This window comes from Bos javanicus, chromosome 6 (assembly GCF_032452875.1).
Source record: "Bos javanicus breed banteng chromosome 6, ARS-OSU_banteng_1.0, whole genome shotgun sequence".
In the NCBI taxonomy this organism is placed as follows: Eukaryota; Metazoa; Chordata; class Mammalia; order Artiodactyla; family Bovidae; genus Bos; species Bos javanicus.
In genome coordinates this window covers 46,277,896-46,542,270 of record NC_083873.1, presented here as the reverse complement: position 1 = coordinate 46,542,270, position 264,375 = coordinate 46,277,896, and the positions used below count along the sequence as shown (strand labels likewise).

General features: G+C 38.9%; 1 protein-coding gene and 1 long non-coding RNA gene across 5 annotated transcripts; both read right to left on the bottom strand.

Moving 5' to 3' along the window:
• Window positions 1–28,585: 28,585 nt before the first annotated feature.
• LOC133249431 (uncharacterized) lies at window positions 28,586–61,544 on the bottom strand. Its single transcript, XR_009736954.1, has 5 exons — window positions 61,355–61,544; window positions 35,854–35,998; window positions 35,538–35,596; window positions 32,155–32,231; window positions 28,586–28,911 (listed from the first exon to the last, which is right to left on the bottom strand). It is a non-coding gene; the product is annotated as an uncharacterized LOC133249431 (long non-coding RNA).
• A 21,429-nt stretch (window positions 61,545–82,973) lies between these two features.
• On the bottom strand, window positions 82,974–242,626 carry TBC1D19 (TBC1 domain family member 19). 4 transcript variants are annotated; one of them, XM_061419854.1, is made up of 21 exons: window positions 242,380–242,626; window positions 214,001–214,073; window positions 213,001–213,046; window positions 203,771–203,846; window positions 185,423–185,497; window positions 184,301–184,364; window positions 183,080–183,126; window positions 179,108–179,218; window positions 170,446–170,518; window positions 166,740–166,778; window positions 164,832–164,944; window positions 152,979–153,053; window positions 149,906–149,968; window positions 134,948–135,032; window positions 131,377–131,421; window positions 107,330–107,362; window positions 105,311–105,420; window positions 102,954–103,045; window positions 95,467–95,582; window positions 90,441–90,511; window positions 82,974–89,433 (listed from the first exon to the last, which is right to left on the bottom strand). In XM_061419854.1, the coding sequence occupies exons 1-21, from the start codon at window positions 242,476–242,478 to the stop codon at window positions 89,359–89,361; spliced, it is 1,581 nt and encodes a 526-aa protein (XP_061275838.1). In that variant the 5' UTR covers window positions 242,479–242,626; the 3' UTR covers window positions 82,974–89,358. The 4 variants fall into 4 exon arrangements, with proteins under 4 accessions (XP_061275838.1, XP_061275839.1, XP_061275840.1 ...); XM_061419855.1 differs by lacking the exons at window positions 213,001–213,046; window positions 214,001–214,073; window positions 242,380–242,626 and adding exons at window positions 196,853–196,977; window positions 197,945–198,009 and having other exon boundaries at window positions 203,771–203,852; XM_061419856.1 differs by lacking the exons at window positions 213,001–213,046; window positions 214,001–214,073; window positions 242,380–242,626 and adding an exon at window positions 196,853–196,977 and having other exon boundaries at window positions 203,771–203,852.
• Window positions 242,627–264,375: the final 21,749 nt, after the last annotated feature.

Genomic DNA, 264,375 nt, shown 5'->3' with positions numbered 1-264,375 from the left:
CCCATCCAGTAACCTCACTTTAACCTGATGACCTCTGTAAAGACTTATCTCCAAATAACATCACATTCTGAGGTACCGGGCGTTAGGACTTCACCATATGGACTAGGAGGAGGACACAGTTCAACCCAGAGCAGTGACTGTGAAAATAATAAATCTAGGTTGTGATACTATCTTGAAGTTTAAATAAGTCCGGTATCTGATACAGTAACTGGCATATAGTAGGCTATCAAATATTGTCGGGTAACAGAAAATACAGTTCGGCAAACAATACTGACTTAAGTACGATCCCTTAAACACACACACACACACACACACACACACACACACACACACACCCGTACTACTAACATAGTCCAGGTTTCCTTGGTGGCTCAGTGGCAAAGAAACCTCCTGCCAATGCAGGAGACACAGGTTCAATCCCTGGGTTGGGAAGATCCCCTGGAGAAGGAAATGGCAACCCACTCCAGTGTTTTTGCCTGGAGAATCCCATGGACAGAGGAAACTGGCAGGCTGCAGTCACGAGGTCGCAAAGATTCAGACACGACTAAACAACAGACAACAATTAGCATAGTAACAGACATGAGCTGGCTTTAAAAATAATGAAAATGTCACTCTCCTTCAGATCCAACCAATAGTTGCATCTGTAAGTGTGTTGCTGCTGCTGCTAAGTCACTTCAGTCATGTCCGACTCTGTGCAACCCCTGAGACGGCAGCCCACCAGGCTCCCCCATCCCTGGGATTCTCCAGGCAAGAACACTGGAGTGGGTTGCCATTTCCTTCTCCAATGCATGAAAGTGAGAAGTGAAAGTGAAGTCGCTCAGTCGTGTTCAACTCTTAGCGACCCCATGGACCGCAGCCTACCAGGCTCCTCCATCCACGGGATTTTCCAGGCAAGAGTACTGGAGTGGGGTGCCATTGCCTTCTCCAATAAGTGTGTTAGGTTACTGTAAAACTTGGATAATGATTTAGAAGCCCACCCAACAACAAGAGAACTTTATTTTTCTGTGCAGTCATTAAGCTCTTTCATTTGCAAAGGGCCTTAATTTTGTCACCATATTTGTATTCACTGATTACTAAGGCCAGTCACTGTGATCCTAGCTGAGTATCAGAGGTTAAAAAGAGACTGCCTGCTACAAAGAAACTTCCTATCTAATGATGGAGACATATGAATAAAGATTTATAGTAAAAAGTGATAACAGGGATAACAATGTAGTAATAGGTGTAAGAAGAGAATGCTGTATAACCACAGTCCAATTAGGGCACTAAAAAAATACAACAGAGGGACAATTGTCCTAAAAGAGACAACAATTGAAATGATTTTGAAGGTCAAGAAGCTGTTACCATACCATCTAAGGGTAACAAGATGAAAAGGAAGGAGAAGACATTCCAAACAGAAGTACTAGCAGCTAAGTAAAAACTTCCTTATAGAAGAGTAAATATGCACTTTTTGGAGAACCATTTCACTCAACATTAGCATGTAAATAACTGAATAATAGATCTTGACATCATGATGCCTCAGATCCATGATGCACACGCGCACACACACACACACACACATGCATATTTTAATACTGAGCAACTTGGGAAGTTCTTAGAATACCACATTTTAAATGGAAAGATCTAAACCTAAAAGTTTATTTCTGCCTAATAAGCAATGAAAACCACAGTCATGTACACCCACTGGAGCAGAAATGAGTGGGAGAAGATCTTTAGAAAAGTTAGTGGCTTATCATTGCAAGGTAAAAGAAGTAATAATGGCAATAAGACTTATGAGAATTTGATGAGCAGTGTTATTCCTTGGCTGCCAGGAAGCTCAAAGCGAAATGTGCTGTGAAATTTCAATAATCATATAGAAACTTAAACCTATATAACAGCTTGCTGTTTCCTCTCAGTTTTTATTCCTCTGTTCTGTGAAAATTGTGATTTTGTACATATACAGAGTGCCTGGAGCTCAGTGCACAGAACGCTTCTCTAGCTATATTCATTCTTTAATAATTTCATCTAGCCTCATAGCTTTAAATGCCATCATATTTTAATGAATCCCAAATTTCTCCAGCTCAGAGCTGTCTTGTAAACTCCAGACTCATACTGACATCTCCACTTGGATCTCTAATTAGCATCTCCAGTCCACATGTTCAAAACCCATGCTCCTGACATTCTGCCCAGTCCTGCTTCTCTCTAGTCCCTAGCTTAGTCAGTAACTGAGATCCTTCCTCATACTCCCACATCTAAGCACTCAGTAAATCCTGTTGACCCTGCCAATTTCTCATCGCCTCTACAGTTACCACTCTGGTCCAAGCAATCATCACCTCTCGCCTAGATTATTGCAACCAACTCTTAACTGGCTTCCTTGCTTTGCCGATGCTCTCCTAAAGTCTATTCTTGACACATCTGCCAGAGATCATGTTATTTCTCTCCTTAAAACTCTCAAACAGACAATTTTCCTTGGAGTAAAGACAATAAATGACTGACAGGTCCCAGCATGATTTGGCCCCAATTGCATCTCTGCCCTCATTTTCTTTTGCCTTCCTCCTGATTCAATCTGCATAAGCCTTTAATTTCCCTCACTCCTTCTGGAACAAACTAAGTACAACATGCTTCAGACTTTTGCATTTGCTTTTCCTTCTGCCTGGAATGTTCTTCTAACAAATGTCCTCAATGGCTGTTCCCTCATCTGTCTCCTTCAGCTCCTTGCATATATGTCCCCTTCTTAGCCAGGCCTTCCAGGACCACTCAGTTTAAAATTGCAACCCTCACATTCACCCATGGGCACTTTTGAACTTCCTTGCTTGCATCAGTTCTCTATAGCCCTTAAATACTGTATATTGTATGTACTTAGAATATTGTCAGTCTCTCCCTTATAAGTTCCGTGAGAGTAGGTATTTTATCTCCTGAGCCTAAAAGTGCCTGGTAGAGTAAATGTTCAAGTAATATTTGGTGAATATTAAATGACCTAATGACTGAACTTACAGATCTGGGCTAGAGTTTCTGCCAAAGATTTTAAAAAACAGGGAGAGGGTATCATTGACATATGGGTCCAAGGGGCTAATTACTCAGATAGCATGTACAGCATGAGAAGAACAAATGATTGAAATCAATCTTAGGAACAGGTAGGCAAAAGGTGCAGGGAAAGAGCCTGAAAACCAACAGCAAGAATGTGGAAGAACCAGGAAAACAGTGAGCAGTAAATTGTAGACATAGTTTCAGAAAGAGTGATTAGCAGCCAATGTAGCAGAAAGATAAGTAAGAGTGGCCATAAAAAGTGTCCGCGAAAATTGCTTAGATCATCTTACATCATATATCCAACTCCAGATGGATAAAATGTTGAATGAAAAAAATCAGTGAAGAAATATGCTCTTGATGGGGAAGACTTCTCTAAGCTTAAAATAAGTTATATAATTTACAAATGTACTAAATGATTAATTTGACTACAATAAAATAAAAAATATTTTCAGTATCAAAAACAAGCCTAAACAAAATTAAAAGGCTAAAATAAACTGAGAAAATATATACAGTAAATTTGACACTGGGGAAATATTTTTAAGTGTAAAAAACTGTTCCAGTTAGAAAAATCTTAAGATTCTAATATATATAAATATATGGGTGAAAACCATGAACAGACATTTCACAAAAGTGGAAATATAAACAATTGAAAATGCTCTACTTGACCAACTAATGGAGAAATATCAATTAAAACAATGCTAAGACATTTTTCTCCGATTAATTAACAGAGTTTTAAAATATTATGGCAACTAAGCTGTGAGAAAAATTACTTATATACTGTCAATGGACCTAACCAGGTATAATTTATTTTAGAATGAAATTTAAAAAGAAAATGAGATATACACAATAGCCAAAAGGTAGAAGCAATCGAAGTGTCCATCAACAGATGAAGGAATAAACAAAATATGGTATATATACACAATGAAATATTATTTAGCTTTAAAAAGGAAATTTGATACTGCTATATTGTGAATTACTTTGCCAACAAAGGTCCATCTAGTCAAGGCTCTGGTTTTTCCAGTGGTCATGTATGGATGTGAGAGTTGGACTATAAAGAAAGCTGAGCGCAGAAGAATTGATGCTTTTGAACTGTGGTGTTGGGGAAGACTCTTGAGAGTCCCTTGGACTGCAAAGAGATCCAACCAGTCAATTCTAAAGGAGATCAGTCCTGGGTGTTCATTGGAAGGACTAATGTTGAAGCTGAAACTCCAATACTTGGGCCACCTGATTCGAAGAGCTGACTCATTGGAAAAGACTCTGATGCTGGGAGGGATTGGGGGCAGGAGGAGAAGGGGACGACAGAGGATGAGATGGTTGGATGGCATCACCAACTCAATGGACATGGGTTTGGGTGGACTCCGGGAGTTGGTGATGGACAGGGAGGCCTGGCGTGCTGCAATTCATGGGGTCGCAAAGAGTCAGACACGACTGAGCGACTCAACTGAACTGAACTGATATTGTGAATGAATTTTGAAAACATTATGCTAAGTGAAACAAGCCAGACATAAAAGGACAAATATTATACGATTCCACATACACAAAGTACCTAGAATAGTCAAATTCACAGAGACAGAAAGCAGAATGGTGCTTACCAGTGTCTGGGGAGAAAAGAGTAGGAGATTATCATTTCATGAGTAGTTTCAGTTTGGGATGATGAAAGGCTCTGGAAATGGTTAGTGATGATGGTTGTACAACACTGTGCATGTATCTAATACCACTAAATTGTACATTTAGAAGTAGTTAACATGATGTCTAACATATGCATTTACCACAGAAAGCTCAACACATATATACCAGACCCTGAAAGGAAACGGTGTGATATAATAAGTGAAAAAAGGCAGAGTAAAACTTGTATATACAATTTGATTTGGACTATGCAAAAACAAAGATTCTTGTTATGTGAGATAATGAATTCCCCTATTGTTTAAGTCAATCTGAGTTGGGGCTTTTTATGACACCTGAAAGCATTCCAGCGGATCTTTACACCCACACAAGAACTTTACTCATCTAGAATTCCTCATGCTTTCCCAGAGCTTATTAAAGAGTGATGTGGAAAGTAAAAAAAGTAATGGTACCATTAATAAAAGTTACCTACAGGCAAGGAAGAAAACTGAAAAAAAAATCTAAACAAAGCACAAAAAAGTAAATGTAGTATCATAAAAACACAGCTGGCTGTAGAGTTTAGGGCAGGATCAGACAGTTTTATAGACTTCATAATTTTTAAGCTATTCTTATAATAATGGATATTTGTAATAATGATCCTGAGTCATCCATAACGCTGCCTAATGTGTATAATATATTCTGTTTGAGAAGATGGTGCATTATATAACACAGTTTAGAAGGATTTTCATTAAAATGTTTAAAACAGTGAAACTTTTGGGGGTAAACTGAAATTAAATTCTTTTGAGAAACTCAGCTGGAACTTCTCATTTCCCCAATATTGTTAAAGAGAAAAGAAAATTTATTTTATTTGACAATTTAAAATTCTTGTGTTTATGTTGGAAATTGGGTTTTCCTAAAATATGGAGTGTCTAATGATCACTTGAGATGGTGGGGAGGGCTTGTTAAAAAGGCAGTGTTCTCAGTCCTTCCTCCAAAGATTCTAATTTAGCAAGTCTAGGATGGAACTTAAGTACTGGCATTTCTAACAGACACTTCAGATGATGTGGTCTGGACATCCTGAAGCAGTGGAATCAAGCTATGAAGACTTAGCTAAGGAATTACTAGTGAGTTCTCCACTTTATCAGACCTCCAGCTGAGAACATATCAATGCTTGCTGCTCTACACAAGAAGAGGTAGAAAACGTCACTTGTTAGATTGAAGGAAAGTACTATGGTTTTTCCAGTGGTCATATATGGATGTGAGAGTTGGACTGTGAAGAAAGCTGAGCGCAGAAGAATTGATGCTTTTGAACTGTGGTGTTGGAGAAGACTCTTGAGAGTCCCTTGGACTGCAAAGAGATCCAACCAGTCCATCCTAAAGGAGATCAGTCCTGGGTATTCATTGGAAGGACTGATGTTGAAGCTGAAACTCCAATACTTTGGCCACTTGATGTGAAGTGTTGACTCATTGAAAAAGACCCTGATGCTGGGAAAGATTGAGGGCAGGAGAAGGGGACAACAGAGGATGAGGTGGTTGGATGGCATCACCAACTCAATGGACATGGGTTTGGGTGGACTCCGGGAGTTGGTGATGGACAGGGAGGCCTGGCGTGCTGCAATTCATGTGGGGTCACAAAGAGTCGGATACAACTGAGCGACTGAACTGAACTGAACTGAACCTACCCAGAATAATTGGCTGCATTTTTTAAGGCAGTTGAGGATCACATTTGCACTGCCTTTAATTAAGGTTTTATAATTCTGGGTTCTGCTAACTGAAGTACAGTTGATGTACAATACTATATAAGTTACAGGTGTACAATATATTGATTCACAGTTTCAAAGATTATATTCCACTTATAGTTACTATAAAATATTGGCTATATTCCCTGTGTTGTATAATATTTTTATAGCTTATTTTATACACCATAGTTTGTACTTCTTAACCCCCTACCCCTATATTGCCTTTCCCCACTTCCTTCTTCCTACTGGGAACTATAAGTTTGTTCTCCATATCTGTGAATCTATTTCTTTTTTGCTTTATTCTCTAGTTTGTGGTGTTTTTTTTTTTTTTGATTCCACATACAAGTGACATCAGGCTTCCCAGGCGGCTCAGTGGTAAAGAATGCACCTGCCAACGCAGGAGACACAGGAGATGTGGGTTTGATCCCTGGGTCAGGAAGATACACTGGAGAAGAAAATGGCGACCCACTCCAGTATTCTTGCCTGGAAAGTTCCATGGACAGAGGAGCCTGGTGGGCTACAGTACATGGGATCGCAGAGTCAGACATGAATGAGCAACTGAGCAGGCATGCACACATAAGTGATTTCATACAGTACTTGTCTTTCTCTGACTTATTTCACTTGGCATAACACCCTCCAAGTCCATGCATGTTGCTGCAAATGGCAAAATGTCCTACTTTTTATGGTTAAGTAGTATTCCATTGTGTGTGTGTGTGTATATATATATACACACACCACATATTCTTTAGCCATTTATCAGTTGATGGACGCTGAAGTTGCTTCCTATCTGGACAATTGTAAATAATGCTGTTGTGAGCACTGAGCGGCATGTATCTTTTCAAGTTAGTGTTTTGTTTTTCAAGTTATATATATATATATCTATCTGAAGTGGAGTGGAATTGCTGGGTCAAATGGTGCTTTTATTTTTAGTGTTTTCAGAAACTGCCATACATAATTTTCCATAGTGGCTTTACCAATTTACATTCCCACCAACAGTGTACGAGGGTTCCCTTTTCTCTGCACCCATGCCAACAATTGTTATTTCTGTTTTTTGTTTCTTTTTTTGAGGATAGCCATTCTGACAGGGTACAGATGTATGCAGAGCACATCATGAGATGTACATGGCATTGATATTTTTCCCTTGTGTGGACTTTAAATAAGCATGAAGCTTTAAGTGTCACGATAGCAATTATGAGATAAATATAAAATAGTCAAACTCTTAGAAACAGAGAGTAGAATGAAGTTTGCCAGAGAAACAGGGAGGTATTAGCCAAAGGGTATAAAGTTTCAGTTATACAGATGAATCAGTCCTAGAGACCTCCTGTACAGCATAATACCTAGGGTTAACTATATTATACTGCATACTTCAAATTTTGCTGAGAAGGTAGATCTTATATCTGGTGTTCTCATCACATAGTAATAGTGTGATGAGATTATTACAGTAGTAATAAATACTTTTCAAGGTAAGGGACGTGTTAATGCACAGATCATGGTGATGGTTTTATGGATATATGCATTCGTGCTCAGTCACTTCAGTCATGTCCAACTCTTTGTGAACCTATGGATGGTAGCCTGCCAGGCTCATATGTCCATGGGATTCTCCAGGCAAGAATACTGGAGTGGGTTGCCGTACTCTTCTCCATCACAGATATATACTTATCTCCAAACCCATCAAGTTGTCTACATTAATTATGTACAGCGTTCTGTATACTAAAATTTTTTAAATGTCATATTAACATGATATGCTTTCCAAAAAATTTAATATGGGAATTATTTCATTACTCATTAATTTTCATTATATAATGTCCATCACTTCACAGCAAATAGATGGGGAAACAATGGAAACAGTGACAGACTTTATTTTCTTGGGCTCCAAAATCACTGCAGATGGTGACTACAGCCATGAAATTAAAAGACGCTTGCTCCTTGGAAGAAAAGCTATGACAAACTTAGACAACATATTAAAAAGCGGAAACTATTACTTTACCAACAAAGGTCCATCTAGTCAAAGCTATGGTTTTTCCAGTAGTCATGTATGGATGAGAGAGTTGGACCATAAAGAAAACTGAATGCTGAATAATTGATGCTTTTGAACTGTGGTGTTGGAGAAGACTCTTGAGAGTCCCTTGAACTGCAAGGAGGTCAAATCAGTCAATCTTAAAGGAAATCAGTCCTGAATATCCATTGGAAGGACTAATGCTGAAGCTGAAACTCCAATACTTTGGCCACCTAATGGGAAGAACTGACTCACTAGAAAAGACTGATGCTGGGAAAGATTAAAGGCAGGAGAAGGGTGGCGATAGAGGATGAGATGATTGGATGGCATTACCAATTTGACCAACATGAGTCTGAGCAAGCTCAGGGAGTCAGTGATGGCCAGGGAAGCTTGGCATGCTGCTGTCCATGGGGTCACAAAGAGTCGGACACGACTGAGTGACTGGACTGAACTGAACTGAACTGAATGCTTTTGCAAGTAACAAATTTTTTTCCTGCTTTTTTGCTTTTTCTTCTTCATGACAAGTCTGTGATTGGAATGAACCTTTAGCTATGCAGATATGGGGTCTGCGTCCATCTTCTGTACCGAGGCCCAGGTATTCCTAGAGAATAGCTTTATTCTGTATAATATTCTGCTTTTTCTGGCACCCATAAATTCTGTCATATTTTTGCTGCACCATCTAATAATTTACTGAGAGTGTCCAATATACTATGCCAGATATAAAAAGTATGTGTGTGTGTGTGTGTATATGTGTGTGCTCAGTTGTGTCCAACTCTTTCTGATCCCATGGACTATAGCCCACCAGGCTCCGTTGTCCATGGAATTTTGCAGGCAAGAATACTGGAGTCAGTCGCCATTTTCTACTCCAGGTTATCTTCCCAACCCAGGGATAGAACCTGAGTCTCTTGCATCTCCTACATTGGCAGGTAGATTCTTTATCACTAGCACCACTTGGGAATTTAGGGGTAAATAAATATATTCTGTCTTTGGCTTGCTCCCACTCCAGTAAGGGAGACACATATATATGCACAAATAATCACAATACAGCATAATAAAAGTAAAAGCAAGCTATAGGATTACAGAAAAAGGAATGACTGATTCTTCCTGGATGGTTATGAAAAGGCTTCTTGGAGAAGGTGATATATGATCTGGATTTTGAACCAGAATTAAACAGATATTGTGGGCAGCATGTACCATATGTAGGCACAGAGACATGAGAGGGAATGGAATGTTTGGTTGAACTGATAGAACTTGATGACCAATGGGATATTGGAAACTGAGAGAAATGAGAGAATTGAAAATGCTTCTAAGATTTTATTCATTCATTTAACAATTTTAGGGCTTCCTTGGTGGTGCAGTGGATAAGAATCCACCTGCCAATCCCTGGTCTGGGAAGATTCCACATGCTGCAGAGCAACTAAGCCCATGCATCACACCTACCAAGCCCTTTTGCCTAGACCCTATGCTCCGCTACAAGAGAAGCCACCAGAATGGGAAGCCTGCACACCCCAGCAAAGAGTAGACCCTGCTCGCCACAACTAGAGTCCGTGCCCATAGAAATGAAGACCCAGCCCAGCCGAAATAAATAAATACCTCAAAAAAATTTTATTACCTCCTCTGTTATAAGAGAATGAGTGGATGATATTTCATTAACAGAAAAAGGAAATGTAAGGGGAGAAGCAGTTTAAGGGAGTGAGATCAGACGAGAATATGTTGAATTTGAGTTGCCCGCAAACCCTCCAGGTGCAGTGACCAACTGTGCCCTCAGAAATGTGGGTCTGAGAGGAGGAGGGATGCCCAGGCTGAAGACACAGGGTGGGAGCCATCAGCAAATGAAGGCCTGGACAGGACCAGATTTACGATTTGTGGGGCCTGGTGAAAATGAAAACGTGGGCCTCCTTGTTCACAAAGCAGGGAAAGGGTGCCATTAAAGGTATTAAATAAACTTGTACTTAGACTCTTGAGAGTCCCTTGGACTGCAAGGAGATCCAACCAGTCTGTTCTAAAGGAGATCAGTCCTGGGTGTTCTTTGGAAAGAATGATGCTAAAGCTGAAACTCCAGTACTTTGGCCACCTCAGGCGAAGAGTTGACTCACTGGAAAAGACTCTGATGCTGGGAGGGATTTGGGGCAGGAGGAAAAGGGGACGACAGAGGATGAGATGTCTGGATGGCATCACCGACTCTATGGACATGAGTTTGAGTGAACTCCAGGAGTTGGTGATGGACAGAGAGGCCTGGTGTGCTGCGATTCATGTGGTCGCAAAGAGTCGGACGCGACTGATCAACTGAACTGAACTGAACTGAACTGAAAACACAAAGCATTTTCTTTTTTCCAGTCTCTTAGCATGTCATGGTGGTTTTTATTTGCTATTTAATGTTCTTCTAAATAAATAAAAATTTTAAATCATTGGCATGAATTTTACCATTCATCTTTATATTGTGCAACACCAGTTCTAAATGTAGATATCAGAATGTTTAGCTTACATGGAATCACTGAAATTATGCAATTTATATTCCTGGCTGGACCCTGGAGGGTGCCTCAAGCTGCTCAGAAAAAAATAAATACTAGCCAGATTCAGGAAAGTTAAGAAGAAAAGGTTCCCCCAGCACAGTGTGGGCCCTAAGAATCTGGAGGTACTTGAAGGGTAAGTTCAGTGCCTCAAAGGTCCTAGGGATTCCGCCTTGGTACTGGAAAGTTCTGCGTCATGGCTACCATATTCCCCCTTCCACCAGTGGACCCTCCCATCCCCCTGCTTAAAGGCCATACCTCAATAGGGAGCTGGGAAATCAAGTCAGGCATCTCCCATTTCCACAGACCAAGCCACGGCAGAGAGACAACCCCCAGGGTACCACGGCCTTTGTGTCAGGATATGCTGGGTATTTGAATTATGGATGGCCAGAGGTTGGCTCTGGCCAATTATCCACTGAAGGAGCTGCAGGGTTGTCAACCTGAGGTGGGCAGAGACACCAGCCAGGCTGTACCTCCGAGATGCCACTGGTTGTGACCCCAACCCTCTTACACCTGTGCTCAGATCCCTGCCAGGGCGGAAGGCAGTAGCAGTTTGGGGAAAAGTGGAGGAAGAGGAGAGCAGGCAGGACCCAGGGTTCAGGGGTAGGGAGCCGGGGGCCAGGAACCCTTCCTAGGGAGGCAGAGGAGGAGAGAAGGCACCTAAACTGAGATGCCAAGCCTTCAGCACAAGCTCCCGTTGTCCCATCAGATTCACTCCCAAACCCAAATTCAAAAACGGCATAAGATTCTCAGAGTAGTTTGAAACCCCAAGTGGGGAACTCTTTGAACTTTACTATTAATAATTACAAACCTGTAGAGCCAGCCCTAGGCCTGTGGTATCACCCAAGAGGATGAGAAAATAGAAGAGAGCCAAGAAGGAAGACTGGGGAGCCCTGACATGAGAGAGTAGATGAAAATCAGACACAGAAACGAAAGCGGGAACAAGGAAGAGATAAACAAGGAGAGAGAGGCAAGCGCAGATGCCAGGAGCAGCAGAGGACCATCTCCGCGGAGGCTTCTCCCGGGAGGTCTACTGATATGGTTGCTTGTCCCACACTCATTTTAAAATTTTGAGCCAATATTTAGAAATGGGAAGCATTCATAACAAACAAGTTTTTCTTTAACAAATGTAGAGCTTTAACAACACTGTGATTACACTCCACCATAGCCAAAATCAATCAACGATGAGCTGAACCACCCTCCGGCGACTCACTGGGCTCTAACCTGTGCAGCCTTGCCAGGACCCCTTCTCCCGACCAATCACCGTGGGCGCTGAGATCAGAACCTCGGCTCCCACAGCCTGTCCAATATGCAGAAAGGTCAGGTAGGAGGGGGCCTAAAAATGGGTCACTGGATTCGGCAAGTAGGAAGCCGCTAGTGACATCTGCATCAGAGCAGTCTGAATGGGGCCACGGGATGGGAGCCAGATGGCAGTGGGTTGTGAAGTGAATGGGAGGTGATGAAGTTGAGTCAGCAAGGCTAAGGACTCATTTTTCAAGCACTTTTTTTTTTTTTTGTCATAAAGGAGGGTGATAGAAAAGTGGTTTGAACCCACCCAGCTCTCTGTATCCCTCCCTCCTCCTCCTTCCCACACACTCTCTATATCTAAATAAAGAAGGAAAGCAACATGACATGAAGCAAGATCTCTGTTTGAAATTTTACACTTGGGGGGGAAAAAATCACTTCAAGACCATAAGTGGAAATTAACTGAGATTTCACTGCTCAATGTTAAAATGTCATCCTCAAAGATACCAATTTATTGCTTCATATTGGCAGTTAGAAAAAATAAAGTTAGGCCATTCGAGAGGAAGGCAGAGGTTGTTTTTGTTTTTTTTTTTAAGTTACTTTAAAATATTTTATCCTATGGCAACATAGTATTGTATGGAAAAACCTGCTTTTCTTTTTAATATGGCAGGACAACACAGAGTCTAACATTTAGGCACTGTTTTAAAAAATCTAGAAAACTGTTTGATAGTCCTGTATTAGAAATTTAAAAAACAAGTAAACTACTCAAATCTTAAGCTGTTATGTAGAATAAGCAACATTCTCCCTTTCAATTGTTGAATAAACTAATCTTAAAATAAATGATGACATCTGTTTCCACCTACTGCACCATTGTTGGGATATTTTGCAGGCTTGTTTTTCTATACAGAATGAGTCTTACAGGCTGATATTTTACCATGAACTAGTTAGGTTTGTATTTAGTGGGTTCTACATTTTATGAAAGGTCTAACTCGGGCAAGTATACTTTACCCCCAAAGCGGAACTTAACCAGAATCATGAGAGTTGAATACCTCTGGCTCAGTGTTACTGGAGACGCTCTGATTTGTTAATGGACTTGTACGAGGTGATTTACGTCAAGTTTTGGAATCCTTGCAAAGTAATCAGATTTTAACCTTGGCTTCCGCTAGTCTCAAAATACAGGAAGCCTGCTCACTCCCTCTGTGGCCTCCTCTCACCAAGTATTTAGAGTGTATTCTTCAGAGTTCAGCTGGGTCTTGTACACAGGCAGCTTTCAGCACTTAAAAGTGTGTATTGATGAGATTTTTGTGACTTTAAGTGGATGTCAAGTATATGAGACAAGCTACACTTAATTCAAAAAACAAAGGAGGGGAGGGGAGAGCTGCATAATTCTTCTGTTTGTTTTTAATGAAGTTGTAGAAGGCAACGAGCCTTTTATTTGATAAACTATTAGTTATCTCTAGGAAAAACCCCTAAGCATAATTTTAAGGGTCATTAATCTTCAGCTTTGAGCACCATTCTTTGATGCTAATAAATAGCTTTGGTGGTGGTGATTTAGTCGCTAAGTTGTGTCTGACTCTTCCGACCCCATGGAGCCTGCTAGGCTCCTCTATCCATGGGATTCTCCAGACAAGGATACTGGAGTTGGTTGCCATTTCCTTCTCCAGGGGATCTTTCCGACCTGAGTCTCCTGCATTGAATGCAGATTCTTTACCAACTGGGCTATGAGGGAAGCCCAATAAATAGCTTTGGCCTCCACAATAAGCTGGTACTATCTACAAGAAGTTCAAAGTTGAAAGTCAGCGAGCTGGCTTTGTATGCATAATTCCTACAGTGGACCCATCCTAGACTTGGATGAAGGTGGTGTGGGGAGTTGTGGGCAAGGGGCTGAGGTGTGAGAGAGACTGGTTTTGTGGTAGACAGAGAAAATGGATGCAGAAGGGGTCAGGAGGATGGTAAATACACATTCTTACTGTCTTACTTCCTCATTATTCAACCACTCTCACCATTAGAAATGGGCTTTCCCAGTGGCTCAGTGAAAAAGAATCCACCTGAAATGCAGGAATCGCAGGAGATGCGGTTTTGATCCCTGGGTTGGGAAGATCCGCTGGAGCAGGGCATGGCAACCCACTCCAGTACTCTTGCCTGGAGAATCCCACGGACAGAGAAGCTGGTGGGCTACAGTCCATGGGTTGCAGAGAGTGGGACGTGACTAAATCGACTTAGCACACACACAGCCATTAGAAACCTAGATTCTGTCCCTGCTACATGATTCAAACTGATATGTGCAAATCCCAAGGATTTTTCTTCAACCTTTATGCTTTTGAACACTTTGCAGGAGGTGACAGTCTTGGCAAGTTCCATTTTTCATCAAGCCGTCTTCTTTCTTAACTTGCGTGGCACAGAACTGCCTTGGTCCTCCTGCCACCTACATGCTAACTACTTCTCTACCTCGCTTCTCTCACATCCAGCACTTCATTCTCCTACCCACCTGCCCACAGGCATCCTTGTGGGGCTGGCTTCTCCACTCTCATCTTTAGTGATCTCATCCAGCATTAGGTTTTTGATTCTGTCTTCTGTGCAAATGACTGTCGAGTCATGTCATGTAAACCCAACCTCTTTGTCAAGCTGTACCCTAAGATCAACAAGCAGTATAATGAAAAGCAAGGAAACTGGAAGTGAAACCAAATGCGATCACAGGTGAAAACGCAAACTGCTTTACGGATGCCACTTGTCATTTTCTGCCTTCCGCAGCTTCCCAGTCACTTTAATTCTGTCTTCTTGACTCACCTAATACCTCTACTTTTCTCTTAATTAAATAGGGGGAAATTGTGGTGCCATTTGGTTTTTCCTCTCTTGTTCACCTCATCCAACAAAGCCTCTCAGCCTCTAAATACTATTTAATAATACTAATACTAATAGTATTTAGAGGATGCCAGTTTTTGCATCTTTCCCTTCTTTCCAACTCATCCCACCCACCACTAAGCAGAACAGTTGTCTTATGCCCATCTCCAATCAGAGCACTTGACTCAAAGCCTCAGTGAATCTCCTTGTTCACCAAACCCAGTGCAGACGTTTCTACCAGTATCTGAGTTCTTCCACACCACAGGCTTTGTATGCCTCTGTGGCTTTTCTCCTTGCCATTCTCCCATTTAATCACTATACCTCAGCCAAAAGAAGTGAGAGTCGCTCAGTCATGTCTGACTCTTTGTGACTCTATGGACTGTACAGTCCATGGAATTCTCTAGGCCAGAATACTGGAGTGGGGAGCCGTTCCCTTCTCCAGGGGATCTTTCCAACCCAGGGATCGAACCCAGGTCTCCCGCATTGCAGGCAGATTCTTTACCGGCTGAGCCACCAGGGAAGCCCCAAAATACTGGAGTGGGTAGCCTATCCCTTCTCTAGCGGATCTTCCCAACCCAGGAATCAAACCGGTGTCTCCTGCATTACAGGTGGATTCTTTACCAGCTGAGCTATACCTCAGCCAAACTGGACTATTTTGTGTTCTCCAAAAGTTCCTCCAAACTCTTTCAACTCTGGACTTTTGCTCATGCAAATCTCTCCCAACAGATTACCTTTCTGTCTTCACCTTTATTCTGATTTTTCGACAATATTGGTCTGGATCCAGGAAGGAGAATGGAAACTACTCTAGGTATTTCAAACACAAGGAATTTTAATACAGGGAATTGGTGGCAAAAATGCTGAAAGTGGTGGAAGAGCAAAAGGTGAGGCGGGAGAAGCCGAAGGAATGGAAGAGAAGCCACAACTAGGCACCCTTGGTCTAAACCCCTCAGTCCACACCTGCTCCTGTGCTGCTTGTCAGTTCCAGGTTTGCCAAAGGGGTGCTGCCTGGACCAGTCTGGAACTGCTGAAATGACGCTGCCTTCGTCTGGGCTGCTACGGTCTGGACCCCCATCCCTGCAGTGACCCCAGCAACCACCTCACTCTCAGATCTACAGCAGGACTCCTCTCTCTCCTGTCTTTGGTTCCCTTCTGGGCCCTGCTCACAAAAGAGTCTAGGAAATATAATTTTCAGGCACTCAAACTTACCTCTCCAGAGCAGAATGGGGCTGTGAGACCACAGGCAATAACTTGACAAGAGCCCTGTGCAAACTCCATGCATTTCCTAAAGGAGTTCTTAATTCCTACCTCCCTGCCCCTTCACTATCCCTAGCTAAAAGAAACACTCCCTCTTCTGAATCTTGTCTGCATTGTATTTGTCTCTTTGACTCAATTTAAAGTATGTCTATTGAGAAACCACTTTGTGCCAGGCACCATGCTAGGTGCTGAAGATACAGCTATGAGTTGGACAGCCTGCACTTCGGTTCCCCTGAAGCTCCATGGAATGTAACGTCTCAATGGGGAGACACACCATTAAATATGCACTTATCAATGTGGGCTTTCCTGATAACTCAGTTGGCAAAGAATCCGCATGCAATGCAGGAAACCCCAGTTTGATTCCTGGGTCGGGAAGATCCCCTGGAGAAGGGAAAGGCTACCTAGTCCAGTATTCTGGCCTAGAGAATTTCATGGACTGTACAGTCCATGGGGTCGCAAAGAGTCGGGCTCGACTGAGCGACTTTCACTTTCACTATCATACAGTGTAGCTTGATGAGCACTAAGATAGGGAAAGTCCAAGTGTGGGAGCCCACACAAGAATGGGGTTTAAAGCAAACTGGGAGGGTCAGGAAGTCCTTCTAGAGGAAGCCAAAGTCTGAAGCCAAAGAGATAGGGGTCAGGGGAAAAGGCACTTGATAGAAAGAAACTCACGTACAAAGGTCCAGAGATGAGAGAGAGTGGACTGTGAGCGAAAGAACCAGTGTGTGGGCAGAGTGGAGAATGGGAAAGAGGAGAATGGGGAAAGCCAGGGCTGGAGGAGGCAACAAATGTCATTCTCGAGGAAGGCCTGGTAAGCTACATTCTAGAATCTGGATTTTATCTTAAAAGACAATGGGAAACCATTATGGTGGTATTCATTTTAGGAAGTTTGTGTGGAAATAACATGCCTGCAGAAGTTCCGTTATCCATGGCAGATTTTATGGCACAGGCCACCTTTACCAACTGCCCTGTCTGTCTTAAGATGCTTTATAGACATTTGATCTCTAAAACACTCCTCTTTGCTTGAGATTAAAATCTCACTTTTTCTGCTACCCACTGGATGTTTCCATTTATCTGATATTCTGGAAAAGGCAAAAACAGAGACCCCATATATATGTAGGGACACAAATCAAGTCAGTGTTTGGGAGGGGCTGGGACTCCCCAGAGGGGTTGACTATGAAGGGCACAAGAGAATATTTTATGGTAATGGAAATCCTGTTTCCTGATTGTATGCGTTTGTCAAAACTCAAAGAATTGTACTCTCAAGAGGGTGATTTAACTGCTTGTAAATTATGATTTAATAAGCTTAACTTAAAAAAATCTTTCCTTCCTACTGACTCTTGCACCTGAATTGCACCCCTAATTTCTCTCTTGTACCCCCTCCTACTTTGGCATGTGTGAAATCTGGCTACTCATTTCAGTTTAAATCTGTTATTGGGCAATGTATTGTAAAAATCGGGCTTCCCTGGTGGCTCAAACAGTAAAGAATCCACCTGTAACACGGGAGACCTGGGTTCATTCCCTGGGTTGAGAAGGTCCCTGGAGAAGGGAATGGCAACTCACTCCAGTATTCTGGCCTAGAGACTTCCCATGGACAGAGGAGCCTGTCAGGCTACAGTCCATGGGGTCGAAAAGAGTCTGACATGGCCAAGAGACTAAGCACAGCACAGCACTGTAAAATCATCCCTTGTTTGTCTCTTTGTGTGTTTGCAACTGCTGTTTGCTCCTGCAGACAGTGGGCAGAGCTTACATACATTTGGGCTGTTTTTCCTGTAGGTCAGTTAGCACTCACTCGTTCTGAGGGAGTCTGTTTTCCAGAGAGTGATTTCAGTTTTGTTGAGCTCTGTGATGGTCTTTGGATTGACTTGTCTCTGATTCATTTGGTGCCCATTCTGGCCCTTTCCCTTAACCTCTTAGCGCATTTGTTCAAACCTCACAATCTGATACTGTGCAGATATGAAATGTTCTAACCAGACAGCATGCAAAACTAAATATTAAACAGGAAGATAAAATGACTCATTATTTCGAATGCAGAAAGTAAAAAGAGGTCCAGGGTTTCTGTCATCTTGCTTTAGAAAAGAAAGAAACTGCAGACTTTGGGAGCATCACAAGGATTTCTTTTCTCCCCTGTTGGACAAGCAGCAGCCTGAAGCCTGGCAGGCGCTGCCTGCTTGCGTTTGTGATGCCAAAAGCCTGTGATTCTAAAGGATATCAGGTTTCTAGAAAAAACAAAAGTCTACCTGTGGAGGATCAGGGAGGGATTTCCCACCTGGAGTGAGGCCTGAGGGTAAAAGGGTTATTTTACTGTCATCATTTGCCAAAAATACAATTTCCTTGAGGTGCATGGAGACAAATCATGGTTTAAAGAATCCAGTTTTATTTTCGTCTTATGCCCTGGAAAAATCAGGCATGTCTAAATCTTTTGGTCTTTTTAAGCTTTGTCTTTTATTTATCTTATTTTTTAATTGAAGTGTAATTGATGTACCATGTTATATTGGTTTCAGGTGTCCAATGTGATGGTTCAATATTTTTATAGATTCTACTTTATTTAAAGTTTTAATAAAATATTAGCTATATTCCCTGAGCCATATAATATATCCTTGTAGCTTCTTTATTTTATGCACAGTAATTTGTACCTTTTAATCCCCTACCGCTATCTTGTTCCTCCCCTCTTCCCACTCCTCCCCGGTAACCAGTAGTTTGTTTTCTATATTTGGAAGTTCATTTCTATTCTGTTATATTCATTCATTTGTTTTGTGTTTTAGATTCTATACATAAGTGATATCATGTACACCAACATGTATGACTTCTTTCACTTAGCAAAATAATTTCCAGGTCCTTCTGCATTGTTGCAAATGGCAAAATTTCATTCTTTTTTCTGATTGTGTGTGTATATATGTATATCTTCTTTATCCATTTATCTCTTATAGCTCCTTTTAGTTTTTTGAAGAACTTCCATACTGTTTTGCACAGAGGTTGCACCAATTTACATTCCCACACAAACAGTGAATGAGGGTTCCCTTTTCTGCACATCCTCATCAACATTTGTTATCTGAGCTCTTTTTGATGACAGCCATGAGGCATGTCATGAGGCATGAGGTGATATCTCATTGTGGTTTTGATATGCATGTCTCTGATAGTTAATGATGTTGAGCATCTTTTCATGTGCCCGGACTTCCCATGTGGGCTAGTGGTAAAGCCAGTGCAGGAGATGCAAGAGATGCTAGTTTGATCCCTGGGTCAGAAAGATCCCCTGGATAAGGAAATGGCAACCCACTCCAGTATTCATGCTTGGGAAATCCCATGGACTTAGGAGCTTGGTGGGCTACAGTCCACAGGGTCGCAAAGAGTCAGACACAACTGAAGTGACTTAGCATGTACGCATGCGTGAGTTGTTTATATATTTTGGATATTAACCCCTTATTGATCATATCATTTGCAAATATTTCCCCCTACTCAGTAGGTTGTCTTTTTGTTTTGTTGATGGTGGCATGTGGAGTGATGGATTTTAATTGTCTGATGTTTAATGTAATGCGTGGCTTGCCTGACTTGCAGAATAACTTGTGAAATTACTTTCATTCCAATGCAACAATCAATATAATAATATAATCAGACATTTCATTTTTTGCAAAAGAGCTTGATATTGGTATATATCATAAACCCGGCAAATACGTGAGTCTTATCATTTTTATTCAATCGCATCTTTAAACCTTTAAGATAGGGATCAGCAAACTGCTGCTATGGGCCAGATCTGGCCCACCACTTGTTTTTGTAAGTAAAATTTTATTGAAACATCACCACTTCCATTTGTTCACATGTTGTCTATGGCTGCTTTCCACAAAGCAGCACAATTGAGTAGCACAAAGCAGCAGAGACCACAAGGCCCCCAAAAAAGAATTTACTACTGACTCTTTACAGAAATTTGACCACCTCTGTTCTTAGAAATAACATTTTCCAGAGTCAGGTTCAGAATCCTCCTTAGTCCTATACTCAGGCCTTACTTTCGAAGTGAAGAATGAAAAGGTCACATCTGTGTTGTGATCAACTCTCCCAAGAATGCAGATATTTTGTTTTGAATAAAGAATGAGAGCAAAGCTAATAAAATCATTGTTTGTTTTTCTAGAAAATATCTTAGGCAAAGTTTCCAGTTGGCCCTCTTTATGACATAAAAAATTTATGATTGTCTTTTCATTTATGTGTTTTCCAGAACATTCAATAGTAAATAACTTAAAACATCTTACCAGAAAAAGCAATCATTCTTAAACTTTTGGGGGGTTACTGATACTTTTGGGAACCAGCAAAGACCTAAAGTGTCTCTCTTCAGGGCTAAAAATGGGCAAATGCATACGGACTCTGTGTTTAACCTCAAGAACGTACAGAGGTCTGAAGTCTACCTGTACAGTCCAGGTAAATTATTCCTTTACTGATCGATGAGTCTTGACAGGCAGAACTCCAGGCATAAGCCAGTTTGAGGAGGAGTATGTGGAGGCTCTTGGGCAGTCCCAACATTAATGGAAAATCACACCTCATAGGCAGTCATTTTGTTTTATAAATCTAAAACCTTAAAGTGTTTTTAAGCTGCAGATACTAGAATCTGAATGCTTGTACTATGTGATCTGAGGTACAAACAAAAACCTTTGTGAGCCCCTGAATTGCAGAAGCTGCAGTTTGGTGGTTAGGGAATCCCCAGTAACAGAAGGCAACTGCAGAAGTCAGAGGTGAAAACATCCCAGAAATATGCAAACACTGCACAATTCTGAGAGTTGTACATGGGCCCCATGCTTAACTGCAAAGACCTATCTCTCTCTTATCTCTTTCAGTTTTGTCTACCCATTAGCATACCGGGGAAGTCAGGTTGGCAGAAACATCTATGCAGAGGTAGGATGTCACATACACTTAAAGAAATCAGAATAACTGGATGATAATCCAACAAGTTAAAGATGGGAGACGGAAACCCTCCAGTGAAGTCTCCACTGGCGTGAGACCCACACTGCTCAGGAGTCCAGGTCAAACACGGGGTGTTCACCATTTGCATATAGGCTTTGTTTATTCACAGAGGGAACAGAGCAGGTGATTTGCAAGTACCTGTAAAGTTGAGTAACTAGTTACGTGATCTTCCCCATTGAATATGTGAAATTGAGTGCTCTTATGATAGGGTCTACTTCTTACAGAAATCTCTTTTGTGGATGGTGGACACCTGAGGTTGGGAAGCCGTAACTTCCTTGAGATGGAATGACCCGCATCTTTGAGTCCCTATTTCCTGAGTCCAGCTCCCAGATGGTTCCTGTAGGGTTTTATGAGTGTGGTAGGGGTGCAGAAGGAACCTGGTTGGCTGCCGTCTCTGGGGTCGCACAGAGTCGGACACGACTGAAGTGATGCAGCAGCAGCAGCAGCAGCAGCTATAGCCACCCATAGAGGCCTATTATACTGTGTCAGGTTACATTGTTCGCTAGAGTAATTCCGGGAGAGTGAAACCTCACCAACTGGGTAGCTAGCTATGCTGTTAGTCCACAGGCATCTCAAAATGCTCAGGTTTTAGTCCCAATGAAGAAAAAAATCAACAAACAAGAAACATACCTGTAGCCAATACACTTGCTCCTTGAATGCTTCTTGATCATTCCTTAGCCTCAACACGTTTTCTGGTAAACCATAATTGTTTCTACAGGTATGTGATCAGTTTATCCTTTTTTTCTGTGTGAAAGGGAAGAACTTGGGGTGCTCCCCATCTGCAAGTTGCAGCATCCTTTCCCCTCTACCACTCCCTCTTTCCTTCCTCTCCCCCTCTCTCCTGAACTAAGAATTAAAGAAAGTGGGGGTTGACTTTAGCTCCGAGGTTGGAGGTTGCTGAGTTGCCTCAGGCAAATCCTTTAACCCTGTTGGATTTGTTTCTTCAGCTATAAAAAGAGAGCTTAGGAGAAGATGGTTTCTAAATTCCCTCCTATTATCGCTCTGAAATGTGATTTTGTGATTGTTTTGGAATACCTTGGGACAGTCAAAGAAATCTTTGACTCCCATAGTGGGAACAAAGTCTCTCAGAAAGAACATGGCCTGTGTATTATTTAAACAACTGAATCACAGTAAGGTTTTTCCCATTAAGGCATTTGGTGCAGGCAAGCATTTTATAATAAACTTCCCATGAGCTCATTTAAAGCTCCATTAAAAGCAAACATTTTTTTTTAAGTGAGCTCCTTCTAATTACCTGTTATTAGAGCTTCATGTTTGCTTCCAGTCTTGAATTCTGGGCATCTCTGGATGCCCAGGCAAACGTTGCTCTCAAGAAAGGTAATTAGTTTGATAAACATTGTAGATACAATGACTAAAGTGTATTAACTAAATGGATTTGTTCTAATCTCCCTTCCTGAGCTCTTCCCACTCTCCTGCATCACAGTCTCTATCATTTAAAACAGTAATATAAAAGCTAACATTTACTCAGTGCCTGCTAATTGCCAAACACTGTTCTAAGGGCTAACACTAAATACAGCACTTACAATATTCTAAGTATTTTACATTTGTTAATTTAGCAAACTCTCTCTACAATCCTCTGACAGTCGCTCAGTTGTATCTGACTCTTTGTGTCCCCATGGCCTATACAGTCCATGGAATTCTCTAGACCAGAATACTGGAGTAGGTAACCTTTTCCTTCTCCAGGGGATCTTCCCAACCCATGGATGGAACCCAGGTATCCCGCATTGCAGGTGGATTCTTTGCCAGTTGAGCTACAAGGGAATCCCATCCTATGAGGTACATACTTTTATTATTCATATTTAACAACAAGGAAATTGAAGCACAGAGAGCTTTAGTAACTTGTCACACAGCTAATAAGCGGCAAAAGCAGAATTTGAAGGTGGTAGGACTCCAGAGCTCAGACTCTTAACTACTTTAGCACAGTGTATTGTACTTGGGCATGCATGAATTTGGGAAGCAATGCTTTACAATAAAAGTTTTAAAAATGTCATTTCATCTAGTATTTTATCATCCAAGCAAAGGCTAATCTAGAGATAATTTGGAATGACAAAGTGGTTCCTATTAAATCATCTTTGAGTATAAAAGCAACAACTCCAAGATTGTATGAAACAGGCAAAGATGTTTCAGTACTTTCTTTTTGTCTCCAATCCCACTGTGAATTTCTGAAAAAACAAAACAAAATAAAAATCTACCAGAAAGAATCTACTTTCAACGGAGCTAGGGTTCACAGGTCAGTTTCTTTCCATTTAAGGCAGTTGAAGCTACAGTCTTGGAGGCCGAAGTTTATTTCCCCAGGTGATGAACATTATGTCTCCCACAGAAGTAATAAAATAATAGGTATCCTTTGTGTTTACACATATAGCCCATGGATCCTTTGCTGAGCTCATTTTAGAGAGGAGGAAACCGAGGCTCAGGGACTTGATATCTCTCCTGGGACCACACACAAATGAGTCAGAGCTGAGGCATTGGACTTACCGGTGTTGGGGAGTTTCCATCTTACCCTTTAAACTCACAGTAATCAAAGCTTCTGCCATACTAGTTCTTGGAGAAGCTGGTGCAAAGTTCTTTGTTTTACAAATCTTCAGATGTGGATTTGTCAGATGGCCTCTGTCCATCTCAAAGCCCAGTGAAGTGGCCCCTTCCTCAAAACACATTTGCTTGGATTTAGGGCTGGATAGTTGGGTGCCAGCCTAATGTTTTTGATGCAGATGATGGGATTAGTGAATAAGATGAGAGATCATTTAAATAGTAATACATTTAAAGCTGAGTATTTTAATCAAGTAAAATGGAAAATAAACTGTGTTCAATTTTTGTATTTATCATGTATTATGATGGAATTTGTGATGAGGAGTAAAAGAAAGGTTATGGAACAGTAAGCCCCATTGGTTCACCAGAGTGATCATGGAAAGGTCAAGCCATCCTAGTTAAAGTTAAAAATTAGTTACCTTTCCCCATGATACGACTGAATAAGCACATTAACAGTTTGTAAAAGAGGTTGTGAAACTTCCTAAGGGGGAAAAAATATTATGTAATCAGTTTAGGAGAGAGGCTTGCCTGACCCCACCTCTCAGTAGGGGGTTGAACTGACTGGGAGGTTCATTCCTATTTCAAAACTATTATTATTTCTCTGGAAGAGCTTATCTTTTATTGCTAATAACACTTCACTCTCAACTACTCTGCTCTCTCCTCTCAATCTACGTCACCAATCACACCCTGAACCAATATAAACATCTACCCAACATTGGAGCACTAATCTTTATTAAGTAAAAGCAGTGCTGTCTTTTCTTTTTTTTTTTTTAATTTTTTTTAAAATTTTATTTTATTTTTAAACTTTACATAATTGTATTAGTTTTGCCAAACACGGTTATAAACTGAAATGTCATAAGGCCAAGCTTTCCTGGACTTTGTGGTTAGAGGACTTGAATATCTAGCCAAACCCAATCTGACAAAATGCACACAGACGTCAATTACAACAATGATTCCCAAACGTATATTGAAAAGCCACAAGAAGTCTGTTAAGAATTTAAAACATGGAAGGAGGGGAGAGGAAGGCGGGACAAACTGAGAAAGACGTATTGACATATATACACTACCATGTGTAAAATAGACCGCTAGTGGGAATCTGCTATAAGGCACAGGGAGCTCAGCTTTGTGCTCTGTGATGATCTAGAAGGGCTGGATGGGGGCGTGGGAGGCAGGATCAACGGGGAGGGGATATGTGTATACATATAGTTGATTCCATTTGTTGTAGAGCAGAAACTCTCACAACGTTGTAAAGCAATTATACTCCAATATTTAAAAGTTTAAATTTTTTTAAGAAATTAGAAAGAATGTAAAACATCGTTAATAGTGTTTTCCATTCTTATATTTTTCTCTACAAAATGTTCACTATAACCAAATGGTATATATATATATATATATATATATTCATTTCAGTTCAGTTCAGTCGCTCAGTCGTGTCCGACTCTTTGCGACCCCATGAATCACAGCATGCCAGGCCTCCCTGTCCGTCACCAACTCTCAGAGTTCACCCAAACTCCTGTGCATCAAGTCGGTGATGCCATCCAGCTATCTCATCCTCTGGCGTCCCCTTCTCCTCCTGCCCCCAATCCCTCCCAGGATCAGGGTCTTTTCCAATGAGTCAACTCTTCGCATGAAGTGGCCAAAGTATTGGAGTTTAAGCCTCAGCATCAGTCCTTCCAATGAACACCCAGGACTGATCTCCTTTAGGATGGACTGGTTGGATCTCCTTGCAGTGCAAAGAACTAAGAGTCTTCTCCAGCACCACAGTTCAAAAGCATCATTTCTTCGGTGCTCAGCATTTTTCACAGTCCAACTCTCACATCTATACATGACCACTGGAAAAACCATAGCCTTGACTAGACGGACCTTTGTTGTAAAGTAATGTCTCTGCTTTTCAATATGCTATCTAGGTTGATCATAACTTTCCTTCCAAGGAGTAAGCGTCTTTTAATTTCATGGCTGCAGTCACCATCTGCAGTGATTTGGGAGCCCAAAAAAATAAAGTCTGACACTGTTTCCACTGTTTCCCCATCTATTTCCCATGAAGTGATGGGACCAGATGCCATGATCTTAGTTTTCAGAATGTTGAGCTTTAGGCCAACCTCTTCACTCTCCTCTTTCACTTTCATCAAGAGGCTTTTTAGTTCCTTTTCACTTTCTGCCATAAGGGTGGTGTCATCTGCATATCTGAGGTTATTGATATTTCTCCCAGCAATCTTGATTCCAGCTTGTGCTTCTTCCAGTCCAGCGTTTCTCATGATGTACTCTGCATATAAGTTAAATAAGCAGGGTGACAATATACAACCTTGATGTACTCCGTTTCCTATTTGGAACCAGCCTGTTGTTCCATGTCCAGTTCTAACTGTTGCTTCCTGACCTGCATACAGATTTCTCAAGAGGCAGGTCAGGTGGTCTGGTATTCCCATCTCTTTCAGAATTTTCCACAGTTTATTGTGATCCACACAGTCAAAGGCTTTGACATAGTCAATAAAGCAGAAATAGATGTTTTTCTGGAACTCTCTTGCTTTTTTGATGACCCAGCGGATGTTTGCAATTTTGATCTCTGATTCCTCTGCCTTTTCTAAAACCAGCTTGAACATCAGGAAGTTCACGGTTCACATATTGCTGAAGCCTGGCTTGGAGAATTTTGAGCATTACTTTCCTAGCATGTGAGATGAGTGCAGTTGTGGGGTAGTTTGAGCACTCTTTGGCATTGACTTTCTTTGGGATTGGTATGAAAACTGACCTTTTCCAGTCCTGTGGCCACTGCTGAGTTTTCCGAATTTGCTAGCATATTGAGTGCAGCACTTTCACAGCATCATATTTCAGGATTTGAAATAGCTCAACCGGAATTCCATCACCTCCACCAGCTTTGTTCATAGTGATGCTTTCTAAGGCCCACTTGACTTCACATTCCAGGATGTCTGGCTCTAAGTGAGTGATATATATTATATATTGCTGCTGCTAAGTCACTTCAGTCGTGTCCGACTCTGTGCGACCCCATAGACGGCAGCCCACCAGGCTCCCCCGTCCCTGGGATTCTCCAGGCAAGAACACTGGAGTGGATTGCCATTTCCTTCTCCAATGCATGAAAGTGAAAAATGAAAGTGAAGTCACTCAGTCGTGTCCGACTCCCAGCGACCCCACGGACTGCAGCCCACCAGGCTCCTCCATCCATGGGATTCTCCACGCAAGAGTACTGGAGTGGGGTGCCATTGCCTTCTCCGATATTATATAGTACATGTATATATGTATATATGTATATATATGTATTACAGCTTTATATATATAGCTATATATTATATATATATTAGCTTTAAACAGTTTAAAATTTTCCTGCCTTTTGTGATACTTGGCATCATTAAATATGTATTAGGTTGCTGGGTAAAAATGCTCTAATGCTAGGTTTAAGTGATAGGAAGACAGAATGTGAAGTTTTACCTGCAAGTGGAAATTAAATTACACTTCTATGTAATTTAAAAGTACTGCTTTTCAAATTAAAAAAAAATTTAAATGTGAACCACCTGTCCTCTATATTCTCCCAGAGGTAATGTAGATGAATTTTAGTCCCAGTTCCACACGTTAATAAGGAGATTTTGGCTAAGTTAGTTAACCCCTCTGCACCTTAGTTCATTTATAAAATGAATATAACAAAAGAAATTGATTCAGAAAGTTGATGAAGATAAAGTTGGATGGTTTTTCTTTTGTATCACAGTAAACATTCAATATAGTTTAGCTATAATTATATTTCAGTACTAATGGTTAATACTTATTGAGGGCTTGTATCAGGAGGTTTTGTTACAAGTACTTTACTCACTTTCCCTTAATGATATAATAATCCTAAGAAGTAGGTACTATCATTCTTAAGATATGGAAAATGAGGCACAGAGATTGGGAACAATGTTTCCAGTGTCACACAACTGCTGTCATAGGGCTGGGATTTGAATCCAGAAAGTCTGGCTCCAAATTCCTTTTACGCAAGTAGTGTGCCTAGACAATAGTGCTTCTCAAGTCATTGTACTTAACTCACGGCAGGTCAGTAATGCAGAAAATTGTCAGAAAAAAATTGAAGCCGTGGGCAATGGGTATTTCCAACCAAAATGCATCCATTAGAGCCTGGAGGGTTTTTTGTTTTGTTTTCACCTCTAGAAAAATACCTAAAATAACTGAATAATGAGGTATTCCCTTATCTATCCAGTTCCTCTTGAAAAAAAAAGTAAAGGAATTCCAAATTTTGTGTTTCAAAGAGGCACATCAAGAAAAATCAATACATGGACTTATTTACAAAACAGAAACAGACTCACAGACTTAGAGAATGAATTAATTGCTGCCAAGGGGGAAGAGTAAAGAGGGGGTTGGGAGGGATACTTAGGGAGTTGCGGATTGACATGTACACACTGCTCTATTTAAAATGGGTTACCAACAAGGACCTACTGTACAGCACAGGGAACCCTGCTCAATATCATGTAACAATCTAAATGGGAAAAAGAATTTGAAAAACAAGATACATGTATATGTTTAACTAACTGAATCACTTTGCTATATACCTGAAACTAACACAACATTGTTAATCAACTATACTCCAATAGAAAATAAAAAGTTAAGGAAATATCAATGCAAATAGCCAGCCAACTATGAAGAATACGTTCATCTTGATAGTAATGAGGTAATAGTAACATGCAGTGTGTGCAATCATGGGGAGGAGCCGCAGAGGAACAGGGTTAAGTAACCTTCCGCAGGGCGATTTGATCAAGACCTTCACCAAGCATGCCCTCTACCCGGTAATTCCACTTCTAGGAGTTAATTCTGTACAAATGTGTCTATTTAAGCATTATATATAATAAAAACTTGGGAGCAACCTCATGAGAAATTTATTATTCATATGGCAGTGGAATTTTTTCTAAGGAAATGGATGTGTGCAAAGATTTACCAACATAGATGTTTATGTTAGTAAATAGTAAATAACAGTTAGAAAAAGAAAGAGAAAGAAGGAAAAGAAGAAAGAAAATTACTTCAGTTGTTAAAAAGGAAGAATTAAAGAAATTATAGTGCACCTGCATAATTTGGAAATTATATTGTAGAATTCCATAAATATGCATATGAAAAAGACTCAAAGAGCATATATGAAGAGGTTAGCAGACATTACAGAGTTGTAGTATGAAAAGTGCTTTATTTTCTTTGCTGCTTCTTTTCTTTTCCAGATTTTCTGCGTTAATCATGTATTACTTTTGTACTAGGGGAAAAGAAGAATATTATAATAAATAAAAATATTTTAGTGTGAAAAAAAATCAGGTCTATATAATCAATATTCTAAATTTGAGTGACAGAAAACCCAGATCAAACTGTTGTTAACAAAAAAGAAGTTCTTGCTGAACATGCCTCAGGCATGGTTGGACCAGGCCTCAGACAATGAATGTTAGGACTTGGTCCTTCTCTTACCATCTCTTTATATCTTGTTCTTCTTTCCTTTCTATTGCTTCATTTTCGGGAATATTCTCTCCATGTAGTGGCACACATGTCCCCTCCTCCCTCGGCATACCCAACAATTGCCTTTTTAATAAGACCTGAAACTCCTGGATCTTATTTTCATTGGCCATCCGGGAATAGCGCACCCATCTGTGATCCTATCAAATAGCCCTGTGAGCTGGAATGCCATTTTATGCCTGGGTCACAGGTTCTCTATTGGAGCCAGGATGTGGGGTTAGCTAGGATGGCTGGAGTGAGAGTTTGGGAAACAAGAAACAATGGGGTTCCATGTGAAAAAAGAGGAGTGGAGTATGTTGGTGAGGTAAAAGTCGCAAATGCAAAGAAACAAAGACACAGTCACCACAAAATTGCAGTTTCTTCAGAGGCTGACTGGGCATGGCTAGGAGTAGCTTTAGCAGCCTTGAACCATTTAGATTTCTTGTGGTTGCAAGTGACAGAGATTTCAATTAGATGTGGCTTATTGTTTTACACAACTGAAAAATCCCGAGGTAGGGCTGGTTTCACTGAGGCTAAGCCACCCAAGGATCTGGCTCTTTCACTCTCTCCAGTGGTGACAGTTTCAGCTCCAGATTCCACACCAAAGCCGCCTGCAGCTCTGGGCTTTCTCCCCAGGATTGAAGTTTCTCATCCTCACACCACACCAGGTGTGATCCCGGGACAGAGAAACTTTTAACATTCTACATAAGTCCTGTGATTGTCATCTGTCTCCCTGGCCCATATGGGAGGAGTCTGAGAAGGATTGGTATTAATTCTTTAAATATTTGGTAGAATTCAGTGACGAAGCCATCTGCTCCTGGACTTTTCTTGTTGGAGGTTTTTTGACTATTGATTCAAACTCTTTACTAGTAATCAATCTGTTCAGATATTCTCTTTATTCAGGATTCAGCTTCGGTAGGTTGTATAGGGCTTCCCAAGTGGCTCAGTGGTAAAGAATTTTCCTGCCAATGCAGGAGATGCAAGAGACGTGAGTTTGATCCCTGGGTCCAGAAGATCTCCTGGATCTTCCTGGAGTAGGAAATGGCAACCCACTCCAGTATTTTTGCCTGAATAATCTCATAGACAGATGAGCCTTGCAGGCTATAGTCCGTGGGGTAGCAAAGAGCTGGACACGACTAAGTGACTAAGCATGCACGCACGCGTGCTTTTAGGAATTTATTCATTTCTTCTCAGTTGTCCAGTTTGTTGACGTGTGATTATTCCCAGTGATCTCTTATAATCCTTTGCATTTCTGTGGTATTACTCTTAATGTCTCCTCTTTCACTTCTAATTTTGCTTATTGAGCCCTCCCTCTTTTCTTCTGGGTAACTCCAGTTAAAGTTTTGTCTATTTTATTTACCTTTTCAAAAAAACAGCTCTTATGTTCACTAATATTTCCTATTGTCTTTTTTTCTACTAACTTGGACTTAGTTTGTTCTCATTTTTTATAGTTCCTTGAGGTATAAAGTTAGGCTGCTTTTTTGAACTCTTTCTCTTTTCTTAATATCAGTGTTTATCGCCATGAATCATTGACCTAAATTGAATCATGAACTCATCCCTGATCAACCCATATGGCTTGAGGAATAGGATACATTGATTGGTTTCAGCCAATTATAGTTCATTCCTGGAGCCAGGGCTGGGGTCAATCCCAACTAGACCACCAGTGAAGGTGGAATATGTGTATCCACAAAGAATATCAACATGGAGAAAGGAAGACTCCATGCTGGAGGGGTGAGTAGCAAATGTCCACAAAAATTCTTTAGGAGTCTGATGTGTTTAAACACTATCTAGTTTTCTAGAGAGTGTTTCTGAATAGGAAATATTTGTTAACTGTATCTATCATATTTTAACACATATATATGGAAGCTAGAAAAATAGTACTGATGAGTCTATTTGCAGGGCAGGAATAGAGACGAAGACATAGAGACCAGACTTGTGGATACAAGGGGAAAGAGAGGGTGGGAGGAATTGAGAGAGAAGATTGACATATACATATATACACTACCATGTGTAAAGTAGCTAGCTGGTGGGAAGGGCTGTATATCATAGGGAGTTCAGCCTGGTGCTCTGTGATGTGGGATGGAGGTGTGCTATGGAGGGGTGGGAGGAAGACTCAAGAGAGAGGGGATACATGTATATGTATAGCTGATTCATGTTGTTGTGCAGCAGAAACTAACATAACATAGTGAAGCAACTATGTGTGCACATGTGTGAAAGTCGCTCAGTTGTGTTCAACTCTTTGTGATCCCATGGACTGCTGGAATTCTCCAGGCCAGAATACTGGGTGAGTAGCTGTTCCCTTATCCAGGGGATCTTCCCAACTCAGGGATCAAACCAATGTCACCCTCATTGCAAGTGGATTTACTGTCTGAGCCACCAGGGAAGCCCCAAAGCAACTATCAGTCAGTTCAGTTCAGTCACTCAGTCATGTCTGACTCTTTGCGACCCCATGAATCGCAGCACGCCAGGCCTCCCTGTCCATCACCAACTCCCAGAGTTCACTCAGACTCACGTCCATCGAGTCAGTGATGCCATCCAGCCATCTCATCCTCTGTCGTCCCCTTCTCCTCTTGCCCCCAATCCCTCCCAGCATCAGAGTCTTTTCCAATGAGTCAACTCTTCACATGAGGTGGCCAAAGTACTGGAGTTTCAGCTTTAGCATCATTCCTTCCAAAGAAATCCCAGGGCTGATCGCCTTCAGATTGGACTGGTTGGATCTCCTTGCAGTCCAAGGGACTCTCAAGAGTCTTCTCCAACACCACAGTTCAAAAGCATCAATTCTTTGGCTCTCAGCTTTCTTCACAGTCCAACTCTCACATCCATGCATGACCACTGGAAAAACCATAGCCTTGACTAGACGGACCTTTACTCCAATTTAAAAAATAAATTGAAAAAACTGTATCTTGCTTGCAACTTTGTTGCAGAATATTGCTTACCTACATGTCTAAATGAAAAAGCATACATGGATCTCAAGTCTTCAACCATATCTCCATTTTAAACCTTTTAGACATACCTGCTGTTTACCAAGAGAGGTAAACTACCTTCCACAGCCACAGGCAGTCAGCCTCTCTCCTCTTGGGTTGTAATAACCTAAAAAACATTGTACTACTTTTTAATACATATTTTCATGAAGCTTTGTTTAGGGAAACATATGGGAGGATGAGATGTTTAGATAGTATCACAGGCTCAATGGTCCTCTGAGCAAAACTAAGATCATGGCATCTGGTCCCATTACTTTATGGCAAATAGATGGGGAAACAGTGGAAACTTTGGCAGGCTTTATTTTGAGAGGTTCCAAAATCACTGCAGATGGTGACTGCAGCCATGAAATTAAAAGATGCTTGCTCCTTGGAAGAAAAGTTATGACCAACCTAGACAGCACATTAAAAAGCAGAGATATTACTTTGCCTACAAAGGTCTGACTAGTCAAAGCTATGGTTTTTCCAGTAGTCGTGTATGGATGTGAGAGTTGGACTATAAAGAAAGCTGAGCACAGAAGAATTGATGCTTTTGAACTGTGGTATTGGAGGAGACTCTTTAGAGTCCCTTGGACTGCAAGGAGATGCAACCAGTCCATCCTAAAGGAAATCAGTCTTGAATATTCATTGGAAGGACTGATGCTGAAGCTGAAACTCCAATACTTTGGCCACCTATGCAAAGAACTGACTCATTGGAAAAGACCCTGATGCTGAGAAAGATTGAAGGCAGGAGGAGAAGGGGACGACAGAAGATGAGATGGTTGGATGACATCACCGACTGAATGGACATGAGTTGAGTAAACTCCAGGAGTTGGTGATGGACAGGGAGGCCTGGCATGCTGCAGTCCATGGGGTTGCAAAGAGTTGGACATGACTGAGCGACTGAACTGAACTGAACAGACTCGATGGACATGAATGTGAGTAAACTTCAGGTGATAGTGAAGGACAGGGAAGCCTGGCATGCTGCAGTCCATGGGGTCACAAAGAGTCGGACAAGACTGAGCAACTGAACAACAACATGGGGTTTTGAAATGTCAGCATTTTGGGAGGAAAGTAGGAAGTATAAAGACTATTGTGTTCCTGTCTCTTTTATTTATGGAGTAAGTTTAAAGTCATGCAGCGTTAGCAAGAAAAACAAACAAAATGGTCCACGCTTACTTTAGATGACATCTGTCCCCTAGGACAGTCACTAGTTTGGGGTTTGAGAAGGTTTTCAGTGGATGGCACAGGCTAGGAATAAGATGTTTTCTTTTCAGCTCCAGAAGGAAGTTTGCACGGATCATTTCAGTCAGGCTCTTCTGTGAAAAATAAATGTGCTTCTGCCAGAGAAGGCAACAGGAAAACCTCAACCACTGACAGCTTAACACTGGGCAAAAAATTCACCCAGACTAATGTCATTGCAGATGAGGGACAGTTTTGAAAGTTACATGATTAAAAATGCCCTGCACAGACAACAGCCCAGCTTGGCAGATGATCTGACTAACAGATCTGTTGCCCCAGGTGGCAACTGCTGCAGAAAAATCCCCCATCTTGTTTCACATGAGTCAACAGAATTCTGCAGAAGTGTCATAAAATGTAAGTGAAAGTATTTTCCTTTGCCAGAGCCCAGGAGGTGATGGAGACAAGGGTCAGGAGGGAAGTGGTCTGCCTGGCCACCAGAGGTCTGCCACACATCAAGAATGGGTGCCCAGCTTGTGCATAACAGCAGTCTTGGAGGAAGACTCCTAGCCCAACCACAACGAGCCCAGCCACGGCCACTGGCTCTTCACCATGCTCACAGAACGTCTCCCACCAGCCAAGGACTCACAATAAAGCAATAAAGCGACACTTCAATTTTCGCCATGACTATTTTATCTGTTGGATTTTCTAGGTCCAAGACCTGGGTGCAATGAGATTCCAGGAGCATGTAAACCTGACTGAGTCCCCAGTGAAAATGATTATCTGTTCTCATATTATAAAACCTGAATCCAAGGCTTACATAAACACCCACAAAGCATAGCATTATCCCCATCTCATTAACTGTTGAATTGATTATTCAGGAAAATTTCATGACATTTGGAGACCATTTGAAGGTTAGATTTGACTTCACTTCCAAAGAATTCCTAAGTGTGTAACTGCTGAAAGTCAGAGCCAATTGTAAATTAACAGTGTCACTCTCTGCCAAATGATTTCAGAAGCAAAATTATAATAGTTCTTTTTAAAAAATATAACCCAAAATTATGTTTAATGTGGAAGGTAGGTATTTAAATAGATTTTCTAAGATGTAAGAATTTTCTAAGATGTGGGATCTTTAAGAGAAAGGGTAGCTAGGACTTGAAGACCTTTCAAACAGTCTGAAGCTTCTGAGTATTTAGTCACATGCATGCTTAAGTCCAAAGGTCCTCTATTCCATGCACCACATCGGGACCAATACATTCCTACATCAAATTCAACACGAGGGGCAGGACATGCAGAAACCTGAGTGGAGTGATTCTTGTCCATTTAGCAATCAGTCAACAGACACTTATGTGTCTACTGTATTCCAGGAGATGTTCTGGGCACTCAGAATACAGCCTTGAAAACAAATAAATCCATTTACTGATGGAGCTTTCAGTCCAACGGGGTCAAAGATTATCACCAAATAAGTTAAATGTATAATGGCACTATGTTAGGTGGTTGTAAGTTCTAAGAAGAAAAGTCAAGCAAAGGAAGTGTGCTGAAGGTTGCAGTTCTAGACAGACATAGTGGCAAGAGAAGGCTTCACTAAAAAGGGTTATTTGAGCAAAGAGCTGAGTTTTAAGAGGAAGAAAGTCAGGCAGATATGTCAGCCTAGGAAAAGCATTCTGGGCTGAGGGAACGGCAAGCTCAGATGTCCAGAGGCATGAAATGTTTGGGTAGCTTGAGGAAGAGCAGGAGGTCAGCAGAGTTACAGAGAAGTAATCAAGGTGGGGACTAGTATTTGGTTAGTTTAGAGAGGCATCTGAGTACCAGACTGGGAAGGGTCTCATGAGCCATTGTAAGGAGTTTCAACTTTACTCTGAGTGAGATGGGAAGCCACTGGAGGTAACAGTGTGGCATGATCTGATGTATATAGTATTAACAAGATGACCACAGCTGCAGTGTTGAGAACAGTCTGAAAGTTACAAGAGCAGAAGCAGGGCAATCATGGGTATTGCTGTTGCTACTGCCAAATATATGGCCATCACAGTCATTTAGATGAGCTACATGGGCAGCTGCATCCATGTGTGTGTGATGGAAATGATGAGAAATGATAAGATGCTGGGTCCATTTAGACTTTATGTCTTTCCTTCTCTGTGTATGTGGTTCCCTCCTCTCTCCATCATTCCCCACTCTGTTCAGGAAGCAAATCAGAGCAGGAATGGGTGACCCAAAAGCTCCAGCACCCCTTCCAAGCACTCCCAATGGCAGAGATACTGACCCAGCCATCTCGATCTTCAGGTGCCATCTCCGGTTCCTAGAACGTCCGTGGGCCGCCACCTTGGGAGAGGAAACAGATGCCCAAGTTTAGAGCAAGTTGCAAACACTAAATAAAAAAGTCCAGTTATTCTTTTTTCTAGGAACAGTTAGTCGCTGGGGATTTCTCTTGTCCTTGCTTCCAGCAGCTGCCCTGGAGGTCACAACCTGCTTTTGTTGTGCATTGGCCTCCCTGGCATCCATTTCTTTGGAGATGCCACAGCTGTGGCTTCCAGAAGTTCAGATGTGTTTTCTAAATGTACATTAGCCCCTGGGCTTACCTTAAGCCTGGCATCTGGAAAGATTCACTTTTACAGGCTAGTCTCACAGCACTCTGGTTCCCCCGGGATCTGAGTCTCCACTGCCAGTAATGGGCTGGTCTTGAGTTCTGTAGCTGTCAAGTGGTTGTGGGGTGTGGTCAGAGGACTGGGGTCCAGGCAGGGTGAGAAATAGATTTTAAAAGTATAAAAGTGATATATGCTTGTTTAAAAAATATTTACACAATACAAATTTTTAAGTAAAAAGTAAAAATGCCTACTCTCCAGGTGAAAATATTAGAAATAGTTTGACAGCTTTTCAGATTCTAGGTGCTTGTTGGAAATGCAGATTTCATGGGTCCCCTCCTGGGCTACCAGGAGCAGAGAGCGATATTAATACACATTTTACTAATATCAAGTTCACCAGGTGATTCTTATGAACGCTAAAGTTTGAGAAGTCTTTTGTCATTTCTATTAGCACAAAATGTGTGTATAGGCATTAATATATAGCTTTATACACACAGTACTCATGTATGGATGTGAGAGTTGGACTATAAATAAAGCTGAGTGCTGAAGAATTGATGCTTTTAAACTGTGGTGTTGGACAATACTCTTGAGAGTCCCTTGGACTGCAAGGAGATCAAACCAGTCCATCCTAAAAGAAATCAGTCCTGAATGTTCATAGGAATAACTGGTGCTGAAGCTGAAGTTCCAATAGTTTGGCCACCTGATGCGAAGAACTGACTCATTAGAAAAGACCCTGATGCTGGGAAAGATGGAAGACAGAAAAAGGGGATGACAGAGGGTGAGATGGTTGGATGGCATCACTGACTTGATGGACATGAGTTTTAGCAACCTCCGGGAGTTGGTGATGGACAGGAAAGCCTAACACACTGCAGTCTATGTGGTCGCGAAAAGTCGAACATGACTGAGTTACTGGACTGAACTGAACACACACAGACACATACACATTCAGATTAAACATATACCTGCATGCACAAAGGGATTCACATAACACAAACTGAATGTAACTCGACTAACTTAACTCAATAACACTAAACACCACTTTCTATTCCCCTGTAGGGATTGACTCGGTACGGTGTTTAACTGCCCACCCCCACCCCAACCCCGTCCAGCCTGCTATTAGGCATTTGTGTTGTCTTCTGCTTTTATACCTGGTTTTCATCCCTTTTTGTAGCTTGTGTTCCATTAATTATTTAACTCTTTCATGATATTTTCCTTTCATTTGTAGAAAGGTTTCTGACAGTCACTCCTGAGGTTGTTCCGAGGACTGAGAGAGTGTACCTGAAGAAAAGTCGGAGGGAACTATGACTTTCAGTTATCTTCCAACTCAGCTCTAACTTGCATCTAAAAGCATGGCACCTAAGACAGGCTTCTGGTGTGTCGGCGAGGGTGCTGCAGGGCTTCCCTTCCCCTGAAGTCAATGTGGCTGCTATTCACCATGGCTCCTACATTGGGCCACTGTATTTTCTGCATGAGTGCTCAGTCCTGTCTGACTTATTTATTACTACGACACCAAAAACACATTTGAATCTATCTATCTAGGAGGACATTTCTTCAAATTGTGCCTGCCATATGGGAGACTGAGGTTCGATCCCTGGGTCAGGAAAATCCTCTGGAGAAGGGAATGGCAACCCACTCCAATATTCTTGCCTGGAAAATTCCATGGACAGACGAGCCTGGCAGGCTACAGTCTATGAGGTCACATAGAGTTGGACACAACTGAGCAACACACACTGTTTATTTTCTTTCAACTTTTTAATTTTGTTATAATTTTAGACATACAGAAGTGGCAAGAATAGTACAAAGGTTCTTCACTCACATCCCCCAAATGTTAACATTTACCACATTTATTTATGTATGTACACACACACAGACACACACATAGACACGCCCAGACACATACACATACACATTTTTGTTCTGAATCGTTTCGAGAGTTCACTGCAACTGGGGTGACCAAACCCTCCCAGTCTGACTGGGCTTTTACGGATTTTAGTATTAAAAATCCTATATCTGGGTAGGGAGGGGGGCTTCCCTGGTGGCTCAGTGGTAAAGAATTCGCCTCCCACTGCAGGAGACATGGGTTCAATTCCTGGTCTGGAAAGATCCCACATGCCTCAGAGCAACTAAACCCATGTGACAGAGCTGTTAAGCCTGCGTTCTAGAGCCAGGGAACTGCAGCTACTGAGCCCACACTCCACAACTACTGAAGCCCGCACGCCCTAGAGCCTGTGTTCTGCAACAAGAGGAGTCACTGCAATGAGAAACCTGGGCACCACAACTAGAGAGTATGCCCTGCTCGCTAGAGAAAAGCCCATGAAGCAATGAAGACCCAGCATGCTGCTGCTGCTGCTAAGTCACTTCAGTCGTGTCCGACTCTGTGTGACCCCATAGATGGCAGCCCACCAGGCTCCCCCGTCCCTGGGATTCTCCAGGCAAGAACACTGGAGTGGGTTGCCATTTCCTTCTCCAGAAGACCCAGCATAGTCAAAAATAAATAAAATTAATTTTTAGAAAAAGGCTTATATCTGGGCGCTCCTTCAGTCCCAGGCAAACTGAGACGACTGATCGTCCTTGTTGCAGCTGTGATGCCCTTTTACTTGTAAATACTTAAGTGTGTATTTACTAAAATCAAGAACATAACCACTGTACAATTATCAAAATCTGGAAATCAACTTTGATGCAAAATATTATTCAATCTGCAGAAGATTTTCAGATTTTGTCAGTCTTCCCAATAAGAGGGATTTTTTAAGGATTTTATTTCTTAATAAAAAGAAAACCCTGGATTATATGTCACCTTCACTGGTCGTGTTTATTTTCTCTTCTTTAGTCTGAACCAATTCCTCAGTCTTTGTCATTCATGGCACCGATATTTTGGCAGGGGGTGGGGGTGAGGAGTGGTGAAGCAGTAACAGATAGCTTTATTGCTTTGCCAAGCAAAGGGAGACACACCACACTCCAGGCTTCTGCCTCGAAAAATTATGTGTCTCCTGAAGCAATGCTATTTAGAAGGATACAGTCCAAGTATTATGCAGAATGCCCCTCTGTATGGGTTTCTTTGATGTTTTCACACAACTGGACTCAGATTATTTCTTTTTGGAAGGAATCATACAGAAGTGAGACATATGCTGTTGATTTACCCCATGACCAGGTATTTTAACTTTGATCACTTGATTGAGGAGGTTTTTGTCAGATTTCTCCTTGGTAAAATAACTATTTTCCCCTTTGTAATTAATAAGTATGTTGTGGGGAGATATTTAGAGACTATGTAAATATCTTGTTTCTCATTAAACTCTCCCACTTGTTTTAGTATCCACTGATGACTCGCCTGAATCAATTTTTTTAATGAAGGGTTGCCCAAAGATTGGACTTTATTTTTGAAAATGTTTAACAGGGGAGAATCTGCATTAGAAGTATATAGGTTTATGGAGGAGACAGACACATTTCAGATAATTACAGCACAACATAGCAATTGCTCAGAAATAAAGCAAGGGACGGCAAGCTAAAAGATCCCAGGTCAAATCTAGCCCAACACCTACTTTTGTAAATAAAGTTTTATTGAAACACAGCTATGCCCATTTACTTGCCTAACACTTCTGACTACTTTAACACTATAATGGCAGAATTAAGAAGATGCAGTGGAGACCACATGGCCCTCAAAACCTAACATATTCACTACCTGGCCCTGATAAAAAAAAATCTGCTAATCCTTGATAAAAGGGCCTATGGGGACAGCTCTGCTGAATTGGACTTCTGTTTAACTTACAATAGGCAATATTCATTCATTCTGTGGCCCTTGACGGGTATAGCAAGTCTAGGAGGTGAAGGTACATGCATTCCTGCCCTGGAACCCAGGCATGTGTAGGACTTTTTACCACATACACTACAGAGGTGTCAGGCAATGTCTTACCAAAAAAGAGATTAATTCTGGTCTTTTGTTTGTTTGTTTGTTTTTGGTATATAACTATAAATTATCAAGAAGGAAAAGTTTACTAAATCACAGAAATTAAATATAATTATAATTAGCACGATCAAAATGTCTGCATATCAAAGTGTTTCCAAGTCCTGTAAGAATGTCCTTTTTATTTCTAGTAAATTTGGTAAAAGGAAACTCAGGGATCAAAAGAATTTGAACAACCCTCAAAGCCGTTTTGACACTAGATTTGGTAAAGATAAATAATAAGGGTTGTGAAAGTGACTCAGGCATGTCCGATTCTTTGTGACCCCATGGACTGTATGTAGCCTGCCTGGTTCCTTTGTCCATGGAATTCTCCAGGCCAGAATACAGGAGTGGGTTGCCTTTCCCTTCTCCAGGGGATTTTCCAACCCAGGGATCGAATCCAGATCTCCCACATTGCAGGCAGACTCTTGACCAGCTGAGCCACAAGGGAAGCCCAAGAATACTGGAGTGGGTAGCCTATTCCTTCTCCAGCAGACCTTTCCAAACCAGGAATCAAACCAGGGTCTCCTGCATGGCAGGCAGATTCTTTACCAACTGAGCTATGAGTGAAGCCCCATATAATAATAAGGGTTATTGGGAGGTTAAAAGTATCAACTGGTCATCTATATGTGAAGTCACTTTTATTTCCAGAATGTATCCTGTTCACTAAAGTTCCAGGCAGAATTAGGCAAAACTGAATGTGCTGCTCAGGCTATGTTTTGTGATAGGAAGAGGAAGTTCTGGCAAACCAATTAAGAACTCAAAGTAACTTAATCTTGTTGATTGTTCCCTTTTATGGGGAACACCCATGTAGTGCTGGAATGACCAACTCCAGGAAAAGAGCAGATTTTTAGGCCAAGCCTATATGACTGAAGTACAGAGTAAAATCTTTCTGATGAATTTTGGCCACACACACAAAAATTGATCTAGATTTTTCTAAAGCCAAAGCACAATTTCTTACTGATAAAAAAAAAAAATCCACAAGATATTCTTGTCTGAAATAGTTTTGGATTAAGGCGGTAAAGAGAATTTCAGTGAGTGATAGAGTTCTTTTTAAAAAAATATTTATTTATTTATGACTGCACTGGGCTTTCCTTGTTGTGTGTGCTTTCTCCAGTTGCAGAGATTGGGGGCTATGCTCTGGGTGTGGTGCCTGGGCTCATTGCAGTGGGCTTCTCTTGTTGCAGAGCACGGGCTCTAGGGTGCGATCTTAGGGCTCATGGCGTACAGGTTTAGTTGCCCGGTGGCATGTGGGATCTTTCCTGACCAGGGACTGAACCCATGTCCCTGCATTACAAGGCAGATTCTTAACTCCTGGACCACCAGGGGAGCCCAACAGAGTTCTTACTAAAGATTATTATTACTTTATACTCTAGGGGACACATGTGACTTTAAAACAGATAGAAAAGTCCATCAAACAGGACAAAATATTGAAGATCATAAAAATGAAACCCAAATAATTACAAAACAGCAAAAGATGGACAAGAAAAAATAGATTTATCCTTGTAAGGCCAAAGCACAGAAGCTTCTGCCTGAGACACTCACTGAAGCTGGATGATAAAAATTAAGTTTAGGCAGCGAAGAAGGTGCACAATTGGGAAGAGCAAGGGCAGGCTGGGAACTTTCCTTTTTCTGGTCACCTCAGTCTCAGCACAGGGCACAGGTAGATTTTGCTTTAACAAAGTGTCATGAACTTAATGTCTGTGTTCCACTCCCCCAAATTCATAGGTTGAAACCCTAACCCTAGTGAGATAGTAGGTAGTAGGTGGTAGGGCCTTGGAAGTTACTTCGAGTTAGGTGAGATCATGAGGGTGGGGCTCCAATGGTGGATTAATGCCTTTATGAAAAGAAGAGAAGATATGAGACCTCTCTCTCCATCAGCTGAGGATATAAGGAGTAAATGACTATCTGCAAACCAGGAAGTGTCCCCTCACTAGATGCTAAATCTTCCAGAGACTTGATCTTGGACATCCCAAGATGTTTGCTGCTTAAGCCACCCATGCTGTTTTTATTGTAGCGGTCTGAACTGACACAAAGCAGACATTCTTATCCAGAAGATCTGAGAGATTAGGCTATTTGGAATAACTGCATATTCTAGTTTCCTAAGCATTCTTGAATTCTTAGCATTTCTGTGGAGTTTCCTGAACACTTACATACACTGATCTGTCTTAGGACCAAGGAACGCTCTTAAATAAGCATTATCAGCCCCTTTGAAGATAGGAAAACGAAGGAGCAGAAAAGTGAAGTGACTTGCCCAAAGTCAGTCAGTCCTGAAACTTGAGCCTCTTGATCCCAGATCAGTGTATTTTACAGGGCATTGCAGGGACTCTCTGATTTGTCAGTATATTGGTTGGGGTACAGCAAGAAACAGCGTTCACTCCAGATGGTTCAAATGGAGAGACTCTAATAAACGGGCTGCTTATGAGATGTGGGCAGGGTCAGAGAACAAACACGGAGGTGGGTGCATTCACCTTCTGCAAGAGTAGGGAGCAAATACTATCTCTAAGAGCTGAAGGAAGGAGCAAGGGGGGGATTTTAGTGGCTGGAGTTGTGACTGTGAATTGGGCCAACCTGCAGGAGCTGACTTGGGGAGGCAGGTAGGTGGTGCCTGTGATCAACACTGAAGTGGGAGAAAGTGGGGAGAAGATACTCCAACCTCCTTTTCCTTTGGTTCTCCAGCCAGCCCCTGACACTGGCCATCCAGAGGCCATCAGAAATGAGGCTGTTTGCCTGGCTGGACACCTATGACAAAGAGCAGGGTGGGGAAGTATGGGTTCAGCGGGGGACAGGAAAGTGGCAGGAATTTGAAGGGAATGCCATTATTTCCACTTCACAGAGTGGAATTAAATGTCTAACACTAAAATAAACATGAATACAATTTATATGGGTTCAGGATCGTAATCCCTTATTTGAAACCCTGTGGGCCCGATGCATTCTGGAATTGAGAGTATGAACTCTCAGGAACTACATGTTATATAATGCCCCCAGCAGGGTTGAGGGCAGCACCCTATAACAAAATACATTCATATGTCTGCAGCAAAAGGCATGAATATTTACTCTAAGTGAGACAAATAAATATAAATAATTTATCATTAGTTCAAGTCAAGTTTTGCTACCAAATGGTTTTTTTGAACTGTCCATAAGAAATTATTAACTAGTAGTTAAATTTTTCCTGGTGACTCATAGTAAAGAATCTACTGCCAATGCAGAAAATGTGGGTTCGATCCCTGAGTTGGGAAGGTCCCCTGGAGGTGGAAATAGTAACCCATTCCAGTACTCTTGCCTGGGAAATCCCATGGATAGAGGAGCCTGGGGGTCTACAGTCCATGGGGTTGCAAAAGAGTTGGACATGACTCAGCAACTGAACAAGTTAAATTTTCAGAAGCCATCCTAGGAGTTGTAGTATTTTATTGTCATTATTATGAATGTTGATTTTTTTTTTGTAGTCTTTCTTTTACTGCATAGTTTTATATACATACACACACATATATACATATATATTGTGTGGATTCTAGAAAAATGGAAATTTACCTTATATAGGTTTTCAAATTATTAATCAAAAAATAGAGAAGAATGGCAATTCACTTTACAAGAGTCTGTCCTGGAAATGATTCATAGCAGGATTCCTTTAAATAGCAAGCATCCTGGTCTTTACAGTTTGACTTTGGGCAAAAAGTGGAGGGCACAGGGCTCTTCCTTAGTGGCCTTGAATTCTCTGTCAAGGAGGGACCCCCACCGTGAGGAGAGCAGCTTAACCCCCTGCGAGGCTGGTGCTCCCTAGAGTGTCCGGGTTAGCAGAGCGAGCAATCGTATCTTGGAATTCTTGGGGATCTTCAGTGGTGATTTTGCTGGCAGGCATTCCTGGTCTCCGAAGCTATGAAAACCACAATTCTCAGAACGACTAACAGGAAACCTCACCCACTAACAGAGGAAGCTGAGGAAGGAAGGAAAGATGGCAGAGCCCAGGGAGGGTCAGTATATGAAACAATAAGTAAAGTCACACGTTTGGAGACAGTGTCTACATGGTCAGAGGAAGCACCCCCATCTGCACCTTCCTCACTGCCCCCACAAAAGCTCTCCTGAGTGCTGGCCTGGGATCTCAGGCCATTCGTGCTCAGGGCTCCCTCTGGAATGACTCCTCGACCTTCTCCTCATCATCTCCAGTTCCACTGCCTGTTTATCACCATCCTTGATGACTTTCAAAGCCAAAGTTCAACTCTTTTACAAGAAAGTCATCACTGCCTTGTCTCTACGCTGCTGCTGCTGCTGCTGCTGCTAAGTCACTTCAGTCATGTCCGACTCTGTGCGACCCCATAGACGGCAGCCCATCAGGCTCCCCTGTCCCTTCTGGCTGCCCACAAAGTGGTTTAGATTTTCCTCATGATCTCATCATATCATACCTTGTATTAGAGGATTTGTCTTATTCCCTTGCCAAAATTAAAAACTTTGTTCATTTACTACTTTTTTCCGTATTAATTCATCAAGCATTTTTCAAAACCTATTCTGTCTATGTATGGTGCTCGACTTTGGGATTTGAAGATACATAAGATGAGTTCCTGCATGCCAGAAATTACAGTCTAGTGGGAGAAGGCAGACAATATGACGATAGAGTGATCCAGGAGCACAGAAGAGGGACAGGTCACCCAGCTTGTGGGAGGTGGTCAGGGAAGCCTGCAACCTCTCACTCAGCCTAGTGCGAGGGAGACTAATGAATGGTGGGAATGGGTGTTCCTGGCAGAGATACTAGCATGGCACAGGGCCAAAGGGTTGAGGATTGGAATATTTTCCAAGAACCACACATAATTGAGCATAGCTGGTATGTGGGAGTCAGGCGGAAGGATGTAGTGGGGAAAGGATTGGGGAAAGGTGAAGCTGGACAAGATCTTGATAAGATCTTGGAGGACCTTATCCATCTTGCTATGGAATTTAGACAGTTCAGTCCATAGAGCCATCACCCACACAATGATGCTGGGGTCAGGATCCGATTACTTGGGGTCCTAGGTTGAGTCCTCACAGAAGCAGATTCTGAGACAAGGGTTCAAGGGCCAGCAGGTTCACTGGAAGATGATCCCAAGAGGGACTGTTAGGGGGTGGGCAAAGTGGGCAGGGAGAGGGATGGCGGCCAACACAGGGAGCACCAACCAGCAGTTACTGCCCTGAGCACTTCAGCTCAGACCCCTGGACAGCTGAAAAACGTGCTCCAGAGTTATTCCACTCCAGGGGCGAGGACGTCAGGAGACTGTCCTCTGTCATTGCTGGAGAGCAGCTCCCAGGGGCTTTGATTCCCGACACTGTGGCTCCCAGTGAGTGGGAGTCACAGCAGAGCCTGCAGCCTGAGAAGCTGGCAGGCAGAGCAGCGAGCTTACAAAGCTGCTGCTGTTGGAACTTTAGTGATGGAGGGCTGTGTGGGGGAGCGAGGATCTGAGCCCTCTGGTTATTAAGATAGAATGATCTGGAGAAACAAGGCGAGTTTAGTAGTCAGGCAGGGAAGAGAAAGCGCACCCAAGGGGTAAAATGCAGAGAAATGGATGAAGGAATGATCGGGCAGAGGTGTGGGCCGGTCAGGCTGGTGTCCCTGGGCAGCCAGTGAGCCCTCGCGTACCCAAAGCGGGACCCCAGCCTACTCACCATTCCGTGGGACAACTCTGAGGCTCGTGGACACTGTTTTCAAAGGTCTGAACCCAGTAGCTCATCAGTGCTCCCTGCATTGCTGCCCTCCCTTTCCTGGCTCACCTCCCTACTCACTTAAAAGTCCTTAACCCTAGAGCATTCTTTGGAGAGAAGAAGGGAGAGCTGGAGCCCAGGGAAAGTGGTTGTCTGAGGTCAGTGTGGTCTTACCTAGAAAGCTGCAACCCCACCAAGGGACAGCTTGTTAGACTGGGAGCTGAAGGCAGGAGCTCCCTCGTCCCTTCACTTGCCCAGTCCACCAGCCAGAGAGCCAGTAAGCCCCAGCAACCTGGTGGGTCCCAAAGGAAGGGTCCCCGGGGCACAGAGCAGGGAGGGAACAGGGAGGGTGAGACAAACAGAGGATGTCCAGAACACCTGTCTCCCATTAGGATGTAGTCCGTAACTTTCACTGTTCAGATTGATGTCTATGCTGCTGGAAACCTCATCATTTCATGACACAGCTTTATCCAACAATGCCTCATACTTGTGAGCTCCTTACAGCCGCTGTACTTTATGTTGAACTCAGACTTCTTTGTCTCAAAATAACTGGGCCAGCTGGGCAGAGCAGATATCAATACCCATTCCCTACTGAGCCAAGAGCCTAGATCTATTCTGCTTCAATAGGGTTCACTCCAGTACACTATGTCTTCCCAGAAAGTAAGGTTATTGGTGCTCAGCAATGACTACATTCAGAGTGTTTACCAAACACTTTTATAATTGTTTAGTTGGTGTTTAGAGTCAGTAACCAAACTTCCTGATCCTTGGTTCCTGGAGGTCACTTTTAGCTTCCAATATCAGTTTAATGGGCTTCCCTGGTGGCTCTGCTATAAAGAATCTGCCTGCAATGCAGGAGACACAGAGACTCAGGTTTGATCCCTGGGTCTGGAAGCTCCCCTGGAGGAGGAAATGGAACCCACTCCAGTATTCTTGCTGGGAAATCCCATGGACAGAGAAGCCTGGCAGGCTTTAGTCCATACAGTCCAAAAGAGTCAAACATGACTGAGTGACTAAACAACAGCAGCAATGATCAGTTTAATAATAATCTCAGATTAGATGTGAGCTAAGGTAGTTTTATGGATGGGACGTTTGCACACGCCCCCAAATTCATGTGTTGAAATTTTAACCCCTAAGGAGATGGTATGAGGAGGTGGGGCTTCTGGGAGGTGATTAGGTCATAAGCACAAGCCCTCAGGGATGGGATTAGTGCCGTTATAAGTGTCTGAAGAGACTGGAGTTCTCCCTTCTGTTCTGTGAAAATATACCAGGAAGCAGGCTCATGCCAGACATCCAACCTGCCAGCACCTTGATCATGAATTTCCCAGTCTCCAGAACTGTACAAATTTCTGCTATTATTAAGCCACCTAGTTTGTGGAATTCTGTTATAGAGGCCAAAATGGATTAAGACAGTGTGTATATCATGTCTCCTAAACTGTGGAATTTCATGTAAAATCTACTTAGGCAGAGTGAGCTGACGGAGCTATAAGCTGAGTGCCTACCAGGTGCCAGGCAACTTGTAAATGCCATCACTTTACAGGTGGAGAAACTAGGGCCCAGAGAGACTAAGTAACCTGCTCAAGGCTCCATATCTAGTGAGGGCAGAGCCAGGAATGAAATCTATGTCTCACTGACTCCAAATTTGATATTCTTTTATGCTTCAATATAGGTTTCTAGTGGATTATCGCTGAGAAAGTTGATACAAGCTATTTTTAGAAACAGCAAACAAGGTAAGGCCTCTGAGGAATCATTTTTGGGTCCCCAATGATAGCATGATATGCTTCTTCCAAAGATGTGTCCTTCAGCTCTGCTATCAGCAGTGGCTCTGGGGCCAGACCACCATCATCACACTCTAGCTTGTCACTTGTCCTTTATTTACTGTGTAACTTTGGATAAGCTTTTCAACATCTCCGTGCTCCAGTTTTTCCATCCCCAAAGCAGGGTTCATAATAGTCCTTACCCCTATGGGGTGTAATAACAGTTAAATAGAGTGCATGGTGCCTGGGTATGATTAACTGTTATTATTTTTTATTAATCTCCATTGTTCTATCAACCTGATATAGTCTATAACCGTGTCTCACCCTGTGACCTGGCTTAGAGAATGTAGGCGTTGACCTTAAAAGGCCAAGAATCTATGATCCAGAGAGAGGAAAAACCCACTGGGCTGTGTACTCTTGTGTCCTGTGTGAACTGATGATGTCCCACCATGGATAGGAGAAGAAATGGACTTACCCTGCAAATCGCACATTGAGGGGTGGGCGGTTCTCATCAGAAACGTATTTTGGTCTGTGGTTTTTGCCGAGCCATTTTTATCTTTGCCAAATGACCCCCTTGGGAAAATGAGGCAGCTCAGTTTATATAAATAGCCAAGATTCAAGAGAGGAAGTGAGAGGTTTCCCAGGAGAGAGCAGAACAGTATTTATGGGATCCCAGAGTCAGGCTCAGTACCTGGCACTCAGGGGTACTCAATCGATGTCACCGAACCAATGGATGGGCTTTAACCACTTTTGTTGTGGAAGACCTTTCTCCCGCCTTGGACAGGGGCCATTGTCTTGATGGCAGGTGGTGGCTCAGTTTATGCTGGGCTAACCTTGACTGAAGCAGGGCAGTTACTGGTCTCCCCACTCCAAGTCGAAAGTGGGAAGGACCCTGGGTCCCCAGCTCTATATCCCAAAAGGACCGCCAACACCCTGCAGAGCTTCCTGGTAATGTTACAGGGAAAAGGAGAAGAGTAGCTTTTGCCTTCTCTTGGGAGTCAGTGTACCAGGGGAATCTGAACAGTGTGTCTTTGAATTATTCTCTCTCTCTCTGTCAGCAGTTACCAGCAGTCGTAATCATTTCCTGGGACTGCCATGCTTGCTGCTAAGTCGCCTCAGTCGTGTCTGACTCTGTGTGACCGCTTAAGACGGCAGCCCACCAGGCTCCCCCATCTCTGGGATTCTCCAGGCAAGAACACTGGAGTGGGTTGCCACTTCCTTCTCCACTGCAGGAAAGTGAAAAGTGAAAGTGAAGTCGCTGCCATAACAAAGTACAATTTTGGGTGGCTTAAAGCAACAGAAATTACTCTCATAATTTTAGAAGATAGAAGTCTGAAATCCAGCAGGAATAATCCTTCCGTGCCTTGTCCTAGTTCTGACATTTGCCAGCAATCTCTGGTGTTCCTTGGCTTCAAGTTGCATCAATCCGGCTTTCTCCCTCTGGGTCAGTGCCTATATGCATCTTCACATGGCCTCTTAGGAGGACACCAGTCATTGGCTTTAGGGCCTGCCCTAATCCAGTATGATCTCACCTGGTTGCATCTGCAAAGACTGTTTCCAAATAAGGTCACTTTCTGAGGTTCTGCATGAACATGAATTTTGGGGTATATTATTCAACCCAGTAGAGATGTCTTTATGCCAGACACTTTGTCAGTTGGCCCGAATATTAAGATGAGTAAGACCTCCTCATAATCTTATAGTCTGCAGAAGAAGTTGGCACATAAATAAATTATTGTAATTCAGTGAGACAAATATAAGCTCACATCTTACATTTATTGAGCAGTTACTAAGTGCCTGGCACTATTTCAAACAATAAACAGTTTCCACTGAGGAGTGAATAAGGAAAATGTAAGATATGTAATCACTTATTTCTATAAAACATTATACTATTTATTTATATAAAATATATTATACATGTATATACTATTGTGTGTGTGCTCAATATTATTGAGCCATAAAAAAGAAGGGAATCCTGTCATTTGTGACAACATGAATGGAACTTAAGAGCACTGTGCTAAGTGAAATCAGTCAGAGAAAGACAAATATCATATGATCTCACTTATATGTGGAATCTAAAAAATAGTACACATGCACTTACTTACAAGACAGAAACAAACTCACATAGAAAATAAACTTATGGTTACCAAAGGGCAAGTGGGGAGAGGGATCAATAGGGAGTATGAGATTAACATTCAGTTCAGTTCAGTCACTCAGTCATGTCTGACTCTTTGCAACCCCGTGGACTGCAGCACGCTAGAATTCTCTGTCCATCACGAACTCCTGGAGCTTGCTCAGACTCATGTCCATTGAGTCGGTGATGCCATCCAACTATCTCATCCTCTGTTATCCCCTTCTCCTCCTGCCTTCAATCTTTCCCAGCATCAGGGTGTTTTCCAATGAGGCATTTCTTCGCATCAGGTGGCCAAAGTATAAGAGCTTCAGCTTCAGCATCAGTCCTTCCAAAGAAATCCCAGGGCTGGTCTCCTTTAGAATGGACTGATTGGATCTCCTTGCGGTCCAAGGGACTCTCAAGAGTCTTCTCCAACACCACAATTCAAAAGCATCAATTCTTTGGCACTCAGCTTTCTTTATAGTCCAACCCTTACATCCATACATGACTACCACAAAAACCATAGCTTTGACTAGATGGACTTCCCCTGTGGCTCAGCTGGTAAAGAATCCACCTGCAATGCAGGAGACCTGGTTTGATCCCTGGGTTGAAATGATCCCTTGGACAAGGGAAAGGCTACCCACTCCTGTATTCTGGCCTGGAGAATTCCACGGGCTATACAGTCCATGGGGTCACAGTCAGACATGACTGAGCAAATTTCACTTCACTAACAGATGTTCACTACTATATATAAAATAGATAAACAAGGATTTATCTATTATATAAAGCACAGGGAACTATATTCAATATCTTGTAATAAACTACAATAGAAATGAAATTTTAAAAGAATATAGATATATACCTATACATGTATAATTGAATCACTTTACTGCACACCTGAAACTAACACAATATTGTAAATCAACTCTACATTAATAAAAATAAATAAATACAGAAAACAGGTTGATGGTCACCAGCAGTGGAGATGGGAAAGTGGAGGAAATGAGTGAAAGTGGTCAAAAGGAATGAAAGTCTAGCTATAAAATAAATAGGTTATGTGTAGGGATGACTAGAGTTAACAGTGTGTCTGTGTGCTCAGTCTTGACCAACTCAAACTGGAGTCTCCTGCGTCTCCTTGCTTTGGCAGACAGATTCGTTACCCCTGAGCCACCAGGGAAGCCCGTAGTTAACAATGAGTATGTGTGAGAGAAAGCTGAATTGAAATGAGGACCCCTGGGTTGAGAATCCTGCTGGCATCCACTGAAGGCCTGGGGCCACTTCTGTGTGAAGTCATGAGACCCTGGCCTCCAAACCCGGTTACCTATAGAACATATTCAAAATACAGATCCCCGGGCCTTTTCTCCGTCAAACCGAATCTTCATATAAGGGGGGCCAGAACCTGTAGTTTCCTACGCCTCGTGTAGAGTGAAGTAATAATAGCTTACTTTTATTAAGCTCTTCCTCTGAACCAGCACTTTGCATTCCTGTTTTTTTTTCATCTCACAGGAGTTCTATGAGATAGGTACTTTCCTCTCCAGCTGTAACAGGTGCAAACAGCAGGGTTACGAGCTCCTCGGTAATTCTCCCAGAGTCTCATGGCAAGTAGTGAAGCATCTGTGGGCTGTGGAGCTGGGCCACATGACCTCTGACTGTACCTTGATTTCTTTAATCTCCTGAATCTTCACGCCCTCTTTCTTTCTACCAGTGGGGTTTCTCTGTGGCCTGTGGTTGACTGCAGAAAAGCAGTCTTCGGCCTCTTGTCTTGAGTCTATGTTAGAATGCTTCAACTGTCGGCAGATCTCCTCTCTGAGTAAATATTTAAATCAGGTTTAAATTTTTCCTCTTCAACCTTTCTAAATAAAAATATATCTTGCCCTCTGGGCTGTGTCTACTGCTTCCCGTTTATTTAAGAGCTCCGTTTATCGCACACAGCGTGAGCACTAGTGAAGCGGATGGCTGAGCTCAAGGAAGGGGAGAGCGGCCCCCAAACCTGAGCTGACCTCTGCTACAGCTGCTCAGGCCACGCCGGTCTCCGTTGTGCCTGGTCGTCATGGTGATTAGAGCCAGCACCCCTCTTAGCGGACCAAGGTTGGGAGGTGGCTTTCCTGCTCTTTCATGATGCTCTACTTTAGCTGAGGTCTACCAGCTCCCCCAAGAGAAAGGCTGGGGAGCAGTCAGGTCACATGCAGACTTTCAAATGCCAGGGTAAAAACCCATGATCTGCTATCAGAGATTAACAGTTATTAACTTTTAAATAATGCAGAAAAATGCAGCTAGCTACTTGCTTCCCGTGCCCCCCATCCCAAGTTAGATCTGTGGGTCCTCCCAGACAAGGCCACTGAAAGAGAAATTGAGCCTGCCTATTGAATTCCATCTGAATTCATTAGAATCCATTGAATTCCAGAAAATTTCACATTTCCTAACTTAACTCCCCCCACCCTTTATTTATAATGTAGTTGCATTTTACTGAGGGCATGCAGGCAGAAAAACTATTGTTCAGAAGGCCTTGCAAAATCAAAAATGAGAGAGACATTTCCATCTCCTTTCCCCAGCCATCTTCTCTTCTCTGTTCTGCCAGAAACCCCTCCTGTTTGCCAAGAGCCACCCAGGAACAGATTTCCTCTCTAATCTGTTGCATCTGTTCACCCACTCCCACACCCTGTTAATCCCTCCAAATGCACGGTTTGCCACAAATGGGCCGGAGACAACTGGGAGTGGGACTGTGGGGCTGATTCACATGGCTCTCCAGCCACAATCGCATTTGTTCTGTTTCTTTCGGAAACTCAGACAGGCAGCCACCTTCACCTCCATCCCTGCCAAGGGACACTGGATAACTCTCTTAAGTCATGGGGCCAGATCCAAACTCCCAGGCTGTAAAGCCAAGCCTTTGTCATTTATATGTTTATATTCATCGATTTCATGCTAATGACTTGGTTATATTTATCTGGGAATGGTTCCGATTCAAGTCATGGGAAAGTCAGGAGCCTTGGGTGGTATTTATGGTTCAGTATTTGCCTTGCTGTGGGGCCCTGGCTCAGGAAATAATTCTCTCTGAGCCTGCATTTCTCCACATTGAAAACAGGGAGAAACCTTCTATGCCACAGCTGTTGGTCAGGTGCACTGAAATCTGCTGGTACAAGATAACTCTTTATTTTAACAGATAATTCCTGTGTTTATTTTCTTCTTTATCCACCCTTCTCCTTTTTAGTTGTACTGTAGCATCCCCAATGCATCTTTGGTACCCTAGGCAACCTGTATAGACAACTTAGGACATACTTGTTATTTACTGTCTGTTAGTGCAGTCGCTCAGTTGTGTCAGACTCTGAGACCCCATGAATCGCAGCATGCCAGGCCTCCCTGTCCATCACCAACTCCCAGAGTTCACTCAAACTCACGTCCATCGAGTCGGTGATGCCATCCAGCCATCTCATCCTCCGTCGTCCCCTTTTCCTCCTGCCCCCAATCCCTCTCAGCATCAGAGTCTTTTCCAATGAGTCAGCTCTTCGCATGAGGTGGCCAAAGTACTGGAGTTTCAGCTTTAGCATCATCCCTTCCAAAGAACACCCAGGGCTGATCTCCTTTAGAATGGACTGGTTGGATCTCCTTGCAGTCCAAGGGACTCTCAAGAGTCTTCTTCAACACCACAGTTCAAAAGCATCAGTTCTTCAGCGCTCAGCTTTCTTCACAGTCCAACTCTCGCATCCATACATGACCAAGGAAAACCCATAGCCTTGACTAGATGGACCTTCAATATGCTATCTAGGTTGGTCATAACTTTCCTTCCAAGGAGTAAGTGTCTTTTAATTTCATGGCTGCAGTCACCATCGGCAGTGATTTGGGAGCCCCCAAAAATAAAGTCTGACACTGTTTGCACTGTTTCCCCATCTACTTCCCATGAAGTGATGGGACCAGATGCCATGATCTCTGTTTTCTGAATGTTGAGCTTTAAGCCAACTTTTTCACTCTCCTCTTTCACTTTCATCAAGAGGCTTTTTAGTTCCTCTTCACTTCTTCCATAAGGGTGGTGTCATCTGCATATCTGAGGTTATTGATATTTCTCCCGGCAATCTTGATTCCAGCTTGTGCTTCCTCCAGCCCAGTGTTTCTCATGAAGTATTCTGCATATAAGTTAAATAAGCAGGGTGACAATATACAGCCTTGACATACTCCTTTTCCTATTTGGAACCAGTCTGTTGTTCCATGTCCAGTTCTAACTGTTGCTTCCTGACCTGCATATAGGTTTCTCAAGAGGCAGGTCAGGTGGGCTGGTATTCCCATCTCTTGAAGAATTTTCCACAGTTTATTGTGAGCCACACAGTCAAAGGTTTTGGCATAGTCAATAAAGCAGAAATAGATGTTTTTCTGGAACTCTCTTGCTTTTTCAATGATCCAGCGGATGTTGGCAATTTGATCTTTGGTTCCTCTGCCTTTTCTAAAACCAGCCTGAATATCAGGAAGTTCACGGTTCACGTATTGCTGAAGCCTGGCTTGGAGAATTTTGAGCATTACTTTACTAGCATGTGAGACGAGTGCAATTGTGTGGTAGCCTGAGCATTCTTTGGCATTGCCTTTCTTTGGGATTGGAATGAAAACTGACTTTTTCCAGTCCTGTGGCCACTGCTGAGTTTTCCAAATTTGCTGGCATATTGAGTGCAGCACTTTCACAGCATCATCTTTCAGGATTTGAAAGAGCTCAACTGGAATTCCATCACCTCCACTCGCTTTGTTCATAGTGATGCTTTCTAAGGCCCACTTGACTTCACATTCCAGGATGTCTGGCTCTAGGTGAGTGATCATACCATCGTGATTATCTAGGTCGTGAAGATCTTTTTTGTACAGTTCTTCTGTGTATTCTTGCCACCTCTTCTTAGTATCTTCTGCTCCTTTTTAGGTCCATACCATTTCTGACCTTTATCGAGCCCATCTTTGCATGAAATATTCCCTTGGCATCTTTAATTTTCTTGAAGAGATCTCTAGTCTTTCCCATTCTGTTGTTTTCCTCTATTTCTTTGCATTGATCGCTGAGGAAGGCTTTCTTATCTCTTCTTGCTATTCTTTGGAACTCTGCATTCAGATGCTTATATCTTTCCTTTTCTCCTTTGCTCTTCACTTCTCTTCTTTTCACAGCTATCTGTAAGGCCTCCCCAGACAGCCATTTTGCTTTTTTGCATTTCTTTTCCATGGGGATGTGTCCTTCCAATTCATGTATTGAAGTCCCAACTTTGAGTGTGATGGCATTAGGAGGTGGAGTCTTTGGGAGGTAATTAGGGCTAAATAAGGGTACTTACCAGGAACCGAATCTCTTGATCCCTTGCTCTTGGACTTCAGCCTTTAGGACTGTGAGAAGTCAGTGTCTGATGATTAAGCCACCCAATCTACGGCATTTTGTTATAGCAGCCCTAGCTGACTGAGATATTATCCTTTCACTATTGTATCCATGTTCATATAATCATCTGTAAATATCCATGTACACTAACCCAGGGGCACGTTTGTTTACCAATGTCTTATTATTTTTATATTTTTCTGTATCTTACCTTTAAAAAAAATCTTCAAAACCTAATGGGATCTCTTTTAATTCACCTGCTTTATCTTCAATTTATTATTTTTAATGGCCATATACAACTTTATGGAGTGACAGAACTATAATTTATTCAACTATTCCCATATGGATGATATTCACTTTGTTTCCAGTTTTTGGTTTATTTTTTTACCAGTGTTTACAATGCAGTCCACTTTTGTGTAAATACATCCTTAGGTTTCAAAGCTTTCATTCCTAAGAGACAGATTTCTGGGAGTAGGATTTCTGAGTCAAAGATGTATGTATTTTTAATCATTAACAGATGTTGTCATAATGTTTTCTAAAAAAACATTAATACATATTTCCAACCAGAAATGTACAAAAGGCTCCAAAGCCCCTTTAGCAATATGGATTGTTGGTCTCTAATTTTTCCACCTGACCCGTGTAAATTGATGTCTCTTTGTGATTTGATTCACAAAGAGATCTTTGTGTTCTCTTTGCTTGCATGCAAGTTTGAGCCTCTTTTCACATATTTGTTTGGCCACCTGAAATTGCTTTTTTGTGAATTTCCTATTCGTATCCTCGGCTTAATTTTCTGTTGTGGTGTTCATCCCTGCTTTATTTATTTGTTTTGTATGAGTTCTTTGTATATTATACCATTTACCCTCAGATCTCTGGGTTGCCAGCCCTCCCCTGCTCCCCAATTTAGTGTTTACATGTTGACTTAGTTCATGGTGTCTTTTCCAAATGTTTCTCATTTTCATTTTATCTAATATATGTATAAGTCCTTTAAAGCTTCTGTGTTTCCAGTCTTGACTAAAAATCCTTCACCCACCCTAGATTTTACTTGTGATGGTCTAGTATTATTTATCATATTTTATTTTTTACCTTTAGATCTTTAATCCACCCATAATTTATTTTTGCATATAGGTAAAAGAAGGGTTCATTTTTATTTTCTTCTGGCTGGAGAGTCAGTTGTTTTAGCATCCTTATTTAATACCTAATCTTTCCCTACTGGATTGAAAAATCACTTTTAAAAACAGCTTTTTGAGGTATAATTTACACACCATAAAATTCACCCATCATTAAGTCACTTTTAGTATATTTAGTGTGTTTATAGTGTTTGGCAACAATCACCACAATCTAGTTTTATAATATTTCCATCACCTCAACATGTTTTCTATGCCTGTTTACCCTCCAGCCTAGGCAACCACAGGTCTGCTTTTTGTGTTTATAAATTTGCCTTTTTGATTTGTGAAATTTCACTTTTGTCCTACCTGAAATTGTAAATATATGGTTAAATCCATTCAGGACCCTGTTTTATTCCATTGATTCATTTGTCTATCCTTCAAGCCAGTAGAAATATGAGCAAAGGATATGAAGAGTTTTGAAAAGAAAACACAACTGTCTTTTAAAAGATGCTCAGTTCAGTTCAGTTCAGCTGCTCAGTCGTGTCCGACTCTTTGCGACCCCATGAATTGCAGCACGCCAGGCCTCCCTGTCCATCACCAACTCCCAGAGTTCACTCAAACTCATGTCCATCGAGTCGATGATGCCATCCAGCCATCTCATCCTCTGTCGTCCCCTCTTCCTCCTGCCCCCAATCCCTCCCAACATCAGAGTCTTTTCCAATGAGTCAACTCTTCGCATGAGGTGGCCAAATATTGGAGTTTCAGCTTTAGCATCAGTCCTTCCAAAGAAATCCCAGGGCTGATCTCCTTTAGAATGGACTGGTTGGATCTCCTTGCAGTCCAAGGGACTCTCAAGAGTCTTCTCCAACACCGCAGTTCAAAAGCATCAATTCTTCGGTGCTCAGCTTTCTTCACAGTCCAACTCTCACATCTTACTTAATAAGAAAAAAAATACATACTGTGCCAAGATACTGTTTTCTACCTCTTAAGTTGGCAATAATTCAGAAGCTTGCTGACCCTCTGTGCTGGTGGTGCTATGGGCAAACATATTCTTACTCATTTCTGGTTAAGAGCATAACCCCTTTGTAAGGCAACTTGGCAATATGTCAAATGCATATTCCCAGCAGTTGTACTTTTGGGAAGTTATTCTACAGATGCATTTTCTTTAAGGAGAAAAGGTGTGCATATACACACACACAGACACACTTTGCAACACTGTTTTACAACCTCAACTTTTAATAGTAGCTGCTACTGCTGCTGCTAAGTCGCTTCAGTCATGTCCGACTCTGTGCGACCCCACAGACGGCAGCCCACCAGGCTCCCCTGTCCCTGGGATTCTCCAGGCAAGAACACTGGAGTGGGTTGCCATTTCCTTCTCCAATGCATGAAAGTGAAAAGTGAAAGTGAAGTCGCTTAGTCGTGTCCGACCATCAGCGACGCCATGGACTGCAGCCTACCAGGCTCCTCCACCCATGGGATTTTCAGGCAAGAGTACTGGAGTCGGGTGCCATTGAGGAATAGTTAAATAATTATGGTATATTCATACAGTAGAACATGAAGCAGCTATATAGTAAAGAATGTGCATGCATGCTTAGTTGTGTTTGACTCTTTGCAACCCCATGGACTGTAGCCTGCATGGCTCTTCTGTCCATGAGGTTTTCCCGGCAAGTACACTGGAGTGGGTTATCATTTCCTCCTCCAGGAGATCTTCCTGACCCAGGGATCAAACCTGAGTCTCCTGCATTGGCAGGCAGATTCTATACTACTGAACCACCTGGGAAGCTCATATAGTAAAGAACAGAAAGGCTCATTTTATACTACAAATACCTTGGAGTCTTAGTAAACAAAAAAACATGATTCAGAATGAATAATATGCAACCCTTTATATAAAAAATGTGGGAAAAAAACAAGATTCTGTATTTGCTTCTGCTTATACATATACAACATGGAGAAGGGACTAGCTACCCACTGCAGTATTCTGGCCTGGAGAATTCTATGGATTGTATAGTCCATGGGGTCACAAGGAGTCGGACACGATTGAGAGACTTTCGCTATACATATACAAAGAAATTATGGAAGGATATGATGGGGGGTGAGGTGGACCTGGGCAGGTATGGGACAAGGATGGGAAAAAATTTTTCACTGTATTATTTTCCCCTTAATTTTAATTTAAAATTTTGCCTATTCAAAATTTTCTCTTAGCTATTCTAAGGCACTTATCTTTCTGTACAAATTTTAAGATAATTTTAGCCTATTCTCATCTTCCCAACACTGCTGGCATTTCAATTGTAATCACATTAGATTTATATCTTAATTTTGGGAGACTGGATTTCTAAATTATGTTGTCTTCTCAGCCAAGACTATGAAATATTTTTCTACTTTTTAAGATTTTGGCTTAGATATTTTGATTTATGGTTGTGTCTTCTTATCAGATTTATTTCTAGAAAAGTTTTGACTTTATTGTGAATGAAACATTTTTCCCCATTTTGCTTTTCAAGTGTTTATTGCTTGAAGAGAGAATACATTTGTTCTTTTATTAATTCCTGTAATATTTTATAAGATTATCTTGGGTCTTCTAGATATATAACCATATCATCACCAGAGATCATTTAGACTCTTTCAACATTTACATCAGTTATTTCATATTCTTGTCTCAATGCACTTGTTAGAACCCCACGACACTGTTAAATAATAATGACGATGGTTTTACTTCCAAATTCCTAGTTTTCTTTTTTCTTAATTAATTTATTTTAATTGGAGGATAATTACTTTACAATATTGTGATGATTTTGCCCTACATCAACGTGAATTTGCCTTAGGTGTACACGTGTCCCCCTCCATGCTGAACCCCCCTCCCGCCTCCTTCCTCACCCCTTCCCTCCAGGTTGTCCCAGAGCACTGGCTTTGGGTGCCCTGTTGCATGCGTCGAACTTGCACTGGTCATCTATTTTACAAATGGTAATATACATGTTTCAATGCTATTCTCTCAAATCACCCCACCCTTGCCTTCTCCCACTGAGTCCAAAAGTCTGTTCTTTACGTCAGGTTTCTAGTTTTAATGGAAATAGTTTCAGCACTTCACATTTAGGTTAATATTAGGTTGACTCACAGTTTTTGTTTTATAGGTCTAAAAGAGTTAAAAATTAGTTATTTCACATGATTCAATATAAATATTTGCTCTTGATTTCCATATTTCTTTTACCTAGCTTTTTTTTTAAATGGCTGCTAAATTTTATCAAATGTGCTTTGGCACTCTTGGTAGGGTCCTATGATTTTTCTGTTTTAATATTGTGATAGCCTGTTGCATTGGTAACCCCAAAGAATACCCTTCCCAATATTCCCACCCCTGTGTAGTTCTGGATGTGACTATAGCCAATTGGACATTAGCAAGCATGCTGCAATTAGAGCTTGATAAGCACTTGCACGGTGGAATTGGTCCTCTTGAGAACTCCCCCATAGAAGCCAGGCACTATGCTATAATAAAGCTGAGACTAAACTACTGCGTGATGTGAGTGTCCACGCTCCAGGCCCAGCTTAACTCCCAAGGAAAATCACATGAGGGCCTCAACAGCTCCATGGGAAACAGAACCACCCCTCTGAGCCCAAACTACAGAATCACAAGCAACACTACATTGTTATTTATTTAAGCCACAGGTTTTGAGGTTATTTGTTAAATCTTAATAGATAATTGGGAAAATATAGGCAGTGGCACCCCACTCCAGTACTCTTGCCTGGAAAATCCCATGGACGGAGGAGCCTGGTAGGCTGTGGTTCATGGGGTCGCTAAGAGTCGGACATGACTGAGCGACTTCACTTTCACTTTTCACTTTTCACTTTCCTGCATTGGAGAAGGAAATGGCAACCCACTCCAATGTGTTGCCTGGAGAATCCCAGGGACGGGGGAGCCTGGTGGGCTGCCATCTATGGGATCGCACAGAGTCGGACACAACTGAAGTGACTTAGCAGTAGCAGTAATGAATTATATTGATAGATTCTCTGATACTAAACTAGCCTTGAATTATTGGAATAAAACCTCAAGTCATGAGGCTGTTATTCTTCTGATTCCCTGCTGGATTATATTGACTGATTCATTTTCAAGTTTTGCATTTAAGTTTAATTGATTAATTTTATCTTGTAATACTAAACTAGAGAACTTTTTACCTTTTTCTATGACTTAGAACTATTTAAGTAACATTTAATTATCCATCTGAGTCAGTTCTAATGAGTGGATGAACCTAGAGCCTATTATACAGAGTGAAGTAAGTCAAAAGAGAAAAACAAATATGTATTATCACATATATATAGACTCTAGAAAGATGGTACTGAGGAACCTCTTTGCAGGGCAGCAATGGAGGTGTAGACACAGAAAACAGACTTGGGGACAAAGCGGGGAAAGGGGCGGGGGGTGGAACAAATTGAGAGAGTAGCATGGAAGCAAGTACACTACAATATGTAAAATAGATAGCCAGTGGGAGTTTGTTTATGACTCAGGGAGCTCAAACCCGGCTCTTTGTCAACCTAGATGGGTGGAATGAAATGAGAGATGGGAGGGAGGTGACACATAAATACCAATAGCTAATTCATGTTGATGTATGGCAGAAACCAATATAATACTGTATGATCCTCCAATCAAATTATCCTCCAATCAAAAATAAAAATTTTTAAAGTTTAAATTTAATTGTGATGCCATCTGATGTTAATCTCTATTTCAATGGTGGTTTTAAAATCACCTTTTCTATCTCCTCCCTGGTGGGTGGCTCAGATGATAAAGAATCACCTGCAAAGCGACAGACCCAGGTTCGATCCCTGGGTCAGGAAGATCCCCTGGAGAAGGAAATGGCACCCCACTCCAGTACTCTTGCCTGGAAAATTCCATGGACAGAGGAGCCTGGTAGACTACAGTCCATGGGGTTGCAAAGAGTTGGACACGACTGAGCGACTTCACTTTCACTTTCACATGGTAATTAACATTTGATTTTTCTATTTATTTTATAATTAATTTTATATTTTTTATTTTGCTTAAAAATCATATATTTCTTTCATATTTTTTATTGTACCTCCATTTTATGACTTTTAATCTCTTCATACATATTCAGTATATATCCTTTCTATTTTCAAATATACTTTTTCTCTTTTTCATCCTTAATAAAGCTCATAAAGTCTGATTATTAGTCTTTGAAAGTAATTCAATTTGGGATTTATTTATCCTTTCATTATTTTGGCTGATTTTTTTTCTATAATACTAGATTTTGTCTCATTAATTTCATCTTCTTAGTTCAGTTGGCTTATTTTCTTATTAAAAAAATTAATTTTAAGCTCCAAAGCATTAACAAAGTAGTTTGGAAAATGTGAAGAGCTAAGCAACAATACCTGACTAAATTAGGAATTTTCCCTTCAAAAATAAATTGAAATTAGTAGTGTAGAATGGATGTCAATATTTATTTTTGCTCCTATAATATCCATCCTTGTTCTTTTTGGCAACAGACCATCAATTTTCTTTTGAGGACAACATTTCCTTTATCCTTAGGCAATGAGATCTCACTGCCAAGCGCAAGGATGGAAGCACATCACTCAGATCTAAGCTAATCAGAGCTCTGTACCTACCCGATCATGTGATTGGTCCAGGAAGATGCACAGGACACAAGATGAGCCAATTAAATATCTTCCCAGGGCTTGCTAGTACTCTTGGGAAAGAGAGAGCCTGTCTTTCTGAGATTTCAGGTGCTATGAAGCAAGAGAGTCTGGAGCTGCTGGTGACTGTCTTTGTTGCCGCTAGAAAGAGCCTGAGAATGAAGTCAACACAGAGGAACACAGAGACAAAAGCAACGGATTCTTAATGACACATGTCATGTCTGAGCTGATTCATTCTAGTTGTAACATTCTAGCTGTAACATTCTAGTTACAATAAGCGAGTAAATTTACACTTTTGTCTAGTGAGTCTGAATTGGACTTCTGACACACACCACACGAGGACTCCTGATAGACACAGTTTGTGTCATCACTGCTTTTCTCTTGGTAGAAAGGGGTCAAGTTGCCACTGGCAGAGATATCCCATATACTCTTGGCTTTCTGGGTTACATCCCTCACTCTTCCTGCCTCCCTCTTTCTTGGCTCACTCCCTAGGCCTCCTCAATGTGCAACTTCTACATTGTTTTGGTTCTCCAAGTCTTCTGGTTGTCTGTTAAATGCTGGTACTTTTTAAGGGTAACAGAAAATAAACCCTTTTATTTAAAAGCTGGCTAGTTTAAATGTTTTCACTCAGGAGAAAGGCAGAATGGCTTACTTTTTTGGGTCACAGAACTACCTCCTTAATGGACCCATTTGCCTGGAAAGTGTGTGTTGGTGTGGAGAGTGAGGGAGGCCAGGAAAGGAGCTGTGCTCAGGGGGGATAGAGGGCCTGGAAAGCCAGGCTAAACAGCCAGACTTTGGTCTGAATTCAGCTTATCATAATGGAGTATGTATATCTTTTGAGTACTTGAGTACTTGCAGGGCAAAAGGATAGATACAGAATTTTTTTTTTTTTTGGAGGTTCAATTTTACTCAAAGATTTTGAGAGGGTAATCTGTTGTAAATTAAAACATATTCTTCAGAATAAAAGGTAAAGTTGATGTGAATCTTTAAGACTTCAAAGAAGTTTAATGCTTATGGCAGGCTGCTTCAGCCAATGTACTCCCAATTTGCTGGTGTCATACAATTAGGATGCAATTTCTCCCATGTTCAGGAAAGCCCTCTCTTGATCCCATACACTCCTCTTTAATTGACTTCCTTAATAGCCAAACTCATTCAAAATGCTGTATCTAAATTCATTGTCTCTCCTTCTCCTAATCCTAGTCTCTCTTGAAACCACCTCACCAGTGATTTGCTCCCACTTCATCTTGCTTAGCAGCTTCTGTGTTGCTAAAATCCAGCAGTCAATTATCTGCCCTCAGCTCCCATGACCACTGCAGAGGTGAATGTAGTTTACCTGCCTCTCCTCCTGGAAGCACTGTCTACAGTTGGTTATCAGGACCCCACATTCCTTTGCCATCTCCTTTGCTGGTTCTTTTCATTTCCCAGATCACTTTGCATGGAAGCGTCAGGGAGCAAGGGGTAGAGCATTCCAGATCTCAGTCCTTTGATGCCTGCTATATTCGCAAGCTTTGGTGTGGTGATCTTAGTCAGTCTTATAGCTTTAAATGGGCCTCCCTGGTAGCTCAGATGGCAAAGAATCCTTCTGCAATATGGGTGACATGAGTTTGACCCCTGGGTTCAGAAGATCGCCTAGAGAAGGAAATGGCAATCTATTCCCATAGTCTTGCCTGGAAAATCCCATGGACAGAGCAACCTGGTGGGCTACAGTCCATGGGGCTGTAGAAGAGTTGGACACAACTTAGAAACTAAACAACAAGAACAACGGCTTTACACACCATCTACATGCTTTGGACAATCTTCATGTCCAAATTGCAGTCTTCAGCTTGGACTTTTTCCCTGAATTCCAAGTGCTTACTTAACATCTCTACTTGCATCTAATATACATCTCATATTTAATGCACCCAGAAAGGAAATTCCTAATCTTCCCACAATAAACCTGTTCTTCTCCCATCTCATTAAATGACAACTCTATCTTTGACATTTTTAGGCTTCAAACAATGGATTGATTCCTCTTTTACACGCCACATCCAATCAATCAGAGAATTGTCTCACCTCTATGTTCAGACTACACCCAGAATTTCCACTGGTGCCACCCTGGTCTAAGCTGCATTGATCCATCGTCTCTTGCTCATGCTCCCTTAGGCTTCTTACTGATCTCCCGGTTTCTGCCTTTGCTCAGTTTAGGCTATTTTTCACCTAGCAACCAGAGCTATCATTTCACTGTGTAAGTCAGACCATGTGATTTATTGCTCTGTTTGGAACCCTCCAATGGCTTTCCAGTTCACTCAGGGGAAAAGCCAAACTTCATCTGATGGGTTTCATATCTTCACTTGAGCTACCGTCTTCTTTCTCCTCACTCATTCCATGCCAGTCCTGAGGGATTCCTTGTTGCTCTTCAAACAAGCCAGGCCTGCTCTATGCTCAAATTTCTTCCTTTTGGAATGCTCTTCTTCAGCTCACTAATACCCTGCTCCTTCATCTTCTCAGATCTTGGCTTAAACATCACTTTTCAGAGAGTCCTTCCCTGATCACCTTATTTAAAATAGCAGCCTGCTACATCTATACCTTGTACCTACTATTATTCATCTCTAACTTTTTTCCTTCTGCTCGTCACCATGTAACATACCATGATTTATTTTATTCATTTATCCTCTATCCTCCTGCACTCCAATGTAAGCTCCCTCGGGGCAGAGGGTTTTTGTGGGGTTTTTTGCCTTTTTTCCCCCTACTGTTGTATCCCCTGGTTGATAGGAGGTACTTAAAAGTGTTACTAAAATGAATTGACCCAGTGACTGAAGAATGGGTGACAGAGTTTCTTCTCTTCTACCACTATGGCTATCTGGCTCTTCTTTAGAACAATTTGAGATTCTCTATAGGAGGCAGGAGCCATGTAGGGTTAGAGCAGGAGAGAGAAGTGACAGACGAGCATTGGGCGTAGTCTCAGGGAAAGTGTGATGGATGGATGTGAGGGTGGGCAGGGTGGCGTAGGGAGGAAACTGGGGGCAGGTTGGCCAGAAGAATGTCATTTTTATAATCAAGAACTAATGATGATTTTAGGGTTTAAGCCTTTGTGACTGGGGCAGAAAGACAGCACTGCAAGGCAAATACCAACATTTGGAAAGGGAGCTATTTCTGAGGTATGCTCAGTTATGATGTTCCTTCCTTCTTATTTCAATAAGCAAATGATTTTAATAATTGAGTGGAAAAGTAAAATTATTTTTTCATAAATACCATATTTGGTTGAAAAAAAACCTAATTGTCTCATCCATACTATATCTCTTTGAGAAAAGCAGTAGTCTTTTGTATTTCTTCAAGAAACATATGAATGTACTAATAAATGTCTCACTGTATTTTTCTACAATGCCATCTTTTGCCCCCAAATGCAAACTCTACAGCTGTATAGTAAAAATATATTTTTAACATTATCTTGGCAATAATATGAAAAATAAGATTCTGGCCTAAATGAAATAAGGCAAATAGAGAAAGACAAATACTGTGTGATCTCATATATTGCATCTACCAAAAAAAAAAAAAAGACCAAAAAACCCCCAACCAAACTTATAGAAAAAGAATCAGATTTGTGGTTAGCAGAGGGTGAGGAGGGGGAAGAGGAATTGGCGGCACTAGTGATAAAGAACCTGCCTGCCAATGCAGGAGACATGAAAGATGCGAGTTAATTCCCTGGATCAAGAAAATCCCTTGGAGAAAGAAATGGCAACCCACTCCAGTATTCTTGCCTGGAGACTCCCATGGACAGAGGGGCCTGGCGGGCCATGGGCCATAGGATCACAAGGAGTCAGAGATGACTGAAGCAACTTAGCATGCACACATAGTCAGCAGGTACAAGCTTCCAGTTATAAAATAAATAAGTTCCAGGGATATAATGCTCAACATGATGACTATCATGTTCAACACCGAAATCAGATTGATTATATTCTTCACAGCCAAGATGGAGAAGATCTATACAGTAAGCAAAAACAAGACTGGAGCTGACTGTGGCCCAGACCATGAACTCCTTATTGCTAAATTCAGACTTAAATTGAAGAAAGTAGGGAAAACCACTAGACCACTCAGGTATGACCTAAATCAAAGCCCTTACGATTATACAGTGGAAGTGACAAATAGATTCAAGATAGACAGAGTGCCTGAACTATGGCGGAGGTTCTTGACATTGTACAGGAGGCAGTGACCAAGATCATCCCCAAGAAAAAGAAATGCAAAAAGGCAAAATGGTTGTCTGAGGAGGCCTTTCAAATAGCTGAGAAAAGAAGAGAAGTGAAAAGCAAAGGAGAAAAGGACAGATATATCCATTTGAATGCAGAGTTCCAGAGAATAGCAAGGAGAGATAAGAAAGGCTTCCTCATCAATCAATGCAAAGAAATAGAGGAAAACAACAGAATGGGAAAGACTAGAGATCTCTCCAAGAAAATTAGAGATACCAAGGGAACATTTCATGCTATTATGAGCACAATAAAGGACAGAAATGGTATGGACCTAACAGAAGCAGATGATATTAAGAAAAGGTGGCAAGAATACACAGAAGAATTGTACAAAAAAGATCTTCACAACCCAGATAACCACAATGGTGTGATCACTCACCTAGAGCCAGACATCCTGGAATGTGAAGTCAAGTGGGCCTTAGGAAGCATCACTACGAACAAAGCTAGTAGAGGTGATGGAATTCCAGTTGAGCTATTCCAAATCCTGAAAGATGATGCTGTGAAAGTGCTGCACTCAATATGCCAGCAAATTTGGAAAACTCAGCAGTGGCCACAGGACTGGAAAAGGTAAGTTGTCATTCCAATCCCAAAGAAAGGCAATGCCAAAGAATGCTCAAACTGCCACATAATTGCACTCATCTCACACATTAGCAAAGTAATGCTCAAAATTCTCCAAGCCAGGCTTCAACAGTATGTAAACCGTGAATTTACAGATGTTCAGGCTGGATTTAGAAAGGCAGGGGAACCAGAGATCAAATTATCAACATCCATTGGATCATTGAAAAAGCAAGAGAGTTCCAGAAAAACATCTACTTTTGCTTTATTGACTATGCCAAAGCCTTTGACTATGTGGATCACAACAAACTGTGGAAAATTCTTCAAGAGATGGGAATACCAGACCACCTGACCTGCCTCTTGAGAAATCTATATGCAGGTCAAGCAGCAACAGGTAGAACTGGACATGGAACAACAGACTGGTTCCAAATCAGGAAAGGAGTACATCAAGGCTTTGTATTGTCATCCTGCTTATTTAACTTATCTGAAGAGTATATCATGTGAAATGCCGGCCTGGATGAAGCACAAGCTGGAATCAAGATTGTCAGGAGAAATATCAATAACCTCAGATATGCAGATGACACCACCCTTATGGCAGAAAGTGAAGAAGAATTAAAGTCTTTTGATGAAACTGAAAGAGGAGAGTGAAAACGTTGGTTAAAAACTCAACATTCAGAAAACTAAGATCATGGCATCTAGTCCCATCATTTCATGGTAAATAGATGGGGAAACAGTGGAAACAGTGAGAGACTTTATTTTGGGGGGCTCCAAAATCACTGCAGATGGTGACTGCAGCCATGAAATTAAAAGATGCTTGCTCCTTAGAAGGAAAGTTATGACCCACCTGGACAGCATATTAAAAAGCAGAGATATTACCAACAAAGGTCTGTCTAGTCAAAGCTATGGTTTTTCCAGTAGTCATGTATGGATGTGAGAGTTGGACTATAAAAAAAGCTGAGTGCCAAAGAATTGATACTTTTGAACTGTGATGTTGGAGAAGACTCTTGAGAGTCCCTTGGACTGCTAGGAAATCCAACCAGTCCATCCTCAAGGAAATCAGTCCTGAATATTCACTGGAAGGACTGCTGCTGAAGCTGAAACTCCAATACTTTGGCCACCTGATGCGAAGAATTGACTCATTGGAAAAGACCCTGATGCTGGGAAAGATTGAAGGCGGGAGGAGAAGGGGACGACAGAGGATGAGATGGCTGGATGGCATCACTGACTCAATGGACATGAGTTTGAGTAAACTGCAGGAGTTGGCGATGGACAGGGAGGCTGGTGTGCTACAGTCCATGGGATAGCAAGAGTCGGACACGACTGAGTGACTGAACTGAACTGAACTGATGATGACTATATTTAACACTGATATGTGGGATATTTAAAAACTATTTAAAAAGTAGACCCCAGGAATTCTCCTCAAAAGGAAAAAAGTTTTTCTGTTTCTTTTTTTATATCACTATGAGATGATGGATGTTAACTAAACTTATTGTGGAGATCATTTCACAATATATGTCAGGCAAATCATTATGCTGTACACCTTAAATTTATACAGTGCTGTGTGTCAGTTATAGCTCAGCAAAACTGGGGGAAGACTCTGGGGAAAGACCCTTTGCCACCCTTAGATATAATTCTCTGGCTCTCTCCCTCACTCTCAATCTCTAATTATCCATCCATCCATCCATCCATTCATCCACCTATCATGATAATAGCAATCATGTATGTAGCTTATTTATATATATTCCAGGCACTGTTTTGAGCTCTGCATATGTTACTTCATTTATTACAACCACCTTACGAGGTAGGCTAACTGCTGTAGAAACCCACTCTAAATTCTCAGCTTCTTAACACAGCAAAAGTTTGTTTTTCACACAAGTAATAGTTCATGCAGGTGTTTGGCAGGCAGCCTCTACTCAGTGACTCAGGGGCCCAGGCTCCTTCCTCTTAGGTACTTTTAGCTAGTGGATGGGATAAGAGAGAATGTGGAGTATCACCCAGGAATATTCCCTGGCCCAGGCCTGGAATCAGAGCACATCACTCCCCTTACAATCCATTCACCGAAGAGTTCAGTCCCACAGCAGGCCTGCCAGGAGGGAGACTGGGCTGGGAACAACAGTCTGGCTGTGTGTGAACAGCGGGCACTGATCTTTGCCAAAGGCGGGCATGAGTGTGTTGTTTTACATAGGAGAAGACCACAGTCTTAGAAGGTTAAAACATTTCCCAAGATTATATCAGTAAATAGTGATGGAGCCAGGATTCAAAGCCCAGCTGTCAGTCCCCAGAGTATATGCTCTTTATCACTACAGCTATGACGATGCTCCATGGAGGTTAGGGCAGAGTGACAACCAGCTATCCACATAAATGAAAAAAAAAAAAAGCAACAATGACTCCTAGATCCCCAGAGTGCTCCCATGTTTCTGCTTACTCTCAATCTGCTGTTTTCTCTGAGTGTACAGTCAAGAGTGCCAGAAACCCAGCAAGGATCCCATCCCCACCCCACCTCCCCTCCCCTCCCTGCCAGGTGCTTCATAGTCAGGGAGCCAGCCTCAGCAACCCTCCCGTCACAAATGCTTGTCACCAAGAGCTGTCCTCATAATAAGAAGCCAGCCTGACAGGTGGGTGGTCTGTGGGGAGAGGGGTTCGCCGGAAGGAGGAGAGGCCACATTTACAGTCCCATTAAGACTTTCAAAGTAGTCCTTCTTGATATGCATAGTTTCCATCCAGGGGGCCCTGTGCAGAACATCACAGGCTGTCATCTTATTTTTGGCTCTCTCATGGGGCCAGGGAGGCCCTGGAGAAAGGGCCCTGGAGACCTCGCTTCCACCCTTTTTTTCTGCTGCCCACTGGTGGAATAACTTTAGGAAGTCACTCATTCATGCTCTCTAGGCAAAGTGAGGAGTTGAGATGTGATCAAGACTTCCAGGGGGGACTTAGAACCAAAAATATCTAGCTAAAACTAGGGGTCCCCTCCCCACAAAATGCACATAGTCATCTTACTCTGCAGGAGCTGACAGACTTCCTGAAGGGTGTCCCTGAACCGCTCGTTAAGATCGGCTGACTCTGGGCACTTTGTAGCTTGCTGAAAGCAGTGTAGGACTGCTCTCCCTTGACTCTGGCACCTCCTATGGAAGGGAACCTCCCTGGTACCTTCCAGGCTCTGGGGTTGGCCCCCAGGAGGTCTGCGTGGCCCTGTCCAGCGCAGCCCCTCCCCACAAGCCCAGGCCTCTGGTTGCCTGGCAGCAGGCCCACAGATCTGCTGGCAGACTTGTGTAAGAGTGAGTCACCGCAGGAGCTCTTCTGATTCACAGGGTGCATTTATTTGACAAAGGAGGTGTAAAGGACCTTGTTTCTCTTTGTGGCAGCTAATCTTTAAAAATCATTTGCTTCTTCACTGTCAGGGGAGGGTTTGTGTAGTAAGCAGCCTGTCAGCTGCTCCCCTGGAGATGGAGAGGCCGGCTGCCACAGATCTGCAGCTGTGCTGGGCACAGGAAGTCCAGGGGCTACTGGTAAAAAGTAAGGGGAACTATAAATACTGTAAAAAATGAGAGCCTCCAAGTTCAAAGGCAGTCCGGATGTTGTCAAGGTCGGGCTGAGGAAGAAAGGGGGCCCAGAGAGAGCCTTTCTGCTTCCTCTGAATATCCGGTATTCCCTGCCAACCTCCAGGGAGAAGCCGGAACTCCTTAGCATGGTAAATCCTCTGAGCTTGGGCCTCAGAGCACCTTTGCTATCTCAGGAAACTATGGCTCTAGCTTGCTTCCTTTAGTGACGCTGAACATGCTCCAGCTTTCCGAGGTACACGTTCTCATCATGCGGTTCTTCTGTCAGAGGGTCATTTTCCTCCTGTCAGTCCATCTCAATCCCATCCTTTCTCCAGGCCTGCCTTTATTCCTTGTCCACCTGGAAACATATCTAGATCATTATGAATACAAATGTCACTCTTTATTGTGCTAAGTCGCTTTAGTCGTGTCTGACTCTGTGAGACCCTATAGACTGCAGCCTGCCAGGCTCCTCTGTCCATGGGATTCTCCAGGCAAGAATACTGGAGTGGGTTGCCACACCCTCCTCCAGGGCATCTTCCAAACTCAGGGTTCGAACCTGCATCCGTTACATCTAACCTGCATTGGCAGGTGGGGTTTTTTTTTACCACTAGCACCATCTGGGAAGCTCACTATTGAGTGACTACCATATACAAGCTGCTTTACAAACCTTATCACACTTGATTCTCTCAACAATCTTGCAAGATAGGATTATCATCTTATTTTATAGGTGAAATAATTTGAAGCAGTTAATTAAATCTCCTAAGGTCATGTCACCAGTAAATGACAGACCAGCCACTCTGGCCCAGTTGGCTTTAAAGCCACTGTTATGCTGTGATACCCATGCCTGTAGGCAGGCACCCATCTCTCTGCCCGCCCGTCCACCCTCCCGTCCACCCATTCAGCTGGCCATCTACCATCCTTCTATTCCTTCCCCCGAACACCTATGTGAAGTAAGGCAGTTCTCTGCCACCTCCAGTTCCTGTGACACTCAGTAACTGCACCCCACCCACTACAACAGCTCAGCATGATACCTATTCTTTCCTAGTGTAGACATTACCTTTCTCACCGCATTGGAATCACGAAGGATAGGGCTCAGGTGTCCTTCATAAAGACTACCACAGCACTTTGGGCATTTTGAATACTTACTAACAACTAGATGATGATTGAATATTTACCCTGCCCTTTCATGAGCAGGCTGTGACGATAAAAGCCATGTTTCCAGATGATCAGGAGCCAGGAGGCCAAGTCTTCAAGTGACCAGGGCCAGGGAAGGCCATTCAAGAAAGGTCAACAGAGAAGAGTCCAGAGCAAGAGTCTCCTGAAACTCAAAGAACCCTAGTTTTATATTCTTTCAAAAATCTTTTGATAGGTATACCCTGCTGTCACAAAAATCCCACAGTGAGCATGGAACTTTAGTCTTGAGACTGTAATCACAGGAAAGAGTGCTCTGTTTCCTAAGCAACGATAATTCTTTTTCTTTCCATCCTGCGTGCCCCTTTATATAACAATGAAAGCTCTACTGACTGGAATACACATCCAAACTACTCTTGAATAGCATCCTAAAGTGGCATTTTTTAAAGCTCCTGGAGATCCTGGCCTTATGTAGCACAAGGAAGAGGAAACGAATAAAGCAGCAGTTGTCTAAACCCAACTCTGTTCCTGTTTACACAGACAGATGGACAACCATGACAGCCACTCATGCACATCCACATCGCACAGCTGTGTGTTGGCTGAACGGTGCGGTTCCCACCTGCAGCCCTGCCCCCAGTCTTGGTGGACTTCTCTCTTCGGTCCTGATCACCCTTTATGCGTTATCTTATTGCATTATATCATGGCCGCCTGTTTACTAGAATGCTCCTTCCCCTAGACTGTGAATGTCACCATGTCCTCATCACCACTGTCATCATCACCTTCACGGTGATATTAACATCGTTCACTGCAAACTGTGTAGCAGACATTGTGTTAACTGCTGTGTGTGCATTATTGGAATTATTGACGATTGCATGGAATCTTGGGGGGAGCTTCCTGGAGATGCCAACCACCAGAAGGCATGCTCCGGGAACATTTCTGCCACTGCTGGTGAACCATCCCTCTTAGGGAAAGTATGAGGAACATCCATCTCTCTAAACTAACCCAACTGATTCACCCTGCCTCCATTCTGCTATCTTTTATCTCCCTCATTGAGCTATTGTTTTGACATTGTATTGCCAGTCTTTACACTTTAGTTCAGAAAGCATACCCACTTTATTTCTCGGGCTGACAATTTCTTTCGCATTAAAGGGGGAAAAATAGGATTGGCTGATGTTTCCACCATATAGTTTCTTTTTTAAAAAGTGTTTTTTTAAATCTTGGAATAAGATATTCCAATTTGTTCTGCTCTTCCTGGTCTGTTCAAAATGTTTTTCAGTAGACCGTCAATCTGAAACCAAGATTTTTTCCCTCACAGATTTCAATGGAAGGTGTTTCTCTAGTGCATGGCAAGTCATCTTCCCTGATCAGCATCTAGAATCCATCACTCCTCATGTCCTTAATTAAATCTTCAAGTTGGGGCTTACGTACTGAGATTCTTTATTCAAAAATACCAAGGGGAACATAAGCAGGCTTCATTTCTTGTTGTAACAATGCCAGTTTTCCATAATCTGACCTTCACTTAACACCAGTGGACCAGAACCTTTCTTCAAAGCAGTGTATATATTTTTATAACCTAGATGCACAAGATGACGACAGAGGATTATCTTCGGTCATTAAAGATGCTGGAACATTCTTTATTACAGATGGAAAAAATAGCCCTGCGGTTAGTTTTGATTCCTGTTTGAAGCTGACTTGAGCTGTCTTTTGTTGTCACAAGGTGCGGCCTCCACCTGTAGGATTATAAGTACCTATGGCCTTTAGGCCCAATATTTAAAAGCAGATTAGATATGTGACTCACACATTCAATATGTGATCATAAAAATGCAAATATGCTCACAAGCAAGAAAACTATTTGTATTCTCTTCCCTGAGCAAGCTGTATTCATTTTCAAGGAAAACTTATTAATGTCTTGTTTTCAGGATACATGCTATGCTTTATTCCTTCGTGATTTTTTTGTTGTTCCATTTGCATTTTATTTTTTATTTTTAATTAATTTTCATTGAAGTATAGTTGTGTTAGTTTCAGCTGTACAGCACAGCGATTCAGTTTTACGTATATGTATATTCTTCTTCAGATTCTTAACCCGTATAGGTTATTACAAAATATTGAGTATAGTTCTTCCCTGTACTGTACAATAAGTAGGTTCTTGTTATTCATCTATTTTATATATAGTAGTGTGTATATGTTCCATGATTTTAAAAAATTTGTTTTATAAGAAAAAAGTCAATGTTGTTTTTTAACCTACAGATCCTTCTGGAATATGGATAAATAAACTATCAATTACATGGAAAACTGGCATTGCCACAAGATACCAGTGTCAAGAGGAATTTGACAGTAAAGCTTTTTGTCTCCGTTAACTGTATAACACACAATGCTGAATTTAAGACAGAGATACAAAACTGTGCAAGTGATGGAGTCTAACTCCAGTTTTGAGGTTTATCTGATGCCAACCTGCAAGTCTCTCTCATCTTTTCCTGATTGGCCCCAGGCTGAGCAAATGGAGTAATCCAGCCCAGGTGCAACCTCCTTTGGCACCAGAGGGAAGTTCAAACCATGCGAGGCCCCAGTCTCTGTGCAGGAACCCTCACCCAGAGCCACCTTCCAACCATACAAAAAGCCCCCAAGCCAGTCTCATTTCCCAACTCTTTCGAGCCATTTTTCGACCTTATTGGAAGCCTGCCTTGCATTCCCCAGAAAACCTCATATGTGAATAATAAACCTTTTCATATCCTTCCGGTGTGTTTGTGGCATCATCAGCTTTGACACTGAAGCAAATTTTGAGAGGCAGGAGTCCCTCTTCCCTGTAGGGTAATCACAATACAGTATGATCCTATGAAAAAGTTTTTCTATATGTGCACTTATTAATAATTACACTTGAAAGCAGAAACCCAAACCTTGGAGAAATATACTGAAACCTTAACAGTGATTAAGTGGTGATCTCTAAGCAATAGGATATGGGTGATTTTCTTTCTCTTTGTCTGTATCTTCTAAAATTCTTGCTATAAAGATATGTAAGTAAAAAATAATGTGGCATGCAATGAAGAGTCAAAAGCACGGTGCCTTAAGTAGGAGAAAAGAAAAATGCTCAAATCAAATGCACAAATTAACTTTGCCTGATCCCGAATTACATATACAAAAAGCCCAAATCAAGCTTCACATGATCTGGCCTTTTCTCTCTTAAAATGAAGAAGAAAAAAAAAAAAAAAATGAAGCGTCATTGCATAAAATTAAATTTCACTTTTTAGGAAAATTTTAATCTAAGCTTTGAAACTATTTTCATGAAAGTCAGCATGAGGAAATTTATTTCTCAAAAAAAAAGCCTTTCCTCAGGATTCAAAGGCTGAACTGAACTTTTAAACCTAGAACCATTAAAAATGTTAATTAAACAGTATTATTAATACCCTGTATTAGTACCAAGTATTCTTGCCTGGAGAATCCCATGGACAGAGGAGCCTGGTGGGCTACAGTCCACGGGGTCGCAAAGAGTCGGACACGACTGAGCGACTTCACTCACTTCACATTAGTACCCTGTACTATCTTACAGACTTTTACTCTAAGGACAGTAGTAGGTCTTGTTCTGTAAATTTCCTATCAGACATATAGGAGTGGGAAAGAGAAACTGCTGTATGCTCATCATCTCTTGTGGAAGAGGTGTTTTTTCCTCCATCTTAAGAGCCAAGAGACCCATTTGCAAGGTCACATGACTAGGAAGTGGCAGAGCTCATATTCAGACCTTGACTGGAGTGAGTTACCATTTCCTTCTCCAGGGGATCTTTCCAACCCAGGGATCGAACTCGGGTCTCCCACATTAGAGGCAGACGCTTTAACCTCTGAGCCACCAGGGAAGCCCTCAGACCTTGACAACTTGACCCAAGTCCCTTACCCTTGGATGGTCCCAAAGCAGCCTGCTTTCAAGGGGCTGAACTAATGATGAGCAGTGGTCTTCAAACCTGAGGCTGCACCGGAGTCACCTTGTTAAGTCAGGGATTACTGGATGCCACCGCCAGCGATTCCGACTCAGCGGGTCTGGGACAGTGCCTGGGAATGCACATTTCTCACAAATTCCTCCTTAGTGACCACACTGAGAGCCAGGAAGCGCAAGTAGAACCTTAATTCTGGGACTTTCCAATGAAGAGGGTTCAAGGCCTGGGTCTTAGAGCCCTTAAGGAGATCCAATAACTTATTGGCTACTTAGGGCTTCCCTTGTGGCTCATCTGGGAAAGAATCCACCTGCAACGCGGGAGACCTGGGTTCAATCCCTGGGTTGGGAAGATCCTCTGGAGAAGGGAAAGGCTACCCATTCCAGGATTCTGGCCTGGAGAATTCCATGGACTGTATAGACCATGGAGTTGCAAAGAGTGGGACACGACTGAGTTACTTTCACTCACTAGGGCTGTCAGAGGGTCCCAGTGGCCAGGCTGAAACTTCCAGTCCCATAGAGGCCAGTCTTCACACACTGGACAGTTTCTCCATGATAAGGACTTACAGCTTCCTCCTCTATTCTCTGTTGGTTAATTAGCTACCCCTCAGGTGAGGTTTCACTAAGCCAATTACTCACCTACCAGCCAGGAAATTTCTTTTGTTTCCACCCTCCAATGACCTATATTTCAACAGTGCCCCTGAGGTGGTATTGTTAGGCTTGGGGAAATGACAAGAAGTTGTGGAGACCAGAGGCCCTTCTGAGAGGCTGGGTCCAACCCGCAGGATATGAGGTGGGTATCTGGCCACTTAGTAGCTGGGGCAAGCCTAGGGGAGGCTGCTGAACCCCCTCCTCTGGGGAATGAAGCACGCCATTGGCTATCCTTCAGGGAACAATAAAGATTAATTATGCTGTCAGCAGAGAGGAGAAACCTGCTCCTCCTTTGAGCTACATTAACTCTTTTAGGTCCCAGAGTGGTTTTCTTTCCACTCTTAGAAACTGGCAGGAAATTAAAGAGAGTCTCAAGAATCTGGGGGTGGGGGTAAACGGTGCTGCAGAGGGTAAACAGGTTGTGTTCTGACCACGAGTTTTACATGGAACGTGGTAAAGTGCCTTGTAAGTAGGGCTTAGAAAAAATGTCAGTGAACAAGCCCCAAATAAAAACCCCGGGATAATCCCAGTTAGAAAGAATTGCCTGCTTGGCTGCCTTGGCCCTAGACATCCTGAGGTCTCAGTATCCCCCTTCCCTTCCCACGGTTCTTCCTGTCAACCCCGGAGAAACATGAACTAGTTTGCTCTATGTATAGGTTAATTTGAGGGCCACTGGAATTTGCAGTAAGCGTCCTGTCATCTTAGAAACAGGGCCAGTTAAGGTTGTCAGGGCCTTCCTCAGCTGCAGCTTGTCCAGAGGGAAGCCCTTACTCACAGCCATCCCAGCCCTGACTGCTGGAGGCCAGGGGATTTGAGTCAAAACTGGGCCACAGCTGAACCCAACACAGGCCCGCCTCACCCTCAGCTAGTCCCTTCCAACCTGTTGATGACAGCGCTTGGATCTTGCCAAGGGAGAAAAATATGTAAATTATAAGCTGGAGAAAACGCGGTGCATGTTAAGTCCTGCCAACTAGTCATCAGACCAAATCTTGCCTGCCGTGCATGGAGCTAGGATGAACCGCAGTCAAGTTCCGTCATGCTGAGTCTCTCAGGGACCCGTCCCTGTGGCCCTGGTTCTGGCTGGAGTTCCTTGGTGTTACGGCCTGAGCTTTTGCAGCTTTGAATGGTCTAAGGCCTGAGTAAACACACAGCAGGGAGAGCAACGCCTCAGGGGCTGTGGTAAGCCTACACAGAGGCGCCTAGGGTAAAAGGAAAGCATAGGCAGGGGAAGACAAGGCAGACAGCCCATGAAGGCATGGGCAACCAGAAAGAAGCGTGTGCTTGCAAGAACTCTGCCCTGAAGCCCAAGTGCCACAGCCCGATGCTGGCTAGCCCACTCAGCCTGGCTAGGTACAGTGGCCCTGCCCAGCTCAGCACCAGGTGTGAAGCAAATTGGAAGACCACGGGAGAGCCTGCGGCACCCCACTACCCTTCTCCCAGAGTTCCTTGTTTTATCTCACTCAGTGATCAGCAGGCCAAGGGGGTGCCTTAGATAAGCTTGCCTTGATTCTGTGCTATTTGCATTTATTGGTATTATTGAAAGAAACCCCAGGTAGTTTCATTTTGCTCTAGGAACTCCTCGGACCAGTAGCACTTGTCATTTGGGAACTTATTAGAAATACAGAATCTCAGAACCCCCCCACCCCAGATCCTCTGAATCAGCATCAGTTGTTTAAGATGCTTCCAGGTGACTCCTAGGAGCATTAAGGGCTAAAAAGCTCTGCCATAAGCACTGGTTTCTAAACTTGGCTTTATTCTGGGGGAGTTTTAAAATAATATATACTGATGTGTGGGCTCTATTCCAGGAGATTCTGACTTGTTAGGATTGTGGCCTGGTTATTGGGATTTTTAAATGTGTACAAGGAGGCTTCCCAGGTGGCTCAAGTGGTAAAGAATCCACCCACCAATGCAGGAGAGGCAGGAGACACATGTTCGATTCCCTGGGTTGGGAAGATTCCCCTGGAGTAGGAAATGGCAAATCGCTCCAGTGTTCTAGCTTGGAAAATCCCATGGACAGAGGATCCTGATGGATTGCAGTCCATGGGGTCGCAAAAGAGTCGGACATGACTGAGTGACTGGACATACCTAAGATGATTCTAACATGCAGTAAAATTTGAGAACCACTGAATAAAGTGCCCTCTGATTTTTTTCCTAGAGCAGTGTTTCTCAAATTTTAATGGCTCAGGAACCACCAGGGCATCTTGTAAAAATTCAGATTCTCATCCAGTAGTCCTAAAGCAAGGGAGATTCTGCCGTTCTAATGAGTTTCCAGGTGATGCCAAGGCTGCTGGTCCAAGGACCTCACTTTGAGAAGGAAGGTTTTGAGACACATGAGCGTGACCATGGGAGAGAAAGTCAGTGACACAAACAGAGAGAAAGACCAATTGTATAACATCTGGACCCAAGCAGCAGGGTAGTGTAAAAGAAAGAGCTCAGGATTGAACGCTGAGCAGGCCAGAGGTCTAGTTCTCTTTCTACAAGCTGTGGAAACTTGACGAAATTGCAAAACCTTTCTGATCATCAGTTTCGTTAACTGAAAAGTGGAGATAAGATGGCCTGTCTGGTAGAACTACGTAAAGATACCAGGTGACCTACTTCTCCAGGGTTTCCTGTAGAAGAAAACCAAAATAAGAAAACAGAACAAATACTAAACACTGTATTTCAAGAAAATTTTCTTGGAATTAAAAGCTTTTTTTGAAATTAGGTGTTGAAAGAATATAGCACGAACTTCAGATGAACACAAAACAAGCAACACCTACATCCTGATTTGTTTGCCTATTTTTCTGTAAATAATTGACAGAGGAGTGCTAAAATCTTTGTGATTTTAAACTTGTCTGTTTCCTTGCCCTTCTGTCAGTTTTGCTTCCTATTTGTAGAAACTGTTTTGTGTATATATGTTCAGGACTGTTGTATCTTCTTGATGAATGCACCTTTTATCATTATACTAATATTCTTTTTTTGCAAATATGCCTTCAAAATAATGTCAGTTAATTGAAAGGTCTTCATTTTTATTAATAAATAAAACAGTTGTCTTATTAAAAATGTTTTGTCTTTTTAAAAAATCTAACCTGACAATCTCTGCCTTTCGATTGAAATGTTTACATTTGCCACTGCAGCCTTTTCTTGGCTGTGCTGAGTCTTAGTTGCGGCATGTGGGATCTAGGACCTCACCAGGGATTGAACCCAGGCCCCCGTGCGTTGGGGGCACAGAGTCTCAGCCACTGGACCACCAGAGAAGTCCCTGAATTGTTGACATTTAAATCTTACATTTTAATGTGATTATCGATTTGGCTGAATATTTTGCTATTTTCTCCCTCTGTGTTTTGTATCTTTTCTACTCCTTTTTCTGGCTTCTTTTGAACTGCATATTTTTATGATTACACTTTATCTCCTTTGGCTTATTAATTATAACTTGGTGATTTATTTTAGTGGTTGCTTTAGGATTTATTGTATACCTCTTTAATTTATCATAGTATCCCCTCCAGTGATACTCATACCACTCACATGGAGAACCTTAAACTGTATGTTCACCACATTTCTACCCTACTTGATGTTGTGCTATTGTCATATATTTTACTTCTATCTAACCTTGTAATTTCTTATTATTCTTGCTTGATATGATTTTAAAAAACAGATAAAAGAAAAAGTTTTATATTAACCTAAATAATTACTAGCCATGAAATTAAAAGACACTTGCTCCTTGGGAGAAAAGTTATGACCAACCCAGATAGCATATTGAAAAGCAGAGACATTACTCTGCCAACAAAGGTCCATCTAGTCGAGGCTATGGTTTTTCCTGTGGTCATGTATGGATGTGAGAGTTGGACTGTGAAGAAGGCTGAGCACCGAAGAATTGATGTTTTTGAACTGTGGTGTTGGAGAAGACTCTTGAGAGTCCCTTGGACTGCAAGGAGATCCAACCAGTCCATTCTGAAGGAGATCAGTCCTGGGATTTCTTTGGAATGAATGATGCTAAAGCTGAAACTCCAGTACTTTGGCCACCTCATGCAAAGAGTTGACTCATTGGAAAAGACTCTGATGCTGAGAGGGATTGGGGGCAGGAGGAGAAGGGGATGACAGAGGATGAGATGGCTGGATGGCATCACCGACTCGATGGACGTGAGTCTGGGTGAACTCCAGGAGTTGGTGATGGACAGGGAGGCCTGGCGTGCTGCGATTCATGGGGTCGCAAAGAGTCAGACACGACTGAGCAACTGAACTGAACTGAACTGAAATAATTATTATTTCTAGTGCTCTCCATTACTTTGCGTAGATCCAGGTTTCCTTCTAATGTCATTTTTCTTATGCTTGATTCCATTTATAACAAAAGGATCCTTTTGTCTGAGTAATTAAAACAATCTCTCCCCAAGCCATGAATAAGTTGAAACATGAACAGACAAAAGCCCACAGAGGGAGAAGAGAACCAAACTCTCTGGATGGGGGAAAAGATAGCTCCATCACCAAAGGAGAGCAGTGCTAATACGGAGACAACCACAAGCATTGCTGTCTGAAGAAGCAGCTGCCTATAATTAGACCATACCAACCTCAGGCTGCCTGAGGAAGCAGCCACCCCACCACAGAAAACAGTCTGGTACAGAGCATTACCACTGAGAAGATTCCGTTTGTTCTACTCTCCATCAGAATAGGAAGCTTCCCCATCATCACGTACTCATCTAAACTGTCTTTCCTTATTCTGACCTAATTCCCACCTATCCTTCATTCCTCTCCCTCTTCTGTCTCTAAAATTCCCAATGCCCTGTGAAATCAAAGAGCTCTTGTAATTTTTAACCTCCTCTCTGAAGAATGTATTCACCTCCTAACAAAAAGCAGGCTGTTTCCTGGAGACATGGGTTCTATGCTGCCCTCTCAAATGGATTATTTCTTTTCTCTCAGACCCAAAGTACTTCCGCACCAGCCTTACTCCTCAAAGCTAGTTGAGTTTTACTCCCCCTTCCTTCTTGCAACCCCCCTTCCTTCTTGCAACCCCCTTCTGCTCCTCTGAGGCTCACGCCACTCTTCTTCCTCCATGGTTGAGTCACTAATTAGTAGCCCCTAGGTCTTTCTTCCTCATTCTCAGTAAAATGAACTTGCAGTTCAGTTTTCTTTTTATCTCTACCCATGTCATATTTGTCAATTTCAACATGCAGGCTGATTGATCCATCCAGTATCACAGACTCCTGGTTTCTTGCTGCTGCTGCTGCTGCTGCTAAGTCGCTTCAGTCGTGTCCGACTCTGTGCGACCCCATAGACAGCAGCCTACCAGGCTCCCCTGTCCTTGGGATTCTCCAGGCAAGAGCACTGGAGTGGGTTGCCATTTCCTTCTCCAATGCATGAAAGTGAAGTCGCTCAGTCGTGTCCAACTCTAGCAACCCCATGGACTGCAGCCCACCAGGCTCCTCCATCCATGGGATTTTCCAGGCAAAAGTACTGGAGTGGGGTGCCATTGCCTTCTCCGCCTGGTTTCTTTACTTCCAATATATTCAATGATGTGTTCTTTTACTCCACCTCAGATATCTACCATACCTTAGGTTTTGATATCAATTAAATTGGCACAATCTCCAAAATTTCAGATGTAAATATCTCATTTGGCCACAAAGATTACCCTTCCAAGCTACTTGCTGAAGTACCCTTTCTTCAAAGTGCTTTTACTTTTTGTTGTTACTTTCAGTCCATTCACCTCTCTTTATCCATACTTACTGTCAACCCCTCCTAACCTCTCACTCCTTTCCTAGTTTATATTCCATGACTCATTGTTATAGTTTCTGCCTTGCAAACCTTGACTTCTTTGCCCTATTGAATGAAGTCTGGAGGTTCAGTAAGCAGCACCCTTCTTCCTGCCTGAGTTCTGAGTAGTTAGATAAAATCTAGGCAATACAAGCAGATGAAGATGATGCATCATCTTTCTTAATGATAAAGTTAATCCTGGGGAACGTGACTTAGTTTTGCCACAAGAATAGGTTTTTCAAAACTGTGTCTTGGACCTGTCTGCCCAGCGATGAACTGAACAACTGCAGCTACTCCCCTTACCTACTCCACTTCCTCCCATACCACTGGATCCAGACTTTCTAACGTTAGGGCACAGAGGAACAGTAAAGAACATATGTTTGCTCTGGGCTGCTGGCTCCCCAAAGAAAGGTGAGAGAAAGGGGTTGGCTTTATTTACATGGCCACTCATTGATTCCCAACATCATCAATAATACAATTCACTCCTCTCCACGGGAAGAGGGAGTGAGGGGTGTTACACCAGTGAACTCCCTCTACAGGGAAACGTATGTTAGGATTTGGCAATGCACATCCCTTGAAACCTCTATTACACTTGCCTTATAAAAGTCCAACTTTGGGGAGTCTTTTCCCTGTCAGCACCAGAGTGGTAGAAGGTAGTCTTCAAAATACTTTACAAATTTTATCTTATTTGAATATTATAAAAATCATGAGAGGAAATGGACAGGTAGAATCATAGATCTTATAGGTAAGAGAATTCAAGCAATTGTGGACTTACTGTCGTAGGTAACAGTCCATATGATAACTCCAATTCATCTGAGAGGAGGTGGACTAGGTTCTGTTGTTCTGTAATAAATTACCACACACTTAGAAGCTTAAAATAACACAAATTGATTACTGTTCTGAGAGTCAGAAGTCCTAAAATCAAGGTATCAACAGGTCTGAGTTCTTTCTAGAGGCTCTAGGGGTGAATCTATTTCCTTGCCTTATGCAGCTACTAGAGACCACTTGCATTCCTTGACTCATGGCCCCTTCCTCCATTCTCAAAACCAATAGCAAAGCATCTTCAAATCCTTCTCTGACTCTGAGACTCTTGCCTGCCTTCCTCTTTCTCTTATAAGGACCCTTATTACACTGAGTTCACCAGATAATCCAGGATAACAGCTCATCTCAAATTCCTTAAGTTACTCACACAAGTCAAGTGCCTTTTGTCATGTAAGGTAGCAGATTCACAGGATTCAAGGACTGCCACATGAAAATCTTTGCAGGACCATTACTCTTCATAGGAGGGATAGCACCATTACTTCAAAAAAGAGGTGTTAGTATTCTAATTCCATAAGAAGCAGTCTCTTACCACATTTATTACTGAAAAAGCAAACATACAAATACATACAAACATTGAGCACTCAGAATAGTCTCATGTTCGGAGTAAGCATTTAATTCTTATTGAATAAATATATGCATATCATATATCTAAGAAAAAAGTTTTAGGGATAAAGAATAGTTGAAGTAACGTGAAATAATTACCTAATTAACATAACAAAGACATTAATACCTGGGGCCAATTGCTTAATAATTTGAAGAAGCCATTTGGATCATCAGCAACATAAAATTTTGAGCAAAATTATCTTGACTTTGTATGTCTTCCCACCTCATTCTGAACCTATTTCATTCCTTTCCATTATTTTATCCCTAAATTGCTCAAACTAGTAAATTGACATATACTGAAAATATTTGTTGCATTTATTTAAGAAAGAAGTATATTTAATTTAAAATTAGATGAGCTGCAGCACTTCGGTGTTCTATTGCAGGTTCTAGTCAGTGAACAAAGGAAGAAAAATAAATAAAAACATAGATTTGAAAAAAATGTAAAAGCATCTTTATTTATAGATGACATTTTATATGTAGAAAAGCCTAGGGCAGCTACAAAAAGAGGTACTGGAAGTGGTAAGTTTAGCAAGATCTCAGGATACAAGGTCAATATTTAAAAAGCAATTGTATTTCTATATATTAACAAACCATTGGAAATTGAAATTAAAAATATCATTTACAACAGCATAAAAAAGTAAAATAATTTTAACAAAATATGTGTAAGAACTCTACCTGGAGAACTACAAAATACTGAGTGAAAATAAACAAGACCTAAAGAAAATGAAGATACAGTCCACGTTCATGGATTGGTAGACTCAATATTATTAAGATATCAACTGTCCCCAAACCTATCTATAGATTTAATGCTATCTCAATATTAAAAAAAAAAATTCCAGCAGCCTTTTTTGGATACAAATGGAAAAGCTGATTCCAAGAGTTATTTAGAAATCCAAATAACTTAAAATAGCCAAAATAGTTTTGACATAGGTGAGCAAAATTAGAGAACTTATACTACTTGATTTCAAGATTTACTCTAAAGCTACAAATCAAGACAGTGTGGTGTTGGAGTAAGTATAGACATAAATCCATGGGACAGAGTAGAGAGTACAGAAATAAGCCCATAGATAATATAGTCAATTGATTTTATACAGAGGTATGGATGTAAAGGGATAGTTTCTTTAGCAAATGGTGCTGGAAAAAATTGTGTATCCGTATCCAAAATGTGACCCTCAATGTTTAATTTGTACCATACAGGAAAGTTAATTAAAAAAAAAAGAATCAAAGGCCTAAATGTAAGAGCTAAAACTATAAAGTTTCTAGAAACAAGTACAGGAAAAAAAATTTTGTGACCTTGAGTTATACAAAGATTTTGTAGATGGGAGACAAAAAATATGAACCATAAAAAAATGGATAAACTGATTCAACAAAATTAAAACTTGCTGTTTAAAAGATGGTTAAAATAAAAAGACAAGCCACAGTCGAGAGAAAATTTTACATAACGGAAGTATAAACAGAATAAACAATTCTTACAAGTTCAGGTAACTGATTAAAAACTGGCAAAGATTTAGACACACTGCGAAAAAGTATTAAAAATGGCACATGAGCGTAAAAAGGTGCTCAACATCCTAAGTAACTAGAGAAATACAAATTAAAGCCACCTATTAGAATGACTAACATGATCATAGCTCTTATACACCATCAGGAATGTAAAATGGTAGAACCACGTCAGGAAAAATTTGGAGGTTTCTTACAAAGTTCAACTTATGCTTACCTATGACTCAGCAATTCTACTGCCAGATATTTACCCAAAAGAAATGAAGATATTCCATGTAAAGGCTTGCACACAAATGTTTTTAGAAGCTGTATCCATAATACACCAAAACATGAGAACAACATGGATATCACTAACCATGATGGGTAAACAAATTGTATGAAATCCTATCAAGTCATAAGAAGGAATGGAAAACTAATCAAATAACATGGATGAATCTCAGAAAATCATGTTAAGCAAAAGCTGTCAGACACAAAAGAGTACATATGCATGATTCCATTTACATGAAACTTAGAAAAGCCCATCCTAACATTTAGGAACAGAGCAGATCAATGGTTGTTTGCAGTGAATGTGCATATGGAAGATCGAATGGGAAGGAACATAAAGAGAACTGTTCCAGGTGGTGAAATGTTCTGTAACTTGACTGCAGTGGTGGTGATTTGAGTATACACATTTGTCAAATTTTACAGAATTGTGTAATTAAAATGCATACATTTTATTGTACAAAATTATATCTTAATAAAGTTGATTTAAATGAAAAAACTTGAGTGAGCCCAAGCGTTTACATTTTTTTCTCTCAAAATATTCCTTTTTGGATTTCCACAGGCAATTCCACAAATCAACTTAGGAGGTAAAATAGCTGAGTGACACTGGAACAAGCAAGTTATTACTCTGAACTGAGCAATTTTCCTCATCAGTAAAATGAGTGAATTAGGTTAGATGATTTCATTTGTTCATTCAATAAGCATTTACTAAAGCCCACTATGGGCAAGCACTAGGCCAGGTTCTAGAGATATAAAGCTGAAAAAGAAACCCCTTAAGGAAACAGAATGAGTCTAGTGGAAAAGAAAGACAAGCTAACATATGATTAGTATATTGCTTATGCATAATTAAGATATGAGGGGAATTCATAAGAGAAGCAGTCTTCTCTGATGATGCAAAACCTGAGTTGGGTTTTGAGGTACAAGTAAGAATTAGGTAGAGACAAGAAGGCATTCCAAGCAAAGAGTGCTGAGTGGGCAAAGATCCAGAGGTGAGAGAGACATCGCGTGTGTTCAAGGAACTGCAGGTAGCTTAGTAGGTCTGGAACACAGAATTCATCCTTGTAAGGTCATGGAGTGTCTTGACTGAAAAAAAGTTCTAAAAGATTTCTCTAGTTTAACCTCTAGTTTAATCTAAAAGATTCCTCTAGTACAGGAGTCCTGTACCAAATATTGATACTCATGTTGTAGAGGATCTCCTAAAAGGCAAAATAACTACACCATCAGTTAGGATCCTTTTTGTGGCAAAGATAATCTTTTGGCATATAACAAAACAGTCCAGGGGTGGACTGGTGGAGTGTGACCTGGGAATTAACAAGGTCAACAGAGCAGCTTCTCACTCTGCATTCTTAGGCCACAGCAGCTCCAGATCTTATATCGTCTTTTATTCATACCCAGTTTCCCTGAAAGACTAAACCAAAGCCTCATAATCAAGTTTCACTAATTTTGCACAACCTTAGCCTCTGCACTAGATCCCTGTAGCCAGAGGGATGATACATAATGATGGTTTGGCCAGGACCCAGAGGCCCTGGAAGCGGGAGTCAGCCACATCTGAAGTGCATGGAGGAATAGGTAGATCGCTAGATAAAAATTAGAGTCTTTGTAGAAGAAGGGAGACTATATGTCCTGAGGAGGAACTACCAGATTCCAACAATTTTTAGAACAAGGAAGGGGGTACAAACACATGGTCAGATTTCTTCTTTCATCATCCATTCCTAGGACTAGTCAATGAAAACTGACTTCAGAATAAAATGATGGGAGACAACATATATGCAAAAAACTATCACTACTCTAAAACACTGTATTACTAAATGAGAAGTTTTACGAGAACAAAGAGAAGGATGTAATTAATTCCAGTTTATAGGCTCAAGGGTATCTTCACAATAGAGGAGAGTTTTTTTAGTGGGGCCTTGAAAAATGGAGGTCCACTGCCAAAGATAAATTACATGGCCATAGCTGGTTGAGGAGCAGCATGTAATCTGGCGAGGATGAAGCACAGGATAACGGATCAGCGTGAGAACACAGGAATGGAAAGATCAAGCTGTGGCGAATTCTCCCCACCCTGCTACAGAGCCTGAACTTTATCCTTTAGGCAATAGGGTCTTGTTTAATTTTTAAGCATGTAAGTGACACAATCGAACCTGTATTTAGAGAGTTGTAGGAACAGATTAGATACTTCCTGAGACTAGGAAGAAGGAGATAAGTATAGGGGAATAAAGCTAAGTTGTGAAGTGGAAGGCTGAGGGAGTTCAAGCTTAGTGTTCTCTATTTTCTCTGTGAAATAGGTAGAGAGAGGATGTGCTAAATGTAAGGGGGTACTATGCAATTAAGACACTCTGGAAATTTCAATTAGCCAGAAAGTTGTATTACCAAAACATTCTGATCAAAAAGGTTATCAATAAACTCTTCCATAATATAAGGTCACACATACTACATTAATGGGCGAATTGAAATCAAGAAGAGCCAAATATAATCTATTAGGCTATTTCACCCCAAGTGAGAATGCCACAAGTTAAATAACAATGTAATTATCACTGGTCACTCAGATCCTTGTGATCACCGGCAAGAGCCTATGTGAGGCAGTGTCAGAAGTTGGTAGGAGATGGCCTGGGAGAATTCTGGAGGGAGGAGGCAAGGAGATGTAGCAAGAGCAGTGCAGTGAGAGATGCAGTGGGCAAGGCAACCTGTCTTCCATGCAGTATTTTAACAAGCAGCCAGGAGCAGCACATGGCTGAGAGGGTATGTGTGGCAGCCTATCAGGTTTGGCTTTTGGATTCAGATTTAGAACTACTGGCTAGAGCCACCCTTCTAAATGAAAGGATCTGCTATGCCATGGTTCATTAAAAATTTTTTTTTAATAGATATGAGGTCTCAAACTATCAAATGAAGTCACACAAATGCTAATGAAGTTGGGCACTCTTCACATATTATTTTCTACAACTTGACCTTAAAATGTCATATGTAAAATCAATTATTGACAACCTCTTATATTTGTCTGGTGCTTTGTAGTATTATAATAATAATAAAAAATAACTTTCAAATATATTTTCTCATTTGGTTTTACTCAACCCTGTCAGCAAACAGAGCAAATATAGAACTTCCGGTTGCCTGTCCTGTCTCCCATTTCCCACAGCCAAATTACAGATATAAGAGATTAAATTATCTAGGGATTTAAAGCTAGGACAAGAACTCTCCAGCTGAATGTTTCTCCTACTAGATTACTACATTGCTATGTTTAAAACAGTTTATGAATATTCTCCTAAAGAAACAAACCAAAGGTAGGTGTATCTGTACACATTTGACCTTAATCATTCAGAACTCTCTTCCTAACAGTCACAGGTATGTGCTTGTCCTTGTGATGAAAGTGCATCTGTGTACACAGAATGGCAAAGCATATGATCATAACTGTATGCCTTCAAAGGCAATAAAGTGGAGCTTGCTGCTGCTGCTGCTAAGTCGCTTCAGTCATGTCCAACTCTGTGCGACCCCATAGATGGCAGCCTACCAGGCTCCCCCATCCCTGGGATTCTCCAGGCAAGAACACTGGAGTGGGTTGCCATTTCCTTCTCCAATGCATGAAAGTGAAAAGTGTAAGTGAGGTCGCTCAGTCGGGTCTGACCCTCAGCGACCCCATGGACTGCAGCCTACCAGGCTTCTCTGTCCATGGGATTTTCCAGGCAAGAGTACTGGAGTGGGGTGCCATTGACTTCTCCAAAAGTGTGGAGCTTATTAAGGATCAATTACTGAATAAATGGTTATTTGCTTCTTCTAGTCGTTATTTAGTCCTCAAAGGTCAACAAGCACCTGATGAATAAAAGCATTATATGGAATTTCAAATTAATAACTAGTAGTTATATAAAATTCCACCACACTTGTGGTGGTGTGCTGAACCTCATACATTCCTAAAAAATACTCTCTAAATGAAAGACTTGGGAAATAGATTTTGATAAAACTTTATACAATACTAGGCATTTAGTAAGACTATCAATATATTGATTCAGAATTTTATTGAAATGATTAGAATTTTGAATTTGAGTATAAAATTGAAAGACATTGATTTTTGGACTTCTTCCCCCCACAATCTATCATTCCATGTTACAGAAATGCTAGGTTTTTAAGAAGTAATATAAAATAAGACCCTCCACTTATAATAGGACCAAAATTAAGATTGATGCCGTGCACAATGTCTTCAGTCTCTACCTCTGGTCTCTCTAAGCTGCTCTGCACTAGAAGTAAATCTTGTTAAACCAAGCTTCAGCCAAAGCGCACATGGTTTTCATCTTTCATTCCCTTCGTTGAGTTCTTGGGTGTCCCCTTTGGATACTTCCGAAGTAAGAGAATTTGGCAACACACCTCAGCAGTGTCAAGTCTTCTAACCAAGAGATGGAAAGCTGAGAAACTTGAAGGGATCATTCCATCATTTTCTTTTTTTCAGAAAGTGATGACTAAAACACTGTCAGGTGCAAACAGTTGTATCTGACCTTCTCCAGGAGAGACCTTTAAGGGAGAAATAAAACGGAGAGAGATCTAGAAGATCTCTGATGAGAGACAAGTTGTTAAAAACACCAAAGTACATTTTCATTCCTACTAAAAAGCATTATCTTTGTCAAGTCTTCTCACATCTTACCCCACCCCTGCTCTGAGTGAAGAGCAATTTATAAGACAAAATGACTCATTATCTAGAGATAAATTTACAAACTGACATAAGAGAATTATCCCAGAGGCTACATTACCTATTCAAGTTTATTACAATATCTTTAGTTCTTATTGCATATATAGTTACATGCCTTTTACAAGTCAGGATTATCTATATAGTAGGCTTGATTTAGCAGAAGTTATGTCTATTGCTTCTCTCTTGAAAATCAACAGCATGCAGTGCAATACATGGTGTGCAGACTTATTGTTTCAAAAAGTGAAAAACTACTTAGGTTTAACTGAGAAGGGAACATGATCTTTATTGGCTTTATGCAAAGTTTAATTTTGGTTTTATGCAGAGTTTGCATAGTTCATGATTACTTCCTAAGGAAAAACTAGATGTATTGTCAGTGACCTTGCAGATCAGGTGACAGTAGCAAACAGAAAAATCTGAAGAAGAGGCATAACTTTTAAAGTAGAAAGGTCAGCAAGAACTGCCTGAAACAAAAAACGACAGGAATGATTAGTATCGGCATTCTGATCAGCAAAGTGAAGCCTCTAAAACAAACACAGAAAAACCATTACAATGCACTTCTGACATCAACACACTCTAAGTGTTTCAGATTGGTCCCAAATCTGAAGCTACAACCTTCCTTCTCTTTTCTGAACATCTTAATGTTAGAACGTGTGCAAAATGCTCAAACGTTCAGTAGAAAATAACCTGGACTTTAGCCTTGAGCCTTCTTCAAATATACAAGGTAGCATGAGTTTATAAGAGGTCTGACATTTCAACTTGCTTCTATAAATAAACATACATTATGAATCCTAGTCTTGTTATACTAGTGTAAGGAGTAACTGACTTTAGGAAATCATTTTAAGAAGGAATTAATGTTTATTCAGTTGCAAGATGCATAAACATCCTCTTCCCTTTAAACAAAGAATGTAGGCAGCTATTTTAAGGATAAAATTGCATTTCTATGAGAGATAACAAATAGAGTAATATTGTAAGTCACTACTTAATTGAACCATGTTTCAGATATAAGTTATACTATTGAAAAGAAACCATCTTTAATAATTAACTCACTGCTAAAAATAACCAAAACCCATGTATCTTTACTGTATCAACCAAATGTATGCTCTTTAATTCTTTCAACTAGTGTGTCTTTGTTCTATGAACATAACACATGGATGTGAACAATTATAAGAAAATGCAACACAAGCCTCAATAGTTTCTATCAAAATTACTAGGTATCTTGTTTCCCATAAAAATAATAATGGTTTCTCATAATAACCTTGTTTATGACCCCTTCACAAGAACACTGTTTTCAAGTAATTAAGGAATTCTGAATATTTAATATTACTTAGCTTAAAACTTATAGGCATTACTCAAGATAAAAAATTAGGCTCTGAGTAATGTGTGTCCTATGCATTGGAGACTGAAGTACCCAAGCCTGGCAATCTCTCAGAAACTATTTCCATCCCATCTCAGCGAAACTTATCCTTACTTCAGCTGCAGCCAGTGATGTCACCTCCATCAGGTTCACTGCTCGGAAAGCAAACACAGCAGCTGCCAGGACTGGAAAAGAATGAACACTATTTTAACTGCTGGCCTACTCATCAGCCTGACAAATCTACTGGTATACCCAAAACCCACAGTGAGAACTCAGACCTAGTGCTTAACACAACTGCATTCAGTTAAGGTCTGGTGAGGAATGGAAATTTTCTTCTCTGGAGATCAGTATCTGAGGGCATTTCATTTTCTTTGGAAAAAATGAAAATTTTAGTGGTTTTTAAAAAGCCATTTTATAAATTGTTTCTTTCGTACCTACGGCTTCAATTATAACAGTTTTTAAATGGTAGATATAATGGCTGCCTTATGAAGATTTATTTTGATGCAGGTGTTTCTTATTGATGCAATGGAAAGGCTTCTGAAAAGTTAGAAGACTGAATTTTTTTAATGTATCAGATAATATTTCATACGTATCAAGGCAGTATCTATATAAAAATGCAGCAACAAGTATGTCTTTCCTTAAAAATGTTAACTTTATTGACTTTCCTAGAGTGTCATAACTGGGTATGTCTGTTGGGTGGGGTGTGGGAATTGATCCTGACATTTACATTAATGTTGGTTATAGGAAAAGATAAGTTGAAACTTTGAAAAAAAGAAATAAACCAAACCATTATAGACTATCTTGAAGGTCAATAATATATACGGAGTAGAAAACATCTAGATTTTTGTTCCCATTAGTCATATGCATATGAAAAGACAGTAATGCTGATATGCATTATGTCTTATTATATAATCTACCATAAAACCTTACGAAAGGGAATGAGTCATCATGAACAATGGAAGGACTCATGTAAGAGCTTCTGGCAACTCTGATAAGGAAACGGTACTGCCCAGAGGTCACATCACTTCTCCTATTTTTTCCATCACCATAGTGGTAGTGCATTCTCTACCGAACAAGTCCTTGAAGTTTAGGAAATGAATGGTAAGGAATCTTTAAAATTATGTGGAAGACTGGTTCCTAAGTATATTGCATAGACAATGCAAATAATTGTTAAAAATACATTTCTAGTATGGAAATAATAATCATAAGAACAGTTAATTCTCGTATCAACCCTGTGTTTGTTACTATTGTTAGCCCCATTTTACTAATGTAGAAACTGAGGCACTGTGAGTTTGGATGACATATTCAGAATCATACAGGGAGAAAATAATAGAGAGAAAACTCAACTCTGGCCCCAGAGCCCAAGCGTTTAACCACTGTGTGATGAAATTTCTGAGACTGAAGGTAAGCAATAATGACTCACCCCTGACATGGAATTTGGTGTGCTTTCCTAACTGTCTTCTCCTGTGACCCTCACAATGGTTTTCCCTTGGGATAAACCATAATGGAGAAGAGAATAAAAAAGAATGTATATCCATGTATATATCCATGTCACTTCATTGTACAGTAGAAATTAACACAACACTGTAAATCAACAATACTTCAATTTTAAAAAATAATGGTTTGCCAGAGATGGACTGAGGATGGTGCATGGTGATCCATGCTCTGGAGGATCAGGTGGCTAGATGGCTGTTCCTGGGGAGTACATGGTGGTAGGTGGCTGTTCCTGGGGAGTAGATGTCAGGATCCAGGTTTCTTAATTTCCCCAGGTAGAGGCAGAGTGACTGGGAAGCACAGGTAATTTTTGAGGGGACAATAGATTTTGCAAAGCTTGTCAAAAAAGCATTAGAACTAGTTAGGAAAATTCTGGAGGAAAAAAGATGGTTGTGGTAAAGTGAATAAATTTATTTAAAAAATCAAGTCAGCTGGAATTATTTAATATATAAAGACAGATATAAGAGATCTGGAACAAAGAATTTACCCTTTAATTGCGAATGGTGAAAATTTAAGTACTTTAAAGTCCTTGAGCTTCTATTTTTATAAGAATATCCAAGAAAACCATTTCTGTGGATAAGCAACTTCTTTATAGTTCTCTAATATCTAGAAACATATTTGACAATGGAGACATTTTATATGCTAAGGGATGTGGTCACTATTTCCTTTTTTGTGTGTAATTTAATAGAGTTGGTGAAAGCTTGACAGGATGGTCAAATTTTTTGCTGTAGCAGGAAAGAGTTTCACATGCTGTGAAATAGTTTTCCCAAAGGTAGATAAGAGGGAGAATAAAAGAGTAGTTACTAATTAGCTTCAGCATCCAAAATGCTTGTGTGCTCATAACCTTTATTTATCTTGGTGTCACATCACAGAAGTTCCTTTCTGTCTACTTCATGTTTGGTTTGCCCAGCCCTTCCAAAGAGCAGGCTTATTTGCCAAGGAGAAAAGCTCTACACTTTGGGATATTTTCAACTGAATTCATGCTTTATATGAAATATAGAAACTCAAATACTTACTTTTGGTCTTTTAAATTGTTCGCATGAATTTTAAGCAACTCTATCATGAACATTAAAATACCCATGCTTTAAACTGTTCTTCAAAAGGCCCGAATAAGTTCACAGTTTAAACCAGTAATATTTACTAAAATATTTATAAAGATTATATAAACTCACTTGAGCAAAAAAGTTGGTCCCAAAATATTCTTTTCTAATATACTCAGATGAAAAAAATGTATAAAATGATCAAAACTAACTTATATACATGTGTGCATGCATGCTCAGTCATGTCTGACTCTTTGCAACCCCATGGAGTGCAGCCCACCAGGCTCCACTGTCCATGGAATTTTCCCAGCATCTACATGCAATTATTTGCCTTATGTCTCTTTATTTGAATTCCAAGGAAGGAACTCCCATCAGTCTAATTTCATTTCTAGATGTTCTACAATTCTTCCCTGTTGGTTTTTTAAAAGACACTCAGAGAAAGCGAATGGATTCAACAGTGTGGACTGTCATTCTACCTATGTATCAGTAACTTATTAATGTATTAAGCATGCAGCAGAGTACCTGGCTTAGAGCAAATGCAGCACTCAACATTCATTTCTCTTTTACTTCAGTTTGCTGAGGGCATGATAAGTCACAGAAAGGGAGAATTTAAATTGGAAGAATTGAAGGTCTTATAGCTTTGAGGTCTTATAGTTTAACATTTCTTTCATGATAGAAAATCTTGTAACCCTTCAGATGACAGTTAAAAAGTCCATTCTACTTTTGGAAGGTCCTAATTATTAGAAAGTACTTTGTAATACTTAGCCCATTTCTTTAACATGCTCTAATATCTTTTTGAAATGATACAAAAAGTTACATGTTAATACAATGCTCTTCAAAATTTATGAACACCCAGAAGAATTACTTGGTGGAAAATCTTAAAATCCTGTCACCCAAGAAATGTTAGCAAAAAACAAGACTACTTAGCCTGGAAAATAGAAGACTTTGGGGAAAGAAGGGGGTGAGAATAGAAAAAACATGATGATGATCCCGATGCAACAGTAGTACCTTTTAACAAGTTATATTATCCAGAAGTGAAATAGGCCACTTAGTAAGACAGGGATTACCCAACACTGAATGTTCAAACACAGGATAAGTATTACCTGCCAGAAATATTTAAAAGAAGCTATACTTGATGGTCCGGAGAAGGCAATGGCACCCCACTCCAGTACTCTTGCCTGGAAAATCCCATGGACGGAGAAGCCTGGTAGGCTGCAGTCCGTGGGGTCGCTAAGAGTCGGACACGACTGATCGACTTCACTTTCACTTTTCACTTTCATGCATTGGAGAAGGAAATGGCAACCCACTCCAGTGTTCTTGCCTGGAGAATCCCAGGGACAGGGGAGCCTGGTGGGCTGCTGTCTATGGGGTTGCACAGAGTCGGACATGACTGAAGCGACTTAGCAGCAGCAGCAGCATACTTGATGGTCTCTAGGATTCCTTCCATCTCTAGATGGTATGTATCATAGCCATTCAGCCAAAAAGGTGATGACAGACCTTTTTTTTTCCTAACTCATATTTGTATTGGCTTTAAAAACAATTGAGATGGAAGGATACTGGGAGTTATTAAAAACTTTGGTAAATGATAACTCTAATTACACCAGGGGCAACAGTTATCTTCATGGCACTTTATTATTTAACTTTCCTTTAAAAAATACCACCTAATTACTCTAGACCTCTCAACACTCAAAAATATGTTAATATGGTACCTAGAGAATCTTTTCCAGGAAAAGGGTCTTCAATTAAGCATTATTTCCAAATGGCCAGAGAGGTGACTTTACAATGCTGTCACTGGGTAAAGAAATAAAGGCTCTCACAGCTTAAATAATTTGCTCAGTATCACACAACTGGAGAAGGCTGGAACCAGCACTCTGGCAACTTTTCAGCTCTCCACCCATGTGAAAACTCCGCAAAATTTATTTGAATTCCCTGATAATCCTGGTGATAGAAACAACTGAATCTATTTTACATGCAGAGAAGCAAAATAATGTAAGAAATTTGTGCTGTGTTATCATACAGTTGCCCTCTGTGTATATCTGTTGTAAGAACTGCTTAATTATTAAATGGAGATGAGTTTGTGACTTTCTGAAAAAATGTTTAATTTTTTTGACTTAAGAGAATAAGTAAAAGGGGGAACCTTTATGTATGACTCACAGACAGAGATTTCAACTATGCAGGGAGGCTCAGTCTTGGTTTGGCTTTTAGGCAGTAGCTGAGAAGGGGCACAGAACAGAACTACAAGATAATCAGAGGAGTCAGGAGAAGAACGGAAGTAGACCTACACTCCACTGCATAAACCTCATAGGTGCTGAGGCTGAACAAATGCCCTGGCTGGACTAGAAACAGGTGAGGGGAAACTGACATTCCTGGAAGCAATGAAGAAAGACTAGGAATAGGCTGGTGATGGGCAGTTCCTCAGGCGTATTTAGATTGCAGAACATCAGTCCTTGTCTTCTAAGGCAGATAAATCGACTAAATGTTCATGAATTAGAAATGACAGACAACTGTAGATTCCAATTCCAATTACAGATGGTAAATGTTAGAAAGAAAAGAAAGGCTTTACTATAGAAACAGCATGTGTTTTATAAACAAGCACTTACTCTTACCAGCAAGAATTTCCAGAGAGTTGTATCCTAGGATTCTGTCCCACAAAAGCAAGAGTTGATCTGTAGCTAAGTATCCAGAGAAAGCTCGAACCATCCATTTAAATGATATGCGAAGTCTATAAACAAAGAAAAACAAGATATTTTACCAGTGGTATTTTTTCTCATCAGAAAGCAATTATCAGAAGATCTCAACGAGTTACAATGACAGTAACTCCTTTGTGGGTTTTAAAAATCACAGTCATTTAAAACTCAAGTACTCTACACATGTACAATGGAATACTACTCAGCCTTAAAAAAGAAATAAAACAATGGCATTTGCAGCAACATTATTAGAGATTACTATACTAAGTGAATTAAGTCAGAAAGAGAAAGACAAATACCATATGATATCACTTATATGTGGAATCTAAAATGTGAATCTTAAATGAATTTATATACGAAAGAGAAACAGTCTCATAGATACAGAGAATAGGCTTGTGGTTGCCAAGGCCAACAGGAGAAGGATGGATTGGAGCTCAGGATCAGCAGATGCAAACTGTTATACACTGAATGCATAAACAACAAGGTCTTGCTGTATAGCAAAGGGAACTGTATTCAATATCCTGTGATAGACCATAATGGGAGAGAATATGAAAAAGAATATATATATGTATAACTCAATCACTTTGCCATACAGTAGAAATTACCACAACATTGTAAATTAACTATACTTCAATAAAATAAATTTCAAAAAACTCAAGTACTCTATTAAATACAGCTGTAAAAATTCAGCTGAGAAACCCTGAGTTCCCAAATTAGTGGTCTCAAAAGTATTAAGAGAAAGAATTATATTTCAGAGCCCTACTTTATGTTGTAGTTCATTCTTTAGAAAACTCACTTCTACATTTTGTTTTTCAGGGTATGTACTAATTAGCTATCAATGAGGTGATCTTATAGTTTCAACAGTTCCAGGCAAGCCAAGATTATTTGAATTTTTATTCAAGACACTTAAATAAATACTTATAGCTGCATATTTTTCCAATTCAATAAATTATATTCCTAGATTTCACTCAAATGGCTACTAAGGATACAAAAAAGACAAGGAAAAATAGTTTTAAAGCTATAAGGGGTTTCCCAGGTGCTAGTGGTAAAGAACCCACTTGCCAATGCAGGAGACATAAGAGATATGGGTTTGATCCCTGGGTTGGGAAGATCCCCTGGAGAAGGAAATGGCAACCCACTGCAGTATTCTTGCCTGGAGAATCCCATGGACAGAGAAGCCTGGTAGGCTACAGTCCATGGGGTTGCAAAGAGTCAGACATGACTGAAGCAACTTAGCAAAATAAAAATAAAATAGAAAAGCTATAAGGGAACTTAGAAATAGATTTCTGATTTCAACCCTTTAGTTTTAAAAAGGAGGTCATCAGAACTCTGAAAGATCAGCAAGAAAATTCAATTAAATTCTATTTTGTGAAAAAAAAAAAAAACCCAAAAAATCCTAAGAAGTATGAGATCCTACTGTTTCATAACAAGGTTATGTTACAATAATATTTTATCTCTAGGATCAGGAAACAAAGCCAGCTTTGGTGCCTGAAGAGATAAAATACTCTCTCATATTTCTCTACTATCTATTAGCAATTAAATATCAGTTGACTGCCCCTGAGAGGTTTTAGCCAAATTCTTTGTTAAAACTGTCATAATATTATATAAATACCAGTACTTTTTCTTAAAAGAGAAACTGGGATCCAGAGATTGCCTTTGTTGATGTCATATTAATTTTCCTAAGATTGAAAAAGGACCCCCAAGTTTCAGAAATTCCTCAATATTATATAACTATTGCTCTAATATAACAAAGCACATGTAGGCAGTAGTATTATAAGTCAAGTTTCTTGGTTGGTTTTAGAATATTTGTTTATAGATGCCAAAAAAACTTTTGGCCAGTGAATGTTTTAAATTTTAAAAGTTCACTAATTCCCTGGCATGCCAGTAGGACTCCATGCTTCCACTAAAGGGGACCTAGGTTCGATCCCTGGTCTGAGAACTAAGATCCCACAGGCATGCAGCGTGCCCCAAACAAAACAATTTCACTTTTAAGTCTAAATTATTAACTTCAACTAGTTTCATTTTATGGATCTCTCATAGTGTCTTATTAGACCAACAGTACCACATACCATGCCTCCCCGCTCCCACTAGATATATGTGCTAGTATATCTAGCACAGAATCAGTTTCTTAGAAATAAAGCTTATTGATGCATAATTTATATACAGTGGAATTTGCTTTTATTAATGTACAATTCTGAGTTTTGTTAAAACCAAATAGAAATTTTAGAACTAAAAAATACAAAAACGATAACAACAACAAAGCAACCCTCACTGGATGAATCCAACATCAAAATGGAAATAAACAATGAGAGAGCCAGTGAATTTAAGTATAAGTCAATAGGAAGTGTCCAATCTGAACTACAGAATTTAAAAAATTGAAAATAAAATGAAAAGAGCTTTAGAAACCTGTGGGATAAGACCAAAAGTTTTAATATTTGTGTTCCAGAAGAAAAGATGAATGTGAGTGGTACAGGAAAAAAAAACTGAAGAAATAATGGTTGAGGGAGAATGGACACATGTATATGTATGGCTGAGTCCCTTCACTGTTCACCGGAAACTACCACAACATTGTTAACTGGATGTACCCTAATACGAAATAAAAAGTTTAAAGTTTGGGGGAAAAAAAGATGAAACCTAAAAAAAGAAATAATGGTTGAAAACTTCCTAAATTTGACAAAAGAAATAACCCTCAAATTCAAGATGTTCAACAAACCCTGAACAGGATAAACCCAAGAAATCCATGTCCAGATATATCATAAACTGTTGAGAAAGAAAGACAAAGACCTTGATAGCAGTCAGAGAAAAAAAATAACTGGTATTATTTCTCCCTGAAATGTTTGGTTGAATTTGTCTGTGAAGCCCTCCAGGCCTGGAGTTTATTTGAAAATAGAATGTGATAGATTAAAGATGTATATTGTAAATCCTGCATAAAGTATTTTTTAATTAAGGCATGTACATTTTTTTAGTGATAATGCTATCGGATTTCCCAGGTAAGAATACTGGAGTGTGTTGCCATTTCCTTCTCCAGGGGATATTCCTGACCCAGGGGTCAAACCCATGTCTCCTGCACTGCAGGCGAATTCTTTACCTGCTGAGCCATCATGGAAGCCCAAGGCACTGTCAGAGCCTGAATGCTTGTGTCCCCACCCCTACCTCAAATTCACTGAAACTACCTGCAATGTGATAGTATTAGCAAAGAGATGTGGCCCTTGGAAGCTAATTAGGATTAGATGGCAGAAAGTGAAGAGGAACTAAACAACTTCTTGACGAAAGTGAAAGAGGAGAGTGAAAAAGTTGGCTTAAAGCTCAACATTCAGAAAACGAAGATCATGGCATCTGGTCCCATCACTTCATGGCAAATAGATGGGGAAACGGTGGAAACAGTGACTGACTTTATTTTTGGGGGGCTCCAAAATCACTGCAGATGGTGATTGCAGCCATGAAATTAAAAGACACTCCTTGGAAGGAAAGTTAGACCAACCTAGACAGCATATTCAAAAGCAGAGACATTACTTTGCCAGCAAAGGTCCGTCTAGTCTAGGCTATGGTTTTTCCAGTAGTCACGTATGGATGTGAGGGTTGGACTGTGAAGAAAGCTGAGAGACGAAGAATTGATGCTTTTAAACTGTGGTGTTGGGGAAGACTCTTGAGAGTCCCTTGGACTGCAAGGAGATCCAGCCAGTCCATCCTAAAGGAGATCAGTCCTGGGTGTTCATTGGAAGGAATGATGCTGAAGCTGAAACTCCAATACTTTGGCCACCTCATGTGAAGAGTTGACTCACTGGAAAAGACCCTGATGTTGGGAGGGATTGGGGGCAGGAGGAGAAGGGGACAACTGAGGATGAGATGGCTGGATGGCATCACTGACTCTATGGACATGAGTTTGGGTGAACTCCAGGAGTCGGTGATGGACAGGGAGGCCTGGCGTGCTGTGATTCATGGGGTCGCAGAGTTGGACACGACTGAGCAACTGAACTGAAGACGAAGTAGGTTCTCATGATTGGGATTAGTGATTTCATAAAGTCATGTGACAGCTTGTTTTCCCTCTTTGCTCTCCATCACATGAGGATACAATGAGAAGTCAGCAGTCTGCAACCTATAAGAAGGTCCTCTCTAGAACTCGACCATACTATCAACTTGATCTTACACGTCCAGTCTCCAGAAGTGTGAGAAATAAATTTCTGTTGTTTACAAGCCATACAGTTTATAGTAATACGTTGTACCAGACTGAACTAAGACAGACATTATCAACAAATATTTTTTAAAAGGTATAAATAATAACTCAATACTGGAGATAAAAATGGAATAAAAAATATTCAAAAGTAGGCAGGAAAAGAGGAAAAAAAAGAATAAAGAGCACACGGAACAAACAAAAAAGTCTATCAAAATAGTAAATGGTATCAACTGTTATTATTTTATCCCAATATCAATTACATTAAATATAAATGGAATAAACACACCAATTAAAGATAAACTGCCACAATGAAAGACCTGAATATACTTTTGATAAGAAAGCCACCTGAAAAGTAGAGACACTGATAATCAATATACTAAAAGTAGGACAGAAAAGAATACACGATACAAATTCTAATAAAAAGAAAGCTGGAATGGCTATATCAGACATAGTTCAGTTGTGTCCAACTCTTTGCTACCCCATGGACTGTAGTCCATGGACTTCTCCAGGCCATAGTACTGGAGTGGGTAGCCTTTCCCTTCTCCAGGGGATCTTCCCAACCCAGACATCAAACCCAGGTCTCCCACATTGCAGGCAGATTCTTTACCAGGTGAGCCACAAGGGAAGCCCAAGAAGTAAAGACATCAGTACACTAAAGATAATACAATAAAGATAATCAATACACGAAAAGTAGAAGGACAGAAAAGAATACACTATGAATTTTAATAAAAAGAAAGCTGGAATGGCTGTATCAGACTAGATTTATTACTAGGAAAAGACATTACATAATGATAAACAGGTCAATTCTCCTAAAAACAGTGTCAAATACATGAAATAAATATATATATAGCAACGTAGAAACAAAAAGACAAATTCCCAGTTATAATTGGAGACTCTAACACTTCTTTCTTAATAATCAATAGAAATAGTAGACAGAAAATTAACAGTGAGACGTCTTGAACATTATAAAAAAAACTTGACTTTATTAACACATAGACATTCTGCTCAATGCTAGTGGGAAATGAATTCTTTTCAAGTATACATTAAAGATTCATCAAGGTAGCTCATATTCTGGGTCATAAAACAAACTACAACATTTAAAAGAACTAAAATCTTAAGAAGCACATTGTCTAATTGTAATAGAATTAAAATAGAAATCAATAACAGAAAGATATCACATTTTTTTCAAATATTTGGAAATTAAACAATGTAGTTTTATATAAACTATGGTCAAACAGGAAGTCACAAGAGAAATTAAGAAACATTTTGATTGAATGAAAGTAGAAACATAAAATGTCAAAATTTGTTGAGTGGAGGTAAAGCAGGGCTTTGAGGGAAATTTATAACATTACTATTGCTTATGTTAGGAAAGAAATATCTGAAATCAATTCTCTAAATTTCACCTTAAGCAAGCAGAAAGATGAGCAAAACAAAGCAAAAACAAGCACCCAGAAGGAAAAAACAAATTAAAGAGGATAGATCAATGAAACTGAAAATAGAAAAACAGAAAATCAATGAAACCAAAACTGATTTTCTCAAAGAATAAAATAAATAAGCCTCTGACCAGAATAATCAAGAAACACAAGATACAAACATCAATCTCAGGAATGAGACAGGCAGTGTCACTCTGATTTTAAAGATAGTAAAAGGCTAATTAAGAATAATTATGGAATATTATGAATAGTTTATGTCCATACATATAACTTAGATAAAATGCACAAAGTACTCAAGTAGAAGGAGATATCCTGAAATGTCCTATATCTAGTAAAAAAATTAAATTCTAATTAAAACTTTCCAATAGCATTAGTTTTAATTCATGAAAGTCTTTTTTTTTTTTTTAATTCGTGAAAGTCTTTTAATAATTGATTTCTAGCCTGACAACTGAATTTTTACACTTTCCTTTCATTAGAATTTTGATGTTTACCATAATTTATTGAAATAAATTTGTTCCTTTTAATGATTAAAGTATATGAATAGACTAGGAAAATATCAGGATTTTAGTTATAACAATTAACTAAATGTCTACAGAAAAGCATAGATATATACAAATATTCATTTCACAATAATAAAAAATGAGGTCAGTTTACCACAAGAAAAAAATACATGTGTAATATATTTCTGCCACAATTTTGTTTTATAATAATTATTAACAGAATTCTATTTTTTATTGGCTATAAAAGAAAGATTGTCAGGTATTATCAATAAATGATATGAGGTACACAAAGAGGAAGACAATAACAAAACACTGGTAAATCATTTGGAAATTTCTGTTGCCATGGACATTGTTAATTGAAAAAGAGAAAAGAGAACCAATAATAATGAGGTCCACAGGTACCCGACCTATTCACTGGTAACTCGTACCGGGATATTTACTGATAACTCATACTGAGATAAATAAACAAAAATTCAAGCTTTTGCAAGGAAAAATCACAGTGTACAACCATTAGTAGATAACTGATTTAGTTTTCACTTAGTGAAAGATGGCAAACTTTAACTGATCTGGCTTTCAAAGTTGTCTTCTGATAAATCTGGCCTAAATTGACAATTTTAGTATCATCATATTTCTCAGGTAGTATTTGTTTCCACAGATTTTTACCTCAGTTTGGTCACCATCTTTCACTATGAACTGGAATTAGTTGTCTGGTGATTCTTGTACCAAGCACAAAAATCCAAGCAAATAAGAATTTATCAGGATTTTGGTAAGTCTTCCAAGAATTTTTGGCACAATGTTGAGTTATAATTTACTACTTGATAATTATTGTTTTGGAGAAGGAAATGGCAACCCACTCCAGTATTCTTACCTGGAGAATCCCAGGGACAGAAAGGCCTGCACATACAGGCTGCTTCTGTCAATTTCTCAGACTTTAAGACTGAACTTTTTAACTTGCATATCATTAGGTCACTCCTTTACCCTATGTATTAGATTCTAAAAGTTTGCCAGCACCTCATTGTGTTAAACCAACTACTCTGCACCTCTTTCTCGGAGAAGGCAATGGCAACCCATTCCAGTACTCTTGCCTAGAAAATCCCATGGACAGAGGAGCCTGGTAGGCTGCAGTCCATGGGGTCGCACAGAGTCGGACATGACTGAAGCGACTTAGCAGCAGCAGCAGCAATTATGTTTTATTGGGGAAAATGTTAATTTCTCTGAAAAAAATCACTGCATCTTTGATGATTAAAAAGAACCTTCTGATATCAATCTATTCTTCAATTAGGAGAGAAAAATACTCACGGTTGAGCCCCAATTTCTCGCAGATGATAAAAGAGTTGGGGGAGATAAGTTTGCAGAAGAGTTTCAAACAGCAGACAGAGTGACACAATACCCTGGATACAATAAGTCACAAGAGAAATGCATAGCTTAGTATTTAAAAATGAACTCTGCCATCAAATTACTCAAACAGAAATGAGAAAAAGATGATCAGTATTAGTATTGTTTAAGAGCCAAAGACAGGAAATGCACCAATGAGCTCTAAAACATTAAAAATAAGTTTATCCCTCTTTATGGATATTCACTTATAAATATGCCAAGGAGCCTACTTTTTAACAATGAGGCTCCCTGCATAAGCTGGCATATAGTAATGTTCAGAATTCAAGAAAAACATCATTTTCTAGAAAGCCTGCTACTCTGTAAGTCATACATTATCACTTAGGCTCAGCAAAATTAGTTTTTTCTGGATGCAGTCCAATTTCCAGGTATTTCTCTAGTGCTGTAGCCACACCCTTACTTTCTTCCTCCATATGCTCCTTTCTTTCAGCTGCCTCACCCACCAGGGAAAATATTTCCTGCTTTTTTTATTCTTTCATCGAAAACTATCCCCAGGGAAAGATTGACTGCTTGAAATTTCTGTCAGGAAGTCATCAAACAAGAATGTTTGATTACTGAGTATAAGGATGGTTTTTAAAAAACTGAAATCTACTTTTTGTTTTCTTTTTTTTTTCTTTTTATTTTTTTTATTTATTTATTTTTTTTCTAATTTTATTTTATTTTTAAACTTTACATAATTGTATTAGTTTTGCCAAATATCAAAATGAATCCGCCACAGGTATAGAGGGATGGTATGGGGAGGGAGGAGGGAGGAGGGTTCGGGATGGGGAACACATGAAATCTACTTTTTTTAAAAGGGCATTGTAGAGTACAAAGCAGATGGGTTTTCAAGTGCATTAATTACTTGACAACTCTGAATAAAGTCTTTCTTGCAGTTTAGCATTCCTCAGGGTTGTTCTTTGTAAGAAAGTTCTAATCCTCTTTTTGAGTTTCTAAAGAAGTAAGGCTGTCGTGGTTCTAAACAGTTCAGTCTGGCTGCAAGCCAGAAAAGGAGATGACTGCCTGCAAGTCTTTATTTCACTGAATAAAGAAAGGGCAGAGGCAGGGCTGTCCCAATCAGTCAGCTGGAAGAGGACAGCTTAGGGTCAGCATGGAGGCACAGAAGGAATAGCCAGAGTTTTAAAATTTAAAAAAAAAAAAATTTTTTTTAAGTCTAAAGTGTGAAAATAAAACATGAGAGTAAGAAATCTGATGCTAAGTATGACTGATTAGAAAAGAGAATTATTAATATATTTTTGGTTATCCTAGATTAAACATTATTGCAATATAGACACTAAATCGTTATCTCAGAGAGAAGAGACCCATGATAATTTGGTAGCACTTCATTTGCTCATCTGTGACATCCTGGATTTCCGTTACTTGCCAGCTGTCATCAGCAATGTTTGAGAGCAACACTAGAGACAGAGGAAGGTGGACTAGGAATACACAGGATTAAAATGGGGAGGAAGTATGATGAACTGCTATTTAGTTTAGTAGCAGTGTGACAATCTTCTCTTTCAGGAAACTTGGTAGCCCTGACACATTCCAATTTTAATGTTTCTTTGGGAGTGTCAATCAAGTTACTGACAAGCAGACCAAAGCAGGCCCCAAAACAGAAAAAGTATAAATGAAATAAATACTTGTTTTTACTCAGGTTATGAGGGGTAGGAGTGGGGAGGGAAGATACAATAAAGGATGGGCCAAAATAAAACAGATACGAATATTCAACTCCCAATATGCTTCTCCTTGAATTTCTTGTTAAGGCCAAGGAGCCATCTATTGAATAAACACAAAGAAAATATCTAGTTTGATAAAGGATAATTAGTCAAACATGATATTGAAAAATAAGGGACAAATAAATGTTTAATTTTCATTAACAAAGATGATGATGATGATCATAATGACAATAAAAACAACAGCCACCTATTTACTGAACACCTGCCACGAGCCAAGTACTACCCAAGTGCTTCATACTCTTCTTTACAGCACCACAGAAACTCAGCATTAACCTCATTTCAGAGATGAGGAAACCAATGTTCAAAAACGTAGCCATCTTTGTCAAAGAAAACAATACAGACATTGCTACGCTTATTCTTTCAACATATAAAAGATAATTTAAATGCAAGTGATAAAGGACTTTTTCTTGTCATTATTACTAAAACTATTTAAGTATCAATTTACTCTTTCATTTTTTCCATAGGAAAGCAATGCTTGACAATTTGTTTTTCTTAAGGTAAAAAAGAACAAATCAGAGTCTGGTTTGATCCAATTTTTTATGAACTTACAGAAGGATGAGAAGAGATGGAATGAAGCCTGAAGAAAAAACGCACATACATCTCACGGAATATCTGATACAGTTTGGAAGGTTCATGGTATAGAAAACAAAGTGGTGCAACTGAAAGAACAAGAAAAATTGATTGATAACATTGCGGAACTACTATAATCGAAAAGTAAGTTCACAAACATAAAGCACAAATATTTTATAGTAATAATATTCATTCAAGTTTAAAATCATATATATTCTTTTTTCATGTTGAAAAGGGAATATATGCACATGTAAAAACTGTCATTAAAAATTTTTTTTAATGGGAGTAAATTATAAAATGTTTTATAATCCCAACAGTAGAATAACACAATGGAACCATATAAGGGTATTAAAAATTCAAAGTAACTTTTTAAAATTACATAAAATCTCTCTCTTTTTAAATTGAAATAATAACAAAGTGACATCCAGGCAATTCATTTTTACTTTGTCCCACAAAGGATCTTTCAAAATTTTTAATTTTTGACATCAGGTAAGTAAAATATAAGATGATTTATGGCTAGTTTTTAGAACTGATGGAATTTGAAAATTAAAATTCTGATTAACAGGCTATTGGTCAACATTGGCATATCCCAATATGTTTCTAGATAGTTTTCATAGGCTTTAAGTAAAACAATTCTAAGAATTTATTTCTCTAATGAATTTTTTGTGTGTGTTTGTGATAACAATCTTAATTAATTTGAATTAAATTATCTTTTGCACTGTTTGTGGCAATTAAGCACAGGTGGGTCAGCTCAACCAGATAGCCCACAGGTGAATGTCAGAAAGTCAGATGTTAAAATCAGATGCCAACCTGACAATATGATTCTTTCATCTGTGAACAGGCAGGAGCCAATGATGTATTTTGTACTCTGAGAACTGTTAGAAAATTTAAACTTCCTGACATTATTAACCATTCTCTAAATTGCTCAAGTACACCTTTTAAAAACTATTTACTTGAAAAATGCTTGCAGTTGGATTATTAAAATAAAAGGATTAAAGGGCTTACATTTTATTATTAAAGGTAAAAATTTATATTCTTAACCTTGCTAGGTTTTCTATTTTAAATTCCTCACATATTTATAAAAGAGAAATATGCTGGAACGTCACTATAACAACATGTATTATGTTATGAAATTTTGATGGCTCAAGAGAATAAAGCCAAGCGAAGCATAGTGCAAAATTCCCAGACACTCTGAATCCTCTTCGTTGTATGCTGGTTTTAAAACTTTTATATTATGTCATTCACCATGATGGTATGATGCTGAACACCCGAGGATTTGTTTTTTTTTTTTTTTACAAAGAAAAGTGTTAATTTACTGCTGATTCTTTTTACAAAGGTAAACTTTATATTTCTGTTTAGTCTAAAGGTTGGGGAGGAGGAATAGTTGGGACAAGAATCTTCAACAAGTTCATATGTAAAACAGATAAATGAAAAATTAAATGGCATTAAGGGAGAGAGCGTTCTCCTTCTTGCTTATCTTTGTGACGCTTCCTGCATTCCTCATTCAAAGACCTGTGAGGCAGAAAGGTGCTGGGGTGCTCAGACCTGCACACGTGTGTGTCACATGTGCTTCAGGACGCCCGCACACTTCAGTGTGACTGCTGCTCCGCACACCAGCCAGTCTGAAGAAATCAGGAGCTCACTCGGTGTTGTCCTTCCCTTTGCATGTTTTCTGATCTAGTATTTTTCAAAAAGACTTACGGGAAATAGTTTAGGAATTTCTACAGCTATTAAAACTAAATATCAGTGTGTATTTCTAATTTCTAGTGAATTAGAAAATGGTAAACCACAGAACCATTTTCATGGTATGTTTAACTTCACAAGCAATCATCATCTCAGCAAAATTTTACTTGGACATATAAACAAATACCAAACCCAGTGTTTAACAGTTCACAATAACATTGTTGAATGTGTGGGTGATGCAATATAAAGTGTGAGGTTCATGTTTAAATTTTCTAAAGTGTAATAAAACAGTGAGTATTTTAAAGCCTAACTTACCATACATTGAAAATCCATGAAAAGGGATTACACCTAAAAAAAAAAAAAAGTATTTCATTTCTATTAGTATACCCACTGAATTATTTTTTAGGTAAACTTTAGGGGATTAAAACCAAAAATAGAGAGCTTTGCTATTTTTGCTTCAACTTTGTTCATGAATGTCAGAAAGACTTAGTGATGGTAACCAACGAAATGATGTGCTTTTTAATAGCTTTAGAGAAGCAATCAAGAGGTTTTCAATACATATCCGGTTAACTTTCTACTGATAAAGCTGAAAATTAAGACTATGAATATATGTGTTACAAAAACAGAACAAGGCAGATCACAGAACCAAGTTTAAGAACTAACTAATGGTCTCAGAAAGTCAATAGATTAAGTCCTTCTTGAAACAACTTCAACCTGTATATTAAATTTGTTAAAAGATAAGTGAGCATTTCAAGGTGCCTCTTGTATAGATATATTCCCTTTAAACTTAACAAAAGTTACATCATAGGATGTGATTTGGAAAAAACATTGGTAGGAATATGGTACAAATTCAGTGTAATCTTTGGCAAGAATTATACAAAAGAACACATCCATTTAAAAGAAATACTTGAAGCCTGACTTGGTGTGCTAAACATCTTGTCACATTCTAAGTGAAAAATTAGAACTTGGACAGCTTAAGTTCAAAACAGAAGTTCTGTAATATATACACCATATCTCTAACACAGTACTAGATCAGGCTGCAAACACAGAAGAAAAATGAGTTTAATATTTTGAAAAATAGTACAGGAATGCTTTATTCATCTGACATTTTCAGAGGCAAAACCATGGTGTCGGCAGAGACTTTAGAGGTCATCTAGAGTAAGTCCTAACAAATGATTGTCCAGTCTCAGTCTAAAACACATTCAGCAATAGGGGACACATTAATTCCCATTGAAACCAGTTAAAATTTTGAACAGGTTTAATTTAGGGGGAGTTATTTCTCATACAGAGTCAAACTCTGGCTCCTAGTAATCCCCACTTACTACTCCTAGTTCTGACCACAAAGGTCAGAATTAGCCTAACTTATCTTCTATGGAAACTTTCAGAAACATTGGAGGACACGGACTGGTCTTTCCCCCACTCCCAACAGCATCACCACCAAGCTGGGTTTTCTGTGTGTGTGTGTGTGTTTTCTCGTTGTTCTGAAACTTAATGAGTTCCTTTAACAGTTCCCCAGGTGAAGTGGTCCTGAATAGTTTCTCTATTCTATTCTCCTCTGGACAAATTATAGTTCACCACAGTCAAAGTGATGTGACGGAAGCCTTCAAGCATTTTTCTTCCCTACACAGCCTAGAGCTAAAGCATAGCATACTTGTGCAGTTGTTTCTGACCTAAGTAAAGGGCTATATTCTTGTATCTATTACATTTCCTCTTTGGTGAACCATTCCAGTTTGAGACAATCCCGGATCCTCGTCCTGTTATCTAATGTATTCCCTCTTCTTCCTGGGTGTGCGTTGCTGGAGAGTTTGATAAATGCACTATGTCCTAATCTAGAGCATCAACAAATGCTGAACGAGATAGAGGACAGGACTTGTCACTAGAGACCTCCTTCCACACTGACAGTAATCCATTGATCAACACCCTACTGAGGTGCACTAAGGGCACAGACCAGGTGTCAAGACAGACTTGGTTGGGTTTATATAGCCCTGTCACTTAAGAACATTGCGTGCCTTGTTTCTTAACTCCCCTAATTCTCCATTTCCTCATCTTGTATATCAGAGATAATACTAGAACTATATAAATGACTAAATGAGAGATAATGACTACAGTTTGGGCTGCCCAGGTGGCTCAGTGGGTAAAGAATCCACCTGCAATGCAGGAGATACAGGAGATGGGGTTTCGATTCCCAGGTCGGAAAGATCCCCTGGCGAAGCGCATGGCAACCCACTCCAGTATTTTTGTCTGGAGAATTCCCATGGACAGAGGAGCCTGGTGGGCTACAGTCCATGGGGTCGCAAAGTGTCGGACATGACTGAAGCGATTGACTACACGTGCATATACAATTATAGATTAGCCATTCATAAATAAAGGCAATTATTGATATTATTATTCACAAATTAACTCATATTTCTATGATGATTCTAGAAGTAATTTTATCAAAAGAGAGTATGAGGAAGACAAAATATTATTCTGAACTAGTATGCCAGGCCAACCACCTTTAAAATTTTGTGCAGCATCACTCAAACTTCATAAGATATAATTATCAGGATCTACCTTTTCCCATTTTCCCCTTGTCTTCCAGAACACAACACAGATTCATGTTGTTCAACTCTGTCTGAATCCCACCATGTTTATCATTTTCCTTATTGATCTCGATGTAATTAGCTTCCCTGTTCTCTCAGAACTGTCCTACTCTTCAAGCGCTTCACACCCAACTGCAGAATTCATTCCCCCCCCACGCTGAGACTGATGCCACTGAAATAAATTCTCTTGCTTGTCTGTTCTTTACTTCAAAGGTTTTGCACACCTTTCATCTTTTTTCTCATTTCCCTTTAGGGAGGTCTTTAGAGGGAGACATCTCCTTTCCCTTTTTCAGAGCTACCATCTTCACCTTTGTTCTTAATCCTGTTTCCTTCACTTTTTCTCACAGAAGTTAAGGTCAGATCTGTGGCTTGTCTATGTGTGGTCTCTGGGCTAAGAATGGATTTTACATTTTTGAAAGATTATTTTAGAAAACAATAAAGAGTATTAAGAAGTAGAGACTGTTTGTGGCCAACAAAATTTTAAATATTTACTAATTGGCCTTTTACAGGAAAAGTTTGCCAACCTCTGCTTTGGAATCCTGTCCCACCGATTTTCCTCCCCCCTCTTTTATGTTCATCATTTAATAAACACGTACTGAGTTTCTACTATGTGCCTGACACTGCTCTGAGATCTGGGGCTTACTTTTTATCAAGGACAGGGAAGTCATGATGAAATAAGAGCACGTATGTCAGACAGTGACAAAGCCGTGAAGAGGAATAATGGAGGCAAGGGGGGGGTGGAGAAGACAAGGCCGGGGGCGGGAGGCGGTCTTGAGAGGTACTGAAGCTCTGGAGGTGAGAGTCACCTGGGAAGGGGTGACCTGGAGGCCCTGGGCTTCACGTGGTAACTGCCATGAACCGGGATGTTTCCTGAGATGGACGGCCCAAAGGCAAAGAGTGGTGGCATCGGCTCTCACTCCTACTAGTGGGAGAGCAGAGGAAAGGGGCGGCTAGGGCTTATGGAAGTACTCCTCTCTCCAGTCTCTATTTTCACTGCAACCTTTCAGCCAAAGACATTATAAATACCTTCACTAATAACAAGAAGAGGAGAAAGAGGACTTGTCCATTTTTTTTCCTGGACCTTACATTCCTGTCAAACAAATGTTTAATCTCTCTCCTCTTGAAGTCAAGCTTAATTCTAAAAACATGATCTGAATTAACTTCACTTCCTCATTATGTATCCCCAATTCCTTATAATCTGGTTTCCACTCCTCTCACCCCAACTCCTGATTGCTAACATCTCCTCTGTTTGTGTGTCCTGCCCCGCAGCAATTGAAAGTCCCTTCTCTAGATTGAGCCCACCAGACCCCGTGCAGATCAGGCTCCTTGTCTCAGAAGCTTCTGCTGCTCAGTTTTTGGTTTTGTTTTGTTGTCTTTTGGGCTAGCTCTCTCTTCTACGCACTTCTTAAATATGGCTACTTTAAGACTCTCTCATACTTGTTTTCTCTTTCCTTCCACTAGCATTCGCCTTATTAACCCATAATTCAACAGTAAAAGCCCAGTTTCCTGCGCCTCCTTCTGGCCTGTCTAGTTCTTTAAACAACTCTTTGTCTCCCTAGGCTTCAAGGAAGAAAGCTTTGCTTTCTAGTCCTCCCTCAGCCCTTATACCTAAATGTGACTTGTTCCTTTCTTGTCCCTTTACGATAAAGAAGGCTTAACTCTTCAGGATTCGGCCACTGTCTAACATAGCTTCATTTTTCTTCCCTATGAGCACAATTCTAATCCTGCCAAACTGACTACCACCCTTTCAGCTTCTGGACCTTAGGAAAAGGGCTGTAAATACTCCTCTACACTTGCAGCCACGTCCCAGCCCAACACCTTAGAGATTTTAAACAATACTCCTTCTAGAAAGATCCCCCTGACAGACTCCTACTTTCCATCCCCTATCACTCATTAGTCAGAACTCTTGTGTCAGCTGATTTCCCTGACTGATTGAGGTGCCCCTTCTCCTCTGTGCGCCTAGATAACCCTGCACAATTCTGGCTCCAGTTCCTACCTGTGTATACTTAAGTTGCTTATTTCTCCTTTTTCCTTATCCAGTACTGTTCTTAGACCAAGGCAGGGGGACTTGGGAATAAGAGGCCTGTTATAGCCCTTCTCTGACTATACCCCTCACCCAGAATCCATGTCCCTCCTTTCAGACCACAACTCCAAGACTGATATCCCCAACCCAAAGGCCCTTAGCCAGAGTCCAGGGTCTGCACAGCCTCTTCAGTGGAGCCGCTCTTCCGATGGATGCTGTCCTCAGGATGGAGAGGTGGTCATTTGTGGAGTATGTGAACAGAGCTTGGACCTGTCTGTCCAGGTACGGGGTAGAGCCATGGTAAGAAGTGGGTGAGAGATACCACAAGCTAGGAACTTCTGAGGAGTCTTAAGCATTCTGAATTTGAAACTCGCCTCCCAAATTGTTATAAAGGTATATTTTTCAAGACAAGAAAACCAAGTAGAATTTACTTAGCAGTTTATTAGCTTGACTTATATAGACTTATAGTAGGTTGGCTTCCAATTGTACTGGGCTTCCCTGTTAGCTCAGTTGGTAAAGAATCCACTTGCAATGCAGGAGACCCTGGTTCAGTTCTTGGGTTGGGAAGATCTGCTGGAGAAGGGACAGGCTACCCACTCCAGTATTCTTGGGCTTCCCTGTGGCTCAGCTGGTAAAGAATCTGCCTGCAATGCAGGAGACCTGGGTTTCATCCCTGGGTTGGGAAGATCCCCTGGAGAAGGGAAAGGCTACCCATTCCAGTATTCTTGCCTGCAGAACTCCATGGACTGTACAGCCCATGGGTCGCAGAGTCAGACACAACTGAGTGACTTTCACTTTCACTTTTCAATTGTACACACGGCCTGAACCCTCCAAGTTAGGAACAGACTTTCCTTTATCTGCAAAATGAGGACAATACCAGTGAAGCTGTAAAGATTAAATAAGAGGATGTATGTTACATGCCTAGCACAACACTTGATGCAAAGTCAGAACTTAACGAATGATGTTTTTGTTCTCTTATACTATATTATAATTACTTCTGTTTTTCTCTTCCAATGTAATAAATCACTTGAGTACAAAAACTATTCCTTATTTCTCTCTATCCCCAGAGGCAAGCTTAATGCCCAAAATATAAAAGGTATTCATTCAGTGTTTGTGGAATGAATATATGAAGTCCTAGAGAATCTACCTCTACCGTTTTTCAACTGTTCACTTCCTTCTGACTGCCAGGACTGAGTTCAGGCTCTGATGAACTCTTACCTATAGTCTGTAAGAGCCTCCAAAGTGGTAACCCTTCCCCAAAACTCTGCCTTCCAACGAACTATTGTAATGGTTCAGGTTATCTTCTAAAATGTTGATGAGACCATGAAAAAGACCTCTATATCCATCGAGGATTTTCCCCTGACCATTCATCCACACACCAACTATTTGCTGAGTTTCTACTTACCCAATTAACCAATGTTTAAAAACCTACTCCGTAGCCTCTGGAGAAATTAAATTGAATATAACATTTTTTCTATTTATGGAATTCACATTCTAGCTTTATAATATAGGCTAAGTGTCTACAGAGTGAAATTCAAAAACTTTGATCTGGTCTTAACCATTCATGATGGCAATCTGAGATATATCTGCCTCTCCTTTGTCATCTTGATTCTGTACGTGCTGTGGTACAGCCATGCTAGATTACTCATCATCAGAACACATCATGCATTTTCATACTTTGATAGCTTTGAACTTTGTAATTCTGTACAATGAATTGCTTTAATGTCTATCAAAACCTTGCTAAGGATAAGTATAATCTCAGAAAAACATACCACAATCTCTTAATCCTAATTAAATGCTGATTCTTCTGCAAAAATTCTTATGGCACTTTGTTCATATTTCCATCACTATAATTTCACTGTATTTTGTGTTATAATTAACTGTTAATAGATTGTTGCAGAGGGCAGTAAATATGTTTTATTCACCTTTTATGCATTTTATGGTGCCACAAACATGGTTAATAATGAATATACTTTTGCTGAATGTTGCTGCTGCTGCCAAGTCGCTCAGTCGTGTCCGACTCTGTGCGACCCCGTAGATGGCAGCCCACCAGGCTCCTCTGTCCCTGGGATTCTCCAGGCAAGAACACTGGAGTGGGCTGCCATTTCCTTCTCCAATGCATGCCTGCATGCTAAGTCGCTTCAGTCGTGTCTGACTATGCAACCCCATGGACAGCAGCCCACCAGGCTCCTCTGTGCATGGGATTCTCCAGGCAAGAATACTGGAGTGGGTTGCCTTTTCCTTCTCTCTTGCTGAATGAGTGAAGGGTAGATGAATAAGTAAATGATGAATAGAGAAGGGGCAGGAAATTTATTGGTCTCTAGTTGGGAGGTGAGGATTTTATTGTGGGCTTATCAAACTAGCTGGGTAACTTTAGGAAAGTCATCAAATCTCATGAGCTTCACTAATTGGTTGTCATTAAAAGGGACTAATTGGAAGGCCTGATGTCATTGAAAGGACTGATGCTGAAGCTGAAGCTCCAATACTTAGGCCACCTGATGCAAAGAGCCACCTCATTGGAAAAGACCCTGATGCTGGGAAAGACTGAGGGCAGGAGGAGAAGGGACGACAGAAGATGAGATGGTTGGATGGCATCACCAACTCCATGGACATGAGTTTGAGCAAGCTTTGGGAGATAGTAGAAGGACAGGGAAGCCTGCTGTGCTGCAGTCCACAGAGTCACAAAGAGTCAAACCAGACTTAGTGACTGAACAACAAAAAAAGGGACTAAGACGGTCTCCAAAATATCATCAAACTCTAGAATTAACAATTATGTCTAGGGCAAATATAGAAAAATTTGTGAGATCTAAGGAAAACTGAATATATGAGGATTGTATTATGAGAATGGTAACATTCTTTACCAACTTAAAGGTCTTTTAAGGACTTCCCTATAGCTCAGATGGTAAAAAAATCTGCCTGCAATACAGAAGACCCAGATTCAATCCCTGGGTCAGGAAGATCCTCTGGAGAAGGGAATGGCAATCCATTCCAGTATTCCTGCCTGGAGAATCCCACGGACAGAGGAGACAGGTGGGCTATAATCTGTGGGGTCGAAAAGAGTCAGATACAACTAAGTGAGTAACACTACTACTATTACTACTACTAGTCTTTTGCTTTCTAAAAACAAAAAATTGAAAACCAGATTAGATACACGCTGAAGGTCAATATTCTTAATGACACTATAGCCACCAGCTTTAGTTCAAGGGAACACTTGCTGCTGCTGCTGCTGCTGCTAAGTCTCTTCAGTCGTGTCCGACTCTGTGCGACCCCATAGACCGCAGCCCACCAGGCTCCCCGTCCCTGGGATTCTCCAGGCAAGAACACTGGAGTGGGTTGCCATTTCCTTCTCCAATTCATGAAAGTGAAAAGCGAACGTGAAGTTGCTCAGTGGTGTCCGACTCTTAGCGATCCCATGGACTGCAGCCTACCAGGCTCCTCCATCCATGGGAACACTTAGGAGGGCCCAAAGATGAGTTTTCTTCTTTAATCTCTCCCTCTGTTTATATCTTTGGTTAAGTCTCTTTTTTCTCTTGTGAACACCCATCTTTTTCTATCTTCCCTAAATACAGCTTTGTTTTCTTTTCTTTTCTTTTTTTTTCATATTGACACACTACTTTTATTGTCTCTAAATACAATTATGAGGGTGATTTCCAAGCATTTGGTATCAGTCTCAGCTCTGCAATTCCCATTTTCTTTTCTTTTTTTTTTAGATTTTATTTTTAAACTTTACAATATTGTATTCGTTTTGCCAAATATCAAAATGAATCCGCCACAGGTATACCTGTGTTCCCCATCCTGAACCCTCCTCCCTCTCCATACCATCCCTCTGGGTCGTCCCAGTGCACCAGCCCCAAGCATCCAGTATTGTGCATCGAACCTGGACTGGCAACTCGTTTCATACATGATATTGTACATGTTTCAATGCCATTCTCCCAAATCTCCCCATCTCCCTCTCCCACAGAGTCCATAAGACTGATCTATACATCAGTGTCTCTTTTGCTGTCTCGTACACAGGGTTATTGTTACCATCTTTCTAAATTCCATATATATGCGTTAGTATACTGTATTGGTGTTTTTCTTTCTGGCTTACTTCACTCTGTATAATAGGTTCCAGTTTCATCCATCTCATTAGAACTGATTCAAATGTATTCTTTTTAATGGCTGAGTAATACTCCATTGTGTGTATGTACCACAGCTTTCTTATCCATTCATCTGCTGATGGACATCTAGGTTGCTTCCATGTCCTGGCTATTATAAACAGTGCTGCGATGAACATTGGGGTACACGGAAATAATTTTAAAAGTTCATCTTCGTCTAATCATGTTAACATGAGAAAGAAAAACTAAGCAAGAAAAATAAGTTCATCAATAGAGCCATATCTTGATACCTTACAGACATAGAAATATGTATTATATCCTTCTAAAAACTAAATATCATACAGTATACTATAGCATATATGTGGAATTTAGAAAGATGGTAATGATAACCCTGTATGCAAGACAGCAAAAGAGACACAGATGTATAGAACAGTCTTTTGGACTCTGTGGGAGAAGACGAGGGTGGGATGATTTGAGACAATAGCCTTGAAACACGTATATTATCATATGTGAAACAGATCACCAGTCCAGGTTCGATGCATGAGACAGGGTGCTCACTGGTGGTGAGCACCAGGTTGGTGCACTGGGATAACCCAGAGGGATTGGATAGGGAGGGAGGTGGGAGGGGGGCTAAGGATGGGGACCACATGTACACCCATGGCTGATTCATGTCAATGTATGGCAAAAACCACCACAATATTGTAAAGTAATTAGTCTCCAATTAAAATAAATATAAAAAAATAAAAACAAAAACTAAATATCAAAGCCGGGTGCTATTATACAAAACCCCTATATTCTCATTAAAAAACACTTTTTACTTTCTTTGTTCAGTACTGCAGAAACATTTGAGCAGGCAAATTAAGGTAGAAAACAATGAAGATGTTACTATCATTATCTTTGTCTGCTACAGATAATAATTACAGATGTCCTAAGTGTAGGAACACCTTAATCAAGACAGAGCACTTTTCATTATGAAGCATAGAATGAATAAATTAGTCAACTGCCAAACAGCAAAAAGGACTGCTGTTTAAGATGACTCATGATTAATCACACTTTTACCACATTTTCCCCAAGTTCTGAAATCTATAGTTGGTGTATAAACAGCTAGGTTATAAGATATTTGAGGCAAGGGCCACAATTCATACTGAGTATTATCTTCAGCATCCAGCATACAGTCTTCTACAAGTGAGATGCTCAATATATGCTGTTAATGATGGGAATTTAAGCAATTATAATCATATACTTATATATGATATAAAAGTATAAGATATATATATTATATATGATATTAAATATATATCACATACATATGAATACATATGTATACATATATACATATCATACATGTGTACATATAAATATATATCATATACATGATATTAAATTATATCATATGATATATTATATATGATATAGCTTATATATGATATTAACGTATAAGATTCATTTATCAGATCAGATCAGTCGCTCAGTTGTGTCCGACTCTTTGCGACCCCATGAATCGTAGCATGCCAGGCCTCCCTGTCCATCACCAACTCCCGGAGTTCACTGAGACTCATGTCCATCGAGTCAGTGATGCCATCCAGCCATCTCATCTTCTGTCGTCCCCTTCTCCTCTTGCCCCCAATCCCTCCCAGCATCAGAGTCTTTTCCACTGAGTCAACTCTTCGCATGAGGTAGCCAAAGTACTGGAGTTTCAGCTTTAGCATCATTCCTTCCAAAGAAATCCCAGGGCTGATCTCCTTCAGAATGGACTGGTTGGATCTCCTTGCAGTCCAAGGGACTCTCAAGAGTCTTCTCCAACACCACAGTTCAAAAGCATCAATTCTTCGTCTCTCAGCTTTCTTCACAGTTCAACTCTCACATCCATACGTGACCACAGGAAAAACCATAGCCTTGACTAGACGAACCCTTGTTGGCAAAGTAATGTCTCTGCTTTTGAATATGCTATCTAGGTTGGTCATAACTTTCCTTCCAAGGAGTAAGCGTCTTTTAATTTCATGGCTGCAGTCACCATCTCCAGTGATTTGGGAGCCCAGAAAAATAAAGTCAGCCACTGTTTCCACTGTTTCCCCATCTATTTCCCATGAAGTGATGGGACCAGATGCCATGATCTTCGTTTTCTGAATGTTGAGCTTTAAGCCAACTTTTTCACTCTCCACTTTCACTTTCATCAAGAGGCTTTTTAGTTCCTCTTCACTTTCTGCCATAAGGGACATGGACATCACCAGATGGTCAACACTGAAATCAGATTGATTATATTCTTTGCAGCCAAAGATGGAGAAGCTCCATACAGTCAGCAAAAACAAGACCAGGAGCTGACTGTGGTTCAGACCATGAACTCCTTATTGCCAAATTCAGACTTAAATTGAAGAAAGTAGGGAAAACCACTAGACCATTCAGGTATGACCTAAATCAAATCCCTTATGATTATACAGTGGAAGTGAGAAATAGATTTAAGGGCCTAGATCTGATAGATAGAGTGCCTGATGAGCTATGGAATGTGGTTCGTGACATTGTACAGGAGACAGGGATCAAGACCATCCCCATGGAAAAGAAATGCAAAAAAGCAAAATGGCTGTCTGGGGAGGCCTTACAAATAGCTGTGAAAAGAAGAGAAGTGAAAAGCAAAGGAGAAAAGGGAAGATACAAACATCTGAATGCAGAGTTCCAAAGAATAGCAAGAAGAGATAAGAAAGCCTTCTTCAGCGATCAATGAAAAGAAATAGAGGAAAACAACAGAATGGAAAAGACTAGGGATCTCTTCAAGAAAATTAGAGATACCAAAGGAACATTTCATGCAAAGATGGGCTCGATAAAGGACAGAAATGGTATGGACCTAACAGAAGCAGAAGATATTAAGAAGAGATGGCAAGAATACACAGAAGAACTGTACAAAAAAGAGCTTCATGACCCAGATAATCATGACGGTGTGATCACTGACCTAGAGCCAGACATCCTGGCATGTGAAGTCAAGTGGGCCTTAGAAAGCATCACTACAAACAAAGCTAATGGAGGTGATGGAATTCCAGTTGAGCTATTCCAAATCCTGAAAGATGATGCTGTGAAAGTGCTGCACTCAATATGCCAGCAAATTTGGAAAACTCAGCAGTGGCCACAGGACTGGAAAAGGTCAGTTTTCATTCCAATCCCAAAGAAAGGCAATACAAAGAATGCTCAAACTACTGCACCATTGCACTCATCTCACACGCTGTAAAGTAATACTCAAAATTCTCCAAGCCAGGCTTCAGCAATATGTGAACCGTGAACTTCCTGATGTTCAAGCTGGTTTTAAAAAAGGCAGAGGAACCAGAGATCAAATTGCCAACATCTGCTGGATCATGGAAAAAGCAAGAGAGTTCCAGAAAAACATCTATTTCTGCTTTATTGACTATGCCAAAGCCTTTGACTGTGTGGATGACAATAAACTGTGGAAAATTCTGAAAGAGATGGGAATACCAGACCATCTGATCTGCCTCTTGAGAAATCTGTATGCAGGTCAGGAAGCAACAGTTAGAACTGGACATAGAACAACAGACTGGTTCCATATAGGAAAAGGAGTTCGTCAAGGCTGTATATTGTCACCCTGTTTATTTAACTTATATGCAGAGTACATCACGAGAAACGCTGGACTAGAAGAAACACAAGCTGGAATCAAGATTGCCGGGAGAAATAATAATAACCTCAGATTCATTTATGAATAAGCAATTAATATATAATTATAAGAGGCTCTCAATAACTCCATGTTGAAATTACAAATGGCCCACAAAGTCATACAGACATGAATTTGGGTCTTGTGTATCTCCAGGAAAGTTACTAACACTCTGAGTCTCTATTTTCATTTTTAGAAGTGAGGTTAAATAATACTACCTTCACTGGGCTGTATAGTACTAAAGCACCAGTGAGTTAATGTATTCAAAGCGCATCACAGTATAGTATATAGTACACAGCCAGTGCTCACTAATTATAGTATATTTTGTACTATAAAGGGAGAGTACCACACTTGCGCATCAGCTTAAACCTAAGAAAATCTTTCTTTCATCAGTATTAAATAGAGGTTCACTTCTGCTTAATCAAGATTAACCTGGGCTTAAGATTCCAGAAAAGTGTACATAGACTGCTCTGTTGACAAAGGATAAAGTCAGATTCTGACACACAAAAGTAGGAGGCCTAAGAAGCAATGAATTCATTAACACTCTAGGGCACATACCACCTAAAACATTTCTTTGATCTCAAAGCCTGTCATGTTCTTGGCCAGTTTTTCAAAATCCTTTCCTTTGCCTCTCACCACTTCAGTGTTTCAACGGTCAAGTTTCATCCACCTGGCCTTCATCCAAGAGTGTACTTCAAACGGGCATCGGGATGCTTGGGACACCATCTCTAATCTGGCCTCAGAGTTCTGCGAGTCTGCTATGAATGGTTATTTTAAGATCCTAGCCTACCTTTGGAGAAGGCAATGGCACCCCACTCCAGTACTCTTGCCTGGAAAATCCCATGGACGGAGGAGCCTGGTAGGCTGCAGTCCATGGGGTCGCTAAGAGTCAGACATAACTGAGCGACTTCACTTTCACTTTTCACTTTCACGCACTGGAGAAGGAAATGGCAACCCACTCCAGTGTTCTTGCCTGGAGAATCCCAGGGATGGGGGAGCCTGGTGGGCTGCCGTCTATGGGGTCGCACAGAGTCGGACACGACTGAAGCGACTTAGCAGCAGCAGCAGCCTACCTTTATCTAACTGAAGAAAGCCTAAATTATTAACTGCCTACTCCATTCAACAGAATTGGCAAAACTAATACAATTTGTAAAGTTTAAAAATAAAATTAAAAAAAAAAAAAGAAAAAAAAGGTTTGATAGAATTCTCCTGTGGGGAAAAAAAAAAAGAAATAACTTTATAAAGTAATGATTCAATGGGCCTTTGACATAGCCCAGAGTGGTAAACATCATCAACAAAAATAAATCTTAAACTGGATGAGATATAAATAGTAAATATGACTCAGAAAATACCCCAAATTATTAACATGCTTTGCACTTACTAAGTATTTTCCCTTAATTTTCTCATTGTCTCTATTAATATTTAGCATTTATAGTTGTACCATAATACTAACATCCGATTCACTTTAACACCACTTCAGTTGAAAGCAAATTTTTACTCTCTTTCACTTGGGATTACTCAGTACAGCTTATTTAATTCATTTGCTGAAATAATCATTTCCTTTGTTTATTCTCATCCCACATGTAGCCTACAGGTCAGTAAGTGTAAGCACTAGGACAGTGCTCAAATCGTTTTCTACTATTTCTGCTATCTTTCTGAATTGGAATTTCAGAATATGATTTTGTTACTTTATTTTGGTAGTTAAAAGTTCCCCAAACATCACAGCATAATCATATTTAAATATACCTCTAGAAATCATATTTTAAACAATCAGTTTTTCAGATAATGTCCAAAGTTACACATGAAATTAGATTAAGATGTTTTTAATTTAGATAACAAAGTATATTGTTATTTATCAACCTGACAAGATTTAAACTGATATATTTTTGTTATTTCTTCCAAGAATCTTTCCTGAGAAGGCTCTGAGTTTTTGTTTCTGCCTGACTTCTGGGCTCTATGCAAGCAGGAAGTGAAAGCTAAGGAAGAGCTGTAAATGGCCTAAGCCTTGGCAGACTCTCTCCATGGTTTAATCAGCAAAGACTGGGAAATTTTTTTTTGGTTTGAGAAGGAAATCTCTGTCAAATTTCTAACTGGTCACTAAGCTAACAGAACAGAGACTTCACAGGGCACTCAATACAAAAAAAGATAACCTTTACAAAAGCAGTTCAGAAAAGGAATAAACAACAACAGCCCACAACAGCAGCAAGTTCTGGGAAGGGAGAAAATCTGATTTTCAGAGTTAGCACATTGAGAGTCCCTTGGACTGCAAGGAGATCCAACCAGTCCATTCTGAAGGAGATCAGCCCTGGGATTTCTTTGCAAGGAATGATGCTAAAGCTGAAACTCCAGTACTTTGGCCACCTCATGCGAAGAGTTGACTCATTGGAAAAGACTCTGATGCTGGGAGGGATTGGGGGTGGGAGGAGAAGGGGACGACAGAGGATGAGATGGCTGGATGGCATCACTGACTCGATGGACGTGAGTCTGAGTGAACTCTGGGAGTTGGTGGGGGACAGGGAGGCCTGGCGTGCTGCGATTCATGGGGTCGCAAAGAGTCGGGCATGACTGACTGAACTGAACTGAATAGTCAAGATATCTGGTTATCAACAACAAAAAAATTATTATGCATGCAAATAAATAAGGAAATATAATCCATTCACAGGAAAACAATAAATTAATAGAAACTGCCCCTAAGGAAGCCCAGACATTGGACTTACTATAGATAAAACTTTAGAGTGACTGTCTCCCTATCTGACCTGGCCCCTGGCCCCTGGCCCCTGGCCCGTTTACCTCTCCTGCCTCATCTTGTGCCAACTTCTGTTTTGCTCACTGTCATCAGTCACAGTGACCATCTATTATTCTTTAGATCATTGAGTATGCTCCTCTCAGGCCTTTAAAAATGCTGTGCGTTCCCCATGGGGTGTGCTCTCCTTCTTCGCGTGGCTCCTCTGCATATTCTGGGCTCTGTTCACATTCTACCTCCCTAGAGGCATTTCTCCTGACGCCCTTCTCTATAACAGCTGTGCCCTCCCCACCTCCCTACCTCCTATCAATTTCTGTTCCCTTTAATTGTTCACGTCATCACTCTCTGAAACTATTTTTAGTTATTTACGTTAGCTACTTGTTCCCTTATGGCAGAAGGTGAAGAGGAACTAAAGAGCCTCTTGATGAAGGTTAAAGAGGAGAGTGAACAACCTGGCTTTAAACTCAACATTCAAAAAACTAAGATCACGGCATCTGGTCCCTCACTTCATGGCAAATAGATGGGGCAACAGTGGAAACAGTGACAGACTTTATTTTCTTAGGCCCCAAAATCACTGCAGATGGTGACTGTAGCCATGAAATTAAAAAACACTTACTCCTTGGAAGAAAAGCTATGACCAACCTAGACAGCGTATTAAAAAGCAGAGACATTACTTTGCCAACAAAGGTCCGTCTAGTCAACGCTATGGTTTTTCCAATAGTGATGTATGGATGTGAGAGTTGGACCATAAAAATAAGGCTGAACACTGAAGAATCGATGCTTTTGAACTGTGGTGTTGGAGAAGACTCTTGAGAGTCCCTTGGACAGCAAAAAGACCAAACCAGTCAATCCTAAAGGAAATCAACCCTGAGTATTCTTTGGAGGGACTGATACTGAAGCTGAAGCTCCAATACTTTGTCCACCTGATGCAAAGAGCTGACTCACTGGAAAAGATAGAAGACAGGAGGAGAAGGAGATGACAAAGGACAAGATGGTTGGATGGCATCACCAATTCAATGGACATGAGTTTGAGCAAGCTCTGAGAGATGGTGAAGGACAGGGATGCCTGGCGTGCTGCAGTCCATGGGGTCACAAAGAGTCGGACACAACTGAGCGACCAAACAACAGCAGCAGCAACACTTGTGTACTTGTTTATAGGATGTTTATAGGATGTCTCCCTCCCAACGTCAAGGTCCTTGGCAGCAGGTACTTTATCTTTGCCCTTTACTGTGGTTCACCCACCTAGGAGAGGGAGCCAGAACAGGGCCAAATAAGTATTCATTAAATGAATAGGGACAAGTTACACATGTTGAAATAAAAATAAAAACAAGAAAAGCTTAAAAATTTCCCATGATGAGTCTCCTCCAGCTCAGAAATTTTTGCTCACTGGTTGTCTAATGAACCTACTAGAGAAAGTCTTTCCACTGTAATGTCCAGTGCCACAGGGGCCTGTTATTTATTTCCATCCTAGGAAAGGAGACCACAGGAGGGGAAGCAAGTGAGCAAACCTCTGCCCCCTTTTAAGCACCTGCCAGGTCAGGGATGGAGGGTGTGTCTGTGAGCTGCAGGCAAAGCTCTCTGGGTGAGGCCCTGTGACCATGAAGGCCAGGCCACTTTTGATGGTGGTGGTGGCAGAGGTATCCTTGAGAGTTCAAAGTAATCCTGTCTTTGGCAGAGGTTGAAAATAGGGCAGGTAATATAAAAATGTTGCTTAGTATTGCCTTAAGAGTAAACGCACAGAGACTGACTGCTCCCTGTCTCTTTTTATCTGAAATTTCAGACTCAATCCTCAGAGAAGAGTCCTCTCTGATTCTGGTAAGGTTCTAAAACAACCTGAGAAAAGAAGTGATCCTTAAGTATTAAGTTTATGAACAGCTGTGGGTTTACTTCATTAAGCATTAAGCTATTTTTTTTCCTGGATGAGACTGTTTCTAGGACCTATTACATACACTTACCTTTTCAATCTCAGTTCCCTGGTGGCTCAGACGGTAAAAGAGTCGGCCTGCAATGCAGGAGAGCAGGTTCAATCCCTGATGCTGACCCTGACGCTGGGAAAGAACCTGATCCTGGGAAAGATTGAAGGCAGGAGGAGATGGGGATGACAGAGGATGAGATGGTCAGATGGCATCACTGACTCAATGGGCATAAGTTTGAGCAAGCTCTGGGGGATGGTGAAGGACAGGGAAGCCTGGTGTGCTGCAGGCCATGGGGTCGCAAAGACTCGGACATGACTGAGAGACTGAACAACAACAACCTTTTCAATGGGGCTTCCCTGGTGGCTCAGATGGTGAAGGTAAAGAATCTGCCTACATGCAGAGTCCTGGGTTTGATCTCTGGGTCTCAAAGATCCTCTGGAGAAGGGAATGGCAATCCACTTCAGTATTCTTGCCTAGAGAATTCCATGGACAGAGGAGTCTGACTGGCTACAGACAGTCCTTGGGGTCGCAAAGAGTAGGACACAACTGAGTGACTAACACACACACCTTTTCAATATATAAACCCCTTAATTTTCTAAAAGATAATCAATGAATTCAGTAATGTTTTTCTGAGGTAGTGGGACATGGTGATTAAGAATATTGCTTCTGGCACTTCCCTGGTGGCTCAGTGGAAAAGAATCTGCCTGCCAATGCAGGAGAACAGGGTTCAGTCCCTGGGCTGGGAAGATCCCACATGCTGCAGAGCAACTAAGCCCGTGCGCCAGTTACTGAGCCCAAGTGCTCTAACTGCTGAAGCACCTAGAGTCTGTGCTCTGCAACAAGAGAAGCCACTGCAATGAGAAGCCTACACCCTGCAACTTGAGAGTAGCCCCCACTTGCGGCAACTAGAAAAAAAAAGCCCACACAGCCATGAAGACCCAGCACAGCCAAAAATAAATAAATAAAATTTAAAAAAAGAATATTGCTTATGGACTCTGTGGGAGAGGGAGAGGGTGGGAAGATTTGGGAGAGTGGCATTGAAACATGTAAAATATCATGTAGGAAACGAGTTGCCAGTCCAGGTTCGATGCACGATGCTGGATGCTTGGGGCTGGTGCACTGGGACGGCCCAGAGGGAAGGTATGGGGAGGGAGGAGGGAGGAGGGTTCGGGATGGAGAACACATGTATACCTGTGGCGGATTCATTTTGATATTTGGCAAAACTAATACAATTATGTAAAGTTTAAAAATAAAATAAAATTAGAAAAAAAAAAAAAAAAGAATATTGCTTCTGAAGTCAAACAGCTTGCATTCAAAGCCGGGCTTTGCCACTGGGCAAGTTAACACTGTGCCTCAGCTCCTCTATCTGTAAGTAGGGATAATACTAGTAGTAAGTTGGCTGAGAAGGTTCTTGTACGGATTAAATGAATTAAAACATATAATGTATGTAGTGCACTCCCTACTACATAGTTCTGCATGGAAAATGTTAGCTGATACTGATGACTACTATTACTATTGTTGCTATAACAATATTTTTTTCTTGGTGCCTTAAGCTCATTATAAAAGTCTCAAATTAATATATGTGTTACAACCTAATGATACTTTTTTAAAGGGAAGAGGGCTATTGGCTTTTACATAAAATGGTCCCAGACTGATTTGCAGGTGTGCTTTTATATGCTGTTTTATAGCTTTTCTATTTTCCTTTGCGAGGTCTCTGATTTTCACTTCTACTGTTGTTAGTCATTCTCCAATCTATATCAGCTTCTTTTCATTCTTTTTTTTTACAGGGGTATGCTGCTGCTGCTGCCAAGTCGCTTCAGTCGTGTCCGACTCTTTGTGACCCCATGAACTGCAGCACGCCAGGCCTCCCTGTCCATTACCAACTCCCGGAGTTCACTCAGACTCATGTCCATCAAATCAGTGATGATATCCAGCCATCTCATCCTCTGTTGTCCCCTTCTCTTCCTGCCCCCAATCCTTCCCAGCATCAGAGTCTTTTCCAATGAGTCAACTCTTCCCATGAGGTGGCCAAAGTACTGGAGTTTCAGCTTTAGCATCATTCCTTGCAAAGAAATCCCAGGGCTGATCTCCTTCAGAATGGACTGGTTGGATCTCCTTGCAGTAAGGGACTCTCAAGAGTCTTCTCCAACACCACAGTTCAAAAGCATCAATTCTTTGGTTCTCAGCCTTCTTCACAGTCCAACTCTCACATCCATACATGACCACAGGAAAAACCATAGCCTTGACTAGACAGACCTTTGTTGGCAAAGTAATGTCTCTGCTTTTGAATATGCTATCTAGGTTGGTCATAACTTTCCTTCCAAGGAGTAAGCGTCTTTTAATTTCATGGCTGCAGTCACCATCTCCAGTGATTTGGGAGCCCAAAAAATAAAGTCAGCCACTGTTTCCAATGTTTCCCCATCTATTTCCCATGAAGTGATGGGACTGGATGCCATGATCTTCGTTTTCTGAATGTTGATCTTTAAGCCAACTTTTTCACTCTCCACTTTCACTTTCATCAAGAGGCTTTTGAGTTCCTCTTCACTTTCTGCCATAAGGGTGGTGTCATCTGCATATTTGAGGTTATTGATATTTTTTCTGGCAATCTTGATTCCAGCTTGTGTTTCTTCCAGTCCAGCGTTTCTCATGATGTACTCTGCATAGAAGTTAAATAAGCAGGGTGACAATATACAGCCTTGATGAACTCCTTTTCCTATTTGGAACCAGTCTGTTGTTCCATGTCCAGTTCTAACTGTTGCTTCCTGACTTGCATACAGATTTCTCAAGAGGCAGGTCAGGTGGTCTGGTATTCCCATCTCTTTCAGAATTTTCCACAGTTTATTGTCATCCACACAGTCAAAGGCTTTGGCATAGTCAATAAAGCAGAAATAGATGTTTTTCTGGAACTCTCTTGCTTTTTCCATGATCCAGCAGATGTTGGCAATTTGATCTCTGGTTCCTCTGCCTTTTCAAAAACCCATAAACCAAGTTTGTTAGGCATGTGTGTCAAATAAAAGCTAATATATGCTAAACTAAGTTGGAAAAGCTCTTCTATGAATAGAGGAAAGGAACTTGATTCCATGGACATCTCATCTGGCCCTTCAGAGATAATTATTTTTTATTTCTCAATCCTTATATAACTATAAAATTAAGTTTCTGGGGAGACAGATGTAACAAAGGTTATACATACATGTTAAAAGTAAAAAGCCTTTAAATTGGCTTTTTAAATACTCATTAAAGTCCCATCACTTCATGGCAAATAGATGGGGAAACAGTGGAAACAGTGTCAGACTTTATTTTTCTGGGCTGCAAAATCACTGCAGATGGTGATTGCAGCCATGAAATTAAAAGATGCTTACTCTTTGGAAGGAAAGTTATGACCAACCTAGATAGCATATTCAAAAGCAGAGACATTACTTTGCCAACAAAGGTCTGTCTAGTCAAGGCTATGGTTTTTCCAGTAGTCATTATGGATGTGAGAGTTGGACTGTGAAGAAGGCTGAGTGCTGAAGAATTGATGCTTTTGAACTGTGGTGTTGGAGAAGGCTCTTTAGAGTCCCTTGGACTGCAAGGAGATCCAACCAGTCCATTCTGAAGGAGATCAGCCCTGGGATTTCTTTGGAAGGAATGATGCTAAAGCTGAAACTCCAGTACTTTGGCCACCTCATGCGAAGAGTTGACTCATTGGAAAAGACTCTGCTGCTGGGAGGGATTGGGGGCAGGAGGAGAAGGCAATGACAGAGGATGAGATGGCTGGATGGCATCACCAACTTGATGGACATGAGTTTGAGTGAACTCCGGGAGTTGGTGATGGACAGGGAGGCCTGGCGTGCTGCAATTCATGGGGTTGCAAAGAGTTGGACACAACTGAGTGACTGAACTGAACTGAAAGTCCTACTATAATGAGATCCTGGAGGAACAAAAATGAATGCTACAGTCCTGAACCTCACAAGGCCTGCAAAGTAGAGGGGGTGATAAAGCATATACAATCAATGCCAAGAAAATATAATATGAGATAGCAAAGATTTTCACATTGGGTACTATAAGAGTCTAGAAGAATGGCCCTTAACCTCACCTGGGGATCCAGGGAAAGGTTCCTGAAGAGGATCATGCCTGAGCTGAACCTGGAGGGCAGCCAGGTGAAGAAAGGCTGAGTGGGCTATTGCAATCACAGGACCAGGCGAGGTAATGAGGCAGGAAGCAGCATACTGCTTCTGTGAGAGTATGCTTGTGCAAAGAGTTACTAATTTGATATTTTGTGATTTTTAAAAAAGTAAAATAGGAAATTGTGAGAAATGAAGCTAGGAGTTAGACTGAATAGGGGCCAGAGTCAAGAGGGACCTTCTTATGCTTCCTGAGAGGTTTGGGTATTGCTTATAAAGAAATGCAGAGCCATTAAGAAACTTTAGGGAGAAAAATGACAAATTTCAGATTTTCCTTTTAGATATACAACTCAGACAGCACTGCGAAAAACAGAACAAGGCTAGAAAAGCCTAGAGGAAGGGAAATCAGTTAGGTGTCTCAGTTCTGTTCAGTTCAGTCACTCAGTCGTGTCTGACTCTTTGCAACCCCATGAACCGCAGCACACTAGGCCTCCCTGTCCATCACCAATTCATGGAGTCCACCCAAACCCATGTCCATTGAGTCGGTGATGCCATCCAACCATCTCATCCTCTGTCATCCCCTTCTCCTCCTGCCCTCAATCTTTCCCAGCATCAGGGTCTTTTCCAGTGACTCAGCTCTTCACATCAGGTGGCCAAAGGATTAGAGTTTCAGCTTCAACATCAGTCCTTCCAATGAATACCCAGGACTGATCTCCTTTAGGATGGACTGGTTGGATCTCCTTGCAGTCCAAGGGACTCTAAAGAGCCTTCTTCAACACCACAGTTCAAAAGCAGCAATTCTTCGGCGCTCAGCTTTCCTTTGTAGTCCAACTCTCAAATCCATACATGACCACTGGAAAAACCATAGCCTTGACTAGACAGACCTTTGTTGATAAAGTAATGTCTCTGCTTTTTAATATGCTGTCTAGGCAAAGAGTCAGACACAACTGAGCAACTGAACTGAACTGAACTTAACTGAGGTTGGTCAGTTACTTACTCCAAGCAGTAAGCGTCTTTTAATTTCATGGCTGCAGTCACCATCTGCAGTGATTTTGGAGCCCAAAAAAATGAAGTCTGACACTGTTTCCCCATCTATTTGCCATGAAGTGATGGGACCGGATGCCATGATTTTAGTTTTCTGAATGTTGAGCTTTAAGCCAACTTTTTCACTCTCCTCTTTCACTTTCATCAAGAGGCTCTTTAGTTCTTCTTCACTTTCTGCCATAAGGGTGGTGTCATCTGCATATCTGAGGTTATTGATATTTCTCCTGGCAATCTTGATTCCAGCTTGTGCTTCCTCTAGCCCAGCGTTTCTCACGATGTACTCTGCGTCTGCTGCTGCTAAGTCGCTTCAGTCATGTCCGACTCTGTGCGATCCCATAGACAGCAGCCCACCAGGCTCCCCCGTCCCTGGGATTCTCAAGGCAAGAACACTGGAGTGGGTTGCCATTTACTTCTCCAATGCATGAAAGTGAAAAGTGAAAGTGAAGTTGCTCAGCCGTGTCCAACTCTTAGCGACCCCATGGACTGTAGCCCACCAGGCTCCTCCATCTATGGGATTTTCCAGGGAAGAGTACTGGAGTGGGGTGCCATTGTCTTCTCCGAGTCTGTATCTACTGGTGTCTAAAGGCTGAATGAGGGCAAGGTAGTAGTTATGATGATGCCATGAGGGTCCCAGATGGGTTTTGAAGATAAAATTGGAATATCCTCATGATTTGTTGGAGGAAGAGGATCCAAGACTGAAAAGAATCATGATGACTACCAGATGTTAGGCCTTGAATGACTGGCAGGCACACTTAAGTGAGAGAGAAACAGTTCAGTATTTGGGTTTTTATTGTTATTGTTCTGTTTTTTTAAATTTAATTTTGCTTTTTTTTTTCTTTTATAAATATGAAAGTTAATTTACTTCAGCTTAAGACATGTTAAGTTTGAGTTAAATAATGTAGAAGTCAGAACTGAATTAACAGATAGAAGAGCAATTAACAAACAGAAGCAAGAGAGCAGATAAGAAGTCCTAGGAAAATGTTTGCAAAGAAGAGCTGCACGGGGAAAACCAAGACGAGCAGCAGAAGTCGGGCGGGGTGGGCCGCTGGAACTGCAGCGCTCAAGGAGGGGCAGAGGAGGGGGCCCGGGACAGAAGTGGGAGGCACAAGGAGGCAGCCTGTGCTTTCTCGGCGCTGTCTGTGAGCTTCATGTGGGCTGGTCAGTAAGGAAGCTAAGCCCGGCGTGTAAGTCGCATCTGCTGAGCACTTACTACACATCCAACTGTGCTGTTTCATACAGTGTATCTCCTTTAATCTGTTACCCATGTGCTATAGATGACGAATCAAGTCTGGCGAAATGCATAACTTACCCAAGGTCATAGGGTGAGCTGCAAGAACTGGGATCTGAACCCAGGTCTACAGGATTACAAAGGCCATGGTCTTAACTCTGCTGGAGTGAAATAACTTCTTCAGGATGCCACTTTATATTATCATAATAAGGACTGCTATATAGTGCTTTTCCAAGGAGCATATCTTTAAAACTAAGAATTTCAAAAGGAGTCATTATACATTTGACCACTTTAATCAAAATACAAATTTTTGGAGTTACATTTCTTGAAATATTTTTTATTTCATAAATACTACACTTGTCAAGAGGCTTCCCTCCTAGTTCAGTCGGTAAAGAATCTGCCTGCAATACAGGAGACCTGGGTTTGATTCCTGGGTAGGGAAGATCCTCTGGAGAAGGAAATGGCAACCCACTCCAGTATTCTTACCTGGAGAATCCCATAGACAGGATACTGGCAGGCTACAGTCTATGGGGTCTCAAGAGTCACACAGGACCTAGCGACTAAACCACCACCCCCACCACCACACTTGTCAAACCATGAGAACAACAAAGTGCAATACACGGCAATCCACTCATTGGGGCACTGCTCCAGTAAAGCCACGGGAAGGTACTGGACAGACGAGTTAGTGTCCTTCAGAGCAAAGCTACATGCCCTGCACTTAACACCTGAGTCTTCTTAGCTTGCTCACAAATACTATTACTGGTCTCAAGGGAAATCAGAAAGGCCATGCACAGCTCAGCACAAACCTACCACAAATATGGAAAACTTCATTAGAATAGTTATTTTACAGAAGGTTTATTTTAGATGATAAATTATTGTTCATTTAAAGATAGAGAATAATAAAGTCACATTCCTATTATAAAAGTTGTAATTTTCCTATTTCCCACTAGAGGAAGCAATAACATTACTCTTACCATTTGGTGGATAAAAGACAGCATATTCTTCTAGTCCTAGTTTTCCTGTAAGAGAAAAAACACAGAGTTCCAATATTGTTAAATAAAATAGAAAAAACTTTAAAAATTAACTAACTTTGTGAATATACTAATAATTAGTGGAATTTTAAAAACTACTATAGTACAATCTCCTTTCATTTCATAAGAAATTAATTTGAAAATATGCCAGCCAATCTTTTGGTATCAGCAAATCTTTTCATCAATGAAGGTTAACAATGAAAATTTAAGTACAAGGCAAGTGATGCAAATAATTTAAAAAACAAACGTTTTCAAGCTCCTTAAGCACTTAAGAGCAGCATCTATTTGTAAGCACAGAACTGTTGTATTAATTATAAGTAATTCTATTTTTGTCATTAAAGTAAGTCTAAGCTTTGTAATACCTCATTAGTTTATCATTTTTATGGAATGGGAGAAGAGTTTAAATTAAATATCTATCACTGGACAGTGGTCATATTTTCTGAGTCCTTAAACAATTAATATGACCTAAAGTGTAAAGTTGCTTAGTCATATCCAACTCTTTGTGATTCTATGGACCATAGCCCACCAGGTTCCTCTGTCCGTGGGTTCTCTAGGCAAGAATACTGGAGTGGGTTGCTATTCCCCTCTCTAGGGGATCTTCCCGACCCAGGGATCAAATCTGGGTCTCCTGTACTGCAGGCAGATTCTTTAGTCTGAGTCACAGAGTAAATATTTGATATCAACATTGTCTCAGAAAATTAAAGTATATTTACCACAACTAAATATTTAAAGGAGTTTAAAAAATTTTCTCCTCAAAACATTTAAAGGTCTGAGGTTTTTCCCACTTTCCACTGAAGTGTGAAAAAGTAGGTAATGTTTATCTCGATGGTTTTTCTAACACTGTTGAGTCTACTGAAAAGACATATGCATTTTTGCATTTGACTTTAAGGCAAGATTTTAATTAAAACAATTTTTGTATTTCTTGTTGGGAATGGTGGCAAAGAAAAAATGGAGAACTGGATGAGCAGTTTAGGTTAAAGTGGAGACAACAAGGATTGATCTTGTGAGTAAGAAGAAAATGAAACGATAGATAGATGGTAGGTTGACAGGTATCCAGAGGGATGGATGATAGAGAATACCTGCTGAGTACTCAATACTGGGCTAGGTGCCAAGAGGCAAACAGAACAGATGTAAAATATGGGCCTTGAACCACAGGGCTTATAGTCCAGACTACAACAGGGAACATTAAGATATGTTTGCTGAATTTTCTGGCACAGGCTTTACGTGTTTTAGAGGTTTAGAGGAGAGGGAACTTGATGAGAGATTAGTGGACTTGGTGAGTAAGAGATAATAGAGAATGTATAATTGGTCTCTGCCCCTGGTTGCTGGCACAGAGCTCCTGAAATCCTTGATATTTCCTAAGTTTGATAAGAGCACTAGGAGCATCTCTTATGCTAGTATTTGTCTTTGATGCTGTCCCTGATACAAGGCTTCTGAAACCCTTGTCAATTCCTAAATGAAACTAGCATTAAGAATATCTTTTGTTCTATTCGGGTGACCTGAGTGGGCTCCTGAATGGGGGCTTGTCACCAGAAAGACCAAGCCATGATTAGAAACTTGGAATTTTCAGCCTCACCCCCCATACTCTGGAAGGACTGGAAATGGTATTTAATAATCGATTATGCCTATGTGGGCTTCCCTGGTGGCTCAGACAGTAAAGAATCCACCTGCAATGTGGGAGACCTGGGTTTGATCCCTGGGTTGGGAAGATCTCCTGAAGAAGGGAATGGATACCCACTCTGGTATTCTTGCCTGGAAAATTTCATGGACAAAGGAGCCTGGCAGGCTACAGTCCATCAGGTTGCAAAGAGTCAGACATGACTAAGCGACTTTCAAAATATGTGAGGAAGACTTAAACCCCAACAGTAGGGGGTTTGAAGAACTTTCAGGTGGGCAAACAGGTCAACACTGGGACGATAACACACCCCAATTCCACAGGGACAGAAACTCCTGTGCTCGTGACCCTCCCAGAGCTAGCCCTATGTATCTCTTCATCTGGTTGTTCATCTGTATTCTTTATCATATCCTTTAACAAGCTGGTAAATACAAGCACATGTTTCCCTGAGCTCTGTGGGCCACCCTAGAAAATTAATCAAACCCAAAGAGGGGTTTGTTGGAACCTCCAACCTATAGCCAGTTGGTCAGAAGCACAGGCGACAACCTATGCTTGTGACTGGTGTCTGAACAGTGTGTGTGTGTGTGTGTGTGTGTGTGTGTGTGTAGGGGGGCAGTACTGTGGGACTGAGTCCCTAACCTGTGGGATCTGACACCATCTCTAGGTAGACAAGATTAGAGTTGAGTTAAAACGTAGGATACCCAGGTGGTGCCAAGACTTGCTTGTTATTGTGGGGCAAAACTCCCACATACGTGTAAACAAAAGCGTCAGAAGTGAAGTGTTTTGTGTGAGTCGTAAACACACTACTGGGAAATACAGTAGGAAAGAACTGGGTTTTTCCCTACATAGAAGGAAATAATCTCAGTTTTTCTGATACTGTGAGATATAGACTAGTTCTTCAAGAACCTATGATTTTGGGGGTGAAGGAAAAGGAATCCTTCTGTGTAGGGAATATATAGAGATTTAGAATGAATATGCGGTAATGTGGAATAAACAGGGAGCCAAAGTTAGGTAGGTTAAGACAGGGCCTTAAAATCCTGGCTGAATTTAGAGGTGAGTCCATTAGATACTTAAGTTCTACAATCAGTTTTTCAGCAGATGATGTTAAAGAAACAAACAAGCAAACCAACTGTTTCTATCAATTCAGTGTAGAAGCAATGTATCTGAGAGAGCCCCCAAGTTTGGGGGGAGCCTGATCCTAGCCCTGGGAATGTGGGCCTGTCTTAGGGCAGGGGTTGTGGTAATCAGGCAGACAGTCGGACTTAGGAGATACAGGCAAACAGCTTCCTTCTTTATGGGAACAGCAGAAAACCATACACAATAGGTTCACAAGCTTTCAGTGCTGGGAGTTTATTACTTAATAAAAATGAGAAATCAGGGGAAAGTCTTTTAGCTAACCACTGGCTCAGCTGTCAGGTGCCAGCAGCATACTGAAATAGCATTATCTTATAGGCAGCTAGGGATAAAGACAAGAAAGCACTAACTAGAAATCAGAATCCTAATTGCATATAAATTATATCAAACTTTCAAGTGTGGTGTAACGTTAAGAGAAGGAATAACGAAGGCAAAAAAAAAAGCAGAGAAAGCAAATTCAAATGATAAAGTCATAGTGAGAAGGGGGAATAAAAGTCAACATATATGACACAAGCTGCAACAGAGGATAGCGCGAACAGGAAAAATAAAGAAGGTAACTTTAAACGCTGTTTTGGGGATCCACTTTTCTGTGATTTGTGATAAGTTGCTTGGGAGTAAAAGGATGGTTATAATAACTTAAGAGACATCTTTTTAAATAATTTACAATAAAAAATTTTGAAAATATAATATATGTTATAAAATGAACAGTCTTGGTATGATTATGTAAGTGCTAAAGAATATTTCCTTTAATTAAGAAAAGTTTACCTCTTATGTATGATTTCGGTGGTGAAGCACTGTTGTATGCAAAATGACTCAATACAGATGTATCTCTGGAAAAACAAAGTAACACCTGGGTACAACATTGGGGAAAAAACAAACAATTAAGCACTGTTTTATAACAGGTAATTCATTGCTGTGTCTACTTACGAGGTACCGAGGTAGATAGACTTCCTCAAGTTCAGTACAGTACCTGCCAATGGGAAGAGTGCCCTCTACTGGTACACCTATGGTAGTGTTAAGATAACCAAGTGTGATGGCCCAAGTTCACCCAAAGGTTTCTCACTGTTAAGTCACCTAAACCTTGAACAACTGGAGAAAATGCTAGCTGCTACCTACCAGTTGATTCTGTATTACCCAGTTGATTAGTGTATTTTCTATCTGGAAAAAAGAACCAACTGAGAGAAATTTAGTAAGATAAAGAATGTAGAGGGGGAACCCTTGATAACTACAGTGGCACACAGCAGTTTGGAAAGTGCAGGAAACTGGGACCAGGCTCACTGCTGGGATGCGGCAGCTGGCAGTGGGCATGTCAGAGGTGGGGGGAAGGCAACTCAAAGTATCCAGAAGAGATTAGCAGCAGTAGAACAAGTGGTGGTCCAACATACGTTAGGAGCTGGCTGTCCTGACCACTCTACCTGGAGGTGAAAACAGGCAGGACAGACAGTCAAAATCAAAGATGTCCAGTAAGAGGATCTGAACTGCTGATTTCAGCTTGGAATTTTGGCACAGGGGACCAATCCCCAGGAAGAGGATTAGTAGTGAAAGATGGTAGTGAAAGATGTGGGATTCAAAAAACGTCACTGAGAAAAGAATTCGGGAATAACAGAAAAGGCAGAGAAAGCCAGTTAACAGAACACAGGCACAAAGTAGGGCTGGACCAGCAGCAGGAGCGAATGGAGAGAGGAACCATGGTTTCAAGGCACGAGGAAGGGGCCCAGCTTTAGAAACAGGACAGATACGGAGACTGGGCATCAGTCAGGCCCAAAGGCAAGACGCACACTGACCACTGCCACTAATTTATTCTTATTTTAAAAGACTACACGAGCAATACATGTTTGTGACAAAAACCAGAACGTTAGAAATACAAATAATCAAAGAAAAGAAAAAACACCTACAATCCCACCAATGTTAATATTTTAATGTATATCCTTTCAGATTGTTCTTATACATACACACATACATTTTCAAACAAAATAGGATAATGCACACTATCCTATACTCTATTTCAATATTATAAGTATTTTCTACCCACATTTTTAACATTGCAGAATATTCCACTGTGCAGATGAATAATATATAACCTTTTATTGTTGAACATTTAATTATTTCCACTTTTCCCCAGCTATAAATAATGCTGCAGTGGACTTCTTGATAGCTAAATATTTATGTACACCTTTATTTAAATTTCTAAAACTGGACTAGCTGTCTGGTCAAAGTGATGGGCATTTTAAATCTAAAACTCTTCACATACATAGCAAAACTGCCTTTCAGAAAGATTTTGCTTTTGTTTTTAACATGGACAGCAATAAGATAGTACACATTTTCTCTTACTCTCATCAAAATGGTTTATGATCATCTTATAGGTAAAAAAAAAATGGCACCGTGCTTTAGTTACTAATGAGGTTGACCACTTTTCCATTTGCATTTCTTTCATTATTTTCCAGTTCATCATCTTAGTCCATTTTAAAATTGATGTTTTTTTAATTACTGATTTGTTTAAATTTTTACATGTTAAGGACACTAACTTATGGTCAAATTATATGTTATAAATGGCTCTGCTCAATGATTTGTTAATTATGTTTGACACAGTTATTTTTAATTTTTATATGCTCAAATCTACCAATACTTTCATGCTTGGAAAGTCCCTTCCCTCATTTATAATAGTCTACTATACATATTCCCTTAAACTATGAAGTAAATGGTGTTTATCATCAAACATTTCTGGTTCTTTCCCTTTGAGAACATATGTCAGCTTATATTTTTTGTCCACTTTGGTGTTAGGTGTGCCCATGAGATTTGCTCTTTACTCAAATGAACTAGGTATGTGTCATTTGAAAGTTTCCAAATGGAAGCTCTAAGAACCAGAGTAGTTAAGCAGGGTCCCTCTTTCCCTCTGCACAGAAACCATCAGTGTCCCAGACAGTGGTTATGCCATTAACCTGGGTGCTGGAGTGAGGATGACAGAACTATGTCCCCATCCTATCTGGGGTTAATATGACCACGAGCAAGAAATAAACCTCTGTTGTTTTAAGTTGCTGAGATTTTTGGATTTACATGTTGCCACAGTATCCCAGGTGGCTCAGTGGTAAAGAATCTGCCTGCCAGTGCAGAAGACTTGGGTTTCATCCCTGGGTTGGGAAGATTCCCTGGAGAAGGAAATGGCAACTCATTCCAGTATTCTTGCCCAGGAAATCCCATGTACAGAGGAGACTGGTGAGTTACAGTCCATGGGGTCACAAAGAGCCGGTCATGACTTTGTGACTAACCAAACAACAACCAACAGTAATAATCTAGTGCCTCCTGACAAAATCAGGCAATTTTGTTTAGCAATTTGATAAAATCATTTGGTAATAAAATCATTAGCTCATCTGAAATTTATTTTGAAACTAAATTGCTGGAGTCCAAAATATAGCCCCACCACTTACTAGATGTGTGATATCAGGCAAGTTACTGGACTTCTTAGAGTCTCAGTTTCCTCTATGTCATACATATACAATATTAATATCTACTTCAAAGTCTACTGTAGGACTTAATTAATACACATAAAGTGCTTAAAGCAGTGCCTAACACATAGTGAGTATTATTACAATGTTAGCTACAGTCATTACTACTACTCCTACTACTTTAAATTTTATTCCATATTCTATAGTTTTCCCCCAGGAGTATATTTAATTTTGGGTTTGTTTTTATTTCTATGGCTTGAGACCACCATGTTTCTTCACTGTGAACTTTTGTTTATGCTCATTTCTGGAAAATTCTCAGCCATTATCTTTTTGAAAGATGCCTCTCTAGTTCTCTAGTCACTCCTACCTGACTCCTACAGATTGAAGGTTGACCAACACTTATTCAACCTGCCACAACTCTTAATCAGTTTCACCCCTCTGTGCTCTCGCGCTTGGGATATGACAAAGGAAACAGACAGATAAACAAAAAACCTCCCTTAAGGAGTGTGATTGGGGCAGGGGGAGATAAATAGCAAACCTTGTAAATAATTACATTATATAACAGATTGGTTGGTGAGTGCTACAGGAACAAAGTAAAGGAGGGATAAGGAAGGAGAACTGCCATTTTAAAGAGAACAATCAGGGTGAACTTCATTGAGAAGACAACATCTGATGGAAGACCTGAAAGAACTTGAGGACATTAACATTTAGATATCAGGGGGAAGAGCATGCCAGGCAGAAAAGCCAATAATCGCAGCGGTGCTAAGGCAGAAGTGCGCCTGATGTGCTGGAGAAAACCAAGTGTGGCTGGAGCAGATGAGTGGAAAGAGATATGTGAGAGAGGAAAAGAGGCCAAAATATGCCAGGCATCGTCAGGATCTCCGCTTTTATTGGGAGTGAAGTGCAGCTCCACCGCAAAGTTTTCAGCAGAATAGTGAAATGATCTAACTTACTTTATAAGGATTCCTCTAGTCACTATGAAGAGAACTGGGCGTGGTGGGTGCGGTGTGGGGTGGGGGTGGGGGCAGGCAAGGGCAGAAGCAGGGAAGCCCTGCAGATTATGACGATGATGGGGACTAAGACGGTGGCAGTCTGCAGTGGCCACTGGGACATGTGGCCCAGACTCTCTTTAGGAATGAAGGACTTATGTTGCCTGGCTCTTTACATTATATATGCCAAATGATTATTTCTCATATTTAAAAGAATAAATGATTTCAATATTTTATTTGGTAAACGGGTATTTAACTGAATTATAATTCTAATGGTTTTCAGTTAATTCCTATATTTGATAATAATTTTGTATCCTTTCTGGTATCTATAACTTTATTTTTCTTATTCAAGGAAAGGTACTCTTTTCCAGAGCCTCTGGAAGAAACACAGACAGCCCTGACAACACCTTGATTTTAGCCCACTAAAGCCCATTTCAAAAAATTTCCAATCTTCAGACAGAACTGTAGGAGAATATATTTGTTTTATTTTAAACCACTAAATTTATGTTAATTTGCTATAGCAGCACCAATCAGCTAATACAACTAATATAACTAATAAAATTATACAATTAATGTAACAATAACTACTAACAAACTAATACAAATAAAATATATAAGTACAAATAAAATAAATAATGCAAAAGAAAGTATACTTATAAATATCCTTCTATCATTGCCTAGAGGGAATACAGTTCCTAAAGAAACATTTGTATCAACTTTCTCTTTGAAACTGGTGGGAACATAGTAATGTTAGGAGAAGCTCTGTGCTTAAATATATACACCTAAAATCCCTATCGCCTTAGAGAAGACAAGATATCTGAAACTGCTCTTGAGAGAACATCAGTAACTGTAGCGTGACTCTGATGATAAGCCAGAGATGGGATGTTACACAGTATGTACTGACGCGCAACCCCAGCATGCAAGCAGAGAGCTGCCAACTCCTATCTTAACCTGAGCTGTTTTAACTTCTGAGATCCAATTTTGTATCTGTAATGAAGTTACAGTTCAACTGTAAATTTGCTAGAAATGTTGTGACTGTATGAAGATGACAGTTTTAATCAAATTAACTAGAAAATTCAACTTTGATTATTCCTAAATTAAGTAAAAATTGAACTTTATGTGGATGAGATTACATATGTAATGATTTACTTTATTTAGAAAAGTTGGGAGTGTAAGTATAAGCTGGATGTGTAAGTCTGAACTACAGTTTTATAGCAGAATTACACCTAACAGTTCTACATACAGCTGCAGAAGATTTACATGGACTAAAGCTTCCTTTTGTTTTTGAAAAGATATTTATAATGAATGTTTCTGAGAAGTAAGTTATTTATGTAATAAAAAGCATATAAGAAATGATGTATGTCTGTTGGAAAAATCAGTTTAACTTACAATTATTGCACAATTTTAAAATTTGTGGTGCATCTTGTATTTCTATCCAAACTAATCTGGAGAATTTTCAAATGATAAAATTTCAAGAATCACTTTTTTAAACCCTCTGCCCTGATTTAAATTTTCATAAACCAAAGAGCAATTAGGCTTACAAAGCTTTGAAATGGAACAGACCTAGCCTGGGTCCTGGTAGCTATCAGGTATAGTTTGAGCTCTGAGCCTCTGCTTCTTCATCTATGAAACAGAAATAAAGCTACCTGTTGTAAGAACTGTACTGTAAGTACATAAAGCATCTAGAGCAGTTCTTGGCACCTAATAAGCACTCTCTAAGTAAATGATCAAGATAGCGCTGATAATTTCACTTCCAATCAGAGAATACTGGGAGAAAAATTAACAAAGACTTCTGGTTTAGTTTCATGCTTGGCTAAGGACTCTCATCACATTCTTACAGAGGAAAATATACTTTAAAAATCCTTCTCTGACCTGTCCCCTTGATTTCCAACCTTATACATTCTTCCTGTGTTTCTGATCTTAACTTCCATGCATGTTAAGTCACTTTAGTTGTGTCCAGCTCTTTGCGACCCTGTGGACCATAGCCCATCAGGCTCCTCTGTCCATGGGATTCTCCAGGCAAGAATACTAGAGTGGACTGCCATGCCCTCCTCCAGGGGATCTTCCTGACCCAGGGATCAAACCCCCATCTCTTGAGTCTCCTGCATTGGCAGGAGAGTTCTTTACCACTAGTGCCATCTTGGAAACCCAATACTTTTAACTATCCAAAGCCTGCAAACTCAGTCATTCTTGATTCTTCCTTCTCAGTCAACCTGCATAGTTAGCCAGTCACCAAAATCCTCCTTTTTCTGCCTTTGAGAGTTTCTTCCTTCTCTCCTCTCTCCTGCCCTTCCTTCTTTCCTTTCCCTTCTCTTCATCCCTCCCTCCCTTACTTCCTTCCCTCCTACAAGTATTTACTTGAACATCTACTATGTGGCAGGCATGGTTCTAAAGACTGAGAATACAGCCATGGATGAAAAAAGATCCCAAATCCCTGTCCTTACAGTGTTTCTGCTTTTGTGAAGGGAGACAGAGGGGAAAAAAGTAAAATATATTGTATGTTATTTGGTGGTACATGCTACAGAGGAAAATAAGCAGACAAGAGGGATAATGCATGCTCACATGTATATGTTAGTAAAAGTTTGGTGTGTATTTTAATTAGGAACTGAAAAGTGGTCAGGAAATGGGTCTAGGGTAATAATAAGAGTTTGGGTAGAACAACAGCTCCCTGGGACTAGGTACACAAGCCTGGAGTTGAAGGGAGAGGTCCAGAAAGACCAAAAAGACAAGACAAACATAAATTTGGGAGGTGTCAGTGTACAGATGGTATTTAAAATCATGAGAATAAATGAGATCACCAATGGCAAGAACAGGAGGAAAAAAGAGGTTCAATGGCTTATCCTGGGGTACTCCAGGGTAAGACAGGAAAATAAAGAGAAACCAGCAAAGGTGAATGAGCGTGCCAGCTAGTAACCTGAAAGCATGATATCCTAGAAGCCAAGTGAAGAGAGAGAATCCAAGAGAGGGTGACTGAGTGACCAAACAGATAAAGTAAGGTGAGAACTGGGAAATGATCACTGGATTCAGCAACATGAAATAAGTTTAGTGGGATAGGTTGGCAGAGAAAAAGACTTATTCAGGAAGGTTCAAGAGCGAACAGGAGGATAAGACTTAGAAACAATATCTACAGATTAAAAAAAAAAAAACTTTCACCAACTCAGGGAATAGGGGAATGGCGCAGTAGCTGGATGTGATGAAGAATCGGGGAAGATTTTTGTTTTGCTTTATTTTGCTTTTTTTTTAGATGAGAGAAATAATAGCACATTTGTATAGTGAGAGGAGTGATCCAATAGAGACAGGAAAACTGACGATGGAAAAACTAACAATTTCATTGCTTTTGAGTACCAAGGGGAAATGAGTTTCAGTGTCCAAATGCAGAGATTGGTTTTGTTATAAATAAAAGCATGGATAATTTATCCATAATAAGAGAAAGGGAGCTGAGTATATTGATGCAGATGCAGGTATGAGGAATACAGGTGGTGGTGGGAGTATGTGTGTGTGTGTCTTTGGGGGGCTTGTTCTCAGAGCTTTTATTTTTTTCAGAAACAGGATTCAGAGTCATTAGCTGAGACAGAAGAGGTGGAGATTTGAAGAGAGGGGAGGTATGAGAAGTCTTCTAGGAGAATGGATGAAAACTGGATTAGGGAAATGAAGTAGAAATGCCAAGGAAAAGTAAGGACTTTCTTGAGGTTCTTGGTCATGAATTTAAATAAAAGCAGTTATCATGGTTGCATGTTTTTCTCTAGCCACTTTCAAACGCACACTGTAGCCACAGAATCGGTGGATAGCTGTACTTAACCAGGATTAAGGTTTTGCCAGGTAATTACTACTAGAAAGCAGGAGAAGGGCAAGGGAGTTGAACATGCATTCAAGATGAAGTGATTATAATGATAAGTCATGGTACTGACATGTCTCACATTTGTTCTCTCTGTTCACACAGGCCTCGTTCTACCTCAAGTGCTCGTTAAGGCTAGCCTGAACTGCCAGAGCTGTTCACCACCATGCGAAGCTAATCTCTCCTCATTAATCACCATGTGCATATGGCTCATGCTTATTTTTGCTTTTCCCATTCTCTTAATTCTTTGTCTTTTAAGAACCAGACATTTCCTCAGAGGAAAAAAAATACCAAATGATTTCATTTATAATGTGGAATCTTAAAAAAAAAACAAACCCACACATGGACAAACAAAACAGCAATAGATTCATAGATACACAGCCAGAGGGGAGAGGGGTGGGGGGCTGAACAAAATAGGTGAAGAGGATTAAGAGGAATAAGATTCCAGTTATAAAAGAAATAAGTCATGAGGATGTAATGTATAGCATAGGAATACAGTCAACAATAACTGGAATAACTTTGTATAGTGACAGTTACTAGACTTATTATGGTGATCAATTTGTAATGTATATAAATGTCAAGTCACTATGTTGTATATCTAATAATAAAATGTCAACCACACTTCTATAAAAAGTTAAAAAAATTTTAAGATAAAGGAAAAAGAACCAGACATTTCTTATAACATTTCTATTCTAAAGCCACCACTAAGCTGAACTACTCCCAGAATTTATTTCCCCTTTAATTGTATTTGCATGGAACATTGCATAAACCTCTATCAGAACATTTATCAAATTATAACTGTGTATTTGCCTTTCCCTCATTTTTCACTAAAATGTGAGCTTAATAAACATTTTCTTATGCAGTGCCTGTATCAGAACAGACACTCAATAATTTGACATGAATAAATGAATAAAGGGTATCTGATTGCACCTAGGCCTTTCTTAAACTCCATTCAATGGCATTAAAATATTTGTAACTATGGCATATTCTAGCTTCCCTGGTGGCTCAGTGGTAAAGAATCCACCTGCCAATGCAGGAGATGCGGGTTTTATTCTTGGATCAGGAAGACCCCCTGGAGAAGGAGAAGGAGATGGCAACCTACTCCAGCATTCTTGCCTGGGAAATCCCACAGACAGAGGATCCTGGTGGCCTACAGTCCATGGGGTTGCAAAAGAGTTAGATGACAGTGACTAAACAGCAACAACAACAAAATGGCATATTCTAATATGTCAGTATTTCTACTAAGCATATGCTAGATAAGCCAAGCATATGATAAAGAATTTGTCAGAAAACAGAAAGAGTAATTCCTATGTCTTCTCTTTACTATTTAAAAGTTCTCCCCTATGAGTACTTTATATACTTTGGACAATAAGTTAACTTTTATAGGTTGTCATGATATCACTAAGTACTCAAATCTGAAGCTAAATTGTCAAACGACCCAATTTACTTACATGGAGTAAAGGGTTGTCTTCTGTTTGAACATATTTTAAAACTCTGACATAATTTAAAATTTTCAGCACAACTAAGTATTTTTAAGAATTTCATGCAAAATAAATGCTAAACTTTGGAATACTAAAAAATTGACTTATTACTCAAAAGGCTATTTCTATAATGTTCAATGTTGTTGCTGAAAAAAATTCAGGTAACTAACATGAGTCACTCAGAAGACAGAAGAATACCTGTGTATCCGTGTAACACAGGCCCAGATCTTCCTTCAGGAGGAACTACTGGAGACTTTCTCATCTATATATGGACACAGCAATGCCACATGCTGTCAAATTTTTTAGTCTAGTCACAAAATCCAATACATGGGTTATGACACAGAGCGTGCTAGAAAATTAAGTTCATTCCATTAACATCAACAATTTTCCCATTGAGTAGTTATGTTGCTAGGCAGCTCTGCCAAATGAAAGCCCATAATTAGCAATAAGAAAAGGCTTTCTTCTTTCTTATGTCGTACATACACACACATTTGAGGGCATGTGCATACATGTATAGGGATAGAAATTTTTTTCCAGAAAAAAATCACAACTCAATTCCTGATAATACTGTTTTCAATGCAAAAAATTACATATACTTTTATTACTTAAAATGAACTTCTCTATGACAAGTCAAACTAATTATAAAATTAATTATGATCAAGTATGATCACGAAAAGTATTTTCTTGTTAACTATCCATATGAGGAAAATTTTGTTCTGCAAAATTCCCAAAGACAGAACTTAGGTGTTACAATTATCCATTTATTTATGTTGTAAGGACAAAGATCCACATCGCTGCTGCTGCTAAGTTGCTTCAGTCGTGTCCAACTCTGTGCGACCCCATAGACAGAAGCCCACCAGGCTTCCCTGTCCCTGGGATTCTCTAGGCAAGAACACTGGAATGGGCCGCCATTTCCTTCTCCAATGCATGAAAGGGAAAAGTGAAAGTGAAGTCACTCTGTCGTGTCCGACTCTTAGCGACCCCATGGACTGCAGCCTACCAGGCTCCGCCATCCATGGGATTTTCCAGGCAAGAGTACTGGAGTGGGGTGCCATATAAGATCTATGACTGAAAATACTATAGGAAATCTAAAAATAATATAATTTGGACTAAAATATTGATAAAAATGGAAAATAAAGGTTAAAGTATACTCCTACAGTACTCACTATCTATGATATTGATTAATACCTAATGCTTTACACACATACTTTAAAACAATTTTGAAACATTTTTGCCTCTTTAACTAGAATGTAAGCCCATCAAAGGTGGTATCATTATATAAAAGGGTCAATAAATACTTACTGATGACCATTCTGCTTTTTCTCAGAGAATGCATCCATTGTTTATAAATAATTATGTTTTTCAGACTCTGTCACTTATAAGTTTCCCAAGTTTATGTGGTACACAAAGATGAATATGTCTTCAAGGGTAATTCTGGCACTATGTGGAGAAACTGTAACGACTGTAATTTAAAATGTTATCCTTATAGACCCTGTTCATCAAATGAGGTAGGTTTTTTGTCTGGCAAGTCCTTTTCACCACCACCAAAAAGACTTTGTAGCTGTGAATTTAAATTGACAATCCTCTTCTCTCCAGCCACCAAAGGGGCAGAAATTGTGACATTTCCACTTGCTCTACCCACACACTGAAGTAGAAGAGTGAACACACTACAAACTATATGATTATTGGCCTTTGGCTGATATTATAATTTATGTACTCATGTTCAGTGTCATAATAGTTTCATGTTCAGGATCTAAATAGCTATCAGAGGGAGGACCAAAAATTTTCATTTGTTTCATATTTTTAGTATTGTGCAACATTAACTAATTTGTTTCATTTAGAAGTTAGTTGATAAAAAGATCCTTCACATCTAGAACTAAACTCTTAACTAAAGAAAATCTACAGCCCTCTACAATGACAATAAATGTGTAATCACACAGAACACAAGGCCATGACCCTATGTATATGTCCTGCTGAGAAGCCCAGTAGGTCGGGAAAGGTATTTGTGAATAAGTGATATTCTAGTTGAAAGCTGAAGGAAAAATAGGAATTTAGTAGAGGAAGAGGGGAGGACAACAGTCTTTTACATCAAAGGAACTGCAGGTCTGATGACCCTGAGGTAGAAAAAAGCATAACGAACATGAGGAGTAAAAGACCAGAGTGGCTGGAATGCATAGTGCCACAGTGTTAGTGCAGAGGTGAACCGTGAGGCTAGAGATGTGAACCAGCACACCCAGGGTCATCAGGCCTTGTGAAGGATTTTCGTGTTTGGGATTTAATCTCACAAGTAACATGAACTGATTGGTGTTTTTACAAGACCACTTTGACCAGTCAGGCAAGAAAAAGAAAAAAAAAGGCATCCAGTTAGGGATGGGTATCCGTGGTGGCTCAGTTGGTAAAGAATCTGCTTGCAATGTGGAGACCTGGGTTCAATACCTGGGTTGGGAAGATCCCCTGGAGAAGGGAACAGCTACCCACTCCAGTATTTTGGCCTGGAGAATTCCAAGGACTGTATAGTGCATGGGCTTGCAAAGAGTTGCACATGACTGAGCAACTTTCACTTTCAAGTAGGAAAGAAAGAAATAATCTCTACTTACAGATGATATGATCTTATATATAGAAAATCCTAAAGGCTCCATCCAAAATCTGCTAGAATTAATCAATGAATTCAATAAAACTGCAGGATACAAAATCAATATACAGAAAACAGTTGTGTTTCTATACACTAAGAACAAAAAAGCTGAAAAAGAAATAATTTCATTCACTATAACATAAAAAAGACCAATAAAATACGAAGAAATTTAACCAAGGAGATGAAAGATCTGTACACTTAAAACTACAAGACTTTGATGAAAGAAGCAGAAGAAGACACAAATGGAACAATATCCTATGTTCATTGATAAGAAGTTGCACTGTTAAAATGCCATACTACCCAAAGCCATCTACAGATTCAATGCAATTCCTATTAAAATTGCAATGGGCATTTTTCACAGAAATAGAAAAACGATCCTAAAATTTGTATAGAGCCACAAAAGAAACTGAGTAGACAAAGCAATCTCAAGAAAGAATAACAAAGCATCATACTTCCTGATTTCAAGCTATGCTACAAAGTTATAGTGATCAAAGGAGTAAAGCACTGGCATAAAAGTAGACATAGGAACCAATGGAACAGAATTGAGAGCCCAGAAATAAACCACACATACACAGTTAACTAATATTTAACAAGGAGCCAAGAATACTCAGTGGAGAAAAGATAGTATCTTCAATAAATAGGGTTGGGAAAACCGGATAACCACATGCAGAAGAACGAAATTAGACTTGTACCTTATACCACTCACAAAAATGAACTTGAAATGGACTTAATACTTTAAACATAAGACCTAAATTCCTAGACGAAATCATAGAAAAAAAGCTCCTTGACTTAGGTCTTCATGGTAATTTCCTTTTATGATAGTAAAACACAAGCTAAAAAGCAAAAATAAATAAGTGAAACTATATCAAACTAAAAACCATTATAAAGCAAAAGAAACTAAAAACAGAATGAAAAGGCAACCTACAGGAAGGGAGAAAATATTTGCAAATTTTATGTCTGATATGAGGCTAATATCCAAAATTTATTAAGAATTCTACAATTCAATAGCAAAAAACAAACAACCCAATTAAAAAGTGGGCAAACGAAATTAACAGAAGTTTTCCAAACAAGACATACAAATGGCCAACAGGTACATGAAAAGGTATGCAACATTACTAATCACCACAGAAATGCAAATCAAACCCAGAATGTTATCACCTCATACCTGTTAAAATGGCTACCATAAAAAAAAAAAAAAAAGACAAGTGTTGGTGAGGGTACAGAGAAAAATGAACCCTAGTGTACTGCTGGTAGGAATGCAAGTTGGTACAGCCACTACAGAAAACAAGTCATAGAGGTTACTCAAACCTGCTCTTGACAGAGGGTTACCCTCTGAGTGGAGGCAGGAAGCCCCCGACTTCTGAAATTTTGCATCTACAACACAGAGCTGAGGAGAATGAGAAATACCGGTTTCCTGAACCTTTTATGGGCTTCCCTGGTGGCTCAGATGATAAAGAATCCACCCTCAATGCAGCAGACCTGGGTTCGATCTCTGGGTTGGGAAGCTCCCCTGAAGGAGGGCATGGCAACCCACTCCAGTATTCTTGCCTAGAGAATCCCTATGGACAGAGAAGCCAGAATAGTCCATGGGGTTGCAGAGAATCAGACACGGCTGAGCGACTAAGCACAGCACAGAGCCTTCTATAGAGATACTGCAGTCTTTGACTAGAAATTATTCGAAAAAGGAACCCCATCTTCCTAGCCACACTCAGTTGAATTGAAGCTTCTATCATGATGATCTGGGGCTATGAGGAAGGAGAGACTGTATCATGGCTCAAGTGCTACAGACTGATTTGAGACTTAATCACTTCTCCTGAATAAATGTTTTTATTTGCTGACTTGACATCTAATCTTAAGACAGTTTCCAGATACTTTAAATGTTTGGGTTTTTTTTTTTTTTGCTTTTTAAATAATTTTCACTGGTTTTGATTTTTCTAATAGGGATGGTTCTGTGGACCTCTTTATGCTACAATACCAAAAGCAGTCATTTCTACTCAGTATTTCAGTTTAGAAACAAAAATTACTATATAAATGAAGCTTTAACTTTATTGTACACTCAAAATTTGACTGAGTACCAAAAAATAGGTATCAGGCTACATATTTGCTACATACATAAATAAATTTAAGGTTTTTATACTGTTTTAATTAATAACAATATGTTAAAGAATGGGATTTTAAGTCTTAACTTTTTTTTAATTTTAAAAATTAATGGCATATTTGAAATCATGGAAATTCCCTTAAAATTCTTTCCAAGGTTATCTCAAATTTTAATTTTATAAATAAATTTTATAAAATCTTTTGGACTTTAGTTCTTGGAATATACGATTAGGTCGCACAGAGTCAGACATGACTGAAGCGACTTAGCAATAGCAGCAGCAGCAAACCTTCTAGAGAGATTCTTATTTAACTCTTTTCTTAAACAGATACACAACTACAACCACTATTACCATCAGAGACCTGCTAATTCGACATCTGGGACTGATTTACATTTAGTCAAGCAGAAACTGCCATGTGGAATCTAGATTTTTTTTTTCCATGATACATATTGCTGCTGCTGCTGCTGCTGCTAAGTCGCTTCAGTTGTGTCCGACTCTGTGCGACCCCATAGACAGCCTCCTACCAGGCTCCTCTGTCCCTGGGATTCTCTAGGCAATAACACTGGAGTGGGTTGCCATTTCCTTCTCCAACGCATGAAAGTAAAACTGAAAGTGAAGTCGCTCAGTCGTGTCCGACTCTTAGCGACCTCATGGACTGCAGCCTACCAGGCTCCTCCATCCATGGGATTTTCCAGGCAAGAGTACTAGAGTGGGGTGCCACTGCATATTATCTATCTTTTATCTATCTATGTGTGTATGATCTTTAAAAAAAAGAATATCATTTAAGCAATTCTACATAAATCACATATTTCCTAATTGTGATGTTTCTATTTTGTTTCTCTTTTATCAGATATAAGAAAGACCTAGGTAAACCCAAACATCCACAGTATCACCATATGATGTGATCAAAGAGTAATCACAACTCTTCAAGCTGATTTCAAAGCACTTAATTATTTACTCAAGACCTTTAATAGAAAAGTATCATGTAAAAATGCTTTCTCTAAACATCTTGGGACAGCTGAAATATGAAGTAGACACTCAATTTATGAATCTGATCTATACCTCTCCTGGGTGGAACAGAGATGAAGTTCTTATCCTCCCACCTAGTCTCTTTTAAGAACAAAAGTTAACCTGATCCCAAATTTGGAACTAATACAATTATGTAAAGTTTAAAAAAAAAAAAATAAAGTAGCCTGAGTTAGAGAATTTAAAACAAGAACATTATATATTTTAATTTTTCAACTTACCTGATATAAATAATCTTCAAATACAAAATAATAATCATCATTGCTTGCTGTCAATTTCACATCCTATAATTAAAAGTAGAAGGCACTGAAAAGAACTTAAATGAGTACGTTTATAGTACTAAGACACAAATATAACATACAGAAATAATACTGAAATGATTTTATTACTTCACATATGATTATAAACTTCTCAATTAGATTTTATCACTGGGTTTATCAGAAATAAATTTATAAAGTTACTTGACTGATATTTGTGACACATTACTTGACTTCAAATTGTTTACACTTATTTGGGTTCCATGAGTAATTTCTTATTATTTATTTCAATTTTATCTCCTTTGAATCTAATATTTAGATATCTTAAAATTAGAAAAGCATTTGCAATCACAACGTCCAAAAGCAGCCGTACAAATCTGGCCTCAAATTACTGTTCAATCTGGTCCTCCACTGTTCAGGCCCACATTCATGCCATTCCATCAAAATACCAAAAATCTTTGATGTTTTTGTAATTATTCATTTGCAAGTCATCACTTGTTAGCAAAAGAGACAAAGTTTATCTTCAATCTCACCAGCAAGAAAACATACATGGTAGAAATACTGGAGAATGAGAAATACTGGTTATACGCCCCAAAGAAATATTACTTAAAGACACAGATTAAGAGAAAAGAAAGGAGTCAGTCTAAGTCACAACATGGGCATAAGTAGAGATCACGCGATCTCAAGGAGGATGATGTTGCCTCTAAGGGGGCATCATTCCTGGGGAATCAAAATTTTAGAGAAAATTTTTTCTTTTATGAAGAAAAGGTTGAGAAACACTGATATGAACTGTCAGATCACAGTAAGCAGTAGAAAATTGTAGATGGTGTGGATTCAAGACAAGTTTGTGAGAAAAAAATACAATCCAGAGAGAATCATTAGATATTTTAGCTTAGGGAGGGTTTGATGATGTTCTGTGCTTAAGCATTGCCTTGTTTCCTTCATTTCTTTAACCGCTAAAATAATTCTATTTTCTATTAAATTAAAAATGAATCTTTGCCAAAGGGAGTTGTAATGAAACTTCAAATGATTATTTTTTTAATGCTTATTCCCTTAAGGGCTGACTTTAATAATATTTGGAGTTGCTCCAGTACGATCAGCAGAGTTTAACTAACATAAGTAAACACTCATGCTGTGGACCGTCAGGACTGATTCTACCAAAACTTACATTCAGCTGTTCAGACACAAGCTGTTTACCTCTTTCTCATGACAGATTTGCTTTACTGATTCTAACTGAAATTCATGTTGGCAGCAAAGGGAACCCTCGTGCTAGCACTCTTGGATTTTTTGAACTTCTCTTGTGAGTATTCTCTCATTTGAACAGAGAGATTAAAGTCTTAAAGCCCAAAAGATCTCTTAGGCTGTTGCTAAAATGATCCCCTGCATACAGTCATTTGACCTCAAAGTCAATAGCAGTACCTGTGATCCAAATCTATGTAAAAACTTCTAGAGTTTTTCAAAAGAGTCAAGACTTTTCATCAAAAGACTGCATCCCCTTAATTCCCCTCATCCTCCTCCCTGTAGAGCACAGTGGTTAAAGGTACGGGTTATGAAATCAGATTACCTAGATTCAAATCTTGGCTTTACTACTTAATATATGAATTTAAATGGATTTCTTTACTCTTTGTTTACCTTAGTTCCCTCATCTGTAAGACAGTAAAGTAATAGTATTAATACTTCCTACTTTGCTATAATACATGTATCAATATGTGGCTGGTGAGTAAGGAAATGATGTCAGTACAACATGAGAATTGTGTTGGTTCAAATGCAATTTTCCTTTAAAAAGAGAAGTCAGAACAGCAGAAGTAGAATTATATCCTTCAGCAGGAAAGGGCAAAGCCTTCTGCAGGCACGAGCCCTTTGCCTGTTTCCAAGAGAATGGAAATTTCAAGAGAATGGAAAATGAATGATTGCATGGGGTCCCTGTCTCCAGAGAGGCACACCCCCAGCCTTGCATATCTCTTAACTGCTGTACTGCCTCTTGTGCCCTCCTGAACAGCAGCCCCAGTGGCTCTGTGCAACTGAATTATTTTAGCACTTACCCTTTGTTATTTTGGTACATTTTTAATAATTCCTGCAGGAGCAGCCTGCTTGGGCTGTCCAGTTCATCTCCCAATGATTGTTTCTGTTAGCACTTTGGCTATAAAGTTGCAAAAGCTACCCCAACCCTATTTTTCCTATAAGCTCTATTATTTTTAATGCATGATCTTGTAGAATGCAACTTTTTTTTTTTAGGAAAAAAAAAAGAATTATCATTTATAGCCCAAATACTCCCCTGCGGTAGCTGTCAGGATCAGTTAATCTATGTAAAGAGTCTGGAGCATTGTATGACACACAGAAAGCAATCATTAAACGCTAGCAGTCACTGTTATTATTAACTTCTGTTATGTTCTACCCAGACAAATCTTTGGGTCTTCTTTCCCCTGTTTCTGAGGTCTGGAATAATATGCCCTTTCTCCTCTATCTTACAAGTTCTAAATCTAAAATCCAAGTCTTTTAAACAACCCAATTATGAATCCGGAATCAGTCAAACCCTATACCATGCTTTTAGCATCTACATCTCAACTCTCAATAACAGATGCCTGGAAATAAAACTTGAGATGTGTTTAACTCTATGTCTAGAAATCAAAAGAAATGAAAAATAAGCTGTGACTTCAATATAATAAAATAAACAAGCAGGCCCTAAAGAATTGTGAGATAAATAAGATGAAGAAATCCATAATCTGATTTTTTTTCTTTTAGTAGATTTTCTGTATAGTTTGAGTGGAAAATTGTAATTTATAAGGACAAGAAATATCATTCACTTAATCAATATATGGGAGGGTCAAGAAAGGATTGTGAAGACAGTTGCAAAGTGAAAGATAACACTGAATAGAAACCTCAGATTTTGAAGGTCAACCTTATCGTTCTAAGTATAATGATCACTTAAAATTATTTTTCAAGGTTAATATGTATCATAGATAGTGCAGTACCTACATGAAGACTCTTGATAATTGCTTAATGTTAACGAAATGGAAAAACTTACAGCTTCACTTACTTTATAAATTAGACTGTCCACCAAAAGGTCATGTTGTATCACATTTGTCTTAAGCTGCTCATAATATAAAATATCCTAGATTTAAAAGAAAAACAAAAACATTAAAAGTCAATCACTTATAAAGTCAGCCTCAAACTTTAATAAATAATGATCATTAATAGTATTATATACACTAAGAGAATAAGGGCTTTATTTTATTACTAGAGTCTCTAGGCCTGGATAATAGCTGATGATCAATAAACAGACTTAATCCCATTCCTTAAGATAAAATCTGGTACCTGGTAGGTATTTAATCAATGTTCGCTACATTGATTTAACTGTAATTTAACTTTAATAGCAAATGTAGTATTTATTAATTATTAGGAACTGTTTTACCCAATATGCATGTTACTCTATTTAATCTCATATCAACAAAATAAACCTGTTCAATGATTATTATTTCCATTTACATTTGAGAAACTGAGGCCCAGAGAAAGAAGTAACTTTCTGTTCAAGGCCACAAAGGTATTAAGATTTGATTCCAGGAAACCCCCAGAACCTATATAAAAACCCAGAGTGACTACTCTATACTGCCTTTCTAATATCTAAATTATTATAAAATAAAAAAATTTAAGCATACTAAATCATCCCTGGTAGTAAAAGCTATCATATAGCATATGAAAAAAAAAAATCAGGATTTTTTTTTGAAAAAAATGTCTTTAATTTTTCATTTTTAGTTCAAAATAAAATGGTTGTAACTATACAGAATGCTATATAGCTAACTTGTACATGATTTAAACATAGGTTGGAAAAGTATGTAAGTTTTTAAGAGATAATGTCAAACATTCTCATATCATCTGGCTAATGGACAATGATAAGGGTTCAGGACTTTTAATGACATTGGTCAATAGAATCAGTAGTGCACTTTAAATCTGAGTCAAGGCTTTTAAAAATTAAATAAAAATCAGCTATAGCACCAGGAACTCTGCTCAATATTCTGTAATAATCTAAGTGGGAACAGAATTTGAAAAAGAATAGATACATGTATATGATGCATAACTGAATTACTTTATTGTATATCTGAAACTAACACAACATTGTTAATCAACAATACTCCAATATAAAATAAAATTCTTTTAATTGTAAAGAAATTAGTAAAATTTTAGCAAAAAAAATCAGTTAAAAAAATATTAGAATATCAAATTAACTCTAAACAGTCATAAGATTAGGCTGAAAGTTAAGTGAAAGTGAAAGCTGCTCAGTTGTGTCTGACTCTTTGGGACCCCATGGACTATACAGTCCATGGAACTCTCCAGGCCAGAATACTGGAGTGGGTAGCCTTTACCTTCTCCAGGGGATTTTCCCAACCCAGGGATTGAACCCAGGTCTCCCGCATTGCAGGCAGGTTCTTTACCAGCTAAGCCACAAGGGAAGCCATTTAATAAAGAATAAGAAATAAGAAAAGAGAGGAAGGACAGGAAAGAGAGAAAAGGGGGTAAGGAAAAAGAAGAAAAGACAGAAGAAGAGAAAGTGGGAGGAAGGAGGTAAGATGTAATCCAGTTAAGGGACAGGCTAATAGTTGGTCAGGTGTTCATAATAAAGATTGAGAAAGGTCAAGATTAAGTGGGTAGTAGCTGTGTTAAAGAGAGATGGAAATATCATCTGACTACTACAAGCTGATCCCTGCATTTCTCCGAATCCCTCCATCCATCTCGCGGGGACTCTAGCCCTGGTTTCCACCTCTACCAAATACTGCTTGGCTCCCTCAGTACTGTGTGATTCTTTCTGAAGACAGTCCCTCAAACAAGTAAGAGCTAGGGGACAGGATCACCTGGGACAGAGAAGAATATCTGATGCATGCAGCAGCCATGGCAGGGTGGTGTTCAAACCTATGTTTCCTGAAATACAATTTCTTTGTTTTATTTATTTTTTAATTTTATTTTATTTTTAAACTTTACAATATTGTATTAGTTTTGCCAAATATCAAAATGAATCCACCACAGGTATACCTGTGTTCCCCATCCTGAACCCTCCTACCTCCTCCCTCCCCATACCCTCCCTCTGGGTCATCCCAGTGCACCAGCCCCAAGCATCCAGTATCGTGCATCGAACCTGGACTGGCGACTCGTTTCATACATATTATACATGTTTCAATGCCATTCTCCCAAATCTCCCCACCCTCTCCCTCTCCCACAGAGTCCATAAGACTGATCTATACATCAGTGTCTCTTTTGCTGTCTCATACCCAGGGTTATTGTTACCATCTTTCTAAATTCCATATATATGCGTTAGTATACTATATTGGTGTTTTTCTTTCTGGCTTACTTCACTCTGTATAATAGGTTCCAGTTTCATCCATCTCATTAGAACTGATTCAAATGTATTCTTTTTAATGGCTGAGTAATACTCCATTGTGTATATGTACCACAGCTTTCTTTATCCATTCATCTGCTGATGGGCATCTAGGTTGCTTCCATGTCCTGGCTATTATAAACAGTGCTGCGATGAACATTGGGGTACACGAGTCTCTTTCCCTTCTGGTTTCCTCAGTGTGTATGCCCAGCAGTGGTATTGATGGGTCATAAGGCAGTTCTATTTCCAGTTTTTTAAGGAATCTCCACATTGTTCTCCATAGTGGCTGTACTAGTTTGCATTCCCACCAACAGTGTAAGAGAGTTCCCTTTTCTCCACACCCTCTCTAGCATTTATTGCTTGTAGACTTATGGATGGCAGCCATTCTGACTGGTGTGAAATGGTACCTCATAGTGGTTTTGATTTGCATTTCTCTGATAATGAGTCATGTTAAGCATCTTTTCATGTGTTTGTTAGCCATCTGTATGTCTTCTTTGGAGAAATGTCTATTTAGTTCTTTGGCCCATTTTTTGATTGGGTCATTTATTTTTCTGGAGTTGAGCTGTAGGAGTTGCTTGTATATTTTTGAGATTAGCTGTTTGTCAGTTGCTTCATTTGCTATTATTTTCTCCCATTCTGAAGGCTGCCTTTTCACCTTTCTAATAGTTTCCTTTGTTGTGCAGAAGCTTTTAAATTTAATTAGGTCCCATTTGTTTATTTTTGCTTTTATTTCCAATATTCTGGGAGGTGGGTCATAGAGGATCCTGCTGTGATGTATGGCAGAGAGTGTTTTGCCTATGTTCTCCTCTAGGAGTTTTATAGTTTCTGGTCTTACGTTGAGATCTTTAATCCATTTTGAGTTTATTTTTGTGTATGGTGTTAGAAAGTGTTCTAGTTTCATTCTTTTACAAGTGGTTGACCAGTTTTCCCAGCACCACTTGTTAAAGAGATTGTCTTTAATCCATTGTACATTCTTGCCTCCTTTGTCAAAGAGAAGGTGTCCATATGTGTGTGGATTTATCTCTGGGCTTTCTATTTTGTTCCATTGATCAATATTTCTGTCTTTGTGCCAGTACCATACTGTCTTGATAACTGTGGCTTTGTAATAGAGCCTGAAGTCAGGTAGGTTGATTCCTCCAGTTCCATTCTTCTTTCTCAAGATCGCTTTGGCTATTCGAGGTTTTTTGTATTTCCATACAAACTGTGAAATTATTTGTTCTAGCTCTGTGAAGAATACCGTTGGTAGCTTGATAGGGATTACATTGAATCTATAAATTGCTTTGGGTAGTATACTCATTTTCACTATATTGATTCTTCCAATCCATGAACATGGTATATTTCTCCATCTATTAGTGTCCTCTTTGATTTCTTTCACCAGTGTTTTATAGTTTTCTATATATAGGTCTTTAGTTTCTTTAGGTAGATATATTCCTAAGTATTTTATTCTTTCCGTTGCAATGGTGAATGGAATTGTTTCCTTAATTTCTCTTTCAGTTTTCTCATTATTAGTGTATAGGAATGCAAGGGATTTCTGTGTGTTGATTTTATATCCTGCAACTTTACTATAATCATTGATTAGTTCTAGTAATTTTCTGGTGGAGTCTTTAGGGTTTTCTATGTAGAGGATCATGTCATCTGCAAATAGTGAGAGTTTTACTACTTCTTTTCCAATTTGGATTCCTTTTATTTCTTTTTCTGCTCTGATTGCTGTGGCCAAAATTCCAACATATGGAGGCTGAACAACACACTGCTGAATAACCAACAAATCACAGAAGAAATCAAAAAAGAAATCAAAATTTGCATAGAAATGAATGAAAATGAAAACACAACAACCCAAAACCTGTGGGACACTTTAAAAGCAGTCCTAAGGGGAAGTTCATAGCAATACAGGCATACCTCAAGAAACAAGAAAAAAGTCAAATAAATAACCTAACCCTACACCTAAAGCAACTAGAAAAGGAAGAAATGAAGAACCCCAGGGTTAGTAGAAGGAAAGAAATCTTAAAAATTAGGGCAGAAATTAATGCAAAAGAAACAAAAGAGACCATAGCAAAAATCAACAAAGCCAAAAGCTGGTTCTTTGAAAGGATAAATAAAATTGACAAACCATTAGCCAGACTCATCAAGAAACAAAGGGAGAAAAATCAAATCAATAAAATTAGAAATGAAAATGGAGAGATCACAACAGACAACACAGAAATACAAAGGATCATAAGAGACTACTATCAACATTTATATGCCAATAAAATGGACAACGTGGAAGAAATGGACAAATTCTTAGAAAAGTACAACTTTCCAAAACTGGACCAGGAAGAAATAGAAAATCTTAACAGACCCATCACAAGCACGGAAATTGAAACTGTAATCAAAAATCTTCCAGCAAACAAAAGCCCAGGTCCAGATGGCTTCACAGCTGAATTCTACCAAAAATTTAGAGAAGAGCTAACACCTATCCTGCTCAAACTCTTCCAGAAAATTGCAGAGGAAGGTAAACTTCCAAACTCATTCTATGAGGCCACCATCACCCTAATACCAAAACCTGACAAAGATCCCACAAAAAAAGAAAACTACAGGCCAATATCACTGATGAACATAGATGCAAAAATCCTTAACAAAATTCTAGCAATCAGAATCCAACAACACATTAAAAAGATCATACACCATGACCAAGTGGGCTTTATCCCAGGGATGCAAGGATTCTTCAATATCTGCAAATCAATCAATGTAATACACCACATTAACAAATTGAAAAATAAAAACCATATGATTATCTCAATAGATGCAGAGAAAGCCTTTGACAAAATTCAACATCCATTTATGATAAGAACTCTCCAGAAAGCAGGAATAGAAGGAACATACCTCAACATAATAAAAGCTATATATGACAAACCCACAGCAAACATTATCCTCAATGGTGAAAAATTGAAAGCAGTTCCTCTAAAGTCAGGAACAAGACAAGGGTGCCCACTTTCACCATTACTATTCAACATAGTTTTGGAAGTTTTGGCCACAGCAATCAGAGCAGAAAATTTCTTTGTTTTAAAAAATGCTTGATACACAGTTCTCTAGTTTGAGTCAAATGCTCATCACATAAAGATAATCTGGGAATTTGCTGGCTATTTTTAGTCATTTTAATTAAAATTTTAATTTTAATTAAAAAGCTTTATTTTGTTCTCATTCATGATGCTTTGATTTCTTACCTAAAGAAAAATTATTTTACTATTTTATTTACCTTCTATTATATTTATTAAATCTACCTCTTTAGCTAGAATAAAAGAACACTTTTAAAGGTAGGAACAGCACCCAACTCAAACACCAATCCTGACAGCTAGCAAAGGGCATAATATTATACGTTAATGTTTCCTAGTGAATGTAGCAGAAAAGCTGTTTAGAGTTATGTTGCTTTTTAAAAGTAAAAAGTTTAAAATTGCAAACTGATATATGACCATTAAAATAAGTGAAACAATCTAGAGCTGGATAAAGAAAATACTTTTTTTCTTCCCTCCCACCACACTGAAGAAACTAATGTTATTTATATTTGTATTAATAACATTATTTGTAATTTATATCCTTCCATACTTTTCTCCATGCTTATATAAATATATAATCATACTTAAGGGTTTTAGCTGTTGTTTGTTAACATAAAATGGAATCATACTATACTTATTTTTCAGTTTCTAGTGATGTATCACGGTCATCTCTCTCTGTCTTTTAAATAACTATCAACACATAAACCTTAATATTTTTAAAACTGCACTACAGATACATTATGATTTATTTAACCATTCCCCTATAGATGGCTACTCAGGTTGTTTCTAGTTGTTTGTTGCTACAAATACTACAATAAATATCCTCATGCACATATGCCTTTCCTGAGCGACTTTCACCATTTTCACTTTTCCATGGGTAAAAATAATGGTTATCTTACTGTTGTATTAACTTAGACTTTCTCAAATACTAATAAAGTTGACTTTCTTTCATATGCTTATTGGCCATTTGAACTTTCACTTCCATGGTTTACATATTTTTCTGTTAGATTACATTTATTTCATTAATCTGTCATATTCTTTATCTATACTGAGGATTAACATTTGTCATTTGGGTTACAAATACCTTTTCTTCATATTAATATGTTTTGTTTTTGTTTATGGTATACACTGACAAATTTTTCAAAATTCTTTATGGATTTAGGTTTTCTTGCTTGCCTTAGGCAAGGCTCTCCTACACCACATATTTATGTAAATATTTTCCTAATTTTTTCTAAAATTGATATTTTAAATTTACATGTTTATAACCTACCTGGAATTTATTTTAATATTTTGTAAGCCAAAGGTCTGATTGTTTTCTTTCAGAAGGATGGTTATCAGCATCATTTATAAAATAAATCATGCATTTCCAATTGAAATAAAACTTCAACATTTCTCTATCAGAAATAGATTCAGTAGGCAGAAAATCAGTAAGGTCCAAGTTGAACTCAACACCACCACCAATAAACTGGATATGATGGACACCTATACGCTACCTCATCCAACAGCAGCAAAACACACATGATTCTCAAGCTCACATGGCACATTCACCAAGATGGACCACATTCTGGGTCATAAAACATGGCTTTAACAAATTTAAAAGAATAGAAATCCTACAGTGTCTGCTCTCCGACCCACCGTGGAGTTAAACTAGAAACCAATAACGGAAAGATAACTGGAAAATATCCAAATACACGGAGATTAAACAACACACACATGGGTCAAAGAAGAAATTTCAAGAAAAATTTCAAAGTATTTTGAACTAAATGAAAAGGTAACATCAAAATTTGGGGAATGCAGTAAAAGCAATGCTTAGATGGAATGTATAGAATTAAATGCAGGCATATATTAGAAAACAAGAAAGACCTAAAATAAACAAACTAAGTTTCTACCTTAGGAAATTAGGAAAAGAAGAGCAAATTAAACTGAAAGTAAGCAGAGGAAGAGAAATGATAAGAATAGAGCATAAATAAATAAAATTGAAAACAGGAATCAATAGAGAAATATCATTGGAACCAAAAGTTGGTTCATTGAAAAGATCAAGAAACAATGATGAGCCTCTAGCTAGGCTAATTAAGAAAAAAAGAGAAAGGACACAAATTACCCAAATCAGAAGTGAAAGATCCTTTGAACATTAAAAGGATAATGGAGGAATACTAGGAATACTTCCCTGCCCACAGATTTGATAACCTAGATGAAATGGATCAATTACTTGAATAAGATTTTGCTGAAAATTTGCTGAAATTCACACAAGAAGAAACAATGTGTATAGGCCTAGATTTGTTAAAGTAACTCATTTAATAATTAATAACCTTCCAAAACAGACAGTACAAAGCCCAGAGTGGTTCACTGGTGAATTCTACCAAACATTTAAGGGAGAGATTCTGCCAGTCTTCTACAATCCCCTTCATAGGACAGAAGCAGAGGGAATACCTTTTAATTCATTCCATTACCCTAAAAGCAGACAAAGACATTATAAGAAAACAATTTATAAAATAAAACAATCACCAATAATAGAATATTTAAAGAGTACTTTGTATAAGCTCTGGCAAATAGACATTTAAGAGCAATAAATTATGATTATAAAAGCAATCTTTGAAAAGCAAAGTAGCCCAAATTTTTAGCATCAGACAATAATTTTAGTATACGTATCTATTTGGTCTTTTATTCAGACTTAGACTATCCATTTAACTAAAGAGAAGAAGAAAATATATACTTAAAAAATCAAAGAACTCACAAAGAGTCCTAAAATTTTATACTTAATTGTTCAGTAAGCATTTAGATGAGCCTATCATTTTTAGGTACTGTACAAGATACTGACATTAAGATGGTGAAGAAGAAAACAATTCCTGTCCCCAGGTACTCAATCTAGAAAGAATGTGAACTTGTTAGTTGCTTGGTCGTGTCTGACAGGCAAAAATACTGGAGTGGGTTGCCATTTCCTTCTCCAGGGGATCTTCCTGACCGAAGGATTGAACTTGGGTCTCCCACACTGCAGGAAGATTCTTTATCATCTGAGCCACCAAGGAAGCCCCAATCTAGAAAGGGAGGCAGACAAATAAAGTAAGAAGTATGATATATGTTTCTTTGACTTGAGTCCTTGCTCCTGCCCTGGTTATGGCAGGAGGGAAAAGAAGGAAGTATCTAACAGTAGCAGAGATGGAGTCGGGAGAAGGCACGGTAGAGGAGAGGTGAGGAAGCTTTCTCAGGAAAGGTGATGGAATAAGCTGCACATGAGAGAAGAGCAGAGTATCCAACAAGAGAAAAGTCTGAGACTTTTTTTTTTTCAGGGAGAGAACAGCATGGTAGAGAGACAATTCAACATTTCTTGGATGACCATAAATGCACTGAGGTGAAGATTATGCCTTTTCTTTTAGACATCATGAGTCTGATATACTTTTGGAGCATGTGTTAAGAGTTCTGTAGGAAACTGGAAATAAAAGTTTTAGAGTTAAGACAATGATTGATTGAAAACAGAGTTGGAGCCATTACAGAAAGAAATGATTGGTGAATCAGTCTAAGGAAAATGTGCAGAATGAAAAGAAGATCAAAACTGAATTCTGAAAAACACAATCACTTAAGGTTTGTACGGGAACCCAAATGCAGACTTGAAAAAAAAAAACAAAAAAAGAGGGAAATAACTAAAAAAAAGGATGAACTAAATTAAAGACCAAGAATATTTCAAGGACAGAGTAGATAATAGTATCAAATGCAGTAAAATGCAAAGACTAAAATGCGTCCACTGTTCTTGACATCTTTAGCTAGGACAGTTATCGTTATTTGGTAGAACGTATACCAGAATAAGGTAGATTGAGTGATTATGGGATTAAGAAAGTAGGAGCATTCAGCATAGAATTTTCTTTCACATGATTTAGATATAAAAGTAGAAAGTTCACAGGTTTCATGGAAAGAATTTGGATAAGTTCTTTCTGATGACTTATGTTTTCTCTGGTTAAGAGAAAGTAATATCTTTTACTAAGATTGTGAAAAGCAGCAGTTGAGGAGAGTGAAGGACAGAAACAGACAGTGGGAAGACTAGGTAAGTGTGACCAGAAAGATCTAGGATGATCAGGCATTGCTGGAGATCTTTAGGTCAGGCTGTGGAGAACCTTGTTGTGAAATCACTAAAGGAAATCTTAAATGTTAATACTCATCTTGACTATTTTATCAGTAAGTAAGAACTTAGAGCAAAGTAAAAGAAAATTTTCTATCTTCTTTTAATTAGCAAACTGAAATTAAGCAAAAATTTAAATATGCATGTTTGCTAAATATGGATATTTGATCCAGAAATCTATAGAAAATATATAAAGACAATGCTTTTAAGCTTATCACATATTTTCTTAAAAAGAGAAAAAAAATCAAAGTTAAATAATGTTCTAATAAAAGTATTAAATAAACTAACTGCTAGGAACTCAAAGCATTAAATACCAAGTCTTTCTAAGAAGGTAAGATTTTTAAAACAGGTTTATGGGTGTGAAATTTGAAATATTCTTTTTATGTATCTCCTTAACTATGATACATTTGCATGTGTACCTTATTTTAAGTGACTGAAAAGTAATTGAACAAAACATTCTGATAAAGAATTCTTTGTAAGAAGTATTCTCCCTCCTCTAATATACCACCTAAACAATTATTTTGGAGTTGCTATAGTGTGTGCAGGTCACACTTTTACAGTGAATATAAAAGTGTAAGGTATAGAAAGTGTTTTATTCAATAAAATCAAGATTGCCTTTCTGATATGAATATCTATTTACAGATCTGTCATTTTGAGTACAGAAAATCAAGATCATTATTAACTCCAGAATGCAAGTGTAAAAACAGCTGTTGAACATTATAACAATCATTATTTTGGATTACTACTTTTATTCTACAGTGATATTTCTGGAAAAATTCTAAATCTATTTTTGAAATGGAAGTAGTTCCTCTGCAGAGACAGGACTTGTTAACTTAGCTGCTGGTTGATGAAGTTGGTAGGTGATCTAACTCTGATCTACACAGTCAGATCAGAACAAGAATTACTACCTCTTTTACAAGAGCTGATGCACTAAAAAAAGGCCCAAAGTACACTCTAAACTGTTTTGTCAACTGTTACTTTTAAAGTGTCACCTCAAAAGATCAGCAGTATCATTTGGTTTAAAATTGCTCTAAAATAAAGCACAAAGCTTATTCTTTCAAAAAGGAAGCAAGTGATTTTTGATAGTGCTGTTTACAGAGGGAGATTTAAAACACATATATATGCATGCACATACACACACATAAGCATACATACATAATTTGCAAAGGCCAGAGGTATAGCTTTTATAATACTTATGTTAGTGCTTGATTTTCTTAAAAACAGCATTATTATAAATTATGATTAATGTATGATTAATATCATATAACTAATTTATTAATAATTATCACTATTATATGTAATTTTAATATATGTGTATAATTAGATATGTATATAGTTATAATATATGTGCCTAAATTATTACATATTATAAATTATGATTAATTTACAGTTATATGCAATATATAATTATTACTGCTACCATCAGTGGTGGCCTGTTACATCAGGTACTGGGTTAATAAAAGACTTACATTTTATTTAATTCTCATAACCACTCTATGATATAAAAATTCTTACCCATATTTAAGCATAGGTAACTTGAGGCTTGAAGAAATTTTTCTCACTCAGCAACTTATTTCAAATAAGTTGGGGGAGCTAGGAGTTGAAACTAGGTCATATGATTTCAAAGAAAACCCATGTTTTTAACCACTGTCTAGTGAACTATTAGTTTGCTGTAACTATTAGTTTGCTATTTATTAAAATATTTAAATCAATGATTTGTAGATCAATGGGCTTAAGCAAAAAAAAATTTCTCTAAAATATTTCAAAAAGAATGTGTTACATATTTTTTCTTTATTGAATCTATTACCTGTCTGTTGGTGATTTCTCTTCATTTTCATTTTATTTCCTAAAATAAAATGTTCTTATACTTAGAAAAATAACATTTCCACATAAAATGTCGATTTTTAGAACTATAAAAATGGTGCATATTTTCAAAGTAACTGTAGGGACAAAGTACTCATTTACATACACTGAGCAGTCTGTCTTTATTTCACCCTGTTCTAATCCCCAGTTCCACCACACATCCTCACTGACCTACACTGGTAGACTCCACTTATTACAATTGTATGGAATTGGCCAAAAAGCTCACTGGATTTTTCTACAAGATCTTTACAGAAAAACCTTAATGAACTTTCTGGCCAACCCTACACTTATTGTTTGGGTATAGGTTCACACTATCCAATTAATTATTAATAATAAAAACATATATACTAAATACATAGTGATTAAATTATGTATTAATCTTATCTTAGAACTCTAAACTACAGTGAATTTGAAAATTAAAAAGGGGATACATATAAGACTAAGAAAACATATTTCTGTTTTGAAACACGGGTCTTTGAAGAATAAATATCAAATTTGGCTCATCCTTCTTTTTCTTACCTCAGGGTGACTGGAGATATTCAAAATGAGAGCCCATAGTTCAGCTCTCAGGGCTGTGGGACTTCCTTGTCTGATATACTGTTGAGCAGCAGCACTATCTTGTTCTGTTAAAACTGTTAAAAGTATATTAGAATCTCATTAGAAAATGTGTAATGTAAGAAATACATTGAAATCTTTACAATTTTTTTTAGGAAGCTAACATTTCATCTTTGTATCTTACATAATTAAAACATATCTTGGCAATCTTCTTTTACTCTCTGATTTTTGATGTGGTCTTATTTACAGTCCTGTATGTTTTAAGCCTTAGGCTCCTCCACCTCCTACCTTATCTGAAAGTTTTTTTAATGTAAGTACCTTGAATTCCTGTGCTTTAACTATAGTTTCATGGATCTGCCACTAATGATGCATATATATAATAAATTTTGGATTTGAAGATCACATCAAATCATACCTACAGAAACCATAAATTTCTTAAGCATATTCTACTAAGTCATGAATGTTCTAGTATTTGGAAGTAGTATGCTATCTGAAGTATTACGACTAAGAATTCTACAAATGTAGATATCCATTCTATTAGATGATCTTTTAACTATCTGCCAAAATCAACAGAAGAAGTGAAGAAGTGAAGATGCTCAGTCGTGTCCGACTCTTTGCAACCCCATTGACTGTAGCCTACCAGGCTTCTCCGTCTATGGGATTTTCCAGGCAAGAGTACCAGAGTGGGTTGCCATTTCCTTCTCCAGGACAATGAACAGAAAAGAGGAATTTTTTAAGAACTGAAAACACAAAGGATCCAATAACATTTTAAGGCTCCAAATTATTCAGAAGTGGTCAAGTTCTCAAAATTAATATATTATCCTTTTGTTTTAATTTTTATTTTAAAGAAAATATTAACTATTAAATCTAGAAATTAAGTCCCCTTCCAAAACAAATAAAACCAAAATATAAAAAAGTAAAAACAAAAGAAGAAACACTAGACATCTGCTAATACTTGTCTAACAGTACTGTTTTCTTATATTCTTAAAAGAAAAAGGAAAAAACCTTACACTAAATGAAAATGAGAAGACCAAAAGAAACAAAGGGACCATTTGAAATAAAAAGATGAAACATATCCTTTAACTTGCAATTATATTTAATGAAAATATCAAATCATATAAATACAGTCCTCTAGATTCTGAAAATTGAACTAAGGAGTTTAGACCATGATAATATAACTGTCAGAAGGTTCATTCTGACACAAAGACTTGTCTGCACTTCATATTTCAAAGACTGAACTGGATTTATATAAACAAGGAAAAGAATCTTCAAAAGATGGGGAAAATTTATTCTCCAGAATGCTGACAGCTGCTCAGTTATTAAGTCCTGCCACTGTGAACAGTCACCAGGAAGCGTGGCAGTCATCACTTTCTCCTGATGCAGGAGCATATTCCTATTAACGTTAATGAGAAGGGTGTGGGCATATCAAAGAGAGAACCTGACTCTGATTTTAAAATGAAATTCTACTGTTGAATGGATTAAGCTAATACCCTTGAGAAATGTGTAGCTGCATTTATCTTTTGTTTTTTAGTGAATCATCTGTGTACTTCTTTATCTGCTGTTTATTGATAAAGCCAAAGTGATGCATTTCCCCTCTTTATAAAGATTCCTATTGTTTTATCTACATTGTTAATTATGATTCCTTTTTAGGTCTTTAGCTTTTCAGGGATTAAATTTCAGATGAGGGCATATGATACAGACATTTACTTAAAACTGTCTCATTTTCAGAAGTTAAAATAAGTTTAATCAAAAGCTTATCTTTTTCTCAAGAGGAGGAGATGTATACTAAATAGCTGATTCGTGTTATTTCACAGCAGAAACCAACACATTGTAAAGCAATTATCTTCCAATTAAAATGTTTAAAAAGCTTACCTTTTTGCCCAATACGTACATGCTCATTTTCAAAAAGCTCTAAAAATGATAAAATAACATTTTTAGACACAAATATAATCAGCCACATTTAGAATAATATTATGTATATTTTTCTAGTATTGATGCTTCTAATTATTTTCAAAGCTGGAATAGCTCTACAGGAAACTATAAGAATATACGTAGAAAAGTCTTTTTTCTAAGTTGTTTGAAGTTTATAGAAATTAAAAGAAAATTAAGTATATTTAATCAGAAGAAAAAAATTGATAAACTAACTTCCTTTGTTAAAATAATATAAAATACCTTCTCATAACACAAGTTTCTGTCCATTCATCTTTAATTTTTTTCCCCTAAAAACAAAACTTATTGACAGCTTCATTTGCAAACCCCTACTTCCACTCTAAACTAGCATGAAAGCATACCTAATAAAAGCGTTAATACTATATGGGTAATCCCACTATAAAAATGCCATTTTAAAAGGTTATATGGGGAAAAAAAATTTTTGCTTTTAAAGTACCAATCATAATAGAAAAAAAACAAAACAAAACTCCTAAACTTGGTCATATTCAACCCAAGAAAGTTCTGTTCATCAAAGACATCACTGAGAGTGAAAAGGTGAGTCACAGAGTGGGAGAATATATTTGCAATATGTATCTATCCAGCGAAGGTCTTGTACTTAGAACACAGAAAGCACTCCCAGTAAGTCAACTTAAAAAAGACAACTATCCAATGCAAATATGCAGAAGATGTGAACAGGTTCTTTACAAAAGAGGTAATCCAAAGGACTGATAAACGTATGAGAAAATGCTCAACCATGTTAGTTATCAGAGAAATGAAATTAAAACCATTATGAAATACACAACCACCACAATGGCTAAATGCAAAGGAAATGGAGCAAATAAGCTTCTCATACAAAGGTGGTAGGAGTGTAAATCAGTCCAACCACCTTGGAAAACCATTTGGCGACACCTACGAACACTGAACGTATGCACACCCTACAGCAGTTAGCAGCATTACTCTCACTATGAATCTTAACGTCTGCCTATATGTACCAGGAGACTTACACAAGAATACTCACAGCAGCACTACTGTAATACAGTCAGCCCTCCAAATCTGTAGGTCCCACATCTGTGGATTCAACCAACCTCAGACTGAAATATTTTTTAAAAATTCTAGAAAATTCCAAAAAACAAATCTTGAATTTGCTGTGTGCTAAGTTCTAAAAAGCAAAACTTGAATTCATGTGAATGAACTGACGTTGGCATACCCTGCTGTAGTCTCCCACCATGTCATGGATTCATGCTGCTTGCCAAGAAAAGCTATAAGGTCAGTAAAAATGAACCAAGCATTTGCAAAATAAAGCAGAAAGAAGCTGAAGTATTAGTGCTGCCCTTACAATTGCAAAAATGGTCTCTGGTTCATGGTAAAATGCTTACAAAGGTATTAAGTGTGTGGCTGGAGGACATGTCACAGAAGCATATTCCTGTTGACAGCAAGATGAGGTGTGAAAAAGCACTTAGCCTCTGTGAGCACCACTATAAGGGGCTGAGGAGAATGGAGTCTGAAGCTCACAAGGGATGGCTGGCTAGCTTTGTGAAGTGCTGCAACCACAAGAACTTAGAGATCATGGGAGAATCAGCATTGGCTAATGCAGAGACAGCTTCAGCGTTCCCAGAAGAGCTCAAAAAACTTACAGAAGAGATAGGCTATCTTCCAGAGCAGATCTTCAATTGTAATGAAGTGGGCATGGTCTGGAAGGAGATGCCCAATAACACCTATTTCCATAAGAATGTAAAGCAAGTCCCAGGGTTCACGACCTGGAAAAATCACCTTATTCTGGTGCTGTGTGGTAATGCAGCAGGTCATGTGATCAAGCCAGGCTTCATCTACTGAGCAAGCAATCCCCAGGCCCACAAGAACAAAAACAAAAACTGCCGGCCCATGTTCTGGCAATACGAGAAGGTTTGGGTGAAGGCCGTTTTGTTCTTGGAGAGGTTCCACCAGTGCTTCATTCCTGATAGTAAAGGGATGAAGAGAAGGGGCTGCCATTTCAAGGTCCTCCTCTTAGCTGAGAATGCTCCTGGTCAACCCCAATCTCTCTGCTTCACCAACGAGAATGTGGAAGGCTGCTCCTGTTTCCTAACTCTCTGTCACCGCTGCAGCAGTCCATCCAGGTGACTTACATCCACCTCACTTGAAAAAGGTTCCCCGCTGCCCTTGATGCTAACCCTGCCTGCAGTAGCAGCAGCAGCAGCCGCCTCAGTAGCGATTTATGAAAGAGCTTCACAACTGCAGATGCAAGTTTGCCCACTGCAGAGGCTGTAGATGCCCTAAAGCCTGATGCGTGCTGGAGGCCATTCTGGAATGAAGCAATCAGTGACTTGGGGACTTCCCCAATATTGATGCAGAAATCAAGAATACTTTGAATGTTTCAAGGAAAGTTTGGTAGGGGAGATTTCTCTGACATAACTAACTGATGACAATGTTGAGGGCCACACAGAAGAACATAGAGAAACCCTTACCAAAAAGGAACTTGAAGATATGCTGAAATCCTATAAACACACAAGGATGGTGATGATGATGATGACGTAGGAGATTTAGAGGAGGCAGAGTCGTCAATCTAGACACTTGAAAAATTTGCAGCAGTTTTTCAAATATGATTAGAGACAGAGAACATGTGTGTATGTGGAAGTGGGGATGGAGGTGGCAGAAGGGGGAAGGACAGAATGAGGAGGCAAGAGATGAGATTTGAATAGTAAAAACAGTGGTTATCTTTGACACAGGGGATTAAGATTGAAAGGGGGTAGGAAAGGACTTCATTTTATTGATCTGGGTGGTAATTTAATAAGAGTGTCCAATTATAAAAATTTATTGAGCCATTCTCTTAGGACACATGTACTTTCCTATATGCATTATACAGTAAAAAAGGTTTTAAAATGATAATAAAACATAGCTACATCTAGAGTTGTTTTATATATAAAACACATAGAACACATAGTATATGCTCAATAACTGTTTATTATTATTATTAGCAACATAATAAGTGGCCAACTTGCTTATCTTACAGTGGAAGAAACAAGTCCCAAAATACAAAGTGACTTTTCCAAGTCACCAACCAGCCAGTGGCAGAGGAAAAGACAAGAGCAGCCCCATGACTCCTGTCTATGATAATCAGTACAACAGTATAGACCTTCCACATTTTAAGTCAATTTTTACTTCCTGTTTATTATGATTAAATATTAATCCAGTCTTTTATGAAAATATTGGCATTTAGGCACAAGAAAAGAGATGTTGGGGAAATGTTCTAGATGAAAACACACCACGTTTAAAACCTGTGTTTGTTTATACAAGATAGAATGTCAGTGTTCATTTAACTCGGTGATATGAAAAATAATAAAGATGGTGACGGCAAATAAAGGGAGCCATGAGTGCTGCCAATGAAAATGTTACCAACAAAATGACTTGTGTATGTCCTAGGGGTTTTCAAAATTGTTTTAAAGACCCTCAAGTAAAAAGACAATATCTAGTTGAAGGCTAATAAATATACAAGATTCTATACAATAATTAATAGTAACCAAGGAGAGGCAAAAAGCATGTTAGTTGACAGATATTAAAAAGTTACTAGATTAATTTGGAAATGACAAGATAAACCTTGTTTTATCTAACTCTCATTTTCATTTATTATATGCCATATGGGAGAAATACTAACCAGGAGGCACTTGTGTAGAGTCATCTATACCCAGCTGTCCTGTAGTTAAGCCAAGTTCTACAAAGAATTCTTTCTGAAAAATAACACACAGAATTACCATACATCTCAGACTTTTCTACACGTTATTTAAAAGATAATCTTCACCTAGACATCAACCTAAATGAAAATCACAATGTAAAATAAATCTTTGCTTAATTCAAATATCTAAAAAAGAAAACTATATTATTGAACCTTTAAATAGTAATGCTTTACTCCAAAATTTTCCCTTTTCAGATAACAAACTAGTCAGTAAAAGTAAAGACTAATTATTCTTTTGAGTAAAGAACTAATAACATTCAAATCTTTCTTTAAACATACATATACAAATAGCACATGCAGTACTTATAAATTTTATTTTCTAAATTCATTGTCTAAAATTATCAATATAATTCTGTATCTGTGCTTTGTATGGTACTGTATTTCACTCAGCTCTTAATCAAATAAACACTGCAAATATCCAAAACAACTTAAATTAATTTTTAAGTAAAATTAGACTACCAAGTGCTCTGCTAAAATAAGAATAAATTAGATTTATTCTCCAGACTTCCTCTACTTATCTACTAATGCCTAAGGAAAGTAACCCTGTTTGTCTGTTTTTTTAAATACATAAGAACCTCATAGTATTCACATTATTTTTATTCCCTAAGTAATTAAATATTTCTATTAATACTTGCCTCAGTCTTTTGTCATTATTCTAATTGCTAAAACCAAACTTCCTTCTTCTTTAAAAATGGAATTAGTTTTAATCCTTCATAATTATCTATGATTATTTAAATTAGTGATTTGTGTCCCTCATAAAACAGTTATTCAGCATAACATATATTTTATTTTTTTATAGATTTTAAATAAGTGTCATTATATTTCAATCTTTTAACTAAAAACTTGATTTTTATCTATATCTTAAAAAAGCACTGCAACTTATGTTACCAATTTTGGTAACTAAAGAGATAAAAATTTACTGCTTTGGACTATTTTCAGTAGTGTGTTAGTCACTCAGTCCTGTCTGACTCTGTGACCCTATGGACAATAGCCTGCCAGGCTCTTCTGTCCATGGAATTCTCCAGGCAAGAATACTGGAGTGGGTAACCATTCCCTTCTCCAGGGGATCTTCCTGACCCAGGGATTAAACCTGGGTCTCCTGCATTGCAGGCAGATTCTTTACTGTCTGAGCCACCAGGGAAACCCTGGGCCCTAATCTCAGATTTTCTTCTTTATGAACATGTATTACCTTTTCTGCAACCTCTATCAAAGCATATAATTACATAGTATTGAAATTATCTTTTTACTGTCCGTTTCCTCACTAGCCTGAAGCTCTTGGAAGACAGTCCTATCTCTTACACACATTTGCACCTCCAATACTTAGCACAGTGCTTAGTGACATGTAACAAGGGGGAGTTAATAAATAGTGAACCACTCTACTGAGCTCTAGTTCCAACCTGCTGCCTGTACCTGACTGAACAGGAATTAGTGTGCAACTTCTCTTTAGAGTTAATACATTTTGGTTTCAAGAAATTCCCTTTCGGCAAGATAGAGGTACAGGATTAAGAGATATAAACTACTACATATAAAGTAAATAAGCTACAAGAATATATTGTACAACACAGGGAATATAGTCAATATTTTATAACTATAAATGAAGTATATCACCTTTAAAAATTGTGAATCAACACGTTGTACACCTGAAACTTATGTAATATTGTACATCAACTATACCGCAAAAAAATCCTTTTTAATATGCATGAGTCTGCATAACACTGTGAGCTAGGTTTGAGGGCCATCTATTATAGGATCATATAAGACTCACTGAGTCTCACCAAGTTCAGTACTCACACAGACAGACCAGGGTTACAGATAAACCATGCACTCTGGAGGTAGAACCATTATCACCAGCCACATGATTCAGGAAATGGGGACAACCATCCCTAATGCCTGAAGACATTAAGTATGGTCACAGTTTTTTGAAAATCGGTCACAGGATTCTGATTCTCCAATAGCTAAGAATTTATCTACACCAGCTCCAGGTCCCCTCAGACAGACAGAAGGCATAATTAGTCCCACTTACAACATGTAAAGCTGAGCACCGAATAATTGATGCTTTTGAACTGTGGTGTTGGAGAAGACTCTTGAGAGTCCCTTGGACTGCAAGGAGATCCAACCAGTCCATTCTAAAGGAGATCAGCCCTGGGATTTCTTGGGAAGGAATGATGCTAAAGCTGAAACTCCAGTACTTTGGTCACCTCATGTGAAGAGTTGACTCACTGGAAAAGACTCTGATGCTGGGACGGATTGGGGGCAGGAGGAGAAGGGGATGACAGAGGATGAGATGGCTGGATGGCATCACCGACTCGGTGGATGTGAGTCTGGGTGAACTCCGGGAGTTGGTGATGGACAGGGAGGCCTGGCGTGCTGCGATTCATGGGGTCGCAAAGAGTCGGACACGACTGAGCGAATGAACTGAACTGAAACCTTTTCATAAATCATCATTTCCTGCTTCTTTACCTAGCAAACGCCCTCAAACTATTTCAAATGTCAGTACCTCTGAGAAGACCTTCTACACTTCATGAGAAGAATCTGCCACTTCCTCTTCTATACAGCCATATCACTTTGTATAAACCTCTCCTAAGAGGACTTCTAACATCTTTTAAAATAATGTCTTAAAAATAGTTTTTTATGACAGTTATAGTACTAATGTTTAACATTTACTGCTTACTATGTTTCAAGGACCGCTTATATGCTTTATATTTATATATTAATTTCTTAAGGCTGCCATTTTAAAAAGTACCACTAATTGCTGCTGCTGCTGCTAAGTCGCTTCAGTCGTGTGTGACTCTGTGCGACCCCATAGACGGTAGTCCACCAGGCTCCCCCGTCCCTGGGATTCTCCCGGCAAGAACACTGGAATGGGTTGCCATTTCCTTCTCCAATGCATGAAAGTGAAAAGTGAAAATGAAGTTGCTCAGTCATGTCCGACTCTTAGCGACCCCATGGACTGCAGCCCACCAGGCTCCTCCGTCCATGGGATTTTCCAGGCAAGAGTACTGGAGTGGGGTGCCATTACCTTGGCTAGCTTTAAAAAACAGAAGGGTGCTTCCCTGGTGGCTCAGACAGTAAGCGTCTGCCTGCAATGCAGGAGACCCAGGTTAGATTCCTGGGTCAGGTAGATCCCCTGGAAAAGGAAATGGCAACCCATTCCAGTATTCTTGCCTAGAAAATCCCATGGACAGAGGAGCCTGGCAGGCTACAGTCCATGGGGTCACAAAGAGTTGGACACGACTGAGCAACTTCACTTTCACTTTAAACAATAGAAACTCCCAGTTTCTCACAGTTCTGGAGGCTATTAGTTCAAAATGTTAACAAGATCATGCTTTCCCTGAAGGGTCCAGGAAAGAATCTGTTCCATGTCTTTCTCTTAGCTTCTGGTGTTGCTGACAATTGCTGGTGTTCCCTGGCTTATACATGCAACACTCCAATCTCTTCCTGTCATACTACATTCTCCTTGTGAGTCTCTCTTCTCCTCTTCTTTTAAGGACACCAGTCATATTGGATTTTGAGCTCACCCTACTCCAGTAAGACATCATCTTAATTTCATTGCACCTGCAAGGGTCCTATTTTAAATGAGGTCACATTTACAGGTATTGGAGGTCAGGATTCAACATAACTTTTGGGGGGGTCCACAAGTCAACCCATAACATATCTTAAGATATTGATCAATACTTTTATGAGATACTATTATCCAGATATTGAACAAGAAAACTAAAGCTCAAGGTTAAGAAAACCTGCCCAAGGTCACACAATCAGTGAGTGGTACAGCAAGAGGTTAAACCAGGTTAGTTGGCTTCAGAATCTAATTATCTAACCACCATGCTATGCTATCTTTACATACATTAAACGTAAGTCAAATCAGCTAAAAGACTTAACAACAACCATAACAAAACATTAGTTCCCTGTTTATGCACTCCTCTTCAACACACAAATACACACAATCACAATTATTCCACTACGCAGGAACAACCACTTTCAGCATTTTTCCTGGTATTCATATCCATATTTTGGAAATCCTCTGGTGGTCCAAGGGTTAGGAATCCACCCTCTCACTGCCAAGGGCCTGGGTTCAATCCCTGGCTGGGCAACTAAGATCCCAATAAACCATGCAGCATGGCCAAAAAGCAAACAAACACACATCCATATTTCAAGTAACAGGTACATTCTGCTATTTTAAATTTAGCAGTTTCAAATAACTATTAAATCTGTTAGTGATAAATGTGGATTTTTAGCTCAGTACATTCTCTTTTCCTCCCTCTATCATTCCAATATAAGTATATATCAATGTTTAATTACATCTATATTAAGAGTTTGTTGTTATTATTATTATTTAAATATTACTCACTGCTGAGGAATGTAGTATGCTATAGATGTTTCCTTTCTTGTACTTTTTTCCATACAGTTCATAATTAAACCACTTTTTCACTTATGCATTTTCTCTACTTACCTCTCCCTCCTCCCTTCTGCATGTGGTTAGCACGTCATCAGGTCATCTATATTTTGGGGGTTTTTCTTGCAAGTTCTCATCATGGAACCCTACAACCTCCTGCTCCAATATGGATTGCTCTGCTCTGGTCCTGTTGCACAGACAGGCCTGGAAATTCTCTTCACTGGCATTCTGGAACTTATTCTACTCTTAGGTTGGAAATCCCATTTCCTAGATCCTCTATTTCACTCTTTTTGTTTACGATCTTGTTTTAGAGCATTTCTACCAATAGCTCCATGAATTAGAATATTTTAGGTCATGTACATCTGAAAACAGATACTTCAACTTCACATTTGATTGACTGGTGGTTATATACAGAATTCTAGGCTTGAACTCATTTAGATTTTTAAAGGCTTTACTTAAAAATCCTCTGGCTTCCAGTCTTCCTGCTGAGAAGTCAGATGCCACTCTGATGCCTGAAACATTATGTATACTCTGTTCTTCCATAAAAAGTTTTTAGTCTTCTCCTTTTCAGGTGCCTTGCTATGGGTCTTCTTTCATTCATAGAACTGGGTACTGGGTAGGTCTTTTCATAATGAAGATTCCTGTCTTTCAGTTATTGAATTTTTTTAACTCCTTGGCTTCTGTATTCTCTTTCTGGAACTCCTACTGGCCAGGTGTCAGCCCATCTGGACTGACCATCTAATTAAAAAAATCTTTTCCCATTTATTTTTCATCTCATTGGCTTTTTGCTTTTACACTGTCTTCTGATAGAGATTTCCTGGGCTTTCTACTGATTTTTTTTGTACACCATATTTTTTATTTCCCTAACTCTCTACCCATTTTTTTTGCACATCATATTTTTGATTCCTAAAAGCTCTTTTTCACTTTCTAATGTCTTGTTTTGTTATTCTAATGAAATTCTGTTCCTGTTTCATGAGTAATATCTTCTCCCTGGGAATATTAATGTTTCCTTTAAGTCTTCTATTGGGAAGATACAGTTAACAAAAGGTTAACCTCTTTGTCCACGTGAAGATTACTTTGTATTTACCTTCTCTCAGCACTGTTGCCCTGAAAATGTACTGGATTATGAAAAAAAAATTGTGGAGAGGAAAGCCAGCTACATAACCAGCAATATAATTTACTGAAAAAAAAAATGACACTTGACTGTTACATTTCATCTGAAATGAAGGACTGTAAGTGGACTAAAGAACCTATTGGAAAACACAGGCCTTAGCTACCTGGTGTGCCTCTTGAGAGGACTTGGAAACTGTGCTCATGTGCATTACAAGAAACAGTTCCCATTGCGCCTGAGATTTTCCTATGCTGTACCTACGTAACCTTGTTACTTCCATGTGCAAGCATTCCTTGTAGGGGCTAGGAAGTAGCAGCTGGTAGGCTGTAAGGACTTCCAATGAAGATCTACATGATATATTGACATGCCGTGTTTTCTGTTCTGTATCTCTCTACAAATCTAATTGAGCCTTATACCAGGTTTTGGCCTATTGTATCCTGCAAGTGTAGACGTAAATTCAAACCTGAGGTAACTATATTGGTGGTCATAATAATTACTCATTTCCTAAATTGGCTATTTCTTCTTCCTTATTTTTCTCTGCAGGGTCTGTTTTAGTTTTGAGCTGTGCTTTTCAAATTGTAAAATTTCAAATATCTGGAGAGCCTAGGCTGGTCAGTCATATTTCGGATTGAGGCAATGAACAATTGACTGGAATCTCTGTCTTTGAGGCCTGGGCAGAGTATGATGGGCTTTAGTCTGAAAAATTTATTTATAGACAGCCAGCTTTCACTTTCTTTCTTTTGGTCAACCTTCACTTAATTCTTCTGTTTTCAATACAATGCTTCATTCCTATTCAGCTCTACATTTGAGGTCTCTGAGTTCATGGCCTTTCTGCAATGATTATATACACCTCTGGTCTCCTGTTGGGGAGGAGGAGTCGCCAGAAAATGAAGGATGGGACAAGCCTGGGGGTCTAAACCCTTTTATACAATCTCTATGTCTCCTCAATGTCTTCTGTCACATGTGGTATCTCCAATTCCTCATTCTTTGCAAAGTTCCAGGGAGAAAATCATCTGGTTTCTTGTATCAGTCAGAGTCCAGTCAAGAAATAGAAACCATATCACAAGTGTGAACAGGGAAAAACAGAATTAACAAGTGCAGAAAGCAACTATGGCTTCTAGGCTGAAGGAGAGTGAACCAAGGAAGGAAGAACTCAGGAAAGGTCCCCCACGTCCTCAAGACTGAGATTCAGACTTTTAAGGAGAGGGTGTGCCTGCCCCAGGAACATGCAGACCAGAGGTGAAGAACAATCTTGCCAGTGAGTACAGGCTGGAGCTGGTTGACTAAGGGCTGCCAAATTGAATACTACTGGGTCTTCTGTTTGCTGCTCTGCTGGCTTCTGTACATGGAAAGTCCCTTTATCCTACTATGGTCTTGCAATGTCTCTCCAGAAACCACTACTGACAAAGCCTAATGTCAAGCTAGTTGGCAAAAAGGAAATGTTTACAAGGTCCAGCTCCAGTATAATAAAACAGGATTTAAAAAAAAAAAAGGTAGGTTTACAAACCACAAATGGTCAGAATGGTCATCATCAAAAAGTCTATAAATAATAAATGCTGGAGAGGGTGTGGAGAAAAGGGAACTCTGCTACACTGTTGGTAGGAATGTAATTTGGTGCAGCCACTATGGAAAACAGTATGGAAGTTCCTTAAAAAACTAAAAATAAACTCATGATATGATCTAGCAATCCCACTCTTGTGCATATATCAAGAAAAGACAAAAACTCTAAATCAAATCATAGCAGCACAATTTATAACAACCAAGACATGGAAGCAACCTAAGTGTGCATCAACAGATGAATGTATAAAGAAGATGTGGTATACAGATGCACAAAGGAATATTACTTGGCCATGAAAAAGAACAAAATATAGCCATTTACAGCAACATGGATGGATCTAGAGATTATCATACTAAGTGAAATCAGTCAGACAGACAAATACTGTATCACTTATATGTAGAATCTCAAAAAATAAAACAAATGAACTTCCTTACAAAACAGAAATAGACTCACAGACATGGAAAACAAACTTACAGTTACAAAAGGGAGAAAGAGAGAGGTAGGGATAAATTAGGAGTATGTGATTAACATATATGCACTACTATATATAAAATAGATAAATAACAGGATTTACTATATAGTACTGGGAACTATATTCAATATCTTGTAATAACCTATAATGGAAAAGAATCTGAAAAACAGTATGTGTGTGTATCTGTGTGTATGTAACTAAATCACTTTGCTGTACACCTAAAACTAATACAATATTGTAAAGCAACCATAGTTCAATTTTTTTAAAAAGTAGATTTGGAGCTGAAAGGTAATAAATTGATTACCATCACACTTCTCATCCATATCTCCCACCTTTCAGAAGCAATAAGGCTTGACCTTCTTCTTCACGTCTGAGTCATTCCTCATTCTCCCATCAGTTCTCTATGTTAATACTTTAAAATTTAGTTGTTTCTTAGTTTCACCAAAGACAATATTTACATTTCTGTGCTCCTTACTATTTTGGGGTAATTAACAAAAGAAAGACTGGTGGTAATTTCTTAACTTCTTTGTAAGGAAATCTCTCCACTTTACTACAATTATTCTATTTTAAAACTAATTTCCTTACCAAAATGTGACAATCTGCAGAGCAAAGATAGTCTTTAACTCATCTTATGTTCTTTTATCTCCCTCAGTGTCTTCCATATTAGGAGCTTAAAGAAAGGTTGGTTGAAATAAATGAATGTATATTCCTTAAAATTTTTAAATAAAATTCACAATTTGTTTCAATCAGTTTTATAGCTACACATCAGGCACTGAAATCCCAATAAGAGGTCTTATAAGTCTATGCTGTTTATTAAAATAAGAATTAAGCAAAAGCATTTATAGGTCAATGAAAACTCACCTTTAATCCTACTAGCAAAGCAACTCACTCTCTATAGAACATATTTACAATAAAAAAGAAATTTTTCACTTTATTCATTTATTTAGTGAGCAGATTGTCCTACTACTTTAAATATATGTTGAACTAAAATATTTTTCCAATGGTTACCCTCTAAAATATATTAATTTATTTTGAACTACCTATACTTACCAATTCAGGGATGTCTTTTACTTTGAGAGGAACTTGGATTAAGCCCAAATGAGTCCTGAAACTAAGAGAATCACCATTTTCATAATTTGGGTTGCGAAGATTAATTAATACCTTTAAAAACAAATCCAACGAAATTGGTTAGTTTCTTTATACAAAATTCACACTTATAAAATTGGCAGTGATATTCTTAGTATATCACAAAATTAAAAATTATTTGGGTTATGCTTATACTTTAATCACATTCTGAACACTATAAAATTGAGTTAAAATGTTGAAATACCATAAACATGTTTTCAATTTAATATTCCAACAGATGACCTATCAAATACTAAAAAGTTAAAATTTCAGTTATAAAGAAAAACTTTTTGATGTTACGAAAAAATAAAAATTGTTTGAATATAATATTTTACAAGGAAAACTGACAGAAAAATTTAAACTGCTTGATTTCAGTATTTGCCAGGGAAAAACCTCAGAACCAACTCTAACACTTTTAAAAATAGATGCTGAAAAGTTTCTAGAAAGACAGTGGAATAACATCATATGGTATTGCTTCTAAATCAAATCCAAAGGTAAAAAAAAACTTTTTCAGAAGCCAAACTAACAAGAAATATTTTTCAAAATTAAAAATCTTGGATATTTGCATATCCTTTAATCTAGGAATCTCACTCCTGTGAGTATGATTATGGAAATAATTAAAACTGCTTGCAGAGATAGTGCAAAAAAAAAAGGTAAAGGAAGTGTTGTTTATAACAGAAAAATATTATGCATTTAATATTTTAAGACATTCAATATTAGACATTTAAGATGTTTAAGACTACTTAAACATTACGGTAGAGGAAATTACCTATATAAATTATGTTTTATGTACATAAAATATAGTTTAATATGCCACAATTAATAAATACCACAATGTTTATTAAATTAAAAATTACAGTAGTGTTTATTGCTGTATGATGATATTATAAGTAATTTTTGTTTTAAATTTTCTTCTTATATGTGTTTTCTTATTTTTCTAACAACATGTATTTTAGGGAGAAAATAATAATAATTTCCAAAAATATTTTTAAACTGCAACTCTGAAGGGAAAGAAACCAAGAATTCAGTGAAGAAGATTATAATGACAGAAACACCAGCATATCTGAAGTAGGCATTAATAACCTGATAACTAATGGCTGACAAAATTAAATATATCACAAGTGCAAAAGAGTTGCCTAAAATTTCAAACACTAAATCGAAGCTAAAAATATCAAAGGAATTTATTTTTAAAAAATGTTTTAGCAAAGAACCAACAGTGTTAAATATAGACTAATATAGCACAATACAATTTTAGTCTAATTATGCAAATAAGGGATCACAGTGCATGGAAAACTTAAAAACATAGAATTGAAAAGAAAAACTATGAATACATGGGCAATAGAAAAGAAAAAAATATTAGAAAAGCAGAAACGATAAGGAAGTGATTATAGAAAACTTTTCCTGAGCCAAAGAAGAATCTCAGTATGACTAATAAAAGAATCAATTCAGCAATAGTCCTTAAGTAAACAGAGTGCTATGATTATTAAGAAGAAAACATAAAGTTAATTATATAAGAATTATATGAAATTTAAGTGCTAGGAAAGGGATGAGTTTGAGAGAAATCTTTAATAATCTAAGAGAAATAACACTAGCAGTATAAAGGCAGTTTCAAACCAAAGTAACTTCTCTTTTAAGTTAAAAGGAGACTGTTTATAATTCTAAAAGGCTCGAAATGATTTCTAACAATGCTGGCAAACTTGTATCTGAGAAAACAGGTTCAGAAAAAAAAAATGCAAAAGATTAAATCATTCATTTACTCATTCACTCAACACTTATTTACTGAGCAACTATGTGGTAAGCACTGTTACACCTGTTTGAGAGAGAGTAGTTTAGGACAGGATCAACTTGCAGCTGGTTTGTGGTAGCTCCTATCTTAGCTTCAGGGACATCTAGCAGTGACCCTTGGCCAAAATGGGATGAAATGCACTAACTAGTCATTTATAATGTGCTACTTAATGTCCCCTGGAGGCATTCCATATCAATTTATTTACTGTTTATTGAAAATGTATAGATTGATAGTTTGCACCTGAATTACCAGTAGGGTATAAAAGACTCATTAGAAAGCTTGTGCTGTAACTTGTATCTTGCACGTACCTTGGTGATTCATAACCCAAAGGCAAAGTGCATCCTGTGTAACTGAGAAAGGGCTGCAAAGTGCATCCTGTGTTACTGAGAAAGGAGCTGGGACTGGAAATTTCTATTTCTTTGTATTTGCATGTGCTTTCTTTCTCTTGCTGAAAGAAAGCTTTATGTGGGTGTATCCTTGTGGCTGAAATCTTGTATGTCTTCTCAGTTATCTGATTTGGCTCTGTGTGACTGTTGCAGCAGGGAACAAAGCTTCCATGTTACAGAATAAAGGCGGCAATAGGCAAAATAGAAAATCAGTATGTTATATGATGCTAAAGGTTATGGAGAAAAACAAAGCAGAAAAGGGTTATAAGGAGTTCCAAGAGGTGAGCCAGGGAAGGATTTGGTGAGAAGGTAACATTTTTTTGTGTGTGTATATGTTTAAATTTTTCCCATGAATGTTCTTTTTTAAATTGAAATACAGTTGACATACAATATTGTGTGAGTTTCAGACTGTACTAAAAGTGATTTGACATTTGCATACATTATAAAATTATCACCACAATAAGTCTGTATCTCTCCAAAGTTATTACAATACTATTGACCATATTGTTTATGCTGAGAATATGACATTTAAGCAAAGACATAAGGGAATGTGAGGGAATGGACACACAAGTATCTCGGGGAAAAGCAATGCAGGCAGAGAAAACAAGGAGCAAAGACCCTCAAATGGGAGAAAGCCAGGAGAAAGTAAGCAAGCTAAAGCAGCTGGAGTAGAAAAATCAGGAGGAAAAGTAATGGGAGATGAACTCAGAGAGGTGATGGGTATCAGATCAAATAGGGTGTTTTAGGCCACTGTCATGACTTTGGGTTTTAAGTAGAATGAGATAAGAAGCCACTGGATACCAGAAGAGTGGCTTCTTCAGAATAGTATTTACAAGGCTTCCTCTAGAAACTCTGCTAAAAATAAATTCTAGGTGGGGAAGTGTAGAAGCAGTAAGAGCAATTAAGAGGCCTATGAAATAGTCCAGACAAGAGATGGCAGCTTGGATCAGCAACTTAGGAATGGCAGTGATGAGAAGTGAATGGATTCTGGACATACTTCAAACGTAAAGCTGAAAGGATTTCCTGGTGGATTACATATAAGGTACAAGAGAAAAAAATGGAATTAAAGATGAGCAAATTAAAATAATTAGTGAATTCTAACTGCCTACTAAAGAGTTCCTCTTCAATGTCAATACCCTCTCAAACTTAATTAAGTGCATCATCTTCACTAATGGACCTGTGTCTCTTTCTGTATTCTGTATCTTAAGTTAACTCTGCCTAGTTATCCAACCTAGACACTTAAAGGTCATCTTTATCTTTTCTTTTTCTCATACTCCCTAGATCTAATAAATTCCCAAATCTTTTTAAAAATCTGTTAAATTCTCATCTTGTTAAATTCAAGTCTGTTGATGTCTTTCCATTTTGAATGCTGTTCTCTTAGTTCAAACCTTTATCATGCCTTGTCTGAACTGCTACAACAGGGAGAAAAAGAAAAAAGAAAAAGATTCACTGAGCACCTATTGTGCTAGCCAGCAGGCTACATGATTTATAGTTGCTAATTTTTAATCAAATCTTCTTGATTTACTTCCCTCTAATCTTTCCACACTACCATGTATTTTCCCAGAGCAATTTCCAAACACAAATCTGATAAGGTTATTCCATTGCTTTCATGGCTCTGGGGCTTCTTATATGGTGATTCTTCTGCCTGGAGATGTTTTTTAATATCATCATTTCTTTTGCATTTTTACCTCATTAATATACATATATTTAACCAACAGAACCTACCTCAAGAAAATCCTTTGGTGCATAAACAGGTCTGAAAAGGCTTAAATCTAGAATTAATAAGACAGATTAAAGTAGAATTTCGGTTACAATATACAAATCCTTAATAATAATAAATTATAACGGTTCTTTCATATTGTTATGCAGCTAGGTTAATTCAAATATTTGCAGAATATCAATTATTTGTCAAACACTGTGTTAAGCACTGTACTAACAAAAACAGAAAGTCCCTTCCCTTGATAGTCTAGATAGCATATTCTAGAAGAAATTGAAGAGTCCTCTCTTCCATAAATTTGTAATGGAGCATTTGTAATTGAATTGGAAAACAATGTCAATATCATATGAAAGTTCTACATGAGAATTCTCAAAGTACTTAGAACACAAACAATAAATTCTCAGTGAATCTGTAGTTGTACTGAACTGCTCTCCCTTTTGAACTTTCTATAATACACTGCTTCCTTTGTGCATGCATGCTTAAATGCGACTCCCCACTCAGGGATCGAACCTGCATCTCCTACATTGCAGGAGAACTCTTTACCACTGAACCACTGCGGAAGCCTCAGGTTATATTGAACTATTCTTCCTTCTGAATTTCTATAACACACTGCTTCCTTTATGATGGCTCAAAATTTTTTGCAACCTCCCCAGGCCCCAGCTATTTTTTAAGAAGGAGTGGTGAAGAATTATGTACATGTCTACCTAAACAATTATTTTACATATATCAATAATTAATTTATACATATATTTATCACTCATTAAATGTTTTTTAAAATTGATAGACTCAATTTTAAACATTAAAATGAACCAAAATAAATTCTTAAAAACATTTTAAAACATTTTAAAGGTCTTAAAACTTTTCAAAATGTAACACATTTTAACATCTCAATGTAATTAAAGCTTGAGATTATCTTAATTATGAGCCTAAGAAATCCACTGAATGATTCTAATTTATCCTTTCATAAAAATGTTTTCAAATGCTGATTAAAAAAATAACTGATTTAAATATTCTCAAAATAACGGAGCATAGTGACTAAAGCCGGGAATTTTTAAACTGCAAAGTAGAAGTTTAAGCAAAAAAAAAAAAAAAGATGATAATAAATCAGTGAGAAGGGAAGTTGCTATCTTTCCAAAAAGAGCTTGTTAATAATGTTATTTTGGATCCACAATTAAAAGAACAATTTTTTTCCCACTACCACATTTTGAAAATATTTTTTTCATATGTACCTGGTTCGTCGGTTCCCATTTCATTCCATTTATTGAGAAGTTCTTTCTGTTCTCCAACTGGCCTCTAAAAAAGGTAATTTTAAAATTGGTTTCGTTTTGTGAAGTTAAGCAATGCAGCTGAAAAATAAGAATCAATACCTTATCTAAAAGCTTATATAAGCTACCATAACACAAGAAAAAATAATTTCATTACATATGATTAGCTTTTCTGGGAATTACACTTAATGTTATTTAACTATTACATTGTATGCAGTCTTAATGGCTCGGTTAGAATATGGTACTAATGAGTCTAAAATAGAAGGCAAATGATATGTGCTGGCCAGTAAAATTTCACAAAGAAAGACTGCTCCTCAGCCACATACTACATCTCTCACCCCATCCAGCAATCTCAGAAATGCATCACAAGGGGGCTGGCCAAGAGAGTGTGACTGTGAGTCAGTAGCATCATCTTCCTATATGAAAGACAGTATATTACACAATACTACATATTTAGACAGTTTTTCATATAAATTTATCCTCTTTTACACCATCCTTCTGGTGCCTTCAGTGACTTGTGCTTGGATATTATCCAATGTACATTCACTATATCTTGTCCAACAGCAGGGAATAAATAGGTGTAGGGAGGATGAAGTGAAGAGAAACTTGTTCACTCCTACTCTTGAACAGCTATAAAAGACCCAGAACATTCCTCACGTGGCTTTTCTCTCCTTTTCATCTCTCCCCTATCAAAGCCCAGAACTACAGATAAATGTTGAGTATTAGATCTAAATAGTTCTAGAGAGATGATAAATCATTCGGGTAAGGAGACTAGAGGTAATTAAAATCTTTAAAGTGCATTTATAACCTTTACAGACAAATCTCCAAATAATCTGTACTGTACAGCCTATATTTATTCTTGATACAGGTTTTTGTTTTTTTTTTTTTTTTACAAAAAGCATTATAGCATATGCAATAGAAAACTATATAAAATACATCCACATAATTTACCTTTTATAGACTTTGGTTTCAAAAAGCTGTATACCAGTAACAAAAAAAAAAAAAGATAAATCTGCCTAGCAGTTATAATTTCATGATGCTTGCTAGTACATGATTCACAATGAAATACTTAAGTGTTAAAAGTACCTTTCGTGCCAATGGAATACTCAGTTCAGTGCACATACTATTTAAACTCTTCAAAATTCTTTTTTCCCAACTTCCCTGAAACATAAGGAACAGTCTATTATTATTTTTGGTTAACAGTGCCAAAAGTGATTTTTAAAAAATTAAAGACATTATGAGTTATATAGAAATGGTGAAGTTGCTTGAGATTGGTTATCTTATTCACTAGATTACTCAACAAATATTGATTACTGCCTACTATGTGCCAGATACTATCCTTAGTGCTGTGAATAACAAAATGTCTCCATCCTCATGGAACTGACATTCTAGTGGAGGATAGGAATGAAGATAGATTAAAAAAATAAATCAACAAGTCAGATGTGGAAATAGCAGATTTAAAAAAAAAGGTAAGCTATATTTAAGTACTTTATAAATCTTTCATACTTGAGACTCCCATTAATGACCTAGTAAAATAAAATTTTATAGAAATTATTATATTGTAATTTTTCCAAACATCTTTCACCCTAAATACTTCACTATGAATTTTTTAAGAATAAGAACCTAGCTGTGGTACATATACACAATGGAGTATTACTCAGCTATTAAAAAGAATACATTTGAATCAGTTCTAATGAGGTGGATGAAACTGGAGCCTATTATACAGAGTGAAGTAAGCCAGAAGGAAAAACACCAATACAGTATACTAACGCATATATATGGAATTTAGAAAGATGGTAACAATAACCCTGTATACGAGACAGCAAAAGAGACACTGATGTATAGAACAGTCTTTTGGACTCTGTGGGAGAGGGAGAGGGTGGGATGATTTGGGAGAATGGCATTGAAATATGTGTAATATCATATATGAAACGAGTCACCAGTCCAGGTTCCATGCATGATACCGGATGCTTGGGGCTGGTGCACTGGGATGACCCAGAGCGAGGGTATGGGGAGGGAGGAGGGAGGAGGGTTCAGGATGGGGAACACATGTATACCTGTGGCAGATTCATTTTGATATATGGCAAAACCAATACAATATTGTAAAGTTAAATAAAATTAAATTAAAAAAAATAAAGTAGGATAATGAAATAGCAAGGAATTTATAGCATCAAGTAATGTAATAAAATGACTGTCCAGGTTTCAAAAAAAAAGAATAAGAACCTTCTCTTACATAACCACAATACCACTATGACACCTGAGAAAACTAAAAATAATATTTCATATCATCTTAGCCCATATTCAATAATTTCCAATTATCCCCCAAAATGTCTTTATATCTTTTTAAATCCTGGATCCATTAAAAATTAATGCATTACATTTGGTTGTTATGTCTCTTTCTGTATAGCTTAATCTAGTGCGCTTTTCTCCTTTTCTTTTTCATACTGGCTTTTTTGAGCAGTCCAAGGCAGATGTCTTTTGGAATGTGTCACAATCTAGATTGGTCTTACTGTTTTCTCACCATATCGATTACATTCTTCTTTGTCCCTGGTATTTCTCATAAACTTGAAATAATAAGTTAACTTTAATGGTCAGTCATAAATTGATCATCCGTATACATCATACTTCAGTAAATTATTCTCTTTAATGCCAAGTTAAAACACCAAAATTTTTTGGTCTTTTAGCACCGGCCACTTCTGACTCACAAAAAACAGAATAATACCAAAGCTCCAAAATTTAGACCAAATGAGGAGAAATGGAGATAACTATATATTATATTATCTATAAAAGACAGCTAAAATCAGATAATATTAAATAGAATAATAATACCTCCTTTACGTGATTGCTATAAAAATTAAAGATGTAAAGTACTTTGAACAGTGACACAATGATAATAATCATTCAATAACTGATAGTTTTTACTACAGCTATCATTATTCAGAGTTTCTTCATTAACATACGTATCTAGATATATTACTCTCTATCTGGAATAAACTCTCCATGCTCTACTCTTATCCCAACATACTTATTCCTATGTTATCTGAATAAATTATATTCACCATTCAGGTCTTCACCTCTATTAAGCCTGCTCTTACCTGGCCCCCACTCAGATAATATTAGTGCCTTTGCCTACAGATTCTCACAATATCTCTTCCTTCACCTATCATAGCACATATCACACTTTATCGAGCACATAATAAGTTTTCAATAATTGAACAGATTTCTACTCTTAGTTATGCTGCAAGTATTTAGAAAAATTCTGGTACAACTGCCAAAGTAATGAATGAACAGGAAAAAAATCATCTATAAGAGAAATACAAAGCTGTGTGAAATGCATAAGACTTAGTTTACTAAATATATAGAAATAGGTTTTCAAGAATAAAAGAATACTCAATAAATTTCATAAAATACAGTCCAAACTAATTCCGTTTACTAGTTTGTTTTCAATTTTTTTCTCTCTCTTTTCTTTTTCCTATAAAGAGTTCTCTTAGATGCAGGACTTCAAATATATTTGGGTATATTATTCATGACCAAACTTTAGTTAGTGTAATACAACCCACTTCCACCCTCAACATTCTTATCCCAAATTTATCTGGAAAAATCTAACTCAACTTTCATATCTCGCCTTAAAAGTAATTTCCTTTAATAAGCTTTCTGCCACTTGCTCCCTCAAATCCAGATTGTGGGGGTTGGGGGAGCAAGTATTACAACCTTAACAACACAAGAGAAGACTCTACACATGGACAGCACCAGATGGTCAACACCGAAATCAGATTGATTATATTCTTTGCAGACAAAGATGGAGAAGCTCTATACAGTAAGCAAAAACAAGACCAGGAGCTGACTGTGGCTCAGATCATGAACTCCTTATTGCCAAATTCAGACTTAAAATTGAACAAAGTAGGAAAAACCACTAGACCACTCAAGTATGACCTAAATCAAATCCCTTACAATCATACAGTACAGGTGACAAATAGATTAAAGGGATTAGATCTGATAGAGTGCCTGAAGAATGACATTGTACAGGAGGCAGTGATCAAGACCATCCCCAAGAAAAGAAACGCAAAAAGGCAAAATGGTTGTCTGAGGAGGCCTTACAAATAGCTGAGAAAAGAAGAGAAGCTAAAGGCAAAGGAGAAAAGGAAAGATATACCCATTTGAATGCAGATTTCCAGAGAATAGCAAGGAGAGATAAGGAAGCCTTCCTCAGTGATCAATGCAAAGAAATAGAGGAAAACAATAGAATGGGAAAGACTAGAGATCTCTTCAAGAAAATTAGAGACCCCAAGGGAACATTTCATGCTATTATGAGCACAATAAAGGACAGAAATGGTATGGACCTAACAGAAACAGAAGATATTAAGAAGAGGTGGCAAGAATACACAGAGGAATAGACAAAAAAGATCTTCATGACCCAGATAACCACAATGGTGTGATCACTCACCTAGAGCCAGACATCCTGGGATGCGAAGTCAAGTCGGCCTTAGGAAGCATCACTACAAACAAAGCCAGTGGAGGTGATAGAATTCCAGTTGAGCTATTTCAAATCCTAGAATATGGTGTTGTGAAAGTGTTGCACTCAATATGCCAGCAAATCTGGAAAACTCAGCAGTGGCCACAGGACTGGAAAAGGTCCGTTTCATTCCAGTCCCAAAGAAGGGCAATGACAAAGAATGCTCAAACTACCACACAATTGTACTCATCTCACACACTAGCAAAGTAATGCTCAAAATTCTTCAAGCCAGGCTTCAACAGTACAGGAACTGTGAACTTTCAGATGTTCAAGCTGGATTTAGAAAAGGTAGAAGAACAAGAGATGAAATTGCCAACATCTGCTAGATCATAGAAAAAGCATGAGTGTTCCAGAAAAACATTTACTTTTGCTTTATTGACTATGCCAAAGCCTTTGACTGTGTGGATCACAACAAACTGTGGAAAATTCTGAAACAGATGGGAATACCAGACCACCTGAACTGCCTCTTGAGAAACCTGTATGCAGGTCAAGAAGCAACAGTTAGAACTAGACATGGAACAAACAGACTGGTTCCAAATTGGGAAAGGAGTACATCAAGGCTGTATATTGTCACCCCGCTTATTTAAACGTATATGCAGAGTCCATCATGTAAAACGCTGGGCCGGATGAAGCACAAGCTGGAATCAAGATCGCCGGGAGAAATATCAATAATTTCAGATATGCAGACGACACCACCCTTATGGCAGAAAGCAAAGGAGAACTAAAGAGCCTCTTGATGAAAGTGAAAGAGGAGAGTGAAAAAGTTGGCTTAAAACTCACCATTCAGAAAACATGGCATCTGGTCCCATCACTTTACGGCAAATAGATGAGGAAACAGTGTCAGACTTTATTGTTTTGGGCTCCAAAATCACTGCAGCCATGAAATTAAAAGACACTTGCTCCTTGGAAGAAAACCTATGACCAACCTAGACAGCATATTTAAAAGCAGAGACATTACTTTACCAACAGAGGTCCATCTAGTCAAGGCTATGGTTTTCCCAGTAGTTCTGTACAGATATGAGAGTTAGACTATAAAGAAAGTCAGCACCGAAGAACTGATGCTTTTGAACTGTGGTGTTGGAAAACTCTTGAGAGTTCCTTGGATTGCAAAGAGATCCAACCAGTCCATCCTAAAGGAGATCAGTCCTGAATATTCATTGGAAGGACTGATGCTGAAGCTGAACCTCCAATACTTTGGCCACCTGATGTGAAGAACTGACTCATTTGAAAAGATCCTCATGCTGGGAAAGACTGAAGGTGGGAGGAGAAGGGGATGACAGAGGATGAGATGGTTGAATGGCATCACTGACGTGATGGACATTGAGTTTGAGTAGGCTCTGGGAGCTGGTGATGGACAGAGAAGTCTGGTGTGCTGCAGTCCATGGGGTCACAATGAGTCGGACATAATTGAGTGACTGAACTGAACTGAATTTTAATTCAGTCATTACTATAAAAATAAAACTTGCATAAAGATTAAAAATCCAATCCCTGATTTTTTATTATGTATCCTATTATATAAAAGAACTAAATTTCTAGCTATTGAATTATGATTACAAAAATTATCATTTTCAACCACTAATAAGAGGACTCTTGAGTTGATAAAAAGAAAATAACTCTCAGATATAAAAATAAAAGTTACAACAGACATCAATGTGTGGCTCATAATATATACCATACATATTTGTAAGACTGCAATACATAATTTTAATACAGCATAAAACCTACTGAAAACACAGACATAAAGTCCATTTAAAATAGAATACTTTCTATAATTGTATGTTAATAAGATATTCTGAAGCATATTTAACTTATTCTTTAGAAAATCACTCTGACAAAAACATCTCTTCAGGAGTTTTGACAAAGTAAAATTTTAAGTGATAAATCACAGTTCTATCCTAAATAACTATCCCACTTACCAAGTATTTCAACTTACCAAATTTAATGTTAGATGTAATATACAGAGAAACTACTTAAGAAAAAAATTTCACAGAAAAGAAATTAGAGAAAACAAACTTATGGTTACCAGAGAATAAGTGAGGGGAGGGATAAGAATAAGTGAGGGGAGGGATAAATTGGGAGATTGAGATAGACATATACAAACTACTACATATAAAATAGACCTGATCCAAAGAGCCAAATAATTGGAAAAGACCCTGATGCTGGGAAAGATTCAAGGCAAAGGAGAAGCGGGCAGCAGAGGATGAGATGGTTAGATACCATCACTGACTCAATGGACATGAATTGGGGCAAACTCCAGGAGACAGTGAAGGACAGGGAAGCCTGGCATGCTGCAGTCCATGTGGTTGCAAAGAGTCAGACATGACTTAGTGATTAACAACAACAATAAACTAATAAGGACCTACTGTATGGCATAGGGAACTCTTCTTGATACTCTGTAATTCTCTATATGGGAAAAAAATCTAAAAAACAGAGGATATATGTATATGTATAGAACTCATTCACCTTGCTGAAGAGCAGAAGCTAACACAACATTGTAAATCAACTATACTCCAATAAAATCTTTTTAAAAAGAAATTAGATATTAGAAGCAAGCATTCTGAATGAAAAAAATAGAGCTAAGTGACTTACATGTGTTTACAATATGTTATTTTATTAATCCTGTGAGTAATGTATCATTACCCTCATTTTTACAAATGGGAAACTTTTTAAAACAACACCTGAGAGTAGAATGGAAAAGAATATTAAGAACTAAAGCAATGCTGAACAAAGCTTTATTCATCATTTTTTATTGTGTTCCACAACTAAAGCAAAAACGTGGAAATGATCCAGAAGAGAATAAAGAACAAGATGAAAAACTGAGAGAAAGAGGAAAAGGATGTTCAACTCAGAAAATTCAAAATTTTAAGGCTAGAACAGGTGGACATGAGGTTAATAGCTGAGTTTTCAAATAAGGAAAATATATTGATTCAACAAATATTTACTGGGCTCTTATTAAACATATGCCATTAAAAGATGAATAAAACAGCTATCCCTGTAGTGAGGGTGAGAATGATAAGACAGAAACAAATAATATGGATAAGCTGCAAAAAGTTCATTAGGGCTATACCAATCTATACATAAAAAACCATAAAAATGTAAAACAATAGGCACGCAATAGGAAGCTAGGTATATCACAACTTCTAGCTGTCCACAGAACACATCACATCCTGAAATAATGAAAGACGAGTGACCCCAGTGGTTGGCCTTGTCTTCCCTATTCCCTGTTCCATATCTATGAAAGGTTGTCAGGATTTTTCCAAGGTACTCTTTGCAAGAACTTCAGTCAGATGGTCAGAAGTCATTTCATAAAAGTCTTAGTCAACAAAATCATTTCCACAGACATTAGAAACAGTAACAGAATTTCCTGACAATGACGGGAAATCCAAGATGAAGCAAGCGGCTGTTTTTAAGTGGGGTCATCCTTTAGGTTCCCTAAAGAACTCTAATCTTGATTAAGTGGTATTTATTCATTTCTTTGTCTCACTGATTATCATGTATTCAATGCTTTATATCTACAAAGCACAAAGCTCAGACCAGTGAGTAAATGTTATAAGGAGCTTATAACCATTTAACGAAACTTTCCAACAATTAAAAGACTTAATCAAAATGGGTTAAAATTGTGAATTTCTTGTTTCCAGTTCTCCATCAAAAGGGGAGGAGCTCCAGAGGTTAGACTGGATAAATGTGAAGGTCCACTCTAGCTCCAGCTCCAGTTCTATAGGTACATAATTTTTCTCTACCTGTGGAAATGAATAAATAAGCCCTATGTCTCAAAGATAAATGCTAAAAATTCATAGTTGATGCTATGCTATTATTTAAATAAAAATTTCAGTGTGTACCTAGCACCCAACAAAAAGTTGAAGTAGCAAATAAGTTATTGAAAAATGATAGTGCGCCAATATAAAATAAGAAGAAAGTAAAAGTTTCTATCCCAAAGACTTACAAAATAAAGATTTTTTAAAATGTTATTTAAAAGGAAAATGGATGGTCTTTTACATTTAAAATGTTTAAATAGAAAGACATTACCTTTTACTTAAACCCATATCCTCTCTAAATGAAATTATTGTTGCTTTCTAATCAGTTTCCCTAATAATTGAAAACTATGGTATTAACTCAAAGGATTTCAAGAATTTTATAAATAAGGTAGTTTCTAAGCCATGAGAGGTAAAAGATTCTCAAAAGAATTGCAATTCTACTGAAATCTTTAAATGGGTATTATTATCATCTTGCTTCTTTTTCATAGTAATGAAAATAAATAAGAAGTCATTAAAAACAATGTAACAAATACACAGCATGCAAAACTTATGAAATTATAAAATTTTTTCATAAGTTTAAATTACTTTCTTCACACTGAAATGAATAAAGTAAAACAAAATAATAATAACCCAGCTTTCTAATGGAAAAAGGCTTTAGTAATTCTATGATAATAAAGAGTATACATTTATTCAAGATAATATGAAAAACCATATAATATATAAAGAATAAAATAATAAATAAGCACTCATAAATTTCCACCAGTCAAAAATAACCAGTGTTACCACTTTATTCTCTTCATTTTTTCTATGCATGTATGTGTACAACTGAGATGTATATGTGTGTATATATGCACTTGGATATATATACACTTAATTAAAGTAGAATTATATTGTTTTATAGTTTGCTTTTTTGAATGGAGATTATATCATATGCAATTTCACCTCATTATGCTGCTGCTACTGCTAAGTCACTTCAGTCGTGTCCGACTCTGTGCAACCCCATAGACGGCAGCCCACCAGGCTCCCCCGTCCCTGGGATTCTCCAGGCAAGAACACTGGAGTGGGTTGCCATTTCCTTCTCCAGTGCATCAAAGTGAAAAGTGAAAGTGAAGTCGCTCAGTCGTGTTCGACTCTTAGCGACCCCATGGACTGCAGCCTACCAGGCTCCTCCATCCATGGGATTTTCCAGGCAAGAGTACTGGAGTGGGGTGCCATTGCCTTCTCTGTCACCTCATTATACTTCTCTGAAAATGCCATTTTTGATGCCTGTGTAAAACTGTCTTTTGGAGATTCGCTGTTACATTTAAGCAGGCCCTATTGCTTTCTTTAGATGCCTTTAAATTTTTTACTATTATCTCTGATTTTTTTCTTTAGAGAAGGCTCAAGAAGTGAAGTTACTCAAAATAAGGGTATAAATATTTTCCTAAAGGGAACATTTCCACTTTTCATTATGTAATTCATTCATCATTAAAAAAAAAAAAAATCTATTGAGTGTCTACCATGGGCCGGGCACCATGCCAGAGGTTGCAGATACAATGCGGGAAGAGAGACACTGGTTCTGCTCTACAGAATCTAGTGATCATACAGACAACCCAAGTATTGTGATAGGAAGGTCAGGGTGCCTCTCGTGTGGAGGACTGGAGATACAGGAAAAGTATCTGAGTATCTGAGAGCGAGGGGTCAGAAAACCTTCCTAAAGAAACCATCATCTAATCCAATACCTGAAGAATGTGTAGAAGTTAGCCAGAAGCACGTGGGGTTCGAGGGGAGGCAGTCTGGGGTAGGAGTGACAGTATGAGCACAGGTTCTCCTGCTGGAGGACACCAAGGAGATGAAGAGAGAGAGAAGGTACCTGTGCGTGGAAATGGAGTGGCAGGAAGGGGAGGGACAGTAAGAGAAGGCAAGGGATGAGACCTGAACAGTAAAATGGGGCAAGATAATGTATAGATTTTTAAGCAAAAGTAAGGAACTGAAGCTCTATCCTAAAAGTCTTGGAAGTTTTAAGAAATGGAGTGACAATACAGAAGGCAGAAGGACCAGTTAGGAAGGAGATGAGAATTGAAGTAATATGAAACTAGCAAAATTCTCAACTTTACTAAGGTTACTGGATTGACAGAAAACAGGATAAATTCAACCACACAGCTCATCCTGAGTTTGAGCATTTCTGGACTGGATACAGAAAGGCTGAAAAGAATCAGGTAGTGCAGATTCTGGAGTGGCTGTCCAAGTTCAAATTCCAAGTCTTCCACTTAGTAGTTTTGTGAAGCTGGCACTCTCTGAGACCATAAATGTAACTCATCTCATACAGTCGACATAAATATTAAATGAGTGAATACTTGAATGGTACCTGGCACATAATTAGAGCTCTATGTGCTTACTACTATTATTTCACATGTAAACTTGTGAATTTAGATTTATCACACTGCATATAAATTTCTTCAAATACTGCTTTCTGTGAAAGGCGTAGCAAAGTAGTTCCCAAAGTACTTTACATGGAAATATGTCACATACGTCTGAACAGCACTAGGTTAAATAAAAATTAAACTGTTTCTCTACTGAAGAGCCTCTCTGAGCCATTAACACACCAAAAGAAATTGTAAGCAAAATTAAGGAGCATTAGATTAAAAACCAAAGTATCTAATAAATATTCATGAGTCTATATTGATACAAATAAATGATTGAATAAGTAAATAAATGGGGGAGAGAAGACAACTCTCCGATGCAGAAGAATTCTAAATACTTTTTGTAGATACTCCCCTGCTCAGGGAGGTAGAACATAATTTCTCTTCCTTAAGTATGAACTGTGACTTCCTTCAAGCTGGTTTTAGAAAAGACAGAGGAACCAGAGATCAAATTGCCAACATCCACTGGATCATGGAAAAAGCAAGAGAGTTCCAGAAAAACATCTACTTCTGCTTTATTGACTATGCCAAAGCCTTTGACTGTGTGGATCACAATAAACTGTGGAAAATTCTGAAAGAGATGGGAATACCAGACCACCTGACCTGCCTCTTGAGAAATCTGTATGCAGGTCAGGAAGCAACAGTTAGAACTGGACATGGAACAACAGACTAGTTCCAAATAGGAAAAGGAGTACGTTAAGGCTGTATATTGTCACCTTGCTTATTTAACTTATATGCAGAGTACATCATGAGAAATGCTGGACTGGAAGAAACACAAGCTGGAATCAAGATTGCCGGGAGAAATATCAATAACCTCAGATATGCAGATGACACCACCCTTATGGCAGAAAGTGAAGAGGAACTCAAAAGCCTCTTGATGAAAGTGAAAGTGGAGAGTGAAAAAGTTGGCTTAAAGATCAACATTCAGAAAACGAAGATCATGGCATCCGGTCCCATCACTTCATGGGAAATAGATGGGGAAACAGTGGAAACAGTGTCAGACTTTATTTTTTTGGGCTCCAAAATCAGTGCAGATGGTGACTGCAGCCATGAAATTAAAAGACGCTTACTCCTTGGAAGGAAAGTTATGACCAACCTAGATAGCATATTGAAAAGCAGAGACATTACTTTGCCAACAAAGGTCTGTCTACTCAAGGCTATGGTTTTTCCTGTGGTCATGTATGGATGTGAGAGTTGGACTGTGAAGAAGGCTGAGTGCCGAAGAATTGATGCTTTTGAACTGTGGTTTTGGAGAAGACTCTTGAGAGTCCCTTGGACTGCAAGGAGATCCAACCAGTCCATTCTGAAGGAGATCAGCCCTGGGATTTCTTTGGAAGGAATGATGCTAAAGCTGAAACTCCAGTACTTTGGCCACCTCAAGCGAAGAGTTGACTCATTGGAAAAGACTCTGATGCTGGGAGGGATTGGGGGCAGGAGGAGAAGGGGACGACAGAGGATGAGATGGCTGGATGGCATCACTGACTCGATGGACGTGAGTCTGGGTGAACTCCGGGAGTTGGTGATGGACAGGGAGGCCTGGCGTGCTGCGATTCATGGGGTTGCAAAGAGTCAGACACGACTGAGCGACTGAACTGAACTGAACTGAAGGTGGGAGAGGGGCAGTAACTTTACAGTGGAAAAAAACCTCACAATTAGTATCTCAATCAGGCAATAAAGGTCAACATCAACAGTGATATATCATGTTGATAGTATGAATGATGATACAATTTAATCAATATAAATGGCACTTTATGTCTGTGATCTTCCTACAAAAAACTCACAACCCCAGTCTAATCATGAGAAAAACATCTGATGAATTCTAAGAGAGGGATATTCTACAAAATACCTGACGGGTACTTCTCAAAACTGTCAAGGTCATCAAAAACAAGGGAAGTCTGAGAAAATGTCATAGCCAAGAGGAGGCTAAGGAGACATGGCAACCAAATGCAATGTGGTGTGCTGGATGGATTCCTAAAACAGAAAAAGGACATGAGGTTAAAACTAAGGGAATCTATTGAATAAAGTAGAACTTTAGCTATGGTATTAATATCAGTTCACTAAGTATAATGAATGTACATAGTAATGTAAGAAGTTAATAAGGCAAACTGGGTATCAGATCCTTGGGAATTCTGCATAGTATCTTCTCGATTTTTCTATACACCTAAAACTCTTGTAAAAAATCAAGTCTACTAAAAAAAAATAAAATAAATTGTGATTCAATAAGAGGAAGGCAATGTGTGCTTCCATTTGCAAATTTGCTTGTCCCTGGAAGCCTCTTTTGTGGAGCATCTCTCAGGGTGAGGATTCGGCATAAAACACTCGGAAAAGGCTGACGCAGTAAAAGAAGTCTCTTCCCCTTATCAGCCCAGATTTCCTGGCCACCTTCCCTTTGGCAGGCAGCACTTTCTACCTTGTGTTACAGATACATGTGTCCAAGTCTTATTTCAATGATCAAATCATGTAGTTTCCTGAAGGCAGAATCTCCATCTAATTTATTTCTGCATCTCCATAGCACACAGCAGAGTGTCTTTTACTCACGGGCATTCAGTAAACATCTGTTAAATAAATACTGTAAGAAAAGATGGGAAATGCCTTTTCTTACTGATTCATTATAAACTAAGTTTCTGCTACATAAAAGTCTGGGTTGTCATGCCCTCCTCCAGGGATAGTGTGCTACCAGAGTTCAAAAGAGGGAGAAATCCTTTCAACAGGAGTAATAAAAACCTCAGCGAAGAGATGCCATCTAAGCTGACACAAAATAAATGGGATTTACATAATACAGAACAAGCAGAGAGCTTTCCATGACAGCAAAACCAAAAGTGTTAAAGATGCAATAGGAAAGGCAAAATGCTTCACTTGGATGGGCACAAAGGGCAGTTATAAGACAGCAGAGACTGATGGAGTGGAATCGTCTCTGCTGGGGACAGAAAGTAACGACCCTTCATGGTGGGCTTTGGAGTAGGAACATCATTTACTAGGCAACTGGCAGTCATTGAAGGTTTCCTAGAAGGCAGTGAGAAATATTATAAGGGTAAATCCTAGAGAAAGAAATGGCAACCCAAAAACATAGGCCCCCCCCAAAATAAAGTCTCACTGTTTCCAAAAATAAAGTCTCCACTGTTTATCTTTTTTTTTTTAGTAGACTTGATTTTTTACTAGAGTTTTAGATGTATAGAAAAATCAAGAAGATACTATGGAGAATTCCCAAGGATCTGATACCCAGTTTCCCTCTATTTACCATGAAGTGATGGGACCAGATGCCATGTTTTCTGAATGGTGAGTTTTAAGCCAACTTTTTCACTCTCCTCTTTCACTTTCATCAAGAGACTCTTTAGTTCTCCTTCACTCTTCTGCCATAAGGGTGGTGTCATTTGCATATCTGGCAATCTTGATTCCGGCTTGTGCTTCATCCAGCCTGGCATTTCACATGATGTATCCTGCATATAAGTTTAAAGAAGCAGGGTGACAATATTCAGCCTTGATGTACTCCTTTCCAATTTGGAACCAGTCTGTTGTTCCATGCCAAGTTCTAACTGTTGCTTCTTGACCTGCATACAGATTTCTCAGGAGGCAGGTCAGGGGTCTGATATTCCCATCTCTTTCAGAATTTTCCACAGTTTGTTGTGATCCACACAGTCAAAGGCTTTGGCAAAGTCAATAAAGCAAAAGTAAATGTTTTTCTGGAACTCTCTTGCTTTTTCTATGATCTAGCAGATGTTGGCAATTTGATCTCTGGTTCCTCTGCCTTTTCTAAATCCAGCTTGAACATCTGGAAGTTCACGGTTCCTGTACTGTTGAAGCCTGGCTTGAAGAATTTTGAGCATTACTTTGCTAGTGTGTGAGATGAGTACAATTGTGCGGTAGTTTGAGCATTCCTTGGCATTGCCCTTCTTTGGGACTAGAATGAAAACAGACCTTTTCCAGTCCTGTGGCCACTGCTGAGTTTTCTAGATTTGCTGGCATATTTTCCAGTCCTGTGGCTGCTGCTGAGTTTTCCAAATTTGCTGGCATATTGAGTGCAACACTTTCATAGCATCATCTTTTAGGATTTGAAATAGCTCAACTGGAATTCCATCACCTCCACTAGCTTTGTTTGTAGTGATGCTTCCTAAGGCCCACTTGACATCACATTGCAGGACATCTGGCTCTAGGTGAGTGATCACACCATCGTGGTTATCTGGGTCATGAAGATCTTTTTTGTACAGTTCTTCTGTGTATTCTTGCCACCTCTTCTTAATATCTTCTGCTTCTGTTAGTCGCATACCATTTCTCTCCTCTATTGTCCAATCTTGGCATGAAATGTTCCCTTGGGGTCTCTAATTTTCTTGAAGAGATCTCTAGTCTTTCCTATTCTATTGTTTTCCTCTATTTCTTTGCATTGATCACTGAGGAAGGCTTCCTTATCTCTCCTTGCTATTCTCTGGAAATCTGCATTCAAATGGGTATATCTTTCCTTTTCTCCTTTGCCTTTAGCTTCTCTTCTTTTCTCAGCTATTTGTAAGGCCTCCTCAGACAACCATTTTGCCTTTTTGCATTTCTTTTTCTTGGGGATGGTCTTATCACCTCCTCCTGTATAATGAACCTCTGTCCATAGATCTTCAGGCACTCTGTCTATCAGATCTAATCCCTTGACTCTGTCACTTCCACTGTATAACTGTAAAGCGATTTGATGTCGGCCAAACCTGAGTGGTCTAGCATTTTTTCCTGCTTTGTTCAATTTTAAGTCTGAATTTGGCAATAAGGAGTTCATGATGTGAGCCACAGTCAGCTCCCAGTCTTGTTTTTGCTGACTGCATAGAGTTTCTCCATCTTTGGCTGCAAAGAATATAATCAATCTGATTTTGGTACTGACCATCAAAAGCAGATAATTAATAATAAAAGGATTGAGATGCAACAAAATGAACCCACTGAAAGATAAATGGGTTTAGACTAAACTAATGGTAAACATATAAGTTAAATAAGCAGGGTGACAATATACAGCCTTGACGAACTCTTTTTCCTATGTGGAACCAGTCTGTTATTCCATATCCAGTTCTAACTGTTGCTTCCTGACCTGCATACAGGTTTCTCAAGAGGCAGGTCAGGTGGTCTGGTATTCCCATCTCTTGAAGAATTTTCCACAGTTTCTTGTGATCCACACAGTCAAAGGCTTTGGCATAGTCAATAAAGCAGAAGTAGATGTTTTTCTGGAACTCTCATGCTTTTTCCATGATCCAGCGGATCTTGGCAATTTGATCTCTGGTTCCTCTGCCTTTTGTAAAACCAGCTTGAACATCTCGAAGTTCACGGTTCACATATTGCTGAAGCCTGGCTTGGAGAATTTTGAGCATTACTTTACTAGCGTGTGAGATGAGTGCAATCGTGCGGTAGTTTGAGCATTCTTTGGCATTGCCTTTCTTTGGGATTGGAATGAAAACAGACCTTTTCCAGTCCTGTGGCCACTGCTGAGTTTTCCAAATTTGCGGGCATATTGAGTGCAGCACTTTCACAGCATCATCTTTCAGGATTTGAAATAGCTCAACTGGAATTCCATCACCTCCACTAGCTTTGTTCATAGTGATGCTTTCTAAGGCCCACTTGACTTCACATTCCAGGATGTCTGGCTCTAGGTCAGTGATCACACCATCGTGATTATCTGGGTCGTGAAGATCTTTTTTGTACAGTTCTTCTGTGTATTCTTGCCACCTCTTCTTAGTATCTTCTGCTCCTTTTTAGGTCCATACCATTTCTGTCCTTTATCGAGCCCATCTTTGCATGAAATGTTCCCTTGGGGTCTCTAATTTTCTTGAAGAGATCTCTAGTCTTTCCCATTCTGTTGTTTTCCTCTGTTTCTTTGCATTGATCACTGAGGAAGGCTTTCTTATCTCTTCTTGCTATTCTTTGGAACTCTGCATTCAGATGCTTATATCTTTCCTTTTCTCCTTTGCTTTTAGCTTCTCTTCTTTTCACAGCTATTTGTAAGGCCTCCCCAGACAGCCATTTTGCTTTTTTGCATTTCTTTTCCATGGGGATGGTCTTGATCCCTGTCTCCTGTACAATGTCACGGACCTCCATCCATAGTTCATCAGGTACTCTATCTATTAGATCTAGTCCCTTAAATCTATTTCTCACTTCCACTGTATAATCATAAGGGATTTGATTTAGGTCATACCTGAATGGTCTAGTGGTTTTCCCTACTTTCTTCAATTTAAGTCTGAATTTGGCAATAAGGAGCTCATGATCTGAGCCACAGTCAGCTCCCGGTCTTGTTTTTGCTGACTGTATAGAGCTTCTCCATCTTTGGCTGCAAAGAATATAATCAATCTGATTTCGGTGTTGACCATCTGGTGATGTCCATGTGTAGAGTCTTCTCTTGTGTTGTTGAAGAGGGTGTTTGCTATGACCAGTGCATTTTCTTGGCAAAACTGTATTAGTCTTTGCCCTGCTTCATTCTGTATTCCAAGGCCAAATTTGCCTGTTACTCCAGGTGTTTCTTGACTTCCTACTTTTGCATTCCAGTCCCCTATAATGAAAAGGACATCTTTTTTGGGTGTTAGTTCTAAAAGGTCTTGTAGGTCTTCATAGAACCGTTCAACTTCAGCTTCTTCAGCGTCACTGGTTGGGGCATAGACTTGGATTACTGTGATATTGAATGGTTTGCCTTGGAAACAAACAGAGATCATTTTGTCATTTTTCAGATTGCATCGAAGTACTGCATTATGGACTCTTTTGTTGATCATGATGGCTACTCTATTTCTTCTGAGGGATTCCTGCCCGCAGTAGTAGATATAATGGTCATCTGAGTTAAATTCACCCATTCCAGTCCATTTGAGTTTGCTGATTCCTAGAATGTCAACATTCACTCTTGCCATCTCTTGTTTGACCACTTCCAAAGCAGCCATAAACAACATGTAAATAAAGGAGCATGATTATTTTCTAATAAATATATTTTATTAATTCTTATAATTTTTATGGGTCTCAAGACAGTATTCTTTTGATTTTTCAACCAGTTGAAAATGTAAAAAAAAGAAAAAAAAAATCCTAGCTTGCCCACGATACAAAAACAGGTAGCAGGGCAGATCTGGCCCATGGGCTGTAGCATGCCAACTCTTGATCTAGTGGGTAAGCCTAGAAAGAAGAGAGAAGACTACCATACATATACTTACCATTCATACACAGTCTCAGCAACTAGCAGTAGACTTTAAGAACAGACCTATTATTCATCTCTTCAGTCTTAATAAGAAACCAACTTCTGTTTTTTACACGTTAAAACTGATACTTTCTCTAAAATGTTCAAAAATTTTCCAATTTTGCCAAAAAAAAACAATCTTAGAACTAGATATTTAGCTTTATTTTCTTGAGTTCAGACCTTTATAATAAAATACCAAACAATTCTCTCATACACGCATCATTTCAACATTATGCTTTATGACACACTGATAGTAAATACCATCTGATTGCTGGACCTAAAGTATTAATACTACATAGAGATACAAATATCAGAGAAGGCAATGGCACCCCACTCCAATACTCTTGCCTGGAAAATCCCATGGGCGGAGGAGCCTGGTAGGCTGCAGTCCACGGGGTCACTGAGGGTCGGACACGACTGAGCAACTTCACTTTCACTTTTCACTCTCATGCATTGGAGAAAGAAATGGCAACCCACTCCAGTGTTCTTGCCTGGAGAATCCCAGGGATTGGGGAGCCTGGTGGGCTACCGTCTATGGGGTCGCACAGAGTCGGACACGACTGAAGTGACTTAGCAGCAGCAGAGATAGAAATATACTACACATTAATATTTCCTCAAATATCTCCATGTTTTTTGTTTATATTGCTTCCTTTCACCCTCCAATTTTAAGGGCTTTTTAAAATGAAAATGAAAGCAGAAAACTAAAAATCTGCCTAACATCCAGCACATGAAACATAGTAACTCAAAGCAGCAGAACACTTCTCAGGAGCAGCAGAACCACTGTGTAATTGCTGAAGCTGGGTGATGGGTTCATGGGAGTTCTCCAGGGTGTATTTCAAATTTTTCATAATAGTTTCCGAGACTACGATGGAGAAAGAAGGTCAGCTTATGATGTCCATTAAAGCCTCAGGAGTGGCAGTTAGAGGGTCCCCAGCACTGGGAGGAAGGCTCATGAACAGTCCTACCTCACAGGCAGGTAGACCAGGCTGGGCAAAGGCAAAGGCCAGCTAAAGAATTAGGGACACTTAGACAGCTTATTGTTTCTATTTTAACAGCTTTTTATAGTCTTTCTATTTAAATTGTTTTATTTTATTCTTTTAAAGTGACTTTTCGTTGTTTTTCAGTTCATCTTAGATTACAGGAGTCATTTGGATTCTGCAACTGAATACAACTAGTATGTAACAACCTGTTATGAAAACAAATATATTTCAAATACACTATCAGTAACACTGGTGTCAAAAGCCAAAATTTTAGGGGACGAGTGAGTCAGTTCATTCCCTATTCTTTCCTTTAATATCACAAAACTTGAGGAACAAATCGGTACATAAAACTTTTATCATATTTTAAATCTTAGGCCAGTATGGTACATGATTTTTTTCCCTTCTACTCAGTATTTTCAGAATTACTATAGAAATTAAGTAAGTGTAATCCTTGGTTACCGAATATAAACAGCATACAAATACTATTTGCATCACTTTAGTAGTCCTTATCCAGTCTTTCATATAATAAATATAGTCCTAATGTTCATAAGGATCTTTCATTCTGCATTATATAACTTGGTATGGAATAATAAAATTAAAATGAACAATAGCCAACCTGTGCTTTCCGCATGTATACCAAAGGTTCTTTAAGATGTTCAGGAGGTGCAGCAGGATGACTAGGTAAAGGAAACCTGAGGACAGAAAGAGGGAGCTAAATATTATATACCACTCTTGATAATTAATCAGTTTGTTTGCTTAGAAATTACTTACCTCTATAGTCCATGATATATGAAACAGAACATTTGCTAGCAGTTCTATGTACTTATACAAGGTACAATAACCTAACAAAACTTTAATTCTTATCCTGCTAGCATTGTAACTTTAAATTAGCAATTTAATGACATTAAAAGTTAAAGTGGAATTCATAGATTGAGGTAACTTTTAAATTATTTAGCTCTGTAAGTGCTCATATGAAATTTTCACAACTGTTAATTTTAGTATATAAATATTATAACAGAAATTTTTAAAATCTGAAATCTAAACAAGTCCATTAACTTACTAAAATATCAACTTTTCTCAATTCTCCCAATTTCCTTTTCCACAGAATTGAAATGATAGTATAAATACTCTTTTGTAATAGCCATACTTTAGCATGCAATATATTACATACTATATTAATTCACAGACTTAATAAAATTTTTAAAATTTAATGTCAAATTCTGTTTTCTGTGTAACATGACATTTTATATTCAAAATATATTGTTTTTATTAAGAAAACAGATTCATTTATTCAACATATTTGAGCCATTCTAGGTATATGGTAAGATTAAGACAGTGTCTCCTAGTCTCATGTACCTAATATTCTAGTGAAGAAAGATAGTCGATATTTATTAAAAAAATAAACAAATAAATAGAATAACATAAAAGAGTAGTAAATGCCATGAGAAAATGAGAGCAGGATAAAGTCTAAATGATTTGGAAGGGCAGGAAGGTGTCTAGGAAACCTAATGTTTGAATCAAGACATGAGTGAAAAGGAGCCAACCAACATTCCAAGCAAAAGGATAGCAAGCACAAAACTCTGAGGTGGGAAACTGCGGAATGTTTAAAGATCAGAAAAAGCCAGGATGGCTGAAATGAAATGACTGAGGCACAGAGTGATACAAAATCATAGAGAAGCCAATAGGAAAACACAACAATTAACATTTCCTTAGAGGTTTCAATCTCTTTCACAACTTATACCTCTAATTAAAATTAGTCATAGAAATTATACCCATGTAAAACAACCATATTCTAACAATCAAGAACCATGCACTGAGTTCTCAAGAAATTCCTCATCCAAACAGGGACATCTAAAGGGGAACTTTAGACAGTTTTACTAACTGATTGTTTCTAATTGTTTTTTCTGCTAAAATCTGCATTCCATGTACCTAAACAAATCACCTTTCCCCACTCACCAAAAAAACAAAAAACAAAAAAACAAAAAACACTGGTAATTTCTAGATACCTGAGTATCTCAAGTAGTATATTTTATACTGCTCACTATATTACTTGTAAAGATACATATGTTTTATGATGAAATGTAATTCTAAAATCCTTCCATTTTAACAGTAATTATTTCTAAATTTAATAAAACTTGGAAATTTAGAAACTTGAGGGCATTTACTGATGATCTTAAAGGTTATTTAGAAAAGATCCTGGTGGCTCAGATGGTAAAGAACCTGCCTGCAAAGCAGGAGACCCAGGTACAAACCCTGGTTTGGGAAGATCCCCTGGAGAAGGGCATGGCAACACACCCCAGTATTCTTGCCTAGAGAATTCCATGGCAGAAGAGCCTGGCAGGCTGTAGTCTATGGGGTCACAAAGGGTCGGACACGACTGACTGACTAACGCTTTCTTACTTTAAGGGTTATTTCAGACTTTATTTTTCTGGGTTCCAAAATCACTGCAGATGGTGACTGCAGCCATAAAATTAAAACACGCTTACTCCTTGGAAAGAAAGTTTTGACCAACCTAGATAGCATGTTCAAAAGCAGAGACATTACTTTGCCAACAAAGGTTCGTCTAGTCAAGGCTATGGTTTTTCCTGTGGTCATGTATGGATGTGAGAGTTGGACTGTGAAGAAGGCTGAGCACCAAAGAATTGATGCTTTTGAACTGTGGTGTTGGAGAAGACTCTTGAGAGTCCATTGGACTGCAAGGAGATCCAACCAGTCCATTCTGAAGGAGATCAGCCCTGGGATTTCTTTGGAAGGAATGACGCTAAAGCTGAAACTCCAGTACTTTGGCCACCTCATGTGAAGAGTTGACTCATTGGAAAAGACTCTGATGCTGGGAGGGATTGGGGGCAGGAGGAGAAGGGGACGACAGAGGATAAGATGGCTGGATGGCATCGCTGACTCGATGGACGTGAGTCTCAGTGAACTCCAGGAGTTAGTGATGGACAGGGAGGCCTGGCATGCTGCAATTTTTGGGGTCACCAAGAGTCGGACACGACTGAGCGACTGATGTGATCTGATCTGAAGCTCAATGAAATTTATCCAGAAAAAAAGGTAAGAAGTGGTCACCCCAAAATTATTCATATTAAAACGAAAATAAAGCTATTTATTCAGTTATAAATATTTATTGAGAATATACCAAGTGTTCAAGGTTATAGAAATACAGCAGAAAATAAAATATATTAAAATCTCTGTCTTCATGGTCAACACCGAAATCAGGTTGATTATATTCTTTGCAGCCAAAGATGGAGAAGCTCTATACAGAACAAAAACAAGACCAGGAGCTGACTGTGGCTCAGATCACGAACTCCTTATTGCCAAATTCAGACTGAAATTGAAGAAAGTAGGGAAAACCACTAGACCATTCAGGTATGACCTAAATCAAATCCCTTATGATTATACAGTGGAAGTGAGAAATAGATTTAAGGGCCTACATCTGATAGAGTGCCTGATGAACTATGGATGGAGGTTCGTGACATTGTACAGGAGACAGGGATCAAGACCATCCCCATGGAAAAGAAATGCAAAAAAGCAAAATGTCTCTCTGAGGAGGCCTTACAAATAGCTGTGAAAAGAAGAGAAGCTAAAAGCAAAGGAGAAAAGGAAAGATATAAGCATCTGAATGCAGAGTTCCAAAGAATAGCAAGAAGAGATAAGAAAGCCTTCCTCAGTGATCAATGCAAAGAAACAGAGGAAAACAACAGAATGGGAAAGACTAGAGATCTCTTCAAGAAAATTAGAGATACCAAGGGAACATTTCATGCAAAGATGGGCTCGATAAAGGACAGAAATGGTATGGACCTAACAGAAGCAGAAGATATTAAGAAGAGGTGGCAGGAATACACAGAAGAACTGTACAAAAAAGATCTTCACGACCTAGATAATCACGATGGTGTGATCACTGACCTAGAGCCAGATATCCTGGAATGTGAAGTCAAGTGGGCCTTAGAAAGCATCACTATGAACAAAGCTAGTGGAGGTGATGGAATTCCAGTTGAGCTATTTCAAATCCTGGAAGATGATGCTGTGAAAGTGCTGCACTCAATATGCCAGGAAATTTGGAAAACTCAGCAGTGGCCACAGGACTGGAAAAGGTCAGTTTTCATTCCAATCCCAAAGAAAGACAATGCCAAAGAATGCTCAAACTACCGCACAATTGCACTCATCTCACACGCTAGTAAAGTAATGCTCAAAATTCTCCAAGCCAGGCTTTAGCAATATGTGAACCGTGAACTTCGAGATGTTCAAGCTGGTTTTACAAAAGGCAGAGTAACCAGAGATCAAATTGCCAACATCCGCTGGATCATGGAAAAAGCACGAGAGTTCCAGAAAAACATCTACTTCTGCTTTATTGACTATGCCAAAGCCTTTGACTGTGTAGATCACAAGAAACTGTGGAAAATTCTGAAAGAGATGGGAATACCAGACCACCTGACCTGCCTCTTGAGAAATCTGTATGCAGGTCAGGAAGCAACAGTTAGAACTGGACATGGAACAACAGACTAGTTCCAAATAGGAAAAGGAGTACGTCAAGGCTGTATATTGTCACTCTGCTTATTTAACTTATATGCAGAGTACATCATGAGAAACGCTGGACTGGAATAAGCACAAGCTGGAATCAAGATTGCTGGGAGAAATATCAATAACCTCAGATATGCAGATGACACCACCCTTATGGCAGAAAGTGAAGAGGAACTCAAAAGCCTCTTGATGAAAGTGAAACTGGAGAGTGAAAAAGTTGGCTTAAAACTCAACATTCAGAAAACGAAGATCATGGCATCCAGTCCCATCACTTCATGGGAAATAGATGGGGAAACAGTGGAAACAGTGTCAGACTTTATTTTTGGGGGCTCCAAAATCGGTGCAGATGGTGACTGCAGCCATGAAATTAAAAGACACTTACTCCCTGGAAGGAAAGTTATGACCAACCTAGATAGCATATTCAAAAGCAGAGACATTACTTTGCCAACAAAGGTCCGTCTAGTCAAGGCTATGGTTTTTCCTGTGGTCATGTATGGATGTGAGAGTTGGACTGTGAAGAAAGCTGAGCACCGAAGAATTGATGCTTTTGAACTGTGGTGTTGGAGAAGACTCTTGAGAGTCCCTTGGACTGCAAGGAGATCCAACCAGTCCATTCTGAAGGAGATCAGCCCTGGGATTTCTTGGGAAGGAATGATGCTAAAGCTGAAACTCCAGTACTTTGGCCACCTCATGCGAAGAGTTGACTCATTGGAAAAGTCTCTGATGCTGGGAGGGATTGGGGGCAAGAGGAGAAAGGGACGACAGAGGATGAGATGGCTGGATGGCATCACTGACTCGATGGATGTGAGTCTGAGTGAGCTCCGGGAGTCGGTGATGGACAGGGAGTCCTGGCGTGCTGCGATTCATGGGGTCGCAAAGAGTCGGACACGACTGAGTGACTGAACTGAACTGAATGAATACAAAGAAATGAGGATCAGCAGATAGGAACAATACAGAAACTGCATGTCACTCTTTACTCCTCCCTCTTCCTGTCTCTCCAAATCCCTCTAAATACCACCCATCTTTTACTACTTCACTGACACTGATTTGGGCAATGACATTACTTGCTTGCATTCATCTGACATATTCATAAGCAGTCTCCCCTGCATCTACACTATCTTCAACCTATTTGTCAATTTGCCTGGCTGTTTGTCAGGAGTAGTGTGTTCTTATTCACCAGTGATTGTATTTCCAGTGTCTAGCATAAGACCTGGCACATACTAGATACCGAGTACATTATTGAATGGGCTTCCCAGGTGGCTCAGATGGTAAAGAATCTGCCAACAATGCAGGAGATGTGGGTTCAGTCCCTGGGTCAGGAAGATCTCCTGGAGAAGGAAATGGCAATGTACTCCAGTATTCTTGCCTTGAGAATCCCTTGGATAGAGGAGCCAGGCAGGCTACAGTCCATGGGGTCACAAAGAGTCAGACACAACTGAGCATGCACATATGCACATTTCTAAATAACTAAAATGCAAATGTGATCATATCACTACTAAATCCTAAAATGGTATCCAAATGCTTTTAGGATCTAGTCTACAAATCCTTGAGTAACAGGCACAAGCCTGCCTACAGATCCAGCTTCATTCTTTCCTATGGCCCTTTGCCCTCTACCATCCAGCCGTACAATTTTTATTCTTCCAATATATAACATTCTTTTCCACCTCTAAACGTCTGTGGGCTTCCCAGGTGGCGCCAGTGTAAAGAATCCACCTGCCAGTACAGGAGATGCAAGAGATCTGGGTTCAATCCCTGGGCTGGGAAGATCCCCTGGAGGAGGAAATGGCAACCTGCTCCAATATTCTCACCTGGGAAATCCCAAGGACAGAGGGGCCTGGAAGGCTACAGTCCTCAGGTTTACAAAAGAGTTGGACACGACTAAACACATATGCATGTGTGAAACATCTGTACCTGTTGTTCCCTTGTGCCCAAAGCATTTTTCTTCTCTATTCCTTCCCCTAACTGTAGCTTTGCTTTCTGATCTCAGTCTGAATATTATTTCCTGTGACAAGTCATCATGACACCTCCAGTCTGAGTTACGCACCTGCCCTATGTACTGCTTGTACTTACCCTTTTATAGCACTTACTATATTCTACTGTAATTGCGTCTGTAAAGTCTCTGTGCCCCACTGGGATGTAAGCTCCATTAAAAGCAAACACTATCTACTTACTTGTGCATTATGCCAGCACCTAGCTCTGAACATAACAATTGTTATGTGTAACATTTACGACTAAGAGGGCAAGAAGAACTATGATTAGGAGATTTTAGAGATGCCCAGGTCTACTACCTGAGGACTCTCTTAGAGAACACTGTGCATGTCTATAAAAGACTGACCTAGTCTGGTGATCTAGTGTAAGGTACTCATTAATCTAAAAATCTGTCTGTTTTGAGGCCCACTATCATTAAACATTTATATGTCTCCAAAATATGGTAGACACTTGCATATATATACTATAACAGCAAATTGTGGTATCTGTTTTTATAACATATACGTATATGAAAGGTTAAAAAGGTTTATATATTCTTTTAATTTGTATTCCATAAGGAAAATAATATATCTTCTAATTCTTTATATGCATGCTCAGTCTCTTCAGTCATGTCCAACTCTTTGCAACCTCATGGACTATAGGCCCCCCTGGGTCCTCTGGTCCATGAGATTCTCCAGGCAAGAATACTAGAGTGGGTTGCCATTTCCTTCTCCAAACTGCTCTACATAAAATACAATAAAGACTAGGAGACAAAGAAATGGGTACATTTTCAAAGTAAAGACTTTCTTAAATATTTACAGTAAATATTTAGGATTAATAGTTTCACTAACTTTTCTCAATTCAAAAAGATATTTATTGTGTGCTAGCCCTAGGGGTGGCTCAATGACTACTTGCTGACTCCATGTCATTTATTTGATGCTATAGGAGATACTCAAAGAAATGTAAGACATAATTCTTGTTTTAGAACATTTTTAATCTAGGTAAAAAACAAGATGCAAGTATATGTGAGAAGTAGTAAAAAGTATGGCTTTAGAATATGTTTCACTAGAGGTGAAATCCCAGCGCTGCCATTTACTAGCTACATGATTTTCAGCAAGTTACTTAAGTGATCTTAGACTCAGTTTTCTCTTCTGTAAAATAATTAGAATAATAAAATCTACTTTGTAGGGTGTTATAAAGACTACCTAATATAGACAATGCCTATAAAGTGCTTATTACCACAGTGCTGGACATAAACATCCAATCAATGTAAATTATCACTGATATAATATTAAATAGTTTTTAGCACAATAATAGATAAGGTATGCAATTTTGAAGTGGAAAGAGCTAACCTGGGCTAGTGTTATGTTTCATGTAATAAAAGACTGTAGAAATTTTTCTGCTATACTTGTTAAATAAAAATCTGACTAAAATCTTTGGAATGATTACTAAAATAAGTATGACATGAGCAAATTCCAGGTATGATGTATACAGCTCACATGGCCACATTTCTATTAGGAATGAGAGTATGTGCATTTTTTTTTCAGTTCCAATCATTTATATTAATCGATATTTCTATCTTAGTTTTGCTTTATTTACCTATGCATCTAATGGTTTCTACCCATGAAAAATGGACCAGAATACGCTAAGTCCACTTACTTTTCTGATTTGCATGAGGAAACACTTCTTCCCCAACTCCAGATGTGCCCTTTCATATAAAACGAACTGCCTCCCTGTAACATACTTGACCTCTTTCCAGGGCTTTACTCACTATACCCCAGAAGAGCATAAATGCCCTCTCCAACTTTTAAATTTTGGAAGAAGAAACTGAATATGCTCACAATGTTATTTAAGTAGAAGGTTAAGTCTGAGTCTGCAGTTCAGCTAAAGAGTTTATTTTGCTCTTGCCCTAAGCTATGTCCTCCTACCCAATCTTTATCACAAGTAAAAGTATAGTTTTGATTTCCCATTTGCCTTTATATTTTATTTTCTTTATTTGTTCAGAACCCAAGTGAGGAAAACAGGCAGTTTTACTGAACTCTTTCAAATATCCCAACAAGTTATTCAATATTTATAAAATACTTATTTAATGTCTATTATATAGGATATTAAGGATATTACAATGAATGAAATATTGTCCATGCCATCAAGTAAAAAGGCACTCTATCTCACAGAACAATTTTCAGGAATGCATTATGCCACAAAAATAGCAATCATCAGTAGTATCTACTGAGATGAGAATCTAATATCTGGAATTATACACAACAGATGCTATTATTCTGCCAGTATCAGAGACAAAGACACTGAAGTTACAAGCTTAATAGACAGGCAAATCACCATGTCCATATTAGTTTAATCAACTCATGGTATCTCTACTACATTTGGGGAGTTTTAAAACCTTACTTGTCATGATAAATACCTTTTCCTTTAGTGACTAGAACCAAAGGTATAATCACAATCAGCTTTACTTAATAGATGGCACTTTATGAGTTTAAGAGCTCAAAAACCAGCTCAAAAGATAGCAATAAGCAAAGAAGCAAATAACTAATTTTAAAAACCTGTGTCTAAGCACAAATCCACAAGCATTCATCTCTTTGTTTTAGAAACAATTCTGGTAAACCAGGTTATTTCCTTTTCCAAGTAACAGCAGATTAGAAGGAGCAAATTGGAAACAGGAGTGTGAGAAACTAGAGAGGTTACGGATACAGATACACTGATAGCAGGGAAAAAAAGACTTAAGAACTCAGTTAGATCATAAACCTCATGAGGGCAGAAACTGTTCACTGTTCTATGCTATATCCCCAGTGCCCACTATAGTGCTAGCAATAAATAATTGATGAATAATGGAACATTAAGTAAACTACAAAGGTTAACATTTGGGATCCATAAGTCTTGTAATGAAAAATAGTTCTACACACTTCAGCAAACTCGGAGAACAAATTCAGATAAATAAAAGCAGTAATATTCTTAATAATGAATATTTCAAAAAAGAGTTAGTTGTGTTTAAAATGGTCAGTATATAAAGACAGAAAAAGGATAATGTCCAATATGGCAACAATAAAGAGAACACTGGTAAGCTTAAATTCTCTGGAATACTAACTTTTGAGAAATATCATATTCCCTAATTACACTGGATTAATGAATTGTTAATATAAAACATTTGGTCAGTAAAAACCCCCACGTATTAATTCTCAGGAAGACTACAATTGAAATTGTAAGTGAAACTCACTTGAAATGCTATATAAATGCTAATAAGAAATAATAACAATGAGTACACATAGTAAAACTATATTCATTACTTACAAAGCAAATATAGCTAAATGTAATAAGAGTATCTCAAAATAGGGAGGAAAAACTCACACACTCAGTTCACTATACACAGCATTCTGAAGTTTTTTCTCCCAACCTGTTTTAAAAAAAGGAAAACATATATAAACATATTAGTTTTTTAAGTAAACATACATTAAAATTAAATTTATTTCACAAAAACTTTAACATCATATTTACTGTGAAAGAACTTTATCAACTGCCAATTGCTAATGTAAAGTGTTATTCTAAAGAATTATTTCTTATATATTTACCAATATTCCCTTGGCTAACACTGAATACAAAGTCGTCAACATGATTCATTACTTTGTAAGTAAAACTATGGTGTCATTTTCTTAAGATGAGAAGAATATTTCCTTCTTCCATTGTTAAGGAACTCAACAAATGCCAAAATCTTTGGCAGTTGTACTGTCAGTGCTATGAGGAACATGCCAACGGAAGGGCGAGAAACAGCCAGGCACTTGACAAAGATCACAAGTAATTCATGACAATTACCTAGTCAGTAAATTCCTAAACAAGAGAAGCAGACTATTATGAGGCACTACCAGTCAGATCAGTTCACTTGGCTACTAACTATTATTTCTGATCAACTTATTTGGGTAAGTAAACCACTTAATATCTCAGCTCCCAAGTGCAAAAGCTTAACAGCTTGCTCTAAAAGCTGAGATCTTCTTCTGTTTTCTTTGAAGGGTAGAAAAGAGAGAAAAGAAGCAGAGAAAGAAAAAAGTCACAGATGAAAGGTAAAAGACAAGATAGTTAACCAAGGAGATTTTAATACATTCAGGATGTATTTTGACCAGGAAGGTAAACACTATTTAAAACTGATCAACGTAAAGCAGTTATTACCAGTGTTCCTGAATTTCTGCAGAAATGTCTGAAAGTTCTAATTCACTGCAGATAAAAACCTACCCTACCACTCTTCCACAATTTTTACAAGTAACTAACTGCTGATACAATATCCCCTCAAAATAAAGTCTTTCCTTATTTTGCTTTAAAGAATTAGAGAAAGAAAAATAAAAAGCAACTTACAAACCTGATATTTTAAAGAATTCCTTAATATCTTCTTTTAGTGATTCAAGTTTAATCTCAGGTCTCTGAAGACTGGCCTGATTTTAGAAAGAAGAAACAAAAAGACAGGTCAAAAGTAGTCATTTGGGGTGATACTTAATGCTAACGAGATGTTTAAAAAGGAATGTCCAAATGTGTGTGTGTGTGTGTGTGTGTGTGTGTGTGTGTGTGTTAGTTGCTCAGTTGTGTCCAACTCTTTGAGACCCCATGGACTGTACCTCACCAGGCTCCATAGGATTCTCCAAGCAAGAATACTGGAGTGGGTTGCTATTTCCTTCTCCAGGGGATCTTCCCAAACCAGGGATAGAACCTGAGTCTCCCATATTGCAGACAGATTGTTAGCATCTAAGCCACCAGGGGAGCCATATATGCATACTACCATTTAAAACACCCCCTTTGAGATCAGAGCTCCTGAGCATCTGGAACAGCTCGTAAGACAGAATACTCATATACTTTTAAAACAGAAGATCTGTGATAGGACACTAGAATCTACTTAAAATATTAAACCTTGTAGCTAATGAATAGTTAACATCTCCATCTAAGACTTTCATTTTTATGAATATTTAACATCTATTTTTCTAATAGGAAAAATACTTTATAAATTCATTCTCTTTATACTTAATATCTATGGCATCTACATGCACCTAATAGCCAAAAATCCTGATGCATCCATATAACTGGAGCTTTGAAGAGTGTCATTCCCTTTGGACTGCTGCTCTGTAAACCTGCATTTGTTGTACATATTTATGGAAAATACATAAAACTACCCACTCAAGATTGCCGGGAGAAATATCAATAGCCTCAGATATGCAGATGACACCACCCTTATGGCAGTAAGTGAAGAAGAACTAAAGAGCTTCTTGATGAAGGTGAAAGTGGAGAGTGAAAAAGTTGGCTTAAAGCTCAACATTCAGAAAACGAAGATCATGGCATCCAGTCCCATCACTTCTTGGGAACTAGATGGGGAAACAGTGGAAACAGTGTCAGACTTTATTTTTGGGGCTCCAAAATCAGTGCAGATGGTGACTGCAGCCATGAAATTAAAAGACACTTACTCCTTGGAAGGAAAGTTATGACCAACCTAGATAGCATATTCAAAAGCAGAGACATTACTTTGCCAACAAAGGTCCGTCTAGTCAAGGCTATGGTTTTTCCTGTGGTCATGTATGGATGTGAGAGTTGGACTGTGAAGAAGGCTGAGCGCCAAAGAATTGATGCTTTTGAACTGTGGTGTTGGAGAAAACTCTTGAGAGTCCATTGGACTGCAAGGAGATCCAACCAGTCCATTCTGAAGGAGATCAGCCCTGGGATTTCTTTGGAAGGAATGATGCTAAAGCTGAAACTCCAGTACTTTGGCCACCTCATGCGAAGAGTTGACTCATTGGAAAAGACTCTGATGCTGGGAGGGACTGGGGGCAAGAGGAGAAGGGGACGACAGAGGATGAGATGGCTGGATGGCATCACTGACTCGATGGACGTGAGTCTGAGTGAACTCCGGGAGTTGGTGATGGACAGGGAGGCCTGGTGTGCTGCGATTCATGGGGTCGCAGAGAGTCGGACACGACTGAGCGACTGATCTGATCTGACCCACTCACAAATGCTTATTAGTGTCTCTTTCATCTTCAGTTGAAGGCTTTCTATTCTACTGGTTTTTCACACTGTAATTTTTACCAAAATAATAATTTCTTCAACTTATAATGGCCTCAATTACCTTTGAAGTGTTGATATTTCATCACCTAGCTCTATCAAATTCTAGAGACATATGTCTTAAGAAGGGCCTCCCTTGTGGCTCAGCTGGTAAAGAATCCACCTGCAATACAGGAGACCTGGGTTCGATCCCTGGGTTGGGAAGATCCCCTGGAGAAGGGAAAGGCTACCCACTCCAGTATTCTGGCCTGGAGAATCCCATGGACTGTATGGGGTCACAAAGAGTCGGACACGACTGAGCGACTTTCACTTTTACTCACTTTATGTCTTAAGAAAGCATTTCTCTTACCATATCTCACAAACATTTCTAATTAAGAAATCAAAAACTGATCTTATATTCCATTCACTACCTTTCTCCTTCTCTCCTATTTTTAATACTCATCCATGAAAATTACCATTCACCAAGTCAGAAATTTCAGTTATTCTCAATTCTACTCTAATTCTTCCAAGATTTTAACATCTCTCTGGGAAGATGACATTGGTAGTAGGGAGACTTTTTTGTTTTAATCTCCATGATCTCCACACTGAAACCAAGCAACTAGACAACAAAACCAAAATCCCATGGAAAACACTCACAACCAAACTTGGTAATAACATATTCCCCACAAACCTAAAATACAAGCAGTTGGGGACAAACCAACAACCACAAGACTTGTATGGTGTTAGCAACTATAAAAGGAAAGAGCAGAGGGGTTGTTGATGAATATGAAAAGAGGAAGACCCCAAAATTGCCAGCAAGTATTCACCGGAACATATGAAGAGCTAATTTGAGAACAGGAGCTGACACTGGGAGGGTTGTTCTCTAATCCAAGACAGCAGACGAGGTCTAAAGACACTGGAGCAGCCTCACACCTATGAATACTTGAAACTGACCAGACAAGTCTCTTCTCCCTTTCTAAGAAGAAAAACTTGATAGAGTAATGAAAATTGAAGATGACAAGGAACCAACTTACTACCTTGAAAACTGATTAATAAATGAAAAGGCATCTATCTAGCCCGACTTTCCTACAGGAACTATTGTTTAGTCACTAAATTGTATCTGACTCTTTTGTGACCCCATGAACTGTAGCCCGCCAGGCTCCTCTGTCCGTGGAACTTCCCAGGCAAGAATACTGGAGTAGATTGCCATTTCCTTCTCCAGAGGATCTTCCCACCCAGGGATCAAACTCGTGACTCCTGCATGGCAGGGGAATTCTTTACCACTGAGCCACCAGGGAAGCCCTACAGAAACTATATCATTTGGTAACCAAATAATAGATATGGAGAAATGTCTCTTTATAAAATACTCCAGCTAGAATAACTAAAACAGGTATGATATAATTAGAATACCATCATTTTGCAATGTCTAATCAATTATAGGCATTGAGGAGAAATAGCTATTAACTTTGCAAAAAAACAACCAGCCATTATGTGCTTCTCAATGAAAGAGGACTCCAGTGCCAACAGCTGTGGTCACTGAGATGGCACCTGAGTCTGATCAAAACCCCTGAATCCAACTGTCAACTTACAGGTCATACAAATGACAGAGGAACATGTTAATCCGAATCATGGAACTTCAGCATCAGAAGGGATTATAGAGTTCTTCTAGGCCAACTAACCATTTAATGACAGATTCACCTCCCCTCTCCAAGGAGCTTTTTTAGCTTAGAAACTCTCAGTTTGAAACTCTATGCTAGCTTTCCCTACCTTTAGTCAATTCTACCTTGGAACTATTCTGTTAGAAAATCCTTATTATGAACTAAAATAGATTCCCCTTAACATCTGCTACTATCATGTCTTCCCCTCTGCTCCACCTTACTCCAAGTTCACAGAAAATATGCCAAATCCCTTTTCTGTGAGAGATCTTCAAATACTCAAAGTTAGCTATTGTATCTTCCCAGAAAGTTCTCAAGGTCACATACATTTTCAGGTTCTCCAAGTTCTCTTCATTTGACATATTCTCCTTACCACTCTGGTCATTTTCTCTAAGCAAAGTCTAGTCCAACTTGTCTTCTACTGTAGTAACTTCCTAATTTACCTCTCTATTTCACTCATTCCACTACACCACTTATTCTCAAACTTTTAAGTCTCAGGACCCTCATTCTTAAAAATCATTGAAGACTCAAGAGTACTTCTGTTAATGTGGATTATATCTACTGATATTTATAGTACTAGAAATTAACTCCTCAAAAAATAAAAAATTGAATTTCTGTATGGTCCAGCAATTCCAATTCTACATACATACTCAACAGAACTGAAAACAGGGACTTTTACAGCTACTTGTACACTCATGCTCATCGCAGCATTATTTATAATAGTTAATATATGGATGCAACCCAAGGGTCAAAGATAAATGAATGGATAAAGAAAATGTTGTATGTACACACAATGGAATACTATTCAGCCTTAAAAAAGAAGACAATTCTGGCACATCTACAACATGGACAAACCTTGAGGACATTATGCTAAGCAAAATAAGCCAGTCACAAAAAGACAAATGCTGTATGACGCCACTTATATGAGGTACTAGAATAGTCAAATTCATAGAGACAGAAAGTAGAATGCTAATAGCCAGGGACTGTGAAGAAGGAGCAATGGGAAGTTAGTGTTTAATGAGTATTGAGTTTCAGTATGGGATGATGAAAAAGTTCTGGAGATGGATGGTGATAATGGTTGCACAAAATGTGAATGTGAATTCACAAAAAATATGAATGTACTTAATGTCACTGAACTGTACACTTAAAAATGGTTAAAATGGCAAATTTTATGTTTATCATAATAAAAATATTTGTCAATTCATTTTAAAGTAATAAATATAAATCTATTATATATTAACCAAGATATTTTTATTTAAAAGAACTATATTTTAAGAAACAAAATTAGTGAGAAAAAGAGGCCCTGTTTTACAGTGCAAATGCAAATATCTTTGATGTTTGGACAGTAGAAGACAACTGGGCTCTTCACCCCGCTGTAATATTCCATCTGTGGCATGTGTTGTTCTGACTAACATATGCGAAAATCAGTGTCACACAGGCAACTGGAAAATGATATTTTAATATCCTTTTCAGATATTGTGGATATTCTCCTTTGATAGTATACTAAATTTGACAACTAGTAGTTTCCTAAAGATTAGCTGAAATGTGGAATTTGAATGAACTTATAATTTCATGAACTTATACTTTCACACTTTATTGGAAAAACATGTATCGATCTGCCTTGCACTTTGAATCAATCTTCTACTTATACATGATTTTGTAACATTACATATCAATCATTTCAAACATATTAACAATATGTGGTGGACATATTTCATTAAACAATATCAAAAAGTAACATTTGTTAATATCACCATCAATATCATCAGAAAAGTATTTAAGTATTAGGAAGCCATCAAATTCACACTGATGAAAACAAGTTTTCCAGAATCCAATTTTTATGTAAAGCCTGAATTTTATAATTGGCAATATATAACAGTTTTCCTTGAAGTGATAGGCTCACTTTGCTCATTTTAGAGAAAATATCTGCCAAATATTCAAGTGTGAATAACAGTTTGTCAACAGTTCACGCTTACAAGTAAAGATGTTTCATTTTTTAAAAAAAGGCAATCCAGTTTGTAATTTAGTTAATCACTGGAGTGGTCTTCCTCTAGATAACCATCTTATTGCAATACACAGCAGTAGTGTCTTACTCATAATTTCCATTTCAGCAAACAGATTATTTAAAAATTAGTATTCAAGAAATGAGACGTAATAAAATTTATACTTGTTTACTGTTGATCAAGAACACTTAAACACTTAGGTTATGTTTTAAAACTGTGTGTTGGTGAAAAATACAGTGACTACTAGTAGAGTTCGGTACTAGTTCCCCGATTTAAACTCATCACCATTGCTTTTGTAGCATCAGTGTAAATGTCAGCACAATGAATATTTTTTTAAAAGGCCTTTGTATTATACAAAATAGTTTTGACCTGAAGGGGTCTTAGGACCCACCAGGGGTCCACAGACTATACTTTGAGAACCACTGCACTAGGCTTCTAGAGCATAAGTCTTTCATCTCTGAACCAACATAATGCTTATCACACAGAAGTACTTCATAAACGTGTTTTCAGTGAACACATTGCACTAAAGATTACTTAGGCCTACACCTACAAAACCCCATGGGAACGGAATTCCCTGATGGTCCAGTGGTTAGGACTCGGCACTTTCACTGTTGTGGCCTGGGTTCAGTTCCTTGCTGGGGAACTAATATCCCATAAGCTATGTGGCGCAGCCAAAAACAAAACAAAAAACACATAACACAAACACAAATGGGGGTGGGGGAATGGCTACAAATAAAAAAGCATTAAAACAAAAAACATAAAAAGATGGCCAATTTAAAAAAAAGCTAACTCCACTATGTTACGACAGAGGAATCATCCACAGAACAATTAATTCTAATTTTAGAAACTAGAAAAGGGGAGAAAAGGCATATAGGCTGAGTGGATGGACTGAACAGAGGTATGTAAAAGTTCTGGTGCACTATCAGTTTGTAGAAGGGTGGATGCTCCAGGAGAATATAGGAAGGAATAAAGTGGAGGATGAAAGTAGAACACTCCCCATTTCTATCTAACCTGCTCACCAGTGCCTGACTAGTGTTCCCCAAAACCATCTCAATGTCTTCACCCTCAAAATACCTCAACGACCCTTTCACTGCCTATGAAATAAAGACAAACTCATTCTGGCATTTCAATCCCAATTTATAAAATCTTATCTCTCTAGAAGCGCCCTACAACAAAAAGCTACTTAGCCTTGTCACCATTCCCACATCAGGAATTCACTCCCATCTTCCCCACTTTAAGTGCCATCCAAGCCTTCTCCAAGTCCAGGGGTCTCCTTTCAATATAGTATATACACCTATTCATTTGCATTCTTCCTTCAATAATTAACTGAACACTTCCGACACGCTAGTTGCTCAGTATAAAGGGAAAACCATCACAAAGTCATCCCTTACCCTTGTAGAACTCAAAATGTATTTAGTGAGGTTAAAAAAAAGAAAGCTAAGACAGAAGTATGATTTTAAAAATAATATATATATAACCCCCTCCCCGTATCAAATGCAAACATTTTCATCACTAACATAATTGCTTTGGACTTAATCTAGTTTTTCTAAAGAGCCCATCACCACCACAGAAAAGAGTAGCACAGAAACATATACGTTACCATATGTAAAACAGCTAGCCAGTGGGAATTTGCTGTGTGATGCAGGGAGCTCAACACAACACTCTGTGACAATCTAGAGGAGTGGGGTGGGGTGTGAGGGAGGTTCGAGAGAGAGGCGAATACATATACCTATGGCTGATTCATGTTGATGTGCGGCAAAAACCAATACAACGTTGTAAAACAATTATCCTCCAATTAAATAAAATTTTTAAAAAAGATGCTCTGGGGTTCTAGGGGACTTCCTTGGTGGTCCAGTGGTTAAGACTCTGTGCTTCCAATGCAGGGGTGTGAGTTTGATCCTTGGTCAGAGAACTAAGATCCCACATGCCATGCAGTGTGGTCAAATTTTAAAAACAACAACAACAACAAAAAATGATGCTCTGAGGTTCTAGTCTCATGACAACATCCTATCAGTTATATTATTCCTTCTCTCTCCAAAGCCTATCTCCTTCCAGGTTCCTTCCTTTACAACTCTTACAACTCTATTATTCATAATAACAATCTGAGCAACAAGACTTATTAAGCACTTAATGGAATGGAAATAGCATTTAAGGTTTTATACAACATCCATTTTAAACACAAATAACACATGATACAAAATAATGATGACCTGGTGTGAGACATCAAATTTGGAATCAGGCTATCACTCTACCATCTAGAGGATGAATGGGCAAATTCAACTTTAAGATGTAGGTTGATTTCATAACTTAAGAAAACACAGAAATCAAAAACCATATGCTTTTTCTAGAAACACAAAGTTCCATGTTATTACACCAAGATTTTTAAATAAGTAAACTTTAGTATACGAAAGGATACATTAAAATACTACAAGAAAAGCACTAACGACAAGGGGGAAATCTGAAAAATCATTTATATTTGGCTTTGAAATACTCTGTGTGATTTTAATTTTTCTAATTAAGTTGGGCCAACACTGCTTTAGCACTTTCTAAATATAATACAGACAAAATGAAGGCAGTGCAGAATATGGTCGTGGCAGGAAAACGCCCTCTTGACTAAATTTGTAAAGGCCTGTTACAAACAGCCAGTTGTTTAACCATACATTATCAAAGCTGATTGTAAAGCTGTCTTTTAAGAGTTAGCTGACATTTCTAGCAAACATCCGAGGTATTGGACATAAACTAAGGCAAAGTTATCACATATATTTTCAAGTCCAAGACTACATTACATTACTTTAAAAGGATCTATAATTATATTCTTTTAAAGTAGGAATCTATAATATCACAGATTTCCTATTTTATCTTAAGAATCAGGCAAATACATGTTTTTGAATTTCCTGCGAACCATCTCCTTATACTCCTTTATCAGTTTTGCTTCCTCCACTTTTTATTACCTCAAGGCAATTAATTCCCTGATGTTATATGTATAGATACATAACCCTTTATTTGAAATCCTACAACCTAAAAAGCTTAGAAAATTAAAGCTGTTTTTTTTTTTAACTGAATTGATGGCAAAATCTGTCCTGACTTAAACTCATTTGGTAGGAAAATCTACTGAAAATTCATACATTTTGCTGCATAAATACTAATGTGTAATTACAAGGTGCAATAAAACGATAAATAGTAAGGATTTAAATAACATACAGAATATGCAGGAATTACCTTTCTAAAATTTGAAAAATGCTAATTCCAAAACATACCTGCCCCTAGGGTCTGAATAAGGGATTGTGGATCTGTATTTATGTGCAGGTTGGTACAAGGGTAATTGCAGTTTTGGACCATGAATTTGAAATCATTATAACTAGGCTCAAACATCTTTATTAATCAAAATAGGAACGATTACAATCAACACATTTTTGCCAATGAGAAATAAGTTTACTTCTGTAGACCAAAAAATCCGCGCTTCAGGATTCAGTGAGCTCTTGGAAAGCATTTTCTGCCTCCTGCTGGTTGTGGAAGGATTTTCCCTACAAAAAGTCATCGAGATGCTTGAAGAAGTGGTAATCCACTGGTGAGAGGTCAGGTGAATATGGCAGATGAGGCATAAATTCATAGTCCAATTTGTTCAACTTCTGAAGTGTTGGTTGTGTGACATGCAGTCAGGCATAGTCATGGAGAAGAATTGGGCCCTTTCTGTTAACCAGTAACTGTTGCACACATGCAGTTTTCCATGCATCTCATTGATTTGCTGAGCATACGTCTAAGATGTAATGGTTTCACCAGGATTCAGAAATGTGTAGTGGATCAGATTGGCAGCAGACCACCAAACAGTGACCATGATCATTTTTTGGTGCAAGTTTGGCTTTGGGAAGTGCTTTGGAGCTTCTTCTCTGTCCAACCATTGAGCTGGTCATCTCCAACTGTTGTATAAAATCCACTTTTTATGGCATGTCACAATCTGATAGAAAAATGGTTCTTTGTTGTTGCATAGAATAAGAGAAGACAACACTTCAAATCAACATTTTTTTTCAGTTAGCTCATGAGGCACCCACTTATTCCACTTATTGAGCTTTTTTGCCTTTCCAACTTGTTTCAAAAGCCAAACAACCATAGAATGGTCGATGCTGAGTTCTTAAGCAACTTCTCATGTAGTTGTAAGAGGATCGACTTCAACGACTGCTCTCAATTGGTCAAGTCTCAACTTGTGGGCTTTCCCAGTGGCTTAGACAGTAAAGAATCTGCCTGTAATGCAGGAGACCCGGGCACGATCCCTGGATCAGGAAGATCCCCGAAGAAGGAAATGGCAACCTACTCCATTATTCTTGCCTGGAAAATCCCATGGACAGAGGAGCCTAGTGGGCTACAGTCCATGGGGTCACAAAGAGTTGGACATGACTGAGCAACTAACACACACACAAATTCTGATGGCTGGCCAATACATTCCTCATCTTCAAGGCTTTGCAAAACTTCTTGAGCCATCACTGTACATTAATTAGCAGTTCCTGGGCCAAATGCATTGTTGATGTTGTGAGTTGTCTCTGCTGCTTTACGACCCGTTTTGAACTGGAATAAAAAAATCGCTCAAATTTGCTTTTTGTCTAACATAATTTCTATAGTTTAAAATAAATATAATCAGCAAGTAATAAGACATTAGCAAAAAAACATAAATTGAGAAATGCACATTCAAATGATGTATAACATAACCACATTTACTTGAGAACATATTCCAGTATCAAATGGCAAAGTTCAACAATGCAAAACAGCAATTACTTTTGCACCAACCTAATACTATCATCTCACCATGAGAGCAAAACTTTATCTTATTCATTGGTTTATTCCCTGGGCCTTGAACTGTGTCTTACACATAGTAAATACTCAATAGATACTTGTTCAATAATCAAAATAAATAATAACAGTGAATTAATAGATGTGGAGTTCAAAATAGAAAGGAACAAAAATATTCCTTCAAGGCAGTAACCTCCAAATGAAGTTATAATTTACACAGATCATTAATCTCTTATTTGCAATTCTGAAATAGAAAAAGCTTTGGAAAAAGTTTTGTCATTACTGCTTATATTCTGAAGCTTCAGGCTTTTTTATAAAATTGAGAAACAACTATTAACTTATTAGATCCCAAATTACAATAAAAAGAAATACTTAAAGAAAAAGTACTTTTAAAGAAAAGCAAAATGCCACAGCAGACTTTGAATTTCTTAAGTAAGGATGCTTTTCATAATCTTTTACCACTAAGTATTTGATACATAGTAGGTACTCAGATATGCAGATGACACCACCCTTATGGCAGAAAGTGAAGAAGAACTAAAAAGCCTCTTGATGAAAGTGAAAGAGGAGAGTGAAAAAGTTGGCTTAAAGCTCAACAGTCAGAAAACTAAGAACATGGCATCCGGTCCCATCACTTCATGGGAAATAGATGGGGAAACAGTGGAAACAGTGGCTGACTTTATTTTTCTGGGCTCCAAAATCACTGCAGATAGTGACTGCAGCCATGAAATTAAAAGACACTTACTCCTTGGAAGGAAAGTTATGACCAACCTAGACAGCATATTAAAAAGCAGAGGCATTACTTTGTCAACAAAGGTTCATCTAGTCAAGGCAATGGTTTTTCCAGTGGTCATGTATGGATGTGAGAGTTGGACTATAAAGAAAGCTGAGCGCTGAAGAATTGATGCTTTTGAACTGTGGTGTTGGAGAAGACTCTTGAGAGTCCGTTGGACTGCAAGGAGATCCAACCAGTCCATCCTAAAGGAGATCAGTCCTGGGTATTCACTGGAAGGACTGATGTTGAAGCTGAGACTCCAATACTTTGGGCATCTGATGCGAAGAGCTGACTCATTTGAAAAGACCCTGATGCTGGGAAAGATTGAGGGCAGGAGGAGAAAGGGAAGACAGAGGATGAGATGGTTGCATGGCATCACCGACTCAATGGACATGGGTTTGGGTGGATTCTGGGAGTTGGTAATGGACAGGGAGGCCTGGCGTACTGTGGTTCATGGGGTTGCATAGAGTCAGACACGACTGAGAGACTGAACTGAACTGAAGGTACTCAATATATATTGTCAGAATGGACACTAAGAAGAACTGGGATTTGTTTCATTTAACAAAGACATGTTGAGTACCTTTCTCATAGTAGTCATTATGCTGGGTATATAAGACAGCAGAACAAGAGACACAGAGTCTTTCCCTGTCTTTATGAAGCAGACTTTAGTGGGGAAGGATGATGCTTAAATACTACAAAAAATAAAGTTCCAGGTACTATGGATCCCAAAAAGAAAGGAGTAGATAAACTAAACTAGAAGGTTATGGAAATTCTATAAAACTTAGACAGTCACGGCTGAAGAGCAGAGACTGAAGAAGAGTACCACCAAGCTGTGTGGGCCTAATCAAGGACTTTGTTCATTCTCCTAAGGGCAATGAGAAGCACTGAGGGATTTTAAACAAAGGAGTGTATTTCATTTGGACTTTAATTCAGACTTCTACTTTCTGAGCACTTACTATGTGCCAGGCATGTTATCTTGTTCAATCCTGACAGAATTGGCCTTGTATTTCCAAATTGTATGGAGGAGCTGGTGGCTGATCAGCATCCCTATATACAACAAAAAGAAGAGCCAAACAAACAGAAATCCAACTATATATAGACAGAAGAGGGTTGTTACGAGAACAAGAACTAGAGTAACAGAAAGGGGAAAATCTTGAGAGACATACTGGCTGCTGTAGCCACATCTTCCCTTGGATCATTATTCTGAGCATGAACTGAAGGCTGACAATCGGGACAAACCCAGTACCAACCCTGGTGGAGGGCTGCCAAGGGAGGACAGAGGAATAAGCATAGCTTTGGCACAGACTCGGGAGATCTTAAGCACATGGCCAGTTTTCTCAAGAAATTTTTGAATATTAAAACTGTGTGGGGTAGAAGGCTACAAACCTAAGCACAAGACTTGTGAAAAAGTTCTTTAGCAGTCTGACCAGAAAAAGGTTAGAGTCTGGGACCCAAGGAGGAAAGCACCCTTAGAATATATCAAATTCATAGCTGAAAACTTGTGAGAGCCAGGGAAGAAACAGAGGAAAGAAAATTAAGCCTGAAAGTAAAACTCAGTCTCAACCCAGCACACTCCCTAATTGGATAAAGGGAATCAGTCACAAGAGTATCGGCCCAGGGGGTGGTAGCGTTGTGGTGATCAGTCCCCCATTCATATCTGACTCTTTGGGACCCCATGGACTGTAGCCTACCAGGTTCCTCTGACCATGGGATTCCCCAGGCAAGAATACTGGAGTGGGTTGTCATTTCCTCCTTCAGAGGATCTTCCCGACTCATGTATTGAACCCACGTCTCTTGCGTTTCCTGCATTGGCAGGCAGATTCTTTATCACTGTGCCACTGGGGAAGCCCAGGAGAGGAGAGAGTGAATCCTTAAAAAAGGGAAGATATCATCAGGAGGCATTACAATTTTTTGGACACAATGTCTGGCATAAAATAAAAATTATTAGGCATGCCAACAGACAAAATTAGATTAACAAAAGATAAGGAAAAATAACACCACAGACAGATCTACATGTGATACAGATATTGGTGTTAACTGACAAAGACTTTAGAACAATTATGAGTTATATTTTTTTTAAAGAGAAAGAACTGGACAAAGTAGATGAAAAGCAGGTAATTTTACCTAAGAATTGGAATCAATAAAAGAGAACCATTTGGAAATTTAGAACTGAAAAATAACACTAAATATAAGTAAGAATTCATTAGATACATTTACCAAGAGATATAAAAATAGCATAAAACAGGATTCATGAATTGAAAGGAGGTCAAAAGAAAATGTCCAAACTAAAGCACAGAGGAAAAAAATGTAAAATAAAGGAAAAGAGTAGTAGAGATAAGTAGGACTCAGTGAAAAATCTACTATATACAAATTGGAATCTCAGAAAGAAAGGAGGAGAAAAATGTGGCAGAACAAATATTCAGACAGTAAATGATGAAGAATTTTCTAAAACTGGAGAAAGATACTAACACAAGATTTAAGAAGCTCTATAAATTCAAACCAGAATGAATTTAATAATAATAATATAATGCAAACAACAATAACAGCACATCAAGGTTATTTTCAACAAAGATTAAAATGAAAAAGATAATATGAAAATGTTAAAATAGCCAGGTGAGGGTGGGGAACATATATTCAGTGGATTTCAAAAAGACTGATGACTGATTTCACAACAGAAAACAAAGAGGCCAGGAGAAAAAGAAATGTCTCGATATGCTGAGAAAAAAATTAATGACAACTGAAATTTAAACACAGGATTTAAAAAAATCCTTCAGAAATAAAGATGAAATAAAGACATTATCGGCGCTTCCCGCACAGCTCAGCTGTATAAGGGCTTCCCAAGTAGCACTAGTGGTAAAGAACCCGCCTGCCAGTGCAGGAGACCCCGGTTCAATTCCTGGGTTGGGAAGATCCCCTGGAGAAGGGATAAGCTACCAACTCCAGTATTCTTGGGATTCCCTGGTGGCTCAGATGGTAAAGAATCCGCCTGCAATGTGGAAGACCTGGGTTCGACCCCTGGGTTGGGATTCCCTGGTGGTTCAGATGGTAAAGATTCTGCCTGCAATGTGGGAGACCTGGGTTCAACCCCTAGGTTGGGAAGATGCCCTGGAGAAGGGAAAGGCTACCTGCTCCAGTATTCTTGCACTGGATAATTCCATGGACAAAGGAACCTTGCAGGCTACAGTCCACGGGGTCGCAGAGTCTGACACAACCGAGAAACTTTCACTTTCACTAAAGACATCATCAAACAAATAAAACTGAGGAGACTGTCACCAGAAAACCTGAACTAAAAGAAATACTAAGAGTTTTACAGGAGAAAAATAATCCCAGGGTAAATAAAGATATATAGAAGGGAATTATAAGAAACAAGAATAAAAATCGGTTAAGATGAGTAACCAACTGATGGAATTCCAGTTGAGCTATTTCAAATCCTGAAAGATGAGGCTGTGAAAGTGCTGCATTCAATATGCCCGCAAATTTGGAAAACTCAGCAGTGGCCACAGGACTGGAAAACTGATCCACACAGGACTGGAAAAGGTCAGTTTTCATTCCAATCCCAAAGAAAGGCAATGCCAAAGAATGCTCAAACTACCGCACAATTGCACTCATCTCATATGCTAGGAAAGTAATGCTCAAAATTCTCCAAGCCAGGCTTCAGCAATACGTGAACCATGAACTCCCAGATGTTCAAGCTGGTTTTAGAAAAGGCAGAAGAACCAGAGATCAAATTGCCAACATCCGCTGGATCGTTGAAAAAGCAAGAGAGTTCCAGAAAAACATCTATTTCTGCTTTATTGACTATGCCAAAGCCCTTGACTGTGTGGATCACAAGAAACTGTGGAAATTCTGAAAGAGGTGGGAATACCAAACCACCTGACCTGCCTCTTGAGAAACCTATATGCAGGTCAGGAGGCAACAGTTAGAACTGGACATGGAACAACAGACTGGTTCCAAATAGGAAAAGGAGTACGTCAAGGCTGTATACTGTCACCCTGCTTATTTAACTTATATGCAGAATACATCATGAGAAACGTTAGGCTGGAAGAAGCACAAGCTGGAATCAAGATTGCTGGGAGAAATATCAATAACCTCAGATATGCAGATGACACCACCTGTATGGCAGAAAGTGAAGAGGAATAAAAAGCCTCTTGATGAAAGTGAAAGAGGAGAGTGAAAAAGTTGGCTTAAAGCTCAACATTCAGAAAACGAAGATTATGGCATCTGGTCCCATCACTTCATGGGAAATAGATGGGGAAACTGTGGAAACAGTATCAGACTTTATTTTCTGGGGCTCCAAAATCACTGGAGATGGTGACTGCAGCCATGAAATTAAAAGACACTTACTCCTTGGAAGGAAAGTTATGACCAACCTAGATAGCATATTCAAAAGCAGAGACATTACTTTGCCAACAAAGGTTCGTCTAGTCAAGGCTACGGTTTTTCTAGTGGTCAAGTATGGATGTGAGAGTTGGACTGTGAAGAAAGCTGAGCACCGAAGAATTGATGCTTTTGAACTGTGGTGATGGAGAAGACTCTTGAGAGTCCCTTGGACTGCAAGGAGATCCAACCAGTCCATTCTGAAGGAGATCAGCCCTGGGATTTCTTGGGAAGGAATGATGCTGAAGCTGAAACTCCAATACTTTGGCCACCTCATGTGAAGAGTTGACTCATTGGAAAAGACTCTGATGCTGGGAGGGATTGGGGGCAGGAGGAGAAAGGAACGCCAGAGGATGAGATGACTGGATGGCATCACCAACTCGATGGACATGAGTTTGGGTGAACTCTGGGAGTTGGTGATGGACAGGGAGGCCTGGCGTGCTGCTACTCATGGGGTCACAAAGAGTCGGACATGACTGAGCGACTGAACTGAACTGAACTGAAGATGAGTAAATATTGACTAAATGCTTATGTTACAAAACACTGATAGCAATGTCCTATGGAATTTAAAATAAAATGCACAACAAAAATAACACAAAAGGAAAGAGGTGTAATAACTAAAGTTTCTAAGTTCTAGCATTACATTACAGGAAAATAGTAAAAAAATAATAAAATAGTTTGTTCAAGAGTACAATTAATCAAAATAAATGTTGTAACCTCTAAGGCAGCTATATAAAGAACAGTAAAACACTGTGTATCTACCACATTAATGGAGAAGAAAAACAAAAAACAATTAAAATATTTGAATGATATTTAATAACCCAAAAGAATATAAAAAAGAGAGAAAACAGAATATGAAGCAAAATTAAAAACCCAAATATTAAGACCAATAATATAAAACCAAATAAATCAGTAAAATCATTAAATGTAAATACACTAACTAATAAAATTAAAAGATTTGTCAGCCTGGATTTAAAAGACAACTATATTGATGATTTTGATACAGAAAGGGTGAAAATAAAAGTATGAAAAAAGTCATACCTTGCAATCACTAATCAAAAAAAGCTGCTGTGGCTATACTAACATCAGACAAAACAGACTTTAAGGCAAGAACCTTACTAGAAATAAAGGACATTTCATAATGATTAAGGGATTAATCCATCAGGAAGTTATCACAATATAGATCTATGTACAACCAATGAAACAGCCTTAAAATTTAAAAATTGAGAGAAATAAAAGAAATAGATAAATATACAGTCATGATAGGAGATTTAAACATATTTCTTTGAATAGTTGGTAACAATCAGAAAAAAATTCAGTAAGATTATAGAAAAGCTGAACAGTATAATTGACACCTGGATTTCAGTGACATATACACAGATAACCTGACCCAACAATGACAGGACACATTCTTTCATTCTTTACAAGTGCCCATGGGATACAAAGCAAAACTGACTCTACGCGAGGCTGCAAAGCAAGCCTCAACAACGTCCAAAAGATTTAACCAGTCAGAGGAGGTCTCTGACAACGTTGATATTAAGTTGGAAATCAATAACAATGACATAGTATTATACATAGAAAATGCTAAAGATGCCATCAGAAAAATATTATAGAAGAGCTTCTTCAAGAATAAAGTTGAAGAATACAAAGCTAATATACAGAAATGTTACATTTCTATACATTAATAATCAACAATAAAGAAATTAAGGAAACAATCCCATTTACCATCTCATCAAAACCAAGAAAATATCTCAGAATTAACCCACTTAAGAAAACAAAAATCCTATACCCAGAAAACTGTTAGACACTGATGAAAGAAACTGAAGATGACACAAATAGAAAGATATACCGTGCTCTTGTTTTGGAAGAATCAATACTGCCATTTACAGCAACATGGATGCATTACGCTCAGTGAAATAAATCAGAGAAAGACAAAATGCTATGTGATATCACTTCTATGTGAAATCTAAAAAAAAATTTTAAACTAGTGAATAAACAAAAAAGAAACAGACTTACTGATACAGAGAACAAACTAGTAGTTACCAGTGGGAACAGGAAAAAGAGAGGGACAATACAAACTAGCTACAGTTTGTAATTAAAAGCTACTTTGTAACTAAAAGCTATAAGGATATATTGTACAAACTGTGAACACAGCCAACATTTCATAGTAACTATAAGTGGAGTATATGTGTGCTCAGTCCCTCGGTCATGTCTGACTCTTTGTGACCCCATGGACTGCAGCCCACCAGGCTCCTCTGTCCACGGGATTTTTCAGGCAAGAGTACTGGAGTGAGTTGCTATTTCCTTCTTCAAGGGATTTTCTTGACCCAGGGATGGAACCCGCATCTCCTGTGTCTCCTGCCTGGCAGGTGGATTCTTTATCACTGAGCCACCTGAAAGTACAGCCTTTAAAAACTGTGAATCACAATACTGTACACCTATAACTTATATAAATATTGTACATCAACTAAACTTCAAAGAATACCAAAAAAAAAAAAGAAAATCCCAATTAAAAAATCCAAAAAAAAAGAAAATTTCAATAGCTTGGAAATTAGGTAATATATCTGATGATAACCCTTGGATCAAATCTTTAAAGTGACAAAAAATATTAGAGAATGTTTTATACAAAAGAATATTAAAAAATATGACTCATTAAAGCTGGAATATAGTTAAAGCGGTGCTTAGGGGGAAATTATAGTTTTAAATGGATATTTTAGAAAGGAAAAAAATGTCTTGAAACTTATGTTCTAAGTTTCCATCTCAAGAAACTATAAAACGGTAGCAAATCAATCTCATAGAAAGTAGGAGAAATTAATAATAAAGATATGATCTAAAATTAAGAGAAAAACAGTAAAGCCACAATTGGTTCTTTGATTAGTAAAATTAATAAACACCTAGCAAAACTGTTCAAAAACACATATGCACACAAATTTTCATTATAGGAAACTGATAGATTTTTCAGACATTAAAAAGAAATAAAAGTTTGTTTTAGACAACTAGACACCAATGATTTATATCATTTATTTTTAAAATATTTATTTAACTGCAGAATAATTACAAAATTGTGATGGTTTTTGTCATACATCAAGATGAATCGGCCACAGGTATACAACTAAATGGGCTTCTCTGGTGGCTCAGACAGTGGAGATTTCACCCAATGCAGGAGACCTGGGTTCCATCCCTGGGTTGGGAAGATCCCCTGCAGGAGAGCATGACAACCCACTCCAGTATTCTTGCCTGGAGGATCCCATGGACAGAGGAGCCTGGCAGGCTGCAGTCCATGGGGTCACAGAGAGTCGGACATCACTGAGTGACTAAGCACGCAGGCACATACAATAAACGAACTCTTTGAAAAACACAACTTATCAAAACTGACAACAGAAGGAATAGAAAATCTGAATACTCCTATATCTATTAAAAATGAGTCCGTTCTTTAAACTCTTGCCAATACTAAAACATAACAAAGTTGCAGGACTGACAACTTCAGCTTATTATCAAGCTACCAAAATCAAGAAAATGTGGTAATGTTAAAAACACAGACAGTAGATCCCTGTGCTATATACCGTTGGTCCTTATTAGTTATCTATTTTATATGTTTCTACATATATGTGTATACGTTGATCCCAATCTCTTATTTATCCCTATCCCGCCTACCCCTTTTGCCCCAGTAACCATAAAATTGTTTTCTACATCTATAACTCTACCTCTGTTTTGTAAATTAGTTCATTTGTACCATTTTTCTGTTGTTGCTGTTGTTCATTGTTCAGTTGCTAAGTTCCTTTGCAACTCCAAGGACTGCCGCATGCCAGGTTTCCCTGTCTTTCGCTATCTCCCAGAGTTTGCTTAAACTCATGTCCATTGAGTCAGTGATGCCATTCAACCATCTCATCCTCTGTTATACCCTCAATCTTTCCCAGTATCAGGGTCTTTTCCAATGAGTCAGTTCTTAGCATCAGGTGGCTAAAGTATTGGTGCTTCAGCTTCAGCAGCAGTCATTTCAATGAATATTCAGGACTGATCTTAAGGATTGACTGGTTTGATCTCCCTGCAGTCCAAGGGACTCTCAAGAGTCTTCTCCACCACCACAGTTCAAAAGCATCAATTCTTCAGCGCTCAGCCTTCTTGATGGTCAACTCTCACATCCATACATGACTACTGAAAAACCCTAGCTTTGACTATACAGACTATTGTCAACAAAGTGATATCAGTGATGTCTAGGGTTTGTCATAGCTTTTCTTCCAAAGAATAAGCATCTTTTAATGTCATGGCTGCAGTCACCATCTGCAGTGATTTGGGCCCAGGAAATAAAATCTGTCACTGTTTCCACTTTTTCTCCATCTATTTGCCATGAAGTGATGGGACCAGATACCATAATCTTAGTTTTTTAAATGTTCTAATGTTTCTAATGAAAGTGAAGATACCATTAGAATGATATCATTAAAGTGGTATCATCTGTATCTCTGAGGTTGCTATTTCTCCTGGCAATCTTGATTCCATCTTGTGATTCATCCAGCCTGGCATTTCACATGATGTACTCTGCATATAAGCTAAATAAGCAGGGTGGCAATATACATCCTTGACATAACTCCTTTCCCAATTTGGAACCAGTCTGTTGTTCCATGTCTGGTTCTAACTGTTGTTTCTTGACCTGAATACACTTTCACAGAAGCCAGATAAGGTAGTTTGGTATTCTTATCTCTTGAAGAATTTTCCAGTTTGTTGTGATCCACACAGTCAAAGGCTTCAGTGTAGTTAATGAAACAGAAGCAGCTGTTTGTCTGGAATTCCATAGCTTTTACTATCATCCAATGGAGGTTGACAATTTGATCTCTGGTTCCTCTGTCTTTTCTAAATCCAGCTCGCACATCTGGAAGTTCTCAGTTCATATATTGTTAAAGCCTAGCTTGAGGGATTTTGAGTTTTACTTTGCTAGCATGTGAAATGAGTGCAACTGTAGACTAGTATGAACATTCTTTTTATTGCCTTTCTTTGGGATTGGAATGAAAACTGACCTTTTCCAGTCCTGTGGCCACTGCTGAGTTTCCCAAATTTGTTGGCATATTGAGTGCAGCACCTTAACAGTATCATCTTTTAGGATTTTAAATAGCTCCACTAGAATTCTATCACCTCCACTAACTTTGCAGTAATGCTTCCTAAGGTCACTTGACTTCACACTGCAGGATGTCTGGCTCTAGGTGAGTGATCACATCATCGTGGTTATCTGGGTCATTAAGACCTTGTTTGTACAGTTCTTCTGTGTATTCTTGCCACCTTTTCTTAATATCTTCTGCTTCTGTTAGATCCTTGCCATTTCTGTCCTTTATCGAGCCCATCTTTGCATGAAATGTTACCTTGGTATCTCCACTTTTCTTGAAGAGATCTCTAGTCTTTCCCATTCTATTGTTTTCCTCTGTTTCTTTGCATTGTTCACTTAAGAAGGCTTTCTTATCTCTCCTTGGTATTCTCTGGAACTCTGCATTCAGTTGGGTACATTTTTCCTTTTCTCCTTTGCCTTTCACTTCTTTTCTTTCTCAGCAATTTGTAAGGCCTCCTCAGACAACCACTTTGCCTTCTTGCATTTCTTTTTCTTGGGGATGTTTGGTCGCTGCGTCTCATACAATGTTATGAACCTCTGTCCACAGTTCTTCAGGCACTCTGTATACCAAATCTAATGCTATTTGTCACCTCTACTGTACAATCATAAGGGATTTGATTTTGGTTATATTTGAATGATCCAGTGGTTTTCCCTATTTTGTTCAATTTAAGTCTGAATTTTGCAATAAGGAGTTCATGAACTGAGCTGACAAAACAGTCAGCTTCAGGTCTTGTTTTTGCTGACCACAAAACTCCATCTTTGGCTGCAAAGACTATAATACAGATTGGTATATACTATAGATTGGTATATAACTTTTTTTAGATTCCACAGGTAAGTGACATCATGTGACATTTGCCCTTCTCTGACTTACTTTACTCAGTATGACGATCTCTAGGTCCATCCATGTTACTGCAAATGGTATCATTTCATTCTTTTTTATGTCTGAGTAATATTTCTTTCTATACATCTACCACATCTTCTTTATCCATTCCTCTGTCAATGGACATATAGGTTGCTTCCATGTCTTGCTACTGTAAATAGTAAACAGTGCAGCAGTGAATATTAGGATGTATGTATCTTTTCAAATTATGGTTTTCTCTGGGTATATGCCCAGGAGTGGGATTGCTGGATCATATGGTAACTCTATTTTTAGTTTTTTAAGGAACCTCCACACTGTTCTCTACAGTGGCTGTACCAATTTATATTCCCACCAACAGTGTAGGAGGGTTCCCTTTTATCTACACCCTCTCCATCATTTATTATTTATAATCAATTTATCTTTGACAAAAGAGCAAAAGCAATTCAATGGAGCAAAGACAGTCCTTTTAACAAACTGTACTAGGACAACTGGACATCCGCATGCCAAATATACATATGTGTGTGTGTGTGTGTATAATATATATATTTTAATGGATCATAAATGTAAACCCCAGAACTATAAGACTTCTAAAAGATAACATGGGTGAAAATCTAAGTGACCCTGGTTTTGGAGATTAACTCTTAGACATACTACCAAAAACGTGATCCATAAACGAAAAAAACTGGTAAGCTGGACTTCATTAAAATTAAAAATTTCTCTGGAAAGTTACTGCTAAGAGAATGAAAAGACTGGCTACAGATTGGGAGAAGATATTTGCAAAGCACATATCTGATAAAGGGCTTGTACCCTAAACATACTCTTAAAACTCTTAAAACTCAACAATAAGAACACCCAAATAAAAACGGGAAAAGACCTGAACAGACATCGCACCAAAGAAAACATACAGAGAGCATATAAACATATGAGAAGATATTCCTTATCATATGTCACTGCTGCTGCTAAGTCACTTCAGTCATGTCCAACTCTGTGCGATCCCATAGACGGCAGCCCACCAGGGTGCCCCGTCCCTGGGATTCTCCAGGCAAGAACACTGGAGTGGGTTGCCGTTTCCTTCTCCAAATGTCACTAGGGAACTGTAAATTAAAACAACAGTGAGATATCACAACACACCTATTAGAACGGCTAAAATCTAAGCCACTGGTAACACCAAATTCTGGCAAGAAAATGGAGCAACAGGAACGGTCATTCAAGGCTGGTGGGAATGCAGAATGGTACAACCACAACAGAAGACAAGCTGTCAGTTTCCACCAAAGTCTTACAAACCAGAAATTATGCTTCTTGGTATTTAGCCAAAGTAGCTGAAAACTTATGTCAACACAAAAATCTACCCAGGAATGTTTATAACCAGTTTTATTCGTAACTGCCAAACTTGAAAGCAACCAAGATGTCCTTCAAAAGACAGTGAATGTACAAACGAACTGATATACCCTCACAATATAATATTATTCAGGGAAAAAAAAAGCTGTCAAGGCACAAAAAGATATACAGTAACATAAGGCACATTGCCAAGTAAAAGAAGTTAATCTGAAAAGCTACATACTGTATAATTACAACAGTGAGACATTCTTAAGGGCAAAACTAGAGACAGTAAAGGCCAAGTGGTTGCTGGGGGCTTGAAAGGAGGGAGGAACGAATAGGCAGAGCACAGAGGGTTTTCAGGACAGTGAAGCGTGACCAACCTAGACGACATAATAAAAAGCAGAGACATTACTTTGCCAACAAAAGTCCATCTAGTCAAAGCTATGGTTTCCCCAGTAGTCATGTATGGATGTGAGAGTTGGACTATAAAGAAAGCTGAGTGCTGAAGAATTGATGCTTTTGAACCATAGTGTTGGAGAAGACTCTTGAGCATCCCTTGGACTTCAAGGAGATCCAACCAGTCCACCTAAAGGAAATCAGTCCTGAATATTCATTGGAAGGACTAGATACTGAAGCTGAAACTCCAATACTTTGACCACCTGATGCAAAGAACTGACTCATTTGAAAAGGCCCTAATGCTGGGAAAGATTGAAGGCAGGAGGAGAAGGGGATGACAGAGGATGAGATGGTTGGATGGCATCACCGACTCGATGGACATGAGTTTGAGTAAACTCTGGGAGTTGGTGATGGACAGGGAGGTCCATAGGGTCGCAAAGAACTGGACACGACTGAGCAACTGAATGAACTGAACTGAAGTTATTCTGTAAGATACTGGAATAGTAGATACATGGTACCACACATTTGTTGAAACCCATACAATACAAAGAGTGAGCCATGATGTAAAATGTGGACTTTAACAGTAATGTATCAGTATCAACTGGTTCACCAATAGTAACAAATGTAGCACACTAATGCAAGATGCTAATAAGGGAAATCGTGTGTAAGGAGAGGAGATGTATGAGAACTCTGTATTTCTGCCCAATTTTTCTGCAAGCCTAAAACCATCCTAAAAAATAAAGCTTTAGTAATTAAAAAAAAAAAAAAACCTTCTCAAAAGAAAATCTGAGTGACACAGGCTTCAAAGGAGACTTCTTCTAAACATTTAATAAAGAAATAACAAACACTGTCTTGTAACACTCTTGCATCAAATAGAAAAGAAAAAAGGAGGTGAACACTTCTGTACCATTTTATCAGGCCAGCATAACCTTGATACAAACTTTTCAAAGACATTACAAGAAAGTAAAATTACAGACCAACCTTTCTCACTGACATAGGTTCAATCCTTCAACACTTATTATTGGATTTCTGCTAATGTATAGGATGTGGAAAGTCAGAACAAGAAAATATTACTCCCACCCTAACAATGAGAAAGAGTGGTATAATCTACAAAATCTTAACTTTTGAACTCTACAGAAAAATGAAGTTTTAAGACAATCAAGTGAATTAAATTCCAAACAGTAACAAGCCCCTTTAAAGACAGATGGAACTACAAACTATTTAATATTTGACAAAGCACAGGAGGAAAAGGAGGCTACAGTACAATCAAGAAAGAAAAATGCAGCTAAAATTAACTGTTATAGATTAGATGTGGGCTAGTATGTCAGTTCAGAGAAGGCAATGGCACCCTACTCCAGTACTCTTGCCTGGAATATCCCATGGACGGAGGAGCCTGGTAGGCTGCAGTCCATGGGGTCGCTAAGAGTCGGACACGACTGAGCGACTTCACTTTCACTTTCATGCATTGGAGAAGGAAATGGCAACCCACTCCAGTAGTCTTGCCTAGAGAATCTCAGGGATGGGGTAGCCTGGTGGGCTGCCGTCTCTGGGGTCGCACAGAGTCGGACACGACTGAAGCGACTTAGCAGCAGCAGCAGCAGCAGTATGTCAGTTTAGAAACACTGGGAGCTCAAAACACAGGGGAATTCACACTTGCATGCTCTTTTGCCAAGGTCTCCATCAGGGTTGAGGGTAGAGCAGGGAACTGCAAAAGGTCCCTTTCTGTGGCACAGATGTGCAAGAAAGGATAGGCCACCACTACAAAAACAGCATACAACCATGCCACATTGCCCAAACTCCCCTCTCATTTGAGGAAGAGGCCTTAAACCTCTGGAAAAGGCAGAGGTTCTGGGTGTATGCCAGTGTACTCAGTCATGTCTGACTCTTTTGACCCCATGGACTGTAGCCCACCAGGCTCCTCTGTCCATGGGATTTACCCAGCAAGAATACTGGAGTGGGTTGCCATGCCCTCCTCCAGGGGATCTTCTTGACCCAAGGATCAAACCCACATTTCCTGAACCAGCAGGCAGGTTCTTTACCACTTAGGCACTGAGGAAGCCTCTGGGGATTATGATTGACGAAAAACTACCTTCCTCATGGAAACATAAGAAAACTCTCGCAGGCCCCAAATCCTATACCAGTACAAAGCAGAGGAAAGTCAGCACTAGGGAGAAGGAGGAATCTCTCACCCGTTATGTGCCACAAGACAAACTTCAGCTGCCAAAAGCAAAAGAGAAAGGAGCGCTGTCAAAAAGCAACTGTACTCCAATAAAAATTAAAAATTAATTTAAAAAATAAAAATAAAAAGCAAAGCATTGGATGACAGGTTGGCTGTTCCTTATAAACTATTCTTACATATAATCCAGCAATTACAATCCTTGGTATTTACCCAAATGAGTTGGAAATGTCTCCACCCGAAAAACTGCACATGAATGTTTGCAGCAGCTTTATTCATAATTGCCAAAAGTTGAAAGCAGCCGATATCTTTCAGTAAATGGGCAAGCAGTTGTACATCCAGGCAATGGAATATTCAGTTCAGTTCAGTTCAGTCGCTCAGTCATGTCCGACTCTGCAACCCCATGAATCGCAGCATGCCAGGCCTCCCTGTCCATCACCAACTCCCGGAGTTCACTCAAACTCATGTCCATCGAGTCGGTGATGCCATCCAGCCATCTCATCCTCTGTCGTCCCTTTCTCTTCCTGCCCCGAGTCCCTCCCAGCATCAGGGTCTTTTCCAATGAGTCAGCTCTTCGCATCAGGTGGCCAAAGTATTGGAGTTTCAGCTTCAGCATCAGTCCTTCCAATGAACACCCAGGACTGATGTCCTTTAGGATGGACTGGTTGGATCTCCTTGCAGTCCAAGGGACTCTCAAGAGTCTTCTCCAACACCACAGTTCAAAAGCATCAATTCTTCAGCACTCAGCTTTCTTCACAGTCCAACTCTCACATCCATACATGACCACTGGAAAAACCATAGCCTTGACTAGACAGACCTTTGTTGGCAAAGTAATATCTCTGCTTTTCAATATGCTATCTAGGTTGGTCATAACTTTCCAAGGAGTAAGTGTCTTTTAATTTCATGGCTGCAATCACCATCTGCAGTCAGCCTGCTTATTTAACTTATATGCAGAATACATCATGAGAAACGCTGGACTGGAAGAAGCAGAAGCTGGAATCAAGATTGCCGAGAGAAATATCAAACCTCAGATATGCAGATGACACCACCCTTATGGCAGAAAGTGAAGAGGAACTAAAAAGCCTCTTGATGAAAGTGAAAGAGGAGAGTGAAAAAGTTGGCTTAAAGCTCAACATTCAGAAAACTAAGATCATGGCATCTGGTCCCATCACTTCATGGGAAATACATGGGGAAACAGTGGAATGGAGTATTACTCAGCACTAAAAAAAAAATAAGCTATCAAGCTATAAACAGATGGTGGAAACTTAAATACATATACTAAGTGAAAGAAGCCAATCTGAAAAGGCTACATATTGTATGACTTCAACTACATATATGACATCCTGAAACAAGCAAAACTATGGAGACAGTAAAAAGATAAGTGGCTGCCTGAGGTTCAGGGGGAGGAAGGGATGAGCAAGAGAAGCACAGTATTTTTACAATATCAAAAACCATGCTGTACAATGTTAGATACATGTCATTATTTATTTGTTAAAATAAAGAGTCCACAACAATAGTCAACTATAAACTATGAAATCTGAGAAAAAAACTTAACATTAATTAGTAATAAAACTTTCAGAAAACAAGGAATAGAAGAGTGCTTCTTCAACTTAACAGAAAGCATCTAGACAACATCACAATGGAATCACTAGCCAGTGTAACAAGGCAAGAAAAATAATTAAAAGGCACACTGATTGGAAAGGAAGAAGTAAAATATCTTTATTCACAAACACCTGACTTGGAAAATCCTAAGTCATCTACAAAAAAAGGTATTATAACAAATACATAAGTTTAGTAAAGCCCCAGGATACATGGTAAATATACAAATATCAATTATATTTCTGTATACTAAGAACAAATGAAAAAAGAACAAATAATTGGAAACTGAAATAAGAAAAAAAATCATTTTAATAGTATCAAAAAACATGAAATACTTGGGGAAATTTTTAATAGAATGTATACAATAATCATATGTTGTTTAGTCACTAAGTTGTATCCAACTCTTTTGCCACCCCATGGACTGTAGACCACCAGGCTCCTCTGTCCATTGGATTTCCCAGGCAAAAATACTGGAGCAAGTATTTCCTTCTCCAGGGGATCTTCCAGGAATCAAACCCACATCTCCTACATTAGCAGGTAGATTCTTTACCACTAAGCCACCAGGGAAGCCTGGTAAGCGACTTATGTCATACATAAAGAATCCATACAATTCACCAGTATGAGAACAAACACCATTTTTTTAAAGGCAAAAGATTTTAACAAACACCATTTTTTTAAAAGGCAAAAGATTTAGAGGAGTATAATTACAAATAAAAATTAATTAATTAAAAACTAACACCAAGCACTAGCAAGGACGCAGAGCAATCCTCATAATTGCTGTGGAAATGCAAAATAATACAGCCACTTTGGAAAAGTTTGGTAGGTTCTTATAGACATACACTTACCATACAATTCAGCAATTCCACTTCAGAGTATTTATTCAAGAGAAAAGAAAATTTTTAAAGAAAAAAAAAACTATACCAGAAAGCATATATCAGTTTTACTCATAATGTTTATAAATGGAAACAAACGATAACTCTGTAACTGAAAGTGCCCAGCAACCAAGGAATGGATAAACAAATCGTAGTACATTCAAACAATGAAATATTACTCAACAATAAAAAGAAACGTAACTACTGAAATAGCAATTACATGAATGAATCTCAAATTATGCAAAATGACAGAAACCAAGCACAAAAATTCTCACACTGTATGATTCCATTTGTCACATTCACAAAAAAAGGCAAAGGTCTCCTGATCAATCTCTGCATCCAAAGAACCTAGCACATTAGAAAATAATGAATGCCTGGTGGGCCGTTGGAGGGGGAATCATTGCACGGAGGGTGGACAGCAAGGTCATAGAAGCCAAAGTCAAAAGGAACCTGGGGGCGCAAACACACCTGCAGGATGGAAACAGCGAAGGAAGGTATACTTCAACCTACCTCCAACGATTTCAGCAGCTTAAATAATTAGATTCTGTAAAGCTCTACATTATGAATGAATAGCCTCAGCGGTTCTCTGGCCTAAAAGAAAGGCATGATGCGCCCCACCCTACTTTAAAAATAAACCCGACGCCCAAGACTGAGCAAGTGGAGCTTACAAGGGGCTAGGAGGATTTTCCGTGCCCAGGAGCGGAGCTGAAGAGGGCCGAGGCGGGCTCGGGCTTAGGTCTGCCGGAGGCCGAAAGAGCCGGGGCATCGCCGCGGCCCCGCGGGTCTCCACCCCTTCCCACATCCTCACTTACCCAGGCCTGCCGTTCCAACTGAGCGTACAAATTAGAGCCTTTGAGCTTTTGGACTATCTGGGCAATAATGAGAGACAGATCCGACTCCTCCTGCAACATTTCCCCTGTCCTACCCCGCCAAGTAGCGGGGGCCGCTAGCGCGGAGAGCACTGGCCACGTTCGGGGTCCCACTCTAGACCAGTGACACTTCTCGGGGACCTTATTACGCTGGGACGCCTCCAGCGGGCGTTACTAGGCAACTGCCAGGCCGTGAGTCCGTTCCTCTCTGGTCCCCCCTCAAGCCTGAAGGCCCAGCACCTGCGTTCCGCTGGCAGAAAACGATCTTCGGAGTTGGGGGAGGGGAGAGTAGCTTTTCAATTCCATTGTTCCCGCTTAGTCTGTGGTGGAAAGGCAAGAATAGGGTCTCTTTCCTCCAGATCTACAGAGCCTCTGATGCATCAGGGGAAATCAGAAAGTTTTGTATTTTTGTGTTTTATTATGAAGGATCATTCCTTTTCCACTTTCCAGTCTCTACAGAAAACAGGGCAGTGCACACAATGAAATGGCAAATGACTTCCAAAACTTACAAGGCTCTGACCCTAACTGCGCGAACTTGGGCGAGGTGCTTAAAGTTAAGAACTCGGTTTCAGTCTCAGCAAAATAATACCCAGCTGACGAGATGCTGTGATGATTAGCTGAGATAACAATCGTGAGGGTGCCTAGCACTGTACTTGGCGCTCCACTTTATTTCCTTTTCTGCTTCTGGGGTCTTATGCCAGGAATAAATATACAATGTCTTCTCACCTAACAGCTACAATAATAAGCATTTTATTGACAGATTTTCTCTGAAGCATTGGCATTTCAGTGGTAGCTAAGACATTGTCCGAGTCTTAAGGAATGTGCCATCTAAATAGATTTCCTCTTCTTCCATGCACTCACTCATTCAATCAAAACTCAATTCAAAATTCATTCAGCTTTCAACTTACTGAGCTTTTCCATACAGGAAATCGTGTAGGCACAAAGGTAAATGAAACATGGTTCTTGACATTAATGTAACACAGCAAAAACTTTAAAGAGAACTAGAAGTATCTAATTAATTGACATTCCAAAAGGCAGCTAATTTTGAAAGGTGTATGGAATAATACATGTATTAGAATAACCTCACCAAAATAATCAAGAATTAAATTCAAATATGTGCATGCATATATTTTAAGCAGAGAAAATGTAGGATTCCAAGAAAAGAGACCAAGATTGCTGGCAAAAACTACGCTAGTATAACTGCATTAAACTCTAATGTGCTTAGGCACATTAAACTTAGCACATTGAACTCTAATGTGCTTAGGCATAACAGATCTTCTGATTCAATAGGCCTGTGGTAGGACCTGCTAATCTCACTGTTAGCAAGTTTCCAAGAGATGGTAACCCTGGTGGCCCAAGGCCTATATTCTAAATAGCAAAAGACTAGAACAGGTAAACAATAGAAATTCAAAGGGACCAGACTTCTGACATCTATAGGCAGTACCCTGGCCTTCAGAATATTATGATGATAAATACAGATCCCAAATAACCCCTTTGGTCAGGTTTGTTTCTTTGGAGTGAGGCAGGCAAGGGGGAAAGTGTGTTAGTTGCTCAGTCGTGTCTGATTCTTTGCGACTCCGTGGACTGTAACCTGCCAGGCTTCTCTGTCCATGGGGATTCTCCGATCAAGAATCATAGAGTGGGTTGCCATGCTCTCCTCCAGGGGATCTTCTCAACCCAGGGATCAAACCTGGTGCTTAAGGCAATTTACATACTCTACAAAACATGTAGCTTCTCTACAAAACATTCTCCCACAACTCAGAATTTCTCACACTTGTATATGAGTTCATCTCCTCAACTCTCTACAGTCCGTTTATCCCAACATCCCACCCATTCAAGAATCTCTGCATGAATGTCACTATGAACAACAACAAAAAAATGTGGAGACAGTGTTTTTAAGATTGAAACGGGTGACGTGATTAATAACTGAATAAATAGGGATGCTTAGGTTAAGAAGGGTCATAAAGTATAGAAGGGAAAGAAATGAAACCTGGAGCTGAAGAAAAACCACAGTGCCTTGAGTCAGAAAAGTCTGGGTTCCCCTCCTGCTCTGCTCCCTTGGAGCTGCTCAAGTCCTCCATCATCAGAGTTTTCACTTTCTCTTCTGTAACAAGAGGATAAAAGACCCACCTGAGGGGATAGTGTACCTAGTATTAAAATATCAGCAAATAATAATAAATTAAATATTAAAATTTGATAATTTGACAAAACAGTCCCCTGTTCAATTGACAAGGGAATAGAAAGTACCTGAAGAAATGAAGCAAGACATATGAAAGTACCCAGCACAACTCTTTGCACACATAGGGGCTTTAAATTTTTTTCTTTTAAGGAGAAAATAATTTTCAGTCTTAAAGCAGCAATTAAAAAGTTCAAATTTTATTTTGATGGCATGCTCAAGCAAAAATAAATTTAATCTTAACATTAAAAAAGTGTTTCTCACATCCATAGAAGCAGATGTGTTTGGAATATAATTCAATCCTAGCGTGCCCTCTGTTCTTTTTTCAATTCAATTTAGCCACACTTTTCAGAACACCTCTCTGTGCTAGGAATGGCAAGGAATACAAATATGAGTAAGCAATGGTCCCTTCTCTCAAGGAATTCTCAGTCCCAAAGGGATGGTGAGCCCAGTACACAAAGGACTAAAATGGTAGACAGGGGCCTTTCACCTGTGTATCTGGAAATTTTATTACTTTACAGTAATTGTCTCATAAGAAACGGAAGGTACTGCTTCCTATCTCTGTCCCTCAAGGGAGAACTTTGCCTTGGAAATTCTTATTTTACCTAACAGGGTCGAGGATTGGGAAAATACACTATTTCTGACATTTTCGAGTGAACCGTGACCCAGACTAACAGATGAATAGTCAAAGGGGTCCAAATAATCTGAATAATTAAAACTGCATAGAGACAACAGCAAAATAGATGCAGGGTGAAGTCTCTTCAAAATTGCCTCAAACTCAGAGCAGAGGTACTCTGGCCCAACATGTGTAAGGCCCTGTGCCCAGTCATGACTGACTTCCTCAGAGCTGCTCTACTCTGATCTGTTTTACATACAATGTCATGTCAGATTTCACTGTGGGTGAGGGGATGTATTTGAAAATCACTGACCAGTGGCCTCACAGAGGCAAGCATGTGGACCACATCAAAAACACCCTGCCAGTCTAACGCAAAATTAAGGCACTCTTTAGGGTATACCAGAACATGTCCTTATTTTATTCACATGAGTATGGCTTGCATAAGCTCTACAATTTGCAATGAAAATTATTTTCAGCTGTTATTTTTGAAGGAGACACTGGGCTTCCCAGGTAGCTCAGACAGTAAAGAATCTGCCTGCAATGCAGGAGACCTGGGTTTAATCCCTGGGTCAGGAAGATCCCCTGGAGAAGGGAATGTCAACCTGCCCCAATATTCTTGCCTGGAGAATTCCATGGACAGAGGAGGCTGGAGGGCTACAGTCCATGGGGCCGCAAAGAGGCAGACGTGACTGAGCGGCTAGGCACACAAGCACTGCTTTTAGCGTACCGTGTCTGCAGAATGGCTTGAATTGTATGTTGTCAGGAATTTACTTTAATAAAAATTATTATGTGTGTCGTGTGGATCACGAATGTCAACAGATCTCACTGTCTTTGGGAACAAATGAGCTCGTAGTGGTATTGACTACCTGTCACTGTGTAGGTAGCCCCACGTGCTAGCACAAGCCCTCAGGCTCCTCTTAGAAGTCTCTTCCTGTTACTCCTGAGAATTGTTAGGAAATGACACAGGTGTGCATAAGAAAATTTCTCCTCATTATCTTCTCCGCCTGCTCTGGTGATATCCAGAGCCCCCAAGCCACTGTCTGGGGTGCTGCTTCTTAATGCTCCTAAAGCTGCAAAATACCAGAAGTATTTAAATCCCAAGGCTCAGCAAAGCCCCCATGAAAAAACCTCTTTGATTCTTCTTGCCACCTCTCTTTACAAGGTGGCTATACCTCATTTCTGAGTCCAGGGTAAGTACCAGATTGTGCTAGTCTCCACTCCCCATCTTTTCTTCCTCTCGTTCCAGATGACTGCGTGTGAATGGGGAAGACTGGGCTACTGGCTCTGCGAACAATCTCGAAACTGTGTTGACTCCTTGTAAATTCTAAAGCTCTCAGGAGAGAAATCCAAATAACAAATAACAGTGGTTTAAATTATTGTTAGCAACAAATTTGGAAGAGCATCCCAATTTTGGTTCAGTGCCTCAAAAAAAACATCATCAAGAATCTGACCTCTTCTTTTCTGTTGCACCATCTTAGCATGCCAGCTTTCACCACCTAGCTTATTGCTTCAGTCTCAAGACGGCTGCTGTAGATACAAGTGACACGTTCTCCTACTGCTGCCTACAACTGCAGGGAGGGAGAAAAAGAAGAGTTCTCAATGACTGTGTGTGTCTCTGTTTTGAGGAAAGACTATTTTTTTTAAGAAGCCCCAGAAAGAATGCTACATGAAAGTCCAGCAAGAAATAATCTAGTATTTTATTCTCAAACCTGGGAGAAGGATGGAGAATTGCTTGCTGATGCTGCCATATTGTCCAAAATGCCTTCAGTATAAAATTTTGCTATGGTATGAACACTTGTAAATGAACTTCTCTGATTGATATTTGGGCCAGTCAGACTAAAAATCAATGAAAATCCTTAGAGTTCGGCAATATTCAGATCACTTGCTATTCACAAAGAGTTGATTGTGTGCAGTTTAAGACCCAGAATCTAAATGATAATACTTCTAGATGTGGCAATTTCTCAGCATCATGATATGATATTTTAAAAGCTAAACACAAATAAAGTTGACACAGTCTATGAATAAATGATTATGTGGCAAGAGCAAAACATTTGCAACTGTTATTTTTTCCTAAAAAAGACAAAAATTGGTGACATGTGAAGAAAATGGCTTGTGCATAAATGACTTTTGATGAAGGGCTCTCTGTATCTAAAAACCAGTCTATTGAAATTCTAGGTTATTCTCTCTGGTTGTACAAGCGGAACTGAATATTAGAAACAATCTATTTTTCAACACCATCTGTGCTGCTTGGGGAGAAAGAGATTTACTGCTGCCAAGGGATGTCCTATTGATAGTTCCTCCAGCACTTCCACCACATTCCAGGTAACAGAGTAGAGCAGGATCTACCTGGCTCATTTTCTCCCTGTGTCTGTGATTGCAACTCTGCTTTCTCACCTCCTCCGCCAAACTGCACATGCACGCACATGCACACACACACACACACACACACACACTTCCATTCCAGGATATTTCCTTTTATATTGTTCTTTTTCATCTTACATGGCCTGTTTTCTGTTACCTCCTGGGAGACCAGTGTACCATTTGCCAGCTGTCATTGTTCCAGTTTCCTTGAAGGCATAGTGGCACATACAAGGCAACCATTAGTATATATATATATATACACATATATGTATATATATATATATGAAAAAGACAGCTACAATATTAAGTCCTTAAGATCAAGTCAAAGACTGCAATGGGGCCTGACTATACAAGTTATCCCTATGGATGCAGATGGGGAATTAGGATCGAGTTATAGACCTAGAAAGAATACCAAGCGCCATATGTCAGAGACCTGGTCATCTGAGAGCAGAGCCAGTGAAGGGCGGAGCATGGCCCTCTAGAGCAGAACCAGCAGGCCCCTGGTTAACAGGAGCAGGTTCTAGGGAAGTGGCTGACAGGTCTATTACCAGGACTTAAGCCGGAGAGAAATTCTATGCAGGGGCTTCCCTGGTAGCTCAGCGATACAGAACTCACCTGCCAATGCAGGAGACTTGAGTTCGATCTCTGGGTCAGGAAGATTCCCTGGAGGAGGAAATAGCAACTCACTCCAGTATTCTTGCCTGGGAAATCCCATGAACAGAAAAGGCCTGGTGGGCTACAGTCCCTGGGTTTGCAAGGAGTCTTTGTTCAGACACTAAACAACAACACAGTGACAAGCTCTATGCAGTGGAAGAAGCAAGGCCATGAGCCCTGGGACAGAGTGGTTGTAACAGCAAGGAGAAGCTTTCAAATGGGAAATTGAATGACCAGGTTTGATAAAGAGGGAAAAAAAGACAAAGACTGCACTAAAAGACTGGTTCTTAAATACCTCAAAATATCTTTCTGTTTCCAAGCTTTTCCTCAAAAATTTAAAAGACTATGTGGGTATTCCAAAATATGCCTGTGTTTATTTTAATATAAAACATATTTTAATAATGAAACATCTAGAAAATTAATGCACCATTTGTACTGTTGGTATTCAGCCCATTTCCTGGTGCACAGCTGTATGCCCTTAGAGCACACAGTTTCCCAGACGTCTCAGTGGCATCGAACCTTAGCCTGCAGCTCTACCCTATTTATTAACATACCCTGCTTTATTTTCCCTCCCTGTCTCACTTCCCTACTCTCCCACCAGTATTTGCTTGAGTCACCCCAACACACTATTTACACTCAAATTCTTATTTCAGACTCTGCTTTCAGGAGATCCCGACCTAAATAACCAACACCAAATAAGATACCTGGAAAATAGCAGGCACTTCTTAAGTCAAAGAAAACAATAACCATTTCCAATTTTCTCCAGGTGGAGAGGGGAAAAGACAAAGACTGCACTAAAAGAATGGTTCTCAAGTAGCTCAAAATATCCTTGAGCTTTGCTGGGGTTTTGCAGCTTTAAACCCAATCTTCCAGCTCAGGAGTCTTCCAAACTTTACATACTCACATTACAGAAGAATGGCAACAGGGATTTTATCAGTCAGGATTCTCCAGAGGAAGAGAAGCAATAGAGATAGAGATAGAAATATATGGATACAGTTATAGATATAGATAGATTGATTTTAAGAAATCGACTCACCTGACTATGAGGCTTGGAAGGCCTGAATTCTGTAGAGCAAGTCAGCAGGCTGGAAATTCAGGTAAGAGTTGAGATTGTGATCTTGAGTCCAAAATCCATAGGGCAACAGGCTGGAAACAAGCAGAATTTCTAGGATATAGACTTGAAGCAGAATCCTTCTTCTTCAGAAAACCTCAGTTTTTGCTCTTAAGGTCAACAACTCTTTGAATGAGGCCACCCACATTATCAAGGGCAACCTGTTTTACTTAAAGTTAAGAGACTGTAGGTGTTAAACATACCTAAAGACATTCACTGCAACTTCTAGATTAATGTTGCAAAGAAATGAACAACATGTCTAGCCAGGGTGACACATAAAATTAACCAATACAAGACATGTCCATGTCCTTAGCACAGGTCTTTAACAGTACTTTTTGTACACACTTGCCTCCACCAAGTCCCATTCTATTTTGACCCCTCATTATCTCCCTAACTTCATGAGTCTCCCTATAGAATTTCCATTCTGATTTTCTCTTTTGTGGGACTCTTTGGTGCTTTACTGTTCATGCTTTTACCTTCATGCCTTTTCTGTTCTTGGTGTGTCCCTGCTGAGTTGGATTCCACTTTGGGGGACTGACCTCTTGATCTGGGGCCACAGTCCTTTCAGGACAGGGCATCTGGGTTCAGTGGTCCATTGTATTGGGTCCCAAGTAAGGTGTGAGAGTCTGTACAGATTCCCCAAACAGAACAAAATTTAATTCATGGAACTAAACATGAAAATGTATGTAATATAGCACTATTGTTAAGAGAAAGGAAAGTAACAAAATCAAACTGGAGTCCCTAAGGGGAAAGTATTTAAGTTAGCCCATGCACATTTGTGTGTGATGTTACTTAATGTCAAAACATACTGGAAACACTTTAAAACAGCATCACTGACACATTATTCCAGAACAAGAAATGTTTCCTTATCAACTGACTCATCTGCTGGAACTGCTTCACTTGACAGGACAAATAAAGACAGGAAATGCGGATGGTTAAAAAGCGCATTTTAGGTTCTCAGGATATGAGTAAAGGTGAAAATTTTTAAATACATTTTAAGAATTACTTTTTATATTTCTGCAGCCTGGATTGTCCAAATTAAAACAAACTTGGGAAGTCAAACATTTCATTTCCTCAAGGGTGAAATTTTGCTCTTTCCAAGAGTAAAATTAAGAAAATTGCTTCAAGTCACAGACGAAGATGGAGACAGAGATCCAAATTTACACCTAAGTTTTCTGACAATTTATCTTCTGCATTCCCTTGATGCCAGAGTTTTTATTTTGGTGTGTGTAGTTTGTCGTGCCATTATCCTTTCGTTTTCTTTCCTCCCTCCTTCTCTCTTGCCCTTCCTTCCTTCTTTTGCTTCATAGCTGCAGAAATTTAACATGGATGGACAAACACTAGTATTATCTCACTTAACCCTTATAACACCTCATAAAGTCTCATGAAACGTTTCCCTAAGTTTTACAAAAACTAAAACTTGAAACTCAAGTTACTTGTCAAAAGTCACAGTAAAGTTCATAATAACAGAGCTGGGATACAAACCCAGCTCGCATAGCTTCACATTTCCTCTCTGGGAAAAATGAGGGTAATTTTTGCCTCAAAAATGTTAAGGTCCCACTTTTGTCTTACAAGCCCAACTAGTGATAGGAATGAAAACTCCAAAAGTTTTCAGAAGTCCTCCCTTTTAATAATGATAAAATTTAAACGTGAGCACTTCTATTGACAAAACAGGTTACGAAGTATGTGAGGGGAGAATATTTCCCTTTATTTATTGTACACTTCTGCATATCTCTGCAAGAAGTTCTTCTGAACATCTATGAAAATCATTTTCTACATTATTAATTTCTAGGCATTAGAAAAATAATATGATTTTATTAAATCTTAGAGATGCAATCTTGAGAATGTAAGGAACATGATTAGTAAGGAAAATGGAGTGTGAGACCTGCAGCTAAATAATACTCTATTGATCTATTCTTCTTGAAAATGTGTAAATGTTTTCTCTAATGGATGGACCTAAGGGTCAGTTTTGTTATTCTTCACTTCAAAGATAATAATAAAATTCAGAAAAGTATTAGTTTTGTATCTGAGAGCAAGTATTCCTTCAAGCTATTCCTTGATTCAAATAGGTTTTATTAGACTTTCAAACCTGTTGATATTTACCCAAGAGACTGTGGTTTCATTGGAAAGATTTTTTGTTAGCTCAGTATTTTTCTTTAGCAACTGAAGGACCTGATCAGAGGGACTGAGACATTGTTAAGTTTTTTTAAAATTACATGGAGGAAACTGATTTAAATATAAATGAGATTTATCTTTAGACTCTGCATAGAGAGATCTTCCGGGCAAAAGAAGATAGTGGTCATAAGCTTGGGTCTCATGGTCTATGCTCCTTGGTTCTTGGGGTTAGATACTATGATTTATATTTACTTGCTGTGTGACTTTGGGTACTTTCCTAAGGCTCTATATGCCTCCGTTTTCACATCTGTAAAATAGGGATAATACTACTTCCCACTTCATCAAGTTTTTTAAGAATTTGAGTCACTGAATATCAAATGCTTAGAAGTATGCCCTGGTCCCTGGGAGGCCACAGAGAATGTTTCAACCAGAGCTTCTCAGACTTTGGTGAGTATTAGAATCTCCAAGGAACTTCACACAAATACAAAGCTGAAGTCCCTATTCTACCTCAGTAAGCCTGGGCCTTCATGTTCTTTCTGAGCTTTCCAGGTGACAGTGATACACATCAAAGGTTAATAAACATTGGTTTAGATAACACTTGTTCATCTTTCACATGTGCCAGGTATTGTGTTCAAGGTCAAAGATACAGAGAAGTATGCATCAGCCTGGATACAGTCTCAAAGAACAGAAACTGCCTTAGCTTTCTTAAGGAAAAAGAGATTTTATCCAGACAGCAAAATAGTTATGAAATAGGAAAGCCTTGAGGAGCAAGTTCTAGACCAGGACTCCAGAAACAATTCTCAAGAACAATACCGTCAAGGGGACCCACAGATACAATCAGGGAGGGAGAATCAGACCACCTTCAGGAATTGCTGAGTTTGAGGATACATTGCCTTAGCCACTGTCTAGCCATCAAGACGGCTACCTCGACCACTCAACAGCTGTCTCCCAATGCTCTCAAAACTAGGTTCTGGATACTAGAATGTGGCAGAACAACTCAGCATCTTCATGACTGTGCTTGTCCTAGCAACACTCACAACAGCTGAAGGATGGCCCCTGCCTCACTTCCACCTTCTGAATACTCCATAAAGGGCAGCTAATTGAGGAAACATTGACATTCAAGACTGAGAGAGACATTCAACACTGAGTTCTCATCTTCTATGGCACAGGAGACACACGGGAGGGACCTTGGAAGGGACGCTGATGCCAGTCTATAATTTCCATCCTAGATGGAGGGATTAGTCAGCCAAGGTTGCCATAATAAAAGGCCAGACTGGATGGCTTAAGCAACAGGAACCTATTTCTCACAGTTCTGGGGGTGGAAAGTTGAAGATCAAGGTGGCAGGTTTGATTTCTCCTGAGACCTCTCTCTTTGGCTCTATGTAGCTGCTTCTCACTGTGTCCTCAAATGGCCTTTCATCTGGGTACATGTCCACCCTTGGGGACTTTTCTTCTTATAAGGAAACCAGTCCTATTGGATTAGGGCCTCACTCTTATGAGCTCATTTAACCTTAATTACCTATCTGAAGTTCAATCTCCAAATATGTCACACAGGGAATTAGGGCTTCAATGTGAATTTGGGGACAGGGGGACATAATTCAGTCCATAACAATGAGTAGGACACACTTCTGTTCTGGAGGGATTTGCCCTAGGAGAAAAGATTATAAACACAGCTGCAGGTGCTAAGTGCTGTAACAGAAGAGGGGAGAGATAATGGAGAAAATACAGCAAGGGATGTAGGGGAGCCTTTCAGGATGAGTTACATGTGTCTGTGTAGTGCTTAATAAGTGGAACCTTTCTTATGAATTTGTCTTTTCCATCCCAGATATCAAGTTCTTGGGAAACTCAAGTACCCAATAGTGAGGAAAACGGATAGTACAAAATGTCATTTGGAAGAGGATGCTGATATTCTCGACAAATGTCTACTCCTTTGACTTCAGGAGCAACCTGATGCAATGCAGGCATGGAAGTCCAGCAGCTCTGCTCACCACACCCTATTTACTGACTTTAAAAGAAACCATAAGAACTGAAGTTTTGAATATTCACTAAGAAGCAGGTATAGTGCTAAGACCTATACAGGTTTATCTCATTCAAGCCTCATCTCAGAATTATCTACACTTTTCAGGATTTGAATCCAGGCTGCTTCCAATGTCTGGGCTCTTACTGATGGTGCCAGGAAGATCCAGACCCTCTTTCCTTCTGGTCCATTTAGGATTCAAATTCCCAAGGATCGCTGCAGGGAGCATGCCAAGCCTACAGTTCAAACCTTCCGCCCAATATCTTATCTTTTTTTTTTTTTTTTTGCCAAATTAACTTCTAGTTTTTAACCTTTTTACTATCTTTTACATTTTTACCCATAAAATCACTTAAATAAATTATTTCCTAACCATTTAATAATAATTAATAATCAATGAATTTTATTAATTTTTCAAATAACCTGGCTCTGCTTCTTTTATTCAGTCTTATTTCTAGGTATTGCTAACTTTTTTCCAATCTCTCAGTTTGTCTTAGAGGATTTTCTCCCTTACATGGCATCTTGAAACTTGGTTTTCATTCCAAAGGAAAGAGGTCTACTTAAGACCATGCACCCTAGGCTTAAGATATTTATTTAATAGGCATTTATTGGGTGTCTTTCATGTACCATGTTTGGTGCTAGATACTAGATACTCAGCAATGACCTGGACCATCCAGGACCCTGATCTTATAGTCCTCTTCACTGGAGAAAATGGACTGTAAACACATAACCAAAATTTTCAAAGACAATTTTAGATAAACCTGGTTGTTTTGAATAAAATGAAACCTTGTGATGGGTACAGGTGTCTGATATGTATATTAGGTGGTCACAGAAGGCATCTCTGAGGCAGTGACATTCAACGTCTGACCCATGTTACTAAGTCATTGACATCAAATTATATTCATCAACCAAATAATTAACACAAACTTAATTAAGCTTAAGGTATTAAGCTCGGATGAACAAATGGAAAAACAAAAGACACAAAGCTGAAATGCTAGGGCTTAGAAGTTTGGTAGCTATTCATCTGACGTCTGATGAACAGAAGTGGGTCAGAACGGACCTGCATCCTGGAGTACAATTTACTGTTTTTGTGTGCTTTTTTCTCTCCTGTTTTCTAGGCACCAGGGATTTCTTGGCTGAACTTTCAGACAGATGAGTGTGAATCCTTGACCTGCATGTTATGTGTGGATGTTCCTTCCTGTTAGTAATCAGTAGAACTCAGGGCTTAGCATTCCAGAGACCCTGCCATTACACCAAAACTTCAAATGATTATGTTTGGTTTAAAATATATCTCGTTATGCCAACAAAATGCTGGCTCTGATGATAAGTTGCAGCTGGATTGCTTTAATCCTTTCTCTTCTGTGATTTTTGATTCTATGAGTTGTGATGTTTCATATTCAGCTATGTTCATTCATTAAGCTAGTAATCACCAAAATCTGTGCTTTAAATTTCCAACTATATGCCAGGTAGAAACAAATTGTTCCCTGATGGTAATGCAGGTTTGAACTCAACAGTGTGCATGACTGTGAATCTGGATGATAAAAAGTTCAGGCAGTCATATGCAAAACTTGAAGAAAAGCTAATGAATATATGTTTGTCATTATGTAGCCAAAATACCTAGGCAACTGACTTTTGGGGGTTTTTTGTTTGTTTGTTTTCCCAATTTTTCTCCAGATAATCCAGTGTAGCCAAGGAAATCTTTGAATGGTAAGTTCTCAATTTTCACAGCAAATCTATAAACTTCTACAACCAGCACGAGACTTCAGGCTTTTCTTGGAAAGAACAGCTCCTCCAAGGACCAGGATCTTGGTAGTTCAGTCTATTTTGTTAAGACTTCTTTGACATTAATCTTGAATGTAACCTTTGATCTTTAAGATGAGCTTCTGAATTTTAAACACAAATGGAAATACGGAATGAGGAAAATATAAAACAGCCAATTTAGATGTTATTGGCTTAATCACTCAGTTAAGTGCTTTTCTTCCTTGTTAGGCCAAACAAAATAAAAAGGAGCTGAAGGGGAAAAAATCAAACTCTTAGAGACGAACAAATCATCTGAGAACATTCCCAGTCAGCTCATAAAGCCTGGGAAAAGAATAACTTAGTCTCCTCTCCTCTTCCAGAATTGGGTCTACTCCAAAGAAATCATGCCAGTACAGTCTCTAGGTTTGAAGAATATGGGATAAGTGTCTTTCTGGAGCCACCAGATGCCTCTGGGCTTGTAAAATGGTGTCACGTGGTACCGTAGACAGAGACCAGGACTCAGATATGGGGCATCCAGGCTCTCAGTTCTGGCTCTTTTATAAATTAGGTGTGTGGCTCTTTGGGTCTCAGTTTCTCATCTGTTTAGCCATATGATATCTAAATAAGATGATCTTTAAAGATCTTTCATCACAAATCTAATGATGACATAAAGCTAGCAAGGAGTGCAGCAGTTCAAACAGCACTGTAGTTTAAGGAGGGGCATCTTTGTTTATGTGATTTAAAAAAACTCAATATTAAAGAGAATCTATTGACTTTTCTAGAATCCTTCTTATATATTAAATTTCATATGTATATAGAGAACAGTAAAAGATCAATGTAAGTAATAATGATTACTCTAGAGACAGAAAGTAATAACACATTGATAGAACCAGAATCAGGATATCCACTGCTTAGAGGTAGTTCAGTTGGCGTTATGGAACTACCACCACCACCAAGAACCAAACACAGAACACCTGGCATGTGTCTAAATGACAATACATTTCCAGAGATTTTATTGATTGATTTGACATTTAGTCTTTACATTAGCAACTTCCTTGATTTTTAAAGCATTTGGATCTTATGGCTCTAATCAGATTTGGACTTCCTTGCTCTCAATTTCTTATCTACAAAATAAGGGGCTTGTTCAAAATAGCTCTAAGACCTCACAATCTCTAAAATTCTTAGTCTGTATTTTGGATGCCAAAATGAAATGTACACCATCAGTGTTGCAGACCTGTAGAGAGAAATACTTTGCCAGAGGGCAAAATGGCTTCCTAAATAGTTTCATTTTAGATATACTAAAAAGGAAACTTTAAATCCTCCCTCCCCCAGAAAATCTCTTTGCTGCCTGACCTATAGAATTACAGATTTATCTGTTTAACTTAAGACCTTATCTTCAGGTTAAAATACAAATGCTTCTGCAAAGGTCACATATTAAACATTATTAGTCATTTTTACCCTTGTTTGAATGAATTTTTTCTCAATATGACCCTGTCTTGTTTCATAAAGGATTTGAAGCTGCTTACTGGAGATGAGTAGAGCAATTGCATTTCTGAGTTCAGCTCTGGAGAGTACCCGGGGGACCAGGGGGAAACATGAGGAGGAGGGTGCCACCAGTAAGAAAAGCTCTATGTAAATTGCAAAGTGCTGGGAAAATATTAGAGATGGTCATTAATAAAAGGAGGATGCTGGACGGGCCAAAGTTAAACCTTCCTCATTTCCCAATAATTTTCAGAGTCTATTATGCCAACCGGTCAAATTATTCTTCATTCTTCTTATGGAGCTTAATGTTCCTTGTTTAATTCTTCAGACACTTTGTTAGGGAAAGAAATTCATCCATAATTTGCTCTTTACCTTGCTCATGTTGCTTCCCTATTTCCTGAATGGCGTAAAATTCTGTTAGCCACTGTGCTGTCTGGGGCCACTATGGGGCCATTATGACAGTCTCATAATTGTCCCTATTTTCTGAAAATACAAAGATTCATTCTCTCTCTTTGCATAAATAGGTGTCTATTAAGCCCAGGAAGGAAAAATGACTAATTTTTAAATGGTTTTTTTTTGACTTTGTCAGAGCTGATTGTGGCAAAATTCTGCCATAAACAGCAAAGTCACAGCCCATTTTTAAAGGTACAAATTGTAGCCAAAGACAAAAAGTTCAAGAAACTTCTAAATTGTACTGTACAGGTTATTTTGCTTAGGTCACAAAAATAATATAATCTTGAAAAAGAAAGAAAAAGAAGCTTTTAAATCCTGAAAAAGACTTGAAATATCTCTCATTGCTGGAAGATGCCGATTCAAGAAGGAGATCTACTATATGATCCAGCAATTCTACCTCTGGGTTGTAAGCAGGGTCTTGAAGAGATATTTGTACATCCATGTTCACAGCAGAATTGATCACAATAGCTAACCAATGGAAGCAACCCAAGCATCCACTGACAGATGAGATAATAAACAAAATGTGGTATATACATACAATAGGATCTTATTCAGCCTTAAAAAGGAAGGGATTTCTGACATCAACGACCATATATTGTTGCTGTTGTTTAGTCTCTAAGTCATGTCTGACTCTTTGCGACCCCACGGACACAACTGAGCGACTTCACTTTCACTTTTCACTTTCATGCATTGGAGAAGGAAATGGCAACCCACTCCAGTGTTCTTGCCTGGAGAATCCCAGGGATGGGGGAGCCTGGTGGGCTGTCATCTATGGGGTCGCACAGAGTCGGACACGACTGAAGCGACTTAGCAGCAGCAACAGCAAGACTATAGCCTGACAAATTCCTCTGTCCATGGGATTTCCCAGGCAAGTATACCAGAGTGGGTTGCCATTTTCTTCTCCAGGGGCTCCTCTCAACCCAGGGATGGAACCTGCATCTCCTGCTTTGGCAGGCAGATTCTTTACCACTGAGACACCAGGGAAGCCATGCAACTGTATGGACGAACCTTAAAGACATTATGCTATGTTAAATAAGCTAGGCACCAAAAAAAAGCAAATGCTGTATGACTCTACTTAAATGAGGTTCTTTCAGTTCAGTTCAGTTGCTCAGTCATGCCCAACTCTTTCGACCCCTTGGACTGCAGCACGCCAGGCTTCCCTGTCCATCACCAACTCCCGGAGCTTGCTCAAACTCATGTCCATTGAGTTGGTGATGCCATCCAACCATCTCATCCTCTATCGTTCCTTTCTCCTCCAATCTTCAATCTTTCCCAGCATCAGGGGCTTTTCCAATGAGCTAGTTCTTCACATCAGGTGGCCAAAGTATTGGAGCTTCAGCATCAGTACTTCCAATGAATATTCAGGACTGACTTCCTTCAGGATTGACTGGTTTGATCTCCTTGCAGTCCAAGGGACTCTCAAGAGTCTTCTCCAACACCACAATTCAAAAGCATCAGTTCTTCAAGGTTCAGCTTTCTTTATAGTCCAACTCTCACATCCACACACGCCTACTGGAAAAACCATAGCTTTGACTAGATGGACCTTTGTTGACAAAGTAATGTCTCTGCTTCTTAATATGCTGTCTAGGTTTTTAATAGCTTTTCTTCTTGAGGTACTTTAGAGCAGTCAAAATCATAAAGACACAGTAGAATGGTGGTTACCAGGGGCTGGTGGGAGAGGGATAGGCAGTTATTGATTAATGAATATAGTTTCACTTTGCAAGACAGAAAGAGTTCTGGAGACTGGTGGTAGTGATAATTTCACAAAAATATGAATGTTTATTAATACCAGTGAATTGTACATTTAAAAATGGCTAGGATGGTAAATTTTGTTATGCATACTTCACCACAATAAAAAGACTGCTTATTCATTCTTTTTAAGATAATAATAACAAATCATTATATATTAACCTACATATTTTTATTTAAAAGAAATGTATTTTCAGAAGCGAAAATTGGTGAGAAAAGAGGCATTGTTTTAGATTTCTGCACAGTTCTTTGATGTCTGACAATAAAAGCAGCTGGATTCTTCAATTTGCTATGGTATTCAATTTGTGGTGCTATTTTTTTTTTTTTTTTTTTGGTTGATGAAAAAAATTCAGTGTCACAGAGATATGTAACTGGAAAAGGGAGGAGTGTTTTCATATCATTTTCAGATATTGTGGATATTCTCCTTTGATAGTACATCAAATCACATTAAAAAAATCAAACAGACAAAACATGAAAGACCCTTACTACTTTTCAGCAATAGTTAAAATCATGTTATATCAATCTATTACTTTATGACATTTTGTTAAATTGAATGATAAATATTTAGAAGGTTTGTATGAAGTGCTTTTATACTGAAACCCAACAAGCTATATACCGTACATGGAATCACTTGTTCTTCCTGTGGTGGTGAAATGGCTGAAACAATATGTTGAAAACAATAGAGTCACAAACAATACACGTTCATCTCTCAGAAAATATTGTTAGAAGATGTATCAAAGAAACTACCTCAAGATTGAATAAATTAGTATTAGTACAAGTTAAGCAGTATGCAAGGTTTTCCACTCTGTCAAAGGAAAACACAGTCATGCCTTTCACTTGACAGTTTTAGGGGTTCTGCTTTGGTAAGGAACAGACGAAACACTGACTACCGTTGTGTGTGGGAGAGAGAACCTCTACGGAAAGGCATTCAGTAGAGAATCCAACAGTGTGTTCAATGGGAAATATCTTCAGGGAGGGATAAAATAGAAGTTCGGAATTCACAATACACACTACCATATATAAAATAGATGGCCAACAAGGACTTACTGTCTAGTACAGAGAATTACATTCAATATCTTATACTAACTAAATAAACAGTGGAGGACAGAGGAGGCTGGCATGCTACAAGTCCACGTGGTTGCCAAGAGTCACACATGACTCAGCAACTGAACAACAACTAAACCACTTTGCTGAAACTAACACAACATTGTAAATCATCTACACTTCAATAAAAAGCTGTTTTGAAAAATTGGAAATTCTTTTCATTAAAAACGCAAGAAAGAAGTTTTTTGTTGTTGTTGTTTTTTAATTTTATTTTATTTTTAAACTTTACAAATTGTGTTGTTTTGCCAAATATCAAAAGGAATCCACCACAGGTAGACATGTGTTCCCCATCCTGAACCCTCCTCCCTCCTCCCTCCCCATACCATCCCTCTGGGTCGTCCCAGTGCACTAGCTCCGAGCATCCAGTATCGTGCATCGAACCTGGACTGGCATCTCGTTTCATACACGATATTATACGTGTTTCAATGCCTTTCTCCCAAATCTTCCCACCCTCTCCCTCTGCAACAGAGTCCATAAGACTGTTCTATACATCAGTGTCTCTTTTGCTGTCTTGTACACAGGGTTATTGTTACCATCTTTCTAAATTCCATATATATGCGTTAGTATGCTGTACTGCTGTTTTCCTTCTGGCTTACTTCACTCTGTATAATAGGCTCCAGTTTCATCCACCTCATTAGAACTGATTCAAATGTATTCTTTTTAATGGCTGAGTAATACTCCATCGTGTATATGTACCATAGCTTTCTTATCCATTCATCTGCTGATGGACATCTAGGTTGCTTCCATGTCCTGGCTATTATAAACAGTGCTGTGATGAACATTGGGGTACACGTGTCTCTTTCCCTTCTGGTTTCCTCAGTGTGTTTGCCCAGCAGTGGGATTGCTGGATCATAAGGCAGTTCTATTTCCAGTTTTTTAAGGAATCTCCACACTGTTCTCCATAGTGGCTGTACTAGTTTGCGTTCCCACCAACAGTGTAAGAGGGTTCCCTTTTCTCCACACCCTCTCCAGCATTTATTGCTTATAGACTTTTGGATCACAGCCATTCTGACTGGCATGAAATGGTACCTCATAGTGGTTTTGATTTGCATTTCTCTGATAATGAGTGATGTTGAGCATCTTTTCATGTGTTTGTTAGCATCTGTATGTCTTCTTTGGAGAAATGTCTATTTAATTCTTTGGCCCATTTTTTGATTGGGTCGTTTATTTTTCTGGAGTTGAGCTGTAGGAGTTGCTTGTATATTTTTGAGATTAGTTGTTTGTCAGTTGCTTCATTTGCTATTATTTTCTCCCATTCTGAAGGCTGCCTTTTCACCTTTCTAATAGTTTCCTTTGATGCGCAGAAGCTTTTAAGTTTAATTAGGTCCCATTTGTTTATTTTTGCTTTTATTTCCAATATTCTGGGAGATGGGTCATAGAGGATCCTGCTGTGATGTGTGTCAGAGAGTGTTTTGCCTATGTTCTCCTCTAGGAGTTTTATAGTTTCTGGTCTTACGTTTAGATCTTTAATCCATTTTGAGTTTATTTTTGTGTACGGTGTTAGAAAGTGTTCTAGTTTCATTCTTTTACAAGTGGTTGACCAGATTTCCCAGCACCACTTGTTAAAGAGATTGTCTTTAATCCATTGTATATTCTTGCCTCCTTAGTCAAAGAGAAGGTGTCCATAGGTGCGTGGATTTATCTCTGGACTTAAAGCTACTAGTAGTGCAAACTACTGATGAGGCCAAAGCAGGAATGAATAAATACATTCCAGGTAAAGATTACAAAGATAGCACTGCCTATGGAGGCGTTTTGTATAATATGTTTTAGAGAGATGAGAAGTGACCACAAAAGTCTTGGAAACCTGTGGTGAACTGAATGACTGATCTCAATTCTTCATTCTCTTGTTGGAAAATTTAAACTTCAGTAGTTTTGACATAGGGCTTCCTTGGTGGCTCAGTGGTAAAGAATCTGCCTGCCAATGCAGTTTAGATCCCTGGCTCTGGGAAGATCCCCTGGAGAAGGAAATGACAATCCACTCCAGTATTCTTGCCTGGAGAATCCAATGGACAGAGGAGCCTGACGGGCTACAGTCCATGGGGTTGCAAAAGAGTCAGCCACGACTTAGCAACTAAACAACAGACTTGACATAGACTCCTAGAGGACAGAGGACTCTTTTCACTATTGACTTTGGGTTAAACGTGTGACTCCTTTTAACCAATAAGTTGTTAGAGGGAGAGGATTAAGATGCAAGTCCTGCTCCCTTCCGTAGCTATGAAGAATATGCTCTGAATTGCTGCTGCCTCTCAGTCTGGGTTCTGGAGTGAGACACATGAAGCCGCTCAGAACCAAGCTCAGCCATCCTCAACCAGGACCAGGGTCTCCCCAGACCTGTGAGCAAGAGATAACGCCTATGCCTTTGACCACTGCAGTCCTGTGGTTGTTTGTGATGCAGGACAGTAGACTAACCTGGTATCCCACATACAAAGCAGTTATCTCAAGGTAAAATCTTCATCAAACTAAAAGACAATACTTATTTTTCTCTTACAAAAAAAACAAATATTAGAAATCTACTGACCTTTTCTGTGATGACAAGTAAATGTCACTAGAATTCTACCTAGCAAATATTTTTGAAACAAATAAATATGTCCCTTCTTGGTGAGGGTGATTTTTAATGCTGAGGGAAAAAAAAAAGTCATTTTTTAAGAAAATGTATTTATGCTGTGTGTAGAGGGTTCAGTTTTGGAAGCTGGTATCAGGAGTTTCCCACAATTATTTCATGCTGTTGCTCCGAATAATTTATGTTTATTACTATAAAGGCAGCCATATCTGCACACTTGAAAAACTTGGAAACTGAGTTTTCTACTGCTTAATCATCCTCTATTGAGTTTAAGATCAATGAATTTTACCATATGTGCTATTACCCAATAAAAAATAATTTTTTTTCCTAAACAAAGAATCTCAATGGGTTTTGAATCCATTTGTTAAAAATACAGAGACAAAATGCCTTACAATTAGTTTACAAGAACAAGTGATTGACATCAGGGAAGACAGAAATTACTTAGCTCAATTTCAACAACAAACCCTGCATAATTTATGGGTGGGAATAAAAAAATGAGTATAATGAATTGATAAGCAAAGCAAATATACACTTCCAGTCAGATCTATGTATCTTTGTGCGATATCTTTTTCAGCTGTGATAGACATACAATCAAGTATCAAAATAAGCTGAAATTAGAATCAGACCTTTGGATTACATAATACAAAATGTTAGATCAAGATTTTCAAGAACAGTGAAGCTTATTTGATTACTCTGTTGTAACTGAAAATATTATTACTATTAATAATACTTAGTCTTGGATATAAGCAACATTTTGAAAACAAAAGATTTATGTACCATAAATAATTAAAACCATTTAAAATACTTTATGTCATCACTTTAAAATACCCATTTGCACAATTTTAATAACATATAATAATGCCACATAAGCAATTCATAAATAAAAAACGTACTTGTATTCAGAATAAACCTTCAAAAATATTATATTGATAGGAATGGCACGACCAGAAGTTTTAAGGCTACACATCTGAAAAAACACCTGTTTTTATCCCACCTACGGTCTTCCTCTCCAAATCTTCAGTTCCTCCTGGTGCCTCTTCCTTTCTATCCAAGCATGCATATCCCAATCCTGTCTTGAAATCAAATACATACAAGCATTCTCATTTGATCCTGTAAATTCCTCTGGCTGATTCTATTTTTCTCCTTTTTATTGCCAAATTCCTGGACTAAGTAAGCATCAAAAGGTGCCTCTCTTGCTTGAATAATTGTGCCTTCATCGCTTTTTTGTCCTTACCACCACCCCCAGAATGTGCGTGCACACACAGACCCTACACACAGGACTCCATTCCTCTGAAACCCATGGTTTGGATGTTCCCACGGATCTTAAAGCCAAATCTAAAAATCTTTCCTAGGTCCTTGACCTCTTTGTCCCCAGTCAAATTTATTGCTCTTTCCTACTAGTTTTAGAAAACTATATTCAAATAAAACCTTTGCCCTTTTCCTGCCTTATTACGAGAAACCAATGCCTTGTCAGATCTAGCTGAAGATTACTGATGAAGGATGCTTGCCACCTCCCTTGAGATGGTTGTACCAGGCTGCTCTGGTGGATGCCTCTTGCCACCTCCCCTCTCGCCCAAGGGTAGATACAGCCCCTTTCTGCATTTCCCATGGCCCTGCTAACATAATTTTACTGCAAGGAATTATCACAGAGGACAAAAGAATTAAATATGATAGCAGTCCTAAGTTAGATATAACAGATCTTAAACTTTACTGGCTGGCTCTTTCATGGGGGGCAGGGATTGAGAGGGGATGGGGGAACATCCAGTATGGAGGCTGTCTACCTTCTTAGCTCAAGGCCAGTCAC

Coding starts and splice junctions, on each gene's coding strand:
- TBC1D19 (XM_061419854.1), bottom strand. CDS start 242,478: ATGTTGCAGGAGGAGTCGGATCTGTCTCTCATTATTGCCCAGATAGTC. Junction 105,421..107,329: donor TCATGGATTTTCAATGTATG/GTAAGTTAGGCT, acceptor TTGTTCTTTCAG/TTGCACCACTTTGTTTTCTA. Junction 103,046..105,310: donor CCATCTCTTCTCATCCTTCT/GTAAGTTCATAA, acceptor TATTGTATCCAG/GGTATTGTGTCACTCTGTCT.